We start from the raw sequence: 288,358 nt of genomic DNA on the forward strand, positions 1-288,358 counted from the left end.
GAGGGGAAGGAATCAGCTCCATTTAGGGGGCAGGCTACTGATTGCGAATTTGACTACACTCCAGTGAGTGTAGATAACACAAGCTGGACTATCCACCCCTCTGGCAGGGGGTGAGGAGGTAATAACAAGGGTGAAGGGAGGACAAGAAAGGCTTGGGAAGCGAATGTGATAGGGATATATGATGTAAAATCCCCAAGGAATCAATAAAAATATTATTAAAAAAATAATAAGGCCTATGCCCAGAGCTGATACTGGGATACAGCTCTCCATACTCAGATCCCATGGGTAGAGAGCTGGATTCTCACAAATGCGGACAATCCTGAGATCACATTCCTGGTCTAAGAACCTAACTGGAGCCCTCTGGACATAAGAACTGAGGAGCAGTCTGGGAAAGGATCCTTCCAGTTTCCACCTGCACCTGGAGCTGACCCTAAGACACAACTCTCTGTACCCAGATCCTGCAGGGAGAAAGCCTGTCTCCTGGAGTTCTGACATACAGACTTACTAGAGGGTCAAGCCACTTTCAGAGACATTAGGACCACCTACCACCAGAGATAAGCAGATGGCGACAGGCAAGGGCAAGAACCTAAGCCACAGAAACCAAGGCCACCTGGCATCATCAGAACCCAGTTCCCCCACCACAAAAAGTCCTGGAAACCCCAACACGCCAGAAAAGCAAGATTTTGATTAAAAATCACATCTCAGGATGGTGTCAGAGGACTTCAAGAAGGACATAAATAACTCTCTTAAGGAAATACAGAACAACACAGGTAAACAGGCAGAAGCCCTAAAAGAGGAAACACAAAAATCCCTTAAAGAAGTACAGGAAAACACACCATCCAGGATCTAAAAATGGAAAAAGAAACAATAAAGAAATCACATAGGGAAACAACCGTGGAGATAGAAAACCTAAGAAAGAGATCATAAACGCAAGCATCACCAACAGAACACAAGAGAAAGAAAAGAGAATCTCAGTGGCAGAAGATACCATAGAAAACACTGACACAATCATCAAAGAAAATGCAAACGCGGGGTTGGGGATTTAGCTCAGGGGTAGAGGGCTTGCCAAGCGAGCGCAAGGCCCTGGGTTCGGTCCCCAGCTCCGAAAAAAAAAAAAAAAAAAAAGAAAAAAAAAAAAAAGAAAGAAGAAAAAAAAAAAAAAAACCAGAAAATAAAAAACCAGAAAATGCAAAACACAAAAAGCTCCTAGAGCAAAACACCGGGGAAATCCAGGACACAATGAGAAGATCGAACCTAAGGATAGGTGTAGAAGAGAGTGAAGACTCCTAAATTAAAGGGCCAGAAAATATCTTCAACAAAAATGATAAAAGAAAACTTCCCTAGCTTAAAGAAAGAAATGCCCATAAACATACAAGAAGCCTACAGAACCCCCAAAAAATTGGATCAGAAAAGAAATTCCTCCCATCATTTAACAGTCAAAAACCAACTGCACAAAACAAAGAAAGAATATTAAAAGCAGTAAGAGAAAAAGGTCGAGTAACACATAAAGGCAGACCTACCAGAATTATACCAGACTTCTCAACAGAGACTATGAAAGCCAGAAGATACTGGGAAGATATCATACAGACCCTAAGAGAACACAAATGCCAGCCCAGGCTACTGTTCTCAGCAAACTCTCAATTAGCATAGATGGAAAAACTTTCCTGACAAACAAAATTTACACAATATCTTTCCATAAATCCAGCTCTACAAAGGATAACAGATGTAAAACTCCAACACAAGGAGGGAAATTACACCCCAGAAAAAGCAAGAAAGTAATCTAATTTCAACAAACCCAAAAGAAGAGAAACATAATTCCACCTCTAACAACAAAAATAATAGGAAGCAACAATCACTATTCCTTAATATCTCTTAACATCAGTGGACTCAATTTCCCAATAAAAAGACATAGACTAACAGACTGCATACAAAAGAGGACCCAGCATTTTGCTGTATATAGGAAACACACCTCAGTGACAAGGCAGACTCTACCTCAAAGGCTGGAAAACAATTTTCCAAGCAAAGATCCCAAGAAATAAGAGGGAGTAGGCATTCAAATAAAATATCAAATAAAATCGACTTTGAACCAAAAGTTATCAAAAAAGATAAGGAAGGATACTTCATATTCATCAAAGGAAAAACCCACCAAGATGAACTCTCAATCCTGAATATCCTTGTTCCTACATTCATAAAAGAAACCTTACTAAAGCTTAAAGCACACATTGCACCTCACACAATAATAGTGGGAGACTTCAACACCCCATTCTCATCAATGGACAGATCATGGAAACAAACTAAACAGAGACACAGAGAAACTAACAGAAGTTAGGAACCAAATGGACTTAACAGATATTCACAGGACATTTCATTCTAAAACAAAAGAATATACATACTCCTCAGCACCTCATGGTACCTTCTCAAAAATTGACCATATAATTGGTCACAAAACAGGCCTTAATAGATAAAAGAAGACTGAAAGAAGACTAACAGATTACATGCATCCTATCATATCACCACGGACTAAGGCTGGTCTTCAATAACAACAAAACAGAAGCTGAATAACGCTCTACTCAATGACAACTTGGTCAAGGAAGAAAAAAGAAATTAAAGACTTTTTAGAATGTAATGAAAATGAAGGCACAGCGTATCCAAACTTATGGGACACAATGAAAGCAGTGCTAAGAGGAAAACTCATAGCTCTGAGTGCCTCCAAAAAGAAACTGGAGAGAGCATACACTAGCAGCTTGACAGCACACCTAAAAGCACTAGAACAAAAAGAAGCAAATACACCTAGAGAAGCACATAGGAGGGGGGGGAAAATCAAACTTAGAGTGAAATCAATCAAGTAGAAACAAAAAGAACTATACAAAGAATCAGCAAAAGTTAGAGCTGTTTTATCAACAAGATAGATAAACCCTTAGGCAGACTAACCAGAGGTCACAGGTAGTGTATCCAAATTAACAAAATCAGAAATGAAAAGGGAGACATAACAACAGAAACTGAGATTTTTTTTTTTTTAATTTACTTATGTTTTCTCTCTCTCTGTTTGTTTATGTGTGTATGTACTGATGCTCACAGGGGTCAGGAGTCAAATTGCCTGGAGCTGGAATTACAAATATTTTTGAATCAAGGTGCTTGCAGTCTTCTGCAAGAGCAATAGCACTTTAAAGCATTGAGTAATTTCTCTTAGGCCCCAAATTACAATGTTTAAAGGAGGTAATTCCCAACTGGTTTCATACATCAAGCAAAGTTTTAAAATTAAGCTGTTTCAATATGCTTTATGTCTTCGAAGTCTTGTCAGCTGTGCTAAAACTTTCAGTTAGTTAGAAATGTGAACATGATCTTGGCTAAGGGATGTCTTTCCTTTCTAACTTATCTCAACTTATGAATTATTCACAGGATCCCAGAGGCAGCCAAAGTTCTACTTGTATTATTTTAACTATAACCAGTTTCTATTTTACTTCAAGTAAGCATCCATGGCAAGGTTTGAAAATGACAATCTTAGTTGGCTTACTGACATTTCCCAATTGGGACAGAAAATTTTGAGTCCTGGTATTTAGGGGTACAGGAAATTTGATGAGAAACTAAATATTTTCATGGTTTAAGTATATCTTTTCCCAAAATACTTAGCTATAATAGAAATATAATTCACAATGCAGAACTTTACCCAAAGGAGTCAACAGAGAAAAGAAACTTTGGAATTTAGTAAATCTTAAGACACAAGTTATGAACTGTTTAAGAAATGCAATGTCAGGTGTGCTGATTATCTGTAATTCCAGCACCTAAGACTATTTATATATCCACAGCTATATATTTCTTTACGTTCAATTACAAAATCTAGAAACATATTGCTAGTATAAAAGGTTTAATATTTATTGAGTACATAAGCCTATTGTGTCAGTGTGGGTATACACTATTACTATGGTTTTTAGATTTATTTAATGTATATGAATACACTGTAGCTATATTCAGACACACCAGAAGAGGGCATCAGATCCCATTACAGATGGTTGTGAGCCACCATGTGGTTGGTGGGAATTGAACTCAGGACCTCTGGAAGAGCAGTCAGTGCTATTAACCACTGAGCCATGTCTCTAGCCCCCATTACTTGATTTTAAATATTAATATGTTCTCAATCTTCTAGCCATCATTGTAGGCTGAAAATTCAATTTGGGGAAAAACTGGTCTATTTCATACATCAACTCTACAATTCTATTGTCTGAAAATCTATACTTGAACTTCATGAACACTTTATAGCTATCTAGCGGTAGCAGTAGCAATTCTTAAAATAAAGAGTTTTAATTATGTATGTGTGAGCAGTTAGTTGCCTATGGAGGCCAGAAGAGGGCACCTAATTCCCTAGAGCTGGAGTTACAGCCACTGGACTTGGTTCTAGGAACCAATCCAGATCTGCAGAGCAGTAAATGTTCTTCACCACTAAGTCATCTTCCATTTTTAAGAAATGTCAAGAACTACATCATACATAGTGGTCTTAGAACCTGTTATCCTGTTACCTTCAGGTGCCTGTGCCTGTGAAAGTCTAGGTAGTTTGATTAAGAATGTCATATATTTAAATGCTTAGTGATCAAGAAGTAGAATGATATGGAAAGGATTAAGGGTCCTTGTTGGAACTGGCCACTGGGATCATGGGCTTTGAGGTTTCAAAGGTCCATGCTAGGCTGTGTATCTCTGTCTGTGGATCACGGTGTAGCTCCAAACTACTTCTCCAGCCAGAATGTCTGTCTGCTGCCATGATAATGGACTAAACTGAAACGGTAAGCAAGTCCTGAATTATATACTTTCTTTTATAAGAGTTGCTTTGGTCTTGGTGTCTCTTCACAGCTATAGAACAGTGACACATCTGAAACATTTTAAGTCTAAAAAGCCTATGGTTATTAAGTCAATACTCCCAACTTCTCTGTCCATTTAGAAAGTATGTGTCATATGACATAGTAAGCCTTTTCTGCAAGAATCTGGAAGCAAGGAGTAGAATGTCCAAAAGAACTGGGTCAAGATAAAACTTGAGTGAGACATGTCTAGATAAGATTTGGTTCTAGCCAGAACATAAAGTTATGGATTCTATCTCTTGTTTTGGAATTCAGCTAAATCACGAGGCTTCATGTGCCCTCATCTGTTAAAGATCTACAAACACCGTGTCTGTAAGGATGACACATGAAGTCATCTACACAGGAACTCATACACCAATTCACAAGAGTGAAGCAACCAGATTAGGTAAATGGCCATGGCCTTTGGTGATGTCCCAACTCAACCAATCCTTCCTCTGAAATACATCATTTCCATACCAACATCTGAGTGCTATATAAACACTCATTTTTAGACCTATAAATACAACCTATGAGAATTCCAAGTCTACTTCTTATAATTCAAATGGTTTAGAGATTTATTGTGGTAATATTTACATGAAAGATTTAATGCTACAATGGCTTTGAAACTAATGATCTAAGGACCTAAAAAAATTAATGAAAATCATACCTTGACTTTTTTATAACCTATAAAGCACTATTATGATTTCAAGAATATAGTATTTAACAAAGTTCTTTTCTCGATGAGAAATAATGTTAAACTAAGTATTACTTTTCTATCATTTATTTAGGAAAATGTTTTACATATTAGGAAAAAACAGAAGGCAACTTGACCTAATAAATTTTCAAGCATACTTTTGTTCTAATAATAGGGGGAAAAATCTCTATAAAGAAAGTTAAGTCCAGGTGCTATAAAAATCCTTAGCCCTTCACATCACAATAAAGGATGTATCTCGGCCAATTTGTTACCTCCACGCACATAATTAGACATACAGCATGCGTGGTACTCTTAGCTCTATCCCCAGCCCTGCAGCACAACAAAGGTAAAGCCCCCAGATTAAAAAACAACAACAACAACAACAACAACAACAAAACCCTCCAAAACTGGGCTTAGGCTCTCTGCATTTAAACAGGTGAGAAGCAAGCTGCTTAAAAATTATGGCATATTGAAAATATAACCTCTCCTGTATATGCTGATATAATTTAAAATTTAAAGGTGAAAACATACATTTACTAATGAAACACATCCCTATAGAAAATGTTTATATAGTGGAATACTGCCTTTCAGACTCCATTTGCATCAGTAACAAGAGTGACTGACTCTAGTCCAAGGACCATGCAGCTCAGAGTAGGCGGACAGTCTTCCCAGTCACTGTTAGGAAATCATCATCAGCCAAAGCACGCAGGGCCTCTTCAAACATGTCCTTGGTAATTGCCTAAGAAATAAAAATGTCATAGATTGAGTCCTTACTGTTAGACACACACACTTTAATGTTAAGCTACCACTTAGAGTCTTTGTCTTTTTGGTAGCTGTAGACAATTTTGCTTAATTACATCATATGTGTGTGTATGTATGTATATCATATGATATATATATATATATATCATATGATTATATAATTTATTTTGTGTGCCTATGGAAATCAAAGGACAGTGTTCCAAAGTCAGTTATCCTCTTCCACCACACAGGTCCCAGAGATGGAGCTCAGCTCATCCAGTTTAGTGCTAGGTATCTTCTTTACCCACTGAGCCATCTTACCAATCCTGCTAGAAAGCATTTCTTATTCTATAAATTAGGATGGCAAACTGGCAAATATTTCTTTAAAGGACTAGGTGTCTGCTGTCCTTGCTAAGCTCTGCCTTAAGTAAAAAAGTGTTGCAAAAGGTCATGCAAATATTTTATTCCTAAAACGAATCTAAACTCCAAACAGGTATACTAACATTTTAATTATGTATTTCTTGATGATGTGTTTATGGAAGAGGCAATCTTGCTTACATTTATTACTTATACAATATATATAATACACATATAAATGCTTACTGTGTCAGATTGTCCCCGAATATCCTCAAATAGCTGTTGGTACTTTAAGGCTGGTGTTTTACCCTTAGATAAAATAAGTTTTCTCAATGCTTCAGCTAATTCTTCTTTCCGTTTACGAGAAGTGGCACTCATTCCTATTTCAAAAAGAAATCAACAAAAATGTTTCTGCCATGAGAAAGTGAAAAGTTAGATTTCCATAAATATTCCTTTAGTAGTATTGTCAAGAAAGGTAGAACAGCCAAATGCCAGAGCATATTCAATAATCTATCATTAGCTACTTGCCACTGAAAGCCTATATAAGCTGTTTAGCAAGTATAATCATACTTATTAGGAGATCAAATTTTTTGAGTTAGGGCCTTACTATGTTGTCTCAGCTTGCCTAGAATACCTTGCCCCAAATGACCTTCCTGCTTATCTACTGAAATGGATTTTAATAGATGCAAAATACCAGAGGAGACAGAATCTCTTAATCTTAAGTTTTTTGGTTTAAAGCAAGTAACAGACCTGTAGTAAGAATAGATATATCCACAATGCCAGTACGAGGGTCAGTGGCAGTGACAAACCTGTAGTAAGAATAGATATGTCCACAATGCCAGTGCGAGGGTCAGTGGCAGACTGCTTCAGAGCCTCCCGGTGAAGGCGTTTTGCCTCTTCCACATCGATTGCTTCAACTTTGTCTGAAAATCTTACTTTAGCATGGGCTTCTGCTAAGCGAATTAATGACTCTAGCTGTCGAGGGTAAGCAGAAACCATCCCCCGGCTACTCCCGATCTTTCTCATGTTTACATAAGCCTATTGAAGGTAGGAAAAAAAAAACCAAAAAAAACAAGTAAAACCATTAGCAACAAGAATCTCAAGCTTCAGAGAGGACATTGAACAGTTAGGGTTCTGTTAAGTAATTGAAAGCCCGTCTGCCTGCAGTGGAGGGTTACTGTAGGTAATTAAAATTGGATCTAGGCCTTGGACTTGGAACTCACCCATGCTGAAAAACAGAGGATTGTTACATCGACACATGGTGATATGAATGAAATGTCTGACAGATATCTTGTGAATACAAATAGGTATCAGAAGGTTGGCAACGTAACTCAGAAGAATGCACGTCTGGTCTCCATGAGAATAATCTGAAGTACCAAACACATAAATACATACATACATGACACACACCACCGCCGCCAACGCCAGCAGCAGCAGCAGCAAACACAAGCAAAGGAAACAGTGGCAGAGGAAAGGAATGCTTCAGAGGGCCTATAGGAAAAGGCCTGGTAAATGATAGCCAAAAGATCCACCCTGCAAGACTTGTAAGGTAACTGGATAATGTTTCAAAGAGCATTAAATCATTTTATATGTAGTTTCATCTATTTAATGATATGAATGGAAATTCACTACCATGTGTAACATTCACCTAGCCTATATATAGGATATAAGCCCATCAAGGCGCATGCCATAACATAATACTCAGCCCAAACAAGCCCTAGCCCATTCCTGCCCAGCTTACATTATAATACATGGGACTCTAAACATCTTTTTTTTTTTTCTTTTTCTTTTTTCGGAGCTGGGGACTGAACCCAGGGCCTTGCGCTTGCTAGGCAAGCGCTCTACCACTGAGCTAAATCCCCAACCCCGACTCTAAACATCTTAATGTTGAGGTCTGGTCTGTTGCTATTTAATTGTAATTTATAATTAAATATAATGTATATTATTGTAATGCTAAGTGTCAGCCCCCAAGACCTGGTTGCCCCAGAGAATCAGCAGGATAGCGTCTGCACTTAGACCCAAGTGGCACTGTGACCCTGTCCTCAAGTTATTTCTGACTGGTAAATAAAGATGTCAACAGCCATCTGATCAATAGCTGAGCAGAAGAGACAGAGGTGGGGTTTAGGGTTCTGGGCTTCCGATGTGGGGAGAACTACAATGAGGAGAGAAAGGTGAAGAGAGGAAGAAGCTGCCATGGGCTAAGCGAGTCATAAAATAATGGTCACATGGGTTGGCTAATTGGAGTTAAGAGCGGCCCAGAGGAAACACGGCAAATTATAATAGTGGGATTATTGGCTGAGAGATAGAATAGAATAGAGGATAGGGATAAGCCCAGCTCTTGTGCTGTTTAAGGCTTATTGTAAATATAAAAGTTGTGTGTCTTTTATCCAGGAATAGAAACCCTGGATAAGGATTAAAAATTTCTACAACTTCTTACTCGTTAAAACCAAGCAAAGTGAGGTTAAGAGAAACAGATAACTCATCCACAGTTACAAGCTTCTGTTTCCTAAGCCTAGTTACCTCAATGAGAGCCTGGCTGGCCTCCTCACTCAGCCGGGGCATGATGGTACTATGTGCATAGGCAATGTAGTCTTTCAGCACTGCCATGTCCAGGAACTCCTGCTCCACCTGCTCCTCACTTTGGTAGTACAACGAAACCAGGTGGTGGGCTAGGCGTCGGTCATACGCCTCATCTTGAGGGTCTAGCATGAGGAAAATGAGATCAAACCTGACAAGACAAGAGAAAAATACTGTCTTCCTAGTTGAGACACCAACATACCTACATATAGGACATAAGCTACCCCATCTCCAGCCGACCAATCCGTAGTTCTGCCTAGATAAGAGCAGAATAAAAAGTTCAAACTCTCCTCTAAGAAATGCTACTGTAATCCAGGACCAATTGGATATTGCATTTGGATAAAAACACCTTCAACTGTTTTGAGGACATAAGGAGGGTACTTCAGTAATAGAGCATTTGCTCGATCTCTAGCACCACAAGAAACAAAGCAAATTTAGTCAAATAATTAAGATACATAAACCCTGCCAAAAGGCCCAACCAACCAAACCCGAGCGTTTAACGTCAGTGAAGAGACTGTTAGCGTTACCTACTGCTTTCAACCTCCAGCTGTCAGTTCTAGGAATAAGCAAACAGAAGCATTTGTCATACAGAAATGTTTGGTACCTTGACAACAGTGTGTGTGGTAGTTGGATATTTTCAATGGTCGTTTTTTTAGGGTTCCACTGGGACTCAATAGGGTTTGCTGCTGCCAGGACAGAGGTTCGTGCATTGAGCTGACAGATGATCCCAGCCTATCAGAGGAAGGAGTGCAGTTAGGAGCTTTTTCCTGACTCCCCTAAGGAGGAAAACCACCTTCATCTGATCTCTGGCTAACCATTTGCTCTGCCGGCTCTCCAAGAGTCTCACTGACTTTAGTGGACAAAGATGGTGCCCTGCACTCAGACTCATGTCTAGGACTGAACTTAGACATATTCACTCTGCAGTCACATTTTTAGTTAAAATTACATTTTATGTGCTGGGTGTTTTGCCTGAATGCAAGTTTGTGCATTACATGTGTGCTTAGTAATCCTGGAGTTCAGAAGAGGACACTGGATCCTTTGGAACTGCAGTTACAAAAGACAGATGGTGGTGAGCCGCATGTGGGTGGGTGCTAGGAATCAGTATCAGGTTTTCTGGCCAAGCAGATACTGCTCTCAAACATTGGGCCATCCCTCCGGCTACATTTTTCAAATCAAAAAACAAACTGGTAGTAACTTTAACACAAACTCAAGTTTGTTAAGTACTACATATTAGTGAGTAAAAGCAACTAATGTAAGAAGTTTTAATATAGAGCTTTAACTGCAAACTATTGTGAGCTTGCAGTCATAGTGGACATCAGCACTCACCTTTGCAATGGACAGAGTCTGCTGTTCCATGACCTCATGCAGCACGGACCTTGTGCTTTCATTCATTTTGTCAAACTCATCGATGCAACATATGCCATTGTCACTCAGTACAAGGGCACCTGTCTGGAGGACAAGCTGCCTGGTCTCAGGGTCTTTCATCACATAGGCTGTGAGGCCAACTGCACTGGAGCCTTTTCCAGACGTGTACTGGCCTCTGGGAACCAGGTTGTAAACATACTGTAGCAGCTGGGACTTGCTGGTGCCAGGGTCACCACACAGAAGGATGTTAATCTCAGCACGGAATTTACCCCTTCCAGTGTGACTGAAATCCTTCCTTGTTCCACCAAAGAGTTGAAGTAGGATTCCCTAAAAAAACAAATACATCTAAACATTCATTTGTTGTACAGTGTATGCTTAGCATACGTTTTAGAGGTTCTTTTCTATTTTATAAGTTCACAGTATTACCAAATCATCTAAGAGTACTCAGGCCATTCTAAGTATTCCTAACCTAAGTAGACATTATCCTAAAACTTGACCAGCATGAATCCCTGATCCCACATAACCTAGGTTTAGGAACATGAATGTGCACAGCAGAGATGGGTCTATAAACAACAAAATAGTAACACTCAAAACATGAATATGCACAGCACGAATAAGTGTGTACACCCCTCCTCCCCCCAAAATTAACACTCAACTATCCACAAGGCAGGAGTCAGTGCCTTGCTATGTTACAGAGCAAACAGTTCCAACCTCTGGAAGACAATAACAGAGGCAAACGGACCTTTAGTTACGTAATTCTAAATAACTGTGAATCTCAATACCAAGCTAAAACATTGTTACCTTTTTTATATCTTCATGTTCATAAATGCTGGGAGCCAAGGCTGAAGCAAGCCGCTCATAAATATCTGGCTTCCTGGAAAGTTCCTTAAGCAATTTCACACGTTTCTCTGAAAAAAGTTTCTGTTCTGCTTCTTCATCAAGGCCATGCAGACGTTTTGCATCCGTTTTCCGATAATGGATGACATCAATGTGGGTTTTATAGACAGACTTCACGTTGCTCACTCTTGGATTAACTCGAATAGGTACTGCTCGATATATGCCTAAGAACATAGAGAGGAGACACAACTACCTTTCCACTTCTCCTCTGTAAGCTCAGTGGTCAGCAGAGGCAATGTGCAGTACCTAGGGGCTCCATCTCACTTGAGCACCCACTACCTTAGTCTTCCAGGCTAAGGCTTCCATTCAGAAGTCAGACACGCAAGAAATGGCCAAGGTGGGGAAGAAACAGGTTTTTAAGAACAGATCCAAAATCATATTTGTAATCACCTGTGTTATATGAGCTTAGGGAATTATCTGCATAACTATTCAGTACACAATTGTAGGTGCAAAATGAATAACAAAAAGGCTGTGTCATGACAGTATTTAATATAGTAATGTCATTTCCTTAAGCTAAAAGTAAAAAGAATTTACTTAGTAGTTGGCTGAACAAAATGCTAAAGCCCATACCAAAAACTTGGAAGCAAAAACCCTAAAAACCCAAATCTTTAGTGTAGGGAGCGGCTAAAGATGGCGCCGACATCTGGTGGTCGTTTGTGGTAAACACCTACAGCGCATGTGTTGGCATACCCCCAGCACCTACAAGGCCAGGGTGATATTCATGCTAAATAGGTTATTTCATACTCCACCAATCCCCAGTGGACAAATTTACAGCCACAGTCTGTTTTGTATATAAGGCAAGTGCCTTTGTTCCTCGGGGTCCCTGTATCATCAATAAGGTGTTCCTGCAATAAAGGCTGATTAAGAAGGATCCAACGGTGTTGCGTCTTCCTTGCCGGTCGAGGTGGGCGCGACACTTTAGAAAGCAATTTTACGAATAGCAAGACAGACTACTTAAAGGTGAAGGGAAAATGACAATTTAGGACTAATACTAGAGAAAGGATATTTTCTGCATATCTTCTCATGAACCTAATTAAGGGTTGGAGATATAGTTCACAGCAGAACATTTGCTTAATATATGCAAAGCCTTGGGCTTGACCCCTGGCACTGCATGCCACCATCACCCCAAAGAAGGTAATTCAGAGAAATTAAGTGGTAAATAATACTTTAACCACTCTAAATGTATACAATCTCTAAGGAAGGTTTTATTAAACTGGTATATCTGATGCTCTTCTTTGGGTTTCAAACTAGCTTTGAACTTCACAATAATTTTATTTCCTGTTTCTTAAAAAAATAAAATCTTTAATTTATTATTAGTGTATAAGACGCTTGTGTGTTTGCACACATGTGCCAGGGTGTGGTGTGTGGAGGTGAGTGGATACCTTTTGGGAACTGGTTCTCTCCTTCCATCATGTAGGACTAAGGGAAGGAACTCAGGTCATCAGAATTGCATGGCATGTACCTTGATCCCCTGGACCATTTCTCTACCTTTTGAGGACTAAGCCTGATCACCTCATCCTTATAGCACAGATCATGATCCTTTAACAAAACAATGCAATTCTCATTAAAAATAGATGCTTCAGCAGGTAAAGCCTGAATCAATTGCCACCAAGCCTGAATCAATCCTCAGGTCCCAATGTGGAAGAACAAGAAGACTTCTATAAGTTAATTCCCTGTTTTTTCACCCCAATATACAAAATTTCAAAAAAAAAACAACCCAGCACTTATGTAACAATTACACTTTACTCACGGAGGAATGTGAACTAGATTATTAATGACATTTTGAACACTCTGGTTTGTTCCTGTAGGTGATAAGAGCACTGGAGGGAAAAAAAAGGGCAAGGGGTGAGGGTAAAATTGGATTGTAGGGCTCTCTTATGTTGGGGAAGAAATCCCGACTCACTGGGTAGTTGGGTCAGTGAGCCCCAGACTCAGAAGTCAGGGATCCTTGGATTCAAATCCCCATGAAGAACAATGTTGTCACTCAACCCATCACCCTTGATCGAGTACCCACAACATTCCTCCAAAATGTAGAAAGTCTGCCACATGCAAATAGCATTGAAGACAGGACACTTTTTGCATGAAGAGACAGCATTTAGAATCTAGAAACACAAATTATGCAGCAATGAATTGCAAGTCAAAAAGTCAGCAATAGCTTTGTTATATGTAAAGTGTTCTGTCCTACTCTACTCTATAAGTAATGTTAACCCTTACCTGTACACGTAGGAAATAGTAGAAAAGCATGCATTTATGAACCCCAGTTGGCTTTCTGTCCTTGAGTTACTAAATAAATGCTCCCTAAAGCTGCTCCTGTGACATCAACATTACCAATCTGAGACATATGCAAAGTTCTGAGAGATAGATCTACATGGCAAGGACCCACCAGGACCCTGATTTTAAAACCTGCATCTGAGAACTTAAAGGGTTAAACAGTAGTAAACCACAGCATAACTTTTGCCTTTTTGTTACAAATCTACATTCTTACCTGTGACATTCACTCTGTCCCCTGGCTGAACCTTGTCTACAAGATCGTTGTGGGCAAAAAGGACAACAGTGTGAGGTGTCTGCCCAGCAGGCATATCTTCAGGAGACTCTTGAAGCTTGATCTGAAGAAGAGTAAAGAGAAAAATTCGAGAAACAAACAAAAAACCATGGAAAATAATTACAGGTCTTTGTACAGTGCTTATACGATGTTTGAGACATAGTATAGCAATACTAAAGCCTCAGTGTTCTCTAAATTCAAGTCATTAATAAAACCAACAAAAATGGAAAGAGCAGAGTTCTACCAAGGAAGGTTGAGGGTGAACCGACAAACTAAATTTGGCTGAGGATTTAGAGAGAGGCAGGACACAGGTAGCAGTGTGTGTTGGAGAACCTCATCGTGGGTGCAGAGGGGCCACGTACCATCTGCTTGTCAGAGAACAGTGAACGGTTGTGGATCAGTGCCATACTGTGGGTAGTGTGGCAGTGCACGCAAGTGCAGGGCTCAGCAATTCGGCCTCGGTCCATCTCTACCCGGGTGGTATGGGCACAGACTTGGCACTGGAAAAAGGCCTCCTGCATCTCGGGAATCAGCTGTGACGTTCTGATGACCATGCCACTGATGGTGATGAGCTGATCAATGTCTGTAAAAAAAGTTGGCTTGTCCACCAGCCGCTTCCCTCAGCCCACCCAGGCCTGGGTCTGCCACTAAAGCAGAATCTCAACTCAAGTAGAAGTATAGATGACCAGAGATCCAGCATGCACCATCAGCAGAATCAGCTGGTTAGTATCCTCAGAACTAGCCTAGGATGCTCTGCCTATGTCCAGCCTGCTTTCCTCTCAGCACCAGTATACTTCTGAACTTTTTATTTTATTCTCTTTCTCTTTCTGCTCCCCTTCCCTCTCTCAGTATATGAGCACATGCATGCCACAGTGCAAGTGTGGAGATCAGAAGACAATTTATGGAAGTCAGCTCTCTTGTACTATGTGAGTGCTAGGAATCTAACTCATGTGGTCAGTTTCAGCATCTTTACCCATTAAGCCATCTTGTTGGCTAACTGCTGGCCCCCGTCTGGCCCTTTGTTCCTTAGGTGTACTGCTTAGAAGACATCAACAGGTGAGAAGTTTGATGTGTAGGTATATTGTCTCCCAGCCTTTCATCTCATCCACAAAACCACCTGGAAGACCTGAAATCTCAGGTAAAAATCTTGGGCTGAAAATGCTTGTGGTATGGAGAGGGTCTGCTTATAATTTCAACAGCAGAATTTTTAGGGCTTGCTGGGCAGCCAGACAGTCTAGTCTAGTTGCTGAGTGAAAAACCCTGTCATTAACAATCAAAAAAGCTGGATAGCAATTGAGAAATGATACCCTACATTTCCTCTGTCTTGCACAGCATGTCCTAGTACACAAGAACAGTCTGGACAACATGGACAAAGCATTCATGACCCTGAGGATACTCTGAGCCTCCTTTTCTGTCACCTACCAAATGAAGCAAGGACATAGCTGAGGACATCATAAATAGACACATCTATTTTTATAGTTAGTGCCTACGAGAAAAAAAGCACTTTGCCTCTCAGTAACACTATCTATAAAACAAGCTTCTTTTATGCTCTTGCTTTCCATTTCTACTCTTGCTTTTATGCCTCTCCTCTAGTTACTCCTTCCTTAACACCTCTGCTGGACTCAAAGGCCCTCCTGTCCCACCAGTACACAGTGCTCCTCACAGGCCTTTAAATACATTTCATCCATTTTCTTGTTTGCCACTCTCGGCTAATCCTCCCCTCCTTCCCTTAAAATTTATATGCAATTTGCCAACTTCTGAAATTAGCTGATCATCCAGCCTTTCTTCTTTCCAAAAGTAAGATTTTTTAAAATAAAAGTATGATTTTACCTAGTAGCTATCTCCCTTACTATCTTTTTTTAAGGTACACACATGGATGAGTGATCTACACTAATTTACACTACGAACTTCACACATGGAAACACATAATTCTGACCTGTCCATGTTAAGATGCTAATGTCTCATAATTGAGCCACCATCAGAATCTAAATGAATTTATATGTCATGTGCTTCACTGAATTACACGAGTGGAAAATCTTCCTCTTCTAAAATTTCCCTACTTACTTTGAAATAAAACTTAAATTCTTTGTTGGGATTCTAAGCTTTCTAGAGCTAGCTTTTTGGGTCCCAAACCCTGTCTCACAAATCCTTGCCTCAGCCAGCCACAGATGCAAACAGCATTTTCTATTTTATCCTTGCTTTCTGTTATCTAAAAGAAATTCTATCACATCCACTTTTCAAACTCTATTATCTTTCACAACCAACTTTTCCTTTATAGGTTCAGGACTTTGTCTATTCCCTAAGGCATAAACAGACACTTATCTTCTGCTCCTGCTTTCTTTACCCCCCAAGCTAGAATTCTTTCTTAAGTTTAAGGAGAGCTCAGATCATCAGGTTTGCTCAGCAACTGCTTTTCTAGCTGAGCTGCCTTGCTGGCTTTTAGTATTTTTCTTCAGTGACTAAAAAAGTGCACCTACGAGCTAGGGATTTATTGTATTTGGATAAATTAATTTTACAGTTAATGAATTGTTAAGTCATTTCTATCAGGTATTCCAGTTAAGTTAAAAAAATGCATACTAAGTTGATAAAAGTATACAGAAGAAATCTTTTCAACTTCTAATCTAATGCTATCGTTACCCACTACACAATCCTCGAGATCTCTTTCTACATAAGGCATTTCTCTAAATATATTACCTTCTGGATTCAAGTTTCTCATACTCTTTGTCTTTAATGCATTAAAAGGTCTGACTTGAATCTGATGTTCTAAGATGGAGTCAGGGTAACGGTCAAAGAAGATCTCATTGACAGCCATGTCAAAGGTTGGTATAACCTCCTGTAAAAACAAACAGCAAGAGGTAGGGGACGAAGAGATGACTCAGAGTTGAGAGCATTTGTTGCTCTGCTAGGCAACAGGATTCAGGTCTCAGCACTTTGATCAGGTGGCTCGTAAGCACCTTTAACTCCAACTCCTCTTTTGAGCTCCACAGAATCAGGAGTTCAAGGTTCTCTTCAACTACAAAACTACTTCTGAACATTCCCCTGCCTCACAGGCTTCCAATTAACACCCCCTCCCATAAAACCCAAGAAACCACTAGTAAGGTTCATTTTTTTTTTCTCTTTTTTTTCCGGAGCTGGGGACCGAACCCAGGGCCTTGCGCTCTAGCAAGTGCTCTACCATTGAGCTAAATCCCCAACCTGAGGTTCATTATTTTTAAGAAGCATTACCAGTTAGTAAATATAAAAAAAGTACTCCTCATATTAATTGTAGAAAAACAGTCTGCTTTAAGAAATAGTCAACCTTTGCAAGTATCCTTTTTACCAAAATATAATTCTGCTTGCTAGGAACATTCTTGGTAAACATTTACGTTAATCAGGAAGCTCAAAGTCAAATTCTTACCTGTGGGTAGGAGATGAGCTGTCTATACAAGTTTTTGCCAAATGATTTTATGTGTTCACAGTTCACATTTAAAAATGGCTCTCCTGTAATATTAATCTGTAAGATACACGTACAAGTCATATTTTACTAACCATATTATCTCAAAATATAAAACTTTCACTTGTAAATCGTATTTGATTACCTCTCCAAGTCGTTGCATGTACAAAGGTTGTGTAATATCTATGCCAACATTTTCTTCTTCTTTGGCCAGAGGATCAGTAAAACATTGAAGGAATCTCTTGATGTAGAGAAACAATATTACGTTTTAATGAGTGTAAGAATATGTAGCTATTATAAGAGAGAGAGAGAAAGAGAGAGAGAGAGAGAAACCAGCAAAAGGGTACGTAACTAAGGATACCACCTCAGTTTGATCTCCAGAACCCACATGGTGGAAAGAACCAGCCTCTACAAACAGGCCTGAAACCTCACATAAAAGCTGTTCATGGCATGCTTCCCCCACCCCAGCAATAAATACATGAAAAAAATTGAGTATATAGCTATCTGTAAAAAAAAAAAAATAATAATAATAATAATTTCTCCTTTTTGGGTTTGAGACAGGGATCTCACTAAAAAGCCCAAGCTGGCCTTGAACTTTCAGTAATCCTCTGCCTGAGTGCTCAAGAGATTAAGAGTTTACTACCTAGCTGATCATGGTGGCATGCACCTTTAAGAAGGCACAGGCATGAGCGAATTTCAGGCTAGCCTGGTTACAGATGCAGCTCCAGAACAGCCAGGGATAGGTACATAGAGAAACCATCTTGAAATACCAAGAACTAAGAAGAAAACAAAGTATATCAGCACGTTGTGCATGGCATAGACTCCTTTTGAGGAGTAAATTCTAACCCACTGACAACCTGCTGTGACACGTTATGGCTGTTTACACATAAGTTATACCTTCTCCCAAAGTCTGCACTGAGTTTTAGTGCACATAAGAGTACCTGAAAACTTTCTTTGCATGTCGCCACATTCACGTCTGTTCCCCAAATCACAAGCTTTTGGCCTAGAGACTGTTCACTCGCTACTGTGTCTTCTGCTGCTGCCTATAGAGAAAGATAGGATAGAACCATGTTAATAGAATGACGTACTTTACACTCCCAAGATAAGGTCACCAGATATCTGCTTTTGTACTCACTCCATCAGACTGCAGATCCACCTGCAAACCCTTTCGTGCTGAGCCCAGGTCTGGCCTCTGCCTCATGGGTGTGCCTCTCACCCCACTTCTTGGGGTTCCTTCCACTCGAGAGCTGGGAGTGCCATATGTCAATGGCGAACTAACATCAAATTCCAAAGGAATAGCTATAAAAACAACATATTACCATGAAATCCCCATAGCACATCAAATCCCAATTTCAGAATGCTGTTTGCCAATTTAGACAGAATACTTATTGAAAACTTTCATAGCCAAAATGTAGTTCTACTATAAAATATGCTTTCTTTGCTCACTAGGTCCTAACTAGGTCCAACTCTGCTTCCTTCCCAGGTGCTTCAGTGTACTCTATCAGCGTACACGAGAATGCTTAGGTATTATAGCAACTGTTAAAACAGCAAAACCGACAGCCAACCCACCTGAAGAATGCATCTGAGGAGGGCTGGAAAACAAGGCATTCTGTGCAGCTGGGCTCTGCAGGTCTGCTCCTGGTGAGGTGGGCATTGGCAGCAACTCTCCGGTGGAAGAATCTTCGCCCCTACGTCTCCGACTGGGAGATGATCGGCTTTCCTCACTTCGAACTTCCGTCGTACAAAACAAAACAGACTCTCAACGCTAATGCTCAGTCTCCCAGGAAGCGCCTCCGAGAGTAGTCTTATTACTTAAAAAACAATACCGCCCCCCAACACACCAATCCCAAAACACCCGAACTGGAACAGAGGGAAAAGGCATTTTTAACCAAGTGAACCGACCACACCAGACAGCCTGGAGATGAGCGCCCAGAATCATTTATATCTGGGTGGACGGAGGTTACTATATGCCCAAGGCCTGTCACCCACAGGATCAGGCTCGAAGGATTCAGAACATTCCACAGTGCTGCGGGAAGAGACAGGAGGCGGAAAGGGTGACAGATGGAAGGGGGGATGGGGACTCACGCGACTGGGTTGGGGTGACTCGTCCGCGTCGGCTGCTGCGGCGACTAGGGGTGGATGCCGGGGACGACATGGTGCTGTGGTAGCTGCGCGACTAGAGAAATCTGGCTCTCAGTTGTCCCGTTACGGGACCTCTCGTACTTCGGATCCGGGTTAGCTGCAAACACGCACACGAGGGTGATTCAGAGCTCCGCGCCCACCCAGGAGTGCGTTCCTGGCTCGCAGGTTGAAGCGATTCCCGCCAGCCGCTCTGTCGTCACAGCGCCCAGCAACTCCTGGCCAATCAGAGAGGCAAGGGCGCGTAGTTCCGCCTCCGGAAAGCGGCATTGCGCGCCCTGACGCCCTGTAGGTGTGCCCTGCGAGGAGGCTTCCAGCCAATCACAGAGGCAAAGGCGTGCAGCTCCGGCTGCGGAAGGCACCACTGCGAGCCGGCGGGGGAGTTCTTAATGGCTACGTAGGTGTAACAACCCCGATTCACTTTGCACTCCCCTCGCCTCGGGTGGGTCAGCCTGCCACGGGATTGCGCTTTGGCGGGAAACCCGCGGCGGGCCCAACCCCTTTTTCTGTGCGGCGTGTTTACATCTGAGCTGTCCCGAGTACAAGCACCAATCTGTGGTATCAGGCTTGGTCAGACTTGTTCTGTTCTTTTGTGATCCTATGTGCACAAGTTAAGCGCTACAGACCTGTAGGCTGGTGCACGCTTTCACCCCCTCCCGCGAGAGTTTAAGTGAGCGGTTCCCGCTGGGCCTTCAGGGGAGGCTTGGGAAGGGGACTGTGGTGCGCATGCGCTAAGCGGTTCCGGCGCTATGGCGGACCCGGGGGCCGGCTTGCGGTGCTGGCTACTACAGCTGCAGGAGTTCGTGTCCGCAGCAGACCGCTACAATGCTGCCGGGGCCAGTTACCAGCTGATCCGTGGCCTGGGGCAAGAGTGCGTGCTGAGCACTTGCTCTGCAGTGCAGGGTAAGGTCCCTCAGCGCTCGGCGTTTCCGTGCGTGTAGTCAACATCCCGTTGAAGTCTACGGAATCGGCTCTCTTCCTAGCATCTGAGGAAGATGTTTGAAAACAGGTGTTGGAAAATGACCCCCAAATTTGGTAGTCATTTTTATCCAAAGTTGGATGACAGTACAAGAGGAAAGTATTTTCTTTCATCGTAAACTCGGTTGAACTCAATAGGACCTTTACAAAATCATTTATTCGTTGCACCACGTTTTTCAGAATAATTGCAAAAGTTAATGAAAGTTATGCAGGTTTTTTGACTTTTATTTTTTGAGTTAGGTATTTCCTATATAGCCCAGCCTAGTCTGGAATTTACTGTAGAATGAGCTTTCAAATGCCGGGGTAATAGATGTGAGGTACCACACGTGCCTTGTTTTTTTTTTTTTAACCATTTAGTAATGCCGGCATGGTAACATGATTTTCTTGTGGGAAATGTCTCATTTCAGCCTTAAAAAATATTTTCTTTTGAACTAGCCTAGACTGTTCTCCAACTTCTGATCTTCCCACCTTTTGAACTCTTCTTAACCCCCAAAGGGATATATATATATATATATATATATATATATATATATATTAATTCTCTCTCTCTCCCTCCCCTTCCCTCATCCCCCTCTTTCTTTCTGTCTCTCTTTCTTTGCCCCTCTTTCTGCCTCTTTGTCTCTGTCTCTGTCTACCTTTGTCTCTCTCTGTCTGGGTGTGAGTGGGTATGTGCAAGACAAGGTAGAGCTGGAGTTACAGACATCTGATGTATGTGCTGGGAACTGAACTCCTGTTCTCTGGAAGAGTAGAATTTGGTTTTAACCACTGGTCCAAGATAATGTTTTTAAGTTTACACGTGAGGGCTAGTGGTAGAGTATTTTCTGGTAAGCATATGGCATGGGTTCAATCAACCCCAGTACTACCACGGAAAATGAAAATAATCATCTGATCATTTTGTGGGTAAAAATGATTCCTTTCTTAAACACATATGCAGACTTTTTTTTTTTTTTTTTAAATCTCAATGTATATCAATGTAAACTAGTTGGATATTGTATTGCAGGCCTTTAGTCCTAGGCAGAGGCAGGCAGATCTCTGAGTTCCAGGTTAGTATAGCTTTATAGTGAGACCTTGGGTTTTGTTTGTTTGTTGTTTTTTTAAAGTAAACAAAAGTTTGAACAAGCTGCTATATAATAATTATACATTCTCATGGACCTAGTAATGATGGACAAAACACAACATAAAACACTTTTGTTACTTTATTCACATTTCAAATGTTATCTCCTTTCCCAGTTTTCCCTCTGCAAAACTCCTGTCCCATTCCCCCTCCTCCTGCAACTATGAGGGTGCTCCCCCTTAGCCCCCAACTCTTGCCTCACCACCCTAGCATTCCCCTACATTGGGACATGAAGCTTTCAAAGGACCGAGGGCCTCCCCTCCCATTGATGCCGGATAAGACCATCCTCTGCTATATTTGTAGCTGGAGCCATGGATCCCTCCATGTGTACTCTTTAGTCCCTGTGAGCTCTGGGGGTAGGCTAATTGGTTGATATTGCAGATTGCAAACCCCTTCAGCTCCTTCAGTCCTTCTAAGTCCTCCATTGGGGTCCCCATGCTCAGTCTGATGGTTGGCGGTGAGCATCAATATCTGTATTGGTCAGACTCTGGCAGAGTCTCTCAGGAGACAGCTATATCAGGCACCTGTCAGCAAGCACTTCTTGGCATCAGCAATAATGTCTGGGTTTGGTGGCTGCATATGGGATGGATCCCTTGCTTTAGTCTCCACTCTTTGTCCCTATATTTCCTTTAGACAGGAGCAATTCTGGGTTAAAATTTTGAAGATGGATGGGTGTCTCCATCCCTCAACCGGGGGCTGTGCCTAACCTCTGGATATGGTCTCTACAGGTTCTCCCTCCCCTTAGTTGGGTATTTCAGCTAATGTCATCCCTGCTATGTCATGGGAGCCTCTTGCTTTCCTGGCTTCTAGGACTTTCTGGTGGCTACCCCAGTTCTCCATCCCCATTGCTGTACACCTCTGTTCAATTTACTGACCCTCTGTTCATCTCCCTTGTCTCCTCCTATACCTGATCCTGCTCTCCTTCTCCTATTCGCCTCCTTTCTTCTTCCCAAGTACCTCTTACCCTCTACCTCCCATGATTATTTTGTCCCCCCTTCTAAGTAGGACTGAAGCATCCACACTTTGGTCTTCCTTCTTCTGTGAATTGTATCTTGGGTATTCCAAGCTTTTGGGCTAAAATCTGCTTATCAGTGAATGCATACCATGTGTGTTCTTTTGTGACTGGGTTACCTCAATAAGGGTGATATTTTCTAGTTCCATCCATTTGCCTAAGAATTTCACGAAGCCATTGTTTTTAATAGCTGAGTAGTACTCCATTGTGTAAGTGTACCACATTTTCTGTATCCATTCCTTTGTTGAAGGACATCTGGATTTTTTCCAGCTTCTGGCTATAGTAAATAAGGCTGCTATGAACATAGTAGAGCATGTTTCCTTGTTATGTGTTGGGCCATCATTTGGGTATATGACCAGGAAGTATAGCTGGGTTAATTACTATGTTCAATTTTTTGAGGAACCACCAGACTGATTTCCAGAGTGTTTGTACCAGCTTGCAATTCCACCAGCAATAGAGGATTGTTCCTCTTTCTCCACATTGTCGCCAGCATCTGCTGTCACCTGAGTTTTTATTATTATTATTATTATTATTATTATTAACTTGAGTATTTCTTATTTACATTTCGAGTGTTATTTTCTTTCCCAGTTTCCGGGCAAACATCCCCCTAATCCCTCCCCCTCCCCTTCTTTATGGGTGTTCCCCCCCGTCCCCCGTCACCTGAGTTTTTGATCCAAGCCATTCTGACTGTCATAAGGTGGAATCTCAGAGTTGTTTTGATTTGCATTTCCCTGATGACTAAGATGTTGAACATTTCTTTAGGTGCTTCTTGGCCAGTTGAGGTTCCTCAGTTGAGAATTTAGGGTTGTTTGCTTCTCTGGAGTCTAATTTCTTGAGTTCTTTGTAAATATTGGATATTAGCCCTCTATCAGATATAGAATTTGTAAAGATTTTTTCCTAATCTGTGGGTTGCCATTTTGTCCTATTGACATTGTCCTTTTCCTTATAGAAGCTTTGCAATTTTATCAGGTACCATTTGTCGATTCTTGATCTTAGAGCATAAGCCATTGGTGTTCTGTTCAGGAAAATGTCCCCATGCCCATGTGTTCGAGGCTCTTCTCCACTTTCTCTCTTATTAGATTCAGTATATCTGGTTTTATGTGGAGGTCCTTGATCCACTTGGATTTGAGCTTTGTACCAGGAGATAAGAACAGATCAATTTGCATTCTTCTACATGCAGACCGCCAGTTCAACCAGCACCATTTGTTGAAAATGTTGTCTTTTTTTCACTGGATAGTTTTGGCTTCTTTCTCAAAGATCAAGTGACCATAGGTGTGTGGGTTCATTTCTGGGTCTTCAGTTCTATTCCATTGATCTGCCTGCCTGTCTCTGTACCAACACCATACAGTTTTTAATCACTGTTGCTCTGTAATACACCTTAAGGTCAGGGATGGTGATTCTCCCAGAATCTCTTTTATTGTTGAGAATAGTTTTTGCTATCCTGGGTTTTTGGTTATTCCAAATCAATTTGCAAATTGCTCTTTCTAACTCTGTGAAGAATTGAGTTGGAATTTTGATAGGGATTGCATCAAATCTGTAAATTGGACTTAACTATACTATTCTATCATCTGCAAATAGTGGTATTTTGACTTTTTCCTTTTCAGTTTGTATCCCTTTGACCTCCTTTTGTTGTCTAATTGCTCTGGCTAGGACTTCAAGTACTATATTGAATAAGTAGGGAGAGAGTGGTCAGCCCTGTCTAGTCCCTGATTTTTGTGGGATTGCTTCAAGTTTCTCTCCATTTAGTTTGATGTTAACTACTGGTTTGCTATATATTGCTTTTACTATGTTTAAGAATGGGCCTTGAATTCCTAATATTTCCAAGACTTTTAACATGAAGAGGCATTGAATTTTGTCAAATGCTTTTTCGGCATCCAATGAGATGATCATGTGGATTTTTTTCTTTGAGTTTGTTTATATAGTGGATTACGTTGATGGATTTCTGTATATTGACCTATCCCAGCATTCCTGGGATAAAGCCTACTTGATTGTGGTGAATGATTGTTTTGATAAACACTAACATTTAATTGCTTTTTATTTTCAGTGTTACAAAGTTAGAATTCATTTTTGTGTAGCGATCTATTTGTTCTTAAGGAATTTCCAACTTAACTGTTTGTATACACTTTTTGTTGTTGTTGTTTTGTTTTTTTGAGACAGTGTCTACCTAAACAGCCCAGGCTGTAACTCTACCTATCCTGTATTAGCATCTCAAGCTCTGGCATTACAAGGCTCAGGCTACCGTGCTCAGATACTTACCGATTTAAATTCCAGAACTCACCTTAAAATACTTTGATCAGAAGCTGGACATAGGTTACACCAAGTTAGAACCAAGGTATTCGGGTAGATTTCCTTTCTGAATGGTCTAGGAATCAACCCATTTATTTATTCATTTATTTAGATTGTAGGAGTAAATAAATGTTTCTATGCTGGTGATTCTTGAGAATGTGTTGAGAGTGTGTCTTCAACACAAGCAGCATGCTAGGCCCATCTCATGAGGTGCCTAAACCTCTCCTGTACTTTCTCCTCCCCCTCCCTTTTTGTTTTTGTGTAGATAGGGACCAATTTCTCCCTTGTAAGCCCTCGTATGATTATATTGGGTTCAGCTGAAAGAGTATTATATCACCATCTTAAGGTCACTAATTAGCAACCTCATTCATTCATTAGCAGCCTTTATTACCTTGTAAAGTTGATAGTTGATATCTAGAAGTTAGACCTCATGGAGAAGAGTGTTGTGGGAGGGCAGAAAGTCTTATTGCTGTTTACGGCAGCTGTATGGAACAATACGCCGAACTTTCTGTTTTCCTTGTTCTAAAGTAATAAATAGCCTCAAGTTAGTTTTACTACTTGTAAGACTATCTTGAAAACCAGGCCACACTTTTACAGGTCTGTCATGAAATGTTTCTTGGCACTTCTGATTTTTTTTTTCTCCTCCCCCACTCCAGCATTGCAGATCTCCTTAGTTTTTTCCAAAGAGTTTGGTTTGCTTGTATTCATCCGGAAGTCACTTAGCATTGATGAAGTAAGTGCAATGCTTTGATTTTTGTCTCTTCTATCTTCCTCTTTGTTGGAGTGGCTTATTCTTACCCATATTTCCTGTTTATTTCTTATAGTTTCGTGATTGTAGAGAAGAAGCCCTAAAATTTTTATGTGTTTTCTTAGAGAAAATTGACCAGAAGGTTCTGCATTACTCTTTTGATATTAAGGTAAGGAGGAGGAAAAGTCAAATCTCACTTATTACCAACTTTAATCTTAAGTTTGTGGTTTACAGAACTCAGACTCTTGTTTCTTTAAACTTTTTTTTATTGGAGCTTACTCATTTTGGCTTGATTGTGTTAGGAATAAGGGTGTCATTCAGCATTCATTTTGGTTTTGATAAGACCTTATTGGAAGAACTTGCTTTGGTAATGTTAACACCGTCATATATGAAATTAAATAATGCCTTTCATAATAATAAATTAGGTGTTTTAAATCATAAATTAGTAGTTAATATTTATAAATATGTCATAATTTGTAACATTCTCTGATACATAGCTTGTTTTATTTACTTTTACCATAATTCTGTGGAGTGTCCTCTACCCCAACACACTCCAGTTTGGTACCAAGGACAGAGCCACCATCTCTCCAGCCCCCTTTTAACATGTCTGTTGCTTTCTTGTTTCTCACTTGCTTTCTTCGCTATCAGTGTGTTGTCTGAGCTACTCACATTTTCCTGTGCCACCTTAGCCGTAAGTAGCTGGGCCTATAGCTTGTTTGTTGATGTATAACAACAAGTATGAAATGTATGTAGAAAGAAATGATGCACGTTCTATTTTTTTCATTTTTTTCAAGTTCTTGCTAAGGCATCATCTACTTGTGTAGTTACCATTACAGCCGTAGCATATTGAGTTGGAGTTTTCAGTAAGATTGATTGATTGATTGATTGATTTTTCAAGAAAGGATTTCTCTGTGTAACCCTGGCTGTCCTGGAGCTCATTATGTAGACCAGGCCGGTCCGGAAGCTGAAGATCTGCCTGACTGTGTCTCCCAAGTTGAGATTAAAGTCATGTTCCACCAGTGCCTGGCCAAAGTTCTCAGTAACTTTTAATCTGTACATTTATATATTCTATTATGTTTTAAATGGCTAATTAATAAATTTTATTATGTTACACATTGGTATTACCTCCTCAGATACAGTTTTGTTAAGTTAACTTTGTTAAATATTGTTAAGTCTTAGTTCTTAAATCATACTGGTTATTTTTATCTCCTTTTGAATGAGATGTTTCTTTTTGAATCCTAGAATACTTGTACCAGTGTTTATACAAAAGATAGAACTGCTAAATGTAAAATTCCAGCCTTAGATCTTCTGATTAAGGTAATTTTATATTTCTTAGTCGTGTGTTTTTATGTTAAGTGTGTAATATGAGACTGGGAATCTGTGCTTTATTTAGGTGGGAGTTTCGGAGAGGTTAGAGTTGTGATTATGTAAAGGACATGTAGATTTTGTAACCACCACCTGGCAAGACCTGGAGTTTTGTTCTCCTAATTTTCTGAGAAAAATGTGAAGTTGTAAGAGACATAAAGAAGAGAATTAGCTGAGAATTTAGTGCTTTTCCATTCGTCACTTTTACTGTCTTTGGTCAAATCTGATGCTGTTAGGTATCCTTGTATATCCTTTGACTTTTTCTCGAAACCTTAGTAGTGAGGATGGATTGATGTTTTCTGTACCCTCTGGGGTTCACATTCACTTGTCGTCCGAGTCCTTTTGCATTTCTGGTTTAGAGTTACATTGGACTTAGTTGATGTGTGATCTTGAGTGCCTGTGAAGAAAAGTTCTAGTTATGTTGCTGGTCTCTGGGGAAGTGACAGTTACATTTAGCTTGCCTTTCCCCTGTGATCTGCTGATCACTCACACTAGACTTCCCCATAATCCCAAGTGTGTGTCACTCCCAAGAGTGTAGCTGCTGGAGGTCAGGACTTACTGAAGGGGAACATGTTTTTCTATATTTCCTCTTTAGAAAATTGTAATCTGTTTCTTTAGTTACTTAAGATACTAAGAAGTTCCAGAGTCATGGATGAATTTAAGATCGGAGAATTATTTAACAAATTCTATGGAGAACTTGTATCAAAATCAAAACTACCTGATACAGGTGAGATGCTATTTTCAAATATTTTAACAAATTAACTTTAACAATTTCCTCAAAGAAGGTCTTTTGCTGAAAAAAAGAAATGCAGTGGAAACAAAAGGACTCCTTAAGTAGAAACAAATCAAGTACACCTTGGCTTATAGATATAGATTCCTTAAGGAAAAGCACATCAAGTACAGCTTAGCTTATACAGGTAGATTTAAATAAAACTTGGGGAAGAATTTCATGAAAACTTGGGTACTTTGTGTTTTATTATAAAATTACTTAAAACATTGTTTAAACCTGCTTGTGTATGTGCAGGTGCATGTGTGTAAACATGCTTGTGTGTGTGCAGGTGCATGTGTGAAGTCAGAGGACAGTTGGGGTTCTACCATGTAGGTTTAGGGACTCCAACTCGGGTTAGGCTTAGCAGCAAGTGCCCGTAGAGTGCCTGCCTCCCTGTGCTGTCTGGCTGGCCCTAAAACCATGTTGAACTGAATGCCCTCTTAGTTCTCATTTCTACGTTTTTGTTATTTTACTTATTTAATGTAGTTTGCTTTCATTTATTGGCACTTCTTTTTCAGTTTTAGAAAAAGTCTATGAGCTCCTGGGAGTGTTAGGTGAGGTTCATCCTAGTGAAATGGTAAATCATTCAGAAAACCTGTTCCGGGCATTTCTAGGAGAGCTTAAGACCCAGGTATGGTACTCCCTGTGACTACATTTACATGGTCTCGTTTTCCTGTTTGTTGTTGTTGTTGTTTCCTTTTGTAATCTCTTCCTAAAAACTCCCTTTTAGATGACATCTACAGTCAGAGAACCTAAATTTCCTGTCCTAGCTGGCTGTCTAAAGGGACTGTCCTCACTTCTGTGCAACTTCACCAAGTCCATGGAAGAAGGTATTACCAGGCTTTGCTTGATTTTCTGTCCCAAATCAAAAATCAAACTGCATAAAGCTCCACTTAAATGAATTACATAAGTAGGAAATTGTAGAGACAGACCGTGGAATACAAGTTTCTAGGAGCTGGGGCAGGGGTGGTTTCAGAGGGTATAGCCTTTCTGTTCTATGTAATGAAAAGTTTTAGGCATTTAAAGTTGCTAAACTATTTCTTTATACACTTTTAAAATGATGAATATTATGCAGATTTTACCGCATTAAAAATAGATGTGAGGATGTTTGTATAGGAGACGGTGCACTTACCCCACTGTGCACCCTCATTCCCACTATTCCAATTACTTTTACTTAAATGTTCTTTAACTTAAATAATAACCTCTTGCAATCTCAGTCCAGACGCTATTATATTAGTAATGCCTTTCTGAAAGTATAGTCAAACTAAATTGGTTTTTTAATCCCAAAGTTGACTTTTTAAAAATCTTTTTTATGCTAGAAAAATATGCTATTTTTATCACTATAAGGCCTCTCTGATGTCATTCTTCCTCAGGTGCCTATCATGTCTGTCTTCTAATACAGAAATCTTCTATCAGAGCAGATGGTTTTCTGCTGTATATAAGTCACTGCTAGAAGGACAAAGAAACCAGTTAGGAATAAGCCTTGTCTTCTGTATAGCTGCAATTAATAATGTGATTGGAGACAGTTAAATAGGTTGTTTTGGTGTCAGCTTGCCTGGAAGATCCATACATTATAGGTATATACATCTTCTGCATTCTTCTTTAGGATATAAAATTATGAAGGTCCATAGTAATACTTTATTCACATTTGTAGTTTCGATCATTTACCAGGTGTCTTAGGTAGTGTTCCATTTCTGTGAGGAGACCCAGGTAGCTCTTATAGAAGAAAACATTTAATTGGGGGCTTGCTTACAATTTTAGAGGATCAGTCTATGATTATAATGGCAGGAAGGAGCAGTAGCTGCGGGCTTCACATCCTGATCTTCAGGCAGTAAGCGGAGAAAGAGACAGAGATAGAGACAGACTGAGAGAGACACAGAGAGACAGACAGACTGACTGGACCTGGCATGGGCTTTTGAAATGTCAAAGCCCATCCCCAGTGACACACCTATTCTAACAAGACCACACTCATTAATTCTTCCCAAACAGTCCCACTAACTGAGGACTAAACATTGAAATATACGAGGATTCTCATTCAAACCACCAAAGCAGGCATTGTATGTGGAGTAAATGCCTGAGAGCACTGGGGGAAAAGGAAGTATGTTTGGACTTGAGTGAGTCACACCTTTTAACCTCTATTAACCTTCCAGTCTTCATAGAAAATATAAGTTGTCTCTTTTGTAGATGAAAAAAGCTGAAGCCCTGAGAGACCTGACCTCACACAGTAGTTATTTCAGATTTTCTTTCCGCTGTCCCCAGAAGCTGTAACTTGGAGCTCTAGCTCAGTCAAATGATGTTGAGAAGTTTACTCTGGAATCATAGATCTGTGCAGCTACTGCACATATCAGTCTGTCTTAAGAAAAGCTGTCACTTGCAAGTATCTGATAAAAAAATATAAACAGCTTTACAATTTTTAACAGCCTTCTTCTGTTGTTGTTATATCCTCAGATCCCCAGACTTCAAAGGAAATTTTTGGTTTTACATTAAAAGCAATTCGTCCTCAGGTAGTATTAATATTACTTTAAGTCTTTTACAGTTGTACTTGTGATTTTCCACCTATGATGATTTCTTTTTTTCTGCAATAGATTGAGATGAAGCGATACGCTGTGCCCTTGGGTAAGATTCGGTTTTTAATACGGTAACAGTTTACATTACTTAGGTTATCATTGTGGGTAAGGTTTTGTTTAAGTAAGAATGAAAGCAAATACAAAAGCACCTGTGATGTTTCACATGTAATTATTTATAATGGTGCTTTAAGGTTTTATTAATTGAAGCACATAAACTCTAACTGGGATGATGGTACTCATGTTACTTGATCTATATATATATCAAATATATATCATAAATATATACTTACTTGGGACTGCTCAGATGGCTCAGTGAGTAGAGGAACTTGATCTCAAGAGTTATGATCTGAGGTCCATCCCCAGGACCCATGTAGTGACAGAAGAGCATTGACTCCTACAAATTGTCCTTTGGCTTTCATATTTGTGTGGCTCACACAGGTAATAAGAAAATTTTAAAAAGGTACACTTTTAATGTTAGTGCAATTAGACTCAATGGCCAAAAATGTTTTAAGTCTATACAGAAAAGAATTTAAGATATATGTGTATATGTGTGTTATGTATGTGTGTGTGTGTATGTGTATGTATAATACATATATATATATAACATATACACACATTTATATGTATATATGCACATATATGTAAACAGAAATAGATACATATATAAACATTTTTGTATATACATCTGTACTCATGTACATATACATATACATGTATATATTAGAATATCATTCAGGAGATTCAAGCTACTTGTTTAGTTTGCTGTTGTTGAGACATGGCTCCATGTTCCCAAGGTAGGCTTTCACTTCACTATATAGATGAGGACATCCATTTCCCTAATGCTTCGATTTCAGGCATATGTACATACATTCAGACATGTGCCATACGTTGATAGCTACCATACCCAGGGCCTTGTGCAGCTAAGCAAACACTCTGTGAACTAAGCTGTATTCTCAGCCCTTAGGGTCTTTGATTCTGCTTTGAGTCAATAAATCCAGATCCAATTTCAGGGCATAGGCCTAAGTCAGTGTGGAGACTGAGAATGTTACAGGTATTACAGGGCACTTTGAGATCACCAGATTATTATAGGATAGTATACTGAATCTTTGTGTGTGTGTGTGTGTGTGTGTGTGTGTGTGTGTTGAGACAGAGTCACTCTATATAGGCCTGACGGTCCTAGAACTTACTCTGTAAACTAGGCTGGCCTCACACTCACATCCTGCCTTTGCCTGCTGAGTGCTTACAGGTGCGTACGGTCACGCCTCTCTGTACTAAATTTTCTTGAGTGTGGTTTGAACTTTAACATTCTGACTTATGTTGACCTATTTTAAATGGAATGGATTTTGTATTTGCAGCTGGCCTACGATTACTTACCCTACATGCATCTCAATTTACTACCTGCCTTCTGGACAACTATATTACTTTATTTGAAGTGCTGTCAAAGTGGTGTAACCATACAAATGTGGAATTAAAAAAAGCTGCACATTCAGCCCTGGAGTCCTTCCTGAAACAGGTACTTCAGATTCAACTTTCACTAAAAACTTCCACAAAAGAACTAAATTCCAATCTTGTACCTGCATGTTTGAAAAAGAATTACAAGTTGATCCATTAGTTCTTGTAGCACTTACAGTAGAAAGCTTTGCTATTGCTCTGCCATGGGTGTTAGCTAGATTGGATGATCTCAGATTTAATCAATACTTGAACCAAGATCAAGGCATATTTAATGGAGGAAAGAAAAGATGTGGCATTGAGAAGGAGGAAAAGGAAGGCAGTGGCTAGAGTGAGACGGTAGAGACCGGAAGCCTGTCTTGGAAAGTGAGGGTTAACTGTAGTTACGCTATCATTGCCAGAGTGGGGGGACGCTCTCCCCTTGGCTCTGTCTGTTGTAGAATGAAGCTATAGAACTGAGCCTGTAGTTTTTGAAGCCCATCCTTTTTAGCTAAGGACAGTGTGCTATGATTGAGGGACTGCTTTTAAGGATGAATGAGTATTCAGAAGTTTATGTAGGAACTCTCAGCTTGGTGCTGAGGGAAGCGTGCACATACATTGGCAGTGATGGGAAATGCTAGAGAGGTATAACAAAAGTTTTGTTTGGAGCACTACTAAAAATGGATAAGTAGAGCTGGGTATGGTGGCACCAGTTCCAGGGAATCCAGTACATTATTCTGACTTGAGTGGGACAACAGGCTTACATGTAGCACATGCATATACATGCTGGCAAAACAATCAGACACATAAACAGGACAAGGTGTGGTGGTGCACGCCTTTTATCCCAGCATTCAGGAGGCAGAGGCAGGTGATTCTCTTGTGAGTTTGAAGCCAGTCTGGTTTGTAGACCAAATTCCAGTACAGCCATAACCATGTAGAGAGACCAAAAAAAAAAAAAGGATAAAGTAGTTAGTTAACTTCACAGGCTTGTTCTTTAAAACCTATATGAAATTATGAAATGTGCAGTGTTGCCTTGAGACTCAAACTTTTATGGGAGGGAAGGAAAGAGAAAGCAGTTTTGTCCTTAGATGTTGCTAATTTCAGGAAATTAAAAAGATACACTGGCTTTCTGTCCCCTTAAATTCCAGTCTGTCTCTCCCAGCTTTTGGTTCTTCCTCTTTCTCCTCTTTAAGATTTACTTAATCTACTTTATTTATTTATTTGGTATTTTGAGGCAGGGTCTGTCTATGTAGTCTTGGCTGTCCTAGAACTTGCTATATAGAAGAGACTGGTCCCAAACTCACAGAGATCCACTTTTTCTGCTGTAGCTATGAATTGTTAATTTGCTCTGAGCTCTAGACACTTCTTGTCACCCACCAGAGTTCTCTGATTCGAGAATGAAAAAACAGACAGACAGACAGACAGACAGACACACAGACAGACACACACACACACACACACACACACACACACAAAACCTTTGTATTTCGATATGCCTTGATTAGTTCAGCGACTGGGCACTTTCAAACCTCCCAGCAGCTAGCACACTCACTCCCCTCTGGTATTCCTGAGTTAACACTTTCTAAATCTATATATTATCTTTGCTGCCTTGTTTCCTTCTGGGTAGCCCTCCCATAGGGCTGCTTTTCCTTTGCACCTACATTGGTGGATGATTTCTCCCCTGCAGCTTTTAAATCTGATCTCTCAGTTTCCGAGTCATGGCAGTTCTCTTCTTTCTTTCCTCTGTGTTTCTTGCCTGGGAATCCTAAAAGTCCAGCCTCTTTTACCCTGCCCAGTCATTGGCTGTTGGCTCTTTATTGATTAATCAAAAACCAATTGGGGACAAGGACCCTCAGTATCTGGGCATGCAGATTCCTGTGTGATTTTTGGGAGCTGCATTAAGACAAAACATTAGAATTAATCCCCAACACTCTACCTCCCCAGTGCTAGAATTAAAGGCCTGCACCACCATGCCTTAGCCTTACCCTGTTATGTCTTCTGCCAGTGTGTGTGTGTGTGTGTGTGTGTGTGTGTGTGTGTGTGTGTGTGTGTGTGTGTGTGTATGCCACCCATGTGCCTTGTGCCCCACTGAGGTTAGAGTAATGTATTGGATTCCTTGGAACTGGTGTTACAGATGATTGTGAATTACCACTGTGAGCTGCTGTGTGGGTGCTGGGAATCAAACCCAGCTCCTCTTCAAGAGCAACATATATTCTTAATGACTTAATCTCTCTAGCACCTTCTTTCTTCCTTTTAAAAAGATTTAATTTCTTGAGCGTTTCAGATATGAGTACTGTATTTACATCATTTCTAGTTCTCTCTCTTCCTCTTCGGGTTCCTCCAACATGCCTTTCTCCTCTCCCTCTCAAGGAATGTTCTTTAGTTATGATTGTTACCTGTATATACATGTGTGTATTTGATGCCTATTCCGTGTTGTGTGCATGTGTTCAGGAGTGACCATTTGGAATTGGACAACCTAGCAGAAGTCATTAAAACCTTTTGAGAGGTTCCCCTGTCCATTTTAGCATATCAGCTGGTGTTGTCATTCTTCAGATCTTATTTAGGTAACTATATTGTCACAGTGCCATGTGTACAGCTTCACTGTCTCCCAGCAGACACTCTGGGAGTGTCCACTCTGGTCCTCTGCCTCTTACAGTCTTTATTCCTTGTTTCTCATGACGTTCCCTGAGCCTTAGATGAAGGGGCTGTGTTGTAGATATACAGGAAGAGAGAGACTGAGCTCTCCATGGGCAGTTGTCCTCTGCATGTTGATCAGTTGTAGCATCTGTGATGGTTTCATCTGCTCTAGAAAGAAACTGCATGGATATTGTGTGGAGAGACCTACATTTACCTGTGGATGAAAGATAAATACTTCGACTGCAGCTGGATATTACACTGGTTAACAAAAGACAGTGGTTAGCCATTCTTAAACCTTGTTTTACCAAGTATATTTTTCTCGTTTTTTCCACATTAAAATTCTGTTTGTCTTTTTTTTGTTGTTGTTGTTTATTAGACTTTGTTGTTTGTTTTGTGTTGAGACAGGTATGTAGACTTATGTATCTCTAGCTGGATTAAACACACTGTGTAGATAGACTGTATTGGGTTCAAAGGTTCAGATAAATGTGTATGCGATCAGACCTTGTTTATGAGTGTTAAGAGTTTTCTGCATATTCTGGATTAAAACCCTATTCTGAAAGCGTTAGGAATAATTTTTCCTCTGTTGCCTGCTTTTTTTAATTCTTTCTTTTAATGGCATCTCTCAAAGTAGAAGTTTTAAATTTTGAAGATGGATGTCTGATTTAACAACTTTAAACTGGCTTTTCTTTCTTGTTTTTTTTTTGTTTTTTTTTGTTTGTTTTTTGTTTGATTTGTTTTTTGTTTTGTTTTGTTTTTGGGAGAAAAATTAATTAAAATAAGTTCAGACATTGACACTTAAGGCTTAATTAGAATAATTTTTGTTCAAGTTAAATATGTACCAAGGACAAAACAGAAGAGGATTAGAATTAATTCCCAACACTCTACCTCCCCAGTGCTAGGATTAAAGGCCTGCACCACCATGCCTTATCCTGTTATGTCTTCTGCCATTGTGTTTGTGTGTGTGTGTGTGTGTGTGTGTGTGTGTGTGTGTGTGTGTGTGTGTGTGTGTGTGTGTTCAAGTTAAATATGTACCAAGGACAAAACAGAAGACTGTTGTATATATATAATATACAGCCTTCACTCAAAATAGTAGTTCGGTTATAAGAGCTCTCAAAAGCAAAAGTCCAATTACTGAAGTAATTCAAAAATTTTCTACATGAGTGAAAATAACTGTCTTGAGAAGTCAAGAATATATGTAATCACATCACATATAAACACTGGTATTAAGTCACTTTCTTACTAAATTTCAGAGCATAAGGATGAATCTTTCTATCAACCACTGACCTGGTTACTTAGAGTACCTTTGAAATGTTATCCCTAATTTAACAGACTCTGATAGTCTATGTTTGTGTGTATGGACTATCTAGTTACTACTACCTCAGAAAACTGAACTTCCCCATCCCCCCCTTTTTTTTTTTTTCTTTCTTTCTTTCTTTCTTTCTTTCTTTCTTTCTTTCTTTCTGTCTGTCTGTCTGTCTGTCTGTCTGTCTGTTTGCCTGCCTGCCTGTCTGTCTGTCTGCCTGCCCTCCTGCCTGCCTGCCTGCCTTCCTTCCTTCCTTCCTTCCTTCCTTCCTTCCTTCCTTCCTTTCTTTCTTATTCTGTGGTATGTCTGATACAGAAGGTGAATATAATTAAATGACGAAACTAACCTAATAGAAAACATGGACTTATTATAATGAACTGGATAGATAAGGCTGGCCTTGAAATCAAAGATCCTCCTGTCTCTGCCTCTGCCTCTGCCTCTGCCTCCCAAGTGCCGGGATTGAAGGTGTGTGCCTCCATGCCTGACTCCAACTTCTCCTTTTTATGCTCTAAGATTTTCTTTCTTTTTTTTTTCTGTAGGAGGTTTATACTTGTTACATTTATATTTAGGTCTGTAATACATGTTGAATCATTTTGGTATGGGATAAAGTAGGATTTTAATTCACTCTCATTTCTTGGTTCTAGCAATACTTATTGAAAACATGCTTTTTTTGTTTTGTTTTGTTTGGTTTTTGTCCTTTTAACCTTTGTCAAAAATTACCTGACATATATTACTTTCTTTCTGGATGGTTAATTTGCTCCATGAGTCTTTCTTTTCTTTCATTTCTTTTTTTTTTAATTACTTTTTTTATTAACTTAAGTATTTCTTATTTACATTTCGAGTGTTATTCCCTTTCCCGGTTTCCAGGCAAACATCCCCCTAACCCCTCCCCCTCCGCTTCTTTATGGGTGTTCCCCTCCCCATCCTCCCCCCATTGCCACCCTCCCCCCAACAATCAGTTCATTGGGGGTTCAGTCTTAGCAGGACCCAGGGCTTCCCCTTCCACTGGTGCTCTTACTAGGATATTCAATGCTACCTATGAGGTTGGAGCCCAGGGTCAGTCCATGTATAGTCTTTAGGTAGTGGCTTAGTCCCTGGAAGCTCTGGTTGTTGTTCATTGTTGTTCTCCTTCAAGCTCTTCCAGTTCTTTCTCTGATTCCTTCTACGGGGGTCCTATTCTCAGTTCAGTGGTTTGCTGCTGGCATTCGCCTCTGTATTTGCTGTATTCTGGCTGTGTCTCTCTTTTCTTTCATTTCTTGAAGCTAGGTAGTAGATGTCTGCCAACTTTTCTTTTTCCATAATTAATTAGCGATGGAATGTACAATTTTGAATTTAAGAATTATTCTATGGGATAAAACATTTTCCAAAAACTCAGTTTTATATAACGTTCCTGTGGAAAAACATTGCAGGTTTGTTACATATAATTTAAGTATGAGTACAAATTTAAATGCATGCCCATGTATAAAGAAGGCTAGGTGCTGTAGTTCTTGCTTATCATTCCAGCCCAGGAAAGAGGATTGTTGCAGACCAGTCAGCCTGTTGCTACTCAAAACAAAACCAGACATAGCCAGACAGTGGTGACACAGGCCTTTAATCCCAGCTCTTGAGAGGCAGAGGCAGGTGAATCTCTGAGTTTGAGTCTAGCCTGGTCTACAGAGTGAGTTCTTGGGTAGCCAGAGCTGCACAGAGAAACCACCACCACCACACACATGCAAAAAGCAAAAAAAAAAAAAAAAAAAAAAAAAACAAAAAACAATAAATAAAAAGAAACCAACCAACAGAAAAGACTGTTCAAATCTGATATCCTACAACCAAGAAAATGATTGTTTTCCATTTTGGTGACTATTTTCTTTTCTCTCCCCCCTGAAATTTTTACATAAAGAAGTATTATTTGTAACTTTTGTAGCTTCAAGATTTTCCACAGCATTGAAATTTCCCTAATAAGATGTTGGGATTTACTTGATTAATTTTTAACAGTAGCATAATGTGTCATTATGAACTATGATGCTATAAATTGTCCTTCACTTGTGAACTAATTATTTTTACCTTTTGCTATTATAAGAAGATAATTGGATACAAGTGCACATAAAGGACAGGACCCAATGCCACATTAGATCTCATCTAAGTGATTAAATAGTTTACAGTAAAATGAAAATATTTTCAGTAACTAAGTAGATATCTAAATTATTTTTGGTTGTTTTGTTTTTGAAATAAGATCTTATTCCCTTAGCGATTTGAGATTGTGTAATCCAGGCCTTGAACTCTCAGCAGTCCTACTAGATCAGACTCCCTGTAGAGTGAACCACTTTGGCTGGCTTAATTATTTACTCTTTGGGAAATATGTTCATGACATGCTTTGTGAAAGAAAAGTTTTTAAAGCACTATGTATGATAATTCCATATTTTCAAAATTAATGGGAGTAGGGCTAGAGAGATGGCTCAGCAATTAAGAGCACTGGCTGCTCTTCCAGAGGTCCTGAGTTCAATTCCCAGCAACCACATGGTGGCTCACAGCCATCTGTAATAGGGTCTGATGCCCTCTTCTGGTGTGTCTGAGGACAGCTACAGTGTACACATATACATAAAATAAAGTAAAATCTTAAAAAAAAATTAATGGGAGTAAAGAGCCAAGAAGGACATGTTCAGATATAATGCTTTGGGAATAATTAGGAAATATATTGATAAATTAGCAGTGGAAGTAGTTGATTTTTCCACTCTGCCTTTGATAGTTACCTAGATTTTTTTCTACACTTGAGTAGATTTTGTGCTAAAATTAAGAATGCTGTTTGAAACTCTCATGTTCTTCAACATGTTGTTTGCTGTTTGTGTGGTAGATAGTTATGCTGGCTAGTTTTTATGTTAACGACACAAGCTAGGCTAATCTGGGAAGAAGGAATTGTAATTGAGAAGATGCCTCCATACGATTGCTCTGTTAGGCAAGTCTGTTCAGCATTTTTGTGATTGATAATTGATGTAGGAAACCCCAGCCCATTGTGGGCAGAGCCACCCTTGGCTGGTGATCCTGGCGTGCATAAGAGATGGAGCAAGCCAGACCAAGGAAGCACTGAGCGGCACTCTTCATGGCTTCTGCTTTGCTTCCTGCCTCCAGGCTGCTGTTCTGTTTGAGTTCTTGCCCGTCCCTCAGTGATGGATTGTGACGTGCAAGTGTTAGCTTAAACAAACTCCTCCCTAAAGTGTTTTTGGTCCTGATGTTTATCACAGGAGTAGAAATCCTGATTAAGGCAACAGTGATCTCAAGTGTCATTTTTTCTCTTCCTGCACGTAGTTTTAATTATATCTCTTGTAGCTGGATCTCAAAAATAACTACAGTTGGGCTGATGGCTTAATGCGTAAAGATTTGCCACTAAGCCTGATGACTGAGTTCAATATTTTGAACCCACATGGTGGGGCTTTCATAGTTTGTCTCCCTGCCCACACACACACACACACACACACACCACCCGACACTGTCCTCTTGCCTACCCCCACACACACACACACACACACCCTGACACTGTCCTCGGGCCTACACACACCCACACACACACACACACACACACACACACACACACACACACACAGACCGATAAACAACAAATGTAGCTAAGAAAAATTTAAATGTGAAGTTCCCTTTTCTGATCATCTCAGTTTTCCTGACCTGTCTCTCTTTGTCTCTGTCTCTCTCTGTCTCTATGTCTGTCTCTCTTCCTTCCCTTCTTTTCTCCCCCTCCTCTCTCTCTTTTAAGGAAAAATACATCACATAACAGTATATCCTTAGTTAGACTGTCTTTTCTGTACTTCTGTTAACTAAGCATATTGAAGCAGAGAGTTCTGAGTAAAAGAAATCAAACTATGTTAATAGTCATATTTGTTTAAGTCTTTTATTTTGCTATTAAATGTTTCTGAGGCGTAAATGTCATGCAATTGCAGATTTCATTTACTGTGGCAGAAGATGCAGAGTTGCATAAGAGTAAGCTGAAGTACTTCATGGAACAGTTCTATGGAATCATCAGAAATGCAGATTCAAACAACAAGGACTTAGCCATTGCTATTCGTGGATATGGACTATTTGCGGGAGTATGATTCATTCGTTTACTGTATTTTATGGTTTTGGTTTTATTTAGCTATTTATAGGAATCTATTATTGTTTTTTTTTTTATTAACAGTTCAATTTTCAGTGTTTACTATATACTGGCATACATGCATTATCTTAGATTCCCCATAGTACACTTATAAGTTGAGTTATTATTCTGTTATTATTATTGTACACGAAAAAAAGACCAAGATAAGTTAGCTAATATCTCAAAAACTACCCTGAAGTGATTGTAAAAAGATATAGCTCTTACCTGAGACATGTCTGTAATTCCAGTGCAGGAAACAGAGGCAGGAGAATTAAGAGTTTGTGGCCAACCTGGGCTACATGGCTCTCTAGGTCCAGGTTAAGCCATCTAAACACACCTACAACATAGTTAACCAAGAAATACAAACACGTCCAAGAAAACAAACACATATAAATTTAATTCTGAAGGTTAGAAGCATCCCTTTTCCTATAAAAACTATAAAACTGTATATATAGATAGATAGTTATAACTAAGTTATGACTAGCTATGAAACTATAGTTGTATTCACTTAAAGTTTTAGACAGAATCTCTTAGGACAGGAAGGCAACATATTTAAGAAGACTAGCTATATTCCTACCTATTGTCCAAGCTTCAGGAAGCTAAATTGCTATAAGTTGAGGACAGGCTGGGTTACATACTGCATTCAAAGTTAGCCTAGGCCTTATCCACCCCACTTCACCCCCATCTCCATTTGTTTCTGTTTGAAGCTCTAACTAATCCAGGGACAAAATAAGTAGTATGTGAGAAGTCTCTTAGCCTTATATGGCCAGTGCATAGTGAAAACTGTCCTTTAAACAGCCTAGAATATAATTAACAATGCATATAAGTAACTATTTAAGATGTGAATATATCCATAATTATGAAAATTATAAGATATAATAAGATAAACAAGTAAACAGTTTACACTAATAACATTGAGCAGTTTATAACCACGTTTTAATATGACATATTGAATACCTTCGTTGTGATGCTGGTAAAGATTCCAATTTCTGTTTTGCCTTTCCAAAAGCCTTGCAAGGTTATAAATGCAAAAGATGTTGACTTCATGTATGTGGAGCTCATTCAGCGCTGTAAGCAGATGTTCCTCACCCAGACAGATGCTACTGAGGATCATGTTTACCAGATGCCAAGTTTCCTTCAGTCTATTGCAAGTGTGTTGCTTTACCTTGACACAGTAAGTGAAATGGTTACACTGAACATGCTTGTAAGTACTTAATCTCATTTCCACAATTAATCTTTGTTAATTAATAAATTATTATATATATATAAATATATATAAATAATTTTAGTTAATAAAAAACACAGAATTTCTTGGTTAAATTATGAATTGTGGAGCACCCTAATAACAATAAAAAATGGATAATTCACCAGAAACTTGCTTGTCGATACTAATTTAATTTTTTGAAACAGCAAAGTTTAGCAACAAGTGTCTCACAAGCACCATTATAACTGTACGCTCTTGAAATCAGCAGCATGGCTCATCATCTGTGCGAATCTCACTAATACTTCTTTTGACAATAGGTAGTAAAATTTCAAAGGACAGGTGCTAGTGAAAGTTGTGTTTGCCAGTCCAACAGTCTGCTAGACCTATAAAGGTTTCTCTCAACTTCTGGTCCCATGTGAGCTCAGAGACTGAAAAAGAACACAAAAGCTTTCAGATGAGACAATAGAGGCCCCTCAGGGACTGTAACTGATCCTGCAGTCCTGGGTAGGATCAGGAACTAGGGAGGGGCTTCTTGGCTTTCAGTTTACCAGGTTTGGCATGTCTGAGCCTGAGACGTCCCCACTGCCTTGTGCAAAGTAAACTAAGCAGGAGCTGGACAGTGGGTGGGGAAGGTAAGGAGGTTTTGACAGACACTTGAAACCCTCCCCTGTTCTGGGCCTTCTCTTCTGTGGAGGGACAGAACCCTTCACAAGGAATTTTGAATGATATGGAGTACGTCCAGTGTAGGTACCCCTGTGTATTTATGTCATTGGTTTTGTTGATGTTATTAAAAGCAGGGTTACTAAAACTGTTTCTACTCCTGATTTTTTTTAAACCAGGGAAGTTTTGATAACAGTCCTGGGTATATAAATACATTAAATAGTTGTACAAATCAAATATTTTCTGACAGTAAAGAATAACTAAATTTATTTTAAAACAATTCTTTGGTTTTTTTTTTATAATTTTATCATTTATTAAAGATTAAAGGAAGTTTAAATGAGATGGATCACTTGTTTACTTTTACATAAAGATTTAAATCCTGGTTTCTGTTTGCTGCTACAGGATGTACAGTATCAGAATTGATGAATGATTTTACAACCACCAAAGCGGAGAGTGCTTCTTGGCATAAAAGTATAGCCCAGATTGGCAAAAGTATGTTTAGGGCCACTTCAGAACTGGAAATATTGTCCTAATTCAATCCATTATTCATTTAATGATTTTTTTTTGAAATGGAACTTAAGTCAGAAAAGGCAGTTTTGTTATTTTTCTTTTTAAACACATTCTACTTATTTTCATTTCTTAGGCATACAAGTGTTTCGCCTGCACATATGAATATGTACCTTGTGTGTATCTGATGTCCAGGGAGGCCCCTAGAACTAGAGTGAGAGCTACCATGTGGGCTCTGGGAAGCAAATCCTCTCTGAAAGGGCAGTAGGTGCTTCCAGCTGCCTGCAGCCTGGACAGTAGCTTTGAAATTCAACCATTCTAATACAATATAATTCAAAGATACAGTAACTTAATACTTATATGCTGAGGAATGATAGAAAAATACCAATCTTTTTGTTATTAGTCATTGTTTTTCTATAAGAGAAAAAAACAAAAAGACTAATTCATAATGTAATGCAGTTTTGGATTAGAATTGAAGTGTTTCAGGCAATATATATTGGCACTACATGACATGATGTGTGTGTTCAGAAGCTAGGGTGTGGTCAGGTCATGCAACACAACAGGCAAACACTTGTAGAAATCGCTCGGATTCTTCATTTCTTATTTGTTAATTATTTTGTGTATGGGTGTTTTGCCTGAATGGGTGTCTGAACACCACATGCATGCCTGGCCTTTGAAAGGCCAGAAGAAGATACTATATCACTTGGACCTGGAGTTACAAAGAGTTGTGGGCTGCCATTTGGGTGCTAGGAATGGATCTTACCCTTTAGAGAGCTCCTAAACTCTCCAGCCCCATATCTCATGTTCTTTACATGTTTGATTTTTTAAATTAATTTGTCAACTGGGTATTTGGAAATGTTTTACTATTCTGATATATCTTATGAGCCCCATAATTGATTGAATGATCCTGTTTAGATCACAACACACAATTTAAGAGTCTGGAGCATAAAAAATGGGTGTTACCTTTTACATCTTTCTGAAAGATTCAGATAACCACTTAGAAATATGCCGTAAATACCAGCACTTAGTTTTATCCTGGCAGCTACAGTAGTTAGGTTAACACGTCAGAATTTATATTTACTTGTGACTACTTCAATTATAATAAATTAGATTATATACATACATGTCCTATTTCTTGTATTTATATTTATATATTAAAATATTTTCATATTTTTATAATATATTATATATTATAACATTATAATAAAATAATTAAAATATTATATCTATTCCCAGTTCTAATTTTGACTTTTTCTCCATTTCTGGTAGGTTCCAGAGGTATATACTCCAGTACTGGAACATCTCATGGTGGTACAGATAGACAGCTTCCCTCAGTATAGTCCCAAAATGCAGTTGGTGTGTTGTAAAGCACTAGTAAAAGTTTTCCTATCCTTAACAGAGAAGGGACCAGTTCACTGGAATTGCATTAGTGCTGTGGGTAAGCTTACCCTTTATTTTGATTCTTTTGTGGTAAATGCTAAACATTTAATATGCTATTTGATATATTTAAAGAAAATCTGGTTCCCTGATTCTTTGTGCATATACTACTTTTTAGAGAACTTTTCATTTTGATGAAACAAAATTTTTTTTTTTTTTTTTGAAATTAGACTTTGGGGTCAATTGTACCTATTACTTCTTTACATAGAATCTTTCTTTTATTTTCTTTTTGACAATTTCAACATATCTGTTTTAAATGTACCCATGTCTTCATTACTGTTCTGTAGGTATACAGAGAAATATGACCAAGGCTATTATAAAAGAAAGCCTAAAAAATTAACTGGGACTTAGAGTTACAGGGAACTTACGTGGTCATCATGACAGGGAGCATGGCAGCAGGTAGGCAGGCCACGGTGCTGCAGCCATAGCTGAGAACTTACGTCTGATTCACAAGTTTAGAGAGAGAGACAAGAGGCAAGCGTTTTTGAAATCTCCAAGTTCATTCCCTGTGACACTCGCTCTTCCACAAAGCCACACCTCCTAATCCTTCCCAAACAGTTTCATGAACCCAGGGACCAAGCATTCAAACATATAAATGAGCCTGAGGGTGTCATTCTCATTCAAAGTACTAAAATCCCCAACTCCTTCCTCCCATCCTTGTATGAACCCTCAATTTCTTCCTCCCACCAACCCCTCCATGTTCTCTTTTGTTGTTAATAACCCACTGAGTCCTATCTCTGCTGCCTGTTCACTTAATTTTGTGCAGATAAGCTACAGTGTGTTTGTAGATATAGTGTCCGTGTCATGTCTAGAAGACAGCATTTCATAGCATTCTTCCTCATCCGCTGGCCCTTAACATTCACCTCACCCTTCTTCCAAGATAGTCCATGAGTCTTGGGGTGTTGGTGGGGATATAGGTATCCCATTTAAGGCTGATTAATGATAATTAATAATCTATAATTATCAGCATCCTGACTGGTTATGAGTATCTGCATTACCTGGTGCCCACTGCAGAGAGAGACTTCTAAGCTTAAAAATTTAGAAAAATGGGAGTACATTCAGAGTGCTATGGCCCTAGACAAGCATAAATAGTTAGAAGGCAGTTTTATGACGTCTTTAGCAAAGTAACTATACTAGATCCTTCCACAGGAGATTAGGACCCCTGAGCTATGGACTTTTTTTTTTTTAACCAGAAAGGCTTTTTGGCTTCTGAATCTATTTTATTTTATTTTGGACAGGGTCTCACTATGTAGCCTAGGTTGACTTTGAGCGCCACAGTTGTCCAGAATCTACTTTCCAAATGCTGAGATTATAGATGTGTGTCACCACACCAGCTTTAGTTTCTGACTCTCAATAGTTTAAAATTTAAAACTTAATTTCACGTAGAAATTAAGAGGCAAAATAATGATTGATTTTATTGAGTGATTGTGCTTCTTAATGATTCCTTTATAATCATTTGCTTTCTTCATTTTTAGTGCATCAAGGTTTAATTCGAATATGTTCTAAACCAGTGGTTCTTCAAAAGGTAAATTCTGATTCTAAAGTTTCAAACACTGCTCTTATCACTGGATGTTAGAAACAGTGTTTCAGCAGTAAATGTATAAAAAAAGCCTTTTTTAGTTTTAGCCACCAACACCCATTTTCTTGAGACAAGTTCTTATACATTGCATGCTAGCTTTGAACTTGATATAGCCAAAGGTCACTTGGAACTTCAGTATTGCTGCCTGTACTTTATAAATGCTAGAATTACGGGTGTATATCAGTGTGCCACGTTTATGTAGTACTGGGGACTGAACCAGGCCTTTATGCATACCAGCCAAGCAATCGGCCAGCCAAGTCCAGCTCACCCATGCCTTACATTTTGAAGTTTCATATATAAGTACCAGCTTCTGTTAGATAAATATACTTCTAAGGAATAAAATGATGTTACATATACTTTAAGTGTTTATTTGTGTGTGTATATGTGTGTGTTTGTGTGTGCACATGCTATGGTGAGCTTGTGGCAGTTGGAAGGCAATGTTTAAGATTTAGTTCTCTTCTTCCACCATGTGGGTTCTAGGAATCGAACTCAAGGCATCAGGCTTGGTAGCAAGTGCCTTACCTGCTGAGGCGTCTTGCTGTCCCTGATACCGACATCTTTACAAAGACCCTTTACAATTTAGGAGAAGATATAAATGTCTATACATTTAGTTAGAGGGACTCCCAGTCCATGAGTGGAATGAGAGTTTGGGTCACATGAGAAGAGGGATGATTTGTAGTGGGTTTCGTAGATAGATGTGCTAAAAATTCTCATTGGCTACAGTCACTGTCTTACCTTCCCAGTTTTCTTTTATTATGTTGTCTTACTTTCTTTAGTTTATTGCAGAATCTCTATTAGTTGCTATTTTAGTATAGAAAATTCTATAGGCCATTATGTTCTGATATCAGCCGTCCCATGTGCCTACCAATCAATAATGGGATGTTGTCTTCTCTAGGATGTTGAGTCAAGGTCTGAAAACCGTTGGGCCTCGGAGGAAGTCAGAATGGGCAGGTGGAAAGTACCCACATACAAAGACTACGTGGATCTTTTTCAGAATCTTTTAGGCTGTGACCAGATGGCGGTAAAGTTTTAAATACATATATTTTTATTACCCTTTCACATTTGGGGCGCTTACCACACATTCATGAGGCAGTCAGAGGACAACTTCCAATAACCAGTTCTGTCCTTTCACCAAGTGGCTCCCAGAGGTTAATCTCAACTTTTAAGGCATGAGAACAAATGCCTTTATTTACTTAGCCATCCTCTGACCTCTTTGTTTTTTTATTTTTTTGAAACAGGGTCTCATGTAGCTCAAGATAGCCTGGAAGTTATGTATGTAACTAAGAATCAACTTGAACTCCTGATACTCTTGTTTCCAACTCCAATCAAATTCTATAATTTGAAAGCTATAAAAGTACTCCGCTTCTCATCTTTATTAAGATGCTCTATCAGCTAAACAAATACAAACTAAAAACCAAGCAGACAAGACACCGTGTCGCAGAAAAACTAAGCAGAACACTTCCATAGTATAGATGTCTTAGTCAGGGTACCTGTTTCCATGATAAAACACCATGATAAAAACAACTTGGGGAGAAAAGCATTTGTTTTGTTCTGTGTTTCCATAGCATAGTCCATCCTTGATGAAGTCAGGACATGGACCTGGATACAGAAAATGAGGCAGAGACCATTAAGGCTGCTTACTCCTTGTGGCTTGCTTTTTTTTTTTCATCCAGGACCACTTGCCCAAGTGTGGTATTGACTACAGTTATCTGGGCCCTCTCACTGTATCAATTATCAATCAAGAAATATCCCAAAGACTTGGCTACAGGCCAATCCTCTGAAAGCATCTTCTCACTTAAGCTTCCTACTTCTAGCTTATGTCAGGTTGAATTAAAAACTAGTAAGAACAGGTATAAGATTTTAGAATTTTGTTGTACTTTTAATCTTTTTTTTCTTTCTCAAGACTTTAAATTTTGTGAAGCCTTGGCTGTCCTGGAACTTGTTCTGTAGAACATACGTAGAGCTCACAGAGATCTGCTTGCCTCTGCCTGCGCCAAGTACTGGGATTAAAGGCATGTGCCACCACTGCCTCGGCTAAAAGTTCTTTTTTTTTTTTTTTTTTTTTTTTTTTTATTAACTTGAGTATTTCTTATATACATTTAGAAAGTGTTATTCCCTTTCCGGTTTTCGGGCAAACATCCCCTCCCCTCCCCTCCCCACCCTCCCCCCATTGCCGCCTCCCCCGACAGTCTAGTTCACTGGGGTTCAGTCTTAGCAGGACCAGGGCTTCCCCTTCCACTGGTGCTCTTACTAGGATATTCATTGCTACCTATGAGGTCAGAGTCCAGGGTCAGTCCATGTATAGTCTTTAGGTAGTGGCTTAGTCCCTGGAAGCTCTGGTTGCTTGGCATTGTTGTACATATGGGGTCTCAAGCCCCTAAAAGTTCTTTCTTAAAGCATATTTAAAATAGTGTAAGTCAAAGCAGTTAAAAATAAAAGCGTAATAAGTAAAATGAGGGCTAAGGATGTCATTCAGTGGTAGTGCATCTGGGTAACATGCAAGCAGAATCCTGGGTGTGTGTTGCATAAATAAGTTCACTTTTAATACTCCTCCTCCACAAAGTGAAGGTCCTTCTCTCTATCTCCTCACTTAGTCTGTCCTTCCTTCACTTTGCCTATTTCTCTCTCAGACTATCTCCTCTTCTCTGTGCTCCCCTACCTACTATCTCCTGCTTGACTTTGCTAAATACATTCTTTCACTATGCTACATCCACATCTGTCTATTTGCTGGGTAGATTAATCTAGTTTGTTTAATAATTCTGAGGGGTCAACATGTATTTATTAATTATATCACTTGTATTAAAATAATACCCCTTGCCTAATAGGTTTATTTTAATATATATCTCAACAAAACAATAAACTAGGATAAGAAAATTTTTACAATAGGTGATTTCTGTCCCATCAAAAATCATATATTGTTATGCTTTTGGTGCTTTGGTCTTTTTGTTTGCTTCCTTGTTCTGGTTGGCTTTAAATAGTATATCAAGTGGATGGGTGTACTAGTGACAACGACTTGAATGGTTGCTGGTGTCTCCAAGGGGGAAGCTAACCTGGGCTATATGAGATCCTGCCAGAAGAAGACTGTATCAGGGTTTAGTCCTCAGTAACTGAAATGTAGGAAGGAAGGAGAGCTAGAGAGGAAACAAACTAAGTATGCTAATGTGTGTTTATACATAGATACGTAAACTAATTGACCTAAATGCTTTGACAAAGTTGACCTGTATCCTCTCATTCACATCCATGTATACAGTATTAAATCATACTATGTGATTAAAATGTCACAATAATTTGAAAAGATGTGTTAAGTTTTGAAGCTTTAAACCTTCAGGCAAATTAGTCATAGTATGTATATATTATTTCCATCCATCCTCAGTAAACATGTACCTGTGAAAGTATACATTATAATGCTTATAAAATTTTTAGTCTAAGATTTTTGAATTCTTTACATTTTTCTTTATTTACAGGATTTTATCTTAGGAGATGAAACATTTCTTTTTGTAAATTCCTCCCTTAAAAGTCTGAATCATTTACTCTATGATGAATTTATAAGATCAGTTTTGAAGATTGTGGAAAAGTTGGATCTTACACTGGAAAAACAGACTACTGGAGAGCAGGAGGTTAGCGAAACCTAACTTTGCATCATTGTAATACCAACTCTTAGCCCGCTCTGGGAAGAAAGGGAAATAGGTTGTTTGTGATGATTATGTGCCTTGGGTGCTTTTTTGTTGAATGTAATCCAATATATAGAATGTTATCAAAAGAGTATTCAAAAAGTGATTTTATATGGTTAGTGTGTTAAAATAATGCTTTTTAGTCAGGTGTAGTGCTATTTGTGATACCAACTTTGTAAAGCTGAGGGAGGAAGATGAAGAGTCCAAGGCGAGCCTGCTTTATAAAATAAAACCGTGCCCCAGCAAACCTGTATATGGATAGCATCCATGTTAGGTAGCTCACAACCACCTGTAACTCCACCTCCAGGGGACCCAGTTTGGCCTCTACAGGCACACATGGGCCTGCTGAGGCATCCCCTGTCCCCAGAGCCCCATAGAACTTACCCCCCGCCCCCCATCTTTTATAAATACAACAAAGACCATTTACCTGAGGTGGACTGGACATGTGGCCTTACATGTATTCTGGCACTGTAGAGATTGGGTTTGGAGGATTGCTATGAATACAAACCCATCCTAAGCTACATAGTGATTTCTATATCAGTATGTGCCTGCTTCAAAGCATACATAAATATATGTATGCAAACACAAACCTTCCCTAAAGATGCTTTCTGGAACCATATTATCAGCAAGCCCACCTACAATTTAGAACATGTCTAGCATTTTTAGTTTTAGTCACTTCTCTTTCTCTGATGTTGTCACCTGCCACCTCGGTGACAGCTGCTCTCTCAGACCTTTGCCAGTTCTCACTCTGTGATTTTTGTTTTGTTTGAAATACAGTCCACTATATAGCCTAGGGTGAGCATTTAACTCACAATCCTGCATTGGACTCTAAAGTGCCAGGATTGTACGATGCACTACCACACTATGTTTCTACATTTCCTTGTTTAACTTTAGAATTTGAGTACAAAAAGTATATCTGATAACAGATTTGAGAATACAACCTTAAAAATATGGTTTTTTATATGAGCTGGGCCTGGTCTTATATGTCTATAATTCTAGATCTTAAAGATACAGAGTTCAAGGCCAGCCTGGACTACATAGCAAATTTGAGGCTCATATGGCTACAGAGTCAGACCTTGTCTCAAAAAATACATAAATAAATAGAATAAAATCATGTATTTTCCAAAAATAAGTATCTTTCATTTGTGTTATTATTTTGAATTATTTTTCTATGTAGCAATTAGAAACTGATGCGTCATTATTGATGGTTTCTTCTTTTTGAAGTGTGTCTCTGTCCAGTTGTCATTATTTTAAAAAATACAGCACTTCCTTATATTGGCTATATGTTGGCTTCCGACACTTGGGAGGCAGAAGCAGAACGATTGCCATGAGTTCAGCGTGTAGCCTACTCTACAGAGGATAACCTTGTCTCAAGAGCATTTTTTTTTTTTTTTTTTTTTTTCCAGAGCTGAGGACCAAACCCAGGGCCTTGTGCTTGCTAGGCAAGCGCTCTACCACTGAGCTAAATCCCCAACCCCCTCAAGAGCATTTCAAAATGAAAAGATAATGCCCTCCCCACCTTACCCTTTGTATTTGTCCCATTTTTTTTATAAGTCCTTTGGCTTTCTGCTTCTATTCCCATTATTCTTAAAATTCTTAAGAACTTCATTACGTCTTTGTGTTATTTCCTCATAAAGCACTTCTTTATGCCCGTTTCATTGGACAGTTTTTTGTTGAATAAATGCTGTAGTAAATGGAACAGATCTTGATCTCGGACAATTTTCAGGACGGACGCACTGCTGATGTCTGGGTGATCCCAACTTCAGATCCAGCCGCTAACTTGCACCCTGTAAAACCAAATGATTTTTCAGCATTCATTAACCTGGTGGAGTTTTGCAGGTATTTTGTAGAGTTTTATTTATTAAAGAGTGAAAATCTGTTTAATAACTCTAATAGAGGAGATCCCTTGTATAAATGTAAGAGTTAAAATAGTAAATGACTTATAATCTAAAATTGCTTCTATAGGCTTTTAAAATATTCCTACCAGTTTAGACTTAGCTTTTGGGTTTGTTTGTTTGTTTGTTTGTTTGTTTGTTTGTTTTTTTGGTTTGTTTTTTCTGGTTAGAAGATCTCAGGCAGGAAAAAAGAAGCATAAATATCCTTAAAGGTGTGGGAAAGTCTAAAAATATCTTAATGTCACTTTTAATGTCTCATAGTTTTACAGCTTAGTAAGAATTAATAGAATAAAAATTTCTTCCTTAAATATTTTGTCTTTATAGGGAGATTCTTTCTAAGAAACAAGTAAGCTTTTTTGAGCCATGGGTGTACTCATTTGCATATGAGTTAATTTTACAGTCTACACGCTTACCACTCATCAGTGGTTTCTACAAATTGCTTTCTATTGCAGTGAAAAATGCCAGGAAAATAAAATATTTTGAGGTAAGTGTTTCTTAGGAACTAGAACAATTCTTGTGTTTCTTTTATAGCTCTTATGTTTATAGAGTACTTATGGCATATGTAGTTTTAAATCTAATTTTGATAATTAAAAAGAAAACTGGTATGTGGATGCCAATTAGAAGACACTTAAAAAGTAAGTAGCATTTTCTACTCTGACTTTTAAGTATCTGGATAATTATATAAGATTACCAACTCTTCAAATTACTCTAGAAATCCCAGATTTTCTTAAGACTTGCTAGTCAGAGACACTTCTGGGAGTCTACAAGAAATCTATGTTATAAATACTTCAAATGTCCTGGTGCCATGAAATTTGGGAATGACTTTAGTTGTACAGCTGAGGCTCCTATTGGTCACACAGAAGCATTGGATGTAGCCAATGTATTTTTTACTGGAAGATGAGGAAGAGATGGAGTTGGCCATTGCCTATGGCTTTGCACAGTTCCTAATTTTCCCCCTGTTCTCTTTCTACGTGGTGTCTGTTGGAGTTTACCCTTGGAACTGAGTCTCCCTTCTCCTCCAAATTAAACTATGGCAACATGAAAGGGATTGGTCCTCTGGAGAAAGATTGAGAACTGGAAGATGAGGGTGTGGAAGTTCTTGGTTCTTGCTTGACATACTAATTTGCTGCTTTGTTTGACAGGGAGTTAGCCCAAAGTGTCTGAAACATTCTCCTGAAAATACAGAAAAGCATTCTTGCTTTGCTTTATTTGCAAAATTTGGCAAAGAGGTAATATTTAAGTAATTTGTCTTAATGTATTATAGGATCTTTTAAAATGGTTGTTTAGTTTAAAAAATTCTAATTGTCAGTAACATATATATATATATATATATATATATATATATATATATATAGTATATAGTATTTTGTATTTGTCCATTTGTTTGAGGCAGGCTCTCATTATGCAGCCTTAACTGGTTTGGAACTCATTATGTAGACCAGGTTATCCACAAACTCATAGAGATCTGCCTGCCTGGGTCTCCTGAGTGCTAGGATCAAAGGTGTATGTCATCAGGCCAGCTTTTTTTTTCCTTCAGTTGTTGAAATAATAAATCTCTTTATGTGTTTATGGGTGCTTGTGTATGTATCATGGTGCACATATACATGTTAGAAGATAAATTACAGGAGTTGGTTCTCTTATGTCAGTATGGGTGTTACAAACTCTGGTCAACAGTCTTGGTGGCAAGCTCCATAACCTACTTACTGCCTGACTCACTGAGCCCTCTCTCTAGCCTGGGAAATTGGTTTCTTAAAGACAGATTGGGAGTGAGGTTTTGTTTATATGCTTGATTGCTGGGTTGCACCCTGCTAAACCAAATGCTTTTTCAGCTTTCACTAACCTGGTGGAGTTTTGCAGGTACTTTGTAGAATTTTAATTTTTTAAATTTAATTAAATTTATTGATGGTGGGTTTTTTTTTATATATATATATAAATTTACTTATTGTCTATGCATTTGACACATGTGGAGGTCAGAGAACAACCTGCAAAGCCAATTATCTTCCACACTGTGTCACCTGGGCCAAGCTCAGTTTGTCAGACTTGATGGCAAGTGCCTTTACTAACTGAAGTATCTTTGTGGCTACTTTATGTGACAGGGTCTTAAAGTGTAACCCAGGCTGTCCTTGAGCTTCTGTTCCTCTCCCCTCAGGGAGGCAAATGTTTGTCTTGATAGTAAGGTCTTTTAAAAGCTTAACATAGTAAATCACTGTTTCAAAAATTGCTTAAATTCCCAGGAAAATAATTTGATTGAATGATGACAACTCAAATATTATAACAATATATTGACCTGTATTAATAAATAATTATTCATAATAATGGGTTTCATTGTGACAATTTTGTATCTACCTATAATATACATTGATCATATCTCACCCCTTAGCTTTATAAAAGGGGGAAGTCTTATATAAAAAGCTTTATATAGAGGGGAATAAGTACTTAAACAAATTAACTTTTTCTGGGAATTAGCATTTAGCTTTTAAGCAAATATAGATATGACAAATAAAGGCTGCGTGCTTGTTCTTCACATTTAAGGACAGGGTGCATATTTTTAATTTTTAATTTGTGTGCTCTTTTTTTGTTAAGGTGTCAGTTAAAATGAAGCAGTACAAGGATGAACTTTTGGCTTCTTGTTTAACATTTGTTCTGTCCTTGCCACCTGACATCATTGAACTTGATGTTCGAGCCTATGTTCCTGCATTGCAGGTAGGTGTGTTTTAACTCTGATCACCATGTTGTTTCCTGGGGACTTGGAAATGCCAAGTTAAAGCAGGTGTTTACCCAGCAGTGAGCTTGAATACTTCCTTGCTAGTAGGTTTTTAATAACAGAGATTGCTCTGCTCTTCCCCTACAAATTGACCTGAGAATTAGGTCTTGCATGTGTTGAAAGCCTGCAGTAAATCCTCACCCATGGACTGCTGCTGTTTGTTTTCCTCTGCTGTTTTGAGCTATGTCCACTAACTTGTAGCAGTTTCTCAGGTTTAACAATAGAAAACATATCAATTAGAAACAGTAAAAATAACTGACGTGGGTTTTCCTTTTTTTTTTTAAAGATTTATTTTATTTATTATATATAAGTACACCGTAGCTGTCTGCGGACACCCCAGGGGAAACCATCAGATCTCATTACAGATGGCTGTGAGCCACCATGTGGTTGCAGGGATTTGAACTCAGGACCTCTGGAAGAGCAGTCAGTGCTCTTAACCACTGAGCCATCTCTCTAGCCCGGGTTTTCCTTTTTAAGTCTTAATTTTCTATTTCAATTTTTCCCTGTTTGTATTGACATATAGATGGCTTTCAAGCTGGGCCTGAGCCATCTGCCATTGGCAGAAATAGGTCTGCATGCCCTTAAAGAATGGTCAGTTCACATTGACAAGTCTATAATGCAGCCTTACTACAAAGACATCGTCCCCTGCCTTGATGGATACCTGAATACGTCAACCTTATCAGGTAAGTCTTACAGAAATTTGGAGGAGTACCATAAATAAAATTGGAATATGCTAATAAAGTTGATCTAGTATTTTTTGAGCTTGTAAAGTTCCATCACAGAATAATCAAAGTGTATTTGGTTGGTTTTTCTTTTAATTTGTTATTTCTTGGATGATTTGTAATATTTTATAGACTGGAAGGAAACAAGCTTTTTTTGAGAATATAATTACAAGATTGCTTCCTTTCTTTCCTCTCCCCACTCTCCTTCAGATACATAGCGTGTTTGTTCACTAACTGTTAGTACATGCATATTTTCATACGTTCCTAAATGTTACCTGTCGAGTTCCTATAGTGTTCCTTACTCGTGTCATCATGGCTGTGCTTTTCCTTGGGAAGACCACTTCTCCTACTCCCAGCTGTCCTCAGTTGCTGGTAGTTTTTTCTGTAGGGCTGAGGTCATGCAGGCTTTTCATTGTCCCGTTTGTCATGCTCATTGGTGTCATCCTTGTTTAGCTAATGTTAGGACAATTAAGTTGGTAAAGTCTTTGTGGTTATAGCTTCTGATACTGCTGCAAGACATGATATCATTTCAAACGCCCCGAAGCTCTGGTTATTACAGTCTTTTTGCTGTCTCTTTTGCAGTATTCCTGAGCCTTAGGTATCGTAGTACTCTATACATGTCTTTCACAGGGCCCAAAAATGTTGCATTGTGATTGGTTGTGGTTTTCTGCAGTCGTTTCTGTGTAGTGCTGAGAGAGGTTTCCTTGATGAGGGTTGAAGACTACACTTACTTGAGGGTATAAGGACACGTTTATACATTGTTGTTAGGGATTATCCTGGTTTAATAAATCAGTGATAGGTTCTCCTATAACATCTCCAGTGACATTGACTTCACTGGTACTGATTAGTTAGCTAGGTTTCCTATTGTTGAGTATTGAAGGTTTTTTTTTTCCCCCTTGGTTTTTGAGGTCCTAAGTTCAATTATAGAGCTGTTGGTAACACCAAGGTATGTAGGTTTGTAGTACTGGGCATGGTTTCCCATTGTTGAGTGGGTCTTAAGTCCAGTTATAGAGTTATTGGTAACATCAGTGTTTCCATATCATTACTTACTCTTAGGGTTATCATACCATGCTTATTATTGATGTGGTTCATAAGCATCACAGCAGGGGAAGAGTGTTCATTGCCTTCTTCCTTTGATAACCTGAATGGTACCTTTTGGTACCATGAAAGCCAGTCCTCAGAGAGGACACTGAGGTCAGCTCCTGTTCAGGAGTCTCTGGACCCTGTTTCTGAAGTGCATGATTTGCTTGGCAGAGGGACTTACCTTCTCCCCCTGTTCAAGGAGAACAATAGGCTCTTCTGGCTATCAAAGTTCCTATTGAGAAATCAGCTATTATTTCTGATTTCTGATATGTGACTTGTTTTTGTTTTTTGTTTTTTGTTTTTTTTTCCTCTTCCTGACTTCAACACACTTTCTTTTTCTGGTATGCTTAGTGATATGATATGCCATTAGGATTTTATTTTCTGGTCTTGTCTATATGATATTCTTTGTATAGATGTATCTTTTCTTAGATTGGGGAAAGTTTTTTTATGATCTTGTTGAAAATCTGACCTATGGCATTGACTTGGGATTCTCCTCCCTCATCTATACCTATAATTTAAAGATTTCATTTTTTTCACAGTGTCCCACATTTTCTGTGTCTTCCTTTCCTATGTTTAAGAATTTTTTCATGCTTCCCATTCATTAATTTTTTTAGAATTGTCTTTGAGCTATTCTGTCTTCTGCTTGATCCATTCTGCTTGTTTGGTCTTCTGAAGTGACAATTTTGGAATTTTGGTTTCTTTTAAAAACATAGAAATATTATAAGAATATCTTTTCATTTTAACCCCAGGTGTGAGATATGGGGCTACTTCATATTGTCCACAGAAGCTACCATGATGTGCCTCATGCTCTGGCAGGGGTGTGACTTTTGACAACTGCGATAGTTTCTGCGATTGTGTGATGTTTGGAATTTTGGGGACCTTTTGGATGGTCTATAAAATGCTAGGGCCCCAAGAGTGCTGTGGGTTGTTGGTCGTTGTTGGTCTTGGTTTAAGTAGTGATGTGCAAAGAAGAAACAAGAGGAAGAAATTAGATACTCTGATGGTGAAGATTGAGCTTGCTCCAAGGAACTTAACATGTCTAATCAGCAGAAAGTAGTCTAACAATAATGTCACCACCCCCTTTCTGACCTGTGACTTTATTCAGGGATCTCTTTCCTTTCCTCTCTATCCTTTTTTCTCTCTTTCTTGTGTTATGAGGTTGAAGGGGTTGAGAAGGGTAGAGGAATGAAGAATCCACACTGTTATCAAAGATGAGCTACTGCTTTCCTTTGGGTTTCTTGCTTGGGCTGTGTATTTTTGAATTCCATGTTCATTTCAGTTTGAGTCTTCAATGTTTCTGTTTCTTGATTGAATTCTATTTTAAGTCTTGGGTTATTTTTGTCATTTCTATCAGGTTTACGTTTGTATTTTCTTGGGTATTCACTCAGGGCATTTACTTAAGCTTATTCTTCATGATTTCACTGAGCTGTCTCTTTGTGTCTTCTTTAAAGGCATTGGATTCCTTGATGAAGTTTAAGAATTTTCTTTTATATTCTGTGTCTTGGAGTTCATCTAGGTAATTTTCATTGGCAAGCATTTCTATAAGACTGGTAGGTTTGAGAGAGAAGACATGGGCTTATTGCTGGTGTTCTTGAGATAAAAGCTGGGCATGTGGACTTCCTTTGCTTTGCATTATAGACAGAGCAGGTTGGGGCAGAAGAGAAAATGTGGAGCATGTTGGTTCTAGAGGTTAGAAATGGCTTTTGTGGATTGAAGTGAGGTGGACAGATAGGATGTGCTTCATGATCAAAGCCTGGTATTGGCAGAAGATAGGAGTGAGTAGAAAGGTTGGCTATGATAATGGGTTGGCCCTATGGTTTGGGGATTGGTAGGATTAATCCAGGCCCAAACTTAAAGCTCTTTTGCATTGAAGGCTCTGAAGAACAGAGTAGGCTGTTGCATCGGTTGCAAGACCCATACTATATATTTGAAAGTCAGGGGCACTCAACAGACTACATCCTAGAGGAGAATATGGGAAGTCTGGGTATGACGTGGGGTGGTAGAGGTTACACAGAGTTATTTATAAATGGGTACAGGTAGGTCAGGTCCTTAATCAGGACAGAAGTCGAGGCTGTGGGACATAGGCTAGATCTGGCTGGTTCCTGAAAAATGATTAGAGGGCAATAGGGAATATTCACAAAGCTGGACCCTGAAGGAGGACATGGGAAATCTGGGTATGGAGTATGGTGGAGGTGGCATAAAGGAACCTCTGTGTGAGTAGATGCAGGTTAGGTGGGTCCTGGTGCAAATCTAGAGATTGGTTGAGGTGAAGAAGCAGGTAATGGGACAAGTCTATGACATGGGCTATAGGACTCTGTGGAACCTTAGAAGTCCTCATTTGGTGCTACTGTTTTGGGAATTTAGGAGATGCACTCTTGATTGAGGTAAGTTCTTCCCTGGGGGTGGCCTCTGAAAGTTTTATAGCTTAGGCCTACTTCCAGTTTACTATCTTTCCTTTATGTTTGAGGTTGAGATGTTATTTCTGAACTTCCTGCTTCTGCTATGCTGCTATGTTTTCTTGCCTTGACATAGTCTTATTACTTTAAAACCATAGCTCAAATAAATCCTTTTATAAGTTGCCTGGTAGTGGTGTTTATCACAGTAACAGGAAATTAACTTAGATAGTCCCTAACTGGTCAGCAGCCCTAAATTCAAACACATTGTATCTACCCATTGTTGGGGTCTAGGAGTCACCTCATAAACCACATGAACAACTGATCTCAGCGGATAGTTTATATACCTTAGGATTGATCAAGGGTTAAAAATCTAGACTGGGGAGCTGGTTGTAATTTTGAGTTAAGATCCTACAAGGTTTTTAAGTCTAAAATCTACAAACATCAGTGCCAAGTTATTCCACCAATCAGGATTTAGGGATAGAAACATGTCTTTGTTGTACACTTATCTCCCATTGGTTGGGGCATTCAACTGTGGCAGGGGACTTGGCCTTGTCTAACATTCATGTCTTAATTTGCCAACCAAGATGTCAGTCACCCACATACATGTCTCTTTCTGTCAAGTAGGATGCCAGTTCCCAGGAAGGTCATGGGAACTTAAGCTTTACTCAACCCTTACTCAAAATGAATAGATACAGGTATCTCTCTTATATTGGGATCCATCCTAGGGACAGCGTATAAAAGCTTATAAAGGTTGACTCAGGTCTAAGCTTATTGTGGGTAACTGTACAAAGCAATTCCACTGACTTTTATTGTAATTATTTTCCAAGGGCATAGAACATAACTTACACATGAGAAAGTTCCCTAGTAAAAGCAGAAACAACGTTAGAAAATTTCCTTTTAATTTTATTAACAGCACAAAATGGCAGGTAACAGTTATCTAGGTCTTAACACCATAAAGACCAGCTTCCAGCACATAAGAAAAATCAAGGTTAAAAAAAAGAAGAAATCAAGTTAAGAACTAGAAGAACTGAGGTAGTGGCAATCAGGATTTTTGAGATCCAAAGATTTGGTGAACTAAGCCATACCCACCATGCAACTCATAGCTACTGATAATAACTCCATGGCTGTGGAATAGTCATCAGGCAATGGAAAATGAACATAGGTCAAAGATTTTATTTAACTCAGCAGTTAATAAGAGAAAGAAATAGATGTTACAACTGCTTCCCACAACCTGAATCTTTAAAAAAATTTTTTTAACTTTAAATTCCTTTGTGAGCCAGATGATGATGGCTTGAACACCATTAATCCCAGAATTCAGGAGGCAGAGACCAACAGATCTCTGAGTTTGAGGATAGCCTTGTCTGCAGTGAGTTCCAGGACAGCTAAGGGGCACACAGAGAAACCCTGTCTTGAAAAACAGCAACAACCACAAGACAAAACAAAACAAAACTGTATTTGTGTCAAGGTTTCACGAAGAGCAATAATATTACTTTTTTTAAACAAAATATTTTTTATTTGGTGATGGGAGGGTATGAATGAACTACTTTTTTTTTTTTTGGTTCTTTTTTTCGGACCTGGGGACCGAACCCAGGGCCTTGCGCTTCCTAGGCAAGCGCTCTACCACTGAGCTAAATCCCCAACCCCTGAACTACTTTTCCTCATGTAAGGGTCAGAGGAAAACTTATAGGAGTGATTCTTTCTTTCTACCATGTGGTTTCAAAGGATTAAATTCAGGTCATCAGTCTTGGCAGTAAGATACCCACAAGGTATCTCAGCTGTCCATACTTAAAGTCTTAGAACATCTTCCCTTAAAGTACTATTGTAAAGCAGTAATAAATAAAACGTATAAATGGAAAACTTTCCTGTATAACTAAGACCTAAGCTGCCAACCTGTTGTCCCACCATCCTTCAATGTACATTTTCTACCTCAAAGTTGTGGCTGTACTTAACCCTGCAAAAAAAAAGTTCAAATCAGGACATTGGCACATATGTGACTGACATTCACTCCTTAGATCCTTTAGGAACTTGTAGTTTATAAACATTTTTGTATACTAGTTCCTTTAAGCATCATGTGTCTGTTTGGGTTTTTCTAATGTTTTCTCATGATTAGACTTGTTGGCATTCAGGAATTGCTACACCAACCATATGAACACTCATCTCAGTTAAGTGAGACTAGTTTATTGAATAAACACCACAAGACTGAACATTCAGGACCATAAAAAGGACTCAGAAGCCTATTCTCAGGGAAGGCTTATTAAGGAAAAAAAAACCAAAGCGAGTTCATATACAGGTGCAGGAAGTGTTGCCCGATGATCAGCTCTGACTCTAGTCATTTTAGACATAACAGCCCATATTGGCCTTTAACTTGATGGGTCTTACGTAAAGCTTTGTGGAATTTCTTAAGATTAACAAACCTCATACAGAGTTTACAGGACCTAACAGGATACGTGATCAGTTGACAGTGTTCTGAGTCAGATTATTTTTCTGTGTCAATGACTGGCAGGCATATTACAGCAACAATATGAAATAGCTGGCAGGCATGGAACAAAATGGCTACAGCTATGCTGGGGGAGGGGGCAGGGATCAAACTATAAAAAAATTCAGTTTAATGAGGTAGTGTTCCTCCCTTGAAATCTGACCCACTATTAAGAGAGGTTTTTGTTTGTTTTATTTTTGTCTTTTGGGTTTTTTTGGTTGTTTGTTCTTTACTTTTCCTTAATGAATCTATATTTGTTCTACTCAGATAAAAATGTTAAAAAAAGAGGGTGATGGTGTTTGAGATAGTTCAGTAGGCAGTAACTCCCAGCCTTCATGACCTGAATCTAATACTCTGGGACCCAAGTGATGGAAGGAGAGAACCAAACAAGTTGTTCTCTGACCACCATATACATGCTGTGGCATATGTGTATCCTGTGATTAAAAAGCACAACTCTCATCTTTTATTGTGCTGTTTGTTTGTTTGTTTGTTCGTGTCTTTCCTGGTTTTGGTTGTTTTGTTTTGTTTTGTTTTGTTTTGTTTTGAGACAGCGTTTCTCTGTGTAGCCCTGTCTGTCCTGGAACTCCCTGTGGAGACCAAGCTAGCCTCAAAGTCAGAGGTCCGATTGATTGCCTCTGCCTCTTGAACACTAGGATTAAAGATGTGTGCCACCATTGCCTGGCCACAGATCTCATCTTAAAGGGAAATAAGAGATTGTTTATTTTGGAACTGTTTTGAGTGACTGTACCCTGGGAACACAGCTTTAAGTTACCCTCAAATTCGATGTTCCAATGTGGAAGCAGTTTCACACAGTTTTTGTAGTTTTGTGGAACTGAGAAAGTCCTAAATCAAGGCAAGTTTAAAATACATTGATGGGTACACCAGAGAGACAGGCACAAAGAGGTGGGAGAAGCTTCCTTCTAGGCTTAAGATGGCATTCTTAGCTTTTGGATTGGTAGAAACTAGTTGCAAATGTTCTAAGAGGTTTTTGTCTATTGTCACAAGATAGTACTTCTGAGGTGGACAAAGAATAACAGCTCTAGAGGGCCAGAACTAATCAGTCTCTAGACATGCAGCATTCCAACGTCTCCACAGGACTGAGATTCTGATCTCAGTCAGACTCTGTGGACAGTGTCCATTCACAGTCTCTACCCCCAAGTAAAATAAACTTTAGGGTAAACACTGTAAATACTTCATGAAAACTTCCCTCATAGTAGCTCTAGTGTCTATTCATTCACAGTTCTTCCTGCGTTGTTTATTGCTGTGATATTACAGAATGATAGTTTTTGCCTCCATTGCTTCTTTCTCTCGATTTTGCATTCTTTTAACGAAATAACTTTCCTTTTCCGTCCCAGTAGGAACTTAAGAAATCTCATGTTTTCAAGGATTTGATTATGAGGCTTGACTTGTCACAGGTTTGGCATGTGTCTTAAGGTGGAAGGACTAGCTCTTACCACCACAAAATGGTCAGCCTCTTTTAAGCGCACCTTACCCAAGCCCAGAGGGGCTTCTTTTGACAGACAGTGATATTGAAAAGACAGCAGATCTATTTGTGTTCCGTAATTTTATCTTTTGAAATCATATTTTAAGTAACAAAGACTTTAATGTTCCTGTTTGATAATGTGTAAATGTTGCTTAAAATGTTTTTCCTGTTTACTGCCCACAGATGAAACCAAGAACCACTGGGAAGTGTCAGCACTTTCTCGGGCTGCTCGGAAGGGATTTAATAGAGATGTAGTGAAGCTTCTGAAAAGGACAAGAAATGTTTCATCTGTAAGAAATCCTTTTCTTTTCTTTACCTTAAGTAATTCAGAGATTAACCTAGGGAAATTTTAAAAATCTTCATTTAAATGTTAGTTCTTTTGCATACAAATTTAGAGAATGACCTAGGAATAATTTTGGTATCTTTTCAGCAGGGAAAACAGCCAACATTAACTATTTAGCTTCCCGTCTTGATTGTGCTTTCTTTGCTGTTCCCTACTTTGCACAGTGAAGGGTGTTGTGGTTCATATTCACAGGGGAGTGAGGACTGATGCGTCCTTACTGCACGTAAGACTGATGATCCTTACTGCACGTAAGACTGATGATCCTTACTGATGCCTGCATTGGGTTGAACTCACTCCCGTCTTTCTCTACGATGATTTGCTTCCTTGCTCGCTTTGCTTTGTGCTTTTGGTGATAGTATCTTGGCAAGGTGTTTGTTTTTTGTTTTTGTTTTCTTCTTAATTTATTATAGGGTAGGATCAGAAAAATAGAAAGAGATTTAGTTTGGAAAAAGTATTCATTGCTTGAAGTCATAGTAAAAATTGAGAAGTTCAATGTTGAAAACTAACTAAAAACTCTTGGATATGTATATTCAGTTTTCGAAGCTTTTGATTGAAAGACTAGATAAAACTATAAATATTTTTTAAATTTTTGAATAATTTTATCATTTAAACAGTGGAATAAAATTACTTGAACAGAACTTAGGATTTGTAAACAAAGTTTCTTCATGATACACAATGCCAATTTCCTAAGATCACGGAAGCAAGCCCTAAACCTTGCTGTGAAGAGACACTATGACCAAGGCAACTCTTGTGAGAGAAAGGGTCTAACTGAGGGCTTGCTACAGTTTCAAAGCTTTAAGTCTATATCACTGTGGCAGGGAACATGGTGGCATGGAGGTAGACATGATACTTTTTCTTTAAATTTTTGTTTTGTTTTGTTTTTCAAGACAGGGTTTCTCTGTGTAGCCCTGGCTGTCCTGGAACTCTCTCTGTAGACCAGGCTGGCCTTGAATTAGAGATCTGTCTGCCTCTGCTTCCCAAGTGCTGAGACTAAAAAAGTGGGCATCACCACTGCCCAGCTCTTTAAACCTTTACCTTTGTGAGTACCAGACTTAGTTCTGTTAAACTCTCTGATGCCCTCAAACTGTACATTTTTATTTTCTTTGGTTCAGCTTGTTCCTTTTCATTATAGATCTGCGTAAGAGTGACCACTAATATTCACATGCCACAATCAATACTAGGCTATCTTTTGAAGTGTCCTCGGCTAGTACCATTAGTCCAAAACTTAATTTACCCTCAGACAGATTTTTTTTTTGAACAGTGGCAGAAAACACTTTCATTCTTCACCAAAATAGCACAAGAATGGCCTCTATGACACTTACTAAAATCCTTCTCCTCTGAATCCTCATGGGTTGGGTGACCAAAATCTATATTGCTCTCAATACCACTGTCTTCCATGATACTACTAGGATGGCCTATTAAGCCTTGCTTAAAGTGATCAACTACTTTCCTAATCCAGAGTCCTAAAGTATATGTTCTGTCAACAAGCAACATGGTCAGGCCTGTCACTACAATAAATACCTCAGTCCCTGGTCCAACTTCTGTGCTAATCATTGTTCTGTTGGCTGTGAAGAGACTATGACCATGATAACCCTTATAAAAGAAGCATTTAAATGGGAATTGCATAAAATTTCAGAGTGAGACTTCATCATGGCAGAGAGCATGGCAGCACAGAGGCAGACATGGTGTTGAAGAAATAGCTGAGACTTCTACATCTGGATCTTCACGCTGCAGGAAGACAGTAATGCTGGTTCTGGCCTGGAACTTTGAAACCTCAAGGCCCATCCCTAGTGACATATTCCAAGGCCATGTTTCCTAATCCTTCGCAAATAATGCCAGTCCCTGATGATTAAGCATCCAAATGTATGAGTCCTTGGAAGCTCTTTTTTTAAAAAAACAAATTTTTATTTATTCACTTTACATCCCAGTATCAGCTTCTTCTATCCTCCCAATACCCCTTCATATAGAACTCTCCCTATTTTTCCTTCCCCTCTCCTTTGCGAAGGGGGATCCCTTGGAGGCTCTTCTTATTCAAATCACCCCCTTTTTTATGTCTTTGTTCTTCGTATAGTGGTGGTTAACACAGATTTTTGTTTTGCTGTTTTGGGTATATGTTAGCACTTTATTTAGAATTCTTTGTGATGAGACAGGATGCATACTTATACAGGCCTGCACTCCCAAAGAGGCTGCCTGGCAGAATACTCCTAGGTGATACTTTGAATTGTACGTAGAAATCCCCAGTTTTTTCATGGTCACTGTGTCCTCGGTTGCCTTCTGTTGATGTGATAAAATGCAGACCAAACCAACTTGGGCTGTTATAGAAATCAGGCTCTTGAGAAACCAAGCAGCACTCAGAGAGTTGGAAAGCTCACTGTATTCCCATCTCTGTTGTGGGCCTGAAACACAGATAGTGCTTTGTAAGGTCTGTCCCTACCTGCAGTTTTTTTATTTGTCTATGGTTTGAATATTAACAGTGCTGAAATCTCTGTCTCCACACTGCCTGAGGGTGGTCTCAGGACCTCTGAAGGACGTTTACCTTCATGTTTAACTATGTTTACAGAAGCAAATAGTGTGGGTACTGATCAGGACGTTCTTTCTTTAGCAAACAAGGTCAGTTTCTATGTTAACCATTTCTTAGCATTATTTGCACTTGCTTTTTCAACATAGAGGAAGGGGATTCAGCTCAAACAAGCAGGAGTACAACAAGCTGAGCCCAGTAAAGTTTCTAAAAAAGAAAAAAAAGTTTTACAGCACTCAGGCAGCGGATTGTAGAGGAAAGCACTATATTATGTTAGGTGCGTATTAAAATAATTGCTTACTGTATAATTTTCTTTCTTCAGTGGGAAGAAAGGTTTTAGACTCACAGTTTTAAGTTCATCATCAGTGGAAGATAGTACCTCCCAGAGGCATGAACTGAAGCAGAAAACCTGCTTATGACTTACTCTCCATACCTTTCTGAGTTTGCTTTCTCATATATCCCAAGACCATCTACCCAAGGGTAGCACCACCCACTTTAAACATTTAGTCAAGAAAATGCCCCACAGACATGCCCACAGGCCAGCACTATAGAGCCCACTCCCCAGTTGAGGGGTCCTCTCCCAGGTTATTCAGATTTATGTCTGAATTTGACCAACATTTTCCCTCAGTGAATGAAGAAAGCCTTCCTCTTCAAGGGAAATACCTATCAACACACAAATATTACAGTGAGTTTGCTAGCTGATCCTTACATATCTCTCTCATGAGATTGGTGATGATAACAAATGTAACTTTAGGCATCTGCAGTGAAACGTGTCAACATTTAGAAAATCTGCTTGCTCTACTGAACCAGTTTTTTCAGATGAGCAATGCATGATTGTAAAAAAAAAAAAAAAAACAAAAAAAACCCAAAATTCATTCAAAGTGCAAGATAAATGAATTTAGCATATTAGAGTCTATGTAAAAGCTCATTGATAAAGCTTCACATTCTATCTTATATACTATGAAGGATAATTAGTGAACAACGATGACTACAAAGTTCTACTTTCTCTTCTCCCTGTGTATGAGCTCTGACTCCTTCGAAGTTCTTTGTCCTTGTGACTCCTAAAGCCTTTGCATTAATATGAAGCAGATCCACTTTTCCGGGGTTTTTGTTTTGAAAATAATTTTCATAAAAATATGTTGTTTTAAACATAGCATTGACTTAGCATTATTTAAATGATATCTTTTAAAAGTTTGAATTACTAATATGATATTTAGGAGTGTGTCCCGTATAAACAAAAGTGCCTTGGGAGTCCTTGGTACTTCTTTACAGTATAAAGGATCTTCCCAGAACTTGGGAGCTGCTGGCCTGGTGCTGGACATCAATCTGTAAAATTGGAAGAGTTATATCTTGTATGGATTCTCAGTAGCATTGATAATACTACTGAATAAAATTTACATAACTATTCAGAGATATTAACAATGTAATCTTTCCTTTTCACTTTAATTGTAAATTCATTTATCACATTTATACAACTGAATACATTTTCAGGACGAAGCAGTGTCCTTAGAAGAAATAAGAATTAGAGTAGTACAAATACTTGGATCTCTGGGAGGACAAATAAACAAAAATCTTGTAACAGGTAAGCTTCTTCCTAAGGTAACCCTGTAGATATGTTTGCTCTTGGAGTTGACTATGTGTCTGTTTACTTTTCATCAGCTCTTCTGCAGGCATCTGATGACGTCAGGGTCACCTGGGCAGTAATAGCTTGTGCTCATACATGCTGTGTCCAGTTCTATATTATTGCCACTATTGTTCTGGGCTACTAGTTTGGGCTACTAGAGCATAGTATTCTATTTCAAATTTCTTCAAAACTGGTCAGTTTCCCTTTGCCCTATCTAGTCACATTCAGAATTTGAAATCATTCTTTTTACTTTTCAAAACTTGTTGGATCCTCGAGTTGATCAGCTCAAAAGACTTTATGTCTGCTTCTCTTTCTCTTCTCTGACAAGAATGAATTATGAAGCCCGGACTGAATGGCCTAGAACATGCTAAACAAACTAGCTAGGCTTTACACTTAGAAAGATCTACCGTTTCTACCTCCTGAGTGTTTGCATTAGAGGGTATGCAATCATGCAGGCTATCAAAGACTTTTTAGTCTTTGCAGGTAGCATCTTCCGACCTTAGGTGTGGGACAGACCCCACCAGGACTAGTCATGTGGGAGAACGCTAACCTTATGTTTTTTTCTTTACTTTTTAAAGATTTATTAATTTTACATGTTTGCCTGAATGTATATATGTGCACATCATTACTGCCTGGTGTCATGGAGGTCAGAAGAGGGCATCTGATCCCCTGGAACTGGAGTTACAGATGGTTGTGAACCATAGCGCAAGTGCTGGGAACCAAATAAAGGTCTTCTGCAAGACCAACAAGTGCTTTGAACCACTGAGCCCGCTTTGCAGCACCTAAACTTAATATTTTAATATGTGGATATTTTAAGTGTTTTTATATTAGAAAATCTCAGCTGTCTTTACTTTTGGACTTTGGTATTAACTGGAGAGTTTTAGCTATTTAAGAAATTAGAACCTATACTTGGGAAAATTTGGTGGTCTTTGCTTCTGTGTGTGCATGTGCAGGTGCATGTGCATATGGGAGCCTGAGGCTGATGTCAGGACTCTTCCTTGACTACTCTCCACCTGACTCTTAGAGGCAAGATCTCTCACTTGAACTAAAGGGCCTGCCTGTACATCTAGGCTGCCATGTTCACCCAGGATTTACTTGTTGACTTGCAATCTGAGCTCTGGTTCTAATGCTTATATGAAAATACTTATCAACTGAGCCACCTCTTTAGTCCCTTTAAAAGACGAGATTTGGTTCTGTTTTTGTGGAGAAAAGGTCATCAGTAATCTTGGCTGGCCTGGAACTTATACAAGGATGTTCCTGCTTCTGCCTCCCAAGTGCTAGAATTAAAGGCATGTGTCACCACAGCTGGCAAAAAGGAGATATTTTTCAAATATACTGATTATTTTGTATCCTGTTTAAAGTAGCTGTCACTGAATTTGCATATTCCTATTGAATAATGGTTTTAGTTAAGTTAAATTTAGAAATAAGACCTTCAATGGTTTTCATATTCTTTCATAACTAAAGCAGAAAAAAGGAAAGACAAAATGTTTTAAAAGTACCCTAATTTAGCTAATGAGCTGTAAGAGTAAAGATCTTGAATTAAAAGCACTCTTCTAACACTTTTTTATCAGCTACATCAGGAGAAAGGATGAAGAAGTATGTGGCGTGGGACAGGGAGAAAAGACTCAGCTTTGCAGTGCCCTTCAGAGAGATGAAGCCCGTCATCTATCTGGATGTCTTTCTGCCTCGGGTCACTGAATTGGCTCTTTCTGCTAGTGATCGACAAACTAAAGTATTTTCTATTTCATTTTATTCATTGTTTATAGTGCATTGCTTTAAAAAATCTCTTCTAATATTACTTTTAAATGTTTTCAGATGTAGGTGTCATTGATAAATGAAAATTAAGTATAAATCCTCATAATAAATAATAACCTGTAATAGAAAATTTAATGCAAAGTGTGTTTGAAAGTAGTACTTGGCAAGAGTTTGATTATTTATCTTAACTTTAGAGATTGGAAACAGATAATCTCAGATGTTACCACTGATTTGTACATTTTTTTAAATTTTTTTTATTTTTTTTTGATTTGTACATTTTTAATGTGCTTACACAATGTACTTATTAAAGTAATATTTACTAATGAAGCCAGGATGTGTAGTTTTGTTTTGTTTTGTTTTTCCTTTTCTTTTCTTTTTTTTGGAGCTGGGGACCGAACCCAGGGCCTTGTGCTCGCTAGGCAAGCGCTCTACCGCTAAGCTAAATCCCCAACCCCAGGATGTGTAGTTCCAAGGTGTGTGAAATATAATTCATATGAATGTATTACCTTCAGAGTCTGAAGTTTTTAAATTTCAATTCTTAATTCTTGGATAAAGATTAAAGTGAACACAAGTATTAATTATATTAAAAACTACTATCTTCTGTTTATTTTTTTTGTTTTGTTTTTTGTTTTTTGTTTTTTTAGTACACAGTAGTTACCATAATACTTTTTTTTCTTAAATGGCTAATTAAAGAAAAAATTTAAAAGTATTCTTTTGTAAATATGGTAACCAAAGCTTTGTTGAACTTGGTCCCTCTAGGTAGCAGCTTGTGAACTGTTACACAGCATGGTTATGTTCATGTTGGGAAGAGCCACTCAGATGCCTGAGGGTCAGGGGTTGCCGCCCATGTACCAGCTCTATAAGCACACGTTTCCTGTGCTGCTTAAACTAGCATGTGATGTGGATCAAGTAAGTACATGATTATGATCTAAACAGTTGTAAAAACTCCAAAAACATAAGATCTCAAACTGGGCATGGTAGAGCACTCCTGTAATCCCAGCACTTGGCAGAGACAGGAGGGTTGAAGAAAGTGTGGGCCAGTACCAAAAGAAAAAGAAGTAGCTTCATCAGAAGCCGCTGCTGCCTTCCTGCTGCCCTGTTCAGTCTAAGGTACTTGGTCCAGTGACCTGGAGATTGGAACATTTTTTTAAATTACATTTTACTATTTTGGTGAGGGGTGGGTTTTGAGACAGGATTTCTCTGTGAAGCCATGGCTGTCCTGGACCTCACTTGTAGACAGGCTCACCTTAAACTCAGAGATCGCTCTGCCTCTGCCTCTGCCTCCCAAGATTAAAGTCATGCTGGAACTAAAGGCGTGAGTGACTATGACCTGCTACACTTTAAAGTTTCTTTCTTTATTTTTTTTTTAAATTTTATTTATTTATTATATGTATGTATATGAGTACACTGTCACTGTCTTCAGACACATCAGAAGAGGGCATCAGATCCCATTACAGATGGTTGTGAGCCACCATGTGGTTGCTGAGAATTGAACCTAGGACCTCTGGAAGAGCAGTCAGTGCTCTTAACCGCTGAGCCATCTCTCCAGCCCAAAATTTCTTTATTTTAATTTACTTTGTTATTTTTATTGAAAATAGATTTTTCAAACAATATACTCTAATTATAGTTTCTTCTCTCCCAGTTCCTTCCAGACCCTCCCCATCCGCCCAAGTCCACACTCTTCCTATCTCATTAGAAAGCGGGCATCTTTAAAAAAAGTATTAGTACTAGCTACTATAGTACTTTTCCTGTACCACTGAGTTCAAGACTATTCCTCACTTTCTCTTCTGTCAGAGTCAGTGTATCTGGTCTTATGTTGAGGTCTTGATCCATTTGTAATTGAGTTTTGTGCGGGGTGAAAAGAATGGGTCTATTTGCATTCTTCTACATGAAGTTACCTAGTGTGAATAGCCCCATCTGTTAAGGATGGTGTCTTTATTCCAATGTGTATTTCTGTATTCCTTATTTAAAAAAATCTGGTGTCCATATCAGGGTCTTTAGATCAATTCTATTGATCAGCATGTCTTTTTTATACCAATACCATCCTGTTTGTATTACTATAGCTCTGTGGTACAGTTTGGAATTGGGGTTGGTGATACCTCTAGCTATCCTGGATTTTTTTGTGTTTCCATATGAAACTGAGAATTATCCTTTAAATTTCTGTCAAGAATTGTGTTATAACTTTGATGGAGGTTGCATTGAATCTGCAGATTGCTTTTCTAGAGAATAGCTATTAAATTAATTCTACCAATCCATAAAAATAGACCTGTCTATCCTCTTGTCTGTTCTTAAATTTCTTTCTTCAATGTCTTTATACTTTTATTTTACTCATCTTTCACTTACTTGGATAGAGTTACCCCCAAGATATTTTATATTTTTTGATACTGGTATGAAAGGTATTATTTCCCTGACTCCTTTCAGTTTGTCATTTGTATATAGGAAGGAATGCTAATGATTTTTGTATCCTGAGACTTAGCTAAAACTGTTTATCATCTATAGAAGTTTCCTGGTGTAGTTTTTAGTGTTTTTTGTTGTTTGCTTGTTTACTTGTTTTGTTATTAATGTATCATCTTCAAATAAGGATACTTTGATTTCTTTTCCAATTTCAATGCCCTAATTGCTCTGGCTAAAATTTCAGATACTATATGAATAGATATATAGAGAACGTACAACTTTGTCTTGCTCTTGATTTAGTGGAAATGCTGTGAGTTTCACTCTGATTAGGTTGATGTTGGCTGTGGGCTAGTTGTAAATTGCCTTTATTATTTTGAATTATATCCCCGTACCCCTAGTCTTTCAGTGCTTTTATCATGAGGGGATATGGGATCTTGTCAAAGGGTTTTTTTTGTATCCAATGAGATAATCATGTAGTTTTTGTCTTTCAGCCCCTTTTATTCACTTACATTTATTCACTTACATATGTTGAACCACCTTTGTATCTCTAGGGTAAAGCCTTCTTGGTTAGGGTTGATGATCTTTTTGATGTGATCTTGGATTTGTTTTGCTAGTGTTTTATTGAGAATATTTGCGTCTGTCTAAGGGAAACTGGTCTGTAATTTTGTTTCTTTGTTGGGCCTTTATTTGGTTATCAGGTAACTGTAGCCTCTTAAAATGAACTGGGCAGTGTCCCTTCTGTTTCTATTTTATGGGATGAGTATTGGCATTAACTTTTCTTTGAAAGTCTGGTAAAGTCCTGTACTAAAACCATTTGGCCTGGAGCTTTTTTTGGGGATGGGGGGTGGGAGACTTAATTACTGCTTCTATTTCACTAAAGATAATAGTTTAAATTGCTTATCTGATGTTGTTTTAATTTTGCTAAGTGGTATGTATTGAAAAATTTTTTATTTATTTTACTTTTTCCACTTAGTTGGAGTACAGCTTTTTTTTAAATTTTATTTTTCTTAGATATTTTATGTATTTACATTTCAAATGTTATCCCCTTTCCCTCCTCTCTCATACTTTCTCTCTCCTGCCTCCTGCTTCTATGAGGATGACCCCACTCCCACCCATCCTCTCCAACCTCAACACCCTGGCATTACCCTACATTGGGGAAATGAGTCATCAAAGAGTGGTGCAGGTATTGAAGAAAGGGCTTTTCCTCCTATTGATGCTGGACAATGCCATCCTCTGCTGCATATGTGGCTGTAGTCATGGGTCCCACCATGTGTACTCATTGGTGGGTGCTATAGTCCTTGGGAGCTCTAATGGAGTCTGGTTGCTTGATACTGTTGTTTTTCCTATGGGTTTGTAAACCCCTTCAGCTCCTTCAGTCTTTCCTCTAACTCCTCCATTGGAGTCCCCTTGTTTAGTCCAATGGTTAGATGCAAGCATGCTCATCTGTATCAGTAGGGTTCTGGCAGAGCCTCTCAAGAGACACCCATATCTGGCTCCTGTCAGCAAGCACATTTTGGCATCAGCAATAATGCTTGGGTTTGGTGTCTGCATATGGGATGGATTCCTAGGTGGGGCAGTCTCTGGATGACCTTTCTTCAGTACCTGTACCACTCTTTGTTCCTGTATTTCCTCCCATGAGTATTTTGTTCTCCCTTCTATGAAAGACTGAAACATGTACATTTTGGTCTTCCTTCTTAAGCTTCATATGGTCTGTGAATTGTTTCTTGGGTATTCCCAGCTTTTGGGCTAATATCCAGTTATCACTGAGTGCATACCATGTGTGTTCTTTTGTGACTGGGTTGTCTCATTCAGGATGGTATTTTCTAGTTCCATCCATTTGCCTAAGAATTTCATGTAGTCATTATTTTTAATAGCGGAGTAGTATTCCATTGTGTAGATGTACCACATTTTCTGTATCCATTCCTCTGTTGAAGGGCATCTGGGTTCTTTCCAGCTTCTGGCTATTATAAATAAGGCTGCGATGAACATAGTGGAGCACGTGTCTTTGTTATATGTTGGGGCATCTTTTGGGTATATGCCCAAGAGATATTCTTTCTATTTTGACTATCAGATTTGGAGTGGTTTTATTCATTTCCTTCCATTATCTTTTTTTTTCATAGATTTTTAAAAAGGGGTTTATTTACTGTTTAAAGAGTAAGTATATTCATAAAGGCTGTTTGCTTCTTTTTTCATAAATGTCATTTTCTTGTTCTTTCGCTATGTTCAATGCCCAGGGCCTGCTGAAATAGGTTTGCTGGGCTCAAGTGGAGACATGATGTCCTGACTGCTATTCATTGTGTTTTATGCTGGCATCTAGGCATCTGGGATTGGGAAGATTATAATTCTGTATGATGAAATCTTTTCTTATCTTTGTTGGGTGGGTGTTTTGTTTTTGGTTTCTGTTGCTGTCTCTCTCGGGGTCTTAGTGGCTGTGTCTTACCTGGGACACATTCTTCTATGCTGTTAGTAGGTGTGGCTTCTAGAGATTGGGAGCTGATACTTAGGAGTGGAGATGCGGGGAGGACTGAGGGGCCCACAGGAGGAAAGAAGACAGACTGTTCTGCCATGATCTGTTTATTCCCTTGGGAATGGGAACAGAGAGCGAGGGTAGGGGAAGAAGGCTGCAGTAAAGATTCTGCTGCAGAGTTGGGGATTAGATCAGGGACTGCATCTTGAGGAGCAGAGGGAAAGGTGAACACCTGCTTCCCTGGTAAGAGTGTGGATTGTTTTTCGTGATCCATTTTGTCTGTGCCTTTTGATTGGAGAATTGAGGACATTGATATTTAAAGTTATTATTGAAAGGTGTGTATGGATTGCAGTCACTGTTGTATTTCTGTTGTTGAAGATTATGCTCTTGGTGTTCATGTTTAGTCATTACAGGCTTGTTTCTTTCCTTTCTACAAGCTCTGAACTGTTCTTATTCCTCTGTTCAGTATTGCTTCCTCTATTTTTGTTTTGCCCTAGTCTCCTAGATATTAAATTTTAAAGACTGTGTCATAAAACTATCTTTTTTCTTTCCCTTCAGGATATATTAGTGTAGGTTGGTAGTCATGGTCATTGAGAACTTGGAGTGACTTTCTTCAGGCTCTTCTGACTTTCAGTCTTCTCATTAAGAAATCAGTTGTTCTGATAATTTTTTTCCCTCTTGCAGATTTCAATATTTTCTTTGTTCTGAAAACTTAATGTTTTAACTATTATATACCATGAGGAGTTTCTTCTATGGTCTTGTCTATTTGGTATTTTTTTGTGCTTGTGTCTTTATGGGTGTGTCATTCTTTACTTTGGGGAAGTTTTCTTCTGTTATCTTGTTGACGATCTGGTTTGTACTGTTGACTAGGATTCTTCATCATCTATGCCTATAATTCAAAGATTTGGTCTCTTCATGGTGTTTCTCATTTCATGTGTCTGTCTTTTTCTCTTCTTTTTCTTTTTTTATAGTTTTTATTTATTATTTTATGGTTGCTTGTTAAGGTCTAGTTTCTCTACTTTCTCTTAGAGATCTGATATTCTATCTTCTGGTTGATTCATTCTACTTATAAGGCTTTTTCTTGGGTTTTCATTTCAGCTTGAGTTCTTCAGTGTTCCTTTCTCCTGGTTGAATTTAGCTATCAAACTTTGGATTATTTCTTTGTCTTCAATCAGCCTTAATGTTTGTGATGGGTTTGGTTTTTTGTTTTGTTTTGGTTTGGTTTGGTTTGGTTTGATTTGTTTTTTTTTTGTTTTCAGGTTTTGGTTGTTTTTGTTCTTGTTGTTTTGATTTTTTTTTTTTGTTTTGTTTTTTGGGGTTTTTGTTTTGTTTTGCTTTTTGAGCTCTTTGTTTTGAGTTTAAGCTCCTTGATTCCTTTTTTTGACATTTATAATTGTTCTTTTAAATTTATGTCCTGGAGTTTGTATAGGCAATTATTATTGGAGATCATTTCTATAGGACTGGTGGATTTGGGGGTCAGTGTGGGGGAACTATGTAAGTAGCCTTTTAATTATAGGTGACTCAAGCAGTGTTATCCAGGCTCAACTAGAGATACTAAATGTGTGTAGTGTCTAGACCTGTGGTGCTGTCGAGGGAGTGTAAAGGGAGGACCAGGAAGACTCAATGGCTAAGATTTTAGCATCTGGCTAGTATGAGAGGTTGGATGTGATTTATTTGGTAGGCAGCATAGGAAGGAACCTGGGGATTGTGGGTAGGGCAAGTAGGACTATCCAAACTAGGCCTGGCACCAGGAATAGATCTGGGAGATGAAGAAGGTGTGTAGAAAGGTCCAAGAGGTGCAGGACCTGGCTGGGCAGAGAGACTGGATATGGTGTGTGAAGAGTTTGTAGGTTAGAAATAGCACAGTCCAAGCTGTTTGGTCTTAGTTAGGGGACTGGTTGTGGTCCTAAGCTAGATTTTGGGCTTTAAAGAGTGTATAGATGGGATCATATAGACTTTCCCAGGTAGGCCCTGGCACAAATTATACTAACAGTATCTTAAATTGCTTTCATAATTTGATCATAGTTAGTGTGCATATATTCCTTCCCTGGACTCTTAAGGCTGTGTTCATCATGGAACTGAACTAGAAAATGAAACTAATGATAATAGTAGCTTTGTTGAAAGACCCGTCTAAATGTTTAATTTCCAGTTGTACATTTCCTTTCATATGAAGGCTGTAAACTGCATTAGACATTGTCTCTTCAGGTGACAAGGCAACTCTATGAACCACTTGTGATGCAGCTCATCCACTGGTTTACTAACAATAAGAAATTCGAAAGTCAAGATACTGTCGCCTTATTAGAAGCCATACTGGTAAGTAGTATTTGGAATTCTGTACTTTCATTCTAATTGACTACAGAAATTTAGTATATATTTTGATTTCTAGGAAAAGTTCCTTGTTAACATACCAAAATACAGCCTTTTGCTGTAAAGACTGTTCATTTTGGTTTTGGACACAGTACTATATTTATTTTGATAAGTGAGGTTCTGATGGCGCCCGTGCCACATCAGTACGGAGAACCAGGTGTAGGCCTGTGAGGTTTAAGAAAAAACACATACTGGTGTCATTCATGTTACAAGAATGCCAAAGCTTTACTGAGGTTCACAGAATATAAAGCTCAAGTCCACCGAGTGGAAAATTCCAGGAAGCACAGTGGAAAAAACAGGTTTATGCTCTCAAGATAAAAACAGGAATTGATTCAACGGTGTCTCTGCCTAGGTGTAATCACCCAGGGCAAACAGAAAGGTCAGGATGGTCCTTTGTTAGGAACAAAAGGCTTCCTTGTGCATCAGCAAGGAGGCAACCACTGACGGGGCCTAGGAGGGTAACTTCATATTTATAAGTTTTAGTCAACATGTATTTTTAGTCTACTTTTTAACTGGTTTAAGTTAAAAAAATTATATGCATGCATGCTGGGTAGTGCTTGAATCCTAGCACTTAGGAGGCAGAGGCAAACAGATCTCCATTAGTTCAAGGCCACCCTGGTCAACAGAGAGTGAGTTCCAGAACTGCTATGGCTATACAGAGAAACAGAGTCTTGAAACCCCCCACCACACACACACACACACACACACACACACACACACACACACACACACACACAATCTATCTATACATATACATATATGGCATAAGAGAGAAAGAATTTGTTTTGTATAAGAAGTATAAATATTCTTTATCAATAACAGAAATCTTTTAAGTCTATGATACAGTAAAGAGTATCTTTATCTAACTTTTTATTGCATTCAGATTCATCAATAAAGGGTTATGGAGTCACAGTTTACCTTTTATATCGAATTTTTCCTGAGGTAATAGAGGTAGTAATTAGCATCTGTTCATTGGGTGAGTGAGCTAAGGCTATAGTGGCCTTTTATTTTAATTTTGAGCTTGTAGGAATAACTTTGATTCCTTAAAATATTATTTTATGTGGTTTTTACAGTTCTTTCATCCATTTTCGGAGAGATGGACTTACATGTTCACATTAGGATAACTTTGCACTCGTCTGTAATTGTAACACTTAAAAGGCAGAGACAGGATTTGAGTTTAATACCACTCATTGACATAGTAATTCTATACAAGCCTAGGCTATACAAGATCCTGCTTTCAGGAAACTGAAGTAAAATAATAAGTAAGTAAACAAAATGATAAATAAATAAATAAATAAATAAATAAATAAATAAATAAAGCCTAGTTTCCAGTGAAATGTCTAATGAACTTGTCTAAACATCCCTTAATTCTTTGTTCTTACAAACTGATCCCATTATGCATCTGTGTGACATTGTCTGTTAAATTGGAACCAGCAAAAACATGGAAAGTAACATGGGCATTAAGGAAAAGGAAATGTGGTATACTTATAAGGACGCTGTTCGACCATTTTATTGTGTAAAACACATTGCACTCTCACACAGCCCTGTTTGTTCAGTGCACTCAGGCACTCACCCAGATTATAGATCTTGTTATGGGAAGTGAAAAGTGACTAGGTAATTTTTTTTAAGATTTATATATTCTATGTATATGAGTACACTGTAGCAGTCTTCAGACACACAAGAAGATCCCATTTCAGATAGTCGTGAGCCACTATATGGTTGCTGGGAATTGAACTCAGGACCTCTGGGAGAGCAGTCACTGCTCTTCACCACTGAGCCATCTCTCCAGTCCAGTGGTTTTTTTCTTTTAGGTTTATAGTTTAGGCTGTAGCCCATGCGAGGCTGGAACTTAACTGTGTATCCCAGGTTAACCTCAAACTCACAGTGTTCTTCCCTTATCCTCCTGAACCATTAATCACACAAAACCATTAATCATTCTATGGGTATAACAGTAACCACAATGAAGCTGTTCTTGTCTTGATTAAGGATGGCATTGTGGACCCTGTTGACAGTACTTTAAGAGATTTTTGTGGACAGTGTGTTCAAGAATTCCTCAAATGGTCCATTAAGCAAACAACACCTCAGCAGCAAGAGAAGAGCCCAGTAAACAGCAAGTCACTTTTCAAGCGGCTCTACAGCCTTGCACTGCATCCTAGTGCGTTCAAGAGGCTAGGCGCAGCACTTGCTTTTAATCACATCTACAAGGAATTCAGGTACGCAAGCTTTGTGTGTCACGGAAAGATGTGTCTGACAGCTCTTGAAAACTTTAATATTGAAAAGTATCCTGATGTTTAAGTCCATAAATTTTATGTCAAGCATTTATTATGTTATATGTTAATTTATTATGTTAATATGTTATAGATGATGTGCATTTAAGAATTTTAGAAACTGGAGAAATACTTGCAAATGTGTTCTAAGAATACAACCAAAGATACGTGTGCAAGATATTTTGAAGCATAGAGAATGTGTATAGTAAGTTAGTGAGCACTTCTCAGAGATGTACTACAAAGATGAATGAGAATCAGCTAAATTCTTTGGGATCATAAGGTGGAGGTAGAATAGCAAGAACCTCTTCCTCTTCACAACCTGGCCATGTGAGGTGAAGAACTTTGGTGCTTTTAGACTGTGTTCAGGGTAATGGGGAGGTGAGCCAGGTGTGCTATGGTAGAAGAATGGAGAGTACCTCTAATGACATGGAGTTTCTGGAATTACACGAGAGCAAAGTGAAGTCAAATCTGGCTATTCCAAAAGACCAAGAAAGACATTGAATGCAGAAAGACTAATGGTACGCACATATTCATTAGTTCATTCCGTCATTCAGCATCACTTATTAATGTGTGAGACTTGAAGGGATGACTCACTATTAGGAGCACAGATGCCTCTTGTCAGAAGAAGGAATATTATATGCCAGGCACTGTGCCAAATACTGCAGATATAAGATCGTTCTTCAGAAGGGCTACAATTGAGAGAGATACTAGAAGAGACAAATGTAAAGCTTTATGCCTCTAACTAGTCCTCTTAGATAGTGATTGCTAAGAATAGATTATGTACTCATCTTCCAGTGACATTGGTCAGAAAAGCTCTTTCTAGAAAATGGCAGCAGGCAAACAGAGGAGATCAATAGAAGGAAGATGGAGGAATAGATGGGAATCAACATGTATATTTATATGAAAATTAACTAAAGGATGAAACTATATCTTATTTATGTAGCTTTTTAAATGAGGAGACCTATATATACAGAAGAAGTACCCACTCTCCAAGTTGAGAAACAGGTTGTTCAGTCCAGAGCAGAAAAGCTGACCCTTTGAGTTTCTGAGGAGAGGAACAAAGGCTATGTGGGCAGAGATTCACATGCTCTCTGGATTCCTTTCATGGAGAAAAGAAAGCAACTTTATCCTACAGCCTCTTCAATTTAAAGGCAAAGCAGGGAGTGTCAGCCTTATAGGTGTCATACTTCTCCTACCTAAAATGCACCTAAAGTCATTTTCCTTCTGGCTATCAAATTGCCCTGCAGTTTTCCACAAAGACATGTAGACACCAAGGGGAGGATTAACTGAATCTCAGGTTGCCTTTGAGTTTAGATCTGTCCTTGATGAAAGCCGTACAGACTATGTGTGTAGCAACATTGTAGTATAGAAAGTTGCCCTACAGAATGGTTCTCTTCCTCAAATTTTATATTACTTTTTTCTTCTTTTCCTCATAGTTTTATTTAGATATATAAACCTAAACTGCATAGTCTTGGCATTTTGGAGAGTGACAAGTGAAAGCAGCTGTCTGCCAGCTCTTGGTGCTTAGAACCCCTCATAAGGCATAACCCCTCATAACCCTTCACGGACAAATATGATGGAATATTCTGAGAAAGGTGTCCTTAGGCATTTTTGTCATTATGTGATCTAAACGGCATACTTGTCCAAATTTGATGACTGTAACTACCAGATATTATCTTATGAGATTATTCTTATAAATAAATTCTATTATTGACAAAAATGTTATTACACATTTATAGTTATATTAATTGCTATAGTCATCAATAGAGTTATTTGTGTTCATTATTATGACTAACCTAGTGCAAAATTAATTGTAATTTGGAACTGGAATTTGCTCTGTAGATCAGGCTACTACCGTCTCCCCAGTGCTGAAATTAAAGGCATGTGCTACCACGCCCTGCTTTAGTTTTTTGTTTTTTTTTTTTTTTAGTTTTCTTCGTGTGTGTGTGTGTGTGTGTGTGTGTGTGTGTGTGTGTGTGTGTGTGTGCATTTGCATTTAGTTCACAGCACACGTGTGGAAGTCAGATGACAATCTGAGAGACTGATTCTTCCTTCCACTGGATGAGTTCCTGAGCTTAGATTTAAATCATTAGGCTTGGCAGCCAGCACCTTCTCTTGCTGAGCGAGTGCCTCTCTGCCCTTTAGTTTACCTTATTGTAACATGCATTGCTCACCTCCTTATTTGGCTAATGACTTGTTCTTATTTTATACTAGAAATGATATTGCACCAAAAGCAAATGCAAGCAATTCTTATTTGAGGTAAAAGTGGGTTGTAAAGCAGAACAGACAACTTGTGACACACACAGCACATTTGACTCAGGACCTGGTAATGGATGTGCAATGCAATGGTGGTTCAAATGTTTTCCAAATGGACAGCCTCAAAGAGAAGTAGGATACTGACCTGCCTGGCCTTAGGAAGTTTACAGTCACCAAATATGAACAGTGACTGAAGCTGAACCTCTTACATCTCAGTGCAGGAGAAGCTCCCAAAGAACTCACCATGGGCTGTTCAGTAGCCATTTGGCATTGAAGCAGTTTGGTAAAGACTCTTAAACTGACTGGAATTAAAAAGAAAAGAAAATGTTATCCACTCTTGCTCTATACAACAATGAACTTGGACTGTGACATACAGAAAAAGAGAATTATGTACATCCAAAGATGATCACCTCAATTTGACACGGATCCAAATTGTTCCTAATGCCAAATTACCATCTACATAGGCTATGGTCATTGTTGGGTAGTTTGGTGCCAGCTTGATTTTCTACAGCAGTGGTTCTCAGCCTTCCTAATGCTGTGACTCTTCAGTACAGTTACTCATGTTTAATACAATTGCCCAACTATAAAATCATTTCATTACTATTTCATAACTGTAACCTTGCTACTGTTATGAATCATGATATAAATATCTGATGTGCAGGATATCTGATATTTGATCCCCAAAAGGTTGCAACTCAGAGGCTGTGAACAGCTGCACTATATCTTTCTGAGTCCTAACAAAATTATTTTATCTCATAAGTGTATTTAGTAAATGGATAAGGTGCACTGAAAAACTGCAAGACCCACTGTTTGCACTAATCAGCGTAAAGAGCCCAGTTCTTCTCCACAGCATCCTGTCGCACAGCATATGGCCATGATTTCTAACGTTGTGCAATTCAGCTACAGCATTCTGCCTTATCCAGTACATTTACTGCAGCGTCGAACCAACGATGAGCACTTCAAGGATCTTGACAACTTTTGCAAAGAAAATGCTTCCACAATCAGTATATGTAAAATATTTTCAAGAGTTTATTGACTCCTGAACTATGCATTTTTGTGATTATAGGAATAAGCTATATGCTATTTATAGTGGTTTACATTTTGATTAATTAAGGTATATTTGATACTATATATAGTAATTTAAAATTCATGATCTAATACTGTAGTTTGCTTATTCAGATCTTGATTTTTGTTTCTTTCATAAAAAAACAGGCTAAACTGTTATCCTTTATATTGAGAGTTTACTGTGAACAAAAATATTTACAATATTTAAAATATTTAATCATATCTTATATTACTTTATATTTCCTTATATTTGATGTTATTTTTTTTAAGATTTATTTATTTATTTATTTATTTATTTATTTACCTATTTATTTACTTTATATATGTGAGTGCACTGCAGCTGTCTTCAGACACACTAGAAGAGGGCATCGGATTCTATTACAGATGGTTGTGAGCTACCATGTGGTTGCTGGAATTTGAACTCAGGACCTTTGTAAGAGCAGTCAGTGCTCTTAACCACTAAGCCAGCTCTCCCGCCCTGATTTGTTAGTCTTAATTTCCAAGAAAATGAATTTTTCCAATGGGTGGACGCCTCTTTCTTTACTTAACAGCTGTGAATGTAGGTATTGAGTTACAGCTCAGCCTGGATTATTGAGTGAGACTCTGGCTCCAAAAAAGCCCATTATGTGCATTTCTTATTATTGTTCTTTGCCTTTTCCTATGTATTGTTTTCTTAGCTGAGTCCTTCTTATGTTGCAGGGAAGAAGGATCCCTGGTAGAACAGTTTGTGTTTGAAGCCTTAGTGACATATATGGAAAGTCTGGCCTTGGCACATGCAGATGAGAAATCCTTAGGTAGGTGGCGTTCTAGTGTTCTGTCTACACACTGAAACTGTTGGCCTTGCAGTCTTTCCACTCAGCATCCAAGGATCACATGATCCTTTCATGAGGTGTATTTTCCCTATTTCATATTCCCTTAGCAGACCTGATAAGCAGGAAGGGACAATACATTGTTTTCTCACGCACAAGTCTCCAATCCAGTTTGTAAAAAGTTTTCTCCGTCCAAGAATCTGCCTGTGTACTCAGTAGCCATGAAGCTGGAGTCTACCTTTTCTTTAGTGGCTATATACTAAACTATAATACAACTTCTCCTACAAGGGAAAGAGACAAGCCAAGGAATTTACAACCTATAAGGAATGGCTTTGAGTTGATGTACACTAGTTCTGCCCTGAATTGGGTTATGCCATGCTGGAGTTTCTTCCCACCTAGTCTGTCATGCGAGGCTGTTGGTCATGTAGTTCTATTTGGATATGATACTCCTTTGGGGGTTTATGTATATAATGTACATGTGTTGCAGTATGCAATTAACTCAACTTGCCCTGGTGCAGCAGTGAGAATTCCTCGCTACCTGCCTCAATCTTCTGCATTCCTGAATGAAAGACAGACAGATACACACACACACACACACACACACACACACACACACACACACACACACACACACACACCACACACCCCTCTGTATTTAATACACCTTCATCAGCTCAATTGCTGGACTACTCCCAAACTTTCACATGGCTAATACCTCCCCTTTGATTCTCCTGAGTTATTACTTACTAAAATCTGTATTCCATCTTTGTAGCCCTAGACCCAATGGGGCCAGAGGTGGGGGCCCTGGAGCCCCTCTTCTCCTGCTCATGATTGGTGTGCTCTATCGCACCTGCACCTCTCAGGTCTGGACCTTACTGCTTTTCCAGCATGGTGGTTCTAAATCATGCTTCCTCTTGTGGTCCCCTTGCCAGCGTATCTTAAATCCCACCTCTTTCATAAGGATCTCGAGCAATTTTGGGAACCCAATTAACATAAGCATTAGACCAGATTCACAACATACATGCATGTTGTTATGCCTTCTTTCAGTCATGAGTTTGGGTTTAATTTTAGGATTTGAAATGTAAGTCATTTATTTTAATTTCATATTCTGAGATGACGAAATACTAAATCTACAGTAAAATAACTTTGGTAATCACAAAATTAGGTCAACAGATTTATAATATTAGTGTATTAATGATAATTTGACCAAGCAGCTCATTGAGTCAGCAGGGTCTCAAGGGAGGGAGTGAGGATTGAAAAGAACAATTAGACAAAATTATAACATCACTGTAGCCCATACTAAGGCTGAAGCAGCTTTATTTTTCTCCAGCCTGCTCTTATACCATTCTAGGAACATTAAAAAACATGTTCAGTTCTTAGATCAAAGATGGAAGTAATTAATCAAAGTAGTAAACAAGAAGATCACATAAGATAGTAATTAAGTAAAGTAGTAAGCAGAGAGGTCACATAAGGCAGTAACTTCAGAAAGCAGCATACAAAGCCCCATGGTTCTGACCTCCTGCTCTGAGCCGACTCCCTTGTTCCAGCCCAGTGACGAATGCCAGATTCCTAGAAGCAGCACCAAATGCTCTCAACAATGATCTGATACGTGTTTTCTGTGGTATATTTTGTACTTGGATACAAATACAGGTACAATTCAGCAGTGCTGTGATGCCATTGATCACCTAAGACGCATCATTGAAAAGAAGTACATTTCTTTAAACAAAGCAAAAAAGCGGCGTTTGCCACGGTAGGTGATATGTTTCTATTCCTTTCTTTAACCCAACACAAAGCTAATTTCCATCTGATGAAGGTTAAAGATGAATAGGTAAACTCTGAAGAATTCTCTTTGTAAAGAAATGTGTAGAAGTGTGGTATGAACAGTCAGTTTTCTAACAGAATTTAAAAGTTTAAAAGTACATGGTTTCAGGATGATGATATTTGATTAGGATTTGGATAGGTGTCCATATTGACAGTAAGTTTTGGACATTATATTGTTTTTACAAGTTGGTGTGTAATTATTTAACTAGATATTTATGAACTGTGACACAAATTTTGAAGTATAAGAACTGAGTGTTGCATTCAATCAAGGATTGTAAAACATGGTGCAGTATTTGTGCAAAGCTATCTAGTGAGGAGTTCAACTTAACAGATCCTGCTTAAGCTAGAGATCTATTTAGTTACTATTTAAACAGCCTGACCATTGGAACCTTGTTATCAGCATTTCCAGAAAGTCTTTAGGGAATGTCATATTCAGTAAGATATAGTCACCTGAAGGATAAATTTAAGATGATTTAAGATGTACTTTAAGATTGAGCACATTGTTCAAGCTCATGCAAGTATCTAAGGGAAATGTAGAGGTGAATTAGGTCTGACGTCAAAGTACGTTCTCTTCACCATGACTGGGTGTCCTAGAATTTCTCAAACTTAGAAAGATCCACCTTCCGCTGCCTCCTGAGTGCTAGAATTAAAGGCATGTGTCACCATTGCCTGCTTTTGCCTATAAACTCAGCCCTTGGGAGTTAGAGTTAAGAGGATCAAGAGTTTATGCCCAGCCTCAGTTAAATGAGACTGTCAAGAAAGAACAAAAGCGGGGCTGGAGAGATGGTTCAGAGGTTAAGAGCACTGTCTGGTCATCCAGAGGTCATGAGTTCAATTCCCAGCAACCACATGGTGCATCAAGACCATCTATATAATTAAGTCTGGTGCCCTCTTCTGGCCTACACGTGTACATGCAGGTGCAATGCTGTATACATAATAAATAAATCTTTAGAAAAAAAAAAAGAACAAAAGCAAATTAATACAATTGAATCTAATTTCTAACATTCCTTTACAAAGTTGGTTCTTGATAACTAGCATTTATTAAAATTGGAAGTCTTGTTAAAATATCAGTTGTTGTACAGACTTTATCTATAAGATATCTGAGTCTGGGCTTAGATTTACATCTCACAAAGTTGAGCTTTTAAGGAAAACTGCTTTATATACTATAACTGCTGGTTTTGCCTTGTTGTTCAAAGGGTACATTGGAATGGAAACATGGAAATACATAATTCTGTTAAGCATATTTATATTTTTTCCCCACATTAAAAGGAAATAGGGCCTCTGGGGTCACAAGAACAAGAAAGCCAGTGCTGCTTATCTGCTATATAGTGGCAAGTACAAGGGAGACGCCCTTCTCTCTTCTGCATTATCTGTGGCAGACGAGAGAGCTGGTCCAGGGATATCAGAATGGCAGGATTTGCCACGTTGCTCACTTGCTGCAGTACTCTGGGGCAAGGGCCCTGTACCTTGGGAAACAGGGTCTTCTAGGCCCTGGTTGTGGTTGTTCCTGGTGAGCCCCCAGGGCATGAGAGCAGGAGAACCAGCAGGTTGACCAACTTAAATATCTTTCAGGCACAGTACTTTGACTTGGCCCTCCCCAACACCTACCCCATTAGTGAACTGCTGGAGTGCATGGAGGGGCCAGTATTACAGGTCCAAAACTACAACATCTCCATGACACAGGGCAACTACAGGACATCTGAGAGGAGTCCCAATATTGATAGAGTAACAGAAGCCAAAGGCTTCATGTCAAACCAATAAGTCGTGGCAATGAACACTTGCAAGCAAAGAAGTGGAAAGAAAAAGCTAGACTGTGGGAGGCACTACAGCTTCCACAACAAGATTTAAAAAGAAAAAACAAAATCTCTCTTCAGTACAGGTAGAGGGAGATGAGTGGGGTTGGGGTGCATGATATGAAATTCACAGAGAGCTAATAAAAGTTTGAAAGAAAGAAAGAAAGAAGGAAGGAAAAAAAGAAGGAAAAAAAGGAAGGAGGAAAGAGCAAGTGAACCAACCAAAGAGAATAGGGCCTAAGCATTTGTCTAGCAGTATAAGGTCCTGAGATCTTTTCCCAGGAGTGCATGCATATATGTGTGTGTGTGTGTGTGTGCGTGTGCGTTTGTGTATGTGTGTGTATATGTGTATATGTATATATGTATGTGTATATGTATGTATATATACACATGCATACACACACACACACACACACACACACACACACATATGTTTAATGTTAGAACTATGTTAGAGCTGGGCATGGTGGCAAACACCTATAATTCCAGCACCAGAGAAGCAAAGGCACACAGATCTCTATGAATTAACCTGTGATACCTTAATTACATCCAAATACTAACACATTAAACTTACATATGTCAGTTTAGTAGAATTGAGTTTCAGGTTTAAATTCTTGGCTACGTTGGCATTGAATGTTGGATAGTAAGTTGATGACAACATGCTCTCTTATGTAGGGGATTTCCACCTTTGACATCATTATGTTTATTGGATCTGGTCAAGTGGCTTTTCGCTCACTGTGGAAGACCCCAGACTGAATGTCGACATAAGTCCATAGAACTCTTTTATAAATTTGTTCCTTTATTACCAGGTATGTCCTCTCTTTCTTTTTTAATTAAAAATGTATTAAAGTGGGGAAGGGATTGGCACCTTTATGGCAGTGGATGTATGGAATCAAAGAACAACCTTGAAGCCATTCATCTTTGGATGAATTTCACAGATCAAGTTCAGACTGGCAGGCTTGTGTAGCATGTACCTACCCTAACCTACTAGATTGTCTTGTTTGCCCAGTATCTTGATTCTTAACATTCTACCAGCATTAATTGGCTTCGTCTTTGCCAGTCTGGGGATGGAGACAATTAAGAACATTACGATTCTGTATAAATGAATATTACAAACATTTCCTTCCTTCTTCTTCTCTTCCCCTTCTTCCTCCTCCTCGCCTCCTTTCCTTTATCCTCCCTCTCTCATTTGCTTTATAACTCAGATTCCCCCTGCTTTGTACTCACAATCCTGCCTCATCATTCAGAGTGCTGGTATGAATCGTATGCACCGCACTGGTATATATAAAGACATTTTCTCAATTGATATACCTGCCTTTAGATAACTAGCTTGTGACAAGTTGATATACAAGTATACGACACAGAACCTGATAAGGTTCCCATATCTTACTCTGTCAGTAGATCTGCCTTTCCTTCTGATAATTGCTTTTCTCTCTTTCTTGACACTTGCTGTAGAGTTTAATACCATATTGTTTTTCTTCTGATGATTACAATTTTCTTTAATAGTGGAAATAATGGATTATCCCTCCTTTTTTATTAAAAAACATCCTCTTAATAGATCAGGCACACATTCTCTTTTGGTTTATTATCTAAAATAATCAGTGACAGATAATTTAACCCTTTCTGATTTCATAAAATGCAAAATGAAATTTTACCCTTTCCTTTTTGGGTTGGAAAAATACAATATCAAAAGAAAACGAAATTTAAAGCAAAACTTTTGACTTACTTAATAAATAATACTTAACATGCAGCCTGGAAGGCTGAGATAGAGAGATCACTTGTACCCACGAGTTCAAGGCTAGCTTGAGTACCTTCAAACGTTAAGTGCTGTAATCTTCATAACAACCTAGGAGATAGGTGTGTGATTGTTCTTGTGATGTGTTTTGAGAAAAGGAGACTGAGATGTAGAGAGGCCAGGTCCTCAGAGATGTGAACAACATAACCAACATAAAAGCCACAAAATCACAATGCTGTTTTGTAACTTGAAAAGAAAATTGCAGGGGCCAGAGTATTAGTTTGTTGCTATTTCAGATGGTGTTTTTGTAATGTTTAGGAACTGAAAAGTGTAACCTTAGTGGAAATAACTTCTTAAAAGTAAAAACAGTTAAAAAGGATGAGGAATAGTAAAAAGATCATCCTGTATCATTTTCAATTTTAACTAGGTTCAGAGGTTGAAGAGATTTAATTTTTGGATGTTTACATATTATATATACACTAATGTATATGTTTTTAATTTTGTCTCTTAGGCAACAAATCCCCTTCTTTATGGTTGAGAGATCTTATAAAAGCGGAAGGTATTTCTTTTCTCATAAACACATTTGAAGGAGGGGCAAGCAGCAGTGGTCAGCCATCGGGCATTCTTGCTCAGCCAACCCTCCTCCACTTGCAAGGGCCAATCAGCCTTCGAGGAATACTCCAGTGGCTGGACCACCTCCTTGCAGCACTGGAGTGCTACAACACATTTATCGAGGAGAAGACTGTACAAGTGCAAGAGGTCCTGGGTAGGTAAAATTAACTCTAAGATAGCATCGTCTGATTCTGCTCAGTTTATTCCATGTAGACTACACACTGAGTGTCATAATAATAAGCACTTGGAGACAGAGGCTATGAGGTCTACAAAGAGTGTACCAGGATAGCCATTGCTACATGGTAAGACTTAGGTAGAAAATAAATTAAAATAAAAATAATACTAACAAATTGATAGCAGATACACTAGGACTTAGTGCTGTGTAAAAGAACTTCTTCTGGATTTTCTACCATTGGAATACATCTCAGGCTCTTTTATTTATGTTCTCTTTTGTGTTTTATCAGTTTTCCACAATTGTGACAAAAATGATGATGTAGGTAGCTTAGAATATTAAGGTTGATTTGGCTCATGGACTTGGAGGATTCAGCCCATGGTTGGCTTTGTTGGTTTTGGCTTGTGGTTTAGCTGTAATAGAGAAAGCTGTTAACCTCATGATAGCCAGACAGCAAAGTGAGTAAGACATGATCTCACTATCCCCTAAATTATACACCGTGAATAACTTGTTTCTTCCAACACTTTTTCTAACCTTTTCCCTACCTCCCAGTAACACTCCATGTTACCTTCAGGTGGTTAGTTTCATGAAACCACTTTCCTATATTTTGTTTTTGAGTAAAATGTCATCTGATGTATTACTCTACTAAGAAATATTTGTTTGAATAAGTAGTTCCATAACTGATTAATTTAATATATAGCCTCCCACACCCAATAAATTTTTAGTGATGAAATAGGGCAGTGACTTGTATTGAAGGCTGTTAAAACATTTAAGAATGTAATCGTTGATTCTCTCCAGACTTCCTCTTAGTCCTGTGGTCCTATCTGTAGCAGCTCCTTCTCTCTCCCCTTATTTCTGTTCCCTGGGGAATCTACCTCTATTTTCAGACCCAATGTCACCTTGGTACTTTCGCACTGCCCCTTGCAGTATTTCTTCCTAGCCTTTCTCTAATATTTTGTGTCACGCACTAGCCCACAGAAACAATATACCAGGGCTGAGGATTCAGAGTAGGCAACCTAGGAACAGAGCACTTACCCAACAAAGAGAAAATAAGATCTTTACAGTAAGAAACACCTCAAACATCATACTTCTAGATGCTTGTATCCTAGTGTAAAAATATAGACATAAACAGCCAAGAATAAGCCCTGAAAAATCCAATTTAGCTGAAGCACAGGACAAGGACTTCAAAATAGCAATTGTAAATTACATTTAAAAACTTTACAGAGGCCTTTCTGTCCACCATTGCAAATTCCCTGCTCTGATGCCCAGCCCTGCAGGTGCCTCCTTTCAACCTCTATCTACCTCCATTCCTTGTGGATTCCAAAGATCCTCTCTGCAGACCCAGTCTCTCTCCTTCACTCTACCCTCAACAACAGCATCAGTACTCAGAGGCGCTCTCTACCAGTGAGCTCATACTGCCCTGGAAATGAGGTGGGCCGTCTTCACTCTCCTTCCTATCCTGCATTTCAGATTCCTCAGTCTCACCCACAGCCCTGCAGCAGACCCCTTGCAAAGGTCTGTCTTAGGATTTTATTGCTGTGAAGAGACACCATGAGCATGGCAACTCTTATAAAGGAGAGCATTTAATTGGGGCTGGATTACAGTTTCATAGATTTAGTCCATTACCATCATGGCAGGAAGCATGCAATCTGCAGGCAGACCTGGTATTAGAAAAGGAGCCTTGAGTTTTATGAGCTGTGAGTTTTATATCTCGATCAGCAGTCAGCAAGAAGAAGACTGAGTTGAGCTTCTGAGAATTCAAAGCCTGTCCCCACAGTGACACACTTCCTCTAGTAAGGCCACACCTACTCTAATGAGAACACACTTCCAAATAGTGCCACTCTGTATGGGGCAAGCATTCACACACATGAGTTTATGGAGGACATTGCTTTTCAAACCACCATGCCTCCCTCTCTGACTCACTCCTCACTCACTGGAGACAGTTGATCCTCCTTCCTGTAGCCCCTTTCAGCACTCCCCCTCCTACCACAGAGCTAATCCTTTGTATAAGTTCCCGATATCTATAAACATGATCTACATGGTATCGCTAGTGTCCACACCAGGAAAAGACTCTAGAACACTCCTTACCTGACAGCCCATAGGCACTACACATGTCTAAGATCCAGAGAAGACAAACCAAGGAACTAGAAACCCACCCAACAAAGACAGCCCTAGATTATCACCACCATATCAACAGTCATCCCGAACCCAGAAGCTTAGACACCATTGCAAAAGCACAGTAATTAACACCCAAGATAATATGACTCCACTAGAACCCAATAACCCTATATATAGCAGGCCTTGAGAGATGTACTATACTGAAGCAGAAGTCTAGGTTTTTCAAAATAGCTATTGTGAATATGTTCAAGGACCTCAAACAGGATACTAATAAATCTATTAATGAAGTCTGAAAACATAATGAGTGGATTGAAATGAGGAAAGTAGATGTCTTAGTTAGGCTTCCCATTGCCATAAAGACAGTGAGAAGATAGTTTTATCAAGGACAGTTAATTGGCGCTGACTTACTGGTTCTGAGGTTCAGTCCATTACCATCATGATGGAAGCATGGCAGTGTCTAGGCAGGCGTGGCCTGAAGGAGCTGAGAGAGCTATATCTTGTTTCAAAGGCAAATAAGAGAAGACTGACATCCTCAGGCAGCTAGGAAGAGGGTATCAAGACCTATCCCCACAGTGACACACTTCTTCTAACAAGACGAGACCTACTCCAACAAGGTCTCACCCATTAATAGTAATAACAAGGCCACTCACTGCCTGAGCTAAACATTTTCAAACCACCACAGTGGCTGTGAAACTAGAAGGAGACTCTCACACAGAAAACCAAACTGAGCTAAATCTGGAAATAAAAAATTTAGGAAGTCAAAACCAAAAACAAAACAAAACAAAAAACTGTAGAGATAAGCCTCACTGACATAACAGGGGAGATGAAAGAGAGAATCTCAAGCATTGAATATGAGATAGAAGAAATGGATACCTCAGTCAAAGAAAACAATAAATCTGAAAAAACAAACACAAAACATCCAGGACACTATGAAAGATTAAATCTACATATAGCAGGAAAGGAGGAAGAAAAAACTCAAATCAAAGAACATAATTTCAACAAAATCATAAAGGAAAATTTCCCCAACTTAAAGAAGGTACCTATCAAGGTATAAAAAATGTACAGAGCACCAAATAGACTGGACCAGAAAAGAAATTCCCCAAGGCACATAACAATCAAAATAGAACAAAAAAGAATCTTAAAAGCTGTAAGGGAAAAAGACCAAATAACAGGAAGGCAGACCTATTAGAATAACATCTGGTGGACTGGAGAGATGGCTCAGTGGTTAAGAGCACTGACTGCTCTTCATAGCACTCCTGGGTTCAAATCCCAGCAACCACATGGTGGCTCACAACCATCTGTGATGGGATCTGATGCTCTCTTCTGGTGGGTCTGAAGACAGCTACAATGTTCTTAAATAATTTCTTTTTTTTTTTTTAAAAGAGAGTAACACCTCTAATAGAAAATGCCAAATATGTGTGCTTAAAGACAGCCACGGTCATTTGTTTTTGTATTGCTTATTGGAGGAGTCTGACAATTTCTTCATATTATAAACAGTGTCAGATGTGGTGGTATATACCGATATTTCACTTCTTCAGTTGAGGGAAGGGCAGGAGGATTAGAAGTTTCAATCCAGTTTGGTTTATATAAGCATGACCCTATCCAAAGATCAGAAATTGGTGAAATCTAAATTTTTTTACTATACTACATTATTTTGACACACTATTGTGTTAAAGATTAGAATTTCAGCATTAAATCAAACCACAGAGTTTTAAATCATTTGTTAGAGATTAACATACATATTTATTATTTTGGCTCATTGTTTGTCTCCTTCCATCAAAGCCTGGCTCTGTGTAAGTCACGGTGACAGGAAGATGTGGCAGATCTCTTCACCTCGTGATTGACTAAAAGTGGGAGAGTCTCAGAACACAAAAACACTGTACAAAGAGACCACCAGGGACCTGTGTCTTCTCACTACTCTCATCTTTTTCAAAGCTGCACAACTCCCAGAATAGTTAGAGCAGCCGGAAGCACATGTTCAAACCATAGCAAGAAGACTGGGGCCATCGCCCAGGCGGGGTCCCTTCCTAGAATGCAGGAGGCTCTCTGTTCAGTCCTGTAACAATAAATAAATACATAAGTAAATGCCCTGGCCTCTTGTCGACGTTTTTACTATATCTGAAGTTGAATTCTATTTGGATTATAATTTAGTTCAAAATTTGAACAAAGAACCTAAGAAGAAGTGGCTGCTGTTTTGTTCATCTTTTCTTGAACTTCTTTGAAATATTGCTTAGTTTGTTGTTGAGTGTATATTATCACTTGTCTTTCAAAAGGGCTCCGCACATCAATGTTAGCAGAGTTAGAAAGGGCACACTAATATTTTACTGCTCTCATTTCTAGGTACTGAAGAACAGTCTTCACTTTTGAAGTCTGTGGCCTTCTTTTTAGAAAGCATAGCAACATGTGATGCTAGAACAGTAGAACAACGCTTTGGCACTGGGCTGACCGGCTCTCCCAGTGTCCAAGAGGAAGAAAAATACAATTACAGCAAATGCACAGTCTTGGTCCGGATTATGGAATTTACCACAACCCTGCTTGTCACCTTTCCAGAAGATTGCAAGGTAAGGTCTCATTTCCTGCTCTGTTAATTGAAGACTAGGACTTTGTAATGTCAAATGTTTTAAGTTTCCCTAAGATCAAAGGTTCTTCTCCTGTAATGTTTACATTATGATTCAAAATTACAGTTATCAAGTAGCAATCAAAAGAACTTTATGGTTGGGGGTTGCCATAACATAAGGAACTATATTAAAGGTTGAGAACCAGTGCCTTAGATCATTAGTCAAAAGGGAGAAATTTCATCAAAATTACATTGAGATCTAATCTTTGCCCAGTTCAAATATTAATAATCAAGAAATAAAATAGAGACAAGTGCTGGTGATGACTGAGAAGCAAAGCAAGTCAAGTGCTGCTTTGGAGAGTTAGGCCTGGATATGTAGGTCAGTGGGAAAGTGCTTGCTTGCCATGTGTATGCTGTGGATTCCATGCCTAATACTGTAATTTCACTAAAAATTAGGATCAAAAAGTAGCCCAGCCGCTGTGGAAATCAATATTCTTCAAAACTAGAAGTGGAATCACTGTATATGACCCGGCACACTATCCTGGTCACATACCAAGGGAGTCGGCCAAAGCGTAGCGATTTCTGCATGTTTACTTTCATTTGCTTGCTTGCTTGTTTTGAAGATAAGTGGAAATTTTAAGCATGGCTGGCTGAATCTTACTATGTAAACCAGGATGGTCTGGAAATCACAGATTCACCTGCCTCTGCCTCCAAAGTGCTGTGATTAAAGGTTTGTTCCTGGCTATATCCATGTTTATCACAGCACTACTCATGACCGCAAGTTAGAGAGTCAACCGAAGTGCCCTTAATGGGTGGATGAATAATGAATGTGTGTGTTTATATGCATAATGGTGTACTATTCTTCAGCTATAATGAATAATGAAACATAATTTACTGGAGAATAAATGAAAGTAGAGATCATATTAACTGATCAGCCAAACCCGTTCAAGTATCACACATTTCCTGTCATGTGTGAACTGGAGAGGACATGAATATAAAGGGGTGAGGCACTTTCAAAGAGGAACAAGTGATGAGAGAAGGGGACATGATAGAGTAATGGGGAGTTCAGCACACATCCTTAAAGTGGGTGATCGCATGAACGATATAATTACTCTGTATAATTGATATTTGCTAACAGATTTTGAAAGTGGCTTTGGATCCTCTGAGACTTTTCTTTCTCTTTTTAATATTTCTTTTTTAATATTTTTTATTAGATATATTTCCTTACTTACATTTCAAATGTTATTCCCCTTCCCGGTTTCCTGTCCAGAAGGCCCATCTCCTCCCTTCCCCCTCCCCCCATATGGGTATTTCCCCCCATCCATCCCCCTTACTGCCCCCCCATATTCCCCTGCACTGGGAATCAAACCCTGGCAGGACCTAGGGCTTCCCCTTCCACTGGTGCCCCAACAAGGCTATTCTCTGCTACATATGCAGTTGGAGCCCTAGGTCAGTCCATGTATAGTCTTTAGATAGTGGTTTAGTCCTGGAAACTCTGGTTGGTTGGCATTGTTGTTTTTATGGGGTTGCAAGCTCCTTCAACTCTTTCAATCCTTCCTCTAATTCCCGCCTCCCCAAGGGGGTCCTGTTCTCAGTTCACTGGTTTGCTGCTAGCACTGACCTCTGTATTGGACATGCTCTGGATGTGTCTCTCAGGAGAGATCTATATCCGGTCCCTTTCAGCATGCATTTTTTTTACCTTCATCTATCTTATCTAGTTTTGGTGGCTGTATATATATTGGCTACATGTGGGGCAGGCTCTGAATGGTCATTCCTTGAGTCCCTGCTCTAAACTTTGCTTCCATATTCCCTCCTATGGGTATTTTTTCCCCTTTTAAGAAGGAGTGGGAGCATCCCCATTTTGGTCATCCTTGAGCTTCCTTTGGTTTGTGAATTACATCTTGGGTAATTCGAGGTTTTTGGCTAATATCCACTTATAAATGAGTGCATACCAAGTGTGTTTTTCTGCGATTCAGTTAACTCACTCAGGATGATATTTTCAAGTTCATTCCATTTGCCTATGAATTTCATGAAGTCATTGTTTTTGATAGCTGAGTAGTACTCCATTGCGTAGATGTACCACATTTTTTTAATCCATTCCTCTGTTGAAGGGCATCTAGGTTCTTTCCAACTTCTGTCTATTATAAATAAGGCTGCTATGAGCATAGTGGAGCCTGTGTCTTTGTTGTATGTTGGAGCATCTTTTGGGTAAATGCCCAGGAGAGGTATAGGTGGGTCCTCAGGTAGTGCAATGTCCAATTTTCTGAGTAACCTCCAGACTGATTTCCAGAGTGGTTGTACCAGTGTGCAGTGCCACCAACAATGGAGGAGTGTTCCTCTTTCTCCACATCCTCACCAGCATCTGCTGTCACCTGAGTTTTTTATCTTAGCCATTCTGACTGGTGTGAGGTGAAATCTCAGGGTTGTTTTGATTTGCATTTCCCTGATGACTAAGGATGTTGAACATTTCTTTAGGTGCTTTTTGACCATTTGATAATTCTCTGCTGAGAATGTTTTCTTTAGCTCTGTACCTCATTTTTAATAGGGTTATTTGGCTCTCTGGAGTCTAACTTCTTCAGTTCTTTGAATATTTTAGATATTAGGCCTCTATCAGGTGTAGGTAATTGACAAAGATACTTTTCCAATCTGTTGGTTGCTATTTTGTCCTAATGACAGTGTCTTTTGCCTTACAGAAGCTTTGCAGTTTTATGAGATCCCATTTGTCTATTCTTGAATTTAGAGAATAAGCAATTGGTGTTTTGTTCAGGAAATTTTCCCCAGTGCCCATGTGTTCTAGACTCTTCCCCACTTTTTCTTCTATCAGTTTGAGTGTATCTGGTTTTATGTGGAGGTCCTTGATCCACCTGGACTTAAGCTTTGTGATAAGAATGGATCGATTTGCATTCTTCTACATGCTGACCTCCAGTTGAACCAGCACCATTTGGTGAAAATGCTATCTTTCTTCCATTGGATGGTTTTAGCTCCTTTGTCAAAGATCAAGTGACCATAGGTGTGTGGGTTCATTTCTGGGTCTTCAATTCTGTTCCACTGATCTATCTGCCTATCTCTGTACCAATACCATACAGTTTTTATGACTATTGCTCTGTAATACTGCTTGAGGTCAGGGATGGTGAGTCCCCCAGAAGTTCTTTTATTGTTGAGTATAGTTTTTGCTATCCTGGGTTTTGCTCTTTCTATCTCTATAAAGAATTGAGTAGGAATTTTGATGGTGATTACATTGAATCTGTAGATTGCTCTTGGCAAAATGGCCATCTTTTCTATATTAATCCTGCCAATCCATGAGCATGGAAGATCTTTCCATCTTCTGAGATCTTCCTCAGTTTCTTTCTTCAAATACTTGAAGTTCTTGTCATTTCTGTTTCAATGATCTGTCAATTGATGAAAGTGGGGTGTTGAAATCTCCTACTATTATCATGTGAGGATTTCTTTTATGAATCTAGGTGCCCTTGAATTTGAAGCATAGATATTTAGGATTGAGAGTTCATCTTGGTGGTTTTTCCTCTGATGAATATAAAGTGTCCTTCCTTATCTTTTTTAATGACTTTTGGTTGAAAGTCAATTTTCTTTGATATTAGAATTGCAACTCCAGCCTGTTTCTTTTGGCCGATTGCTTGGAAAATTGTTTTCCAGCCATTTACTCTGAGGTAGTGTCTATCTTTGTCTCTGAGGTCTGTTTCCTGTGTGCAGCAAAATTCCGTGTCCACTTTGTGTATAGTCTGTTAGTCTATGTCTTTTTATTGGGGAATTGAGTCCATTGATATTGAGAGAATAGTGATTAAGGAATAGTGATTGTCGCTTCCTGTTATTTTCGTTGTTAGAGGTAGAATTTTGTTTGTCTCTCTCTTGGTTTCATTGCAAGGAAATTATATTCTTGTTTTCTGTATGGTATAGTTTCTCTCCTTGTGTTGGAGTTTTCCATCTATTATCCCTTGTAGGGCTAGATTTGTAGAAAGATATTGTGTTAATTTAGTTTTGTCATGGAATTATCTTGGTTTCTACATCTATGTTAATTGCGAGTTTTGCTGGATACAGTAACTTGGGCTGGCATTTGTGTTCTCTTAGGGTCCGTATGACATCTGTCCAGGATCTTCTGGCTTTCATAGTCTCTGGTGAGAAGTCTGGTGTCATTCTTATAGGTCTGCATTTATATGTCTTTTGACCTTTTTCTCTTTCTGCTTTTAATATTCTTTCTTTGTTTCGTGCATTTGGTGTTTTAATTATTATGTGACGGGAAGAATTTCTCTTCTGGTCCAATCTATTTAGAGTTCTGTATGCTTCTTGTATGTTTATGGGCATCTCTTTCTTTAGGTTAGGGAAGTTTTTTTCTATAATTTTGTTGAATATTTTTACTGGCCCCTTAAGTTGGGAGTCTTCTGTACCTATTATCCTTAGGTTTGATCTTCTCATTGTGTCCTGGATTTCCTGGATGATTTGGGCTAGGAGCTTTTTGCATTTTACATTATCTTTGATAGTTTTGTCGATGTTTTCTATGGTATCTTCTGCCCCTGAGATTCTCTCTTCTATCTCTTGTATTCTATTGGTAATGCTTGTATCTATGGCTCCTTGTCTTTTCCTTAGGTTTTCTATATACAGGGTTGTCTCTCTTTGTGCTTTCTTTATTGCTTCTATTTCCATTTTCAATTAGTTCATCTGTTTGATTGTGTTTTCCTCTAATTCTTTCAGGGATTTTTGTGTTTCCTCTCTAAGGCTTCTACTTGTTTACTTGTGTTTTCCTGCCTTTCTTTAAGGGAGTTCTTTATGTCTTTCTGAAATTCTTCCATCATTATCGAAAAATGTGATTTTAAGTTTAAATCTTGCTTTTCCAGTGTGTTTGGATATCCAGTATTTTCTTTGGTGGGAGAACTGGGCTCTGATGATGCCAAGTAGTCTTGGTTTCTGTTGCTTAAGTTCCTGCATTTGCCTCTAGCCATTAGGTTGTCTCTGGTGTTTGGCTTGTTTTGCTGTTTGTGAGAGTGACTTGACCCTGCTGTAGGCCTCTGTGTCAGCACTCCTGTAGAACTATTTTCCTGTGTTCTTTCAGCCTTTCCTGTGAACAGGTGTTCTGATTTCTGGTGTGTCAGCATTCCTGGAGACTGTTTTCCAGCTCTAGTCATGGGCAGGAATAAAAGCATCCTGCCCCTGATTGCTCGTAGGTCCTTGCACCCAGTGGGCACAGTTGGCACCATGCGATTATTTCTTGGGTCTTGACTTTGAGCAGAGGGTAGTCTCCTCTGCCTTCTCAGAAGTATCCACACCTTTGAGGGTTCAGCTCTCTCCCCCATGGGATTTGCGTGCAGTGAGCTGTTTGGCCATTTCAGTTCGGTCCTGGGCGCAGAACAGTACCATGAGTTCTGGCGGCTGTCCGTTCCTGTATCCCTGTGTCCAGAGGCACTGTGCAGTTTCCCCTTGGACCGGGGATGTGGGCAGAGGTTTGCAGAGGGGGCAGTCTGTCCTGCAGTCTCAGGATGTCTGCCCTCCTGGGTGGTCAGCTCTCCTCCCCGGAGACTTTTCATTACAGGAGATTATTCTTATTTACTTCATTTGATAGGTAAATGTCCTGTGTATTTATAATGTACACCATGATATTTTTACCCATGTATATATGTGGTTAATTCAAACCAATTAACATCTCTATTCTCTCGTGTGTGTGTGTGTGTGTGTGTGTGTGTGTGTGTGTGTGTGTGAGAGAGAGAGAGAGAGAGAGAGAGAGAGAGAGAGAAGCTTTAAGTGTAGTCTTGGCCATTTTTAAGTATGTATTGTTGTTAACTATAGTTACCAACATGTATAATCTGTTTTTGAAATAAATGTTTAAAATCCCTAATCTAAAAGTCAAAACTCTGAAATATTTGTATATCAAAATGTTTTGTTTTGATATCAGAGTAGTGATACTTATGTAATAGAGTCTATCTAGATCTTCTAAAAAGAAATTGAAATCTGAATCCTTTTGGTTTCAAGCATTTTTATACTCTTCAACCCTTTTGAGAAAGTTTGCCAGACTTTCTTAGTATTGTGAATATTCCCAGCCTTGTGGTCCCTGTTCACCGTGTGAAAAGAGAGCTACTGTTGATGAAATACTTTCATTTAGGGCATCTTTTCTATTTTTCTAGCTCCTGGAGAAGGACTTGTGTAACACAAAGCTTATGAAGGTCTTAGTGAAAATGCTCTGTGAGCCCCTGAGCATAGGTTTCAATATTGGCGACGTCCAGGTTATGAACCATCTTCCCAGCATTTGTGTGAACCTGCTGAAAGCATTGAGGAAGTCCCCATACAGAGACAAGCTGGAGACTCACCTGAAGGAGAAAGTGACAGCACAGAGGTGGGCACGTGGGCCATACTCCCCTTTTCTGTGATTTAAGGTTCTCACACATCCAGTATTTCTGGCATCCATGTATACAGCAGGTCCTCAAGAATGTGTGTGTGTGTGTGTGTGTGTGTGCACGTGTGCATGCTCTCACCCTCTCATGCACACAAATGATCTGAAATGTATTTTGGAAGTCATGAGCTTCATTAATTCCTTCCCTGTATATAAGAGAACAGTATATGTGCTTAGCACTATACTTGCTTTCCATGGCTGGTTTGTCCTGTGAACCTTTTTCTGGTGTTACCTTTGTGTCTTCTAGTGCTGTAAAATGAGTTTGAGTGACAGGTGATTATTGAATTTAAAACAGTGCAAACAGTTCTTTAGGGTATTCTTACATGGTTTTGTTTTTTTTTATGGCCAGTGTTGAAGAGCTCTGTGCTATTAACTTGTGTAGCTCTGCGGCTTGCCAAGAAAGGACCAAGTTGCTGTCTCTCTTATCAGCTTGTAAGCAGCTTCACAAAGCTGGTTTCTCTCATATTATATCTGCATCTCAGGTAACCATGATCATTTCGTTTTTACATATCTTTTAGCTTTATTATGGTAATTTAGTTATGATAGTCCATGATTTTTTTTTATATTATTTGTTTAAAGTACTTCATGTACAGAATGTACTGAAGTAGAAATTACAGAACATTAACATTTTGAAGTTGTCTCGAATGTGAGCATCACAGTAAAGGTAGAGTGAGAGAGAAGTAAAGGGCAGTTTAGTAACCTATAGGCACCAATGGCTATAGTGTCTGTATCTCAGAAAGACATACATAGAAATCTGTAGCTTAAGAAAACAAAGATGGGTTAGAGTGTCCTAAGCATTGGAAAATACTCATCAGTGTTAGCTAATACAGATGTTTTAACTAAAGGAGAAATGTGGTTTGTGTTAAACACCTCTTGCCAGGCACTTCATTCAGTTTTTCCTTTAGTCTACAGCATTAAACCATTCCATTGGCATGAGACTGCTGTCCTTGGTTTATAAAGGCATTGCACCTGCACAGGAAAAGCAGTACCTGCAGTCTTTGGATCCCAGCTGTAAGAGCCTGGCCAGTGGACTCCTGGAATTAGCCTTTGCTTTTGGAGGACTGGTAGGGAAAATAGCTGCATCCTTACTTCCTACTTGTGCATCTCTAAAAAGTGTGAATTTAGTGTTATATATGTATTATAATTGACTTGCTGACTTTCTCTCTGAGTTTAAAGTAAAAAGCATAAAATTCTGAAGTCAAAGTTTCTGTCCAGCTTTGTTTAGGCTAAAAACATTTAACTTAACCTGTGTTGACATGCTTCTTCCCTATTCTTGTTGGTCCTTAGAATAGAGGGTTAGAGGAACCATGGATGGCAATCAGGAAGTACCCAAAGCACCACTCCAACCAAAGTCCTCATAGCTCTTTTGAGCAGAGCTGGCATCAGATAATCCATTGTAACTGAGATCTGCAACCATTCCTGTGTGTTTATTCCTATCCTCCCTTATTAATTCTTCCCTTGCAGGACCTCTTCTTTGTCTCATTAAAGATCTCAATATGGCTCAGTTGTCCCAAACAACTTGTTCATACTAGACTATTCTCTGAATACAACAATGTTGTTCTAGAAAATTGGAAGCAATATCAATTTAGGAAATTTCTTTTACAATGTGAAACCTAGAAAATAGAAGTTAAATTAAATATATGTAATTTAAACTTGAGTCCTGACATAACATATCAGATTCCCATTAGATGGATCTTTGTAGTGTTAACTGTGAACCTATAACCTCAGGGTCTTTCTGGGGATAGGTTCTCTGCTAAGGTCTTCTCTCTTCCTTAGTGTGAGCATCTTGTGAGTTTGCTCCTGAATTCATCAATGTTGTCTACACAATATCTGGGCAGTTCACAGAGAAACATTAGCTTCTCCCATGGGGAGTATTTCTACAGTTTGTTTCCAGAAGTAATCAACACTGAACTGTTGAAAAATCTTGATGTTACTGTATCAAGGCTTCTGGAGTCATCTTCAGATAATCCCAAAATGGTAAGGAACATTCTCTTTACATATTTCCTTGTCTAATGCTCACAAAGGATTTTTGTGTTTCTGATGGTTTTTTCTTAAAACCTATTTCTGTCTGGAAGGTTGGAACCTTTTGCTAATGTATAAAAATAAAATCCAGGGCTGGAGAGATGGCTCAGTGGTTAAGAGCACTGACTGCTCTTCCAGAGGTCCTGAGTTCAATTCCCAACAACCACATGGGGGCTCACAACCATCTGTAATGGGATCTAATGCCCTCTTCTGGTGTGTCTGAAGACAGTGATGGTGTACTCATCCTATAAATAAAATAAATTGAAAAGAAAATCCATAGAAACAAAAAATAGTCTTTAAAGCTAGTAGATGTTGATAGATAATAAGATACTGGTTATTTTTCCTATTCCCTCATGCCCCTTAAACCTCTAAACCTAACACTATAGGATAGTCTTGTAGGATACTTACTTTCGCCTGAATGTCATATTAGAGCTTCCACACCTGTATTTATTTCCTGCCTGGCAGTATTTGTTTCAACATCATCTTTAGGCTGGCCCTCCACGCAGCACTCACAGCTTTAGTGTTGTGCTTTGTCTTCCTGCATGTTCTTGCCACAGCCCTCTTTGCCTCATCATGGTAACTCTTTAGATTGTGATATTTAATATATTTGGTTTTTGTTTGCTTAACTTAGGGGATTTTGAAGGTTTTGTTTTTGTTTATTTGTTTTTCATTTTTATTTTATTTTAATTTTATATATTACTATGTAGCCCTAGCTGCCCTGGATCTCACATTATAGACCAAGTTGCTTCAAACTTAACAGAGGTCCTCCTGCCTTTTTCTTTGCCTTTGGCTTCTAAGTGCTGGAAATATGTTGCCTAACCTGGCCTGACTTACAGGACTTTTGAATACTACCTGCAAGTAACATTTTAAATGTCTGTAGGAAGTCGAACACTGAGCTGCTAGTGACTTAGGAGTTATAATTTTCTAGTAAGCTGACCTTTTATACATACTCTTCTTATCCATTGTCAAGAAGTATTCCATGCTATATGATACTAGGGATCTGTGAGAAATAAACTTGTAGAGACATAAAAGCTAACATTTTAAGATAAGTCTTTAAACTTTTGGTGAAAATTTTACACACACACATACACACATACACACATGCACACACAACTTGAATTATGTCTGTTTCTTTTCTGAAACTCTCTGAAATGACAAATGAGATTAAGAAAGAAAAAACCAAATCAGTCTTAATGGGTGCAGAGAAAAGACAACCAGAATGACAAAAAAACAAAATGCAATCAGTACCTGTATGCCAGTTCAAACCCTTAGCCTGTCCAAAACAGAAGAAGGTAGCAAGGCTATCAAAGAGGTTGAGGAAGGAGACAGAGAGTGAGAGAAGAAGGAGAGACAGAGAATGGATGATGAAATTAGAATTGCTGCTGAACAAGAAGATGGGAGAATGTGAAAGATTACTTTGGAATTAAGCATAGTTATCTGAAATTAAAAATACAGAACCATGTAGAAGAGGGGATGGAAGATTGTAGGAGCCACAGGAGTTGAGAACATCAGAACATGGAATCTCTTAAGCAGAATCACTTAAGCAGGGCTTAGCAGGGGCTCACAGAGACTCAGGCAACAGTCAGGGGTCCTGTGTGGGTCTGAGCTAGGTCTTCTGCATATATGTTATGGTTGAGCAGCTTGGTGTTCTTGTGGGGCTCCTAACAAGGGGAGTGGGGGTGCCTCTGACGCTTTTGCCTGCTTTTGGAACCCCTTTCCTCCTACAGGGTTGCCTCATCCAGCCTTCATAGGGGGGTATGTGCCTAATTTTATTATAACTTGTTATGCCTTGTTTGCTTGATATCCCTGGGAGGTCTACTCTTTTCAGAAGGAACACTGAGGAGAAATAGATAAGAGGAAAGTACAAGAAGGAACCTGGAAGGATTGGAGGGAGGAAACTAGAGTATTGTGTGTGAGAAGAATTAAAAAAAAAAATGGAATAGATGGAGAAAATGAGGAACTCAGAGAGAGTAGGATGAAAATACAAAACAAAAGCAAAATTAAAGTGGTACGTGCAATAATACACACTGTTAATCCTAGCCCTCTGGCAACAATGGCAGGCATATATATATATATATATGTATACAGCAAGTTCCAGGACAGCCAGGGCTACATAGAGAAACCCTGTCTGAAAAAAGAAAAGGAAAGAGAAAAATGATGAAGGACTCTGGAACTGCGTGAATAGTAGGAAAGTGGCCTTTGGTGGCAAGGTTCCAGAACTGTGGCAGTGTGGCATTCTCAGTGTAAGAGGACTGTGCAGTGGCTTGCACTGGGTTTCGGGATAATTCCACATAGATAATATTTTCCAAAGTTTCACATTCTCAGGTCTGAAAAGGTCTGAACATTCTCAATGACATAAGCTAGTTATGTGTAGCAGGATCAAGAGTTGAATGACATTTGTTTTCTCCATGGAATTGTGGCTACTCAATTTTGTGTGTCAGTAGAGTACACTTGTCTAGAACAGTCAAATCCTAAAAGGATGTGTTTCCCTCTTCACCTACTTGCTGAAAACTGCTGGGTAGACATTAAAAAGGCAGAAAGCTGAGAGACAGGAAGTGGGTATATTCTGTGTGCAGAGAAGAGGGTGGAATGTCTAGCATTGGCCCTGGCATAGCACAGCAAGATCTGTGTCTCTTGAATCAGGTAATTATTCACCAGCAAAATTGAACAACATAATTTATTTTATCTGGGAGAGTTTGTTAACAAATGAAGAATAGGCCCATTGAAAAAAGCAAAGAAGTCTGCCAAGCTTAGCTGTAGAGAGAATAAAATGTTAAGAAGGGAAAAGTGTGGATGAGTTTACTACATGGAGTATCTGAAAATGCTTGTGTTGTCAGAAAAGTGGGAATATTGTGTGATAATCTAACCAAACTAATTATGTTATTCTGTTGTAAAGGTGGTGGTAGAATGAGCAGAAATACATGCAGGGGTAGTTGTGTCCATACAAGAGCAGTTTCCTCCTCTCCCAAGTAGAAGCACATGGAGAATGGTCCCCGTCCCCGCCCTCATTGCACAATGGGCACAAGGGTATTAGCAGGGTCACACTCCGCTTTCTGTGGGAATATTCATGTTCAGATGCACTTGGGTAAACACCTGTTACAGAACTATCATGTTCATTTTACTAGAATAACTTGTGACATGAAAGTGTATCTTTTTTATTCTTATCAATATTAATAATTTTTCTTCAATCTACTAAACCTTTTCAGGTGAGTACTATTTTAAATGGTATGTTAGATATGAGCTTCAGGGATCGAGCTGTTCAGAAACACCAAGGACTGAAGCTTGCAACTGCAATTCTGCAAAACTGGAGGAAGTGTGATTCATGGTGGGCCCCAGATTCTGCTCCAGAGAGCAAAACGACTGTGCTGTCCTTACTGGCAAAAATGTTGCAGGTATTTTGAAATTAATTTAAAACACATTCCTATTAAGTTGTTGGGTTTTGTTTGTTTGTTTCTTGTTCTTTTTGATACAAAGTCTCACCTGTGCAGTCCTAAGGAGCCTTGCATCTTTACATGACCTCCTGAGTACTGAGATTACAAATGTTTACCACCACAGATGGTATGTTCATTATTCTGAAGTCTAGCTTACATTTAAACACTATGGTGAAAGTACATTCAAAATTAATTTGTTTGATAAAGTAAATATGTTCTGGTGAGATACCTGTCACTTACTTTTTACTTTTTCTTTTGCTTTATACCACTGTTTATTATGCTTACCATTTAAAAATTTTTCTTATTATTGTTTCTTTCTTTACAAGCTTTGTCTTAGCAGAAAATAATAGTGTTTCTAAAGCAAAATTGTTGAAATATATTTTGAGGTTCAAGAACAAATAATATGAGTTCTGAAACTTAAATATTTAAAAATATGTTAAAAACTTTGAGGCATAATACAGAAATTTGTCACATTTTTATTTCCCTTTAGATTGATTCAACTTTATCTTTTGATACAAATCACAGCTCATTTTCTGAAATCTTCACAACGTATGCTAATCTACTTGCAGATACAAAGTTGGGTCTACACTTAAAGGTAGATGAATTTAACACATTTGTCTTTTTTTCACATCTTTATATTTTTGTTCATTTGTCATGTTAGACTTTTTGCAGGGAGACATGTAGAAAACGTGAAACTTGTAATAGTAAAGGGATTAGCATTAAAATCCCCCATATTCTGACTGATCAGATCTGTTTAAACATGGAAGGTTCTTCCTCATGAGACTTGGGCTTTGGTCTACCTGATCTACAAGTACTTGAGTATGTCTTCTCAAAAGATGTGCATGCTTGTGTGTGAGAGGGCAGGTGAGCATATGTATATATATAAAACACATGCTGTTATAGATCTTCAAATTCTGTCAAGGCCTAGTATTTACCTCCTACATGTACCAAACAGCAGGCCCATGATTTTCCAGGGGTTTTTCCATTCTCTACCACCTGTCTCACTACTGTAGGAGTAGGGATTACAGCTGTGCACTGCTGTGCCTGCATTGCCTGAGTTTTGGGGCTCAGACCTTAGGCCCTCACACATTTGTAGCAAGCACATTTCTCAATGAACTATTTCCCTAGCCCAAAAAACATTTCTTTAAGTGTAACCATATGATCTTTAACTTTTGTGTTTATAAATATCAGATTTAAATTGGTATTTTGGAATTACTGTAGTAATTTCAAACTATTTTTTAGTCTTTTTTCCTATTGAAATCTTTTAGTAATGGGGGTACAAGAAAATAATTTTATTGTTACGAAGTTTAAGGTCCTGTAATGTAGTCTTAATGAAAGAATGCTTTTATTATTATTATTATTATTATTATTATTATTATTATTGGATAATTCTTCAGTATGTTCTGCATGACTCATGTAGTTTTTCTCCTTCAAATGTGAAAGTTTTGGACTTTGCCTGTTATTCAAAGGAGATAGGAATTAATACCTAGTTCCTCTTCAGCTCAATATGAAGTTATGTGGGGATTTGGCAAACAAATATTTATAAACTCTCCGTAGAAGCCATTTTTTGTATATAGAATTTAAATGTAATCTCCATTTGTAAAACTGGTTTTTACAGTGTAGTCTTTAAACTGTTGTCCATTTATACAGTGTATTTTGATCATATCCACACATCGCTGCCTCCTTGCAACTCTCCTTAGTGCAGGCGCTCCTCTCCCAGCTCCGTGTCCTCCACGTCAGCCTGCTGGCTCCAGAATTGAAGCTTACATACATGGCTGCATTTTAGTGGGCTTTGGTATCACCCAGAAGTCATTTGTTGATTCTTTGCAGTGCATTCTTACAGGCTTTAGAGAGTAATGGTTTTATTTATCCTACAGGATTCGTAAGCCACAATTAGTGTGATTGACATTTACTGCGCTGCTTCACAGGGCCAAGCCATCATCCTTCTTCCATTCTTCACCAGAGTGACAGAAGACAGGCTAGGAGACCTAAAGCACATTCTGGAAAAGTTCATTGTTCTTAATTTCCCCATGAAGTCTGACGAATTTCCTCCTGATTCCCTGAAGTACAATAATTATGTGGACTGCATGAAAAAGGTTAGTTTTGGTGTCATCAGTACAACTTTGATTTTTTTTTTTCATTTCTTTCCACTATATTTGGAGGGGGTAAGTTTTTATTAACTGGTACACATACAAAAAAATTAAACATATAATGGAATACCATGTAATGTTTAAATACAGATGTATACTATGCAATGTTTAAGCCAAGCTAAACATACCTACCTCTTCAAACACTTATCATTTTGTTATAATGAAAAGTTTCAAGACTCTCCTTTTTCTTTTTAAACGTATACTATATATCACTGTTATCTATGGTCAGGTTACTGTGCAGTGGTACCTCAGAACTTCTTATATCTGTGTAAAGATTTAGTGCCCACTAACGCATTTCCCCATACTTTGCTCTCCTCACAGTCCCTTCACTGTCTCCAGCCTCTGGTGATTGACCTCTACTGTGTGTTGGTGTGAGTTCGGGTCTTTAGATTCCATGTGTATGTGAATCAACTACATTCCCATGCTTGGAATATTTTATTTACCATGGTCTTCAATTTTATCTGTTCCGGTAGAGATGATAAGATTTCAGCCCCTTTCAGGCTTGATGGCCTTCTATTGTATGTATGTATGTGTGGGTACACACGCACACACACACGCACACATATGCATGTATGTGTATACACACTCACATTTTCTTATTCTTTCATTAGCTGATGGACACTTGGGTTGTTTCCATTTTTTTTCTATTGTGCCACCGTAATATAGGAATTCACATGCCTATACAAATTTTATTTCCTTTGGGTATACAGTCTAGTACTGAGATTGCTGGGTTATATGGTTGTTCTCCTGTCTTTTCTGTTTCTGTGATAAATGAAATACTAACCAAAATAACTACGTCCAGGTCATAGTCCACTATTGAGGGAATTCAGGGCAAGTATTCCAGGAACCTTGAAGCAAGAACCATGGAGAGCACTGCTTGCTGCTCACTCTCTGCCTTCGATGTTCATGCTCAGATACTTCTTATACAGCCCAGGTCCACCTGCATAGGGATAGGGCACCAGTGGGGTGGGCTGTCCTATGTCAAGTACCAGTCTCGACAGTTCTCCACAGACATAGCCAGTCTGACTGGGGCATTTCTGTCAGATGTCTCCAGGCAGTTCTGCTTTTAAAATTGTGACTATGCTAATTTACGTTCCCAGCTACAGTGTGCAAGTGTTCCCTTTCCTCTAGAGCCTCACCCTCTCTTGTTACAGCCCTGGGACGTGGTTATGTCATTTTTGGGGTTTTAGTTTGTGTTGTCTCTGGCGATTGTTGGTATTATAAACTTTTTCATATACTTATTCATTTTTATGTCTTCTCTTGGGAAATGTGTTTATCTGTTGGCAATTTTTAAATAGTATTTTCTTTTTTCTTGTTTTGCTGTTGAGCTAATGAAGTTTCAGATGTATGTTAGGTGTGTTGGTCATTTCCTTTACTGTATAGAACCTTTATAGTTTGATAAAGTCTTGTCTGTTTTCACTTTTGTCTCCTGTGGTTTCATGGTATTTTATAAAACAATAACAAAAAGTTACCAAATTGCATGTTCAGACACATTTTTGCTTGTAGTTTTGTTGTAGTTTTAGGTCTTATATTTTTGACTCTGATACATATTTTAGTTCACATTTGACTGGTAAGAGGTAGAAATCTGGTTTCATTATTAAATATATAACTAGTCATGTCTCCAGCACTATTAAATATGTAACTATCCACCTGTCTAGCACCACTTACTGAACAACATTTTTCTACGGTGTGCATTTTTAGCACTGTTGTTGAAAATCTGTTGGCTGTAAATTGGGAGCTTGCTCCTGGAATGTATTTTCTGTGCCACATATTCTGTTTTGTACCGGTACCATTTTGTCTTAGTTACTATAGCTTTGTAGTATTTTTTTTTTTTTTTGGAATCAGGTGATATAATACCATCTGCCTTGATTTTGTTCAAAATGGCTTTGGCTATTCAGAGTTTCTTGTTATCCTATAAGATTTCAAATTTATTTTTCAAGTTTCTTGTTTGTTTTTCAAGACAGGACTTCATGTAGCTTCTGCTGAGTTTTCCTGTATATCCAAGGATAACCATCATTTCCTGATCCTTTTGTTATTTCTTCCTGAGTACTGAGATCATAGGAGTGTACCACCATGGCTGTCTCATGCAGTGCTGCAGATGCATTCTGTCACTGAACTGCATCTCCCACCCCAATACCTTTTTAGTCCTGTGAAGAACATCATTGGCATTTTACTAGAGATTGCATTGAATTTTAGATCATTTTGGATTTTATAGACCATTTAACAATATTAGTTTCTTTTAATATGTAAGCATGTATAGACTTTTCCTTTTTGTGTCTTTTACAATTTTTTCATCAAGATTTTATAATTTTCATTGGTTAAATTTATCCCTAGGCTGGTGTGGTAGCGCACACCTGTAGTCCCAGCATTTGGTAGGCAGAGGCAGGTGGATCTCTTTGAGTTCAAGGTAAGCTTGATCTGCACAGTGATGAGTTCCAGGCCAGCCAGAGCTACATAGTGAAACCTTGTCTCAAAACAGAAAACAAATACATCTATCTCTATTTTATTTTATTCTTTGTAGCTATAATAAGGGGGGATTTCTTCACTTATGCTTCAGATAATTCACATTGGCTTATAGTGGTGCTGCAGATTTTTGTAGATTTTGTGTCCTGTTACCTTGACCACAAGACCAGGAGCAAGGGAAAGATACTCAGCCCCTTACCTGACTCCAAGCCCAAGATCAGGTCACAGAATTCTACCAGTCCCTGAGTTTTGCCCTAGAGTGTGACCACAGAGTCCCACCAACCCCCCTAAGCTTGCTGCAAGAGATACTACCAGTAATAGGTCACCCTGCAAAGCTCCACACACACACACACACACACACACACACACACACACACACACACCACACTCTACCACACCCAACACACATACACACACACACCACACGCACCGGCTTCTGCTCAGTTCCATGTTACTTCTCACCTGAACAGAGGCAACCATTCTCTTGGGTTTTTCCTTTCCTAGTAAATCTCTTGTGTGAGATTTGATGTGTGATGTGGTTTTGTGATATTCCTTTGGTCCAGATGCTAGGATACTGTTCCCATCAGAGCTGTAACACTTCCTCAGAGAAATCTTCATTTACAGAAGCAAAGCTATGACACTTGCATTTGGGAAACCTTTCTAGTCCGAGTAGGGCTGTAACATTTCTGTTGGGGAAGCCTTTCCCTTCAGAGCTGTAGCAGAGATTTGTTGAGAAGAGACACAGAATGGTGGCTGCCTCTGATCAGGAACAGAGACAGCAGAGTGCTGGGGGGGTGGGAGTGCGGGGGCTTTAATGGGGTTTTGGAGCATGCTCAGTGAGCTGGTGGAAAAGCATAGCATGGCGATAAGTATTGAGTGGTTGCCAACTTTGAAACGTTGCTTGGCTATTAATGCTGAGTCAAGGATGCAGGGATTTCCAAGTCCCAGACCTCCAAGGCAGGGAGATTTTTCCACTGAATTCAGGTCCTAGGAATTTAAGGCAAGCAGCAGAACAGAAAATGATCCACCTTAGAAACCAGACAGCTACTAGGATGCATTAGCTTAACATATGCCTCACTTGGGCAAAGTCCTGAGCACTATAACCAGGGCTCCTACTGTCCCTCCTTCAGAGGTGCAAACCACCAACAGGAAAAAAAGACAAAAAAAAGGAACTCAAAAAGAACAGAGTCACTAAGGACATGACTAGTGACAAAGAAACTAAAAATTAGTTTTGGAGGTAAAGAAATGTTGTATCTATGGAATAGGACTAGTAAGAGGTTGGAAATTACATGTGTAAAGGAAAATTTTAAGTTAGAACTTGTCTGTTTCTGAAGATAATATTGAAGATATCTCTTAGACTCTAGATGTAGAACATACAGACATTGCAATAAAGAGTGGGAGAGTGACCAAAATATAAACATTTGAAAGTTTATGTGAAATTATTGTATTTTTCCAATGAAAACTTTTTATATATATTTATTTGTATCTCCACGTGTGTGTGTGTGTGTATGTGTGTATGTGTGCATATATGTGTTTGTAAGTGTGTATGTATGTGAGTGTTTGTAAGTGTGTATGTACGTGTATAAGTTCATGCCATTTCAAACATGAAAACTCAGAGGACTACTTTCCAGAGGTAGTTCTCTCTTTTCCAGCATGGGGGTCTTAGAGATTGAACGAAGAGTGACAGCAAGCACCTTTACCTGCTGAACCATCCTGTACCCCCTTTCTCTATTTCAAAATTCAAGTTAGTAGACTGCACCTGTGGGACGTGCCTGCCATTCTAGAGCTTGAGAGGTAATCAAGAGCTCAACAACCAGTCTCAGCTGCATCGTTAAGCTGGAGGCCAGCTGGCTCTATTAGACTTTGTCACAAAATTTCAAAAAGTAAAATAAAATAAAAGACTAGAAAGATGGTTTTGCAGTTAAGAACACTTGTTGCTCCTGGAGAGGGCCTGAATTCAGTCCCCAGCACACACAGTTGTCCATCCCTCCAGTTCCAAGCGATCCAGTTCCCTCTTCTGACCTTGGACACCAGGCGAGTTGCATCCATGCACGTGCACCCATGGTGTGCAGCTTTCCTAAGTCAGAGCTGCATGCACTTTCACGACACTGATAATGGACTTCTTTTGTCCTTCTGTTCTGTTTTTAGTTCCTAGATGCTTTGGAATTATCTCAGAGTCCTATGTTGCTTCAGTTGATGACAGACATTCTTTGTAGGGAACAGCAACATATTATGGAAGAATTGTTCCAAACCACCTTCAAAAGGATCGCTAGGCGGTGAGTTACTTTAATCTAGGATTCCCTGGAGTCATAAGCGTGCTGTTTCTTGAGTTGGCATATTATCTTCTTGTTTTTAAAACAAACAAAAAAATATAGGAGGAATAGTAGTTCTCATAATTCACTGCTACATTTTAAATTTCTTTCTCCGTAACACACTTTTCTTGTGGAAAAAATTCTAATCTATTTAATAATTAAGAGAATTAGGCTCCGGGGAGAAGAAACATCCTTTTCTCAGTTTTCTTCCCCACAGTGTCTTTTTTCTCATTACTGTTACAGGGTTACTTTTGAAAAGTTAATGTACATTTGTACCCATGTACTTAGGGAGCTAACATAAGAGCTCAACCAGTTCTTCTGTCCCATGGGCCCTGGGGAGCAAACTCATGCTTTTTAAGCCATCTATTCAGATTTATTCTGCTTTATTTATTTGTGAGTATGGGGCCATCCACTGAACTGTGGAGTGGCTGAACCATAAATGTGGCCCTTTTACATCAACTAGCAAACAAGACAATTCCCCACAGCAACAACCACAGATTGATCAAGGCAGTATCTCAATGAAGGCTTTCCTCTTAGTTGACTCCAGATTGTGCAAGTTGACAATTCTAACTAGGACACCAATGTTACATCTGAATGAAATTAAAAATTTGATTTTAGTCATAAGTCACTTACGAGTATATCCTCTGAGAAGATATAGCCAATTGTCTTTCCCCAATTATTTAGTAATTATTATATGTGTGGTATTATCAATTAGGTATCTTTCTTTTATTTTAAAACTTTAGAATTTGATTTTTTTTTTTATACCCAGTTTTCTTTTTTTCAATGTGGGCATGGTATACTTGTGTCACAGTACATGTGTGGAGGTGAAGAGACAATTTTTTGAGTCTGTTAACGTCCTTCCTCCATGGATTATAGGAGTTCTTTGTTACTTTGTAATTAATAATCACTGAAGCATACAAAATATGTGTTCAAAGCATGTTACTTTATCTGTCTTCTTAGGAGTCCATGTGTCACACAATTAAATCTTTTGGAAAGTGTATACACAATGTTCCGGAAGGGTGGCCTCCTTTCAGATGTCACTCAGGCATTCGTGGATCGCTCTCTCCTCACCTTGTTGTGGCACTGTGAGTTGGACACACTGAAAGAGTTCTTTAGCAGAATTGTGGTGGAGGCCATTGATGTGTTGAAGTCCAGATTTACAAAGGTACGTCATACACAATAGTAAAGAGATTGGGGGGCACCGTATGCTCAGTCCAATGGGAACTTGTTCAAGGAACACTCCTGCATCCAGTAGCAGTCTGTGGCCGCTTGGAGCCTCTCTACTTTCTTTTTTTTTTGGAGCTGGGGACCAAACCCAGGGCCTTGCGCTTGCTAGGCAAGTGCTCTACCACTGAGCTAAATCCCCAACCCCTGCCACACTACTTTCTTAAAGCAACTGACTGGCAACGTGATGGCTTAGAATAGCAGAGGTGTACTCTGTCTGCATGCAGAGAGCTGTGTTTAGTTACACCAGGCCTAAGTCATGTTTGCTGGACATACTTTGCTTGTGGCTTTCACAGAAAAGGCTTTCCTTGACTTTCATGCCTCCCATGTTTGTGACATCCCTGGGTCTGTGCTGATATTGTTTCTATTTTTGCGTCCCTGGTCATGTTACCTCTTCTTGACTCTCACTCTCATATGAGTCAATTTAGGGCCCACCTAGTAAATCCAGTCTAGCCACCCCATCAATATATTCAACTTAATAATTACTGTAGAGACCCCTTTGGTTATAGGCAAAGTTAGTTTCCAGGAATTGGCCATCGTCCTGACAGTTTTAATACAGTAATAGTGGAATACCATTCAGCCCTCTGAAAATAAGCAACTGACTCATTATAAATAAAAACAGCAAAGTAGGTGAAATTTTTTAGCTTGTGTTTTGTGATTTTACCTGTGTTTTTACCTATACCTTCAATAAGACTAGACAAACCCTTGTATTCTGGGCTTACTGTGTGGCCCTTTTGTGTTACTTCTGTGTTTTACCCAGTATGACATATCGATGCTGTTTCCACACTGGACAACCTGGACAAAACCAGGAAGTGATTTGCCTCTTTGTTAACATTATTTTCTATCTCAATAGCATTAAGAATTAAAGTTGATGTTGTGAAGATGATTTTTTATGTTTGTTGAGTCCAAAGATGTTGCATCTTTTCAGCTAAATGACACTTTTGACACTCAAATCACCAAGAAGATGTGCTATTACAAGATGCTAGCTGTGATGTATTCTCGTCTTTTAAAAGATGATGTTCACTCTAAAGAATCTAAAATTAATCAAGCTTTCCAAGGCTCCTGTGTTGCAGAAGGAAATGAACTTACAAAGACACTTCTTAAGTAAGAGCTTACTTCGTTTGTGGTTATGTTTGATTTGTTAATATTTGGCGTAATTACACAGTTTTTAGATTTTTGGATTTCCTTATTTTTCATACATACATACATACATACATACATACATGCATACATACATAGGCAAATGTTTTGCCTATGTATGATATGTGTACCACATGTATGCCTGATAACTGGAGGTCAAGAGAAGGTATCAGATTCCTTAGAAGTGTAGTTATAGATGGTTGCAAGCCGCCAACACATAATGGGTTAACGGGAACTGAACTTCTAACCTCTGCAATTGCAATGTGTTAACTGCTGAGACTTCTCTCCATTCCTTGGGGTACATATATTTTTAAATGCATCTATATAATGCAAAGTAAATTTCTTAGATAAATAAAGTATTTTTATTTCTTTATATACAGAGTATTTATATGGCCTTTATTGTGTTGTTGGGCAACAAGTGATTATCTTTCATTAAATGTGTATGTGTGTCTGACACTGTATGCCACATGTGTGTGGGCACCATCAGAGGACAGAAGGTGTTATATTCCTTAGAAGTGAGCTTCCTGATGTATACTGGGAGCTGAGCTTACGAAATCTGTAAGTGTTCTCCTCAGTCACATACTTATGTTTTAGTGATAGCAGTTGCCTCATAAGGACAAGGGCTCAAATTTAGACTCCTGTATATCTTTCACATTCTTCTTAACACTTGCACTCTGAATGGATTTGTATATTAATATATTTAATAGTATGAATTGCAGGAAGAAATGTTTTTTTTTATCATTTGTAATTGAAAGGTTCTGTATAAAGCATAGACTAATGAGATATACTCTCTCTAAAAGTAAGTTCTACTGAAATCCTTCCAGACTGGACAGACTACCTCATCTCATTTGCATCTCCAGACTTGCATTCTTCCTTCTTACTCTAGTCCAAGCTTACCTTCTCAGAGGATGATGTCACCATCTATCTATTTGTATTAGCACGAGACCTAGGAGTCACATTCATTTCTCCATTTGATGGTCCCTCACCTCCATTAATACTCTAGTTGGTAACCACATCTAGTCAGTTTGACCCTATTAGTTTTCCTTACAATATGTTTCCTGTCTTGTATGATCTTGTTCTAACATCTGGACTGCTTTTAAAGCTATAGCGGTGATCTCATTCTGAATTATTTCTGTGCTAGGCTTGTCTTCCTTTGCTTTCCTGACCCCTACTACAGACTCATAATCAACTAGAATGCTAGCCTAATCTGTTACCTTTAGCGGCAGGGCTGGCCCAGAGTATACATATTGCTGAGTCTGTGGCAGGTCTCATACCATACTGGGAACAAGCCATAAATTATGCCTACAGACATGTGCACGGTTGTTTCAAGAAAGCCTTTGAAAAGCAGTGGCTACCTGTGTGGTTTATTGAACCTGTCCTGAAGAACAAAATATGTATCTTAGTATGTTAGGCAAATTCTGAGGCAAATGCCATCTTTCCTTTACTTTATGGATGTTTATTGCATTTATACCCTCCTGATACAATGCACAGTGTTTTAAGTGCCACCTCTCTCTGCTCATAATGTCTGCATATATTTTTCCTTCAGCTAACATTTCAGTGTTCATCTTAAGTCATGCATCTGAGGTCCCAGACAAAGAAACCTTAGCTCAGGCTTTTCTTTTCCCCTCTTAAATCTTTTGTTAGCCCCTTAGGATGGCTGTTTGTCCATATCCTAGCTTTCCTATCTTGAGTGTGCTTGCTGTTGCACTTAACACTCTTACCAGGAATGTGCTAGGAGGTGTGAATGTGCTTGTTTGTGTGTTCCTAATGCCTAGTACTGTGCTGGTAGAAACATGACACTTGAGATCATCTGATCTGGTTATCTAACAACTATTGATTCAAGCCTCAGTGTCCACATTAAGTAAGTTGAAGTACAGCCTGAATCTCTCTTGCAGGTTGTGCCACGATGCATTTACAGAGAACATGGCAGGGGAAAGCCAGTTGCTGGAAAAGAGAAGACTTTATCATTGTGCTGCATACAACTGTGCCATTTCTCTGATAAGCCGAGTCTTCAATGAGTTGAAATTTTACCAAGGGTTTTTATTTAGTGAAAAACCAGAAAAGGTGAGTGTTCTCAATAACTTTCCCCATGGCTGACTGACATTGTAGGATTTCAACAGTTCAAAACTTACCAATTACATTTATACCATATTTCCCACCTTCCTATAATGTTAAATATAGGGGTATGGGCTCTAAAGTGCTTCTCTTTGATTTGGGGGTAGAAATGAGCATGTTTGAGGCAGATTCTCATATATCCCAGACTTGCCTCAAATTCACTATGCAGCTTTCTGATCCTTCTGACTCTACCTCCCAAGAGATTACAGGTGTCTATCACTATGCCCTCTTAATGTGATGCTGAGGATAGAGCCTGGAGTCTTGAAAATGCTAGGCAGATGCTATCAGTTGATTCAACCCCAGTTTTCTATGATTTATCAAGTAGAATTATTCTTCAGTAGTTAGTTATGAAGTCAGATATTTTCATGTAGGTTTTTCTTTTTTATAGAATTTGTTTATTTTTGAAAATTTGATAGACCTGAAACGTTGCTATACATTTCCTATAGAAGTTGAGGTAAGTAAAATTTTCAATTTTGTTTCTAAGTTAAAAATATTAGCAAATGTTTGTAGAGAAAAGCAGGTATTATTTTGAACATGGTTAAGTCTTCATTTGCTCTCAACTCCACAAACAGGGAGTGTTACGTTAAACCTGGCAATTGGAAGTTTGAAATGTCCCCTCACATGGCTGTAACAGCATTTGCTTATTCCTTCTCTTGATTGTGAAAGACAGTGCCAGCTGAAGAAACTTGATTTCTGAGTGACATTCTCCAATCACAAAATTAAGATTTATACTCATGGATCTGGCCATGGTTGGGTAACCTGGGCAATAGGAATCAGGAATAGCTTGAAGATTTGCTGCAGCAGGGGGTACATTTGGTCTTATCATGGCTGTGCTTGCAGCCACAGCCATAGGTGAGACAATAGCTGCTGTTTTCACATCCCATGCCACTGGAAATAGGAAGGTGGGTGAAACCTAAGCCTTCATCCCATTGCTGTCCCGTCCCCAAGGTTGTCAACCTGACCACGTGCCAGTGTCTCACCCATGCCCTGTACTCTTTTGCAATGAGAATAGGACTTTTTTTCCTGAGCATATGTTGAGAAAATGAAAACAAAAATGACAGCTCTCCTAATCTCTGCATGGACACTCGCCATGCTACCTAGCAGAGCACTGTAAGGTGCTGTAGTGCATCCTAGCTGTATAGTGTGTCTGTACATAGCTGGACAGTTGAGAAACAACCTCAAAGGTCAAGTGAAAGGTCAGTCATATAGGCCTGTGAAAGCAGAGAATGATTCTCGAGCTAAGTGTTTTGGTTAGCTTTGAGGAAATCTTTGGGAAAGGCTGTACCTGCAAATATATACACATTCCTTTTTAAGGATGGTTTTGAATACTTTTAAATTCACAAAAATGTCTTTTTTAGTTTGTAATGGGGGAGGGGAATCCAGATTATTACTAAAACAAAAGCAATGTGACCGTGACTCTAAAACATTGTAAATGATAAGTTTTTTTTTCCTAATAGGTTCCTATGGAAAGAAAGAAAAAGTACGTTGAAATTAGGAAAGAGGCCAGGGATGCAGCAAATGGGGCTTCAGGTAGGACACTTTCAGAATGACTTAGAATACTTCTAGTAGTTGATACTTGTTTATGAAAAAGAAAGAATAGTGCCCAGCAAGATGGGCTCAGTAGATAAAAAGTTCTTGCTTCATAAACCTCATGACTTGAGTTTAAACCCTGGAACCTATGTAAAAAAACAGGGTGCAGTCGTGCACGTCTGCAGTCTCAGTACTCGTACAGCCAGATGACATAATCACGTAGGCCAGTGAGCGTGCAGTATGCAGTGCAGCAGCAGAAACAAGAGAGAACCTTCTCCTTAAAAGATCTCTGACCTCACTCACACACCCGCACACATGTGCCCTCCTCCCCATAAACACCTCATGAAAACACAGAATAATAATGATGATTAGATTTAGTGGGGTTTTTTTGTTTTTGTTTTTGTTTTTTGTTTTTTTTTTGTTTGTTTGTTTTTGGAGACATAATCTCAGTACATAGTTCAGGTTGTAGGTTGCCCTTTAATTCATTGTGTAGACCAGACTGTAGACTCACATATCCACCCACATCTGCCTCCATAGTGCTGTGATTAAAGGTGTATACCACCATGTCCAGCAATAATTTTTTTTAATAAAAAATATTTTAGTCAGATGGTGGTGGCTCATACCTTTAATCCCTGCACTCAGGAGACAGAGGCAGGTAGATATCTATGAGTTTGAGGCCAGCCTGGTCTACAGCCAGGGCTACATAGAGAGACCAAATAAATAATTAAATATTCTAAAACACTGAAATGTAGTTTGGTTATCTCCCCCCCCCCCACCGTAGCAGCTGATGTATTTCTTTGTTTGAACATGTTTTTTTCTTTTAATTTTATTTTTTTACTTATTAACTTTATATCCCCCTCACTGCCCACCTCCAGATCACCCTCACACCCAATCCTTCCCCCTCCCCCCGCCCCCTTCCCTTTTCCTCTGAGTGGGTGAGGTCGTCCCCCCCCCACCCCCAGAATTCCCAACCCTGGCACTTCAAGTCTTTCAGAGGCTAGGTGCTTTCTCTCCCACTCGAGGCCAGACAAGGCAACCCAGCTAGTAGATCATATCACACATACAAGAAACAACTTTTGAAATAGCCCCTGCTCCAGTTGTTTGGGACCCTCATGAAAGCCAAGTTACACATCTGCTACATATGAGCAGGGAGGCCTAGGCCCAGGCCATGTATGTTCTTTGGTCAGACTCTTCGAGCACCAATGGTCCAGGTTAGCTGACTCTATTGGTCTTCCTATGGAGTTCCTATCCCCTTTGGGGCCCAGCATTCATTCACATACACACACACACACACACACACACACACACACACACACACACACACACACACACATATACATATATATTCATTCAGAGGTCTGTGTTAAAATGTAAGCCCTGGGCTGGGCATGGTAGCATATGCTTTTAATCTTAGCACTTGGGATGAAAAGACAGATGGATCTCTGAGTTTGAGGTCAGCCTGGTCTACAAATTGAGTTTCAGGACAGCCAGGGCTACACAGAGAAACCTTGTCTCAAAAGCAAAACAAACAAACAAACAAACAAAAACTGTTGCCTTGTCCTTTTTCATTCTCTTTTAAACTTCCCAGCATCTTGCACCTCCCTCAGAACAACCATGCCCAAGGCCTCTGACCTGCTGCCTGCGATACCTGTTACTCTGTCTGCTCCCCTTTCCACTCTAGTACCACAGCAGTCCTATCTGTCCTTGTGGGTCTCACACTTGCTTTGTCCCTCTAATAAGCTCAGCTGTGGGTAATCACATGCCTCAGGCATTTTATTTGATGTCCACTTCCCAAAGAGGCTATGCCTGGCCTCCCTGATTAAACTTGACAGGCTCTTTTCTATGATGTATATTCGTATGCTGATTTATTTTATAACTTTTATTATTTTTAATTTGAAGATACAATTTGGACCTCTTTTCTAAGTCCTTGACATAATTTGAATTAGCTATTTTTAGGAGTATTTCTTCCTATATCTGTGCTATATTTGATGAGCAAAATGTATAACGTGAAAATTATTAAAAATCACATCCAGTTTAACTAGATTTTTTTTTGGTGCATGTGACAATAGAGAGTAACTATTCAATAGTGGCAAAAGCAAAGGAAATTCTTTTCTTTGTTCCTTTCGCTAATCTGTACAATAGACTGAAAGTTACAGGATTGGTGAAAACTTTGGCAGAAATATCCTTTAATTTTGATATTACTTGAGGTCTGAAAAACATATTTCTTATTGGCTATATTTGAATACAAATATATTTGCTTCTGCTTATTTTTCAGGCAATCCTCATTATATGTCTTCATTGTCATATTTAACAGAGAGTAGCCTAAGTGAAGAAATGAGTCAATTTGATTTCTCAACTGGAGTTCAGAGCTATTCATACAGTTCTCAAGATCGTAAACCTACGACGGGCCATTTTCAGAGAAGGGTGATAACATTTCACATATTAAGAGTGTCGTTAACATTTATAAAGAAAGTTACTGTTGTATCTTGTAATTACTAGTTGTTTGTCAGTTTCAGTAGCCCTGTAATAGTAAACTTGATTTGGAGACTTTCCAAGATCTAAGCAGGTCTCTCACTGTTAAGTCAGCAATAAGATTTTATCAGTTAGAGGTCAAGATCTCACCAGAATCACCATACAGACAGCAGAGGTAAGATAGCAGACGTGGCCAATCTGAGGCATGTCCTCAGGGAAGGGCCTTGACAGATGGTTTTATTGCTGAAAAGAGACATTGTGCAGACAAACACGTAATTGGGGCTGGCTTGCAGATTAAGAAGTTTAGTCTGTTATCATCTATCATCACGGCAGGAAGCATGGCAGCGCTCAGGTAGGCATGCTACTAGAGAAGGAGCTGAGAGTTCTACATCTTGATCTGCATGTAGCAGAAGAACACTGTCATATTTCCTCCAACAAGGCCACACTTCCTAATAGTGCTACTAACTATGCCCCTATGGGGACCATTTTCTTTCAAACCACCACAGGATCTAGGGGTATATGTGCTTAGAATGTAAGGAAAAATAGAAGCTCTGTTTACTTTTTTAGTTCTATATTAAAACATATCAAGTATATTTTAATGTTACCAAATCATTATTTTCAGTTAAATTGTGTTATTTTATGCTATTGCCCTTAAATAAGCTTCTTAAATCTACTGACATTTAACAGAGGCATTGCTTGGATTCTTCTTCATAGGAGCATCAAGATTCCATGGCTCAGGATGACATCATAGAGTTAGAGATGGATGAGCTCAATCAACACGAATGTATGGCGCCCATGACATCCCTGATTAAACACATGCAGAGAAATGTGATTGCACCTAAGGGAGAAGAGGTATTTTCTCCAATCATATGTTTTCTTGAAGTATCATCACTGATGTCACTGTAGGATTAACTTCATACTGGTTAAACATATTGCACATTAAAGAGCTGGATTCTTCCTTCTTCACATCTTCTTCATTTTCTTATAATAGCAAAATCTGACATTCTTTACTCCTTTTCAGAATAAGTTTGTGTTTTATTTCAGGGTTCAATATCAAAAGATCTTCCACCTTGGATGAAATTTCTCCATGACAAACTAGAAAATGCATCAGTATCTTTAAATATCCGTCTCTTCTTAGCCAAGCTTGTTATTAATACAGAAGAGGTATATAATTTTTTTTTTAATTTCTTAACTGATCTCTGCAGTTCTGACCATCTACATTGAAACACCAAAGCGAATGAAGCTTTAAAAAAAAATAGAACGTAGAGTTACTGTTCTTGCAATACATCAGATAACCACATTTAGACACTTCTTCCAAATCCTTTTGTCAAACATTTTATTTTCCGGCATTAGGAGAGAGCTTTCTGTACAGTGCCTTTCCTAAGGCTGTGAGCCTTGTTTATGTAACAGATTAATGAGTAAAACTATTCCTGTTAACTATATGGAAAATGGCTATCTTTATCTATTCAGTAGGTAAATGTATTAGTTTTTCTTCATATAACCTATGCCAGAAATGTGTACTCCCTACCAGTAGTGCTACCGTCCCAAGATCATAATGGCTCTGCAGACAGACGTCGAAGACCCTCATGTTCTCAGGACTGGCTCCTGTGACCCACTTACTTTTCTCAGGTGTTCTCTAGGTGGAATTAGTGTTCTTACATTCACACCCCCCGCCCCCTTGGTGTTTCTGTCTCCAAATTTCCTTTTTCTAAGAACTCGGTGTGTGGGATTCCAGACTACCTTAATGCCTAACTTTGGTACTAACCTGGTCATGTTCTGAAAGTTTCAGGAGTGGCAGGGTTGGGGGGCATGCAGTTCAGCTATGGTATTTGGACCACATTCTTCCAAGTGCTGATTTATTAGCTACTACATTGGCCACTATTGGATGATTTCTTGGAGCTGGCAAGAAACAGACCCCTTTATTCTGCTACACTGCATTTACCAGAGTAGAAGTGAGGGCCTGAGGGGTTTCTTGGACAAGCCCCAGGAGCCTGGCATGCATCTTTCTGTAGACCGGATTGCTTGGGTACTCGTGCATCTGATTGTCATGACCTTATTTCTCATGGTTTTATGCATGTGCATAAAATAATTTTCTATAGCTACTATTACTCAGGACAGAGTCATTGAGTTTTAGTAATGGGAGCCATTATAACTCTATTTCCATTGAGTTACTTAGGAGTCCTTGAGATAATCCAGTGTAAACTGGATCTTACTAGGTTTGGTAAGTGGAAGTTACAACTGTTTGAGCTTTTTGTCAAGTCATAAAGTATGATGGAGAGTACAGTTTTGTATTAATACTTTAGTCTTCAACCGTTATCTATACAATCTATACATGGCACTTCAACTTTCTCTGCAGGTCTTCCGCCCTTACGCAAAGCACTGGCTGGGCCCCCTGCTACAGCTAGCTGTTTGTGAGAACAATGGAGAAGGAATTCACTACATGATAGTAGAAATAGTAGCTACCATTCTCTCTTGGACAGGCTTGGCTACACCTACAGTAAGGAACACATTTCTTATGGAGTAATATATCATTCCTTTTCTGGTGCCCTACAGTGGGGATGTCAGATGAGTTAATGTCCTCTTGACATGATGTTGCTGTTTTAGCTATAGTTGTACTATAATGCACTAATACTCTACTGTATCACTGCTGGCTTTTACCTTCTTTAATCTACCTTGGTAATCCCACTGGCCTTGCCTTTTTTACTAAGCTGGGGGTGTTATGTGTATTGTTTTTACTCGCTAAGAGGCTGGAAGGTAGGTAATAGTTAAGTCTCTATAACTGAGAATGTCTTCTGTGCATTTGGGGGCAGTTGTATATGATAGTTCATTCACTGTCATAATGTTAACTGTTACCTGTGAAATTGTTAAGAATGACTGGCAAGTAACTGCCATTGCACAACACTAGTGAGTGCGTACTAGGTGGTGCGTAGTGAGTGCATAGTGAGTTGGTTTGATGGAGTTTTGCTTATTGATTTGAAAACATGAACTTGGATAGTGTACAATGATTTTCACATAAATTTATCAAATGCACCATCCTTAATATACACTTGTATAGTGTTTTCATGTATTTGTGTCTGGATGTTCTTGTTTTGTTTATTTCACAATAAATCAAATCTAGATTTCTTGGTATTGATGTGATAAAGTAGATAATAGCCCAATGAATAACATGAAAGAATTTAACTTAAGAGCCATCTAAAAGGCCATCAGGAGGAGCTCAGCTGCACTTGAAAGTGGAATTGCCAGTCTCTGGCATTGTAACAATGGGTGAAAGGGTGAAGTACTGGTGCTGCCTCAGTAACTCCTTGTGGTGAAGTGAGTAGAAGTACTGAAATGGGGGACAAGGAAGGTATCAGGTGGCACAGTGGTGAGGGACCCTGAAGAGAGGGCTCTTTCAGCTTCACTGACTCAAAGATAGAGAGAGGGAGGTATAAGAAAGGCTAAGAGCCGAAGTATAATAGGTCCTGGTGAAAACAAATCTTACAGATTCCCTTCCCACCTTCTATTGGGTCTTAAGAGAGGGTCCTAGACAAGACCTTTGTCAGGGTTCTCAGACAGAGACCGGAAGTAGATCTTTGAATGGATAATACAAAGAGGACAGCCAACCAGGGCCTGAGCCCCAATCTTAGCTCCGTCTGAGGACACAGTACAGTAACTGTGCCCACATCTGAGCAGCCACAGTTTCACCCACCACCTGCTAAGGAATGATACTATCTGTAGTCAGCATAGAAAAGCAATATATGGTTTAACTAGAAACTAGATTCCTCAGTAAAATGCCAGGCTTCTTTTAGAGTTGGGTGTTTGGATTACTTCCAAGGCCTGGTGTGATGGTGGATGCTTATAGTTCCACTGGTTTATACTGGTAGGGGGTTCTGTAGTTCAAGAGCAACCTCAGCTATATATTAAATTTGAGCTAGCCTGTGCTACATGGAAATCTGTTTCAAAACAGCAGCAACTACAAAATGGGGTAGGATGAGATGTTCTTCCAGAATGGAATGTTATGTCTTACAGAATTTTAATGTATTTTCAGGGAGTCCCTAAATATGAAGTCTTAGCAAATCGATTGCTTTATTTTCTAATGAAATATGTCTTCCATCCCAAAAGAGCTGTGTTTAGACACAACCTTGAAATCATTAAAACCCTTGTTGAATGCTGGAAGGAGTGTCTGTCCATCCCTTACAGGTATGTAGTTGCTAGTGTTTACAGAATTGCTTAGGAAAAGGTCAAAGAGCACCAAGTTTTAAATGCTAACTTTAAGGAAGTATAATTATATGAATTATCAGGAATATAATTTTTAAAAAATTGCCAACCCAAAGAATGATTATAGTAATAATTTGAAACTGACTCTATTTATAAGGTAAACTTTGCTACTGATAAAGCCACCACTTCAGAGTTTGACAGCAGAAGCATTTCTGGGTGCCTAGCGCCTCCAGTGTTCCCCACCCTCCTCCCTTCTCTTTGATGTGACACTGGGCACCTGGAGTATAGGGCCCTGCAGTACCCGAGCCCAGTGTCCCCCAAAGACTTAGTGTGATGATTTCACCTGGCCTGGAGCAAGCTGAGACTTTCAAAGAAGTTACTATTAATTGACTGGGTTTGGACATAATTAGAATAGTTAAGAACTAACAAATGGGTAGCTGAGGAGGAGGGTGACCCTGTAGGAGGATCAGCAGTCTCAATTAATCTGGACCCCTGAGATCTCTCAGACGCTGGACCACCAACCAGGCAGCATATGTAACACCAGCTGATATGAGGCCTCCAACACATAGACAGCAGAGGACTGCTGCGTTTGGGTTCAGTCAGAGAAGATGCACCTAACCCTCAAGAAACTGGAGGCCCCGGGGAGTTTAGCGGTCTTGTGGGTTCGGTGAAGCGAGGACATCCTCGTGGAGACGGGTGGTGGGGAGAAGGAATGGGATGTAGAACAGTTGGAGAGTGGACCGGGAGGAGAATTAAAAAAAACAAAAACAAAAAGAAAAATAAGAAGAAAAATACAATCAGGGTCTTGGAAGTAGGAAAAGGCTGTGTTCCTTGTAGTGTGTAACTGAAAATTTGCCTTAGAAAATAATTCATTTTCATATTTCTCTTTCATTGTGTAACTTTTTGTTTTCTCCCTTGTGCTGTGTTACAGGTTAATATTTGAAAAATTTTCCAATAAGGACCCCAATTCTAAAGACAATTCTGTAGGGATTCAATTATTGGGCATTGTAGTAGCTAATAACTTGCCTCCCTATGACCTGAAGGGTGACGTCACGAGTGCCATGTAAGTACTATACTTTTGGCTTGGTTCTTTCATAATCTTTCTGGATTTGATTTTCAGATGTAGTATTGATATATCTAGGGACCAGACCAATGTTAAAAATACTTGTACCCAAAATTATAAGGCTGGATTTATAGTCCGTTTGGAAGGGGAAATGTATCTGGAGTAAAGAAGGAAATTAAGTTTAAGGCTGAGACTAACAAGATGACTCAAGGGTAAAAGTGCTTGCAGCCAAGCCTGAAGAATTGAGTTCAGTCCCTGGAACCCACATGGTGGAAGGAGAGAACCAGCTCTCCCAAGTTTTTCCCAGACCTCCACATATCATGCTGTGGCCTAAATACTCTAAATAAATAAGTGTAATTGTTCTGTATATATCTATAAACAGAAGTTGTTAGGTTTTTTCTTTTTAATTTCTATATGGGGGCGGGTGGGAAGAGAAAGAGGGGAGGAGAGAGAAGGAGAGAGCGAGAGCACACGGCTTCCCATGAGTACACACGGAGAGGCCAGAGGAAAGCATCATTTAACTTTCTTTATTAATTTTCTGCCTTATTTCCTTCAGCCTGGGTCTCTCCCTGACCTGGAGCTTGCCATTTCATCTGCGTGGACGGCCAGGCCAGCTCCTGGGATATGCTTATCTTTGCCCTCAATACTAAGGTTACAGGCTTAGTGGTCATGCCAGCTTTTGAGGGTACTCAAGTCCTTGTGTTTTTACAGCAAATTCTTCTACACACTCTTCTATCTCACTTGCCCCTCCTCTTATGTTTGAACTGGCATTTTAAACATTAACACTTAACAATACCGTAGACTCTATGAAAATATCTGAACTATGAAGGGGATTCCCCTATATTGGCAGCTCTCTTCCTGGGCTCCAGCCTCACTTTATTCTGTCTTGAATGATGGCGGTCACATATTCAGGATGGGGTAGGTATGATATGTCGAAGAAAGAGGCTATAGTAAAATAGTTCAGAACATGACAAAAAGGTACTGGTCTTGACTCCTCCTCCTCCTCCTCCTCCTCCTCCTCCTCCTCCTCCTCCTCCTCCTCCTCCTCCTCCCCCCCTCTTTTCTTCTTGTCAGCATCTCACCAAGTAGCTCTGGGTATCACAGAACTTGATTTGTAGATTAGACTGACCTGAACCTCACAAAGCTCCTTCTGCCTCTCCTCCCAAGTGCTGAGATTAAAGGCCTGTGCCACCATGCCTGGCTTTCCCTGCTCGTTAGGATTTTTTATATGTGGTTGATGTCCATATAATGTTCTGTAGGTTTAGCCTTGTACTCCTGGATCCCTCATCAGTGGGTTGAGGTGACGGGGAGGCAATTTCAATTCTGATTTGCATATTAGCCTTTGGACCAGTTGCCCCTATTGCTGTTGCTTTAGATAGTATGGGTTCAGAGGTGAGGCAGCCAGTAGCTCAGTGTACACTTGAAAACATCACCAGGAGGTCATGCAGGCTTTAAAAACAAAGAGTTAATGTGCGACTTTGCACAGCGTATCACCCTTCTCTTTCTCAGCATTTTGCTTCTTGTAGATGGCTTGTAGCAGGGAATCCTAGTCTTAGATACTCCCTCTTTTTTTTTTTTAAAGATTTATTTATTTTATATATGAGTATACTTTCACTGTCTTCAGACACACTAGAAGAGGCCATCAGATCCCATTATGATAGATGGTTGTGAACCACCATGTGGTTACTGGGAATAGAACTCAGGACCTCTGGAAGAGGCAGTGCTCTTAATCGTTGAGCCATCTCTCCAGCCCCCCCTCTTTGTTTGAGTGGGATATACTTTTACTGCAGTGTTGAACTGGGATTGGACAGTAGATTTTCATAGTTATAAATCTATATGCATGCATAAATCTATATGCATGCAGATTTAAATCTATATGTAATTTGTGTTACATTTTATATATGTTCTCGATTTGCCTATTAATGTGACATGAGGAGGAGAATTATTAGATTTTTTGTGCCAAATATCAGAATGGGCTGTTTTATGCTTGTTTTCTCTGTTTATTTTAGGTATTTTGAAGCTTTAGTCAATAACATGTCCTTTGTGAAGTATAAAGAAGTATATGCAGCTGCAGCAGAAGTTCTAGGACTCATTCTTCAACATGTTACTGAGAGAAAACACGTGAGTGCTGCATGGTGCACTTGTGATTGTGATTGCCCAGTATCCTCCTTGATCCTCCTGGGCTCAGCAGGGCATCTTTTCCTGTTAACACAGCACTGCTTGTGATGGGATGGGATGGGATATAGGGACTGAGGTATGGTGAGGGAAAGAGCATTTGTCTAGCATCCATAAAGCTCTGACTACCCCAACAGGACAAAAACATGCAAATGTATGTGACTACTTGCTGCTGTATTCAGGGCAGAATGGCTTGCCAAGCATTGCTTCCAGGTTACCCTGTTGGCTCACTTCTCACCATGTGACTGGTGACTTTTCATTATACCCCTGAACATTTTCTTTATCCATCCCTAATTGGATCTCATGCCCATTCCTCTTCTAAAGGGAAAGACAGGGTGGAGTCTTGGGTGCTCCAGGATGGGTGAGGACAGACTTCGTGCTGTTAACAACTTGGAGTGCATAGGAAGGGACCAAGACTGCAAATTGGATCCTTGCCATTTCCCTACCTGTAAATATGTAACTCAGGAAAGCAAACCCTTAGGAAATGGAGCTTCATTTTTGTTTTGGCACTGTAGCCTCCCACCCTTTCTACTTTTTATTTATAAGCTTATTTTTAATTTTTATTTCTTTTTAAAAACAACAATTTCACAGGTGTGTACCTTGTATACTTACTACTCTTATTACCTTGCTATGACCTTGGTCTCCCTTCCACCCTTGCTACAACTCACATTTCCCTCTCCCTCTCCCTCTCCTTCTCCCTTCTCCCTCTTTCCCTCTCGCCCTCTCCCTCTCCCTCTCCCTTTCTTCCTCTCCCTCTTTCCTTCTCCCTCTCCCTCTTTCCCTCTCTCCCTCTCTCCTCTCCCTTCCTCTCTTTCTTCCTCTCTCTTCTTCTCTCTCCCTCCTTCCCCACTTCTTTTCTTCCCCCCACCTTGTGTATTCATTTTGTTTTGTGACTTACCAAGTCAAAAACATTTGTGTGGCAAATGTTACATGTAGATTTTTTGCTACCTTGACCAAGCTCCAGGAAGGGGACGCACTACCAGTGCCCTCCCAGCTTCCCTTGAATCCATGGATAAAAGACACACACACACACACACACACACACATACTCGTCCTTTTTCAACTTGCCTTCTTGACACAATTGCTGTGCACTACTATCTCCCACCTTGAAAACGTTCCCTTATCATTACTCTTAGAGTCACTTCTCCTACCTGCCCTAACGTTAGTTTGTCAGTTGACTCTAGTCCCTGCTTAACATCTCTGAACACTCACCTATAGGAGTGGCCACAGCCCAACACTCATCCAGAGACCTCACATGGTTGCCTGGTTCTCCTCTTTCCCTTTTCCTCCAGGGACCTGAAAACCCTCTGTACCTTGTGCCCAGCAATTGGACCATGGCTCTCTACTGACAAATCAAATACCAATTGGGGAACAGGACCGCCCCTACAACTCACATTTTCTTTCCAATAAAATATAAAAATTTCTTCTCCCACACATAAATTGAACAAAACTATAACAATCATGTAATTACACAGTATGATATAAAAATGATACCCAGTCCATCATATTTGTCAATTAGATAAAGTACTCTACCATCATTCCTAACTTAAAGAATTATAGAACTATCCCTAGATTGTTTATATTTTAGCCTATAACACCATGTGTAAACCATGTCTTCCACTCTATAACCTCTCTCTCAATGTTAAACAACTTGAGTTTGTTTATGAGACAATAACTAGTCTTCAACCCTGTCAGAAATCTGAAAGCAACTTAATCATTACCTGGGGATACAGGAAGCACTTAACACAGCTTTTCAAACTTAAATAATTGTGGCTCTCCAGCTGACTACCTGGAGAGTCACCTAATTCCTCAAAATGTTGGAGCATCTGTCTACAGCCTTCTGGCCCAGGGTCATCTGACAGACTTTTACAGAATAGAATTATTAAGGACTGTTTACCCTGTCTTGGCAGAGCCAACAGTTGACTATTCTGCATAATGTGTCCTTTTCCTGGAAAGTATTTTGTCTGCAGATGAAATAGGCAATTTCTGCTCAGTGGCTATCTTGCCAAGATAAGCAACCTTGCCTGGAGGTCAAGATGCTCAGTACCTTCTTTGAACCAGGAAGGGTGTGCTGTCAGGAGCAGATATGTCTCAATGGCAAATGATTAAATAGCATTAAATGTCACATTCTGTGGATTTCTGGTGCTTTTTAAGGCTGTCTATCTATAAGGTAATCTGAATTGTTAAACCTTGACTACACTTAGCTATTTCTAATTGAAATATATCAAAAACACCCTTTAATTAAATCAGAATCTAACATAACCATGAGTTTGCTATCTGGCCCTAAACTCATATTACTTAATCATCTAAAAACAGTTTGTAGCAGCTATTAGAAAGACTGGAACTAAGCTTTGTCTTCTTAAATGAGTTGTATAGGCACAATGTCTAAGAGAAACAATATTAATTTCAAATTTTATATCAGTATAAGAAATTCATACCAATGAAAACCTTAAATCTGTATCAAAATAAATTCTGTACCAATGTAAGAAATCATAACTTCAACTTTGAATCATTTATAAAGATTTCTACCAATTAAGATTATGGCTACACAATTCCACCTATTCCCTCCCTGTTCAAAATTATGACCATTCCCAAATTATCCCTTAAAATGAACATTTTTCTATAATCTGTAAAATAACCATTACCAGACTCCCAAAATCAGGGAATTGGGCTGACAACTCTCCCGGCTGAATAGGGTCAATGAAACATTCTTTAAAGGGGTGGGGAGGTGTAGAAAAATTAGAAAATTTGGTTAGGCCCTAAGAAAGCCAACCCCAGCAACTGTTATCCAGTCTCAGTCTCCTTAGAAGGCTCAGGGCATGACTGAAATTCTGACTAGATCCATCTGAAATGATGAATGAGGCAAGAAGACCTGGAATCCTTGAGAATCAGGTCCAAGCAAGTTAGTTCACCATCTCTGAGGATGAATATTGCCAATGTATACAGTTTTCTAGTTAAGGATAAAATTCCACTTGTTTGAGCATGTGAAAAACAGCTGTCCTTTTTATGAATTAATTTTAAAATTTTCTAGTTTTTTAGGGGGGCTCCCCATATCATATCTGATCCTTATTACTCTGGAAGGAGTCTAGAGCCTTGACTCCTAGAGCCTAGGAAATTGAATGGAGGTGTGTAGCAGTAGGGGATGGGGAACTGGGGCTAACCACTTAGAAAATCAATCTACCTTCTCTTCCAAAAAACAACTCAAATCTCATTTTTCTCTATCCTTTGTCCTTTTTGGAGACCAGCACCCTCGCTGTCTGCCCCTCCTCCTTTCTCTCCTTCTTCCTCCCCCTGTCCTCCTTCCCTCCCTCCCACCTAAGTCCACTGCCCCCCATCTCTCTTCCCCTCTCTCCGCCTTCCTCCAAACAGCTTGTCTGTACAGCAGGGGCTCCCAGAACCTGTGAGCTGAGCCTCTGCTCCTTTGTTTAAGTATCCAGCATGCTGGTGCCACATGTGACTTACTCAGCTTCACTGAGAAACCAGTTTTCCCTGTTCTTAAACTTATATCACTGTGCATATGTAATCAATCCGAGAATTCCTAAGTTAGTAGTGGACTCTCACCTTCCATGTTGCGTGCCATCTCATCTGTTATGTATAGCTTTTTGCTATCCTGCTGAGGGTGCTGTTTGTTTTGGAACTATCTGTTAGGGCCTGGTGGGCTCAGAATCCATCTCCCGAAGTCTCCCAAAGCCAGTGAGTAGTTCAGAGGTAAAGGGAGCCCTGTGACATTCCTTGACTGATAGCTAATAGGACTAGTTTTATGTAGATAGCCCAGTGCAGATAACTGAATCTGAGTTAAGGATGACAGTAGTTGTAATGATCTAGGGAATGGCATTTCCTAGCCCTTCACTCTATCTTCCAGCTCTTAGGTATGTCCTCTCATCATGTTCCTGGAGCCCTAGAAGGCAGTGGCCCAAGTGACTCCTTTAGGACTGGTCCTACATTCATTGCTTATTTCCTGCATATTGGGAAGCTGTGTCTTCATATTCACTGTTCACTGTAAAATTTAAGAAATTTGCCTCAGAATAACCTTGCTAGGACATGATTGTGATGGTGTTAGGTTTAAATGTGCTATTTTCTATCTTTACCACATGTTAGGAAGTCACAGTGGAGTTCTAGCTTTATTTTCTCATTACTCAGATTTCTGATTGATACATACTTAGTCTTGCATTATTATCTGAATTAAATTTAGTATAGATTTAGTGTAGGAATCTGAAAAATAAAAAGAAACCTAAGCAGAGTGGTTTCTCTCCAAGCCACTCTCAGCTTCTCCATGATACCTCTTCTTAGGAGTGAGTGTGTCTGCCCTTTTTACTTGCTAAACTGACAATTTCAACCAAATACCGGATTAAATAATTTTAATGAAAAGATACATCTTAGGCTTGTCAGCACTCCATGCTGATCATGTTTCAGCCCTAACAGATACACTATATGTATTAGCAGTGAAATAATTAAAATACTATACATGAGCTTTAAAATTATTGAAAGTTCTGGTTAAGTTCTGAGCATAATTTTTAAATAGTCTCAAGCAGGAGCAAATTTGTCTTCAAAAACTATCCATTTACCCTTCATGCTTTTAAACAATTTTAATGATCTTCCATATTTGTGAGTAAGCAAAACTGAAATGAATATTTTCATAACTTCCAACCAGTCTGTCTTGAATACATTGTCCACACTGAGTACTTGTTTTTGAAATCTTACATGTCCCAGACCATAGAGACACAGCAGGAAACACATAGGACCCACCTCTGCTCTAGAGAGCTTTCACTTCAGGTCAGGAACTGACAGTATACTAATGAATATTTAACAGTTAGTGCTAAAGGATGCAGAGACTGATCCATGCTGAAAGACCATAATTGGGTCTGTTGGACTAGAGTTCAGTGTGAGTACTTGATAAAGGCACCTAACCTAAAATGTATCTTGAACTGTATTTGATAAATGTTAAACTAAAAATAGGACTTAATTGCAGTATTTCTGTGTTAGAAGGAAACACAGGGCATCGCACAGTGCCCAAGGTATGGCCTTGCTCACTCACTGTGGCAGTCGAGGCCTGGGAGCCTTATGACTGTCTGGTGGCTACTACAAACTGGTGGCCATTCCTAGCACTCAGTCTCATCACTTGAGTGAAAACCTCAGTGAAGGGCATAACATTGGACATGCTCTTTAACTTGAATAATTAAAATAGATTTTGGTCTCAGCACTTTACACAGTGTTCTACTTTTATGTGTTTGAAAGGAAACTCAATTTTTCAGGTGATAGCAGAGTCGGTATGTGAACTGGTTGTAAAACAACTAAAGCAACATCAAAATACTATGGAAGACAAATTTATCGTATGCTTAAACAAAATAGTGAAGGGCTTCCCTCCTCTTGCTGACAGGTAAGGGACAATGGCAGGAGGCATGGGACTTGGGTGGCAGGTGAGGGAGTGTGTCAGCGGCCATCTTCTCATGAACCTCTCTCTACCTACCAAGGTTCTTGAATGCTTTGTTCTTTCTGCTGCCAAAATTTCATGGAGTAATGAAGACGCTTTGTCTGGAAGTGGTACTTTGTCGAGCAGAGGAGATCACAGGCCTATACTTACAGTTAAAGAGTAAGGACTTTCTTCAAGTCATGAGACATAGGTAAGTATTAGGCTTCACTGACTAGAATACAGCAAAGTCACAAATATTCTCTCGCCCCTGTACCTCCTTTCACTACGAGCCACTTTAGGTGTTCAAGAGAAACATTTGAAATTTCAATCCAAGAGGTAAAGTGGTAAGAGGGTAGGAGGGAAATGAGATCCCATCCCAGCCCCTCTGTTTCTGGAGCCTCAGGTAGCGAGCGGCATGTAGTCCCATTTCTCATACAAATGAAGAGCACTGCTGTAATGCAGTACTTCAGGCTGTCTTTAGATTTGTGCATGGGTTTCTTTCTGTTCTGTACCTGTTTTGATAGGCAGGAACCTTCTCAGGTTAAAATTGTTCACTTTTCAAAGTTTCAGTCAAGTAGAAAGTAATTTTAAAATAAAGCAGTCATCCCTTATTTCTCTGTCTTCTTACATTTGTGACCACTGTGTATATTACACGTTCACAGTGGTTAAATACTGGTAAGTATGTAATATACTGATGACAAAGACTAAATGACATTGTGTTCTGCTCTCTCTCAGTACTTGCTGAAAGCTGACTGCTTTCAGGAACAGGAGACCCTCAGATATTTAGGACTCTGAGCACACTTAGATCACTATCTGACGGACTAGGTAGCACCTGAAAGTGGTCTCACCTCAGTCCTTCATAATTTTAGCTGATTTTGTCTGTCACCATCAGTTTCTTTAAATGAACTTTATTTTGAAATAATCTTATAGTTATGAAAGTTTAAAAGATTTTATACAAAATTCCCATATATCCTTCACCTGTTCTCCTTTTACATGATCATAGTAATCACAGTCATGATTATTACAACTGAGAGATTAATATGACTATGAATAAACTAGTCTGCCTTTCTCTTTTCAGCTCTTTAAACATTTAGTATGTTTTAGCCATGATACTGTGTAACTCTCGGTTTTTTGGGGGTGATGTCTTGAAAGATTGTTTAAGCTTCCCATTGATTATTAATATTACTTCATATTTTTGTATTTTTACATTTTAGTCTTCCTTGGTTGCATGTGCCAGTTTCTTCCTGGTTAACTCTTTTTAGTAGGAGGGGTGTTCAGTTGTACATGGTAATCATTTTATGATTCCTTTTTTAAAAATAGTTTTTAGGTATTCTTTCATGTTTTTGTACATTCATCTGAATGTAATGTCTTTTTATAAGAATCACCCAAGTTCTCTGTTGTCCGTCCCTGCCATTCCACTGCCATTCCTACTCAACTCTCTCTCTCTCTCTCCTCTCTCTCTCTCTCTCTCTCTCTCTCTCTCCTGTTTTTAATTGTCCATTGAGTTTTAATTTGTATGTACATGGATATGGAGTTATTCACTGGATTATGGGTATGTTAAAAAGGTGGCTGTACCAGTGAAGAAAAAAGATTTACCTCCCCCAGCAACTGCTAACTACTGATAGCTTTGCAGTAGTGTGGAGTGTCGTGAGCTCCCATCAAAAGCCAGTGATAGAGCGTTAATAGGTTCAGTCCTGTTCAGTCGGCCATTTGTGAGTGCATCTCCTGTCTCAGAAACAGCATTCACGGCATTCTTCCCTGCCCTTTGGGTCTTAACTTCTTTCTACTCTTGATCAGTGATGCTTCCTGATACTTGGGGGGACTGGGTAAGTCATCTGGCTGTCCTGTTTAGGACTGAATAATTAATAGTCACTTCTCAGAACTCTGAAAAGTTGTTAGTCTATATTAACCATCATCCACTTACAAAAGGAAACTTTTTTCTGGTCAGGGTTGAAAGTATCATTAATCTGTGGGTATGAACATAAATATTTAGAAGTGTCTATTATTTAGCAAAACAACAATAGTAAATTTTCTCCTTAGGGGCATATGACCTCCCTAGCCATGAGCTTTTGACAAGGTCTATACAGCAGGCCTCAGACTAATCAGAAAGCAGTTGGTTACTACCATAGCATTCATATCACTATCAGACCAGTGGGTACATCTTTTTTTAATTATTGGTTATTTTATCTATTTTATTTATTTACATTTCAGTGTTATTCCCCTCCTCAGTTTCCCCTCCATAAACCCCCTGTCCCATCCTCCCTCCGCCTGCTTCTATGAGGATGCTCCCCCACCCACCAACCCACTCCTGCCTCACTGCTCTAGTATCCTGGGTCATTGATCCTCCACAGAACCAAGGGCCTCCCCTCCCATTTATGCCAGATAAGATCATCCTCTGCTACATGTGCAGCTGGAGCCATGAATCCCCCATGTATACTCTTTGGTGGTTTAGTTCCTGAGAGGTCAGGAGAGGAGGGGGAGTCTGGTTGGTTGATTGTTGTTCTTCCTATGGGATTACAATCCCCTTCAGCTCCTTCAGTCCTTCCCCTACCTCTTTCATTGGAGTCCCCGTGCTCAGTCTGAAGGTTGGCTATGAGCATCCTCATCTGTATTTGTCAGACTGTGGCGGACCCTCTCAGGAGACAGGTATATCAGGCACCTGTCAGCAAGTGCTTCTCGGCATCAGCAGTAGTATCTGGGTTTGGTGTCTGCAAATGGAATGGATCCCCAGGTGGGGCAGTCTCTAGATGGACTTTTCTTAAGTATCTACTCCCCTCTTTTTCCCTGCATTTTCTTTAGACAGGAACAATTCTGGGTTAAAATTTTTGAGATGGATAGGTGACCCCATCCCTCAACTGCGGGGCATGCCTAACCTCTGGATATGGTCTCTGCTGGTTCTGTCTCCCCGTTGTTGGGTATGTTGGCTAATGACATCCCTGGGAACCTCTTGCTTCCCTGGCATCTGGGACTTTCTAGTGGCTTCCCCAGATTCCTCATCCCCCAATCTATACACCTCCATTCAAATTCCTGACCATCTGTACTTCTCTCCTCCTACTCCTTCTACACCTGATCCTGCCCCCCCCACCTTCCCTTTCCGTTCTCTCTCCCTCCCAGTTCCCTCCCTCTCTCTACCTCCCATGATTATTTTGTTCCCATTGGGCATATCTTGCCTTACATGTGAGGTCTACTACTAGGTAGAACCAATGGTGAGTTTTCCTCAGTGGTCTGGATTACACAGCTCTTATAGAACTGTCAAAGCTAGCCAGGGAAGATGTTCGCAAGTCAGGTCTAATTTAATTTCTCTATAATTAGAGTATATGATGTTTCAGCAGCAGAGTCTTACCATTTAGTTCTAGTAAGCAACTAAGAATAATAGCAACAACCTGTATTATGCTGAGGTTCTCTGGAACTTCCCTGACCATCAGTGAAGAGGGAGGTAGCTTTATTCACTGGCTGCTTGGACTTTCACTTAGTAACCCACGGTTATTGTCCACCCGTGCAGTGTGTCCACCCGTGCAGTGTGCCTTTGTTCACACTCTTAAAAGTCTACTTTTGGGGTGGTGGTAGGTACCCTTTAATCCCAGCACTCAGGACTCAGGTGGATCTCTGTGAGCTCAAGGCTAGCCTGGTCTACAGAAAGAATTCTAGAATAACTGAGCCCACACACAGAGAAAACTCTGTCTTGAAAAACCAAAAGGAAAAAAAGCAAATAAACAAAACCTACTTTTAAATTAACTTGGAAAGTAATGACTTTCTATAAGGCTCTGTCGCTCATTTGTTTTGGTTAATCACCCCCAAACCTGTCTTGTGCCCCATCCTTTTATCCTAATCTCTACTCATACCTTTCCCTACTCTTATTCTCAGCCCATGCTCTGTCTACTTTTCATATCTCAGGTATTTTTCTATCCACTTTGCACTTAAGGCATCTTCCCCTCTCATGTCTATTGGGCCCTTTCTATATAGATACTACAAATTAAACATACAAATCTGCAATTTCGGATCTAGGATCCACTTACTAGAGTTGTCTCTCTGGGTTACTTTAGTATATTTCCCATCCTTTTCCTGGTTTCATTTTTCTTTATAACCGAATAAAACTCTATTGTGTATGTGTCTACATGTGCCACATTTTCATTACTCTTTTACTAGTAGACTTAAAATGTACTTTTATAAATTATAATAACCTTTGAAACTTTAGAACAAGATGAAAATGTTTCTTTTCATACTTTGTAAGTATGATAATAATCATTGTTAAACTTATGTGTTATGAAAAATCTTTATTATAGAGATGATGAAAGACAAAAGGTGTGTTTGGATATAGTTTATAAGATGGTGGCAAAATTAAAACCAACGGAACTCCGAGAACTTCTGAATCCTGTTGTGGAATTTGTTTCCCATCCTTCTCCAACATGTAGAGAACAAATGTATAATATTCTCATGTGGATTCATGACAATTACAGGTTAGCCATTCATTGCATTTTATATCATTCTTTTAAAAAGGTTTGTGTGTGTGTGTGTGTGTATGTTTGTTTGTGCGATCACAGGCATCTGTCTGATCACACAGAGATCAGAAAACCATCTCAGATTTTGGTCCTCCCCATGTACTTGTTTCTGATGTAGTATCACACACACACACACACACACACACACACAAAATCTTTTTTTTAAGCATATGAGTGCCTTTTTTAATCTTCATGGTATAATTTTAAGAGATCATCTCCCAGGCAGTATCATCCCTCAGGTGCCTGTAGAGGTGACAGGACTCAGGGCACAGAAGGAAGGTCTATCCTGATCTCACACCAAACTGCCTTGGCCATCGGTCGCATGCAAAAACCACCTTTACTTCAATACAGACTCTGTTATTAGAATAAAGCAGAATACTAATATTTTGTTATTTTCTCAAACAGAGATCCAGAGAGTCAAATGGATGAAGACTCCCAGGAAATATTTAAACTCGCAAAAGATGTGCTGATTCAAGGACTGATTGATGAGAACCTTGGACTCCAGTGTGTACTTCTTCTAGAATAACTTAGATCAGGATTAGGTTATTGCTTTTTAGACTAGGTTAAAGTGCTTACTGTGATATCATTTTCTCTGCTTCCTACAGAGAAAAGTACTTCCTACTTTCTAATCCTTAGTGAAATGTGTTTTAAATCACTGTATGAGGAATAAGATTTTGTAATCCTGACAGGTTATTTCAAAATAAAACTCATTGGAAGGTGGTTACAACAAAGTGCTTATGCTGTGAGTTAAAGATTTTCAAGTGGAAGCAACTGTTCTGTTTCCCATTTAACACAAATAGTTAAGATCATATTATACATATCAAGTTTACATGAAGAGTTGGACACTTTAGCATTAGGAAGAAAGCATAGTGTTTATGCGATGGGGAGATGTGATCTATGATAATTCTTCTCTAAAGTATTTTAACTCAGTTATATTAACATCTTACATGCCAACTGCATTACAGAGGACAAAGTTTTAAATATGACTTGACATAATACTTACTTGCCTCTGTTTCAATTTTAAATTAATTGAACTTTTAATAGTTTACATTTAAATTTTTTAAGTACTTGTTTGTTGAAAAGTCCACCTTGTTTTGTTTTGTTTTTCTTTTTGGACAGTACTGAAGATTGAACCAAGAGCCTCAGATTTATCTGACTAGCAATGTAATAACTGACCCATATTCTCAGTCTTAACTTAATTCTAAATTATGTTTTCAATACATTATAACAGTCATTTTATGGTGAACTTTTTTAGCAAAGGAGTGAAGGACTTTATGAAATTTGCTTTTGATTGTAGGCATCTAAACCAGAGATCATACTAGGCACGTGCTCTTCTATTGAGTGGACTACAACTATTAATATTTGTAAAACAATTTTGATTTTTAGAATTGTTAGTACTATATACTAAACTCTCCAGGGGATAGACAGTCATCCAGTTTAACATATATGCTATAGTTTGGGGATATTTGTCCTTCAAAACATCTGGTTTTTCTTACTCATGTTTTGATATGGTTTCCCGTTGACCAAGATTTCTGTGGATGAAAATCTATGAAGTCCCCACATGTTACTATGGGCAGTATTTCCTTTCATCTGCTGGTATTTACCCATATTTTTCTCTTCACTTTTCAGACTAATTATTCGGAATTTCTGGAGCCATGAAACCAGATTGCCATCCAATACATTGGACCGATTGTTGGCATTAAATTCTTTATATTCTCCCAAGATAGAAGTCCACTTTTTAAGTTTAGCAACAAATTTTCTGCTTGAAATGACCAGGATGAGCCCAGATTATCTAAACCCCATTTTTGAGCATCCTCTTTCAGAATGTGAATTTCAGGTAAAGTGCTGTTTTCCTTCTAATTCTGGTGACTATTATATGTTTCCCTTGTTGTTGATGAATGTCTTCTAATATTATTAAACTACCTTTCTTAATTTTCTTGGAAGATGCACCTACTCCTTTTTTATGATATGAACATGTGCCTTCTTGCCCCATGGTGTCTCACACTCTTAATGTTCTCAGACTCCACTTGAACCACTCACTTTCCTGTGTGTGTGTGTGTGTGTGTGTGTGTGTGTGTGTGTGTCTGTGTGTGTGTGTGTCTGTGTGTCTGTGTGTGTGTGTGTGTCTGTGTGTGTGTGTGTATAACACACGGATTTTCCACCTATGCCCCAGTTCCCAAAATAATGACTCTGAGAGATAATTACTTATTCACAGATGCCCAGGCCATAAGCTTGGCTTGTTCTCTGACTGGCTCATAACTCAATTAACCTATTCATTCTATTCTAGGAGTGTCAGATGGCTATACTTCTTCTCAATTTCTTGAGTCTGCCTCCTCAGGATTTGGGGCAAATCTCCTACCAGAATCCCACCTCCTATTTCCTGCCTCGGCTTTTACTGACTTGTGATACTTTCTTAAAGTTGATCTCCTGGTCTTCTGGTTCTTAACAGTCTTTCTGGCCCTTCTTCCATATTTCCTAAGCCCTAGGTATAGGGGTTGCCTTACAGATGTATCAGTTCGAATTGGATATCACATAATCGGATATCTATATTTTTTAACCATTTGTGGATTTCTGTGACAGTCTTTTAATGCTGAAAAACAGAAACTCCTAAAAAGAAAACAAAGGTTATTTGATGACGAATCATAATGAGATACCTTAAGAAGGGAATACAGGCATGAATAAAATAAGTTTATTTATATCTCTTTTTTAATTGGACGTTTTCTTTACATTCCAAATGTTATCTTCTTTCCCTGTTTCCTGTCCATAAATCCCCTATCCAATCTCCCCTCCCCCTTCTTGTATAAGAGTGTTCCCCCTCAATAACCACCCACCTCTTCCCGCCTCTCTGCCCTGACATTCCCCTACACTGGGGGGTCCATCCTTGGCAGGATCAACGGCTTCTCCCATTGGTGCCCAACAAGGCCATCCTCTGCTACATATGCAGCTGGAACCATGGGTCTGTCCCTGGGAAGGTGGTTTAGTCCCTGGGACCTCTGGTTGGTTGGCATTGTTGTTCATATGGGGTCTCAAGCCCCTTCAAGCTCTTTCAGTCCTTTCTCTTATTCCTTCAATGGGGTTCCCATTCTCAGTTCAGTGGTTTGCTGCTGGCATTCGCCTATGTATTTGCCATATTTCTGGCTGTGTCTCTCAGGAAAGACCTACATCTGGTTCCTGTCAGCCTGCACTTCTTTGCTTCATCCATCTTATCTAGTTTGGTGGCTGTATATGTATGGGCCACATGTGGGACAGGCTCTGAATGGGCGTTCCTTCAGCCTCTGTTTTAAACTTTGCCTCCCTATCCCCTCCTAAGGGTATTCTTATTCCTCTTTTAAATCTTTTTTTTTTTTTTTTTTTTTTTTTTTTTTTTTCTGGAGCTGGGGACCTAACCAGGGCCTTGCACTTGCTAGGCAAGCCTACCACTGAGCTAAATCCCCAACCCCTTATTCCCCTTTTAAAGAAGGAATGAAGCATCCACATTTTGTTCATCCTTCTTGAGTTTCTTGTGCTCTGTGCATCTAGGGTAATTCGAGCATTTGAGCTAATATCCACTTATCAATGAGTGCATACCACGTGTGTTTTTCTGTGATTGGGTTACCTCACTGAGGATGATATTTTCTAGTTCTATCCATTTGCCTATGAATTTCATAAAGTCATTGTTTTTGATAGCTGAGTAGTATTCCATTGTGTAGATGTACCGCATTTTCTGTATCCATTCCTCTGTTGAAGGACTTCTGGGTTCTTTCCAGCTTCTTGCTATTATAAATAAGACTGCACATGTCTTTGTTAAATCTTGTAGCATCTTTTGTCACCTGAGTTTTTGATCTTGGCCATTCTGACTGGGGTGAGGTTGAATCTCAGGGTTGTTTTGATTTGCATCTCCCTGATAACTAAGGATGTTGAACATTTCTTTAGGTGCTTCCCAGCCATTTGATATTCCTCAATTGAGAATTCTTGTTTTAGCTCTGTACCCCACTTTTTAATAGGGTTATTTGATTCTCTGGAGTCTAACTTATTGAGTTCTTTGTATGTATTGGATATTAACCCTCTATCAAATGTAGGGTTACGGTTAGGGTAAAGATCATCTCATAATCTGTTGGTGGCCATTTTGTCCTAATGACAATATCCTTTGCCTTACAGAAGCTTTACAATTTTATGAGGTCCTATTTGTCTATTTTTGAGTTTACAATATGAGCCATTGGTGTTCTGTTTAGGAAATTTTCCGCTGTGCCTATGTGTTCGAGGCTCTTCCCCACTTTTTCTTCTATTAGTTTCAGTTCTGGTTTTATGTGGAGTTCCTTCATCCACTTGGACTTGAGCTTTGTACAGGGTGATAAGAATGGATCAATTTGTATTCTTCCACCTGCTGACCTCCAGTTGAACCAGCACCATTTCTTGAAAATGGTCTCTTTTTTCCACTGGATGGATTTAGCTCCTTTGTCAAAGATCAAATGACCATTGGTGTGTGGGCCCATTTCTGGGTCTTCAATCCTATTCCATTATCTACCTGCCTATCTCTGTACCAACACCATACAGTTTTTTATCACTGTTGCTCTGTAATACAGTTCTTTTATTGTTGAGGATAGTTTTCACTATCCTGGGTTTTTTGTTATTCCAAATGAATTTGCAAATTGATCTTTGTAACTCTAAAGATTTGAGTTTCAATTTTGATAGGGATTGCATTGAATCTGTACATTGTTTTTGTCAAGATGGCCACTTTTACAATATTAACCCTGTCAATACATGAGCATAGGAGGTCTTTTCATATTCTGAGATCTTCTTTAATTTCTCTGTTCTGAAACTTTAAGTTCTTGTCATACAGATCTTTTATTTCTCTTGGTTAGAGAAGGAACATCATATTCTTTGTAACTTTTCTTTCTATAGGAATATACTATAGATCCTGACTGGCGTTTTCGTAGTACTGTTCTTACCCCGATGTTTATTGAGACCCAGGCCTTTCCAAGTACTCTCCATACCCAAACCCAAGAAGGGTCCCCCTCAGACCGAAGGCAGAAGCCTGGACAAGTGCGGGCCACCCAACAGCAGTATGATTTCACTCCAACACAAACTTCAGGTAACACCTGGCCAGGCCTTTGACATCAATTTCTGTTGCAAGGACATAGATTTTTTTTTTTTGTAAGAGAAAGTGATAACATAAGTCACAAAGGCTATAAGGAAGAAGTGTCATTTAAGAAGAAAAACAATGGAGGTCTTCAGAGTAGCCTGATCCTTTGAGAAAGTGTCAGTGTTCAGGGTTTGTGTGGAGGTGATGGGGTTAGAGGTAAATAGTTGCAGAGCCTCACTTGTGTAAGAGGAAAGTGTTCTGCATAGGTCGATGGAACGGACTTAATGCTTTTGAATCATGCATTTAAAAATGGTTGAAGTGATAAGTGTTACTTTTTGGTTTTCCATATTGTTTAAGAGGGAGAAAAAGATTATTTTAAAAAAAAATCTGGGGGTTGGGGATTTAGCTCAGTGGTAGAGCGCTTGCCTAGCAAGCGCAAGCCCTGGGTTCGGTCCCCAGCTCCGAAAAAAAGAAAAGAAAAAAAAAAATCTGATTGTGGCTTGCTGGGTTTGGTTTGATTTTACATAAAATTATTTAAGGTGTCACGTTTAAAGTATCTTAACTCAAGAGCAAAATAGCATTAACCATTTTTATTTTATATGTTTGAGTATTTTACCTACATGTATACATGTATATGCCTGGTGCCAGCAGAGGCTAGAGGAGGGCTCAGACTCCTGAAATTGGAAATTGGAGTTACAAATGTTTTGTAAACTAATGCGGCTGCTGAGAACCATAGCCAGGTCCTCTACAGGGTCAGCAAGTTTCTTATTAAACAGTGAGTCACCTTTCTAGTCCACTTAGTTGTTTGGTATAAACACTTAAGCAGTTTCCTTTATATAATTAGTTTCCCATTCAGTTGTTTATGAAAGGGAAACTAATTTGAATAATCACACTGGAACTCTAAATATAGTGACACTCACACTAAATATAGTGAGTCCTGAGGCCCAGGTGCCTGGTCTGCTTTGGATCTTATACCAAGTACCTTGGCCTCAGCCCAGTGTCACAGGTAATTGCAGAGGCCTAGTACCTGTCTGCCAGCAGATTTTGCTACCCTGTGCTATGCTTCATGCTGTGTTGCATGGTGGCAGCATCCTCAGTGCTCTCTTCCTTGTGTTGTAGTTGAAAGGAGCTCATTTGATTGGCTAACTGGAAGTAGCATTGACCTAGTGGCAGATCACACAGTCTTCGCTTCAGAGTCCTTGTCTTCTTCCTTGCTGTTTTCCCACAAGAAGAGTGAAAAGTCACAAAGAGTATCCTGGAAGTCAGTAGGACCTGACTTCGGGACAAAAAAGCTGGGCCTGCCTGGTGACGAGGTGGATAACCAAGTAAAAAGTGGTAAGTTAACAGCTGGAACAGCTGCAAGTGCATTGCCTCCTTATGCAGACGCTTAAGTGGGGAGAGCTTATTTCTGACTGTCTACATTTCCTTGAAAACTAAAGAAATCATCAAAATTCAATTAGGAAATTGTTGTCTGGACACCTACTATGTTGAAAACATTATTTTTCAGTGTCCTTTGAGAACTTTTAAGTGTGTGATAAGCACTTATTTCTTGAATTTTGGGGAACATTTGGAGTAGGTAAAGCAGTGAATGGGATAGAATTTGTAAGCCAGCGTCAGGGTTGAAATTTTAAATCCAGACAGAGTGTGGAGCAAGCATTTGGAAAGACTAGATAGAGGAAGGATGTTTTAGAAGATCCTGGAAGCCTAGGAAGCAGGAAGAGAACTGAGAAAAAGGATGAAGATAGGAAGAAAGTGATATTTATTGAGTGGAAGGAACACAAAATTAGTTGAAGCAAAGTTTGTGTAGGGCAGAATTCATGCTGATAATTCTGTATATTCCAGCTGGATTGATGTCCTGGGAAACATGGACCTTTTGGGCCTTAGCAGCTTGATAATAAGTAGGTAGGAATAACCTCATTTCAGAGCCAATGTGATACCTAAATGGCAGAAAGCCTGGTAGGGCTCCAGACTCAGCACTGAAAGGGCCGGGGAAAAGATAGCTCTTTACAGAACTCAGAAGTGGGTGCTGTATCTTGGAGCTAGAGTTACAGGTGTGGGAAGTTGAGCAATGGCCCTCTGACTGGGCAGCAAGCACTGCTAAGCTGACTGCAGCCTCAAGCCATGGTTTTTACTGCTGCTTTTCTCTACATCATTATTTACTATCTTCTGGCTTCACGTGACTGACATTTGTGGTTTGTCTGTTGTCCTCGCCCTCTGTGACACATTTTATACCTACCTGGTCATGGCCTAAGGTCACATCCTCTGTCTAATTATGTCTTGGAATCTGTCCTCAGTGCTCTTTGACAAAATCATTCTTGTGATTGGGTCCCTTTGTATACGATCTTTTTTTTTTTTTTTTTCCTTTTATTTTTTTGATAATCATTTTGGCTTTCATGCTTAGATCTTCACGTTTATCCAAATTTCCCTGAATTATACATTGGTATTTTCCCAACATTTTTTGTCTTCTTTAAAAAAATGCTTATTAATTTTGTGCATATGGGGTGTGTGTGGGTGTGTGGGCGGAGGGGAGGGTATGAGAGAGACAGAGACAGAGACAGACAGACGGAGGGAGGACACCTACCCAAAATGCTATGGTCAAAGGACAACTTCAGAAATCCTCTCTCTTATGTGGTTCTTGGGGCATCAAATTCAAGTCATTAGGGGTGACAACAAGCCCTTTATCATTCAGTCATCTTACCAGCCAATATTTTGTCTTAAGTTTCTTACAGACCTTCCCTTTCCAGCTTCCTTCCTGCCCATGGTATGGAGACCCTCTGCTCACTCAGCAGACCTTTCATGGACCTAATATGCTACCTGATCTACTCTTTAGATCCACTGGAGAAAGGCAGCTGCAGGATTCCTAGCCCTCTTGGCACTATTTGCTGGACTGGCCTTTCCACCTCACACTTCCTGCAGATCTGCTGCCATGTCCTTGCTTTCTCCCCCATGGGGCTGGTCACTGCAGACCATGCACATTCGGCTGTAACCGCACTGGGTCCATGCTTTGTCCACCACTTAATTGCAGCTTCCTGAGACAGTTATAACTCTCGTGCTCTTTAGAGTTCAGACTTGCTCCACTGCCCTTCCTGCTATTCCTTATTGTTTTGTGTCCTTAAAAGTCACTAAATGACTACTTAAAAGTAGAGATTAGCCCACACTTTCACTTTTGGGAGCCTGGGAAAGAATGGAAGTCAACTGTACATGTTGTTTAATTGACCATGAATTGGCAAACCTGCCTTATATTCTTCAGGCACTCACAGCCAGGCAGAAATTCTGAGATTACGCAGACGATTTTTAAAGGACCAAGAAAAACTGAGTTTGCTGTATGCCAAAAGGGGTCTCATGGAGCAAAAACTAGAAAAGGTTTGTATCTTCTTCAAGAATTCAATACTTATATTGCCTCACAGACGGTATACTTAGGAAATAAGTTCTGTCCAATATTGGTCTACAAAATTGCAGTAACAGCGTGGCACAGGTATCTTCTGACATCACTGTGCATAAAGGATGTTCATGGTATCTGGTTTTAAAAGAAAAGAGCCAGCATGGCAGGTTTACAGGTCCTGTCTATAAACAAACAAGAAATTCAGGTATGGCAGGATATTGAAACATAGATCAATCTCCTGTCTGTACATGAAATCTCAATTTTCATTCTTTGCTTCTGGTGATTATAGGATATCAAGAGTGAGTTAAAAATGAAGCAGGATGCCCAGGTTGTTCTTTACAGAAGTTACCGTCGTGGCGACCTTCCTGACATCCAGATCCAGCACAGCAGTCTGATCACCCCCTTGCAGGCTGTGGCCCAGGTCTGTCCAGATACCATGTTTTATGTTCACATTAGAAACTCTGTGTGTACTTTAGGGATCTACTATGTCTAGGGGGAAAAAAAATAGTCTTACAGAAGTGGCAGTTTCCCTTAAATGGTACACTTAAGGACTGCCCTAATTCACATTTCCTACTTGTGTGATTTCTTGTCTTATGAGGAGACCCTAACACAGTTACTGAGAGTGTGCACTAACACTAAGTGCCTTCGTCAGGCAAGTGTGCTCTCAGCCACAAGGAGATCTTTACAATCAGATCGACATTTATATTTCTTACTCAATGTCAAAATGAAATAATGGGCGAAAAATACCAACATAAAGTTTGAAGAGCTTAAAAAGTCATTTAGATCACTGTCTTGTATACTTTTTTATTTGATCTAAATAATTCTGAATTGAAAATAGTTTTTTAACTGTATTAGACAAGTACCCTTGCCAGCTTCCTCCAGTGGAGACAGTTTATATTACTATAGTAAAATATTGAGACCTTTACGTAGATGCATCAAGAAATTAGAGACCTCATTCATTGTCCTTATTTCCCATATGTTCACATATAGAACTTTGTCCATGCATAATCATGTAACTTTTCACAGGTTTTTTTGTTACCATGAAGTACCTTCATATTCTTATACCATATTCTCCAAATAGTCTTATGCCATTGAGATTATGATTAGATAAAGACTGGAGGTTACCAGTGCTTGGATATGTGGCCAAAGCTATAGGTATCTCTAAGTATCAGGCAAGAAAGAGGCACCTGTCTTCCTGTGCTCTTCATTTCTAAGTTGTTTAGTGCACTGTTTATTGCCTGTTATGCAGAGTGGATATCTGCTCTTCATTGAGTCCTCTTTAGACCAGAGCAAACCACCATGTATAATATTGTTGGCAGTTACAGGCTTAAGATTGTGTCAGAACTCATACCTTTTTTGTTTAGAAAACAAAAGTGGTTCATATTGCTTTAAAGAGGCAAGACTGCATTTTTTTCTTCTGTTCTTTGAGGAGAGGTATTCTAGCACTTTAATTATCCACTTCTAGTTCTAGTACTTTATTTAAGAAATGTTTGTTGGGCTGGAGAGATGGCTCAGCGGTTAAGAGCACTGACTCCTCTTCCAGAGGACCTGAGTTAAAATCCCAGCAACCACATGGTGGCTCACAACCATCTGGAATGGAATCTGATGCCCTCTTCTGGTGTATATGAAGACAGCTACAGTGTACTCATAGATAATAAATAAATAAATAAATCTTTAAAAAAAAAAAAAAAAAAAAGAAATGATTGTTTATGGAGTACATGTTGTATATGCTGCTAGGGTGAGCCAGAAGAAGCTAAGCTGATCTATCCCCTCCCCCACCCCCTACCCCGATTGGCACCCATGCCTGTAAGAAGCAGCAAAGGGGAGCATCTATCACAGGCCCAGCAGGCAGCACTATCTGATGCTGAGGGATTTTTTGTTTTGTTTTGTTTTGTTTTTAATTGGATTGATTAAAGTTAATTTATTTCATACAATTTTTTGGAGGCATAGTCTCTCTTCACAATCCTGGAACTCACTATGTAAACCAGACTAGCCTCAAATTCACAGATCTGTCTACCTCTGCCTGCTGTGAGCTAGGATTAAAGGTGTGCACCACCACATCCAGATTAGGACATTTTTACTTCAGTCACTACTATAGTTGGTCTCTCAGACATGAGTACTTACAATTCTCCGACAAGAGAAGGGATTCCTACATAGGTCTCAGGAATAAGTAGTCAGCTAAGAAACCTGTTAATAGCATGTTGAATGAAAGTAGCAGGTTACAAAACAGTAGATAGGAAGTGGATGGTAGTATTTTTCCACACAGGCTGGAAAAATAACAAGTTTTTTTAATAATTTTCTAAAATTTTGTATAATAATATTATGTGTGTTTAAAGATGTTTTACCTAAAGACAAATCATGGTTCTTTGATTTTGATGTTGCTTTTATAAAATAGAGTACTTTTTCACTTTTATTCTTTTTTAACTTATTTTTTTATTAATCCTTCTATTCATTTACATCTCAAATGATATTCTACTTTCTGGTTACCCCCTCTGCCAGTCCCCCACCCCACATTTGCCCTCCCCTTTGCCTATATGAGAGTACTCTCCCACCCCACCGCCAGCGTCCCCCTACTCTGGGGGATGAAGCCTCTCCGGAACCAAGGACCTCCCCCTCCCATTTCTGTCAGGCAAGGCCAACCCCTGCTACATATATATCTGGAGCCATTGGTTGGTGGTCTGGACTCAGAGAATTGGGTATTCAGGCCAGTCTATGCTGTTCTTCCCATGGGGTTGCAAGTCCCCCTCTGCTCCTCCAGTACTTCTGCCAGCTCCACACCAGGTTCCCTGTGCTCTATCTGATGGTTGGTTCCAATCATCCACATCTTATCTTCATTGGTCAGTTGCTAGCTGGACTTCCTCAGGAACCACCACACTAGGTTCCTGTCAGCAAGTACCACTTCACCACAGCAACAGTGTTGGGTTTGGTGTCTGCAGACATGATAGAGTCTCAAGTGACACAGTGACTTTTTGGCCCTTCCTTCAGTCTCTGTTCTATTATTTGTCTCTGTTCTTCCTTTGTACAGGAATATTAATGGGTTAAAAATTTTGAGATAGGTGGGTGTTCCCATCCCTCGACCAGGGGCCATGCCTATCTGCTATAGGAGATCTCTACAGGATCTGTCTCCCCTTCTCTGCACATTTTTGCTGAAGTCATTCCCATTGTGTCCTGGGAGCTTCATGTTTCCCTGGTGTCTGGGACCTTCCTATGGCTATCCCCATTCCCGCATTCCCCCGCTACATATTTTTGTTCGATTTCCTGACCCTCTGTACCTCTTTCACATTTCCTCCAGTTCCTGATGCTGCCACCCTATTTCCTCTCCCTCCTTTCTCCCTCTTCTGTTCCCCTTTCCCTCCACCTCCCCTAATCGTCCAGTTTTCCCTCAATGCAGAACTGAAGCATACACACCTTGGTCTTCCTTCTACACTCCATATGTCCTGTGGATTGTATTATGGGCATTGTAGGCTTTGGGACTAATATCCAATTATTAGTGAGTACATAACATGTATGTTCTATTGTGTCTGGCTTACCTCACTCAGGATATTTTCTAGTTACATCTATTTGCCTATGAATTTCATGAAGTCATTGTTTTTGATAACTGAGTAGTACTCCATTGTGTAGATGTACCACATTTTCTGTATCCATTCCTCTGTTGAAGGACATCTGGGTTCTTTCCAGCTTCTGGCTATTATAAATGAGGTTGCTATGGTGGAACATGTGTCCTTGTTACATGTTGGAGCATCTTTTGGGTATATGCCTAGGAGTGCAATAGCTGGGTCCTCGGGTAGAACTATTTCCTATTTTCTGAGGAACCTCCATACTGATTTCCAGAATGGTTGTACCAGCTTACAGTCCCACCAGCAATGGAGGAGTGTTCCTCTTTCTCCACATCCTCACCAGCATCTGCTGTTGCCGGAGTTTTTGACCTTAGCCATTCTGACTGGTGTGAGGTGGAATCTCAGGGTTGTTTAGATTTGTATTTCCTTGATGACTAAGAATGTTGAACATTTAAGTAGATCTCAGCCATTCAAGATTCCTGAGTTGAGAATCCTCTATTTAGCTTGGTATTCCACTTTTTAATATGGTTATTTGGTTCTCTGGAGTCTACCTTCTTGAGCTCTTTGTGTATTTTGGATATTAGCCCTCTATTGGATATACAACTGGTAAATATCTTTTCCCAATCTATGGGGGGCTGTTTTTTCCTATTGACAGTGTCCTTTGCCTTACAGAAACTTTTCAATTTATGAGGTCCCATTTGTTGCTCTTAAGGAATAAGCCATTGGTGTTCTATTCAGGAAGTTTTTCCCTGTGGCCAAGTATTCTAGGCCCTTTCCCACTTTGTCTTCTATTAGATTCAGTGTGTCTGGTTTTATGTGAAGGTCCTTGATCCATTTGGACTTGAGCTTTGTATAAGGAGATAGGGATGGATCAATTTGCATTCTTCTACAAGTAGACCACTACTTGAACCAGTACCATTTATTGAAAATGCTGTCTTGTTTCCCACTGGGTGACTTTAGCTTCTTTGTCAAGGATCAAGTAACCATAGGTGCATGTGTTCATTTCTGTGTCTTCAATTTTATTCTCTTGATCTACTTGCTGTCTTTTTATCACTAGTTAGGAATGGTGATTTCCCCAGAAGCTCTTTTATTGTTGAAAATAGTTTTCCCTATCCTAGGTTTTTTGATATTCCAAATGAAGTTGACAATTGCTCCTCTTAACTGTGTAAAAAAATTGAGTTGGAATTTTGATGGGGATTGCATTGAATCTATAGAATGCTTTTTGGTAAGATGGCCAGTTTTACTATATTAACCCTGCCAATCCATGAGCATGGGAGATCTTTCCATCATCTGAGGTTTTCGTTTAATTTTTTTCAGGGATTTAATGTTCTTGTCATACAGATCTTTCACTTGCTTGGTTAGAGTCATGCCAAGATATTTTATATTATTTTTTACTATTGTGAAGGGTATCATTTCCTTAATTTCTTTTTCTGCCTGTTTATCCTTGAGTAGAAGAAGGCTACTCTAGTGATTTGTTTGAGTTAATTTTCTTTCCAGCCACTGTGATGAAATTGTTCATCAGGCTTAATAGTTCTGTGGTGGAACTTTTGGCCTCACTTAAGTATACTAACATATCATCTGCAAATAATGATATCTTGACTTCCTCTCTCCCAGTTTGTATCCCTTTGTTCTCTTTTTGTTGTCTAATTGCTCTGGCTAGGACTTATAGTACTATATTGAATAGTTAGGTAGAGAGTGGGCAGGCTTGTCTTGTTCCTGATTTTAATGGGATTGCTTTAAGTTTTTCCATTTAGTTTGATGTTAACTACTGGTTTGCTGTATATTGCTCTTACTATGTTTAGGTATGGGCCTTGAATTCCTGATCTTTCCAAGACCTTTATCATGAAGGGGGGTTAAATTTTGTCAAATGTATTTGTATTTTCCTCGACTATTGTGTCAATGTTTTCTATGGTATCTTCTGCCACTGAGATTCTCTCTTCTATCTCTGGTATTCTGTTGGTGACACTTGCATCTATGACTCCTGATCTCTTTCTTAGGTTTTCCTTCTCCATGAATGTCTACCTTTGAGTTTTCTTTATTGATTCTATTTCCATTTTTAGATCCTGGATGGTTTTGTTCATTTCCTTCACCTGTTTTATTGTGTTCTCCTGTATTTCCTTAAGGGAGTTATTTATGTCCTTCTTAAAGTCCTCTGTCATCTTCATGAAAAGAGAATTTAGATCTGAATTTTCCTTTATACGTATGTTAGGGTATCCAGGACTTTCTCTGGTGGGAGAAATGGATTCTGATGTCACCAAGTCAAATCTGTTTCTGATGCTTATATTCTTGCACTTGCTTCTCACTGTCTGGTTATCTCTGGTGTTATCTGGCCTCCCTGTCTCTGTCTGGAGCCTGTCCTTCCTATGAGCCTGTGATGCTGTGATGCTGTGATCCTGGATGCGTCAGAATACCTGGGCAGTTGAGCTGCAACTGGATTGTGGGTTGTATCTTATCGGATCCAGCGCCAGGTCTCTGGTCCCTGGCACATGTGGGAACCGGAAGCTCATTTTTATTCTTGTATGTGGTTCTTCACCACACAAGAATACATAGCTAGGAAATGTTCATGAAATCTTTACTGTGCATACATGCATGTTACATACATGCATCAAGGATAGTGCTCCTGTGGCCATGGAACTCTATTTAAGTCATTGTTCAAAGGTCTTCGTAAGCACAGCACCAAACACATGGCAACTTCCTTGCTTAGACTGTTCAAAACATGAAACACTGGAATCCTAGCTTCAACTTAGAAGGTGAGTTGTATGATTGTGTTCTCACCATCATCTATATCAAGCCAGGTGCTCCTCCCCTGTGTAATAGGCTGTTAAAACTCTGTAAACTGAATTTAGACGTATAATGGATGTGTTTTTAATGGTTTGTATTATAAGCAAAGCTCTAAAATAGTGCTGGTGAATTATAGCACCTTTACATCAGGTGTGATTTATGTGTATTTTTTATTCTTAACAGAAAGACCCAATAATTGCAAAACAACTCTTCAGCAGCTTGTTTTCTGGGATTTTGAAAGAAATGCATAAATTTAGGACAACATCTGAAAAGAACATCATCATCCAAAATTTGCTTCAAGATTTCAACCGCTTCCTCAATACAACTTTCTTGTTCTTTCCACCCTTTGTCTCTTGCATCCAGGTAAAGGCCTGCACACATTTCTTATTGGTCACTGCTGCTCTGCTCTGACACCACATGCCTAATGCCATCACTTTGTTTCCCAAATTGATATTTGAGAAAACAAACGTGTTTAACATTAAATGTATTTTTTCAGTTATCTCTTCTAAGTGGGCACATGTAATTTTTTTGTTGTTTTTTGTTAGTTTTACTCCCTAAACATACCCTTGTATATGACAATAATTTGACATCAAATTTGCATATTGTAATTAACCACTCTCTTTAGAGTTTTGATTAAACTGTATGCGTATGTGTATATATAAATGAATGAATGAATGTTTGCCTGCATGTTTGCCTGTTCCAAATGTGTGCCTTACTATGTTTCTTCCTGAACCTGGGGCTCACTGACATAGCAAGGTTGGTTGTCAAGCTCCCTGATCCTTTCTGCCTCCCAGTGCTAGAATTCTAGGTGTAAACTCAGCAGTTTACACAGTTCCTTGTCATCTGAACTCAAGTCTTCCTGTTTGCATGACTCAGAATTTAACAACTGATCCATTTCCTGCAGCCTCAACCCTCTGTTTCCTTTAGTTGTTTTTCCTTCTGTAGTATTTTATCAAGCTCTTTCCTTCCTTGAGGTGGTGATTGAGAATATGCCTAGCTTTGTTCTAAGTGGCCACAGCTATAAAGAGACAAAATCCATGCCACCCCCTAAATGTTCATTCTTCACAAGTGTCACTGACAAACACAAAACAAAGAATAAATTGGCATCATGCTGTAGTTCTTGAATGATTTGGAATTATTAGAATTATATAGGGCAGGTTATGTAAGTGGTCCCTTGATTGATTTGGGATTATTAGAATTATATAGGGCAGGTTATGTAAGTGGTCCCTTGATTGATTTGGGATTATTAGAATTATATAGGGCAGGTTATGTAAGTGGTCCCTTGATTGATTTGGTATTATTAGAATTATATAGGGCAGGTTATGTAAGTGGTCTCTTGAATGATTTGGAGTTATTAGAATTATGTAGGACAGGTTATGTAAGTGGTCTCTTGATTGGGTCAGGTGTAGTTGTCAGTACAGGAACTTAGTCATGGGTTAACGAAGTTTTCTCTAAAGAGACTGGGCTTCAACAGAGAACTCGGCATAAAAATACTTTCAGTTATTGCTTAACTACACCTGATAGATTTTTTTTTAAAGATTTATTTATTTATTATATATAAGTACACTATAACTGTCTTTGGACACACCAGAAGAGGGCATCAGATCTCATTACAGATGGTTGTGAGCCACCATGTGGTTGCTGGGAATTGAACTCAAGACCTCTGGAAGAGCAGTCAGTGCTCTTACCACTGAGCCATCTCTCCAGCCCAGATAACCGTATTTTAATGAATACAGTGTCTGAATAATGTTTCTGAGCTCACATGAAAGCTCAACAAGTAAAGGCTCTTACCTCCAATCCTGATCTTCTGAGTTTGATCCCCAGGAACCACATGATGGAAGGGAGAATTGACTCCCACAAGTTGCCCTCTAATCTCTACATGAACTTGCATGATACACGTTTGCCCCTTTATATATACACATACATACACAAGAAATATAAATAAAATAATTTTTAAATCTTTAAAGTGATTTTAGGAGATAGACAGCTGGTTAAGTAGTTAATATTGCTTCTTGCTCTTCCAGAGGACCTGAGTTCAGAACACAGCATCTAGGTTAGGTGGTTCACAACTGCCTGTAACCATAACTCTAGGAGATGGGACTTACACAGTAAAATAAGAATAAATCCTATTTCCTCCTTCCCTTTTTGCCCTACAGCCTGTCCTATACCCCCCAGATCCAATTGGGAAGTAAAAGCCTCTTTTTCTTTGATTATTATTGCCAAATTACTTAAATAGTTTATATATTTGTATGTATAAATGTATCAGTCCAATCTGCTTAGTCTTTTTTATTGTTTGTGTGTATTTGTCTTCAGAGCTGACCACGTTGTGTCGGATAACCAGTAAAGGAGATCATCTTTGGGAGAGGCTAACTCCCCTAGCCTTTCCCTCTCCTGGCTGTAATTAATTTGTAATTAATTACCTAGAGTTCTTTGACTAGCGGTGGGAGCTCATGAACTTTTCTTTTTTTTTTTTTTTTTTTTTTCCCCGGAGCTGGGGCCTGAACCCAGGGCCTTCCCCTTGCTAGCCAAACCCCCTACCACTGGGCTAAATCCCCAACCCCAGGAGCTCATGAACTTTAAACCCCTTTCACATTAGTGTGTGTGTTGATATTGCCATCCGGTCTCTTATGCAGTGGTTTCTGGAAGAGACTATTTCACAGCACACTTCCTGGTATTCTGGCTGTATAATCTTAATGTCCCTTCTTCAGGAATGTTCCTGACCCATGTAGGATTTGTGATATATATGTATCAATTGGTACTGGGTTTCCCTACCATCCATTGACCTCTAAATTGTGTCAAGTTGTGGTTTTCTGTGAGGGTCTCCATTTTCTGTAGAGAAGCTTCTTTCATGGGGGTAGTACCTATACTTATGTGGATATAAGGATGAGATTTAGAATGTAGTAAGGAATTGTGCTTGACTAGCCAAGTGGCAGTAGCAGATCTTTGTTTTTCTAATAGCTGTGACCTCACTAGCATGGAAAACTTCCAAAGCCAGGCATGATTTTCCTTCTGCCGAGTGAGCCCTAAATTCTATTAAATAACTGTTGGTTATCACCAACATATGAATATATCCTTTGCTTGGAGCTTAGAAATTTATTGACTGAGCTATAATTTTATTTGAGTTTTCTTTTTTGTACTAAAAGCCCTTTCTAAGGATGACAAACATTTTTATTTAATTGCTTTGGAGAATTTATAGCCTTCAGTCTCAGCAGCCACATGGACAGTGTCTGGTACATGTGTTAACAACATCAAGGGAAGCCTGAGACCAAGTTCTTAGGGCACCACATAAGTCCAGATTCAGAGATGCACACTTGAACACCAATCTGTTTGAAATACTGTCAGTGTGAACATTGTCCTGGATAATGAGCTGAGGTTATTTTTTATTATTTTGATGTTTATTGGTCATTGTGATAACTCATGAAATCATCCTTTCAAGTATCATTAAGTCAGTCAGTCTCTTGAAAGGAAAGGTTTTGACTGACTTACAGGCAAGTCACTATACTTACGTTTTTGGTAAATAAATATAAAATCTGTTCTTCAGCTGCTTTTCTTAACAACTAAAGTTAACGCATAAATATTCCTTTAAATTGCTTACAAGTATGAAGGAGGGTCTATATGGTTGAAAACTCTGCATCCTTTTTTTTTTTTTTTTAATTTTTTTTTTCCGGGGCTGGGGACCGAACCCAGGACCTTGCGCTTCCTAGGTAAGCGCTCTACCACTGAGCCAAATCCCCAACCCCGAAAACTCTGCATCCTTAATTTTAACATTTTGTCAGTGTTTTTCTTGATGTAAATTAATGTTTGGATTGGAAATATAACAGTAAAGGGTTATTTTTCCCTCTGCAGAAATTCAATGTTGCTAAGAATTTTGCTAATAGAATTGCACAGACCTGTGATACCACTGCCTACTACTACTACTACTACTACTACAAGTCAAAGTTGTTTTTCTTATGTTTAATAAAATGAAATAATCATTTGTGATGATGTTATTCAAATCCTATATGCTACACAGCTATATGTGGTTTTATAGGAAATAAGCTGCCAACACGTAGACTTGCTGACACTTGACCCAGCCGCAGTTCGAGTGGGATGCCTGGCCAGTCTGCAACAGCCTGGAGGTATTCGTCTTCTGGAAGAGGCCCTACTCCACCTGCTGCCCAAGGAACCACCCACCAAACAAATCCGGGGCAAGACTTGCTTGCCTCCCGATGTTCTCCGGTGGATGGAACTTGCTAAGTAAGTTGGGGGTGTACCATTCTCAGATGAACAATAACTCAAAGTAGCACAGTAAAACTTTGCCTTTATTTTATGAAAAAGAAATGAGCTGGTAAGGAGGCTGGAGCGATGGCTCCGTGGTTAGAAGAACTTGCTTTCAGATAGGTTTCAAGTTTGGGTGCCCAGTACCCATGTTGATCAGATCACAGCCATCCATACCTCCAGCTCCAGGGTATCTAGTACTCTTCAGATGGACAGACACACAGGCACACACACACATAATAAAATTTTTAATAAGCTAATAACATTTCAGGCTGAGATTTTTAAGTCCATGTGTCAAGAATGGCCATGAAAAGGAATATTTTTCTTAAAGAAGAAACATTGAGTAACATTGTGATACTTAGTTTCTAATGGCTCCTGGTATTTGTCTAGAAATACAAATTATGCTTTGTAGTATACTGTTGTATATGTCTGATTCTTTCATTTCCTTTGTTTTAGCATCTGAAAGCCCAGCCTAATCCTAAGAAGGATGTTAAGTCAGAATTCAGAGGGCCTTTAAAATGTCTCAGAGCGCACCAGTGGAAGGGGAAGCCCTGGGTCCTGCTAAGACTGAACCCCCAGTGAACTAGACAGTTGGGGGGAGGGCGGCAATAGGGGAGGGTGGGGAGGGAACACCCATAAGGAAGGGGAGGGGAGGGGATGTTTGCCCGAAACCGGAAAGGAATAACACTAAATGTATATAAGAAATATTCAAGTTAATAAAAAAAAATCATAAAAAAAAAAAAATGTCTCAGAGCGTAAAGGCACTTGATTCACAAACCTGATGACTGTAATTCAATCCCCAGACCCCACCGATGACAGAGAGAGCAAACTCCTGAGAGTTGTCCTGTGACCTCCACATGCTTACCACCCCCATACACACACACACACACACACACACACACACACACACACACACGCACACACAAATATACACACATACACACATAAAATAAATAAAATAAAAAACTTAAAACAGTTGGTCAGCTTTTAGGTCTTTAGGCTCTAAGTGAAAAGCTTAGCTTCCTTACCTTTCACCATTATTATCAGTCAGTGTTTTATTGTGCATGGTGACTTTGTAAAGCACTATGCCAGGTATAGAAGAAGTGAAACAGATTAGACATTATTCACAGACTAAAATCTAAGGGTCTCAGTGTTGTAGCTTCGTTGGCATGTGTGAGTCTGTAGGTTCTGTAAGGGTCCGAAATCACTGAATGAAGACCCTAGACTCAGATAGAATGCAAAGCTAAAGAGCATTTATTCTGCACAAACATCTAGAATTGGGGGATCAACCATTCTTCAAAATGGCAACCCCAGATAAAGTTTCACAGACCTTGTAGGGAACCGGGAAACTCTCTAGAAGGACTAGTTAGTCTAAAATTTCATTGGTGGAGTACTAGGGGTCTGTGGTCTGTGGTCTGCATTCCTATGGCATTTACGCTCAACCATGTGATGAAATTGGGCTGCCCAGCACAGATGCCACCATTTGGAGATAAGATATTTCCCTATTTTTGTGATTATCTCCAGGCAGTTCTTTGGGAGAAGGTTTTATGATCTTGTTCTGGATTTTTTGGTCTGTCCCTGGAACTGGTGCCCTACAGCCTTTTCTTGAAATCAGGCCTCATCCTTACATTGAGACACATGGGGATTATGTTGTCCTTTTGGTTCAATCCCTGATACTGCAAGAAATGAGTCCTATAGAAAATGTATATACTTAAAACGTAATTAACCAGAACAGAGATGGGAATGGCCAGGATAAGCCAGAGGAGCCTCTTTATGCCTCCCACAGCTTCAGATGTTTGATTGACACCTTGTGTCATACAAACACACATACAGAAATGGCAATTATGAGGCACACGTGTAAGCCTGGCATGTAGGAGGTTGAGGCAGGATGATCTCAGTTCAAGGCTAGTTGAAACTATACTCTGCTTTGGAGTATGAGTCACAAGGCAGAGGAAGGACTAGATAAGGATTTATCTCCATTGCAGAACCTGGCATGCTTGAGTTGCTGGCTTCCACTTCCATCCCCAATAACAGGTAGGCAGGCAGGGGTAAGGAGAGGGAGGAAATGATAGGTAGGTAGATAGATTGATGATTGCTATAGAATATATAACTTTACAAGCTTAAAGTTAGCACGTTTGTTTCTAACTTTATTAAATAATTTAGTCTTGTATTATGGTCATCATTTTGATCAAGTTATGTATGGGGATTTCTTTCTATGCTTGTACATAGTATCTCTTTCTGATTTCAACTTCTGACTATGAACTGCTGCCGTTCAACACCCACATACCCACCCCTGCCTCTGACCTTTGACTTCTAGAATCTAGGCTGTAACAGAACCATGTTTATTCAATTTTACCTAGTTTAGTTTTATTAAGTTCATGATTCATACAGGTTCTGTACAACTTGCTATTCATAGACCTTTCTCCCTTCCCTTGGTACTTGGTAAAAAGCCCAAGACCTTGTAAAGAAGCTAGGCAAACACTTTTCCACTAAATTAAAGCCTGAGCAATTCCACCTCTTTTCTCCACAACTATTCCCACCCCTATGGAGACAAGGTCTTGATCAGACTGACATTGAGCTCGCTCTATAACCCTCAGCCAGCCTTGGACTTGCAACCCTCCTGCCTCAACCCCCTGAGAATTGAGATTACAAGCATTTACCAACTTTCCCAAGCAAAGCTTGTTTGACTAATAAAACAGATTCAGTATCAGAAAGTAAACCAGAAAGCGGGAGAAGGACGAAGGAAGAAGTTCTTGGGTGTCTGGTCTGGTAACTATAGTCAGGAAAAGGTGGCATATAGGTTTGGATTTGAAAAGAAACTTGCAAGAACTTGAAAAAAGAAGGAAACAAACTTTAAAAACATGAACTTGAGAATTTTATAGTGATAGAATTTTTTTGTAAGTTTGCTATGTAGCCCAGGTTTACGTAGAACTCATTATCCAGGCCTCACCTTTCTGATGTTGATTATAGGCATGCATCACTATGCTGGGCAAGCTAGATTTTTATTGAGATGAAAAGATGAGTAAGGGCTCTAAGAGTATTAAGGCTATAGGGGAATTTTCTGTGTCTAAATGTAGCCCCTAGAATTAAGGCTATGGGGGAATTTTTGGTGTCTAAGTGTAGCCCCTAGAATATAGACTAAAACATCAACGGGATGAGAGGTAATCTTGCTTCTGACTTTACCTTGGGGCTCGACAGAAGCTCCAAACAGACCACCTGCAGAAGCCTTATACATGATGAGCTTTTTATACTTATAGGTTTAGTTTTTAAACAGGGTGCCATAGTGTAGTGTAGACTGGTCTTAAATTAGGACAAGCCGCTTTCTAAATTTTGTTTTCAAATGTACATTAAAACAACTTGTTCTTCGTGGTTAGTTAAAGAAGTAAAACTTAAAAGAAATTTCAGAACCATTCAATTTTCTATTTCCAACAAAATACTACTTGTTTGTCATCTGTGTGACATCTTCATTCAACATTAATGAAAATTGTGTAAATAATTTTATTTGGTGATCTGACCTTTTCTTTCAGACTCTATCGATCAATTGGGGAATACGATGTCCTCCACGGCATTTTTAGCAGTGAGTTAGGAACAAAGCAGGACACTCAGAACGCACTGTTAGCAGAAGCCAGAAGTGATTATTTTCAAGCTGCTAAGTTGTATAAGGAGGTAAAGTCAATCTCTGGCAAATATATCAGTTGCCAAACCACCTTGGCTCTGTACATGTGAAAAAGAACTGTTAGCTTTACTGTTAAATGTATTTTTATAATAACCACTTGTGACATAATTTTTATTGTATCTTGGTCTTTTTAAGACAACATTGAAAGAAGACAAAGCATTTTATAAGTTCCAAATATTTCTATGATTGCTGCTATTTTTATAATTTCTGTTTTAGTTTGTTTTCTTTCTTTTAGAAAAAGTATGATAAAGTAAAATAAACTTTGATTGTTTAAGTTTAAGTTGGTTTTGTATGTTTTATTTCACTGCAAGTTGACAAAGATAATAGGTGTCAAACTTTAGAATATGTAGTCTATAAGACTATTGAGTCTATAAGACTAAGTGAATGATCTCAACTTTGAATAGATCTACAATAGTCTATAGATCTCCTTAGCTTTACTTTTCCAATGAATTTGTATAAGAATAAAAAATGCATAGTCATAAAGCAAATTTTGCATCATTTGATTGGCTTTCCTGGTAAGTTTCTCAGTGAGATGACTTTCTTCTCATTGGGGTCTTTTTTTGTTTGGCTTGGTTTGGTTTTTTACTAACTACAAAGGTCTAGCTTTGTTGTCCTGGCTGTCCTAGAGCTCACAGAGATCTGCTTGCCTCTGCCTCCTGAGTTCTAGGATTAAAGGTGCTTGCCACTATGCCCAGCCTCATTTTTTACTTTAAGGGTCCTTTTGGTTTTGTATTGTTCTATAGAATTATTTATTTCATTTATATGAGTTCACCATCGCTGTCTTCAGACACAACAGAAAAGGGCATCAGGTCGCATTACAGATGGTTGTGAGCTACCATGTGGTTGCTGGGAATTGAACTCAGGACCTCTGGAAGCGTTGTCAGTGCTCTTAACCACTAAGCCATCTCTCCAGCCCCCTTGTTTTGTTTGTTGGTTTTTTTCTTCCATTCACTGTTATTTTGAATATTAATCCTATTTCTCTCGTTTTACCGTAACTCTGAAATGATTGTCTTTAGTATGTATGCTATAGTACCTCCTTTAAAAACATGTATTTGCATCTATGTTATTTCAACCCATAAAATAAGCTAGTTTTTTTGTGGTTTTTTTTTTTTTTCCTGTAGGCTTTAAATAAATTGGAGTGGTTAGATGGTGAACCCACAGAAGCTGAGAAGGAGTTCTGGGAGCTGGCATCCCTTGACTGTTACAACAACCTCTCTCAATGGAAAGAACTTGAGTACAGTTCTACAGTCAATATAGGCAGTGAGAACTCTCTTGATCTAAGTAAAATGTGGAGCAAACCATTTTACCAGGTGGGTAGAATTATTTTTCAGTAACTAAAATAAATGTTTTAAATGGTTATATGTTCCCCAGTTAATAAAACTTAAATTTCGCAAGATTGAGATAGTAGTTTGAAGCATGTCCATATTAAAACTCTGTGGTGTAAGTTTCACATCACTGTTTAGCCATCTCAAAATAAGTGGGATGTATTTTACATTAGGTATTTACCTCATGTTGTGACCACATAGAACATTTCCTATTGTTTCTTGTGCTACTAAGACGGTGCATTGTGGCCACCAAAGGAAACTATCACAGCTCCTTCTGCACCCATGCTGCATCATGTGCTGTAATCCTCAATTTGTGTGCAGTATCCACAGTGTCTTTCAACTTCAAGAAGATCTCATTCTTCTATAGAACAACCTATGTATTTTGTAATTAGAAAATAATCCACATTTGCCAGGAGCCATCTAGGAGAAGCTAAAAAATCCCAGCAGGTGATCTTCCCGAGATGGTTTTACCATTAAGGCATAATAGATATGCTGTTCTTTGGCAAGGCCAAAGGGATTACATTTGCAGAAGGATTCCTGCTATTAATATGCTTTTCCTGTTACTATTAAATATATATAACAATCACTAGGTATTAGCCTACCGTTTTGAGCAGATTTCTGCAGAACAATGAAGGTGTTCTGTCCTGTATTGATATTGTATAGACAAAAAGATAATTCCTTAATTCTTAATGATGATTATATAGGAATTCCTAAAACTATACTAGTAATTATTAAGCCCATTTTAATAGGACTGTTATCAAGTCTTCTCTGATAATAATGCTGCAATGAGAACTCTGCAATTCTTCAAGTGTCATCAGTTAATTGCTTCTGAGATAGAAAGCAGGCATTTACAACTTAGAACACATTACAAGAGATTGTAAAACAATCGGGTTGGGGATTTAGCTCAGTGGTAGAGCGCTTGCCTAGCAAGCACAAAGCCCTGGGTTCAGTCCCCAGCTCCGAAAAAAAGAAAAGAAAAAAAAAAGATTTATTTAAAAAAAAAAAAAACAATCAAAGGTCATAAAAGGGAAACTAATAATTTATTGTAGGTGCAAAGACAGAAAATAAAAAAATGACTAGGTTTATCTATACAAAACTTCAATGAAAACTTAGTCACAAAGATTATGGTTTTAAACTTTCCGTGAACCTGTAGAGCTAGTGACAGATAATGAATGTATTATGGATAGCATGTATGCGTGTGGATGCATATATAAACTTCTCTGTTGTAAACTTTTTAATTCAATTTATGATTTGAATTTATGTTTGAACTTTTAGTGAACTTTTCTTTTTAAAAGAAGTTGCTTGTGATCTATTCCCCTAGAAAATGTACAAAGAAACTAAGAAAGAATACATTACAGAGGATTATCATATCAGAGCAGGAGAGAGCAAGATTAGAAGGAGGACAACAGAGTAGCCTAACTTAGAAATTGTCTTAGTTAGGGCCTTATTGCTGTGAACAGAGATCATGTCCAATGTAAGTTTTATAAAGGACAACATTTAATTGGGGCTCGCTTACAGGTTCAGTGGTGCAGTCCATTATCATCAAGGCAGGAGCATGGCAGTATCCAGGCAGGCATGGTGCAGGAGGGACTGAGTTCTGCATCTTCACCCAAAGGAAGCCAGGAACAGAATGAACATCCCTAGGCAGCTAGGAGGAGGGTCTCCAAGCCCACCCCACAGTGACACACTTCCTCCAACAAGGCCACACCTTCTAGTAGTGCCATCCCTGAGCCAAGCATGTGCAAACCATCACAGAAATTAAAAGGGAACTTAGAAAATAAGAGAGCAATATGCAGAATGCAGAGAGAAAAGGAGACAGAGAAGAAACTGCAGAGAGAGAGAAAGAACAGGTAGGCTTCCCCTTACCATGGGATGGAACAGGTCTTTTAACAGCAAGGCAGGCTTAGTCTTAAAAGAGGATAAAGCTTTCTTCTTACAGACTTGAGTCTAATTCATTTAGCAATAAAAGGGTAGGAGCTTTTTCTTTCTTATTGCTATAAAGATTAGAGCTCATTTTTCATCCAGAATGAGTCCTTTCTTCACTGACACTTGTTCTTTTACTTCAAACAAATATAAGTATGGATGTGTGTGTGTGTGTGTGTGTAAGTATGTAATTATGAGATAAGTATGTAGCTGGGCCCAACTGATTTGCATGGAGGTATATGAATATGTATGTGTGTTTTTATATGTGAATTTATGCATATTTGCTTATATGAAAATTTTTCCTTCTGCATGACTCTCTGATCCTGGTTCAATAAAAGTTTATTGCACCAAACCTCCCTCTAGCCTGACAAAATATATGAGCTATAACATTATTCCAAAGAATATTCAGATAGAAAATAATTGCATTCACCTTGATTGACTTTCTAAGTCAAGAGTTGACTGTTGCTGTTCTGCAGGAGACGTATCTTCCTTATGTGATCCGCAGCAAACTGAAGCTCTTGCTTCAAGGAGAAGACAACCAGTCTCTGCTAACATTTGTGGATGAAGCCATGCACAAAGAGCTGCAGCAGATGGTCCTAGAACTTCAGTATAGTCAAGAGCTGAGTCTTCTTTACATCTTACAGGATGATATTGACAGAGCCACATACTACATTAAAAATGCCATTCAGATTTTCATGCAAGTAAGGCAGATAGATCTATATGATATATACTGTCTTTATAATAATTTTAAGTATCTTTATATTACACTAATCTTACTGATATAGTTAGACCAAAATGTAAATTGAAATCCTAGATTTTAAGTTTTAATTCATTTAATAATTGTTTCCAAGGCATAATTGTTAAGTACTCTGAAATACACTGAATGATTCTTACATTTATAGGATAGTTGCTATATCATGCTTTTTAAAACTGTATTCAAAGTTTTAATTTGCAAATTCGATTTATAACAAGCCTGACTTCCTTTTTCTAGAATTATTCTAGTATTGATGTCCTCTTGTATAGAAGTAGACTCGCCAAATTACAGTCTGTACAGACTTTAGCAGAAATTGAGGAATTCCTCAATTTTATACGTAAACATGGTAAGTCTTTAACTTATTTTTTTTTCCTTTCTAATTGTAGAGGGACTTTTTAGCACCTGAATTTTTGCTTAGTGAAACCAAACTTAGTGTGTAGAAAACTGCTTTGGATGTGTTCTTAAAGTGCACTGTTTGACATCACTAGGTTAAGTGTTTAAGACAGTCTAGCAGCACTGTTCTGGGTACTGCAAATAAGCCAAACAAAATTTTGACAGCTTGAAATGCTCAGAGAGTGACTCCAGGAATGGGCCTGTAGGCTCCTAAGGAGGAGCCCAAGTGTACTGTGTAGGAGAAGGACCTGTAGAGTCCTCCCCAGAAGATTACTACCACAATAGAGGCCTTACTGTCAATGGGATGGAGTGGTGAATCTGAAGGGATAGTTTGGAGTAGCTGGAAAGATTAGACATTAGTAGATCATGTAGGTTTTTTTCCTTTGAATAACCATCCAATAATCTAAGAGAGAACATTTTTCTAAAAGTGAAATGTCTTCATTCTAAATCTATTTCAAATTTCTTTTAAATAATTAAAAATTATTTATCAAATGTTTTTCATGGCTTGGTCATTGTTTCCTTTTTAAATTTAGAGAAGTATTTTTCAGCTATTTCTACAACTAGCAAGTTGTTTGTCTTTTCTTTTTTTATAATATCTTTTTTTTAAATTTTCATACAAAATTTACTGATCACAGTTTCCACTCCAGCTCCCCCCAGATTCTTCCCCCTCCCCACCCTTTCTTCCCCCACAGTACACCCTTTCTTTTTCTCTGTTTATTAAAGAAGTAAGCAACAACAAAAAATAAAACAATTTTAAAAGAAAAAAATTACACACCCAGTAAAAATACATAGAAACCATAAGACATAAAATACCCAAACAAAGCAGTATGAGACAAAAGCCTACAAAAATAGCATCCAGTTAATTCTGTTTTGGCCTTCTACTGGTGGACGTGATACTTACCCTGTAGTGTGGTTGTTTGACACACACACACACACACACACACACACACACACACACCCCTTGTGAGATTCCATTGGCAATAACTAATTTTTCCTTTGCAGGCAGTTGTCAGTTACATATAGCTTATGTCTGGATGTTAGCTGTTAAGTCTTTGATAAGCAGGCTATAATTGTATAATCACAAAGGAGGGATTGCCCTAGGTAGGGGAAATTGAATATATAGTTATGGGTAGTATGGGAAGTCAGTCAGGGAGGGGAAGGTCAGAGGGGAGTAAGAAACTAAGTGCTAATTGAGGGGTTATATGGAAACCTAATATGTAAAAGGCTCTTAAAACTATATGGAAGAAATCTAAATGGAGTTATCACATAATAAGGGAGACAGTGCCCCAACTATACATCTTTTGGCACCAAGGGAAACCTCCAGTGCTAGGAATGGGTTACATCCAATTGAGTCATTGACCAAAGGGGCCCCGTGGAAATCCCCAAACATCTCAGGTTATTGCCAAGGCCATTGGTTGCTTTCTATAAACTGATGAAGACAGAACTTACATCGCTCATTAAATGGGGGATGTCAAGCTGGTACCTAGAGCTTTCCTTCATCCCTACTACTAGTGTTCACAGTATTGGAAAATACTCTGCAGAAAAGAAAGGTAACTACAAACCTAGAACAGTGACCTATCTATGAGAGAAAATGGTTCAATGGTGGCACAAACATCATGGGAGTAACCAGCTCACTTGATGAGATGGAAGCCATGTCTGACATTGCTTGATGTTCATGTACTGAGTTTAGGCCATTGGCCTAGGGAAGAACCAAATATTACAGTTCTGATAAAAGAACACAACAATAAAATGACTCCTAATGAAATTAAGTAGAGTCTTTTGGGAATATGTCCAAGAGTGGTATAGCTGAATCTTGGGGTAGATCTATTCCCAGCTTCCTGATGAACTGTCACTCATTTCCATAATAAGTACAATTTTCCATTCCCACCATCAATGGATTAGTGTGTCTCTTACTCCGAATCCTAACCAGCATGAACTGTCATTGTCTTATTGATCTCGGCCATTCCAACAGGAGTAAGACGAAATCTTAAAGTAGTTTTAATTTGCAGTTCTCTGATGAGTAAGGATGTTGAACATTTCTTTGTTTCTCAGCCTTTTGTGTCTCATCTTAAGAACTCTTTGCTTAGTTTTGTAACCTGTTTTAAAATGGTGTAACAACTTTATGAGATGCAGAGTTTTTCTTCAAATTTGCAGTGCCCTAGAGGTTAATGACCTAAGTTGTATAAGGTGGTGCAAGTTTAATTAAAGATTCAGACCCAACACCATCAGAGCTGAGCCGAGTTGGTATTCCAGACTACTACTTCCTAGCCATAGAGAGAGATAGCCAAGAACGTTAGCAGTGTGAGATTTCAGAATCATGAGGATTATTCTTTGTTTATATACTAGAAATGTGCCCTGCATAATCCAAGGGCTGATAGGAAAATTAGATACAGTGTTGAATGCCCAGTGTAAGTTGTCAGTATCCACACTGATAATAAAGGTTGAGTCACCTGTTTCAGTTCAGATCACATTTAGCCCTCAAGAAAATGCATCATAACTCTGTGAAAGCATTTAGTTTTCAGTGCTTTTTAAGGTTTTAAGTTGCAGATGAAAGACTGAGACTGTGGACCTATGGTGAATGTAAAAAGATTTGTTATATTTATTTTCCTATCTCTTTTTTATATATCTTGAAGTGATGGTGTTTATATTATATTTTGTATACTGACATGTATTCCTTTTGTGAATGAAAGACAAAAGATATCTGGGGTTTTTGTTTTGTTTGTTGTTTGATTTTAATTTACTAGGTTTTTTTTTTACTTGTTTAATTTTTATTTCTTAAAAAATTAGAAATTTGAGTTAGGATTCTACTTATTAATGCTGGCTCTATTCTGTAAGTTCTTGTCATTCAGCCATAGATATGATCAGTCTCTAATATTATTTTTAGGTGATTTATCATCTCTGGGTCCTCTAAGGAGGCTTCTGAAAACCTGGACCAGCAGATACCCAGATACTGTGACAGACCCAATGCACATCTGGGATGACATCATCACAAATCGGTAGTATCTGGTCTTATTGAGCCAAACAAGGATTCTTTTCCAGAACTGCCAGCATGGAGATTCTTCAAGACCAAGGCTTATGAAAATATGCCCAGCCTACCTCTCTTATACTGATCACCTATACCTGTTCTAACAAATCCTCATGGCTGCATTCCTTCCTTCAGTCCCATATTCCTTCTAAGGGGTCTTTTCTGTCCAGTAGCTGTGGTTGTAAGCACTTGCTGTGATGGGGACAGCCCTGAATCTCCTCTTTTACAGTAGATAAGAAGGAAGACTGCTGTGTAGTGATTCTTTATTGTTCTGTTTTTAAAACCTATGTTTTTAACAGTTGGCCTTTGCTTTCTAGTTCCCAAATATAGTTGTGTTTAGTTCCCGGTTCTACATTCATGTTCCTTTTTTTCTTTTATTTATTTGTTCACTTTATCCTGATTGCACCCCCCCTTTCCTCCCAGTATCCCCTCACATAGCCCCTCTCCATCTCCTCTGATGAGGGGAAGGCCCTGTCCAGACTTCATCCTGTTTTGTCTAGAGGGTGATAATCATCCTATACTCAGGAGAAGGGCCATGGAATTAGAAGTTGTCAATTATTTGTGAACTATCCATAGCAAGCAGTACTCAAGGACTCCAACCCCAGTATCATGTTCTATTTTTATCAATTACCAATTTTTTCTTTTTTTTTTTCTTTTGGAAAATGTCCTTATTTGTGGGGAAAATGCAAGAAATGTAGTAGAACTCTCGTGTGTACCTTTTTACCAGGTTCCCCCATTTTGTTTGAATATTTTTGACATTTTATTACATACGCACATAAACCTTATTCTTTCTCTTTCTCCCGTGCATATACTTCCTGAATGATCTCCACAGGAGTGGCATGGCTCGTGCTCTTATTTTTCATACATCTTTTCCTTTCTTTTACACAAACACATTGAAAAAATTTTCCTGTTCTTGTCATCAACCTGCTCTCCAGTTGCAGTTTTCAGCTGTCCCATCAGTGTCCTTTGAAGCACTGTAGTGCTTCCTGCTGTAGATCTTTCTATAGGATCAGATCTAGTTCCGAATTATGGGCTACATTTGGTTTAGTCTTCTTAATTCTGCAGCAGTCCTATGCCCTATTGTATATCATATGATACTGGCAGTGTGAATTGTTCCTCCATTTAGGGTTGTCTTGTGTCCTCATGGTGAGACTTGAATATGAAAGTCCTCAGGCTCTTGTGCTACTTCCACCTTTTTTCTTCCGTGAAACCAGTAAGAAACTATCATAGGAGACAGTCTGAGGTGTGCACATGCCCTGCATCCTGCACCACTTACCTCTCTCACGGTCTTGTCTGCTCAACTCATCTGGGCAGTTGGAAAATGATTTCTTGTTTTGACCCTTGTTCCATGGTTATCAATTTAAATCTTATGGTGAGGTACAGACAACCCCTCTCTACTTTTTTTATATCCTTTATATTTTTTAGTATACTTTGGAAATATGCATAGAATGTCTGCTGCTATTTACTTGCAACTTCAAACTTTTGTAGGCCAGTTGCTGAAGGCTCAGGCATTCTGAAAGTGAAAATAGAAAATAGAATACCTCGAGTTCAGGGCGGCGACAAATGCCACATTTTTATTCAGTCTTCTAGCAAGACATTGCTTTGACTTGATCCTCATCTCTTGCTTTCTTTCATAGTATCAAGCTATCATAGATAACTCATTACTTTTTGTCTCACTCCTTCAGCTGCTGAAGTAGGGATTGTCAGACTCTTTTGATTGTGGAATTGTCTATTTTTCTCTTTGGCTTTAAATTTTCCTGTTACTATTATGAAATAACCTGATAAAATAATTTAAGGAGAACGAGTTTATTTCTCTTCACAGTTCAAGGATATAGTCCACATTTGTGTGGAAGTCATGGCAATGAGAACTTAAAGCACTGGTTATTACTTTATTCATAGGAGAAGGTAGAGAATGATGAATGCTGATGATAAACTGGTTTTTCTTTTTATTTAGGACCCCAGTCCAAGGAAATCTAGATACTTCCTCATAGGCATGCCCAAGGGGTAACCTAATCTAGATAATCCTTCACAGGCATTCCCAGGGGGTAACCTAGTCTAAGTAATCCCTCACAGGCATGTCTAGAGGGTAATCTAGTCTAGATAATCTCTTGCAGGCCTGCCCAAAGCTTGTTTCCTATGCAATTCTAGATCCTGTCAAATAGATATTAGCCATCACATTGATAGGTGTTCTTACTTCCTGATGAAATGCTTCTTTTATTAATGAAAGTAACTGCAGACCCTCTGAGGCCCTGTCTCCAGAAAAGTGGGGAGTTAAAGGTGTGTGCTACTATGCATAACTTACTTTTTTTCCTTTTCATTTGTGTGTGTCTGTGTGTCTGTGTGTGTAAATGTGAGAGTGGAGACCTGCAGATTCCAAAGACCTCAGATTCTAAGGCAGTTGTAAGCTGTTTGACCTGGATGCAGACAACTGAGCTAAGTTTCCATGGAAAGCAGTGTGTGCTCTCAACTACAGAGTTTCCTCTCCAGCCCAATTATGTGTGTTTTCTTGATGTCTTGGATCATGTTTGACATGATTATTCTGACTCGTGTCTGTTGATTCTGTTCCACTGACAATCCTTTTACTTTCCTCATTCTTTTTGTTGGTTGGTTGGTTGGTTGGTTGGTTGGTTGGTTGGTTGGTTGGTTTTATCAATTTTGGGTTGTATCTTGGATTTCTGAATAGTCTCTTGTGTACACTGTGGCCTTTGTATGATTGATTGGCACTGGGATTAGAGACCAAGGAGGCTCTGCCTTGTTCATGATCCAGCCTTCCATACATGGTTCTGATTCCACCATTTACCTGTATGCTTGTGTTTGCAGTTCTGTGCACAGCTCTTAAAGATCCTTCTGTGGCCACACCCCATAAAAAGCGCTTTCAATTCTCATGTGCCTGAGTCCCTTTCTGGGGTCCTCTAGACAACATCACAGGCCTAGGATCCCCACATTGCCCCATGGCATCCCAAAGTCAAAACTGTTACTGGGAAAGGCAGTTCTCTTTCAAGCCCTGTGCTCCCCAGGATAGTAAAACTCCTACATGTCTGTCCCCTCTAATATGAGAAATTGGACTAATTTCTTCTCCATCTCATGTGAGCCCACTCCTCCCTATCTGATCTGTGATCAAGTGCCAATTTTGTAATTTGTTGTTTATAATTGTTTTAAATGTGATTTAAAGCAGTGAAAGATTAAAAATAGTAATAGCTTTTGGGGATGAGGGGCAGGATGAAGTGGTTTGGGGCCAGGAGTGCTGAGCAGGAGTGCTGAGTAGTGTGACAAGAATAGAATCAGATCCATGGTGGGAAACACTGATGTCTTAGTTTCCAGAAAAGAAAGGAAAAGGCAAGCAGGTAAGAGGCACACTAGTTTATCTGACTAAAATATCTCTAAGAACTTAGAGAAAGCTGTTGTCCTGGCACATACATGTACTTGTAGTTATTTAAGCAGCTGAAATGCAAGATTACTTGAGTCTAAAACTTTGAGACCAGTTTGAATAATATAACAAGACCCCCAGCTCCCTCAAAAGTGACAGGAAGAAGGAGAAGAACGAAGAAAAAAGTTAGAACCTAGATGAACACTGGAGATTATTTAATTGTTGATTAGGGAAAAACTTTGTATGTTATACCTCTTTGCTACTACTACTGTTAGTGATGTAAAATATGTCACTTAAAAAATCATAGATGTAAATATAACTATAATGTATATATGTAAACTTATATATAATCTTAGATTTATATGTATTTGTATAAAATTGTATATAAATTAAAATTTATTTACACAGTAGCTCATACCTACAATCCCAACATTCAGGAGGTAGAAGGAATAAGAACTTTGTAAATTTGGTTCCAATCAAATAGTCTACATATCAAGTTCAAGACCAACCAAGACTATATATTGAAAAATAATTATTTTGAGTATCTAAAAAAATCCCCAAGGATGGAGAATAATTAAAAAAATGTAAGCTGCATGTGCAGGAAAATCTAACTTGAGGCATACCTATTTGCAGAATCTCACTGTGTGACACAGTGACTGAGGACTCACTGTGCATACCAGCTCTCCTCAGACTTGAGCTGATTCTCCTGCCTACCTCTCCTCATTTGAGATTACATATATGTACTACCATGTCCAGACTCATCAGTGATTGTTTATAACCTCTTCGTTACTTTACATTTTTATCTCTTGAAATAGGACCTTAGATTGGCGATGCAGTTTCATAAATGGCTTTTTAACTCAGACAACGTGTACTACCCATTTAGAGAGAAACAATAAAATTTAAATGCTTTATTTTAGGGAACTGGACACACTGATTAAAATCTAGAAAAGTCTGTTAAACTATACTAGTAATCTTTCAAGAGTGTATTTATTAGATGGGGAGAAATCTAATCCCTTCTGTGTATATTTATACTGTAAGACAAGTGAAACTTCAATACCTGTCCAGTTCCATGGTGTGTTGCTGCAGTCTCTTCTTGGACATCAGGTAGCTTCCATGACTCTGACATTGCAGTTTATTTCTTCTTGTTTTGTGTAGCTGCTTTTTTCTCAGTAAGATAGAGGAGAGACTGACTGTTTCTCCAGGAGATCACAGTATGAGTGTGGATGAGGATGAAGATTCCTTTGCCAGGGAAGGGTCCGAGCCAAAGGAAGACGCTCATCACATCCTTCAGAGCTGCAGATTCACCATGAAGATGAAGATGATAGAAAGCTCCTGGAAGCAGGTATACCCCCTTCTGTGCTCTTCTGTGGCTCCTCGGAGCGCCCTGAACTACCTCTTCTCTAAACTTTTCTCTAAAACATGAGCTTTAAAATAACTGATTGATCGTATTCTCTTTATAGGGAAGTAATTTTGTAAGCTAGGATGTAGCTCAGTGGTAGAACTACCTACCACGGCCCTGCGTACCATATATCACAGTTGGAAACTAAATAAGTATGAAGAAAGCTATAAATTACCCACAAAGCCTCAAAATAAGTTTATTAGAAACCTATTTATCATTTAAAAAGTTTATTTTCTTTTATTTAAAAGCAAATAAATGTGATGCCAGATTTATATCATTTAGAAAAATGAATCCCTGACAGTTACAGATTTTGTAGGGTTTTGTAGATGGCATTTGATAATAAGATATTGTGCTTATGTTGCTTGAAAATTATATATCTATTAAAATATTAACTACATTTTAATATATTCAGCTTGTTATTTTAATACCGTTTGTTAACTACTATCATAAACCTTCTTTGTAACCCTCAGTCTACTAAAAATAGTTAACCATTCTATTTTATCAGTTTAAATGTTCATTTATATATTCTTTTCTTTGTGATATGTTAAGAGCAGCTTCAAGAAGAAAATAAACTTATGAGTCGCACTATTTACGAAGCCATCTGAAAGACTGGCATTAGGCATATCTCAGTTACTTTCTTCCTCAGTGGGCTCCCTCAGCTCTCCGCCCTGCATTGCTTTTTATGCTACTTGACACATAGTAGTCCTGGCAATGGCAGGCTAACCCTGAGAGTTGGAAATGGCTACTAATATGTCACCATACTCCTTCACAACAGCTCTTCCTTGATTAAAAGCAGTTTCCCTTTGACACCTTCAGGGGAAAGAAAGCCAACACCTTCCTTACAGAAGCCTTCATTGTTGTCTTCCAGGGCCTAGCTTGGCTCTGACTACAGAAAGAGAAGTATATCCAAACCTCTAAATAGCCAAAGGCCAGAGTCCCAGTCCTCAGGGATGGGCAATAAAGTCCTCCAGGGATGGGCAATAAAGGCTTCCTACTGCTGCCCAGCTGGAGAGGCTGGGGTAGAGTTCAACAAGACAAGAAGGAGGAGGAAATAGAATGAGTACACGATCTTGTAAGGAACACTAAGATAACTGGAATCCTCTGTGTGATACTTGCTTTTCGTTAGCATTTTTAGACAGTATTTTTGCAGGGAAATGCATGACTAGCAATACCAATAACATTAGGGATACAGAGAAAAATAATAATGCAAGCCTAAGGGTCCCAGGAAACCTTCATTACCTTATTTATAGAAGCAATGAATGCACAATTTGGGTTTTGATTCTTTTTATTGCCAAGCCCTTCACTATATACCAGAAGGTGCTTTGTGGAGCCACAGATGAACGGTTCTGACTTGGTGATAAGAACTGAAGAATAAGAACTGCTGGTAAGGGGGTTGGGGATTTGGCTCAGCGGTAGAGCGCTTGCCTATCGAGCGCAAGGCCCTGGGTTCGGTCCCCAGCTCCGGGAAAAAAAAAAAAAAAAAAAAAAAAAAAAACAAAAGAAGAACTGCTGGTAAGGCATTTTATTCTTGGGAACAGAGAAAATCTTTTGGAAATTATGTCTAATTGGAAACGAAAGGCAAGCGGTCACAACAGGATTTACTTGAGTTTAAGAATTTAGTATAGTGTAGGGGTGGTGAACTGGGGTAAAGGGGAGTTCCTGTGCCTCACTAATAAGGAAAAAGATGGTCTCTGTCCTATGAGGAGTACTAGGAAATAGGACAGAAGGAATAACATGTGAAACCTAGGAATAAGCTTGAACCCTCGGTCTCCAGGTTAGGGTTTTGGTTCTTCCAAGCTGTGAGAGCCCTGTAAGAAGCCCCAGGACCAGGTAGTTGGATATCAGCTTCACAACACCATGTCATTGTAATGAGAAACTTTGGAGAAGGACAGAAAGTTAGCAGGTGCTGTGCTGTACTGACTGGGATGCTGGTAACTTAGAGAGCAGGGTGGAGAGAAGACAGAGTCCATGAAAAATCAGTCCTTCTGCAGGAAACTGTTGCCTGCTGTCTTAATTAGGATTTCATTGCTATGAACAGACAACATGACCAAGGCAAGTCTTATGAAGGACAGCATTTAATTGGGGCTGGCTTACAGATTCAGAAGTTCAGTCCATTATCACCAAGGAGGGAAAATGACAGCTTCCAGGCAGACATGGTGCAGCCTCCTGAGAGTTCTTCATCTTATTCCAAAGGCAAACAGGAGAAGACTGTCTTGCAAGCATCTAGAAGGAGGGTCTCAAAGCCCACCCCGACAGTGACACACTTCCTCCAACAGGGCCACACTTTCCAACATTACCATTCCCTATGGGCCAAGCGTATTCAAACCACCACACCTGTGTATCACTGAAGGAATCTCTGGGCAGGTAGATGAGAAGCAGAAAAAGACGTTTGTGAGGAACAAGGTCTAAAGAAAAAGAGCATCTTAGAGGCACGTAATGAGGCGTAGGGGAAATGATGGGTTGAAAACAGGAAGAGGGATTGCTGAAGTGAGGTACCTTATAGAGTTCACAGTGCAGCCTCAGCATGGATGCATTTGCTTTACTAAACTGTAGAGGAAGAATGAGCATCTGCTAAGAGTGAACAGGGATACTCGAGAAGGAGCTAATCAAAGCCAGGAGGCTATGAGAACAACTGTGGAGGATACTGGAAAGGACTTAGAATCATGGTGGAGACCATTGTCCACACAACCTACTGAGCTATCTTCAAACAATGTAATGTAATGGCACTGAACCCTAGTGCAGGAGAAGAGCAAGTAAGCACATGAGTTAGACAGAGCCTGGTTTCCCAGCCAATGGAACATACAGAAATGCTGACAAGCTGAGTGTGTTAGGAGAATGTGAAATGCTGATTTATTATCTAGACATGGACAGAAACAATAACAAGCAGAAATGTAGTATGGGGGAAGCAGATGGTTAGAACAGGATGGCTTGAATTTAAGAATTTGGTGAGGGCCTGCTGAATAAGCTGAGGATAACTGTCTCTCAAATTATCAGGGAAAAGACAGCACTGTCCTCCTAGCTCCATTCTAAACAAGGCAGGCAGATGAAGAGTGACATCCCAGTACTGAGACAGGGATATTTACAGAAGGGGCATTTGAATTGCAGAACTTGCTCTGAATTGAGAGGCTAGAGCCTCTTGAGGACAGGTTTAGGGTAAAGCATGTCCCACACAGGTGTACATGAAGACTGGAGATTGCACTGAGGGGTTTGGATATCATGCATGCTGATTACATTGGAAATGTGTAACAATGAAAGGGAAGGAAAAGAAACTTCCAGCTAAATAAACATAAATAAAATACATGCTTTATGAGAATGGAAAAATAATACATGTAATTTGACAGGATGGTTTCAGATTGTATATCTCATAAGGTACACTATTCTCCGTATATGTAGAATGTTTCATAGACGGGTATTGTAGCTCACAACTGTAATTCCAGTAATGGGGCCCTAGGCAAGAGGATCCTGAGTCCAAGACCAGCCTGGTCAATACAGAAGGATCTTTGCCTCAAAACAAACTGAGGATGTAGTTCTAATACTGTACTTGCCTATCATGCATGAAGCCAGCCCCAGAATTCCATGAAATTTAGCATGGTGCAATCCCAACACTTTGATGGAGGCAGAACCAGAAGTTCAGTGTTAGCCTCAACTATCCAGTGACTTCCAAGCCAGTAAGGATTTCATAAGACCCTGTCTGAATGAGAGAGGTACAATGCTTTATAACTGAACAGGGTTTTAAAAACAAATTTTTTAAAAAATATATATTTATAAATAAAGTACAAACATATTTTCCTCTTCCCTTTTCTCACTCCAGCCCCTCCCAGATTCTCTTCTCCCAAAACATTAGTTACCTTTAGTTCTTTGTCTAGGGGTGGTGGGCTTCATGCAGTTACCCCCCTTTCACATTAATACGTCGATTCACATTGTTGTCATTCCAGTCATGTTTATGCAGTCATTTTTTAAAAGTGACTGTTTCACGACAGACTCTGTGACAGTCTAGCTCTATTCTGAACTATGTAGGATTTATGATATTTATGTATCCATGGGCTCAGGGCTTTCCGCGTTCATTTGACATGTGAATTGAATCTAATTGTGATTTTCTTTGATGGTCTGTCTCCATTTCTATAAAGAGAAACTTCTTCAATGAGGCTTAGATATACATATTTGTGGGTGTAAAGGTAAGATATAAAGGTGGTAAGGACTTAAAATGGTCTAGAAAAGTGACAATAGATCCAAGATCCAAGACCTCATTAGCCATGGGAAGTTATCAAGGTTTCCAATACCAGGCATGGTTTCCCTCCTGTTGAGTGTGCCTTAAGTCCAGTTAAACAGTTACTGGTTACCACCAACATGCGAATCTCACTTACTGCACTCTAAAGACGCCTTCCATGCTGATCATTGTGGCTCATGGGTGTAGGAGCTGGATAAGACTATTGTTTCCCTCCCATGCAGTCTGCATAGTACTTTAAGCTACCATGTGAAAGCTAGACTACGGGAAGAAGACGTTTAGGTCAGATCAGCACAAGTTTTCTAATGTCCTAAATGTTCAGGGTCTTCAAAAGTAGAGGTTTACCTTCGACCTCTTAGAGGCATCCATCAGGAGTCGGTATTGTGGTGGCCCTTACTCGGACAACCCTGATCAACCATATGGAAGGGGATTTAGCTTCTGACGCTGGCTATAGCTTCTGAGGTTCCTAAGCGATATGATCTTACAGCAAGCTCTGTTTCTCTGACTCTTACATTCTTTCTGCCCCTTCTTCCACAACAGTTTCCTGAACCTTAAGTGCAAGACTTTTGTTATATATGTACCCAATGGATTTGGCTTCATAACTGTGAATTTTGATTGGTTATAGTTTTCTGTAATGGTCTCCCCAAATTTTAAAATGGGCAAAAAAAATTGGTAGACATTTCTCCAAACCAGGCAGGCTAGCATATGCAATCTCAGCACTGGTTAGATGAGCGGGGGTTGGGGGGTAGGGGGTTCTGGTTGGTTAATGTTGTTGTTCTTCCTATGGAGTTGCAAACCCCTTCAGCTCCTACAGTCCTTCCCCTAGCACCTCTATTGGGGTCCCTGTGGTCAGTCCCATGGTTGGCTGCAAGCATCAGCATCTGTCAGGCTGTGGCAGAGCATCTCAGGAGACAGCTGTATCAGGCTCCTCTCAGCAAGCACTTCTTGTCTGTAGATGGGATGGGAAAGGATTCCTTTCCTTCTGTCTCTGCTCTACTCTTTGTCCCTGTATTTCCTTTAGACAGGAGTTATTCTGGGTTAAAATTTTGGAGATGGCTGGGTGGCCCCATCCCTCAACCGGGGTCTGTGTGTAACTTCTCAGTATGGTCTCTACAGGTTCTCTCCCTATCGTTGGCTATTTCAGCTAGTGTCATCCCCGGAAACTTCTTGCTTTCCTGGCCTCTGGGATTTTCTGGTGACTACCCCACTTTGTTACCCACCTCTGTTCAGTTTCCTGATCCTCTGTACTTCTCTGCACCCCACCCCTGTCTCTTCCCATACGTGATCCTGCGCCTTCTCTTCCCCTCCCTGTCCTGTCTTCCTCCCAACTTCCTCCTACCCTCTACTCTACCTCCCATGTTTATTTTGTTCCCCTTTCTAAGTAGGACTGAAGCATCCATATTTTGGTCTTCCTTCTTCTTGACCCTCATATACTCTGTGAACTAAATTGTGGGTATTCCAAGCTTTTTGCCTAATATAACTTATCAGTGACGCATACCATACTTTGTGTGTGTGTGTGTGTGTGAGAGAGAGAGAGAGAGAGAGAGAGAGAGAGAGAGAGAGAGAGAGAGAGAGAGAGAGAGATTGGGTTACCTACTCAGGATGATATTTTCTAGTTCCATCCATATGCCTAGGAATTTCATGAAGTCGTTGTTTTTAATAGCTGAGTAGTACTCCATTGTGTAGATGTACCACATTTTCTGTATCCATCAATCTATTGAAGGACATCTGGATTCTGTCCAGCTTCTGTTTATTATAAATAAGGCTGCTATGAACATAGTGGAGCATGTGTCCTTGTTATATGTTGGAGCATCTTTTGGGTATATGCCCAGCAGTGGTATAGCTGGGAGCTCAGATAGTGCTATAACAGTTTTGTGAGGAACTGCTAGACTGATTTCCAGATTAGTTGTATCAGTTTGCAATCCCACCAACACTGAAGAAGTGTTCCTCCTTCCCCACATCTTCACCAGCATCTGCTGTCACCTGAGTTTTTGATCTTAGACATTCTGACTGGTGTGAGGTAGAATCTCAGGTTTATTTTGATTTGCATTTCCCTGATGAATGAGGATATTGAACATTTCTTTAGGTGTTTCTCAACCATTCAAGATTCCTCAGTTGAGAATTCTTTGTTTAGCACTGCACCCCATTTTTATATAGGGTTATTTGGTTTTCTGCAGTCTAACTTGAGTTCTTTGTACATGTTGGATATTTTCCATCTATAGTCTGTTAGTCTATGCCTTTTCATTGGGGAATGGAGTCCATTGATGGTAAAAGGTATCAAGGACTAGTGATTGTTGCTTCCAGTTATTTTTGTTGTTGGAGGTGGAATTATGTTCGTGTGGATACCTTCTTTTGGGTTTGTTGAAAGAAGATTACTTTCTTGCTTTTTTGGGGGTGTAGTTTCCCTCCTTGTGTTGGAGTTTTCCATCTATTATCCTTTGTAGGGCTGGATTTGTGGAAAGACATTGTTTAAATTTGGTTTTTACCATGGATATCTTTGTTTCTCTGTCTATGGTAATTTAGACTTTCGATGGGTATAGTAGCCTGGGCTGGCATTTGTGTTCTCTTAGGGTCTGTATGATATCTGCCCAGGATCATCTATCTGGCTTTCATAGTCTCTGGTGGAAGTCTGGTGTAATTCTGATAGGTCTGCCTTTATATATGCTACATGACCTTTTTCCCTTACTGCTTTTAATATTCTTTCTTGTTTTGTGCATTTGGTATTTTGGCTATTATGTTATGGAAGGAATTTCTTTTCTGGTCCAATCTGTTTGGAGTTCTGTAATCTTCTTGTATGTTCATGGGCATCTCTTTCTTTAGGTTAGGGAAATTTCCTTCTATAATTTTGTTGACGATATTTACTGGCCCTTTGAGTTGGGAATCTTCGTTCTCTTCTATACCTGTTATCCTTAGGTTTGATCTTCTCATCGTGTCCTGGATTTCCTGTATGTTTTGGGTTAGGAGCTTTTTGCGTTTTACATTATCTTTGACAGTTTTGTCAATGTTTTCTATGGTATCTTCTGTCCCTGAGATTCTCTCTTTTATCTCTTGTATTATGTTGGTGATGCTTACATCTATGACTCTTGATCTCTTTCCTAGGCTTTCTATCTCTAGGATTGTCTCCCTTTGTGATTTCTTTATTGTTTTATTTCCATTTTTAGATCCTAGATGGTTGTGTTCAATTCCTTAACCTGTTTAGTTCTCTTTTCCTATAACTCTTTAAGGAATTTATGTGTTTCCTCTTTAAGGGCAAAAGGGAGTTATTTATGTCCTTCTTAACATCCTCTATCATCATCATGAGATGTGATTTTAAATCCAAATCTTGCTTTTTCTGCTGTATTGGGGTGTTCAGGGCTTGCTGTGGTGCGGGAACTGGATTCTGATGATGCCAAGTAGTCTTGGTTTCTGTTGCTTAGGTTCTTGCACTTGCCTCTTGCCATTTGGTTGTTTCTAGTGTTAGCTGGTCTTGTTGTTTCTGACTGTAGCTTGTCCCTCCTGTGTGCCTGTGATCTTAGGTGTGTTAGCACTTCTGGGAGAGCAGCTCTCTTGGGTCAGGATTGGGTTGTAGGGAGCTGTGGCACAGGGTTCACTCCACAGTGCAGACAGAAACCAGAAGGATCCTGTCCCAGGCTATTCCACAGTTCCTGTGTGTTCCTGCCATGTCCCACTTGGGCCAGGTATTGGAGCAGTAGTGATGGTCTCACCTGTATCTTAGGTGTGTGTCAGCACTCCTGGGCGACCAGTTCTCTCCTGGTGGGATTGTTTTGTGGAGAGCTGTGGCACAGGGTTAGCTCTGGGATACAAATGGAAACCAGAAGGACTTCATTATTTTCTAATATCATTGTTTTGAAATAACCAGGCTAGGACTTAGACAGAAAATGCCCCTCCCTGTGGAGACTAAGTAACGACTACTGAGAAGCAAAGAGTTTCTCTTTGGGCTGGCACAAATGCTTTGAATTTAAATGTTTGGTGTCAGTACTCTAAACACTTAGATATCCTCATAAGAAATGGTAAAACATTCTTTAAATGTATAATGTACACAGTTCATAAAGCACTTGCTCTAATATACATAGGTTTAATTTCCTAGAAATTAAATTTCCATGCAAAGTGATGGGTTCTAAATCCCAGTTCTGAGGCATTAGAAACAAGCATATCTCTCAGGCTCACTTGCCAGCTAGCTAGCCTAGCCTCCTCTGGAAAGTCCAGATCTGTAAGAGACCTTGTATCATAAGAGACAGTGAACAGCATCTAAAAAATGACACCTGAGGCTGACCTGAAACCTTTCAACCCATGTATACTCACTTACATGTAGGATAGATTTTTTAAAAATGTACAGCTAAGGAAGTGAATTGACTATTCAAGGGCATGTTGTACCATGTAACAAGGAAAACAGCCAAAAACTTTTAAAAAGTAATTTTCTATAGTGGTCAGATGTGGGTGGTATTTTACCTTCCACACCTGATACACACATCCCATGCCTTAAAGGAAGGAGATGCAATGAATTTTAAATGACTAATTTTCTTAAACCTAGGTTGTGTCTGTAATGGTGTCTTCACAGGAGCTACCAGAAGCACAAGAAGCCCCTCTGGCTACATAACAAGATGTCTCAGAACCTTTTCTTTCTTATTCTTCTGTTTATGTAGAATAATTTCTCACTTTCCATGAAACTCCTGAAAGAAATGCATAAAGAATCAAAAATAAGAGAGTCTTGGCGAGTGCAGTGGATGCACAGCTTCTGCCAGCTGAACCACTGCCGGAGCCACACTCAGAGCCCTCAGGAACAAGTCCTCACCATGCTCAAGACCATCACGCTGTTGGGTAATTAGGATGCTATTTCTGCATCAGTTTGAGAATGCTATTTTATATTATCTTAAAAGCTATTTTTGTGCTACTTCCTCTGAGAGTGAAATCTGCCCCAGGTATGTTATAGATAGCAGTAAAGCATTCCACAGAGCGACTGCGTGTCTTAGGTGGAGAGCAGATCGTGCAGATCAAGGGGGTTCATATAGAGCACAGCATTTAGAGTTATGTTCACCTTTAAAATAAAGTGGAAATTAAACCTTTTCTCTTTGATACTTAACTTGGCCTTTAGCCTCTAAGCATAAGAGAAGAAAAGTTTCCTTAGGCCTGTGTTGGATCTGAGGTTCTTACCATACTGCCAGTCACCTCAGGTACGTAGTGGGCCTGCTGCAGAGAGAACACTGCCTTAGGCCCTGTAGGCGTACACCACAGGACTACTTTCTCCACATTACTCTAGGAACAGAAAACCTCCATGTACATACCTATAATTCCAGCACTGAGGAGCCAACTCAGGCTAATTGCCACAATTTCAAGACCTGCCAGTGCTATATTGGGAGAATGTCTCACAAAACAAACAAACAAAAGAACCCAAAGCAGGGAGAAATGGGAAAGGTAAGAAATGGTCCTAGGGTTTCTTGAATCATTATACTGATATTAAGACTGTGAGTACAATTGCCTGGCATGTCTGAGGCTCTGGGTTTGCTCCTCAGTAAATAGTAATAATATTGAGTACCCACAACAATAGCAGTCCTAGAGTTGGAGCACAGACATAGAGTTGTGTAAGCTGAGCAGCCTGGTGCAGTGGTCCTGACTGGGCCTGGCTGCTGCGCTTTCTAGTGGACACACTACTGGGTGGTGCAGCTCTGAGCTCCCTGCCCAGCACCATGTCGCCAGAAGCAGAACTACAGTCCTTGTTTAATAACAGCCATTTTCTGTTCTTTGCAACAGACAAAACTAAGAATTTGATAAAATGTGATGGATGATTCTAGAATAATAAGTTTATTCCTGCTTTTAAACTTTAACACAGTGGGCATCAGGGTTTATTTTTAGCTGTGGGATCCAGGAGCCACCTCACAAACCACATGAACAGCACTCTCAGTCAGACAGGAATAGTTTATTGAGCATTAACTCTGACACTGATCAATCAATCAGAGCTGCAGACCAGACTCTGAGCCGTCTTCGACCCCAAGCCAGAATCCTACAGAGCTTTTAAGCCTGAAATCCTCAAACATCTGTGCCAAGTCATTCCACCAGTCAGGATTTAGGGATAGGCACTTCCTTAGGCACATGACTTTGTGTTACACTTACCCTTTTCCTAATGGTTGGGGACAAATAAAGCTTCTTATATTGGTTCAGGTGTCTCTTATGTTGTGGTCCATCCCAGAGGCAGCGTGTAAAAGCAAAAGCAATGAAAGGTCACAGATAGGTACAGGAAGTACTGCTGGGCACTTGGTTCTGGTCCAAGCTTATTGGGGTTAACGATACAAAGCAGTTCTAGGGGACCTCTATTGTGATTGGTTTCCAAGAGCATCAGAGCACATAATGTGACAAAATCTGCAGTCAACCCAGACATGAGAAAGTTTCCTAGTGACAATATTAACAGCATATGAGAAAGTTTTGTTGTAATATTAATAACAGCATAAAATGGCTGGCTAGTCAGGCAGCAGTTGCCCAGGCCTTAACATTAACAAAGTACATTTTCTATTAATCAGGGAGTTTAAGGTAATCTTTCATCAGAAAGTGAAGCCAGGTTCTTGTACTTCTAAGATTTATGTCAGTTAATGTCTTAATAGAAAAGAAGTTACTGACTATGAATTTCTCATTTTTTTTTAAATCTTCTTTTTAATGCAACAGATGAAAGTGATATTTCAAACTACTTAAATAAAAACATTCAGGCCTCTTGTGACCAGAACATCCTCTTGGGCACAAGTTGCAGGATCATGGCTGATGCTCTCAGCAGGGAGCCAGCCTGCCTGTCTGGCCTTGAACAAAGTAAGACGGAATCCATCTTTGCACTTTCCGGATCTAATACAGAGAACACAGAGAGGGTAAGTTCTTGTCTTGTGTATCTTTTATTGGTGCCCCGAGCACAAAGTAAAGCCTCAGTGAGAGAGTATTCTTCTGTCAGTTTAAACTATGCTTAAAGGCAGGTATAATGGCTCACAGTTGTAAACCTAGTGTTTGGGAGTGAGAATTGGTCTCAAAAACACAATTAAAATGAAACCGTGAAATAAAATGAAATAATCGACAAGTATGATTTCAAGTTTCTTATACGGAAAATTGAATAATCTAGGTATTTCCGATTATTTGTTATTTGAATTAAACCTTTTTTTTTTTTTTTTTTTGGTTTGTTTTGGTTAGGGTTTGTTTTTTATTTGAGCCAGTGTCTTCTGTATTCCAAGCATGTCTTAAATTTGCTTTCTAACCAAAGATGGATTTGAACTGTCTATACCTCCCATGTGCTGGATTATGCGTGTGTGCCACCACAGCCAGTTTATATGGTACTGTGTCTGAAGTCATGAGTTCATGTAAACTAAGCAATCACTCTACTAACTGAGCACCTTCCTGAATGCCACCTTCCTGAATAATATAGGGATTTTGTTATGTTGTTGTTTGTTTGGTTTTTTTCCCCTGCTAAGTAGCTCTGGATGTCCTGGAACAAATTGCATAGACCAGGTCCACTTGAGCCTTAGAACAAACCTTCTACTTCTGCATTACATACAGATTCTACTTCTGGGATTACATACCCAACTTGGTAACACAAATCTGTAAAACAAGCTTTTATATATGAAGTTTTATCACTAATTTCCATTGATATAGTTTCTCCACTAGCTTGTGGGATAAACAACAAACTTTTCCCCCTTTTGTAGTTAGCCTCTTCACCTTCTGTCCTGCCTCGGAGCTGTCACGGGGTCCCGTCTTTCTCCTTGTCGGTGTCACTGACATCTTTGCAGGATATGAGCATATAGCACCAGCTTTTGTCATTTTTGTGAATCCCGTGGAGTTCACAGTGCCTTAGCCTGGTCCAGCTCTTATTTATGGCTCACTGATTGACTAGCATGTTCTCTTTAGTTTGTCTGGTTGTAGTTATATTCCGGATTTTACTGGGGTTACTTACTGCCTTGCACACACAGTCTCAGTCTCAGTCTCTCTCTCTCTCTCTCTCTCTCTCTCTCTCTCTCTCTCTCTCTCTCTCTCTCTCACACACACACACACACACACACACACACACACACACACACAGACAGACACTCACACACACCACAACATAGCTTCCAGTGTTTATTTTATTTAAGAAGGGGTCTCAATTGATTAGTATAGCATCAAATTTATAGTCCCAAAGAATCCTCTTGCTTCAGTTGAGACTGTACACACTATACTTAACTTCTCAGTGTTATTTCAAAGTTATTGATCTAGTCCTGCATATTCTCAATTCCAGGTAATCTCAGGTCTGTACCAGAGAGCATTCCATCACCTCTCCATGGCTGTGCAGTCAGCTGAAGAGGAGACCCAACTTCCCTGCTGGGGCCATGAGGCTGCAGCTGAGAGGGCCCATGCTTATATGACACTGGTAGGTTTCTGTGACCAACAACTCCGAAAGGTAGAAGAGAGTGCATCCACTGCCTCACAGAAGAGAAGTACAGGTTAGTGTTCTGTATGTATGGTAGAATCTCCAGGCCTGTATTTAAATAAAATCTGCTGTATTTATCAGCAATTCTGGGATTTTAACTAACCTTGATAATGTTAGGCAAGAACTCCACCGGTGAGCTAAGCCACCATCTGGTAACTTTTAGAGAAGTGTATGTAGAAACTATGTATTTTATCCCTTAACTTCTACAGACTATGTAACACAGGCTGGCATTGAACTTTTCATTTTGTTCTACCTCCCAGGTGCTAGCATGGCAAGGGTCCTCATTTGTAACTTGCAGGCTCCTGTGGTCTACCTCTTGCTCTAGGAATAAAATCAGGACCATCATCCACTGTGTCCTGTCAGTACAGGATAAAAACTGCTTCCTGAAAGATTAAACAAACATGTGTATGACATTTCTTGACTGGAAGAAAGCATTGGAGAGGGAACAGTGACAGACTAAATAAAGAAGCCAAAAAAGGGAAGAAAATCATTTGTCACATTTATGCTTTTTGTGCTATTAACCATTGCTTCCTTCTTTGCTATCTTTGATTCTGTAGAACTGGAAGGATATCCAGCACTTGTGGTGGAGAAAATGTTGAGAGCGTTAAAGTTGAACTCTTCTGAAGCCAGGCTGAAATTTCCTAGATTACTTCAGATTATAGAACAATATCCAGAAGAGACCTTAAACATAATAATAAAAGAGGTTGGTATCCTTGAGAGTGGAAGAGAACTTTTCAGGACTTAAAGACACATTTTTACTTATATATAGACTCAGCGTGTGATGTACGTTATGGCCTTTTTCCCTACCTTTGTGTTTTTGCACATGCTGCATCATGCATGCAGAGTCTCACCTTCTGCCCTGTTTCCATCTGAGGACTATAGATGTGTGATGCCACTTTTACCTATTTTCCTTTGTGGGTATAGTAGGAACACTATATCTGAAAAAGAACCAAATCAATGAAGGAAGAATATTTCTGGAACCAAGATAGGGACTTTATATGGAATTTTACCCTCCACACTGCTGAAGCTGCAATCTATAACATCTCTTGGTATCTTCTGCTTAGTTTTTATTTAGCCTAGGGTAAGGGCTAAGTGGGAATCTAGAGGTTTATGTATGCACATACAACACCCTGCAGCTTGTTCCATGGAACACTTGGGTATACATGTGCTGGCTGTGCCCCTATCCTCTGGGACCTACCTATTTAGGGAAGGCCCCATCTATAAAAGAACAGGTCCATCTCAAAAGTTCCTTCTTGCTTTTACAGATTCATAACTAAAACATAGATCCAAGCTTTGTCTTGAAAATAAGAGTTCAGAAAGGACTAACTGCTAGTTTGCTGCTTTATGTATCAAGATCTTTGTTGTCATTGTATTTGTGTGGGTGCATGAGTGCCCAGGCTAAAGGTCAGTCAGTGCCCTGTATCTTCCTCACTTGCTCTCCACATTGTCTTTTGAGACAGATTCTCTCCCTGCACCTGGAACTTGCCAACTCAGCTAGACTGACTAGCCAGCAAGTCCCTCTGCCCTATTTCCTCCTGTCTCTGCCTCCCCAGCTCCCTGGGGATTACAGGTTCATACTACTGAACCTCATTTTTCCGTAGGAATTGGGAACAGAACTCAGAGCCATCTCCCAGCTCTATATAGCAAAATCTTAAAACAGTCTTCCTCTTTGAGCCCTGAGGGTCCTCCATGCTATCAGGCCTCTTTTTTTTCTGCAGATAATTACTAAAATAAACTTTATTTGTGTGTGTGCACATGCGCACCTCCCATGGTGTGCATGCGAACATTAGAAGAAAACTTGTAGCATCTGTTCTCTTTAACCCGTGGGTTCTCAGAACCAAACTTCGGCAGTCATGCTTGGCTGCAAGCCACCTCGTGCTGAGCCATCTCACCAGCCCACACAGAAATGACTATTTCCACAGTCAGTGAGTAGGACATGAGGCGTCACACGTATTTCAGTGAGGGCTGACAGGCACTGCAGTCATTTCTTCATCGTGTCACTTGCTGGTTCCAGTTTCCCATCTGTTCTGTCTCCAGTTTCCCCTGTTCTAATTCTCCTAAACCCCTTTCTATATTTAAAATATTTTTCTGTTTGCACTTCTTAGGAACTGCATCAGTAGCACAAAGTTTCCTCATTTTGATGTTTGGCAATTTCTTTAATCAAAATCCCATTCCCGGAAAGTCTGCAGAGTATTAGTCTAAAATGTCTGGGATCAAAGCCATAGCCTTCCTAGTGCTGCTGCTCCCGCTCCATAGTCTGCTTGATGACAGCCTCCTGGCAGTGGTGCCGCGTCCCCTGCCTGTCCTTGATGCTGTTGTGTAACTCAGTCTGCTCCAGGTCACTGCTGAACCAATCCGAATACCTCTCAAGTAATGCCCAGGCATCCTTCTTTGAATATCTCAGGGGGGTTTTGTATCCAGATGACTGTGAAACCACTGAAGCTTGTTATCCATAAGTTTTTGAGATGCGAGGCCCTCTCTGACTTCAGTCTTCCCTTCTTGTCTTGTTTGTGAGACACACTTGTAACACAGCTGCTTTTCTACTCTACAGATGGATGACTTTTTTTTTCCTGTCCTACTATTTTTTCTGTCAGTCCTTTAGGCATGGCGATGTCCTGGCCACCTAGGCACTGAGATGTTCAGATGTGACAATTTCACAGAGGGTAGGACAGCCGCTCCCAAGTTCACTTTGCTCCAAACGCACGTGGGTCCTACGCTGTCAGACCCCCCCGCCCTTTCTCTTCAAATTTATTTCTTCCAAAATGGACTTTTTTTTTTATTTTATTTTTCTTGGGTATTTTATATATTTACATTTCAAATGTTCCCCCTTCCTCCATCTCACATATCCCCTCTCCTGTCCCCCTGCTTATATGAGGATGCTCCCACTCCCATCCACCCACTCCAACCTCAACATCATGGCATTAACCTACATTGAGGAAATGAGCCTTCACAGGACCAAGGGCTTTTCCTCCTACTGATGTAGGACAATGCCATCATCTGCTACATATGCGGCTGGAGCCATGGGTCCCTCCATATGTACTCATTGGTTGGCAGTTTAGTCCCTGGGAACTCTGGTGGGGTCTGGTTAGTTGATACTGTTATTATTCCTCTGGTGTTGCGGACCCCTTCAGGTCCTTTAATCTTTTCTCTAACATCTCCATTGGGGTCCCCTTGTTCAGTCCAATTACTAGCTACAACCATCCTCATCTACATCAGTAGGGCTCTGGCAGAGCCTCTCAGGAGACACTGGAATATGGCTCCCATCAGCAAGCACTTCTTGGCATCAACAATAGCGACCGGGGTTTGGTGGCTGCGTCTGGGTTGGATCCCCAGGTGGGACAGCCTCTAGATGACCTTTTCTTCAGTCCCTGCTCCACTCTTTGTCCCTGAATTTCCTGCCGTGGGTATATTGTTCTCCCTTAAAGAGGGAACAAAGCATCCACATTTTGGTCTTTCTCCTTCTTGAGCTTCAGGTGATCTGTGAATTTTTTCTTAGGTATTCCAATCTTTTGAGCTAATATCCGCTTATCAGTGAATGCATACCATGTGTGTTCTTTTGTGACTGGGTTATCTCACTCAGAATGATATTTTCTAGTTCTGTCCATTTGCCTAAGAATTTCATGTAGTCATTGTTTTTGATAGCTGAATAATATTCCATTGTGTAGATGTACCATATTTTCTGTATCCATTCCTCTGTTGAAGGGCATCTGGGTTCTTTCCAGCTTCTGGCTATTATAAATAAGGCTGCTATGAACATAAAGGAGCATGTGTCCTTATTATATATTGGAGGATCTTTTGGGTATATACCCAGGAGAGGTATAGCTGGGTCTTTAGGTAGTGCAATGTCCAATTTTCTGAGGAAGCGCCAGGCTGATTTCCAGAGTGGTTGTACCAGCTTGCAAACCCACCAACAATGGAGGAGTGTTCCTATTTCTCCACATCCCCTCCAGCATCTACTGTCACCTGAGTTTTTTATGGGACTGTTTAGATGGTTTATCTGATCCTGATTTAAGTTTGGTACCTGGTATATGTCTAGAAAACCATTCATTTCCTCCAGACTTTCCAGATTTGTTGAGTACAGGCTTTTTTTTAGTTATCCGATTATTTTTTTAATTTCCTTAGATTCTGTTTTGATGTTTCCCCTTTCATTTTTGACTTTCTTAAGTCTCTCTGCCCCCTGGTTAGTCTGGCTAAGGGTTTATCTATCTTATTGATTTTTCTCAAAGAACCACCTCCTGGTTTTGTTGATCCTTTGTATAGTCCTTTTTGTTTCTACTTGATTGATTTCAGCTCTTAAGTTTGAGTATTTCCTGCTTTGTACTCCTCTTGGGTGTATTTGCTTCTTTTTGTTCTAGAGCTTTCAGATGTTATGTCAAGATATTAGTGTATGCTCTCTCCAATTTCTTTTTGGAGTCACTCAGAGCTATGAGTATTCGTCTTTGTACTGCTTTCATTGTGTCCCATAAGTTTGGGTATGCTGTGCCTTTTTTTTTTTTTTTTTTTTCATTAAATTCTAAGAAGTCTTTAATTTCTTTATTATTTCTTCATTGACTAAGTTGTCGTTGAATAGAACATTGTTTAGCTTCCATGTGTTTGTGGACTTTCTGTTGTTTTTGTTGTTACTGAATGTTAGTCCATGGTGATCTGACAGGATGCATGGGATTATTTCAATCTCTTTGTATCTTTTGAGGCCTGTTTTGTGACCAATTACATGGTCAATTTTTGAGAAGGTTCCATGAGGTGCTGAGAAGAAGGTATATTCTTCTGTTTTAGGATGAAATGTTCTATAAATATCTATTAAATCTATTTGCTTTATAACTTCTGTTAGTTTCTCTGTGTCTCTGTTTAGTTTATGTTTCCATGATCTGTCCATTGATCAGAGTGGTGTTGAAATCTCTACTATTACTGTGTGTGGTGCAGTGTATGCTTTGAGCTTTAGCAAAGTTTCTTTTATGAAGGTGGGTACCCTTGCATTTGGAGCATAGATGTTCAGAATTGAGAGTTCATCTTGGTAGATTTTTCCTTTGAGTATAAAGTGCCCTTATCTTTTTTAATAACTTTTGGTTGAAAGTCGATTTTATTTGATATTAGCATGGCTCCCCCACCTTGTTTCTTGGTATCATTTGCTGGGAAAAAATTTTCCCAGCCCTTGACTCTTAGGGAGTGTCTATCTTTGTCACTGCGATGCGTTTCCTGTATGCAGCAAAATGCTGGGGGTCCTGTTTATGTATCCAGTCTGTTAATATATGTCTTTTTATTGAGGAATTGAGTCCATTGATGTTACCAGATATTAAGGAATAATGATTGTTGTTTCCTGTTATTTTTGTTGTTAGAGGTGAAATTATGTTTGTGTGGCTATCTTCTTTTGGGTTTATTGAAAGAAGATTACTTTCTTGCTTTTTCTTGGGTGTAGTTTTCCTCCTTGTGTTGGAGTTTTCCATCTATTATTCTTTGGGGGGCTGGATTCGTGGAAGATACTGTTTAAATTTGAGTTTGTCATGGAATATCTTGGTTTCTCCATCTATGGAGTTTTGCTGGATGTAGTAGCATGGGTTGGCATTTGTGTTCTCTTAGGGTCTGTATGACATCTGCCCAGGATCTTCTAGCTTCATACATAGTCTCTGTTGAGAAGTCTGGTGTAATTCTGATGGGTCTGCCTTTATATGTTACTTGACCTTTTTCCCTTAGTGCTTTTAATATTCTTTCTTTGTTTTGTGCATTTGGTGTTTTGACTATTATGTGACGGGAGGAGTTTCTTTTCTGGTCCAATTTATTTGGAGTTCTGTAGACTTCTTGTATGCTTATGGGCATCTCTTTCTTTAGGTTAGGGAAATTTGCTTTTATAATTTTGTTGAAGATATTTACTGGTTCTTTTTTTTTTTTTTTTTTTTTTTTTTTTTTTTTTGGTTTTTTTTTTTTGGAGCTGGGGACCGAACCCCGGGCCTTGCACTTCCTAGGTAAGCGCTCTACCGCTGAGCTAAATTCCCAGCCCGTTACTGGTTCTTTAAGTTGGGAATCTTCTTTCTCTTCTATACCTGTTATCCTTAGGTTTGTTCTTCTCATTGAGTCCTGGATTTCCTGCATGCTTTGGGTTAGGCACTTTTTTGCTTTTTGCATTTTCTTTGACTATTTTGTCAATTTTTTCTATGGTATCTTCTGCCACTGAGATTCTCTCTCCAATCTGTTTTATTCTGTTGGTGATGCTTGTGTCTATGACTCCTGATCTCTTTCCTAGGTTTTCTATCTCCAGGGTTGTCTCCCTTTGTGATTTCTTTATTGTTTCTATTTCCATTTTTAGTTCCTGGGTGGTTTTATTCAATTCCTTCACCTATTTGTTTGTTTTCCCTTAATTCTATAAGGGATTTTTCTGTTTCCTCTTTATGACCTTCTACTTGTTTAGCTGTGTTCTCCTGTATTTCTTTAAGGGAGTTATTTATATCCTTTTTGAAGTTCCTTATCATCATGAGATGTAATTTTAAATCCAAATCTTGTTTTTCCCGTGTGTTGGGAAATCCAGTATTTGCTGAGGTAGGAGAACTGGGTTCTGATGATGCCAAGTAGTCTCGTTTTCTGTTCCTTAGGTTCTTGCACTTGCCTTGCTATCTGGTTTTCTCTTTTGTTAGTTGGTCTTGCTGTCTCTGACTGGAGCTTGTCCTTTCTGTGGGCCTCTGAGCTTGTGATTTTTGGAGTGAGCAAGCAGAAGGGGAGCAGAAGGATCCTGTCCTAGGCTGCCCTGTGGCTCATGATCCCTGCCCAGTCCCAGCGGGTCTCTCTTTGTAAAGTCAAAGGGGAGAAAGTGGGGTCCCACCTGTGGGCTGTTGGCTTAGGAGGGAGAGTGCTTCTGGTAGACCAACTCTCTGCAGTCAGGTTTTGTGTCTGAGCACAGCTCTGGGCGCAGATCGATACTGGAAGGTGCTATCGGGCTTCTTAACTGTGCCTTTGTAGTCTGTGGATTCTGAGTAGAGTAGTGCCCCCCACCCCCCCTTTTTTTTTCTTTTCAGTGTATAAAGCAGAAGCAAGCGTTAGTAAGAATTGCAGAGAGGTGAAAATTTGAAGCTGCGTAAGAAATTAAGAAAATTAAAAAGATAAAATACTTCTAAGAATGGGAGGCATTTCCAAGCATAAAAGAAGCCCTTCAATTTTTTTTAACTACACTTCTTTGGATATTTTGAATATGCACACACTTGTACCACAGTGTACATGTGAAGGTCAGGAGACAGCTTTCAGAGGTTTGCCCTGTTCACACACCATGTGAGTGCTGGGGGTTGAATCCAGTTATGAGACATGGCAGTTAAGTGCCTTAACTGAGCCATCTCACTAGCCCATATTATATAGCTTTTAATTCTAGATTGAAAATAACTTCAGAAAGTTTATTATGGCTGGTTGTGATGGCACACATTAAATGCATTAAACCCCAGCATTCAGGAAGCAGAATTTGAGAAGAGCCTGGTCTGCTTTGCAGTTTCTAGGCTTGCCAGGGATATGTATTGAGATCCTTTTGTTAAAAATCAAATTAAATTAAAAACTTTATCCAATGTTTATAAAGAATGTATAATGTAGTCAAACAGGTTTATAAATGGAAATCTGAAAAATCTTTTTAGACTTTCTAAATATATATAATTTATATATGTATATATTATAGTTATTGTTCAAACTGTAATTGTATTTCTGGAAACTTATTCTACATGTGTATGGCATAACTACAGAGGTATATTTATAAGAATCTCTATTTTAGGGGTTGGGGATTTAGCTCAGTGGTAGAGCGCTTGCCTAGGAAGCGCAAGGCCCTGGGTTCGGTCCCCAGCTCCAAAAAAAAAAAAAGAATTTAAAAAAAAAATCTCTATTTTAAGCATTTTTTAAAATAAAATATATGTAAACATCCTAAGTTCATGATAATGCACTAAGTGAATACTATGAAGTATAGCTGTTACGAGAATGTTGTAAGTTTGTCCAGTGTCTTTATTACTTGTACATTCCTGTGGTAAGACATCATGTACAAGGCAACTTATAATAGACAGTGTTTGGGGATAGTTTCCAGTGTTAGGATTGGAACCCACGAGCATTACAGTGGGGAGCACAACTGCAAGCAGGCAGGCATGGCATGACGTGGGAGCAGTAGCCGAGAGCTCCATCCTAGAGCATAGGCATGATGTAGGCAGGGGCACGCTGTGAATAGTGGAAGTCTTCTGAAATCTCAAAGACCATTCCAACATACCTCCTCCATCGAGGTCACACTTCCTAATCCTTCACCTACAGTTCCCCTAACTGGGGATCAGCATTCAAATGAATGAGCGTATGGGGGTCATTCTCATTCAAACCACCACAGCAAGTCTGATCCACTCTTTGATCAAAAGATACTTGTGTACATGAACAGGAGATGTTGGGTTGAATCCAGTAGTCCCGTAGCAAAAAAGAGGTAAGAGAGAGTAGACTTATATTTGTCTTTTCATATGGAACATATTTTTACCTTAATGCAAATATTATTAAATTTCTGTTCATTTTCAAACTAAACTTTTCTGAATTTTAGATTTCATCCATTCCTTGCTGGCAGTTCATTGGCTGGATCGGCCACATGGTGGCCTTACTGGACAAAGAGGAAGCTATTGCAGTGCAGCATACCGTGGAAGAAATTGCTGATAACTACCCACAGGCCATTATCTACCCTTTTATAATAAGCAGTGAAAGCTACTCCTTTCAAAATACTTCTTCTGGCCATAATAATAAAGCATTTGTTGAGAGGTAATGTTTTGGTATTGGGCTCATCAGATAGAATTGGGTATAAAAATGTGGGGTGATCAAAAGGAAAAACATGTACCTATATTTGAGTTGTTCATGAAGCATAGGAATTCTTCAACATCTATTGAGGCTAGTTTTTCTCTGAATGATACTTGTTACTGAATTTCTCTCCTTTTGAAAATACTGTTTGTCTTAAGTGCTTGCCTTCATGCCCATAGCTAATATCTTTTAATAATAATCTTTTGAATAGTACAGACAGCATGAGATACTTTTGCAATCAGTTCTCGTCCTGGTTGGTTCGTTTTTGTAAATTTGGTACAAGCTATGGTCACCTGAGAAGAGAGGTCATCAGTTGAGAAAATACTTCCCCCTAATTGGCCTGTGGAGCATTTTCCTGATTAATGGCTGATAAAGGCAGGCTCAGCTCACTGAGGATAGTGTCATCCCTAAGCAGTTGATCCTGGTTTGTATAAGAAAACAGGATGAGCAAACAAACCTTAAGGAGCTACCCAGTAAGTAGTAATTTCTCCATAGCCCCTGCTTCAGTTCCTGACTCCAGGTCCTCGACGTCTAATCCTGGCTTTCCCAGTGATGGACTGTGACCTGACAGCTGTAAGCTAAGCTAAGCTTGGATCCCCAAGTCGCTTCTGGTCTTGGTGTTCATCACAGCAGCAGAAACGCCAACTAAGTCTATTTAGGAACTACCCTTTAACATATGTTGAAAGGTTGGCATGGTGATGTATGTTTAGAGTCACAAATACTCTGGAAGCTGTGACAAGATAAACCTGAAGTTTGAGGGCAGCCGTAGCTATATATAAACAACATAAATAAATCACAAATAAATAGATAAAAATATATGTAATGTGAATCCAGAGAAACTGGAGAGATGGCTTAGAGCTCGTATTTGCAATTGTGAGAACTGAGTTCAAATCCCCAGGACCCATGGCTTATATGTACCTGTAGCCTCATCATTGGGGGACGGAGACAGGCAGATCCTGAGAATTTGCTGACCAGGCAGCTTAGGTAAAACAGCAAGCCTCAGATGTATTGAGAGAGTTTGTCTCAAGGAAATAAGGCTGAAAGTGAGACATCAGTATCCTCCTTTGACCTCTATCTGTGCAAACATAAGTACCCCCCACTCAGATACTCACATATATATCACATGGTATGTTTGTTTACATATATACAAACAAAGAGAGGTCCCCTTCTGAATTAGGGCCCAAAAGATGACCTGAAGTGTCATCATTTTCACTTTAGGTATTTGTAAGTTCATACCAATGACATACTGACTTTGTAAATATATTGCTTCCTGGGCACAGCCTCCATCAAGATGTGTTTTATTCATCAAGCATCAGTAAGACCAATTCCAAACAGCAAATACTACTGGATATCAAAGGCATTCATTGACCTCAAAGATAATAGTGATTTTAATACATGCTATCCAAGCATCATACCTATGTTAGGTGTCAAACATAGTATCTAATATCCAACCCCCCCCCAAGAAATACAGAAACATCAGCATTAAATAAAGTAAATGAACAGAATATTCTACTCAGTAACTTTAGAATACACGCTCTTCTCAACAACCTATAAGACTTTTTCCAGAAGAGACCATATTTTGGTACAGTAAGTCTTAATAAATATTGAAAATTAAAATAATTTATCTGGTGACAATAGAATTAAACTATAAATCAATGAGAAACTAGTTTTTAGTTTAGTAGTTTTTAGTTGTAGACAATATACAAACTCATGGAGACTAGTGAGTGATGAGTAGGTTATTGAAGAAATCAGGAGAAAAGGTTTTATATTCCTGGAATTAAATAAAGTACAAACACACCAGAACCTGTGAGAAGCAAAAAGATTCTTAGAAGGATCTATAAGTCTCTACTTTATGAAATTATAGAGATTTCACATTCCTTAATGATGTCCCTTAAGATCTTAGAAAAATAAAAATAAGCCAAACCCCCAAATCAGTAGATATTAGTAAATAATAAGTCAAAGCATAAATTAATAAAATAGAAACAAAAAGATACAAAAAAATCAATGAAACAAGATTAATATCTGAAATACTCTACTCAAAACAATAAATACCAAAAAAACCCACACAACCAGCCAATAACTGGGCTCATGGATGGGCCGTTGCTTACAATGCAGGTCTGTTTAAGATGTGGACTCGGGAGTTCTTTTGAGTATATTCACAGGTGCAGTACATTTGGGTCATATGGAAGTTCAATTTCTTTCTGTTGTCCTGTCACCTATGTAGCCTACACACTCTATTTTTTATTCTCCTGGTGCATGTTTTTGACACCTTGTCAAAAGATTTGGTCACTACATGTAACCAAGTAGATTTGTATATGAGTCTTCTGTTCCATTCCATTATTCTACCTGTTTGTTTTTGTGTATCTTGTCGTTTTTGTTGCTATGGCTTGGTAGTAATACCTCCAGCATTGTTTTATTTTGCCAGGGCTACATAATGAAACCCTATCTCCAGACTGTAACAACAAAACAAAAACACAGACCTACTACAGGATCCAGCCATACTGATCCTGTGAGTATACTGTTTAAGAAGCCACATGACAGCAAAGACCTGCATGTCCTTATGTACTGTGGCACTGTGACAACAGTTACTTGATGGAATCAGCCCTTCAACCATCATGAATGAATAAAGAATATGTGATATGTATGCTTTATAGGGTTTTATTCAACCATAAAGAAAATCCGATTGTTTGTATGGAAATGGATAAAATGAGGCATCATCATATATTAAGCCAATATGCCAGGTTCAAACTAATAACCTCTTCTGTCATGTATATTCTGTAAGACACAAAAGTAGAAGCAAAATTATCTTGGAAAAGGAAGGATACTCGTGGGAGGGAGAGGAAATGGAGGGTATAGGAAGCAAAGACATTCAAAGTCCATGGTATACTTAAGTAAAATGTCTTTACAGAGTCCAAAACTCTTATGAATATGGTCAGCAAAGTAATTAAAAATCATTATATCACACAGCTGTTTTGCCATGAGTGGAGTTGCCTCCTTGCCAGGGAAGATAAAAGGCAGATCATCTGTCACAATTCATCCACATACCTCTTGCACCACCTTGCCCTACCAGCTACACCATCTCTGACCAGAGTCTAACACCATAAGACTGTTTTTAAAAGTGAACACATAAAAAGTATTTGTAATTAAATATCAAGAAAGTGGCCTGCCATACTTGAAGATGTTCAAAGCAAAAGTAAATTATATTCATCAGTGTCCATATCTACTACCGATCTACTTTGACTTTGCCTAAGACCTTTACCTCTTTAAAGCAGTGGTTCTCAATCTTCTTAATGCTGCAACCCTTTGATATAGTTCCTCATACTGTAGTGACCCCAACCATAAAATTATTTTTATTGCTACTTCATAAATATAATTTGACAACTGTTATGAGTCATAATGTAAATATCTGATATACAGCATATATGATATGTGGCCCCTGTGAAAGGGTTATGTGACCCCTCAAAGGGTTGCAACCCACAGGTTAAGACCTTCTACTTTAAAGTCCAGATGCTAATCTAATGTTGGATATAATTCTCAAGTCACTACTTCCCTGGACTGATAGCTTCTGTGTGTGTGTGTCTGTGGCTGTGTGTGTCTTCGTCTGTGTGTTTGGTGAGTGTGAGTGTGTGTGTGTGTGTGTGTGTGTGTGTGTGTGTGTGTGTGTGTGTGTGTAATTATATGTAAACATATACAGAAAGTAGTACATGTTGTAAGTCTATATTTTAAATATATAAAAATATGCCCAGGTCACTAGAAAATGTTAAGGTTCCTGAACCTGATGTTGGTAGTGGTAGTGGTGGTGTTTGAGTCAGGGTCTCTGTAAGTATCTCTGACTGTCCTGGAATTCACTGTTTAGACTAGAATAGCTTTGAATTCACAAAGACCCACCTGCTTCTGTCTCTGAGCACTGGGATTAAAGATGTGTGTCACCATTCCTGGCCTAAATCTGGTACATTTTTTTATAGGATAAAAAGTAAACTTGATCAAGGAGGAGTAATTCAAGGTTTTATTAATGCCTTAGACCAGCTCTCCAATCCTGATATGCTCTTTAAGGTAAGAAAACAATAAAAATGAGTATGAATAGTATTCGTGTATACTCTAGCTTCTTTCTTGATTTTTTTTCTCTTTTGGCACAGGACTGGGTTAATGATACAAAAGATGAACTAGGAAAGAATCCTGTGAATAAGAAAAATATTGAGAAATTGTATGAAAGGATGTATGCTGCCTTGGGTGACCTTCGGGCTCCAGGCCTGGGGCCCTTTCGGAGGAAGTTCATACAGGTATGGATAGATTCAGCTTCTTGATTAATCATAGTAATAATTTGATAGCTACAGCAGCAGTGTTTACATTTTAATTACTTCCTGCTTGTTGTCTGTTGCTGATGAGCTTGATTTAGATCTGATGCTTTCTGTAAGATAACAGTAATCAAATGTTTCCATTCAATGCTGGTGTCTTCATTTGGGTTTTACAGCTATGAACAGACACCATGACCAAGGCAACTCTTATAAAAGACAACATGTAATTGGGGCTGGCTTACAGGTTCAGAGGTTCAGTCCATTATCATCAAGACTGGAGCATGGCAGCATCCAGGCAGTTCTGCATCTTTATCCAAAGGCAGACAGGAGAAGACTGGCTTCCAGGCAGCTAGGAAGAGGGTCTTAAAGCCCATCCCACAGTGACGCGCTTCCTCCGACAAGGTTACACCTACTCCGAGAATGCCACATTTCCAAATAGTGCCTCTTCCTGGGCCAAGCATATTCAAACCACCACATTCTATTCCCTGGCCTCCATAGGCCTGTTCAAACATATGAGTCTATGGGGGCCATACCTAGCCATAGCATAATGTAAACTTCATTTATTTAGTACAACTTCAAAATTTCCCATAGTCCATAGCAGTCTCAACAATGTTAAAAGTCCAAAGTTAACAGTCTCTTTTGAGATTCATCCAATCATTTAACCGTAATCCCCAAAGCAAGATGGGAAAACAGCCGGGCAAACTCTGCAAACTTTGCATCTCCATGTCTGATGTCAAAGCCAACTGCTTTCTCATATTTGTTGACTGCAATAAACTTCTTCCTCCTGGGCTGGCTCCACTCCCCATTAGCAGCTTTCCTCAGCAGAGAGCCCACAGCTCTGACATCTCTAACATCTTGGAGTCTCCAAGGCAACTTCAGCTTCACAGCTTCTTGTTCCAATGTCTGGGATCCACACATGATCTGGGCTCCTCAAAGGGGTTTGGGTCACATTTCCAGCTCTGCCCTCTGTAGTACTCCAGGGTCTGGTGGATCCACTCCACTGCTGCTGCCGTTCTTGGTTGTCATCCCTGGTATTGGCATATCCAGTACACTGAGGTCTTCTGCTGCAACTAGGCTTTACCAATAGCCTTTCATAGGCTCTCTTCGTGGTGCTAAGCTTCATCTCCTTTGCATGACCCCTTCAGTCCTGAGCTGTTAACTCCAGCTGAAGCTGCACCTTCACCAGTGACCTTCCCTGGCCTCTCACAGTGCCGTGCCTCAGCTGCTCTTCATGACCCCTTCATGCCTTCAAAACCAGTACCACCTGGGTGACTCTTACACATCACCAACCTTGGCTATCTCTGGAGCACAGCTTCTTTGTGCTCTCAGAAGACACTTCCTAGATTTCACCTCAGCCATGCTGGTTTCTTCTCAATCACTGCTAATTCCTTAGCTCCAACTAATCAGCATCAGTTGTCCCAGTAACCATTTTTATTCTTGGCTCTAAAGACAGAGCCACTTTGCTAAAGCTGCCGGTTCTGCTGCTTGCTGGGGCTGGAACATGGCCTCCCTCATTTTATCACCAGATTTCTGTTTTCCAACTCCTTCACTGCCTAAACTTGGCTGTCCTGGAACTTTGGTGTATAGATTGACCATGAACTCAAGAGATCTGTATGGTTCTGTCTCCTGAATGCTAGAATTAAAGGCGTGTACCACAACGCCTGGACTTAAGCTTTTCTTTTCCTGGAACTTGCTCTGTCCCAAGTTAGCCTTGAACTCAGATATCTGCTTGCCTCTATCTCTTGGGATCAAAGGCTTATACTACTATGCCTGGACCTAAATTTAGTTGGGTGGGATCTTGCCCCAAAGTCACTACTCCCTTAACCTGTTATCTCCTAGAGCACAGGGTGCAGCTCCGTTTTACTTCCTGGTGCCCCTTTAATACCTTAATTTTTTTTTAAACTTGCTGTGCTTCATCAACACACACTTCATGAGACTGAGCCACAGCACGAAGTCTAAACTGAGTTGTTTTGAGACCTCCTTTGTCAATGCAATTAATTTGATTCTTCACCTTAGCCTCAGGCAGATTCTTTGGGTAAGGGCAAAAAGCAGCCACATTCATCACCAGAATATCACAGTAACAGTCAAAACATATGAGTCTATGGGGGCCATACCTAGCCATAGCATAATGTAAACTTCATTTATTTAGTACAACTTCAAAATTTCCCATAGTCCATAGCAGTCTCAACAATGTTAAAAGTCCAAAGTTAACAGTCTCTTTTGAGATTCATCCAATCATTTAACCGTAATCCCCAAAGCAAGATGGGAAAACAGCCGGGCAAACTCTGCAAACTTTGCATCTCCATGTCTGATGTCAAAGCCAACTGCTTTCTCATATTTGTTGACTGCAATAAACTTCTTCCTCCTGGGCTGGCTCCACTCCCCATTAGCAGCTTTCCTCAGCAGAGAGCCCACAGCTCTGACATCTCTAACATCTTGGAGTCTCCAAGGCAACTTCAGCTTCACAGCTTCTTGTTCCAATGTCTGGGATCCACACATGAAATTTTCTCCACTAAAACCGCTTGGGCCAGGTCTACATAGTTCAAATCACTCTCAGCAACAGTCTCCCATACTCTTTACTAGGACAGCACATTAAGTCCCACATAAAGCATTCCACTGCTTCTAAAGTGCCAAAATCCGCATTTCTCCTAACAAAAGCATGGTCAAGCCTGTCACAGTCGGTCCCTTGTACCAACTTCTGTCTTAGGGTTTTACTGCTGTGAAGAGACACCATGACCAAGGCAACTCGTATGAAGGACAGTGTTTAATTGGGCTTACAGGTTCAGAGATTCAGTCCATTATCATCAAGGCAGGAGCATGGCGGCATTCAGGCAGATGCGGGCCTGGAAGAGCTGAGAATTCTACATCTCCATCTAAAGGCAGACAGGAGAAGACTGGCTTCCAGGCAGCTAGGAAAGGGGTCTTGAAGCCCATTCCCACAGTAATGCACTTCCTCTAACAAGGCCACAGCTATTCCAACAAGCTATTCCACACCTCCAAATAGTGCCACTTCTTAGGCTAAGCATATTCAGTCCACCACAACTAGCAAGTGGGTCAGTCGGCCAAGAGTTCTGCTATGTTCCCATGCTCAGATTCTGATACCTGAAGATTGTGTTTAATTCAGTATTTTTAATTCTCAGGATCACTTAGATATTGGATCAAGAAAATATTTCTGTCTTGTATAACGTGATAAGTATTCTGAAACATTGGTTTAGGGCACCAATTTGCATGCTTAGAAACAGTACAAACCCAGATCAGCGGGATTACATGGCTAACACTGCTTATAAAAGGCTGTATTTCAGACAAGCGTGGCAAAGGGAAATATTTTTTAGTCATCCTAGTGTTGGAAAGAGTCATGAAGTAAGGAGCATATTTAAAAACTTTTTTAATTATAAAAAATTGAAATACACTGTATTTTGTTCTTATTTTCCCCTCCCTCAATTCCTAAGAGGTCCTCAGCTCCCTACATACTGAACTGTATGTTCTTTTTCTCTCTTACAAGAACAAAACAAAATATTTGTGTTGACCATACACTTCTGGGCAAGGGGCCTACCCAAAGTGTATACCCAGTCAGACTCTATTGGAGAAAACGGATTTTCTTTGTTTGCAAACAGGTGTCAGTTGCAAATAGCTTCTTGTCTAGGAGATGGGACCCTATGTTCACTTCCCCTTCTCAGTGCTGAAACCCTGTCTAGCTTGAACCTGTGTATGTCCTGTGCATGGTACTATACAGTCTCTGTGAGTTCATTCATACATCAGTCCTGTTGTATCTGGAAGGCACTGTTTCCTCAGAGTCATCCATCACCTCTAGTTCTTAAAATCTTTTCATTTCCTCTTCTATCATGAGCCTTGCAGAAAGAGATTTGTTTAAGACATTTGGAACTGAGTACTCCAAGCTTTTTTCTTCTACATTGTCTAGCTGAAGGTCACTGTGTTCCCATCTACTGCGAAAAGGAGCTTCTCTGATGTGGGTCAAGTGAGGCACTAATATTTATGTATTAGTATTTTGTTGCTATGGTTCTTTAACAGAATAATAGTGGGTGTTCCCCTAGCCTATGAACTATCTAGTCTCAAATTCTTGGCCATTTTAGTACTGTCATGTATAGGTCATGGATTAGTCCTTAAATACAATCAAAAAGTGGTTAGTTACTCCCATAACATTCATATGACTATTGCACAGTTTACCTTGCAGGCAGGTCACTGTTGTGGGTCACAGGGTTTATAACTGGGTGATATTAATGATTACTTCTCTCCTGTGGTAGTGCAAAGTACCTTCCAGTACCATAAACACTAATCAGCAGGATAAAGCTTCTAGTTAGACACCAGCTTGATTTCTCCACGTTTGATGACGTAAGTGTCATCTTCATCAATAGAGCTTCACCATCAGTTTATGGGGAGTAAAAGCTGTTTTCTCTGATGATTAGGGGTTTCCATGGGGATTAGGAGTTGTGGCATTGGAGGTTGTTTTTAGTGCCAGGAGCTATTAGTTGGCATTGTCTCTCCTTTATTTGGTGACTCCATTTAGTTTTCTTTCACATCATCATATATTTGGGGGATGCTTCTACAATAGTAAAAACCTATGTTTTTCAAATGGCCTTTGGTATTAGCTGGCTCTTCCCATGTTCTCTCCTTTTCCCTTCTATTCTCCTCTCTTTTTAAGCCCCCCATTCCTGTTCCCCTTCTGTCCCTCCAAACAATATATTCTATTTTCCCTTCCTCATGATGTCAAACCTACTCTTAAGTTCTTACTAAGTAGGTGCCTAACTTCTGTGGATGTATAGATTATAGCAAGCCTACCAAAGGCTTAAAAGCTAACATCTACATGGAAGAGAAAACATAAAATATTTGTCTTTTGGGTTTTGGATTACCTCATTCATGATGATTTTTTTTCTAGTCCCATCTATTTAACTGTAAATCTTATAATTTTATACTTCTTAACAACTAAATATTTTATTGTGTATAAATGCACCACATTTTTATTATCTATTTGTGAGTCGGTAGCCATCTCGACTCTTTCCAGTTTCTGGGTATTATGAATAGAGCATCAGTGAACATGGATGAGCAGATGTATACATACATCTGTAGTATGATGTAGAGTCCTTTGGGTGTAGGTGCAGGAGTGTTATAGCTGGATCTTGAGGTAGATCTATTCCAAGCTTCCTCCTCCACTAGCAATAAAGAATTGTTCCCTTTTCACTGCCTCTTCATAAAATGAAATAACAAAGTAGCTTTAATTTCTGTTATAGCTGAAGATGATGAACATTCCTTTAAGTATTTCTCAGCCATATATGTTTAATCTTTTGAGAACTCTGCTTAGTTTCTCTACCCCATTTTTAAAAGTAGCTATTCCTCTATTAGATGTATATAATTCATAAAGATCTTTTCTATTGTATAGATGCTGCTTTGCTCTAGTGATAGTGTCCTTTCCTATACAGAAGATTTTAAGCTTCATGGGGTCCCATTTATTAATTGCTGGTCTTAGTGCCTGTACATTCATATCTTGTTCAGAAGCCTTCCTGTGTCCCTGAGTTCAACCCTAGTCCCTGCTTTCACTTCTATCAGATTCAGGGTATCTGGTCTTATGTTGAGGTCATTAATCCACTTGGAGTTGAGTTTTTTGTAGGGTGATAGACACAGATCTGTGCTCATGCTTTTACATATAGCCATCTAGTTTGACCAGCACCTTTTGTGAAAGATGCTGCCTTTTCTCCAGTGTGTCCTTTGGCTACTTTGTCAAAAATCAGATGTCCATTTGTATATGGACTTATACCTGGGTCTTGAGTTTGGTTCCATGGATCAATATGACTGTTTTGATGTGTCACTAATACAGCTGGGATGAGGAGACTCCAGCAGGTCTTTAACTATCCTGGGAATTCTGTGTTTCCATGAGAAGTTCAAGATTGTATATTTTTTCAATTTATGTGAAGAATTATTGTGTTGGAATTTTGTTGGGATTGGTTGAATCTATAGATTGCTCTTGGTTGCATGGCTACTTTCATTATATTATTCCTACTGATCCATGAGAACTGGAGATCTTACCATCTTCTAATATCATCTTCAATTTTTTTCTCAATGTATTAAAGTTTTTATTATACAAGTCTTAAAGTTTTATTATACATCTTGCTTGGTTGAACTTATTCCTTTCTCACCAAAGTAATAATAATAATTTGAGTCTATTGTGAAAGGTACTGTTTCCTGATTTCTTTCTTAGTCCATTTGTATATAGAAAAGCTACTGGTCTTTTATGTGTTAATTCTTTAATCATGATACTTTGCAAAAAAATGTTTATCAACTGTGTAAGTTTTCTGATGGAGTTTTTATCATCTTTTCTGTGTAAAACCATGTCATCTACAAATAGAAATATCTTTACTTCTTAATTTTTTAAAAAGATTTATTTATTTATTATATGTAAGTACACTGTTGCTGTCTTAAGACACACCAGAAGAGGGCATCGGATCCCATTATAGATGGTTGTGAGCCACCAAGTGGTTGCTAGGATTTGAATTCTTAACCACTGAGCCATCTCTCCAGCCCACTTCTTAACTATTTTATTTGTATCCCTTCTCCTTCACTTATGTTATTGTTCCTCTTTGTGGGTTGAATAACCTCACAAGAGTCATCCAAGACCATCAGAAAGCACAAATATTTATATTATGATTCACTAACAATAGCCAAACTGTGATTATACAAAAATAATTTTATGATGAGGGTCGCTACAACATGAGGAACTGTATTAAAGGGTTGCAGCATTAAGAATGTTGAAAATGGATGAGCCAAGACTTCAGGTACTGTATTAAATAGGTATAGAGAAACAGGTACTGTATTAAATAGGTATAGAGAAAGTGGGCAACTTTCTTTTGTTCCTGAGCTTAGTGGAAACTTTTTGAGTTTCTCTCCTTTTAGGTTAATGTTGGCTATGAGCTTCTTATAAATCGCCTTTATTATGCTTAGATATGTTCCTGTATCCCTGATCTCTCCAAGACTTCTATCATGATGGGGTGTTGAATTTGATCAAAGGGTTTTTCAGCATCTAATTAGATAACCATGTGTGGGGGTTTTTTTATCTTTCAGTTTGTTTAGATGATATATTACCTTTATCATATTGAAGTAGGTCCCTTGTATTCCCAGTCTCTCCGGAATTTTTTAATCTAGAGTGTTAGATTTTGTCAAAGGCCATTTCCACATCCAAGGGAATAATCATGTGTTTGTTGTTGGTTTTGTTTTTGGGGGTTTTTTTGTTTGTTTTTTGGGGAGTTGGTGGGGTATTTTTTTTTTTTGTCTCTTAACCTTTATGTGGTAGATGAAGTTGATTGATTTTCATATGTTGAACCCCATCCCTGCATCTCTGAGGATGATACCAATTTGATCATGGTGAATAATCTTTTTGATGTTCTGAATGTGGTTTGCAAATATTTTATTGGGAATTTTGCAACTATGTTCCTAAGGGACATTGGTATGTAATTTTCTTTTCTGTTGGGTCTTTATGTAGTTTTGTATCATAGTAATAGTGGCTTCATTAAAGGAATTAAGAAATGTCCTCTCAGTTTTATTTTGCGGCATAATTTGAGGAGTATTGGTGTTATCTCTTTTAAGTTCTACTAGAATTCTACACTTAATATATCTGACCCTGGGCTTTCTTTGGTTAGGAGAGTTTTACTTACTGCTTCTATTTTACCTGGGAGTGTGAGTCTGTTTAAATTGCTTATCTGATCTTATTTTAACTTTGGTAGGTGATATATATTTAGAATTTCCATTTCTTTTGGATTTTACAGTGTGATGGAATACAAAGTTTTAAAGTATATTCTTATGATTCTCTGGATTTCCTCAGAATCTGTTGTGAGTTCTCAATTTTTATCTCTTATTTTATTAGTTTGGATCTTCTCTGTCCATTTTTTATTAATTTGGTTAAGGGTTTGTCAATTGTGTTGATTTCCTCAAAAAGCCAAGTCTTCCTTCCATTGGTTCTATTATTGTTTTTTGTTTTATTGCTTTGTTTTGTTTGTATTTACTTTTGATTTCAGCAGTGGGTTTTATTATTTCTTCCTCTCTACTCTTAGGGCATTATTTCTTCTTGTTCTAGAGTTTGCAGGTATGTCACTAATGTAGTAATATGGTATCTCTAATTTTTTTTGATGTAGGTAGGCACTTAGTGCTACAAACTTGCCTCTTACAACTGCCTTTATTGTACCTGATAGGGTTGGATTTGTTATGTTTTCATTTTCATTCAGTTCTTAAAAAAAAAATTTAACTTGACCAATTTTTACCCAGTTGTAAATTGTTCAGTCTCCATGAGTTTTTATGCTGTTTGTTGTGTGATAGAATGTAGGGTATTATTTCAATTTTCTTATATCTATGTTTTCTTATATCTAGGTCTTATGACCTAATATATGGTCAATTTTGGAGAAAGTTCCATGAGCTGCTGAGAAGAAAGTATAATCTTTTGTTTTGGGGTGAAATATTCTGTAGTTATCTGCTAAGTCCATTTGCTTTATGAAGTTAACTCCAGCATTCCTCTTTTTAGTTTTTGTCTTGATGACCTGTTTTTTGTGAAGGTGGAGGAGTAAAGTGGGAACTGTCAGTGTGAGAGAGTCAATTTGTGATTTAAGCGTAGTAGTGTTTCTTTTAAAAACATGGATACCCTTGTATACTGGCTGGGTTTGAGTATCAACTTGACACAAGCTAGAGTCATCTGACAAGAAGGAGCTTCAGTTGGGTGAATGCCTCCATGAGATCAAGTTGTAAGGCATTTTCTCAATTACTATTCAATGGGGAGGGCCCAGCCCATAGTAGGTAGTAACATCCCTGGACTGGTAGTTCTGGGTCTATAAAAAAGGGTGCTGAGCAAGCCATGTGAAGTGAGCCAGTAAGTGGCACTCCACTATGGCCTCTGCATCAGCTCCTGCCTCCAGGTTCCAGCCCTGCTTGAATCTCTGTTCAGACTCCCTCCAATGATAGAAGTGTAACCCAACTAAACCCATCGATCCCCAACTTGCTTTTTCTTCATGGTGTTTCACTGCAGCAATAGAAACCCTAAGGCACCATGTGTTTGGTGCATAGATGTTTAGAAATGCAATATCCTTTTGGTGGATTTTTCCTTCAGTTATATAGTGTCTTTCCCTATCCTAGTTAGTTTTGGTTTGAAGTCTGTTTTGTCAGATATTATAATGGCTACCGACACCTGCTTGCTTCTTGTAGGGTCCATTTGTTTGGAATATCTTTTTCTAGCCTTTTACTATGAGGTGATGATGAGATATTTTTTGGATGCAGCAGAAAGATAGATCTTGTTTTCTAATCCAGGCTTTTGTCTCTTTATTAGAGAGTTAAGACTATTAATATTGAGTGTGATTAATAAGCAATATTTATTGATGTGGAGCTGTCACAAAAAAATGGACATGACCTAGAAGGGAAGGCTGAGAAGTTGATGGGAAAGGCATAAGGTAGATTCCCACCAAGAGTACATAAAGATGCCTTTAATAAACCCCTTTGTCATCTTTTCTTTCTGATGTAGACACTCACCCTCAGCATCTTTTTCCTTGGCCCTTCACCTCTTACTGGTCTACCACCCAGGATGTTCTTTATCCCTCATGTATGCCTTTCCTTTATAGCCTTATTCCTTCCTATCTCTGTTCTGCCAAACTAACTTCATCTATTAACCCTCAAGACACTCATGAAGAAGAATTCTGTTGGTAGTTCCCCAGCCCACTGTCTACATTGCAGTTATGTTAGGATATAAATTACATGTTCATTCACCTAATATATACAATGCAGTAGCTTTTAGTATAGTTATAGAAGTTTGAAGTCATTACCACATAACTATTAGAACATTTTATTCACCATAGAAAGAAACCAACCCTGTACCCAATTGCAGTTACTCTTCATTTCCTGCTCCTGCCAGCCCCTAGTAACCTGGTAAAGCTCCTTCTAGACCTTTTACTTAGCATGTTTTCACATTCATTCTTTATTACTGCATTTCTTACCACTGTGATCTACCTTTCTGTTCCACCCTATATCCTGTTATTTCCTTGTTGATCTTTCATCAGATAGTAAGCATTCCTCTGTCTTGTGAATAGTGCTGTTCTGCACATCTATCAGTTTTTGTGGGGAGGTGTTTTTCAATTCTTTTAGGACATCCTCAGAAATAAAGAACAACTTTACTCTTCATGTCGTCCTTTCCTTTTATCTTCTGATTGGTTTGCAGAGACTTTTTTTTTTTTTTTTTGTCTCTTCTTCCATCTAAACCCCCAGGTGTGGAACGGTCACCCTAAATTAGGTGATTAGGATGACTTCAGTTAAGTAGTGGTTGCTTTTCTGGGTTATACCTAGTATACTTTAGATTAAAGGTAGGAGCACACAAGTCTTCCTGTAGCTTAAACATGGGTAGAATCCCTAAAACCACCACGAATGTCTATATTTTGCTTTTAATACACATTGAGGTCAGTATCCTGTTTAGTATGTGGTATTGATTCTTGAATATTCAAGCGACTCTAAACAGAATCATCATATAATTAAGTAATAAATTATACTTGGGTTAGTTTAATAAAATTATGCAGTTATAGAATATTAGATATGAAAAGATGTATTTGGTTTGTTTTCCCATAACAGTAGCCCACACATTTCACAAGCACAAATTTGCAGCTGCCTAGGCCTTACAAGTCTATTGTCAGAGCCTGCATCGGTCATTATCATATAGAAGCGCTGGACAGTGTCTGGAAGAACTCTGTTTATGAACAAAAGCTGTGAACTGGATGTTGTTTGTGTGCTGGGCTGTGCTTTACTGAAAGGAGCATGAGAGCAACTGAATCTAGATCAGGATCCCTGACCTACAGGCTGAGGGCATCTCTGTGAAACAGCTTCATTTCAATGGTTCTGTGCTACAGCCCTTCCTACTCTATCATGTATCCTGTCTTTTCAACTGAATGAGAATGACCTCACTTGGAAAACTGCCATGTTCCCTTTGTAAAGCCTAAGCTACTTTAGATTTAAATTCTTTCCCTGTATACTGGGTCCAGTAAGCCTACCCTAAGAGTGTATTGGCACACATCATTATCCCTCCTGCTGTTGCCAAGCACAGCCACACTCAGCCTTTTACTAAACTGCAAACTTCTTTGTGTGTACATGTGTGGTGCAGAGGACTAAATCTAGCACTCTAGACATGCTGGATAGTACTATGCCACAGTACTATCCCCAGTTTTTTATTTCTATATTTTTAATCCATTTCTGAATTGGAGAAATAGCTTTATGTGTCAATCTTCTTACTAGAAACTATCAAATTAATGGCAGTTTGAACCAAAAAAAGTAATCAGGTATGTTGCACTTGGGAGGTGAGGAAGGGAGAAGCAGAAATTCATGAACTGCATGAGACTCTGTCTCAAAGACAAAAAGATGATCTGCTAAATCTTGACAGTCCTCAGTTTTGCTTTATTTTTTATTTGATATCAAGCTTTTTATTCAAGTAAATAGTTTTTAAAAGAACTAATACATTCCAAGATACAGTACTTCTGATAATTGCTTCTGGAATTATTGATCTTAGGATATTTGTACTGGTTTATGATCTAGAGCAGTGTCTCAGTAGACCCTGACTGAGACCAGTATTACTCTTTCTCTCTTCTCTTTAGCTCCTACGAAGAATTATAAGCTATTTGTTCTTAACTGCTCCTCTGATTTTGCTTTTATCTTTGTTCCTAATTATTCACATCATTCTTTGTACATCAGACGAAGTAGGACTAGAACTGGACAGAGCACAGAGGTAGTTGTTCTGTTTTTCTGTTTTTGTTTTGTTTGGAGACAGTGACTCACTATGTAGACAAAGCTATCCTTGAACTCACAGAGATTGACCTCCCTCTGTCTTCAGACAGTGCTGAGAATAGAGGCCTGTGCCTTTGCTGTATTTTTGAAGCAAACTAGAATTTGTAACTAGGAGCCGTTCTAATAATGACCTGTCTAAAGGAGGATCAGACACAGACAAAACAGACTTTCAAGATATTTTAGAATATTGAAATATTTATAAGCTTGGAGCTTTTTCAAATGTACAAAAGAAACAACGATCTTTACAGTAAATTTTTAATTTCCAGACCTTTGGGAAAGAATTTGTCAAAAGCTTTGGGAATGGTGGTTCTAAGCTGCTTACAATGAAGCTCGATGAGTTTCGCAATATCACTGACTCACTATTTGTAAGGATGAGAAAAGACTCAAAGCTACCTGGGAACCTGAAAGAGTATTCCCCCTGGATGAGTGAGTTCAAAGTGAGGAATGAACTGGAGATTCCTGGTGAGTTAACATCCAATAGTGAGAAGAACACTTCTTAAGCAAGAACTTGTGTCTTCTATGTAATGACATTGAGATCTTAACAGGGGTGTGTGTGTGTGTGTGTGTGTGTGTGTGTGTGTGTGTGTGTGTACAGGGTTGCATGTATTATGTAAAATATGCATATGGAAGTCAGAGAACAACCCTAGGTATTCATCTTTCCTTTCCACCTTGCTTGAGAGACTAGACCTTGTTTTGCTGTTTCATACACCAAACTGGCTAACCTGTGTGCTCCTGTGCATCTCTGGGATTGCAGGCTCTGGGAGCAGCTAGGACCACAGATAACTCAAGTGGTCATATCTGGCTTTTGCATGAGTTCTGGCAATTTAAACTTGTGCTGTACTGGAAGCAGTTTTACCCACTGGGTTATCTCACCAGCCCATCTGTTTTTGTTTTGTTTTGCTTTTAAGATTTATTAATTTTTGGTTATGTGTCCGTAGGGGTAGGTGCATGAGTGCAAATGCCCACAGACCAGGAAAGGCTGTCATAGCCCCTGGAGCTGGAGTTATTAGTGGTTGTGAGCCTCCTGACATGGGTGCTGAGAACCAAACTCAGGTTCTCTGGATCAGCAAATGCTCCTAACTGCTGAGGCATCTCCCCAGCGTCCCACCTGGATAATGAGCTATGTTCATTATTAGGAAAACCTGTAGTTACTATGAATTAGTACCATTACTATATTTTGTATTATGGCAGTTGTTCAGATTTCCATTTTGTACTTATGGAACCCCCAAATCATTGACTTTGCTTCTGAGTAACTTGGCTTCAGAAACAAATAACAGTGTAGAGAGGTCACCTCCTAGGCACCAGCTGGTCCCATTCAAAGAGAGCAGCAACAGGAAAGCAGACTGTCACACTGAGGTGGACAAATGCAGCCAACTGTCAGAAGACATTTCTTTCCTATTCCATGATCTCCAACCTAGAATTTTCCCAATAAAGTAATGTTTTGATCTGGTGACTGATTTTCCCCTCTCAGCAAATAGAAGAGATTGCTGTATAGAGATGCATTATCCTTATTTTTGTTTACAACTCTGCAGTTACTTTCATCAGGAAAATAAAGCTGCTTCCTTTTTCTTGTTTTTCTTTTTTAAACGGGGGTCTCACTATGTAGATCAGGCTGGCCTGGAACTCACAAAGACTCACCTGCCTCTGCCTCCTGGGTGCTGGGATTAAAGCTGAAGCCACACCTGGCGATGGCTAATTTCTATGAATGAAAACTTTGAATTAAAAAAATATGTTACATAAGCATTTTTTATTAGATCAACACATGTTTTAAAACATGTGGGTTTTATAACACACAGTTTATAAACAAGGCTCTGTTGCTTTAGGACAGTATGATGGGAAGAGCAAACCATTGCCTGAGTATCATGTGCGGATCTCTGGATTTGACGAGCGGGTAGGTTGTGTTTGTCATCATCGTCTCTGCATATTGGTCAGCTTTCCAGTAGCATGTCGTTCCCAAATTATAATATTGACCAAATTCCTTCCTAAAGAGAGTATCTCCAATGTTTCAGTCATCAGTTGTATTCAAGAATGTTGTAAGTTAATACCATATGGTCAGCCCTGAAGCAGTCACATTATATGTCCATTGTAGATTATGTGTAGAATTAATCATGTATAAAGACCTTTATGTTGAACATCACACACTGAGAAGGATATCCACCGTTATAGGCAGTATCTGTAAACAGGAATTGAGTGTGCACAGGTATAGTACTCAAGCATGACAGATGGCCCCAAAGCCTACATCCCAGATTCTGCTTTTGTTTACCACCTGACTCTGTCTTCAAAGAGAGGTCTGTCTCTGAGGAATGCGTCCACCCTGACCATGGTGAAGTGAGCTACTCTGCAACTGCCCTTTAAGTACTTTCTGCTGTAGTAGTGCACACTGTAGCCCCAGCTCCTCAGGAGATAGAAGGACCACGTGAGCCCAGACATTAAAGATCACGCTGGATAGCATAGCAAGACTATTTTTTAAAACAGCAATAACTGTAGCAGTTCCCTATTAACTACTTGAATTGATCATGGCGGTGGAGGCCTGTTCTTCATTGACTACCTGCCCCAATTTTCTAGGTTCCCAAATGAAACACATTTACACAGCCTTTATATTTTGATATTCCTTAAACAGCTCAATGGCTGGCCACTTCTTACCTCCTCATGGCTAATCCAACTCCCTCCAATATTCCCAAGTCATTACTTACTAAATCCTATACTCCATCTTTGCTGCTCCCGGTCAGGCAGCCCTCTGAAGGCCACTCTCCCCAGCTCCTACATGGCCGCTATGCTCTCTGTCCCGTACCTTCTCAGGTGTCGTGTCTCCTCCTCTCCACCTTCCCCCAACTCCGAGGAACTCCTTCTTCCTCCACTTTCTCCCTGTCCCTTGCCTGGGAATCCTAAAAGTCCTGCCTTTGTCTGCCCTGCCCAGCCACTGGCCGCTGGCAACATTGTTTACCAATCAAAACCAACTAGGGACAGGGTTCCCCAATGTCTTACATAAGGATTTGAGGATTCTTGTGCAATTTTGGGGACTCAAATTAACATAATACAGGCAGCATTAGACCAAACCCACTATAATAACAAATCTTTTAATGTTTAAAGGTAAAAGTAATGGTCTCCTTGAGGAAACCAAAGCGCATTGTTATTCGAGGCCATGATGAAAAGGAATACCCATTCCTGGTAAAAGGTGGTGAGGACCTCCGACAAGACCAGCGCATTGAGCAGCTCTTTGAGGTCATGAATGCCATCCTCTCTCAGGATGCTGCCTGCAGTCAGAGAAACATGCAGTTAAGGACTTACCGTGTTGTGCCCATGACCTCTAGGTATGGCCTGAGTGAACCTATTTATTTTGGGGAGAGAGTTTATCTCCCATCATGACTGAGTTCTAAAGTGGGTCTATGGGTTCTTAAAACCTCCAAGGGTCAGAGTTACATCGGAAAGTCGGTGAGGAAGTATAGATTGGATGGGAAGAAATCTGTTTCGCTTTGATTCTTCAGAACACTTTTTCTGATGATGAAAGAGCAATCGTGGGGTTGGGGATTTAGCTCAGTGGTAGAGCACTTGCCTAGGAAGTGCAAGGCCCTGGGTTCGGTCCCCAGCTCCGAAAAAAAGAACCAAAAAAAAAAAAGAGCAATCGTACTTATTTGTAAACATTGTGTGTTTTTTTTTCAGATTAGGATTAATTGAATGGATTGAAAATACTATGACCTTGAAGGACCTTCTTTTGAGTAATATGTCACAAGAGGAGAAAGTGGCTTATGACAGGTAAAACCACCTGTGTCATCTTTCTTAACCTGAAAATGCATAGAGATACTCCTGCAATGGGACTAAGGGCACACACTAGCTTTTGCCCACCTCCCACCCTCCTGTTTTTGAGGATGGGTTTCACTGTATAGTCAAGGTTGGCATTGGACCCATGATCATGGTGCCTACTACCAACCTGCCCTTCAACTCGTAATTATTTGTTTTTATTTCTGAAAGCTCATTAGAAAGACATTCAGCACAAACTAAAAAGTGGCCAAATGTATCCACCTGCACACCTGCTGAGTCTTGTGTGAAATGTTACTTTTCAAATTCAGGATGAGATTGCCGACCTTAAGAAAAAACTTCATCTTACCTAAAATGGGTTTTGTATATGTATCTATAGTCAGAAAATAATAAATACCTAGAACCAAGTCTAAAAATAAGGAAAAACGTATTTGTGAATGACTTGTAAAAGATTAACTTACTGTAAAAGAGGCCTATCAGCAATGATCTCATGATTGTCAGGCTGCCTTTCAGGGCGGCATGCCTAGGTCAGAGCTCTTTGTGTTTACTTTAACATCTTGTTTGTCTCTGTATAAAGGAGAGGTATTTTACACCTGACGACATTGTGCCTGAGTTTGTATGGGGCAGCTGCTTGAGTTTGTCTTGGAGTCATGAAGAGTGACTGTGACGTATTGAAAGTCATGTTTGTCCTTCACTGTTTTCAATACATTTTTAGTGTTCTTTGCCATGCAAATACCTCCTAAATTCTAGTTCCCTTTTTCCTAGTGATTCCGAAGCACCAATTTATGACTACAGAGACTGGCTGATAAAAGTGTCAGGGAAAAGTGATGTTAAAGGCTACACACTAATGTACAGGTAAGTTTTTGACCTGTAGGTATTGGAGCCTATGTGCTAATGTACAAGTAAGTTGGACTTTCATTCTTCTAAAAAGTGCATACTTTTGATTTTTACTTTTGATTCTTGAAAATTTGGCATCAGATTGTCTAAGGATGTGTTTAGAGCCCTGACTTAGCTTATGTGAGGCCCTGGCATCTGCATTCAACACAGGGGAGGGAAGAAAGCAAAGAACACGTTTACTGCAGAAATCATTAAAATGGAGATATCTGACATTAAGAATACTTTGTTCTTTTGGGTCAGGATTTGGTTTTTTTGAGACAAGGTCTCACTGTGTATCTCTAACTGTACTAGAACTCAGAAATCCACTCGTCTCTTCTCCCAAGTGCCACCATGCCCAGCTAATACAATATTTCAGTATAAATAATTTTAAATGTTAAAGTTACCAGAAAGTTGTTCTAATAAAATGTTTTTTTTAAAATCACAGCAGAGCTAACCGTACAGAAACAGTTATGGCTTTTAGAAGAAGGGAAAATAAAGTGCCTGCTGATCTCTTAAAGTAAGTATGCTTGTGACTTCACAAACCTAGTGGTGAGGCAGAGATGATATGTGGCTTCTCTCTCCTAGGCGGGCCTTTGTGAAGATGAGCACCAGCCCTGAGGCCTTCCTGGCACTGCGTTCCCACTTTGCCAGTTCTCACGCACTGCTGTGCATCAGCCACTGGCTGCTTGGTATTGGAGACAGACACCTGAACAATTTCATGGTGGCCATGGAAACAGGCAGTGTGATTGGAATTGACTTTGGACATGCTTTTGGATCAGCTACTCAGGTGTGTTGTGCCTAACTCTCCTGATTTAGAATTGGAATGTGCATTAGCCAGGATTCTCTAAAGAAGCAGGACTGACAGAATGAATATATACATGAGATTTATTAGCGTGGCTTTAGACCATGGTTCAGTTAGTCTAACAATGGCTGTCTTCTGATAGAAAGGGCAAGAATACTGTAGTTGTTCTATCCAGGAGACTAGACGTCCTCAGCAATCCCAGTCAGGTTCTGGAGTCCTGGAAGGTTCCTAGAGAGCTGCTAGTCTTCAGTCTGTGTTGGAATCCCAAAGAAGTAGATTATAATACCAGCAGAGGAATGCCTCGCCAACAGGATAGATGAACTTGCTAGTGAAACCTAGGGTAAATGGACAAAAAGTAAAAGTTTTCTTCTAGCATGTCCTTTATGTAGGCTGCCACCAGGTGTGGCCCAGATGTAATATGAGAGTCTTCCCACCTCACATGATCCAATCAAGGAAATCCCTCACAGAAGCTTGCACCCAGAAGCTTGGGTTCTAGTTGATTCCAGAGGAAGTCAAGTTGACAACCAAGTGGCATTATAGCACCTCCAGAAATTAATTAAAGGAGATTAAGTTGACTTTGGCATTGTTCTGAAACCTGACACTTTTTGAAGAAACAAATAATCTCGCCCACATTTTAGGCTGGTACATGACCTGTAAGTCATAGGAAACATAATAATATATAATCAGAGACAAGAAGAAAAAGGTATTACGGGGTTGGGGATTTAGCTCTGTGGTAGAGCGCTTGACTAGCAAGCGCAAGGCCCTGGGTTCGGTCCCCAGCTCCAAAAAAAAAGAAAAGAAAGAAAAAGGTATTACATTGTTAGAAAAACATATAACTAGAGCGTTTTATACAAAATGTAATTTAAATTGTTTCTGTTGTGCTTTTGAGTCTCCTAGGTTCTGGGTTACTCCATAGAAGTTTATGCCTTGAGGGAATAATGCAATCTGAATTGATTGTTCTTGGATATAGAAATTACCTAGCTGATTTTAAGAAATGTGTAGTTTCCTGAGCATGGATTTTGCCTATAACCTCAGCACAAGGGAGGCTAGAGAAGGAAAATGATTGCAAATTCAAGGCAAGCATGGCCCTTAGAATAAGACCCTAGCATAAAAAAACAGGACCAATGAGATGGCTCAGTGGGTAAATGTGCATGCCAGCAAACCTGATGACCTGAGCTCAGTGCACAGAACCCACACCATGGTAGAAGGAGAGAACCAGCCCTTGTTGGGACAGAATAAACATTAAAAAGAAAGAAATCAGAAACAATAAGATACAGTTTATAGCCTCACTAAAAGGAAATAATACCCTTAAGGAGGTGCTTTATTTGCATTTTGACTATTTGAGAATTTTAGTTCTTATATGTCATAGTTCGCATCACTATTGCTATGATAAAACTCCATAAAGGGAGGAAAGGGTTTATTTGGCTTGCACTTCTACATCATAGCCCATCACTAAAGGAAGTCAGGACAGTATCTCAAACAGGGGAAGAACCTGGAGGCAGGAGCTGATGCAGAGGCTTTGGAGGGGTGCTACGTACTAGCTTGTTTCTCATGGCTTGCTCAGCCTGATTTCTTATAGAATCCAGAACCAATAACCTAGGGATGGCACCACCCATAATGGGCTGGGTCCTCCCCCATCAATCACTAGCTTAAGAAAATATTCTATAGGCTTGCCCCATCTTATAGAGGTATTTTCTCAATTAAGATTTTCTCTTTTCAGATGACCTTTGCTTATGTCAAATTAACATGAAACTATTCAGCACAATGTTTTTTCTCTTATTTAGTTTCTTCCAATCCCTGAGTTGATGCCTTTTCGTCTAACCCGCCAATTTATCAGTCTCATGTTGCCAATGAAAGAAACGGGTCTTGTGTGCACGGTCATGGTGCATGCACTGAGGGCTTTCCGCTCGTGTGCAGGTCTGCTCACTGATACCATGGAAGTTTTTGTGAAGGAACCCTCCTTTGATTGGAAGGTATATTTTTGTTTTGGATAGACACACTCTTGTCTCCTTTGTATTGTGAAAATACATCATTGTATTTACTGAAATGTTTATATTGTGCTATGTCTCAAAACTAACCTAAAAAAAATCAGATAAAAAGCAAAACACTTATTTGGAAGAAACATACTTCTATGTTTAGCTTGAGCCTAACTGGAGGTGACAGAATGGACCCATTGGTAACATTAAATATAAGTTCTGTTTTCATACACAATTTATTGTTGTTGTAATTATAAATACGGTCTTATTCTAGCCTGGGCTAGCCTAGAATTCACCACATAGACAAGGCTGTCCTAGAACTCAAGGGAATCTTGCCTCAATCTCTTGATTTCTGGAATTATAATAATCCTTCTCCAAACCTATAACTTTTTACAAAAATGTTTAGTTTTTAATGAGTGTTTTGCCTGCAGGAATGTAAGTGCACCATAAGCATGCAGTACGCACAAAGGCCAGAAGAAGGAGTGCCTGTATTAGAATTGCAGAAGGTTGAAAACAACCATGTGGTTTCTGGGACCTGAACCCTGGTCCTCTGTAAGAACTTCAAATGCTCTTAATCCTTGAACTATCTCTACAGCTAACAAAAACCTTTGATTGAGAAACCATTCATGGGAATTCTTCCTTAATCCTAAGAACAGATAGTGCTGTTGAATCAATTATCCAGAATAGCCCCCGAAGCATTAAGCCTAGTGGAGTTTGTCCTTTTATATGGACGTCTTCTCTCCTCTCTGCAGCACATGATCATGGTAATATGTGCCACGTCAGTATCTGACTACAAAGCTGGAGAGCTGTTCCAATTGTAGATCTTTGTTTTAGGATCATAACTTGGTTTAATGTTTTTTTTTTTTAATGTAATGTGTATATTCTATTAAATGTGTTCTTTCCCTTTAGGGTTTTGAGCAGACGATGCTAAGAAAAGGAGGATCATGGATTCAAGAAATAAATGTAACTGAAAAGAATTGGTATCCACAACACAAAATACGCTATGCTAAGAGAAAGTTAGCAGGGGCCAACCCAGCAGTTATAACTTGGTAAGAGTTGATTGTGAATCAAGAATCAGTGTGTGTTCAGAAGCGCTTTGTACTCAGACCCTTGCAAGCAGTATGACATTCGTCACTGTGGCGATGGGGAAGGGGCTTAGGGAGGCTTTACCACTCCAACCCTTGTGAGCAATATGACACTCGTCACTGTGGCGATGGGGAAGGGGCTTAGGGAGGCTTTACCACTCCAAACCCAGGCCTGCAAGGCCCGTGGCTCACACCTGTGTCCGCTTGTGCTTCTGTACAGCCAGTACCAATAGGAAACCCAAGGTCAGGCCATAATATTGTTACGTATATGAGGAGGCTTGGAATTCATATTTGCCGTTGTACTTTTGGGGGCATTTGACCCATTTGATCCAGATGAACACTAGTATCTTGTAGTAAAGAACACAGTGTGGGCTTCTCAGATAGTAACCTGACCTGCATTGACCTTTAGGTTTGTTTGAAGTTTTTTAAATGGAAATCTAAAGCAGATAGAAATTTGTAGGTATTATTCCTAGGAAGTAAAAAACTTAGACTTCAGTTCTGAGCAGTAGTAATATGTACTCTGTAATTGACTTGATTTTCACAATAGCGTCAGATCTATACAGTGATTGGTGTTAGCAAGAGAGTGAGCTGCAGAAATCAATTCCAAGACCGTCAGACTTAAATGTAAAACATTTAAGCTGATCTTCATGACTGCACTTGACTGTGACAGAACATGGTGTGACCCCAGAAGTGTGAGGAAGACCAAGACATACAAGTTGACCTTGAGAATTCCCTGCTGCGCTTTACAGGGTGCAGTCAGGAACAGTAGAGGGATGGGAAAGTAACTGAGGGTTCCTGAGCTAAAAGCACAAGGCCTGGCTTCTATTCCCAGAGCTAGATTTTGTTTTAAAATGTTTTCTAGAGCACACATGTGTGTGGACAAGCAAATAATTTTTTTAAAAATTTAAGGAATGGGGCTAGAGAGATGGCTTGGCATTCAATAGCATTGTTGGTCTTTGAAAGAACCTGGGTTTGGTTCATCTGTGCCTCCAGGTCCAGGGAATCTGAAGCCCCTTCTGTCCTTCTCAGACATAAGGCATCATGTAGTGCACATAATGTGCAGGTAAAACATCCATGCACATACAATTAATAAAAAAAGTCGTCTCTTTAAAGAAAAAAGGACAGTTCACATGTTAACAAAATTCTTCAAGTCATAGTATCTGAGAAAAGATGCGTGCCTGAAATAAGTTTAAGAGCACAGTGTGGGGCCAAGGAATGATAGACAGTTCAGTGGTTAAGAGCACTTGCTCTTCCAGAGGGCTAGAGCTTCAGTTCCCCTTTTACACAGCGTATAACCACTTGTAATTCCAACTCCAGAGGATCTGACGTCCTCTTCTGGCTCCTGGAGGAACCCACAAGCACAGACACGAATCCCTAAAATAATTTTTCTTAAAGCCCAGTGTGGTGATACAAACCTATCATCTCAGCAGACGGGAGGTAGAAGTCATCCTTGACTACATACTAGGTTTGTGACAAGTGGCCTCTTCTCAAAAACAAATTCCTTATAATTCAACAGTACAAAGACAACCCAATTTTTAAAACAAGGTCAAAGTAATCAAACATTTTTATAAGAAAAATGTACAGATGGTACAAGTAGCCACTGACGAGTGGAGACGTACTCGGCATAAGTGGTAGTTTAGGGGTTGGGGATTTGGCTCAGTGGTAGAGCGCTTGCCTAGGAAGCGCAAGGCCCTGGGTTCAGTCCCCAGCTCCGAAAAAAAAAAAAAAATAAGTGGTAGTTTAGCTGATGTAGTGACAGTCTGCGTCCTGTGTTTTATGATGGCTTTCAGATGGGATAAGAAGTGTGAGCAGGGCGTGGAGAGCTGCACAGATGGTGGGCGTGGAAATTTAAATAGTTACCACTGTAGCCAGCATGTCCACTCCTGAGTGGCTACCCTAAAAAGATGAAAACTTATGTTTGAACAAAAATTTCCAAGCAAATGTTAACAATTGTATTATTCATGCTTTATTTTTCTACCAACCCAAACTTTGAGTTCACAGTTATAAGTGACTTGAGGGGGAAAAAAATGTATAAATGATAATAGAATAATTATAAAGGATAGCTAGAAATACAGGTCAAAAGGGGAAAGTTATTTGTATCTGTGTTTTCATATTCATTCAATACTTTTTTTCCAGTGATGAACTACGTCTAGGCCATGAAGCTTCACCAGCCTTCAGGAGTTATATAGCTGTAGCTCGAGGCAACAAAGACTACAACATTCGTGCACAAGAGCCAGAGAGTACACTTTCAGAAGAGACTCAAGTGAAGTGCTTGGTGGACCAGGCGACCGACCCCAACATCCTTGGCAGGACTTGGGAAGGCTGGGAGCCTTGGATGTAAAGCCTATGGGTGTCACCAACCATAAAGCATTCTGTCTCCCAGAGTCTCCGAGACCTTCACCGATGGCAGGACATTACTGACAGACTGAGTCAGTCTACTTTATAGTGCTGGTGAGATGGCTCAGGGATAAAGGCACTCATTACCAACCCTAATGTCCTAACTAACTTCAATCCCTGAGACCCATAATGGAGGCAATGAACCAACTCTTGGAAGTTGTCCTTTGACCTCCACACATGTGCCATGTCTTACATTCACCCACACATACATACACATGCATACATGTAAATATAAAAAATATGACAAAATTAAATATTTCTTTCTTGTTTCAAAGAACCAACTCTTCATTTCACTGATTTCTTTGCTTTTTTAATTTCTGCTCCAATCTTGATCCTTTCTCCATGTTCTGTTGTTAGGTGTGGTGGGTCTTTGTGCACCATGGTGCATGTGTGGAAGTATGTAGATCCCATGGATCAAATTCAGATCATCAGGCTTGGCAGAAGCATCCTACCCTGCTGGCCAGCCCATCTCAGATGTGTGGGTGGGTGTGTATGTGTGTGGGTGGGTGGGTATGGGTGTGGATGTGTGTTTGGTCTGTTATTCGGTCTCCATAGCTGTATTGTTTTGTCATTTTTATTGCTGTTTGGACAACCTGTTCCTTGGTATAAGTGTGGTATTTGAGTCACCTATTTCTGTGTGAGGGTTAATCTGGCTGTATGTCTAAAATAGTATTTGTTTTACGACATTGAGTACACCTAAATTTTGTGCACATATGTTCTTGATTCAGTATGAAATGACCTTTATCTCTGATAAGTTATGCTTTAAGTCTATTTGGCTTCAAATCCTCGTTTTCTGGTTTCATTAGCCTGGAATTCCTTTGCTCTTCCATTCACCCTAAGATAGTGTCTGTCTTTGATGGAAGCAGGAAATGACAAACTCTGTTTTCTGTTTAGACACGGTCTCTCTACATATCCCTGGTTGTCCTTTAGACCAACCCATCCTGGAGCTCCCAGAGATCTCCCTACTTCTGCCTCCCAAGTGCTGGAATTAAAAGTGTTGACCACTATTCCCAGCTGAATTGTCTTTTCTAATCCAATGTGCTAGGCTGTCTCTTTTGAACAAGAAGTTGGGACCATTTGTCTTAGTTAGGGTTTCCATTGCTGTGCAGAGACACCATGGCCAAGACAACTCCTATAAAGAACAACATTTAATTAGGGCTAGCTTTCAGGTTCAGAGGTTTGGTCCATTATCAAGGCAGGAAGCATGGCAGTGTGCAGGCAGACATGGTGCTGGAGAAGGAGCTGAGGACTCTGCATCTTGATCCGACTGCAGCCAGGAAAGAACTGTCTCCCAGGCAGCTAGGAAGAGTGTCTCAAAGCTCACCTCCACAGTGACACACTTCCTACAACAAGACCATACCTACTCCAACGGGGTGTGCCACTTCCTGTGCCAAGCATATTCAAACACCACATTCCATCCCCCTGACACCCATAGGCTTGTTCAAACACATGAGTCTGTAGAGGCCATACCTAAACATAGCATAATGCAAAATACATTCAGTCCAACTTCAAAAGTCCCCACAGTCTCAAAAATGTTTATAAGTCTCACCTGAGATTCATCCAATCGCTTAACTGTAATCCCCTGTAAAAATCAAAATTAAGAAGCAGATAACCTACCCTGCTGGGTTTATGGATGTCATCAGCATTGACAAGAGTGGAGAGAACTTCTGTCTGATCTGTGACACCAAGGGTCTCTTTGCTGTTCATTACGACAGAGGAGGCCACATACAAGTTGTGCAAAGTGAGAAAGCTCTTGGTGGGCACAAAAGGAATCCCACACCTGGTGACGCATGATGCTCATACTATTCGCTACCCTGATCCCCTCATCAGTGTGAATGACACCATTCAGATTGATTTGGAGACAGGCAAAGTAACTGACTTTCTCAAGTTTGGCACTGGGAATGTGTATGATGACTGGAGGTGCTAACTTGGGGAGAATTGGTATAATCACCAATAGGGAGAGACATCCCGGCTCTTTTGATGTGGTTCATGTGAAAGACGCCAATGGCAGCAGCTTTACCACTCAGCTTCCCAACATCTTTGTTCTTGGCAAGGACAACAAACCATGGATCTCTTCCCCAAGGAAAAGGAATCCGCCTCACCATTGCTGCAGAGAGAGACAGAGGCTAGCAGACAAACAGCAGTGGGTGAAATGGTCTCTTGGAGACATGCTGGAAAAGTATTTGTACTCTCACTAATACAAACCTTTTCTAAGCTAAATGCTAGACTAAACAGCATGATGAAACAAAAAAAAAAAAAAGCAAATCACATACCTCCAATATCACAGGTTACACGTTACCGTTCCAAAAGAACATAGGAAATACCAGACAAGACAAAGAGACAGCTCTGCAAACTCCAAATTCTGCTTCTCCATATCTGTGTTCTTCAGCTCTCCAAGTTCTTTCAGCTTCGTTAACTGCAACCAACTTCTTTTGGGCTGATTCCACTCCCTGTTAGTAGCTTTGCTCAGCAGGTATCGCACAGCTCTGACATCTCTAACATCTTGGGATCTCCAAGGCAACGTCAACTTCACAGCTTTTTTTTTTTATTGTATTTTTTATTAATTATTTTATTTACACTGTTGTTCCCTTTCCCATGCCCACTCCACAAGACACCCACACAATCCCTACCCCCCTTTGCCTCTAAGAAAGTGCTCCCCCTACCCACCCATTCCCACCTTACCCCTCTAGCATCCTCCTTTTCTGGGGCATCAAGCCTCTACAGGATCAAGAGCAGCCCTTCCCACTGAGGCCAAACAAGGCAGTTCTCTGCTACATATGTAGCAGGGGCCACTTAAATCTTATTTTTAATGATGGTTCTTAAACTTTAACCTCCCTTGTAGCCCACCACTCACCAGCGGTGGTGGAAAAGAAAGGATATGGGGGAAGTGGACTTGTTTAGAAAGGTTCTTTGGAGTAATTCCCTGTCTTTGTTGTCTAGAAATTGACAATTCAGTTCACAGGTTAGCAGCAGTAATTTGGTCACTCCCAAACACTCTACAGATACACCAGCAGTCCATATCAATAGGGTCAGGATAACAAACACAGATCAGCAGTGCTGGCACAACCTAGCAGAGACAGCCAGGCTTCAGCCTTGGCAGGAGTCAGCAGGAAAAGATGGGAGACCCACAAGCATTGCACAGTTAGCTCCATAAGCAAGCCTAGCTCACTGTCCATTGTGTCCTATTGATACCCTTCAAACATCACGTGTGCTCCTGCTGTCTTGCCTCAGCTGACATCACTTTACCAGTCAGCCCTCGTCTGAGGAAACAGCAAGAAACTGCAGCAATCATCAGAAGTTTTTGGCGTGTTTCTCTCTATTAAAGTCCTAACTAGTGCAGATCAACTACAAATGTAAGTCTGACCAATACATTCGAGTCCTTAGCAAAGAATCCATTCAAAGGTCCATTCATGTGTCTGCTCTAGCAGAATTATCCTTTCCCTTGTGTCTGCTTCACCTAAATGTTCCTTCAAGAATCTGCCTTAGCCTTTCACCTATGTCCATTTAAACTAAATGTTCCGTCATGTGTTTGCGCCAGCAAAACACCATCCAACTTTGCAAAAAACCCTTAAACTGCCACTTCATCTGTGAGTGCTGGGGAATCATGCTCCTGCTGAGCCATCTCTCCAGTCACGCATGGTGTATTTTTAAACAGCTGAGTAGTACTACATTGTGTAAATGTACCACATTATCTTTATTCATTTTTTATTGGATACTTTTTATTTACATTTCAAATGTTATTCCCTTTCCTGATTTCCCATCCATCAGCCCCCTGTACCATCCCCCTGCAACCTTCTTAAACAACACTCCCTTCCCAGCTCCCCACCCTGACATTCCCCTACACTGGGGGGTCCAGCCTTGGCAGGACAAGGGCTTCTCGCATTGGTGCCCAACAGGCTATTCACTGCTACATATGCAGCTGAAGCCATGGTCTGTGCATGTGTACTCTTTGGGTAGTGGTTTAGTCCCTGGGAGCTCTGGTTGGTTGGTATTGTTGTTCTTATGGGGTTATAAGCTCCTTTAGCTCCTTCAATCCTTTCCCTAACTCCTCCAACAGAAACCCCTTTCTTAGTTCAATGGTTTGTTGCTAGCATTCACCTCTGTATTTGTCAAGCTCTGGCTGAGCCCCAGAGGAGAAAACTATATCAAGTTCCTGTCAGCATGTACCATTGGACATCACCATTAGCAATATTGTGTAGGTTTGGTGGCTGTATATATATGGGCTGGATCCCCAAGTGGGTTAGGCACTGAATGGCCATTCCTTCAGTCACTGCTCCAGATTTTGTCTCCATATCTCCTAAGAATATTTTTGTTCCCCCTTTTAAGAAGCATCCACACGTTGGTCATCCGTCTTTTTGAGCTTCGTATTGTCTATGGATTGTATCTTGGGAAATTCAAGTTTTGAGCTAATATCTACTTATCAGTAAGTGCATGCCATGTGTGGGTTTTTTGTTTGTTTGTTTTTGTTTTTGTGATTGGGTTACCTCACTCAGGGTAATATTTTCTAGTTCCATCCATTTGCCTATGAATTTTATGAAATCATTGTTTTTGATAGCTGAGTAGCGCTCCATTGTGTAGATGTACCACATTTTCTGTATCCATTCCACCGTTGAAGGACATCTGGGTTCTTTCCAGATTCTGGCTATTATAAATAAGGCTGCTATGAACATAGTGGAGCATGTGTCTTTGTTATATGTTGGGCATCTTTTGGGTATATGCGCAGGAGTGGTGTAGCTGGGTACTCAGGTAGTAGTACAATGTCCAGTTTTCTGAGGAACATCCAGACTGATTTCCAGAATGGTTGTACCAGTCTGCAATCCCACCAACAATGGAGGAGTGTTCCTCTTTCTCCACATCCTCGCCAGCATCTGTTGTCACCTGAGATTTTTTATCTTAGCCATTCTGTCTGGTATGAGGTGGAATCTCAGGGTGGTTTTGATTTCCATTTCCCTGATGACTAAGGATGTTGAACATTTCTTTAGGTGCTTCTCAACTATTCGCTATTCCTCAGCTAAGAATTCTTTGTTTAGCTCTATAGCCTATTTTTAATAGGATTATTTGGCTCTCTGGAGTCTAACTTCTTGAGTTCTTTCTATATATTAGATATAAACCCTCTATCAGATGTAGGATTGGTAAAGATTTTTTTTCCTAATCTGTTGATTGCAGTTTTGTCCTAACAACAGTGTCCTTTGCCTTACAGAAACTTGGCAGTTTTATGAGGTCCCATTTGTTGATTCTTGATCTTAGAGCATAAGCCATTGGTGTTTTCTTCAGGAAAATTTCCCCAGTGCCCGTGTGTTAGAGGCTCTTCCCCACTTTTTCTTCTATTAGTGTATCTGGTTTTATGTGGAAGTATTTAATCCACTTGGATTTAAGCTTTGTACAGGGCAATAAGAATGGGTTGATTTGGATTCTTCTACATGCTGACCTCCAGTTGAACCAGCACCATTGAAAATGCTATCTTTTTTTTTCCTCTGGATGGTTTTAGCTCCTTTGTCAAAGATCAAGTGACCATAGGTGTGTGGGTTCATTTCTGGGTCTTCAGTTCTATTCCATTGATTTACTCACTTGTCTCTATACCAATACCATTACAATTTTTATCACTATTGCTCTGTAATACTGCTTGAGGTCAGGGATAGTGATTCCCCCAGAAATTCTTTTACTGTTGAGAATAGTTTTCCATATCCTGAGTCTTTTGCTTTGCCAAATGAATTTGAAAATCACTCTTTCTAACTCTATAAGAATTGAGTTGGAATTTTGATGGAGATTGCATTGAATCTGTAGATAGCTTTTGGCAAAATGGCCATTTTTACTATGTTAATCCTGCCAGTCCATGAGCATGGGAGATCTTTTTTTCCTTAAGTTTGTTTACATAGTGGATTATGTTGATGGATTTCCTAATATTGAACCATCCCTGCATGAAGCCTACTTGATCATGATGGATGATCATTTTGATGTGTTCTTGGATTTGGTTTGTGAGAATTTTATTGGGTATTTTTGTGTCAATATTCATAAGGGAAATAGGTCTGAATTCTCTTTCTTTGTTGGGCGTTAGTATGGTTTGGGTATAAGCATAATTGTAGCTTGATAGAAGGAAATTGGTAGTGTTCCTTTTGTTTCTGTTTTGTGGAATAGTTTGGACAGTGTTGGTATTAGGTCTTCTATGAAGGTCTGATAGAATTCTGCAGTGAACCCATCTAGTCCTGTGGTTTTTTTGGTTGGGAGACGTTTCTATTTCTTTAGGAGTTATGGGACTGTTTAGACGGTTTATCTGATCCTGATTTAACTTTGGTACCTGGAATCTGTCTAGAGAGTTGTGCATTTCATCCACATTTTGCAGTTTTGTTGAATATCGGTTTTGTAGTAGGACCTGATGATTTTTTTTTTTTAATTTCCTCATGTTCTGTTGTTACATGTCTCCCTTTTCGTTTCTGATTTTATTAATTTGGATACTGTGTCTGTGCCCTCTGGTTGGTCTGGCTAAGGGCTTATGTATCTTCTTGACTTTCTCAAAGATCCAGCTCCGGGTTTTGCTGATTTGTTGTATAGTTCTTTTTTTCTACTAGGTTGATTTCAGCCCTCAGTTTGATGATTTCCTGCCTTCTACTCCTCTTGGGTATATTTACTTTTCTTCTAGAGCCTTTAGGTGTGCTGTCAAGCTGCTAATGTTTGCTCTCTCCTGTTTCTTTTTAGACGCACTCAGCGCTAGAGTTTTCTTCTTAGCACTGCTTTCATTGTGTCCCATAAGTTTGGGTATGCTGTGCCTTCATTTTTATTAAATTCTAAAAAGTCTTTAATTTCTTTCTATATTTTTTCCTTGACCAAGTTACCATTGAGTAGAGCATTGTTCAGCGTTCATGTGTATGTTGGCTTTCTGTTGTTATTGAAGACTAGCTGTAGTCTGTGGTGATCTGATATTATAAATGGGATTATTTCAATCTTCTTGTATCTGTTCAGGTCTGTTTTGTGACCAATTATAAGGTCAATTTTGTAGAAAGTTCATGAGGTACTGAGAGAAGGTATATTTTTTTTCTTTTAGAATGAAATGTTCTATAAATATATGTTAAATCCATTTGTTTTATAACTTCTGTTAGTTTCTCTGTGTCTCTGTTTAGTTTCTGTTTCCATAATCTGTCCATTGATGATAGTGGGTTGTTGACATCTCCCATTGTGTGAGGTGCAATGTGTCCTTTGAGCTTTAGTAAGGTTTCTTTTATGAATGTAGGTGCCCTTGCATTTGGAGCATAGATATTCAGAATTCAGAGTTCATCTTGGTAGATTACTCCTTTGATTAATATGAAGAATCCTTCCATATCTTTTTTGATGACTTTTGCTTGAAAGTTGATTATATTCAATATTAGAATGGCTACTCCAGCTTGTTTCCTGGGACCATTTGCTTGGAAAATTGATTTCCAGCCTTTCACTCTGAGGTAATGTCAATCTTTGTCACTGAGGTGTGTTTTCTGTAGGCAGCAAAATGCTGGGTCCTCTTTACATATCCAGTCTGTTAGTCTATGTCTTTTTATTGGGGAATTGAGTCCATTGATGTTCAGAGTTATTAAGGAATAGTGATTCTTGTTTCCTGTTATTTTTGTTGTTAGAGGTGGAATTACTTTTGTGTGGCTTTCTTCTTTTGGGTTTGTTGCATTGAGATTACTTTCTTGCTTTTTACAGGGTTTAGTTTTCCTCCTTCTGTTGGCAGTTTCCATCTGTTATCCTTTATAGGGCTGGATTTGTGGAAATATATTGTGTAAACTTGATTTTGTCATGGAATATCTTGTTTTCTCCATCTTTGTTAATTGAGAGTTTTGCTGGATATAGCAGCCTGGGCTGGCAGGCTTAGGGTCTGTATGACATCTGCCCAGGATCCTCTGGCTTTCATAGTCTCTGCTGAAAAGTCTGGTGTAATTCTGATAGATCTGCCTTTATCTATTACTTGACCTTTTTCCCTTACTGCTTTTAATATTCTTTCTTTGTTTTGTGCATTTGGTGTATTTTGTTGAAGATATTTACTGGCTCTTTAAGTTGGGAGTCTTCACTCTCTTCTATACCTATTATCCTTAGGTTTGGTCTTCTCATTGTGTCCTGGATTTCCTGGATGTTTTTCATTAGGAGCTTTTTGCGTTTTACATTTTCTTTGACAGTTGTGTCAATGTTTTCTGTGGTATCTTCTGGTCCTGGGATTCTCTATTCTATCTCTTGTATTCTGTTGGTGAGGCTTGCATCTATGACTCCTGATCTCTTTCCTAGGTTTTCTATCTCCAGGTTTGTCTCCCTTTGTGATTTCTTTATTGTTTCTATTCCCATTTTTAAATCCTGGATGGTTTTTTTCAATTCCCTCACCTGTTTGGTCTTGTTTTCCTGTAATTCTTTAAGGGATTTTTGTGTTTCCCTCTTTAAGGGCTTCTACTTGTTTACCTGTGTTCTGTATTTTTTTTTTTTAAGGAAATTATTTATGTCCTTCTTAAAGTCCTCTATCATCATCATGAGATGTGATTTAAAATCCACATCTGGTGTGTTTGAATATCCATTATTTGCTTTGGTGGGAGAACTGGCCTCTGATGATGCTAGGTAGTCTTGGTTTCTGTTGCTTAAGTTCCTACGCTTTCCTCTCACCATCAGGTTGTCTCTGGTGTTAGCTTTGTCTTACTGTCTCTGACTGTGGCTTGACCCTGTTGTAAGTCTGTGTGTCAGCATTCTGTTGACCTATTTTCTTTCAGAGGGATCTGTGAACAGAGAGCTGCTCCTTGGTTTGTGTGTCCTAAAACCTCTAGGCAGGTTGGGTGGAACAGAAGAATTGGTTTTACCTCTGCTCTTAGATGTGTCAGCGCTCCTGGAGACTGACTTTCATCTCTGGGCTCAGGTTGAAACCAGAAGGGTCCTACCCCTGACTGCTCCTTGGTTCCTGCATCCAAAGGCCTCTAGGCAGGTTCCTCTTGGGTCAGGAATGTGAGCAGAAGTGGCTGTCTCCCCTTGGCTCTCAGGATTGTCTGCACTTCTGAGAGTCCAGCTCTCTTCCTTAGTTCAGCTCTGGGTGTAGGCAGAAAGTATCCTGTCCCTGACTGCTCCTGCCTTTATGAACTTCACAGCTTCTTGTTCCATTGTCTGGGATCTGCACGTGATCTGGGCTCGTCAAAAGTGCTTGGGTCACATCTCCAACTCTGCCCTCTGTAGTACTCCAGGCTCTGGTGTATTCCACTCCACTGCTGCTCTGGTTCTTGGTTCTCATCCCAGGTACTGACATCTCCAATATGCCGGGGTCTTCTGCTGTAACTAGGCTTCACCAATAGCCTCTCATAGGCTCCCTTCATGGTGCTAAGCCTCAATTTCTTTGTATAACCCCTTCAGTCCTGGGCTGTCAACACCAACTGAAGCTGCACCTTCACCAACGGCCTTCCCTGACTTCTCATAGTGCCAAGCCTCGGCTGCTCTTTATGACCCTTTCAAAACCAGTACCACCCAGGTGATTCTTATACATCACCAATTCCAGATTCAGCATGAGGTACAATCTTGCCTGTCTCTGGAACACAGCTTCTTTGTGCTCTCAGAAAACACTTCCTAGATTTCACCTCGGTGATGCTGGTTTCTTCTCAATCACTGCTAATTCCTTAGCTCCAACTAACCAGCATCAGTTGTCCCAGTAGCCATTTTTATTCTTGGCTCTAAAGACAGAGCCACATTGCTGAAGCTGCCGGTTCTGCTGCTTGCTGGAGCTGGAACATGGCCTCCCTCATTTTATTACCAGATTTCTGTTTTCCAACTCCTTCATTGCCTAAACTTGGCTGTCCTGGAACTTGGCAGAGATCTACTAGATGCTTGAACTTTCCTTCTGCAAACAGTCTTTGTTGGAATAGTCTAACCAAAGTCTGTTAAGCCACTCTAAGAAAACACAACACACACACACACACACACACACACACACACACACACACACACACACCATGTTTTATTAGAGAACCATGACTAAAAGAGGTAGTGTTTCATGGTGAAATACATTCCTTGAAGGCAACAATTTTTTTAAGGGGAAAAGGGGGAAATCCAATCTACTAGTCTGTGTTGTGATTGGGGTAGCAAGACCATTTATATTCGGATTGAAAGGTGTGTATTGATTCTTGATTTGCTAATTTTTTACCTTTATTTTCCTCTTTTATCTTGCTTAACCATTTCTGTACCAGTTTATTTTTCATGTTATTACACTATACATGACATAATTTAGTCATAGTCACCACACATTGTCTTCTTATGGCCTTCTCCCTCTCCTGTACATCCTCCTCCTCTTTCCGATGAGATCCCCTCCTACTTTCATTCTTTTGTGACCCAGGAAGTGTAAATTGGGTTTACAGGAGTATGCACATCTTACCACAGAGGAACATACCTTCCCTCAACCATAAATAGCTGTCTGCATAGAAATCCTCAGGAGGATTGTCAGCCACTGTGAGTTCACGGCCACTCTTAGCAACCATTCCTGCCTTGATTATAGATAGAGACAGACAGACAGACAGACAGATATGTGTGTTATTTATGTATATGAGTACACTGTCACTCTCTTCAGACACACCAGAAGAGGGCATCAGATCCCATTATAGATGGGTGTGAACCACCATGTGGTTGCTGGGAATTGAACTCAGGACCTCTGCAAGAACAGCCAGTGCTTTTAAGTGCTGAGCCATCTCTCCAGTCCAGTAAATATATTTTAAAATGGGAATTTTAACATATTAATAAGCCATCTTCATCTAGATGTCAGCTCATTCTATAAGTATGTAGATATTTAAATGTCATATACAATATCTGATTCAAAACAAACTAATAAATTTTATTGTGCTTAAAAATTACATTTTTTTGGCACCTTGATCACTCTATACAAAATTAATTCTGATCTAATGCACATTAGAAACTTTGCTGTCACATCTCAGCTTTTTTCAATAGTTGATTACCAAGTCCTGTTGCTTCTTTGTATGTTAGAAGGGTGGGCCCCTGTGCTTTGCTTTTCTTTGCCACCTTTTGTAGTTGAATCCTCGTTTCTGATGATTTCACTGAAATAAGTTCTTGTTTTGAGACAGGGTGTTGGCTCTGTAATACAAGTCACTGCCCCTGTCCTCTCACAGTCCTCTAGCCTCAATTTCCTAAGTCAGTGTTCAGAACCTATGGGTTACGACCCCTTTGAGAGTTGAAAGGCCTTTTGGCAGAGGTCCCATATCATGTATCCTGCATATCATATATCTACATCATGATTCATAACAGTAGCAAAATTATAATTAGGAAGTAACAACATAAACTTTATGACTGGGGGTCACCAAAAGCTGAGGAACTGCACTGAAAGATCACAGCATTAGGATGCCTGAGAACCACTGACCTGAGTGCTGAGACTCGGGCATGATTCTCCATGCCGTCTTCTCACAGTTTAGGTTTTTAGATATTGGATAACGTGTCACAAGCTGGTTGTGAACTCAATATGTAATCAAAGATGACCTTGAACTCCTCCAAATCATTCTGCTTTTGTCTCCTGAGTATTACAGGTGTGTTCCTGTATGCCTGTGCTTGTTATATATTCCTTTGTGTTTGTTTGTTTTAGGACTGGGTCTCACTGTGAATCCCTGGCTTAGAAACTGTGGCTTCCCATTATCTCTGCTTCCCACATGCCAGAATTACAGGTCTATACCCCATGACTGAATGGTTTTGCAATACTTTCTTACCTTATGTCTTAGTTAGGCTTTTACTGCTGTGAACAGATACCATGACCAAGGCAACTCTTATAAGGACAACATTTAATTAGGGCTGGTTTATAGTTTCAGAAGTTCAGTCCATTATCATAAAGGTGGGAATATGGCAGCATCCAGGCAGGCAATTTGCAAGAGAAGCTGCGAGTTCTGTATCTTCATCTGAACGCTGACTTCCAGGCAGCTAGGATAAGGGTGTTAAGTCCATGCCCACAGTGACACACCTACTCCAACATGGCCATACCTACTCCAACAGAGTCACACCCTCTAATAGTGCCACTCTCTAGGGTGAGCATATACAAACCATCACACCTATCATGTTTTCTCTGGGATTATCCTTTTCTGAACGTGAGGGCAGCTGCCTCATTTCACACAGATTTACACAGCTACAACCAATCATGTATAGGTTGTGTGCTTGTCTCTGTAGTGCTCTGGCACAGTTGAGCAGTTGTGGCAAACCAAATCTAAAATGTTTAGCACCTTATCCTTTGAGAATAATTTTATTAATCTATTTGGCCCTATACATTGCTGCTGACACCTCTGAAATCTTGATTCTCAAACTCACAGTATCTGTCTTCAACACAGAGTAGGCCTTCTCCTTGTATCATGATAGCCACAACAGTCACAGGAGGGCTGCCTGCCGGGGTGGTAATGGAAATAATGTTTTCTCCAGAATGTAAGAAGGGAGTCATGGAAGAGTATCTACAATGTGTCTTCCATTAAAGAGAAAGTGGCCACTGTATCTGGACTTGATTCTGTGAGGTAGGAATTGAACCTCTTCTGGGACCTCTTGAATGAGACTAACAGAGGCAGTGATGCAAAAGCAAGGAGTTTATTCATTCTGACGTGTTGGGGCCTTCCCACTTCAAGGGGAGCAGACTCTAACAGGGAGAGTATACCTTGCAAACATTGGGGCAGATTTGCACAGTGGTAACTAGGCAGGGTACTATGCGCATTTGGTGGAGTGAAACAACTTCCAAATCCACCCAATTTACCATTCAGGACTTTTGGTTGGGAGTCACAGGTGATTTTGTTCAACAGTTTGACTTGCAGCTGTTTCAGGAACTAAACTAGATCTACTTCTACTTCTCCTGGAAGGGAGGGGTCTTTTTACTCGGAAGTTTGTGGTGGAATTTTCCCAGTAGCCTCATATTGACCCCAACTCTGGCTCTTTCAATTCAAGCACCATGGGTACTTTCTTCCTTCTCAGTCAGGTGAGCAGTAACTATTAGCCCTTTCCCAAATATGGTCTTGGAGAGACAAGGCCAAGGAGCAGGAGGCTGGCTCAGCAACATCACAATCATGGCAGAGGCTTGGACCCACTTAAAGCATATGCTTGATCATTCCTACACTGAGGAGGCATGCTAACTAAAGTTAAAACAAAAAATAAATAAGTAAATAAATAAATAAATAAATAAAAGAGTCCAGCCTGGCATGGTGAGAGTGGCATGGACATGAACTTCAGTCCCAGAACTAAGGAGGCAGATGACAGGAGATATTGAGGTGCAGGCCAGCATGGGTTATAAAGTAAGCACCTTTATCAATTTAAAAACAAACAAAAAGAGAGAGAGAGACAGAGACAGAGACAGAAAGAGAAAAGAATAGAGAATCTAAAACATATCTGTGTGGGCAATGGCCACAAAATTCCTAATACTGGGCTAATTGTTAATTGTTAAATTCCTAATACTGGGTTTGGCAGGGAGGGGTAAATGCATGTCACTGAAGTCTTCACAACATGTATGATCCAGAGGGTAACAGCCCATCCATACTGGGGTGTGGACTCACCAGGCAACCATACTGGTACCCCTACCTACCAACACTGTGAAAGGTGGGCCTTCTGGGAACTTTTAACATTCTGAAAAGCACATTGTCTTGTTTATAAGAAGACTCATATATATTTTCTTAGACTCCAAATAAGATTCAAAGAGACAAAAATCACTTATGTGTCCAAGTTTGGCTGTAGCAAAACCAGGGCTCCACATAGAATTCACTCTAAATCTAAGTCTTTTAATAGTATCAAAAAAACAGCAGCTACAGATGTTCAGCTTCTCAGAAGGGTTTAAGGAAATGAAGAGATGGACACCATCTGCCTTGAGGAGTGTGTATCAAGTGCAATCTCTGTTCTAGCCTATGGGCTGCTTCGGGAGTTACTTTTTCCAGGTCCTCCCACCTTGGGCAGCCTAGTAGCACTGGGCTGGCGTGGCATCCTCTGGATGGGTCTTTCACGGCTTCCACGTTCTGCCACTATAGTCACATTACCAAGAATGGGGCCACCTCGGTTTCTTCCTGAAAAGATATAGAACCCAATAATGAGGACTGGGGCAGATGTCAGCTGCAGCACACTTACCATTCTGTTTCCCAGGAAATAGGCCCACCTTTCTGCTGTATACAACCCGTTTCAGCTGCAGATACATGATTTGTAATCTTGGTTGTTAACTTGACTTCATCTGGAATCAACTAAAACATAAGATGCTGGCACCCTGGTAAGGGATTAGTTGATGTGGGAGCACCAGCACTAACTCTGTGTCACACCTGTTGGCGGCCCACAAGAGAGGACAGGGAAGAAGGAAGCGTTTGCTTTTTGCCTGTCTGTTCTCATTTTCCCTGGCTCATCTGTCCTGCTGCTGAAGCATTTCTTTGCTGGTGTTAGAATCCCCTTTTTTGGAATTCCAATGTAAACTCAAGACTCTGTAGAAACCCCTGGAGACTCTAACAGCAGGTTAGGAATGCTGACACTGAATCTTGTAAACTGAAAAACTACTTGACTCTTCGACTTCCTGTTGGACTGTATCTCTGACTTCAGCTTGTAAGCCACTCCGATGAATCCCTTTTGAGTATACATATTTATATATGTATGTATGTATAATTTTAATACATGTTTTCATTTTAGCAGTTTAGTTCCTTTAAACAACCCTGACTAATGAAGACTGTCACACCAGGAGTGGCCCTAGAGAAATGGAACTTTAAGGATGAACTTTTTAAGTATCTGGCACAGGTTTTCCTCTTCCTTCATAAAAGGGGGAACAAAAATATTCATAGGAGGCGATATGGAGACAAGTTAGGAGCAGAGACTGAAGGAATGGCCATTCTGAGCCTGCCCCATCTGGGTATACAGCCCATATATATTCAGCCACCAAAACTAGTTAATATTGATGAAGCCAAGAAATGCATGCTGACAGGAGACTGATATAGCTGTCTCCTGAGAGGTTCATCCAGAGCATGTCAAATACAGAGGTGAATGCTAGCAGCAAACCACTGAACTAAGAATGGGATCCCTGTTGGAGGAATTATAGAAAGGATTGAAAGAGCTGGAGGGGCTTGCAACCCCATAAGAACAACAATGCCAACCAACCAGAGCTCCCAGGGACTAAACCACTACCCAAAAAGTACACATGGACAGACCCATGACTTCAGCTGCATATGTAGCAGAGGATGGCCTTGTTGGGCACCAGTGGGAGGAGAAGCCCTTGGTCCTGCCAAGGCTGGACCCCCCCAGTGCAGGGAAATATCAGGGATGTTGGAGGGGAGGCAGTTGGGGAGGGGAAACACCCTTACAGAAGAAGGGGAGGGGGATGGCATAAGGGGCTCATGGCCAGGAAACCAGGAAATGGAATAACATTTGAAATGTAAATAAAAAATAACCAATTCAAAAAAAAAAGAAGAAGATCTGGTCTAACCCTGGTATTCTTAAGTGAGTTGCATAGGCACAATGCCTATCTAAGAGTAACAAAATTAGTTTTAAATTTTGGATCAATATATGAAGATCTATGTTAATGAAAACCTTAAATCTGTATCAATATTTAATTTTGTACCAATGTAAGAAAATAGAACTTCAAAATATGAAGATGTCTGTCAATGTAAAAAAAATCAGAGGGAAGGAAAGAAGGAAGCATGCATGAAAGACACTTTATATGAGGGACTTGAGCATTTGTAGTTTTTGGTGTTTGTAGGGGAGGGGTATTCTTAAAATGAATTCCTACAGCTATCAATGGACAGCTTGATTATTATCTCATTATGTCCATTTATATTCATGAGATGTTGTATTCATTTTCATACTAGTCCTTCAAAATCCAGCCTTGACAACAGCTGCCCCATTATGGCTCATTTACTGAACAGTCCAGCTTATGAAAGATGTCTGGCTTCTACACTCAAAATTTCACCTTGTGCTTTCTGGAGGGAGAGCTTTTCAAATGGTCAAGTTTCCCTAATTCTAAATAGGGAAGCACTGAACTGAACCCATTTTCCTCCGCATGAAAGAAGACCACTGTGGTCAGTGACTGCAGGACTGTTTCCCTTTTCTCTGCTAGACGAGTGATTCACTAAAGGCCACCTGGACAGCCAGGGTCCAGCTGCAGAGAGTCCTGCTGCATCAAGATGTACAGACTCTAGGGGCTGAAGAGAATCTAACTCATGGCCTGGAGCAAAGCCAATCTAGTTCCTCCAGGGAAGCTATGGCAAACACCAATGGTCGCAAACCTGACATTACAGGCCATCACATCCCTCCAACTGGAACACTTTGACCACTCCTGCTACATTCCCCATCTCATATTTGGTCACTGATAGGGTAGTTTAAAGGTATGAGGGTATGGATGCTAAGACACACAGAAGTCAGATATCTCTATGCCTCACCTGGTAACCTATGAGCTAATGAAGGACCCTAGGGGCTTTCACCAGCCTTACACACACATGCCTCAGGTCAAGGCTAGGCCAAGTTTCATTCTCCTCCCACAGGAACATTCTTGAGCAGAAAATTCTCAGAATGTACTGATTGATGCTTGCTAGCCAATAGACTTAAAGGTTAATATGCTTAGCCAATAAGTTTGAACTATAACCTTACTGAGGTAACCTGTGCCCCTAAAAAGTACAAAAACTGCTTGTAGTAGCCATTCTGGGTCGCCTTCTCATCACTCACCTTGAGGGACTGCCTGAGGGTTGACCCTGACACGCTGGGAAATAAACCTCTTGCTTTTGCATCAATCTGCATCTCAGTGTCTGACTCGGGGGTGTCTCGAAGTAAGGACACTGACCAAGAGTCAGGGTCTTACACTCCAGGTTCAGCCCCACCTGTGCTCCACTCTCCTTCACTTCCATAGCAGCCAGTATTCCTAAGCTTCCTAGTTAACAACATCCCTCAGAACTTTCTAGGACTAAACCTTCCAGAGCTAACAACTCTGTAGTTCCTGTCCTCAACAGGTATTTTTTATTTCATTCTGTCGTCCATCCCCAATCCTCCTCAGCCTTCTCAACCTAGAGGAGGCACTTAGGACAGAGGTCAGCAGCATGGGGAGCATATGGAAGAGGAGCAACTAGATAAGCCCTGGGAACTCACGTACCCTAATAACTGGACCCATATCTTACCATATCTGCCAATACATGAATGATATCTCAGGCCACCAATTAGGCAGGAGAGAAAGCACAGGTTACAAGTAGATGTGGGTGACCAGAAAATGTCACTTTTTTTTTTTCTCAGAGCTGAGGACCGAACCCAGGGCCTTGGCGCTTGCTAGGCAAGCGCTCTACCACTGAGCTAAATCCCCAACCCCGAAAATGTCACTCTTAACGGTGTTGTCAAGGAGCCTGGGGGAGGCATCTGTTCCCTATGCTATACTTGCAATCAGCCAAGGGGCAGTGTTGAAGAGGCTGAGGTCACGTTCCCTACGGCATACCATGATACCTCATGTTTGTCCCTGACCTACATCCTCTGCCTGAGTAGGGATTTTTAAATAGTGCAAGTGTGGGGGTGTTGGTCTTATCCTGGAGCACCAGCCCAAGTGCATATTCTAAAAATACTGTGTCTTTGATAGACTGAGCAAGAAAAGGTGTCCTGGTTCTGAGCTGCACGGCTGGTATTGTAGCTCAAAGCTGTCCTGGCCTTGTGGGACAATGGCAGTTTCCAGTGGAAGTGTGCACATCAACACCAAACCTAGAGATCAGACGATCAAATGCCTGTGAAAAGAGAAGACAGGCAGCAAGAGAACCAGAGTGAGCAGTCGGGGGAGGGAGACAGGTGCTTGGGATCAGGGCCATAGAGCAGACCTGGAGAGGCTGCAGGCCTGAGAGAAAAGGTTACTCTTGTGTCTCCTCCTAGCAGAGGAAGGAGACTGTTAGAGGCCAGACAGACACAAATTGATCAGAAAGAGGGTGGGTCAGTGCATATGTGTGGGTCCCCAGGCCTGACAGCTTCCCTTCAGTGGGCCAGGCTGCTCATTTTACCCCACTTGTATTCCTTCTGGGTTGTTCCTGACAGGGAACCACCACTGGATCTCCTTCTACTCGTCTAGGAGTACAAGCTGTATTTCAGAGGGTTCCAACAGCCAAAGAGAACAGATGCAAACAGATAGGATGGGTAGGTTGGAAGATAAGAGATCCCTCTGTTACACACTCTGGTTACCATCATCTACTTACACCTGGTTACAGTCATGACCACAAGAGCAGGGCAACCCTTCACACCTGAGCACTGGGCTAATCTTTCTGTCAGACCCATGTTCTATGGCAGTCAGATGGCTACGGTCCTGTAACCCAAAAACTGGGTTGTGTGCTGGCCTGGCCTGAGATGTGGGAGCTAGACCTGGGCCTGGGAAGGGTAGGTAAGGAGTTGCTTGCTCTGTTCTCTGAGTACTTCCCTGACCCTGTTTGTGATTGTCAGGCAAATGAAGACCAAATCCATGTTATTCCAGTACCTGTAGAATGTGGCATGATAAAAAGGTGGTAAGGAGTCAGACAGATGGACCCTAGCCTGCTTGGACCAGTCTTTGGTCCAACAGTACAATCCCAAACGTGGAGTCAACTAAGGTCCCTGGAAGGTAGATGGGTCTACAGACCCTGGGAGGAGGCCTATAGACAGGCTAAGAAGTTCTAAGACAAGCCATCCTGGAGTTCTCTGCTCCTCCCCCACCCTGGCCACCCTCTTGGCAGAAGTACCCAGCCCACCTCTAACCTCGGGTCTCTGATGTGGACGTGGACAGAGACATGGACACCGAGTCCTGGGGATCGCTTGCCAGCCGCTGTCCAGCACACATGGACTTCAGCATCTGGAAGACGGCGAGGGGAGCCACGTTCAGATTCAGCAAGTCCACTAGAATCCTGGGAAAACAAATGCAGTGCTTAGTGAACATTGCAAGCCACAGGGCAGACATGATCCAAGAGTCGCGCCACCGTCTTGAAACTCCTTATAGAGACCCGGATATTTTGGAGTGGCAGATGCAAATGTAGAGAGTATGAGCTCGAAGTCCCTCGCCTTCTCACTTGAACACATCGGGGTCTATGGCGGCGCCTGCAGCCTGCGATAGCTCATACAGCTCCATCTCCTCGGCCCCCAGCACCTTCTTCCGCCGAAGCGCCAGCTTCTGCAGCGTTGCTGCCTCCAATCCTGTGGAAACCGCGAGTCCAGCACCACCACCACCAGCTGCCGCCGCCATTCGTGTAGCCTGAAAAGGGATCAGTGTTGGGCACAGTCCACCCTGGTGACTCCACAGCACCTGCTACTGGCCACCCGTTTCCTTGCAGGGTCTCTGCAAGCCAACAGCTCCAGCACGGAGGCAAGAGTCCCAAGAGGTCTTTACATAGTCGATTGCTTTCTTGTTCTGAACGTATAATGTACACTGGGCACTGTGTTAGGCATGGAGTGGGGTGATGGAAAGCTGACGGCTGCCTGACCATCAGACTTAGACCTCTGGCTTAGGTAGCAGCCCCTAGAATAATGCCTGGCATGTACTGGGTACTAAATGTCTGCTGCATGACCGGTATTCACGATTGCGTGTTATTACCAGCTTTGTTGACGGTCCCTAGACAGCCTTTACTTTTAGAGCAACACGTACTCCTTCCGGACCCCCACCCCACCTCCACCCTCACCCTCACCCTCACCCTCACCCCGACCCTCACCCCGGAAATACTTACACTAGGAGTAAAGAGCAGCGGACGACGTCTCTGCGCACGCGCCTTTGTGGCCAACTGCTTCTGCCGCAAAACTTGGCTTTTGCTTTTGCAGGCGCCTTTCCCGAGTGGTTGAGCCGCTTTTCCACTGGGCAGGAGGTGTGGCTTGATGACGCGCAGCTCGATGACGCTATTTCCGTGTTCTGAGTCGGGATAGCGGCGTTTATTTCTGAAGATAGGCGGGCATGCGAAACGACGGGAGGTGAATTCAACATGTCAGCTTGGCCGCTGTGTTGAGAACCGCAGATTGGCCGGTCACCATGAATCAAGTGTCACTGCCATCCGGATAGAGTAGACCTAGGGAGCCAGTCCAAAAGTGCACACACAGAGTGAAAGGGGACGAGGAGGGGCATTTAACATTTATGCAGGGGAACTCTTGGAGATATTTTGTCTCCTGATGCTCTGTCCATTTTACTTTACTGGTCTTTTGCGTGTGTGTGTGTGTGTGTGTGTGTGTGTGTGTGTGTCCCTGCTTGTGAATGTTTGTTTTCAGTTTGATTGATTTGTTTTATTCTGGTTTGATTTATTTATTTTTATGTGTCTGTTTGCTAGAGGGAGGGAGGGAGAGAGCGAGAGAGAGAGAGAGAGAGAGAGAGAGAGAGAGAGAGAGAGAGAGAGAGCGAGAGAGCTCGCGCATATAGTTGAGAAGGTGGGGAAGTGGAGAAGTGGGAGGAGATGAGGGAGAGAAACCATGATCAGATTATAGAGTACTTTTAAAATATTTTCAATATAAAAATATATGGGATGATTAGTCTTCATTCTTAAGAGGAAACGTAGCCATTACTGGGAAGGGGAGAATTTACAGCATCTAGTCCTTACTCAGCCTTCCTCCTTTATTTCTTATACTGAACACAGCTTCCCTGGTTCTGCTGGTCTTCATACTTGGACCTTTGGCCAGTCACCAAGGTCCAGACCTCAGAACTAAACACCATTGACACGGCTTTCCGTGTTAAATGGTGCTTCTGTCACAGTGAGGAAGGATCATGATGACAGAAAGCTACTGGTGACTGAAGAGCCAGCGGGCTGTGGGGAATGAGTTTGGCTCCAGGAGCTGACATTGCAGGATGTTTGTGCATCTAGTCTGGCACCTGATTCCCATGGGGGGGACATCCAGGGGCTTGTTTGCAGGATTCCAGAACATTTCCTCAGGTTTTTGCAGAGTTGTGGCCGTGATGTAAATATAGACCCTCCCTGCCTCTTTAGTTTCTCATGGGGTTGGTAGCTCACAAGCAGATGGTTGATGGCTCCAGAATCCAGCTCCTATTGCTCAAAGTGCTCAAGAGTACAAACAGGAGGCAAATCCAAGTGTGGCACAGCATTATCTTCCTACCCAAGCAGCTGTTATCCATGAGATCAGCTGTGCCTGTTTGTAAGTATGTAACACCTCAGGTCCATGGATGGCCAGTATTCATTCACAGAAGGAAGCTCAAGGTAGGGTCATTGGACCCTCGCGTGAGTCACTCCACCATTTGCATACAATTCTGTCCCAATTACACATGGTCTCAACTCTAAGAAAGGCCAGAGGGCTAGACTGCATAGACTTAGAGACCTTAGTTGAGAGCTCTTGTACTAATCACACGTAAAAATTCAAACATTTATGCATACACAAAACATGCTCATATAAAATGCCCCTCCCCCCCCTCTCTCTCTCACACACACACACACACACACACACACACACACACACACACACACACACACACACCTCTATTATACCTCTGAATAAATCCTCAGAGAAACGTGGTCCTACACTTAAAGTCGTGTACCCCATACCATACTCCTATAGAAACACAAACATGATTGCACAAGCACACGTCAAGACATGCAAACATACTATTGCACTCACCCACACTCATGCTCACAGCCTTACACAAGCTCACAGTATCACTTTCTTAAAAGCTTTGGCATGAAAACTATCCCTAATTTTAACCCGAATAATAATCTAAACCATAGCCCTAATACTAACCTAAACCTGAACATTGAACTGAACCTTATCCTTAAACAACCTGGGGCCTGAACACAGCACTAAGCCTAATCCTAACACTAGCCTAGCCCTAATACTGTTCCTAACCCTGACCCAAGCCTTAACCCTAAACCTCATCAATAGAGTCTCCATCTGTCCCATAGAAAGTTCTCTTCATGAGGATAAGGACTACACTTACCTGAGGCTGTAAGAATAACTGTTTAGATGTTGTTGGGGACTATGCTAGGTCAGTTGAATGATGGTTAACATGCATGACCTCACTAGCTCTGGATAGTTGCCTAGGTTTCCAGTACCAGGAATAGATTCCTCTTGTTAAGTAAGTCCAGCTAGAAAGCTGTTGATCCCTGCAAAGGCATGCATGCCGCTACTGCCCTCTTGGGATTGTTGTGCATCTTGGTCGTTGTTGTGGTTTGTAGGCATCATAGCTGGCTACCACTATTGGTTACTTCTCTCCTCAGGAAGCTTGCTTGGTGCTTTCTGGTACCAGGAAACCTAGTCTTCAGGAGAAGAGACATCCAGATCAGTTCCAGCTCAGGGAACTCTGGGCCTTGTGTCTGAAGTGCATGGTGTCTTCAGCAATGGGGAGTTACCTCCTGCTTCTGCAGGGCAACCTAATTCAATCATGAGAGCTTGTAATGTTTTAGGAATTTCTTGGACAGCCCTAACCAATAGCTCAAAAGAAGGTTTTTCATACCTGATTATTGGAAGTTTTTGTTAGGTGGTCTTTGGCTCTTAGAGGGAGCACTGTCAGTCCAGATGGGAAAATTTCATTTAAGTTATATTTGTGTACTTTCATACAGATTATATGTATTTTAGGTTTTTAAAAGATTAATCGATTATAGTATAATTTCTTGTACCTCTCAGGCATACTTATCGTTGTGTTACCCCTACTTCCCTAAAATACCCCCTTTTTTATTTTCCATATCAGATAATGTGTACCCTGCTATTACCCTCTCTGCTTCTCCTTACTCTCCCTATTCTGACAGTGGTCTCTCCCTACTTTCTGCAGTTACTCAAGACTGTTCTCAACATTATCTTCCAAGCTCCTACAGAAGCTCTGACCATCCCAATACTTCTTCTAGCTCAAAGATCCAAAGTCCTTTCACAGTTCTCCCAAAAACATGGTCAAGTTGTCAGAGGAATACCCCATTCCTGGTATCAGTTTGTCTTAGTCAGGGTTTCTATTCCGGCACAAACATCATGACCAAGAGGCAAGTTGGAGAGGAAAGGGTTTATTCAGCTTACACTTCCACGTTGCTGTTCATCACCAAAGGAAGTCAGGACTGGAACTGAAGCAAGTTAGGAAGCAGGAGCTGATGCAGAGGCCATAGAGTGGTGTTGCTTACTGGCTTCCTTCCCCTGGCCTGCTCAGCTTTCTTTCTTATAGAACCCAAGATCACTAGCTCAGGGACAGCACCACCCACAATGGGCTGGGTCCTCCCACCTTGGTCACTAGTTGAAAAAATGCCTTACAGCTGGGTCTCATGAAGGCATTTCCACAACTGAGGCTACTTTTTCTGTGATAACTCCAGCTTGTGTCAAGTAGACACACAAAACTAGCCAGTACACCTATATTCAACAAAACTGGAAAATCTGGAGGAAATGGATAATTTTCTAGACAGATTCCAGGTACCAAAGTTAAATCAGGATCAGATAAACCATCCAAACAGTCCCATAAATCCGAAAGAAATAGAAGCAGTTATTAAAAGTCTCCCAACCGAAAAAAGCACAAGACCAGACTGGTTTAGTGCAGAATTCTGTCATATCTTCATAGAAGACCTCATACAATACTATCCAAAATAATCCACAAAATAGAAACAGAAGAAACACTATCCAATTCCTTCTATGAAGCCACAATTAACGCTTATACCTTAACCAAACAAAGAGAGAGAACTTCAGACCAATTTTCCTTATGAATATTGACACAAAAATATTTGATAAAATTCTCACAAATCAATCCAAAAACACATCAAAACAATCATTATGATCAAGTAGGCTTCATTCCAAGGATGCAGGGATGGTTCAATGTATGGGAATCCATCAATGTAATCCACTATATAAACGAACTCAAAGAAAAAAACCACATGAACATCTCTTTAGATGCTGAGAAAGCATTTGACAAAATCCAACACCTCTTCATGATAAAAGTCTTGTAAAGATCAGGAATTCAAGGCCCATACCTAAGCATAGTAAAAGCAATGTTCAGCAAACCAGTAACCAACATAAAACTAAATGGAGAGAAACTTGAAGCAATCCCACTAAAATCAGGGACTAGAAAAGGCACTCTTTCCCTACTTATTCAATATAGTTCTTGAAGTCCTAGCCAGAGCAATTAGACAACAAAAGGAGTTGAAAAGGATACAAATTGGAAAGGAAGATGTCAAAATATCACTATTTGCAGATGATATGATAGTATACTTAAGTGACCCCGAAAGTTCCACCACAGAATTGCTAAGCCTGATGAACTTCAGGAAAGTGGCTGGATATAAAATTAACTCAAACAAATCAGTAGCCTTCCTCTACACAAATGATAAACAGGCTGAGAAAGAAATTAGATAAATGACACCCTTCACAGTAATCACAAATAATATAAAATACCTTAGTGTGACTCTATCCAAGCAAGTGAAAGATCTGTATGACTAGAACTTCAAGTCTTGAAGAAAGAAATTGAAGATCTCAGAAGATGGAAAGATCTCCCATGCTCATGGATTAGCAGAATTAATATAGTAAAAAGGACCATCTTGCCAAAAACAAACTACAGATTCAATGCAATCCCCTCAAAATTCCAACTCAGTTATTCATGGAGTTGGAAAGAGCAATTTGCAAATTCATTTGGAATAACCAAAAACCCCAGGATAGCAAAAACTATTCTCAACAATAAAAGAACTTCTAGGGGAATCACCATCCCTGACCTCAAGCTGTATTACAGAGCAAAAGTGATAAAAGCTGTATGGTACTGATACAGAGACAGGCAGGCAGATAAATGGAATAGAACTGAAGATCCAGAAATGAACCCTATCGTCACTTTTTCTTTGACAAAGGAACTAAAACCATCTGGTGGAAAACAGATAGCATTTCCAATAAATCATGCTGGTTCAACTGGAGGTCAGCATGTAGAAGAATGCACATCAACCCATTCTTATCACTCTGTACCAACCTAAATTCCAAGTGGATCAAAGACCTCCACATAACACCGCATACACTCAAACTAATAGAAGAAAAAGTGGGGAAGAGACTTGGACCCATGTCCTCTGGGGTAATTTTCTGAACAAAACACCAATGACTTATGCTCTAAGATAAAAATATCAACAAATGGGACCTCATAAAATTGCAAAGCTTCTGTAAGGCAAAGGACACTGTCGTTAGGACAAAATGGAGACCAACAGATTGGGAAAAGGTTTTTACCAATCCTACATCTGATAGAGGGCTAATATCCAATATATACAAAGAACTCAAGACCTTAGACTCCAGAGAATCAAATAACCCTATTAGAAATGGGGTGCAGAGCTAAACAAAGAATTCTCAGCTGAGGAATATTGAATGGTTGAGACTTACATAAAGAAATGTTCAACATCCTTAGTCCTCCGGGAAATGCAAATTAAAACAATCCTGAGATTCCACCTCACACCAGTCAGAATGACTAAGATTAAAAAAACTCAGATGCCAACAGATACTGGCGCAGATGTGGAGAAAAAGGAACACTCCTCCATTGTTTGTGGGACTGCAAGCTGGTACAATCACTCTATAAATCAGTCTGGAGCTTCCTCAGAAAATTGGACATAGTATTACCTAAAGACCCAGCTATACTTCCTGGGCATGTACCCAAATGATGCTCCAAAACATAGCAAGGACACATGCTCCACTATATTCAAACCAGCCTTATTTATAATAGCCAAAAGCTGGAAAGAACCCAGATGCCCTTCAACAGAGGAATGGATACAGAAAATGTGGTACATTTACACAATGGTGTACTACTCAGTTATCAAAAACAATAACTTCATGAATTTCATAGGCAAATGGAACTAGAAAATATCATCCTAAGTGAGGTAACCCACTCACAGAAAAACACACATGGTATGCACTCACTGTTATGTGGATATTAGTCCAAAAGCTCAAATTACCTAAGATACAATCACAGATCACATGAAGCTCAAAAAGAAGGACATCAAAGTGTGGATGCTTCAGTCCTTCTTAAAAAGGGGAACAAAAATATTCATAGGAGGGGATATGGAGACAAAGTTTGGAGCAGAGACTGAAGGAATGACCATTTAGAGCCTGCCCCACCTGGGGATCCAGCCAATATATATATATATATACATGAAACCTAGACAATATTGCTGATGGTGATGCCAAGAAGTGCATACTGACTGGAACCCGCTATAGCTGTCTCCTGAGAGGTTCTGCTAGAGCATGACAAATATAGAGGCAAATGCTTTCAGCTAACCATTGAACTGAGAATGGGGTCCCCATTGGAGGAGTTAGGGAAAGGATTGGAGGAGCTGAAGGGGTTCACAACCCCATAAGAATCTGAATACCAGCCAACCAGAGCTCTCAGTGACTAATCCATTACCCAAAGAGTACACATGGACAGACCCATGACTCCAGCTGCATATGTAGCAGTGGGTGGCTTTGTTGGGCACCAAAGTGGGAAGATTCCCTTGGTCCTGTCATGGCTGGACTCCCCAGTGTAGGGGAATGTCATGGCAGGGAGGAGGGAAGGGGGTGTTGTTGGGAGGGGTAACACCCTTACAGAAGAAGGGGGGAGGGGATTAGATAGGGGGTTTTGTGACAGGAAACTGGGAAAGGGGATAACATTTGAAATGTAAATTTTAAAAAATCCAAACAAAGAAAAGAAAAAAATTTATTCCTGAAGACATTTTGCGATCTCATATACCCGTGTCTTGTTAGTCATCAGAAGCTTCCTCCTGCAGTGAATGGGAACATTAAAGAAACACCCAGCCAAAAGCTGTGCAGAAAATGAGAAACCTTGCACACTCAGGCTAAAATGGGATGTTTCCACCACATGTCTCTCCTCAGCACTTAACTAACTCTGCAGAAGAGGAGGCAGGAAGAATGTAAGAGGACACTGGGAAACAATGTTTTTGTAAACACAGCAGAACGAATGCACATATGAACTTACAGAGACCGTGGTATCATGTAAAAGGCCTGCATGGTTAAAGACAGATGTACTCTTAGGGCTGAGAGGGGAAGAGAACACAATCCCCCCATCCCTGACCAAGAACTTATTTCCACTTGTTAACTGCTCACAAATGATCACAATGTGAAACTCTAAATTGTGGTGTTTACTGGAAAAACCTGTTTCTAGTTGTGGGGTTCAGTGTTAGCACACAGCTTTTAATACCTCTGGATGGAATACAGACATTCCCTTAGTACACACTTTTTTATAAAAGGTTTATTTGTTTATTATATATGAGTACACTGTATCTGTCTCCAGACACACCAGAAGAGGGAATCAGATCTCATTACAGATGGTTGTGAGCCACCATGTGGTTGCTGGGAGTTGAACTCAGGACCTCTGGACGAGCAGTCGGTGCTCTTAACCACTGAGCCATCTCTCCAGCCCCTAGTACACACTTTTAAAGGTAAAGTTAATTGGTAGTAGAAAGCACCCATGTTTGAAAGTAAGATCTAAATTGACTGGCAGAAAAAGTGACAAACCAGAGAAAGATTTGACAGAATGGGATATGTCTAACTCTCATAAGAAGAGAAAAGAGGGGTTGGGGATTTAGCTCAGTGGTAGAGCGCTTGCCTAGGAAGCGCAAGGCCCTGGGTTCGGTCCCCAGCTCCGAAAAAAAGAACCAAAAAAAAAAAAGAAGAAGAGAAAAGAAAGTGAAGCTACTTGATAGGCAGGACAGAAAGGAAGGAAGGAAGGAAGGAAAAAGAGAAAGGAAGAAAGGAAGGAAGGAAGAAAGAAAGGCAGTTTTACTGGCAGAGTTATACAGAGACAGCTGCAGAGAACAAATTAGGCACAAGGTGAAGACAGTGAGACAGAACCAGAAGATTAGAAAATCTTGTCTAAGTTAGTTTGATGCTTAGCAGAGCAATTCAGTCAGAGGCTGAGAGAGAACTCAGGTTGAATCAGTCAGCTTGAAGAGACATTTGAGCCAGAACACCTGAGGTGAACCAGCCAGCTACAGTTCAGAAAGAACAAAAAAGGTGAGCTTGTTCATCAACAAGTCTCAGAGGCTTAAGTCATTCTAGGCCTAGATTAGATTGTAGAGAGTCTAGAAGCTTCCAAGATCCCATGTAGGTTGGCAGACAGAGGCAGGAAGCTTCAGAGACAACAATTATTACGGGAGAATAAGTTACTTTTGAAAAAATGTGTGTGTGTGTGTGCACCTATACCTTTTTCTTCTTTTTCTTTGGCTCTTTTTCTTCTGTCTGTTTTCGTTTGTTTTTATTTTATCTTACTTTAATATTCTTAGATGCCTGTTTGTACTGTAATGGGAGAGAAATAAAGAGTATGGATTTGGGTGGGAGGGAAATGGTGAGGATCTGGAAGGAACTACAGAGAGAAAACAATACTCAGAAAATACTGTGTGAAAAAGATCAATTTTCAGGTAGAAAACAATCACTCTTTCCTTTGAATGTTTTCCCAAGGATCTTAAAGGTTGATTATGGAATTGTTTGCACACTTTCTTGCCATGACACATGAATGACAGCTGCACCTTCTATCTAGAAGTTAGATTTGACTTCTTTTTCATTTATAACCCTTCTTCCTAACCCTAGTTTTGATCCAAAGTTTGCTTAGGGCAGATCAAGCAGGAAGTTTGCCCCAATTCAGGATTCAACTGTGATGTTGTATTTCCTGTGTCCTAACTGGAATGTGTTATATTGTCCAGTTTTTCATTCTTTCAGAAGAGAGGACACCTGAGACTTCTTATTTCATCATGGCTGTAAGGAATAGTACTGTTCCCTCTGGAGTTCTCTGTCATACTGAGTTTTCGCCTCTCATCAGTACTAAAAATTCACAAAATTTCGTCAACATTGTGTTGAGATGTAGTCTCTCACTTGACAGAAACAAAGCAAATCTAACCCAGCGCTTCGTGATGCTTTCTCTGGCTAAATTACTATTAAGCTTTGGTTCTGAGAGAAACAAGCAACAAGAAAAGGACAATGTGAGCCTCAAAATCCGTGTTATAAGAATTCCAATTTAATTCTCATTTTTTCAGAAGTTTATTGACATCATAAAATGTTTAATTAGCTATTGTCCAGAAGTGACTTACACATTTTTATTAGGAGCAAGTCAGTGGTGTAATTTTCCTTATGAAGGCTAATCCAAAATTATTATGAGTAAAAACTATACCTGTCTCATTTTCTAGATTATTCCTACTCTTTGCCTGAGTATCAATATAACCTCCCACCACAATTGCCAGCTAGTAGGAGAACCACAAATCCTCCACCTACCTTTTCCTATATCCTAGAAGGCATAAGGAAACAGAAATGGGTAAGATATATTTACATCTTTTCCAGAACTGAAGAATTAAAAATTCTTGTTTGTTCTAAAAAAACAGCAAATCAATGTGTGTGTGTGTGTGAGTAATTTTAAAGAAAACCTACTTTTAGAAAAGATATAACATGCAGAACTGAGATGTATGGAATGTCACTTTAAGAGTCATTTAAGTACTAGGTGAGCTGCACTTCTGTTCCTTATCTGGACCATAAAAAAATGATAATATCTCAATTTTTTTTTATTTTTTCTCACTAATGTCAGCTAAAGAAACAAAGTCATGGCCTCTTCCTTTAGAAGTCACTTCTGTATCTGCTCCACCTGCATTCATCATTCCAGTGAGGTTAAAAGGTACAAAGAACTCTGCTCCTGATCAGGATACTAACACCTGAGCTCCACACACAAACAACTAATTGGTCACACTTACATGGTGTACAGCCTACATTTAGATCTTGGGCATTTCTTCCTGTTCCCAATGTATCTGTAATGTTCCCCTAAGAAGCCTATGGAATGAATCAGACTTCAAAATGGAGTAGGGAGATCCAGCGGTAGGAATAGTGGACTTCAGGGATTCCACAAAGATACTATGTTTGATTCCTTCACAATGTCATCAGTATAACTAACGGATATATGTGACATTCCAAATGCCTCATGGGCAGGGACCATCTCAACCTGAAGGAGTGTCTACTATCTATCTGTAACTTAGCTGGCCCATGTGCCCAAAATCACATTTGAATGGTAATTATCCTTTATATGCATCATCTGCAAATGCATGGAGGAGGGGGACAAATAAGAGGAAAAGGAAAGGTCAAGCGTTCTGGGGACAGTTTCAAGAATATGCTCAGTGAGCTTCACGGTCTGCTATAATCTTATGAGACCAGTGAGAGGAACATGGCTGGACAAGGGACAGTGGGTAGATTTGGAATCAATGTTCTAGGTTAATGACACCCTGGAGTATTCTATGTTTTATTAAATTGGGTAAAGAATCTGTAAACAGAAGCGATGGAGAGAAATAATGAATCAACAGGACTGGAGGACTAAGACGGGAACCAATGCTCCTTCCTCTAGAGACATTAAGGAAAAGCAAGGTCATCAGAAGCTTTGACTTAAATATCTCTCCTCCAAAACGACTAAACCACAGCTTAGTGGAGACTGTCTGCTAGAGCGAAGTCACTTACTTGGAAAAGTTGCCGACGATAAGTGTACCTACAAAAAAATTGTACATCCTGCTTTGGTTTCATGTGTTAGCAGCGAGAAGGCACCATTGTGAGTCAGTGTGGGCCCTCAACAGATGCCGAATCCTCTGGGATTCTCATTTGTACTTAGCAAGCCCCATCACTATAAAAGAAAATACCTTTTGTTTGTAAGTTAGCATCTTAGGGATTCTGTTTCAGCAGCCTAAATACCGTAGAACTCTGGAGGAAGAAAGGAGGCCAAGTCAAGACAAGGTGAGGTGACATGAAACAGAAACGGGACTTCACACTGACTCTTTTGCTTAGATCTCACTCATGTGTGAAGCCAGTACCAGGGCACTTCTCTTGCTATTTCAAAAAAAATCCTTTAATCTCCTGTGCAGAAACAAATATGAGGAGGGAGCTTGAACAAGTCCAGGATATCCCAAGAGTTGTTTTCCTAACAAGCTGGGCTGTTCTCACTCTGATAAGCCTTCTGTGCTCTTGTGGAAGAGCTTTGTTTGGATATGTTTAATCCTTCGAAAATCTCCAGCCTCTGAGGGAAGCTGCCAATCCCTTTGCAGGAAAGCAGTGGTTGGTGTAGAACCAGAATGGGACCCTAAATTGAGCTGTCCCTGTACTCACTAGGAGGTCACACGATCTCAACACACATGGATGGAGGTTCTTTTCTCCACATTCTTGAGATGGACACAGGTTTGTTAGTGCTGAGCCTCAGGCGGAAAGGGAACGCCTGAGACTAAAAGAGCCGAAAGCTTCGAAATGATGATGGACTTGGGAAATGAACTCAGTAACTGATCAGAAACTGTGTTTCATCGTCATCTATCCTTACTGGGGAAAAGGGGCAACTAGTAACTGTTGGGGCCTATGAGTCACCCCACAAACCACACAAACACCAATCTCAGGCGAGGAAGATTTATTGAACACACACCCTAGCACTGAACGATCAGTCTTTGGAGCTGAGGCTGTGACCCAAAAAAATTTTCGTGGTAGGCTTATAAAAGAAAACACCATAATGAGCTCATGTACGGGTGCAGGATGGTCAGCTATGACTTAATCTATTTTGGCTAGCTAGACAGAACAAGTCTAATTGACCTCTGGCCTCTGTTTTATTGACCTGTAAATATTTTCCTCTGGGCTTAGCAGCAGGATATCCCTTGGGGTCTCCTTTTCATTTGCCACTCCCAGAAAATGTTTGTTTCGTTCCCATCAATCAAAACCCTGTGACCTTGTGACCCTAAGTTATATGGTTTTTCCTTGCCTCCTTCCTACACTACTCATGATAGCACAGTCAAAAAGCCAATCCCAGGATCCAATGTCATATGACACAATGGGTGTCTCTGTATAAAGTCGATTTCAGGAGCAGATGTCTAGTGATTTGCGCATCACAGTCAGGACCGTTGCCTGCTGGTGTAATTCTGCTCCCGTGTCCTCTAGTATCTGGAAATACATGGAGTTGGCCCCAACTCAGAGCTGGCCAGGTCACTGCAGAGAAGCAGCTCTGGGCATCAGCAGTTCGAGTTGCCTCACAGCAGAGAAGGGTAACTCACCTTGGTGACCTGAAGAGGAGACTCCACTCCTGACTGTATGCTTTGCTGGCCAGGCCCACTGTCCTGATATTCACAGTTTGTGCTGCCTGGCTCCTGATAACTGACCAGTTGTCTAGAGAGTTTGGGATGCTCAAAAGAATGTCTGTGCGGGGATAGAGGGCTTAGAAGATGTTTACTGTAGCGTTCCTAGTTTGAATACCATGAACATGAAGCTGAGAGCTTAATTAGCTGGTGTTACTAACACAACCACAGGTGGAAAATAGTATTGCCCAGAATCTTAGAAGCATTCTCAGGCCAGTGGTATGCTTACTTGGTAAATTGTTCAGAAACAAAGTAAACGCTTTTGTGAAGTTACAAAATGAGTGTGTCAGTAGCTAGGGCCCAGTAAGAGGAAGGAAATTGTTAAAATTGACAGCCCTGGGCTGCCAAGGCAGACATTGCTCTAAGCAGTTCTCTGCATTTGCAGCCTTAGACAAAAATTCAACTCTCCTGAGCCCGCCCCCCCCAACCCCTGCCAATACCCCTAACTGTAACAGTGTTGGATGTTGTCTTCTGACACTGTAAGACAGTTGGACACCAACTGTTAAAAATTTGGGAGGCCTGTGTCATGCTCCAGATGTGGCACATCAGGGCTTCAAAAACAGTTAACTATAACACAAAGCTGCCTTGGCAAAAGATCAGCTAGAGATGTCAATACCCAAACTCTGTGCTGAAATAGACATAGAACACGCATTCCTTGGTAAAGAGTACACATGATTAGAAGATTCTGACTGGTAAGTGAATGGCCCAATATTTCTATTCACATGTGCTTGGAAGTTAGAGTCTTTCAAAAAGGTCAGGATAAAAATTCAAGTGAGCATTTTGTAGGGGGAGAAGTTTCCCTAAATGGTTCTTTATTATGTCAATAAAAGAGGCAGAAGCCAATTACTGGGCAAACGGGGAAAGGTGGGACTTCCGGGTCCCAGGAGGAAGAGGAGGAAGACAGGAGAAAGGTTTTGCAGGTGAGGTTTTGGATCAAGGAAGCAGAACCAGACACGTAGATCTTGGGGCCACTAGAGTTTGTAACCTTCACCTCCAGAGGAGGCCAAGGAAGATGGAAGGAGCTAGTTGATAAGATTAGGACAGGAAATTCTTCACCCAGTCATTGAGTTATCTGGCTAGTTTTGAAATAATAAAACTACTAGATTCTTGGATGTTCCATTCACAGCTATTCATTGTTGGATTAGATGGACTGAAGCCTGAAAGTGGTTCTAACAAATCACAGACACAGATACAGACAGAAAAAAATATATTATATATATATATAATATATAGCCTAACCCATAATGGTTTGCCCAAGCAGAGAGAATTTTGTGTTAGCATGAATCATATGGGCATGCAGTGCTAGCTAATCAATCATGGTGTTTCCAAGCATGAAGTGGATAAGAAACCTATTGAATTTTGGTTAGATCTGTATAAGCAAAAAAGTTTTCAAACAAATGAAAGAAAGGCGATACGAAATCATGGCAAAAGGGGTCTTGCTTATGAAACAATTTCTAAACTTGATCCATTTGGCAAACCCAGGACCCCTTGAATAAAGGGGTAGCCAGGTTATCCTAGGAACAACCTTGATAAAATACCTAAAAGTTTTCTGTAAGCTTTTCTCAGGTCATTTTATGAGGATAACTCTACACTGGGGAAAGGAATCAATTATACTTTTCAGGGTTTAAAGACTACTGGTTCTGAGTTGACTGTGATTCTCCATGATCCTAGGAAACTTTGTGACCCTCAAGATAAGGAAAGGTCTTATGGATGTCAGGTGATAAATGGAGTTTTAGCTGAAGCCTGACTCACAGTAGTAGGTTGAGCCAGTCCCTGAACTCATCCTGTGGTTATTTCTCCAGACTCAGAATGTATGTTTGGTGTGATATATATATTTATATATCTCCTTAGAAGTTGGTAGAATTCTCACATTGGTTCCCTGATCTGTGAAGTAAGGGCTATTATGGTTGGAAAGGCCAAGTGAAGACTTTAGAGTTGTCTCTACTCCAGGAAAATACTGAATTAAAAAACAGTATTGCCCCCCTGGAGGAATTTCAGAAAGAACTTGAAAGATGCAAGGGTCATAGTTACCACCACATCTCCCTTTAACACTTCTACCTGGCCCATGCAGGAGACAGATAAATCATGGAGAATGATACTTGGATATTGAAATTTCACTCAGGTAGTGACTCTGATTGTAGCTGCATAGATGATGTGCTGTCTTTACCTTGATCAGATGAGCATCTCTCCTGGTACATGGTATGCAGCTATTGCTCTAGCAAATCCTTTTTTTCCTGGTACCTGATTATAAGGACCACCAGAAGGAACTTGCTTTCAGCTGACAAGGCCAACAGTACAGTCACCATTTTACCTCAAGAATGTATTAACTCTAAAGCTCCCTTTGTTGCAGTAATCTCTCCAACCCGAATCGGCCCGGACAAAGAAAACGCAACTCGATTAATATGAAAATAATCTAGCGTCTAGATTGGGCAGATCCACCCTACACTGTCCTATTCCTCGCTCCCAAATCCCTCATCACTTGCACCTTTTATTTGCCAGGTCTCCAGCTTCTCCTTCTCCCACGACTCCTCTCTCCTCGTTCTTCTCCTTTCTCCTCCCCTCCTCCTTTCTCCTCCCCTCTCGCTCCCGACTCCTCCCTCTGCCCAAATCTGGAGCTCTTGCCTTTATTTTACAAATTCAGTGGGAGCCTCTGATAAGGTCACCTGAGTCCTGAGTACGTGACTAGGCAGCCATCCTTGGGGGAGCAGAATCAGCATCAAAACAGAGAGAACTCCAAGGCAAACCACAACACTTAGAAGGAATCCCAATTGTTTTACACAAAATAACACATTTGGCTCACCATATTGACAACATTATGCTGATTGAACCAGGTGGGCAGGAGGTAGCAGCCACTTTGGATTTGTCCGTTACACTTACGTGCATCATAGGATAGGAAAATAAATCGAACCAAAATTCAAGGTTATTGACTGATATCTTAGTGAAATTCTTAGGAGTTCAACGGAGTAGGGCATGTAGAGATACTACATCTAAGGTGAAGGATAACTTATTACTTGGCCCCTCCCACCACCAGGAAAGAAGCACATACACTGTTTGGTGGGCCCGTTTGGATTCTGGACACAGCACATTCCTCACTTGAGGTTTGATTCCAGCCCATATACAAAGTGACTCAGAAAGCTGCTTTGTGAGTTCAGGCCTTGTGCAGGGCTTGGAACAGAAGGCTTTTCGATGGATACAGGCCACATTGCAGCCTGATCCACAACTGGACCACATGACCCAGCAGAACCAATGGTACTTAAGGTCTCAGTAGCAGATAGGGTTGCTGCCCCATGGGTGAATCACAGGAGAGAGTTTTGAGATTTTGGAGCCAGGCTCTACTGTCATCTGTATGTGACTTGAACTGCCCATCATGTGCTTACTGTTATCTGACCCACCAAGTCTTAAAGTAGAGCATGCACAGCAGCAATCTACAGTCGAATGGAAGTGGTATATATGCGACCAGGACCCGAGCAGGTCTGAAGGCACAAGAGGTTACACAAAGAAGTTGCCCAGCACCTATGGTTTCTACTCATATTACAGTGCCATCTGCTGCCAAGCATACACCTATAGCCTCACGGGTGTGCCCTATGATCAGTCTAGTATGGAGGAGAACATTAGTGCCTGGTTTACTGAAAGCTCTGCATGTTATCTATGCAGACACCACCCAGAAATGGACAGCTGCAGCATTGCAACCCTTTTCTGGGACAACTCTGAAGGACACCAGTGAGGGGAAATCTTCGCAGTGGACAGCAGTGCATATGGTCACAAATTTTGCTTGTAACAGGAAATGGCCAGATGTGACGTTATTCAGTATCTAATATAGGGTTTTGTTTCTTCCATACCCAGAGTTCATGGGTCTGGAAACCAAGGGGTGGAAAAGGGAATAGTTCCATTCACTGTCACCTCTAATCCTCAACTAGGAAAAGTTTGCTTCTTGTTTCCATGACCTTGAATTCTGCTGGCTTAGAATATTTTGTTCCAGAGTGGGGAGTGTTCCTTCTAGGAGCCATAACAAACTTTCCACTGAACTGGAAGCTCAGACATCTCTATGGTCACTTTGGGCTTCTGATGCCTTTAAGCCAATAACAGGGTTAGGAGGGGCGATTGATCCAGATCACCATGGGAGAAGCTGGGTTGTTTCTCCACACTGGTAGAAGAAAGATTCTGTCTGGAGTCCAAGCAATTCTTCAGGGCATCACTTGGTGCTACCATGTCCTGTGATTAATGTCAATGGGAAACTACAATAGCCTAATTCAGGCAGAGTGTCAAAGGGCACAGACCGATCAGGAAGGAAGATATGGGTTCTGGGGAAAAAAAAACCCAAAACACCTGCAAGTTCTTGCCAAGGGTGGAGGAAATGCAGACTGAATAGTAGAGGAAGGTACTTATAAATACCAGCTATATGACCAATTACAGAAATGAGGATTATAGTTGATGAGTATTTCTGTCATATTTTGTTAAGAATTCTTTTGCATAAATATTTGTGTTTTCTTTCCTCAATTTCCTTATCATGTGATATAAAATCAATTAAGATAGTATCAGATTAGCATATTTAAATTTGAGATAACAAAGCAATGTCTCTCAATGAACATTGCCACCTTTTTAAAATTTATAGTGTTTGTGGTTGTATGAGGGATAATTATATCATGTTAGGCATAATTATGTCCTAGTTAATCATCTGTGAGGTGTTTAATTTTTGCTTATTTTGAAGTAGGAAGGTCCATTTCTAAGCCAGATCTCGAGGCATGAAGACTATGCCTTTAATCTGGATCGTGCAGAGGGAAGCCACGTATCTTTAATCTGGGTCACACCTTCTGCTGGAAGCCTACATAAAGACATGGAGAAGGAAGCCTTTTCTCTTTGCCTGACTGCTCTCAGCTTGCTATCAGATCCATTCCTTCACTGGGATTATTCAGCCTAGACATCCATCCCCAAGGACTGAACAACTAACAGATTCTTGGACTTTCTGTTCATAGCTAGCGATTTGTGGATTAGTTGGACCATAGTCTGTAAGTCATTCTTATAAATCTCCTTCAATGTATATTTAGAGAGAGATTCATTCTATAAGTTTTGTTTCTCTAGAGAATCCTGACTAGGGGACATTCCTACTCAAACTACCATAGCAATCTAATAGAAGATCCAGACATATATTCAAATGAATATACAAACCTGATTTTTGACAAAGACATACATTATGTTTATGTGTGTACATGTGTATATTTGTGCTTGTATATGTACATGTGAATGCTTATGTATTTGTGTACAATATATTTATGAGTGCCCATGAATATTTGTTTATATGTATGCATGTATATATGTGTATTCATCTGTATATGGGTTTATATTTAAATTTGTGTGTGTACATCTATATATAATGTATTTGGCAACTTGTGCATGTTTCTGTGAGGGTGTATATGTATATATATTTATCTGTGTGCATGGGTATATGTATATGTTTAGATGTGTATATTTATTTTCATGTACTTGTGCATATTTTTGTGTGTATGCATGTGAATGCTTATGAGTATGTACATGCTGTTTATTTATTTGTGTATATGTGTATATTCATATAAGTGTATATTGATATATGTCTACATGTAGATAATTTTGTTTAAATATGTACCCATGTCACTGTGACCTCCACTGCTAGCAGAGAGATGATCCATGGGAAACAAGAAGGCAGTTCAGCTCAGCACCACTCAGTGAACTGAACTCAGTGTTCGTTCCAACAATTAGAGTCTGACTCCATGTTTATTTTACGCATGTTTAAGTACACCACAACTTAGTGAAAACTTACTCTGGCGGTATTCTGGTTATTGAGTTAATAATTCCATGTGCACAATAAGCATAGATACATAAATCTCCTTGAGGAACAAAGTAAGCTAAATAAACATTGTATATGACTATATTTGTGAAGTACATGTGATGCCCAAGATGGTATCTTAGTTAGGATTTTACTGCTGTGAACAGGTATCATGACTAAGGCAACTCTTATAAGGACAACATTTAAGTGGTGCCCATTTGTCTCAGACCTCCAGATTGAAAAACCTGCAGGCAATGTGATTAGGCTCACATCAGAAACCAAGGTATTCAAGCTCAGGAGTACTCATGAGATCTTGAACTAGGAGTTTGGGAAAGGCATCATGCTAGAAGGATGCAGAAATTATACTTCTCTAAAGTGTGGGCCCATGGGAGAAGAAGGGCAGGACTTAAAAACAAACAAACAAACGAACAACAACAGCAACAACAAATATTGTTTTGTCAGGTGTGGTAGTGCACAGCACTAATCTCAGCACTTAGGAGACAGAGGCAGGAAAATCTCTGAGATCGAGGCCAGCTTGGTCTATACGGTGAGTTCTAGGTTAGTCAGTGCTATGTAGAGAGAGATTCTGTCTCAAAAAAACAAACAAACAAACAAAAAACAAAAAACAAAAAACAAACTAACCTAACCAATGGAACAACAAATGGAAACTCAAAGCAGACAGAAAATCCCACGGTCTTGTGCTAAGTCAGTAAGCTAGTCATTACGTCCTTTCCCCCCTATGCTGGAGTCCCCTTTTGCAGAATGGTATATTAAAAACTGCTTCACTTGCAGTAGTATCTTTAATTCACTAAGGGTCTTGTTTCCCATCTTCCTATCTTTTGGTTAGAGAATGGAGTCACTACCCAGGCTCTAATCTCCTCTTCTGTACATATCTGTGAATATAACTTTGAGAATCCTTTCTGTTGTCCACCCCAATTTTCCAACAATATAAATTATTTAATATTTTTTCAATATATATCTTTACAGAGTGTTCCTCTGTTAACCCAGTTTCTACTCAGGTCCTGTTCTAACACATTCTTAACAAGGAATTATTTAGTATTTTTTCAACACTAGAAATCTTTAGACTGTTCTGTTAATCCAGTTTCCACTCAAATACCAGTTCTCTGTCCTGTTGGTTTGAACACACATAGACAACTATGTTCAAGTGCTTTAAGATATCCAAAGAACGAATTCATCTTCCAAATTAAAGTAATCTCTGAACCAGCATCTAGAAGGTTAAGCATGTAAGCTCTCTGGCTTTTCCTTAGATCTACAGTATGTGAAATCTACTTCATAACAAATCCGCTAAAATCTTTGCTCTTGATATTTGTGAATTTGATATTTAAGAATTCCTCATTAGGTAGGGAAGTACTATTCATTTCCCTGGCTTATGTTTTATTACTAATTAACAATAATTATTGAATTCTAGTTTATTTGGGGGTCTTATTTTACGGCCCAGTGTTGCTGTACAAAACACAATTTGAAATATAACATCTCGATCCTGGTTACTGCTCTAAGGTCTTGCTTAGCTAGGAGAGCGGGTGACCTGTAGATCAAACTTCTAAGCTCCCCAAAGGGAGAGGATGAGCCTAGAACAGCAGATCCTTCCGCTTGAGTCTGTGGAACTCGAGACTGGGCTTTCACAAGGGGCGGGGCGCGGGAAGGGGCGGCTCTGGGGGAGGTGGCTTCGGAGGAAAGGGGGCGGGGCTTCCGGGGGGAGGGAATGGCTTCCGGAAGGGGCTGAGAGTGAGAGGGGCGGACTGTGCTTGTAAAACATGTCTGGAACCCGCCGCCCCGGCGTGTCCAAGGTACGACGTGCTGTTGCTTTGGAAGCAGAGGGCCGGCGCGCAACCTCCGTGGGCTTCTCACCCCTGCCCCTGGTCGCGTGAAGGGAGCTGGTGCGCCCAATCTGATCGGCCCGAGCCCGTTAGTGGCTCGTCGGACTGGGCAGGTTTCTCTGGCTCTGCCCAGGTCTGCGCTGAGTGGTTCTGGAAACCTTCGGAATGAGTGTGTGAGCTGGCGCCTGGCAGTTCACTTGCCTCCGTTTTATTCTGTTGCTCAACACACTAAGAGTGTAGTGGGTATTGGAGAATCTCTTCTGACTCGCTCCAGGCATCCTTCGTTACACTTTGCTTTCCCGCCCAAACTTTCTAAGAGGATGTGTTTCTCCGGTGGCTCCCGCGGTCTCTGTGTACCATAGGCACGGAGTGTAGGAACTGTTGTTACTTGGTGGATACTTGGTGGATTTTCATTTCTCCGTCATTGTGTGCCTCTCGGATATTTGCCTTTTCAAAGATTCTCACTTACAGACGTTTGCTTCGTAATACTTAAAATTTAGAACAGCAAACGGTGCCTCATACCTTGGCTTGCTCTTTATTTCACTAAAAGCTTCAACTCCTTTAGCAGTACCATTCTTACTTATTTCGCAGATAGCCCTGAAAGACCACACTGCGAACTTTGTGGCTGATTTAGGGAGTTAAAGCACGTATAACTTAAAAGACTAATTATTTCAGAAAGACTAAAATGTGAAAAAAAAAACCCAAGGAATTAAAACATTTCTAAATCTAACATAAATTAATTATTGCAGCCCTCGATACCCTTGCCACCAGTATACATTTATTTAAGCGTCCCTAAAGTCCTAATTCACCTTCATAGATGCTTATTTAATTTTCCTTACTGCCCAGCTCCAAATTTTGACTGTGCTTTTTCTCAACTTTAAGAACTTGCCCTGGAGTCTTTTACATTGATTTTAGCTGTCACAACTGTATAAACAATGTATTATGAAATTATTTGTTTAGTTTACCAGGCCCTAACGATTTTTCCTTAGAAATCTGTTGTTTTTGTTATTTCTTTCTGCCCTCTTCATTTTATTATTCAATAGTTTTTCTTTTCAGTAGTTGTGTTTCTTAATTGTTATATAAAGATTGCCTCAAAAGTGAAGCAGCTTTCAACAAGTATGGCTATCAAGATTCTAAGTGTAGCTTAACCTTATGGTTGTACCCCAAGTTTCCCAGAGTCTTCTCCCAAGTTCACTGAGGTGGGGGTTGGTAAGTTTCAGTTTGTTATTTCCGTAGGGTGTCTCACAACTTTGTCAACAGCAAGTGAATCAGGCTCATATAACACAGGCTGGCTCCGAATTCACTGTTTAGTGACCTGGAACTCATCATTCTGGATCTACATTTCAATTACTGGGATTACAAGTAGCATATGCCACCACACCTGGTTTTCATTTAATTAATTAGCTATTATCTAATTAATTATCTAATTAATTTGCTTTTGGTGGAGGGAACAGGGCTTATGGCAGGCTTGGAACTTAGTATGTAGATGAGGCTGGGCTGAGACCTGCAGTGATCATCCTACCTCTACCTTCCCATTGCTGGGAGTCTAAATGCCAGCCACCACATCAAGCTTCGTTTAATCCTTTTCTCAATCCTTTGAACTTCTTCAAAGGATTATTTAATTAATTAAATTAATTAATTAATTAATTAAAGGATATTTTTTGTCTCATTTTTTGGATGATGAAAGTGACTCCTAGCAGGAGGTTAAGTGATTTGCCCAGTATACACAGCAGTCAAGTAAAAAGAAATTAGGATTTTATGCTCAGGTTGTCTCTCAGATCTTGCTTTGTGTTCATGCTATCTTTCACACTTTCCATAATATGTCCAGGTTTAATTCTTAAGTTTAGAGCTCTTGTTATTTATCCTCAGGTAAGTTAGACTTCTTGTTATTGTTCTTTTTGACTTGGTGTTTGCTTATATTCTTGATTTGAAGTAATCCCCCTCCTCCCCCACTTCTGCTTATTACAGGTAGCAAAGCCTGCCTTTTCCCTCTCGTTCTCAGTTAGGCGCTTTCTTTCGTAAACCGACGGAATTTTGTGTGTTTCATTCTTAACAGTTTCATGACTAGATTTGGGATTATTTGTGTCTATGCTTTTGATTCCGTAGAATAAATACAACTAGGAATGATGTCTCCAATGTATGCTGCTTAGAGCAACCGCCATTACCAGCAACTATCTGATGAACTTGCAAGTGTCCTAGTGTGAAGAAACGTGTGGAAATACCCTGATTAGAAATTTTGAATATCAGCTTCAGCTCTTCAACTTCCTGGTCATAGAGGACTTGACAAGATATTATTAATCTAAATATCAGCCAGAGAGATATTTCCAAACTAATGAAACTCTTGTGAGATGTGCATCCTACAGTAAAATGTGAGCACATTTAAAGAGTAAGGATAGACTTTTAAAGATCACATATAAGAGCAATAAGGAAAATGACCTTTTTTTGATGGCACCTTCTGACTTAGGATTACTATTGTTGTGATGAAACACCGTGACCAAAAGCAACTTTGGGAGGAAAGGTTGATACTTCCATATCACAGTGCGTCATCAAAAGAAGTCAGGACGGGAACTTAAGCAGGGCAGGAACTTAGAGGCAGGATCTGACCCAGAGGCCATGGAGGAGTGCTGCTTACTGACTTGCTCCTCACGGCATGCTCAGCCTGCTCTCATAAAAACCAGGACCAACAGCCTAGGAGTCTCACCTTGCACAATTGGCTGGGCCCTCCCCCACTAATCACTAATTAAGAAAATGCCAGACGGGTTTGCCTACAGCCTGATCTTATGTAGGCTTTTTTTCTTAATTGAGGTTCCCTCTTCTCGGATATCCATAGCTTGTATGAAGTTGACATAAAACTGGCCAGGACGTCTCCAACACCACTTCCGGTTCTCATCACCAGATCTTTTTGTTAAGTGCCTCTTGCTCGATGGCTATCACTTGGTAGACATTATTTACACAGTGTGAACTTTCATTTGAACTGAAGTATGGCTTTTGATTTTCAAGAAGGCAGAAGAGAAGGAGCTATCAGAAAGTTAAGAGTCTCTCACTGTTCTAGAAGGATTGAGTTCTATTAGAATAGGGTTAATTTTAGACAATAGGAGCATAGGGAAGAAAGAAAGCTGTTTAGGTAGAAGTTTGGTGGATCTTTATAATGGCTGTGGGATGGCATCTCCACCCCTCTACTTGATGTCCTGTCTTTCTAGTGGAGGTGGACTCTATAAGTTCCCTCTCCCCACTGTTTGGCATTTCATCTAAGGTTCCCTAGCTGAGTCCTGAGTGTCTCTCACCAATCAGGTCTCTGGTACATTCTAGAGGGTCCCACCACCTCCTACCTCCTGAAGTTGCCTGTTTGCATTCAGGGCTTCACTTCTGTTCCCCCACCCCCCAGTACCTGATCATTTTCCCCTTCTCCCCTCCCTGTCCCTTTTCCTCCACAGGTCCTTCCCTCCTCTGCCCCACATGATTGCTTTCTTCTCCCTCCCAAGTGGGATTGACCATCCTCACTTGGGCCCTTTGGCTTGTTAATCTTTAGTTCTGGGGATTGTATCCTGGGTATTCTGTGAGGTTTTGGTTAATATCCACTTATTAGTGAGTACATACCATGGATGTCCTTTTGGGTCTGAGTAATTTCATTCAAGATGATATTTTCTAGTTCCATACATTTGCCTGCAATACTTATGGTGCCCTCATTCTTTTTTTTTTTTTTTAAAGATTTATTTATTCATTTATTATATATAAGTACACTGTAGCTGTCTTCAGATACACCAGAAGAGGGCATCAGATCTCTTTACAGATGGTTGTGAGCCACCATGTGGTTGCTGGGAATTGAACTCAGGACCTCTGGAAGAGCAGTCGGGTGCTCTTAACCACTGAGCCATCTCTCCAGCCCCGGTGCCCTCATTCTTAATAGCTAAATAGTATTCTATTGTGTAAATGAACCACATTTCCTGTATCCATTCTTCAGTTGAGGGACATCTGGGTTGTTTCCAGCTTCTGGCTATCACAAATAAGGCCGATATGAACATAGTGAAACATGTGTCCCTGCGGCATGGTGGGGCATCTTCTAGGTTTATGCGGAAGAGTGGTGTAGCTGAGTCTTCAGGTAGATGTATTTCCAATTTTCTGAGGAACCTCCAGACTGATTTCTAGAGTGGTTATACCAGTTTGCAATCCCACCAGTAATGGAGGAATGTTTCTTTTTCTCTACATCCTTGCCAACATGTGCTGTCACCTGAGTTTTTGATCTTAGCCATCATGATTGGTGTAAGGTAGAATCTCAGGGTCGTTTTAATTTGTATTTTCCTGATCACTAAGGAAGCAAGCACTTTGAGCAAGTGCTTCTCGTCCATTTGAGATCCTTCTGTTGTGAACTCTCTGTTTAGCTCTATAGCCCATTTTCGACTAGGTGTTTTGTTACTTTGGAGGTTAGCATCTTGAGTTCTTTATATATTTTGGATATTAGCCCTCTATCGGATGTGGGGTTAGTGAAGATTTTTTTTCTCAATCTATAGAGGTAGAGTTTCTGATTTGTCCTATTGACTATGTCCTTTGCCTTATAGAAGCTTTTCAGTTTCATGAGGTTCTATTTATCAATTCTTGATATTAGGGCCTAAGCCATTGGAGTTCTATTTAGAACCCCCCGCCCCATGAGTTTGAGGCTCTTTCCCACTTTCTCTTCTATTAGATAGAGTCAATGTATCAGGTTTTATTTGAGGTCCTAGATTCACTTGGACTTGAGCTTTGTGCAAGGTGGCAAATATGGATCTATTTTTATTTTTCTATGTACCAACTGCCAGTTAGACCAGCACCATTTATTGAAGATGCTTTCTTTTTTTTTTATTGTATATTTTTGGCTTCTTTGTCAAAGATCAGGAGTAGTTTTATTTCTGGGTCTTTAGTTCTATTCCATTGGTCGACCTGTCTGGCTCTGTACCAACACCATGCAGTTTTTATCATTATTGCTCTATAGTATAGCTTAGGGTCAGGGATAGTGATTCCCACTGGAAGTTCTTTTATTGTTAAAAATTATTTTTGCTATCCTGTTTTTTTTTTCATATGAAATTGAGAATTGCTCTTTTTATGTCTTTGAAGAATTGTGTTGGAATTTGGATAGGGATTGCATTGAATCTGTAGATTGTTTTTGGTAGGATGGCCATTTTTACTATGTTAATTCTAGCAATCCATGAACATGGGAGATCTCTCCATTTTCTGAGGTCTTCTTCAATTTCTTTTCTTGAGAGACTTGAAGTTCTTGTCATACAAATCTTTCACTTGTTTGGTTAGAGTTACCGCAATATATTTTATATTATTTATGACTATTGTGAAGGGTGTTGTTTCCTTAATGTCTTTCTCAGCCCGCTTATTATTTGTATAAAGGAAGCTACTGATTTGTTTGAGTTATTTTTATATCAAGTCACTTTGCTGGAGTTGTTTGTCAGCTGTAGAGGTTCTCTGGTAGAATTTTTTGGGTTGCTTATGTATACTATCATGTCATCTGCAAATAGTGACCCCTTGACTTCTTTGCCAGTTTGTATCCCTTTGATCTCCTTTTGTTGTCTATTGCTCTGGCTAGAACTTCGAGTATTATATTGAATAGATACAGGGATGGGTAGGGGGGAAGTGGGCATACTTGTCTTATCCCTGGTTTCAGTGGGATTGCTTCAAGTATCTCTCCATTTAATTTGATATTGGCTGTTAGTTTGCTGTATATTGCTTTTATTATGTTTAGGTATGAGCCTTGAATTCTTGATCTCTCCAATACTTTTAACATGAAGGGGTGTTGTATTTTGTCAAATGCTTTTTCGGCATCTAATGAGATGTTGGCTTTACTATCTAGTTGCTATTTATATCCCTGTTAAGGTTCAGAGGCATTTTTTGGGTTCTAAATTGCTAATTGTATTTATTATAACAAAGTTTTTTTTTTCTTTAAAAATCACTTCTGCAGAGGAAAAGGAGTTGGTGTATAGAACACCCATTTTTTCTAGAAGAGAGGTCACAGCAGTTGAGAAGGGCAAATTTCAAGACAGTGGAAGCAGCAGACTCTCTCTCTAAATCATGGCTCAAGTGTGGAGAAGGATTTCAGGACACCTCTGAGACCCTGGTAAGAGAGCTATAAAAATGGCATGAATGCAGAAGGTCCTGAGTATCTAGCCTGTCGTAGCTAGTTTCTTTGGAATTCTCTTATTTTTCAAAGCACTACTTTTCTTTTTCATGCTTTGAATTCCTTTAATAATTTTACCAAGTTAGTGTTTTCTTCCTTAGTCTCTGTAGGATCTTTGCACAGTAAGAATGCTGTCAGGTATGAAATTGTTGAGTACACTTTATAAAGAGTGTACTTATGAAATGTGTGTATGTTCAGAATCTCTTGTCAGTCTAGTTCCAGTCAATTTTTATATATGTTGTGAATTATAAAGGCACACTTTTATAAACTAAGATAGTATGGTTGAAGGTAGTGATAAGTGGTAGTCATTGACATTGACTATTGTGTGAAATGTTTCAACAGTTCAGCTTAGAGTCCTGAAAAATATGAAAACAAATTTGCATGTCTCTAAGGGCTACATGTTTTAGGGATACTCATTTGGTGAATAGTAAAAAAAAAATGCAGAGGGCTGTGTCAAGGAGAGTGTAATTTAATACTGAATATTTTACAAATAGTATTGGTAATGTTTAGCCTTTTCCACATGAATCATGTAAGTTAAATTATTTTTATTATTATTTTGCCTGCAGCCATTAGCAAGCGAAAAGACAGGTATTACTGAAAAGCACCTGGAATTACCTCCAAGACCAAAGACAGGTAAAAATTGTGCTTTTTTTTTTTAACCTCTTAGTTTGGAGACCGAGCTTTGGGGTCTTAGACTTGTATGCAGGCATTCTATCACCTAACTAAATTCCCAAAAACTAACACATTGATTTATTGACAATGAGCCTAGGGCTATTTTTCAGTGATTTTTAAAAAACCTTTTTAAAATGTCAGTTTGGATAGTTTGTATATTCAGGGTTAAAAGCAACGAATATAGAAGATATTTTTGATTCATCTCAATCACGGTCTACTCAAGTCTTCCAGGTCTTGCTGGTGATTACTTACATTTTCGGTACCCTTACTGGGTTTACTCTTTTTTTTTTTTAATAATTTTTAATTTATTCTTTCATATATTATATCCCAACCACAGTTTCCCTTTCTCCTCTCCTTTCTGTCTCTCCTCCCAACCCCCATCCACTCCTCCTTTATTTTCCTTCAGGAAAGGTCAGGCCTCCCAGGGATATCAATCAAACATGGCATGTCAAGCTGCAATAATCCTAGCTGTCTTCCTTCATATTAAGGGTGGGAGAGGCCACTCAGTAGGAAGAAAAGAGTCCAAAAGCAGGCAATGGAGTCAGAGACAGCCGCTGCTTTCTCTGTTAGGAGTCCCACAAGAAGACCAAGCTACACACCATAGCATATACGCAGAGGGACTAGGTCAGACCCGTGCAGGCTCTCTGCATCTGTCCCCATCTATTGCTAGATAGAGCCTCTCTGATGACTGTTATATGACGGTCCTGTCTCTGGGTTATCTGGCCTCTGGTTCCTGGCCCGTGAGGCATGGGTCTCAAGCTGCTTGTTCACTCCAATTTCTGTGCCACCGTTACCACTTACTAGGTTTATTTTAATCATAGAATCTAATCCAGCAGTTCTCAACCTGTAGGACATGACCCTTTCAAGTGAATGACCCCTCCATGGGGTCTCCTAAGACCACTGGAAAAGACAGATATTTACTTTACAACTCATAACTAGCAAAATCACAGTTGTGAAGTAGCAACAAAAATAACTTTATATTTAGGGTCACCACATGAGGCACTGTATTATTATAGGGTCATAGCATTGGGAAGTTTGAGAACTACTGATCTAGTAGGATAGCTCAGGTTTAGAGCATCAGGCAGATAATGAATAAATAAACAAACAAATGCTCTGGTTTGAATTTTAGTACCACAAAACATTTTCATATGGAAAATGAACATGATTTATACTATAGGAACAACTGCTACAAACTGTTTGCTTGGTAAATTAGTTATGGACATTACCTAACTACAAATACAAGGCAACTCCATTCACAAAAATTAGGGATTGATGTTATCTTTGTAACAAGACATCCAAGAATCCAGATATTTTGAGCTCTGTGATATTAATATGGAATTGGTTCTTCTGGGTGAAAGCTTGCAGCTTGGCATTTCAGATTATATTCTTGAGGCTGCTGTTGGTGCTGAGGGTTCTTAGACAATGAAGCTTGACTGTTTTGGGAAGATAGACCTTTTTCAGAACCTTGGCTAGAGATGTGATTTGAAATCAGAATCTTGCTTTTCCAGTATGTTGGGGCATCCTAGACTTTCTGTGGTGGGAGAACTGTGTTCTGAAGATGCCAAGTGGTCTTGGTTTCTGTTACTTATGTTCTTGCACTTGACTCTCCCTGTCTGGTTATCTCTGGTATTAGCTGCTCTTGCTGTCTTTGTCAGTGGATTGAACCTCCTGCATTCTCAGGTGTGCCAGTACTCCTGGGAGACCAGCTCTCTCCCAAGGGTATCTGGGCATAGAGGGTGATGGCTCAGGGTCGGCTCAGCTTGCAGGAGGAAACCGGAAGAATCCTGTCCCCAACTGCTGCTCAGCTCCTGTGGCTGGGGGCTCCAGTAGGGTCCCTTGGAGCAGAAGTGGTGGTTTCATCTGTGCTCCCAGGTGTGTCAGCACTCTTGGGAGACCAGCTCTTTCCCAGCAGGATCTTGGCACAGAGAGCTGTGGTACAGGGTCAGCTATGGGTGCAGACAGAAACCAGAAGGATCCTCTATATTTTTATTAATGCCAATGCTCTTATATTTTTATCAGTTTATATTTAATTCTTAAGATGTATAGAAAAGGGTTGGGGATTTAGCTCAGTGGTAGAGCGCTTGCCTAGGAAGCGTAAGGCCCTGGGTTCGGTCCCCAGCTCGAAAAAAAAAAAGAACCAAAAAAAAAAAAAAAAAAAAGATGTATAGAAAAAAGGCATGCTTTGTTAAATAAATATGGTTTATGTATAATTTTTGTAGTTGTATATTAAGCTTTGGGAGAAAACTAAATATTAAATAAGTTGAAACTTGTATTTAATTACAAAGTGTTCTTTTGAGATAATTTTTTAGGCCAGAATGTACTTGACTCACAATATTGCTTTTTTTATTACATAAATGATATACAATATATGCTGAAAGGCTCAAAGTTTATACCTATGTACTTTATATATAACATGGTGATAGCTAAGCCAAGATAAAGATATGAAAGGCTTATGAATTGAGATCAGTGGGAAAATGTATGTAAAGCCTGTCCTAGAATTGGTAGTTTTTAAAATTAGTTTACAGTAGCCTATTAGTAAGAATTTCAAGATAAAATCTCAAAAAACAGTGACAACATAAATCCTCCAAAATAAAAATCAAGCAAATAAACAAAATAACCTCAACCACATTTATTTAGTAGGTTAAAGAACAAATGTTTTTTGAGAGCTGGGAACATTATTTTGCAAAGAATGTTTAGGGTCTGAGTCTTTGTTCATGGTTGTTTATTTATCTCTTTCTGTTTTCTAGCATATTTAAACTCCAGCTTACCTTAAATTCAGAGAGAATCCTTGTGGACTATTCATGGAACACTGTAGGAAGGTGGAACACCACCTTGTTTTCATTGTCTTTAGTGATTTTGTACTTGTGGCTTTGTCTAAATAATATGCATAAAAGCCAGACCTTTAATCTCAGCCCCGCACCTGAGGCAGAGGCAGGCAGATCTCTGAATTTGAGGACAGCCTCATCTACAGAGTGAGTTCCAGGACAGCCAAAGCTATATAAAGCAAATCCTGTCTCAAAAAAACAACAACCGAAACACAAAACAAAAGGAAAATATGCATAAAATGTCATTTTGATAAGTAACAATTACCAGCTGAACTTGTCTTTTCTTCTTCTGCAACAGAAACTACAAGTAAGAATGCCAGTGAACTTGCTAATATAACATGGAGTTCGAGTGAAAGCGATTTCTCAGATGAAGATAGGACACTCCCTGAATTACAAAGAGATGGTGGGCATGGCCCTAGAGCTGACAGGCTTGGTGACAGGATTGTCTTATGTCCAGAAGACAGTGAAGGTAAATTGCTGGTTTGGTAGGAAGTCTAGCTTCTGTTAAATATTGGGTTCAGTAGTAGTTTTATGTATTTATTATGAATTTATTTAGTTTGAATTATGAGTTCATATATATCTAGCCCTTTAGAAACATTTTCTTGCATAATATTTCTCATGACAACTTTAAGAAATAGATATTACAGTGGCTTCTTATTTTGTTTTTGCTTTTTTAAAAACGTTTTATTGGTTCTTTGGGAATTTCACATCATGACCCCAATTCCACTCATCTCTCTGTCCCCCTTTTGAACTCCCACACCAAACAAAACAAAACAAAAGAAACAAAAGCCAGTCATCTCATTGTGGAAGCTGTCATGTGTCACAGTGTTTCTCAGTATACCCATTTGTCTACAATTCTTTGCTTGCAGTGTTCATTTCAATGACTCATTGGTCTGGTTTGAGGCCTCTGGCTTCTGCTACACTATCTGGAACTTCACTGGGACTCCTCTAGGTTATCTTGTTGTTGTCCTGTGTTGTGGAGTTTTGGATCTGTAGTGCCAACCCCTTCATGCAGTCCAGCAGTTCATTGATGGTGTAGGTGTAAGGGTGGGCCAACTCAAAGCCCTGAATCTGGGCTTGAGGGGTATATGATCTGGCTAGCCCACCAGCTCTCCTGTACCTACACCACTAGGGTGAGCGAGCCCTCTAGTCCTACTCTGGCTGGTTCATCCAATGCCTAACCCAGCAAGGGGCAGGTTTAGCTTTCCTGATACCATGCTTTCATTGGTAGCTCACTCATAACCTCCAAAACTAGGGCCAGCTCTATTTGCTGCCCACATGAGGCATAGGGTCCAGCTCTTCCAGGTGTTGCAGCTGGTGAGGGACAGGGCCAGTTTTCTCGCTCTCATGACCCTGGAGGCAGCTCACCTGCAACTCCACCACCAGGGTCAGCTCTACTGTGCTGCCCAGGTTAGGGGCAGGGGCAGCTTTCTTGCTCTTATGATCCCAGGGCCACAAGTGGTGAGGGGCAAGAGAGCGCTCCCCTACTCCCCTCCCACCCCGCCTCTCTCGTTCATGCCATTGTACTGGAGGTGAGTGGTAGGGCCAGCTGTCCCAGACTCACCCTCTGGACTGGCCTTACTTTCCTGAGTATTGCAGTTGACCAGGGGTGGGTTCAGCTCCCCCACTCTAATGCCTAGAGGGCCAGCTCTCTCAGGGTGCCCAGGCAAGGGATGGGGATAGCTCTGTACAGCCCTCAGACATCAACATGGTCTTAGGCGATAGTACAGACCAGGGATATATGCTTGGCCTTTGGTTGACCTCTGCTGCTACAGGGCCACAGACTCAGACATGGCCCTCGGTGACAGCACAGGCCAAGTCCTCACCGTGGCCTTAGGTGGTCTTACCAGCATTGATGAGAGTGGGATGTTGAAATCTTCTACTATTGTGTGAGGTGCAATGTGTGATTTGAGCTTTAGTAAGGTTTCTTTTATAAATGTCGGTGCCCTTGTATTTGGAGCATAGATATTTAGGATTGAGAGTTCATCTTGGTGGATTTTTTTCTTTGATGAATGTGTAGTGTCCTTTCTTATCTTTTTTGATGAATTTTGGTTGAAAGTCGATTTTATTCAATATTACAATGGCTACTCCAAGCTTTTTAATTTGGACCATTTGCTTGGAAATTTGTTTTCCAGCCTTTTCTTCTGAGGTAGTGTTTGTCTTTTTCTCTGAGGTGTGTTTCCTGCATGCAGCAAAATGCTGGGTCCTCTTTACGTATTCAGTCTGTTAGTCTATGTCTTTTTATTGGGGAATTGAGTCCATTGATGTTAAGAGATATTAAGGAATAGTGGTCGTTGCTTCCTGTTATTTTCATTGTTATAAGTGGAATTATGTTTGTGTGTCCCTCTTCTTTTGGTTTCATCGCAAGGAAATTATTTCTTGCTTTTTCTAGGGTGTAGTTTCCTTCCTTGTGTTGGAATTTTCCATGTATTATCCTTTGTTGGGCTGAATTTGTAGAAAGATATTATGTAAATTTGGTTTTGTCCTGGAATTTCTTGGTTTCTTCATCTATGTTAATTGAGAGTTTTGCTGGATATAGTAGCCTGGTCTGGCATTTGTGTTCTCTTAGGGTCTGTGTGACATCTGTCCAGGATCTTCTGGCTTTCATAGTCTCTGGTGAGAAGTCTGTGTAATTCTGCTTGGTCTGCCTTTACATGTTACTTGACTTTTTCCCTTACTGCTTTTAATCTTCTTTCTTTGTTTTGTGCATTTGGTGTTTTGACCATTATGTGATGGGAGGAATTTCTTTTCTGGTCCAATCTATTTGGAGTTCTGTAGGCTTCTTGTATGTTAATGGGCATCTTTTTCTTTAAGTTAGGGAAGTTTTCTTCTATAACTCATTTGAAGATATTTACTGGCCCTTTTCGTTGGGAGTCTTTACTCTCTTCTATACCTATTTTCCTTAGGTTCGATCTTCTCATTGTGTCCTGGATTTACTGGATGTTTTGGGTTAGGAGCTTTTTGCGATTTACATTATCTTTGATGATTGTGTCAATATTTTTATGGTATCTTTTGCCCCTGAGATTCTCTCTTCTATCTCTTGTATTCTGTTTGTGATGCTTGCATCTATGACTCCTGATCTCTTTTCTAGGTTTCTATCTCCAGGGTTGTCACCCTTTGTGCTTTCATTATTGTTTCTATTTCCATTTTTAAGTCCTGGATGATTTTGTTCAATTCCTTCATTTGTTTGTTTGTGTTTTCCTGTAATTCTTTAAGGAATTTTTGTATTTCCTCTTTAAGGACTTCTATTTGTTTACTTGTGTTGTCCTGTATTTCTTTAAGTGTTTTTTTATGTCCTTCTTAAAGTCCTCTATTATCATCATAAAATGTGATTTTATATCTCTATCTTGCTTGTCCAGTAATTGCTTTAGTGTGAGAGCTGGGCTCTGATGATGCCATGTAGTCTTGGTTTCTGTTATTTAGGTCCCCCGCTTGCCTCTTGCCGTCAGGTTGTCTCTGGTGTTAGCTTGTCTTGCTGTCTCTGACCGTGACTTGACCTTCTTGGAAGCCTGTGTGTCAGCACTCCTGCAGACCTCTTTTCTCGCAGCGGAATCTGGGAACAGAGAGCTTTGCTCTCAGGTGTGTAGGCGCTCCTGTTGCCTGACTTTCAGCGCTCAGCACAGGCAGAAACCTGAATCGTGCCCCCCTGACTGTTTATAGGTCCCTGTGCCCAGGGTACACAGCTGGCACCAGGCGATTTCCTCTTAGGTCGGGAGTGTGTGCAGACAGTAGTCTCCTCTGAGTTTTCAGGAGTTTCACACTTTTGAGGGTCCAGCTCTCTTCCCCGTGGGATTTGGGTACGAGAGCTGTGTGACTGGTTCAGTTCAGTTTGGGGCACAGGACGGACCCAGCAGGAGGCGCTCTTCAACTTACTAAAAGAAGATTGGTGCTGTAGGAGGGCAACAGTTGTTGCTGAGCCCACTCTTCAGCCCCATGCACTATATTTTAAATTTACTATTATTTTTCCTTTAAAACTTTAACCTCCAGTCAGGTACTAAATCTGTCACATTGATAATGAATTATTACTTCCTCTTAGTGGATGGGAATGATGTTCTTTCACTGAGTGAGATTCATTATCTTAGCTCTCTGAGTACACGTAGTTTGAATTGTAGGAAAGATGTGTGTTATGTATCGTACCGTACGGTTTACTTTACCTGGGACAACCGCTTTCAATTATATAGGCTTAGCAGATTAGACTTAGTTATCTGTATATGCATGTGCATAATTCAGCTTTCTGTGTTAAAATTTTCTAAATTTATAATGAGATTATGTTTATGAGGTAAAATGAAACTAAATTAGTTTGCTTCCATATATTGATGAAAGATATTTCTGGAATAAAATTCTTGGGTGAAGTTATTTCTTTTAATTTAAAAAAATAATTTTTTCAGATTTATTTATTTTTATTTTATGTATATGCATGTTTGTTTACACATGCATTCAGTACTTATGGAAGTCAAAAGAGGCCTTGGATCCTTTTGGTGTAGGAATTACAGACATTTATTTTAGAACCATGTGGGTGCCAGGAGTGGAACCTAGGTTTTCTGCAAGAGCAGTCAGTAGTTCTTACTACTGAGCCATCTCTCTAGCCCTAAGTTATCTTTTAACAATGGACTGTATAAATAAACCATGGTTCATTGGTAGCCTAGACTGCTGAATTATGTAGAAGAATAAGGCAGCTTTCTGTGTATTGATAAGGAGTGATTTCTTCATTATCCTAATTTGGAAACCATCAAGACATATAAGATAGGAACAGTGATTTATATCTTATTTTCTTGAGCATGCTGGAGAAACTACAAGGATTCAAAAACAATTGAGTAAAAGCAGTTCACTTATATTTGAGGTTGGGTAAGATTTGGGCGGAACCGTGAACAGAGGGAAGTGAATAGTTTTCACTGTTGGTTTGTGTAAATCATCCTGTGCTGTGGGCACACCAACCACCGAGGATATGTTTGTAAAGTAAATATTAAGGGGATATAAAACTAATAAGAATAAAAATGTATCTTTTAGATGAATTACATGTTATTGACTGGGAGATTAACAGTGACACAGAAGACCCTGGTAGGCCTAGTGAGTGTGAAGAAGATGAGGGAGCCCTGGACATTTCAGACTGTGCTTCTTTTGCAAGTGGCCATTCTCTGACAAGTGATGACAGCCTACCTGAGCCCCCTGAGGTAAGAACAGATTGTTTAAAAATCCGTTATTGTCCTTATAACGTTTGGTAATGGTTACTCCATGTTTTCAAGGACAGTCGCTTGTAACTGTTGCTCGATCATATTATTCCTCCTCTTGTCTCTAAAGTGACAGGCTTCTCTCATATTGAGCTTCTCAATTTCCTGTGCTGTTTCTGTAGTCTCCCAGTACAGATATGTAGTAGTTTGTGACTAGTATTTGAATTTTTAAATGACATTGATGACTAAGGTCACTTCTTTCATAGTTTTTGTTTTCCTTGGATATAGTGATTACTAATTTTTTTTATTTGTCTAATTTAGCACTAGTAATTTGTTCCCTTTGTTTGTTTGTGTTGTTTAAGGTGTTTAGACACAATAGGGATTTTGTCCGTTTGATTTTTCTTAGAGAACTCTAGCTTGCAACTTCCTAGCTACTCAAATTTGAATATTATATCCTCACTAGTTGTGGATGTTGTCATTCTGGTTTCACCCTTCACCATTAGTATTAGTTATTTTTAGTAGCTGTGACCAAAACTCTAAGACAACAACTTAAGGGTGGAAGGATTTATTTTGATTCTCCATCTCAGAGGTTGGGTGGCCTCATGCATTTGAGCAGAACATCATGGTGCTGGAAGTATCTGGCGGATGCCACACAGTAACAGAAAGGGCTTAGCTACTTGCTGTAATCTTAGGAAGCATGGCCTTCGTCATCTGCTTGCTTCAGCTGGGCTTAGCCCAGGTGTTTCAGAATGTTACAGAATAATGTTGGCCCAGGGGACCAGTGTGTGCCGCAAGAGCCTGCAGAGAATTTTCCTACCGGGACAATAGCAACATCATTCCAGGGACTTGTTTATGACTCTCAATCCCTCATGGAGCTCTGTGTTAGCCTGTGCTTAAGGATTTTCCTAGTTTTCACCTTCATTTGGGTTAAACATATTTTTTAGTAGCTTCAGAAAAACAATTCAGAGAGGATAATTGATTGAGATTTGGCATGTCTGAAAATGTTATCAGCAGTGTGATAACTTACATCTGTAATCTCCATGCTGAGGAGGCTGAGGCAGGAGCATTATGAGTTTGAAGCCAGTTTAGGTTGCCTAGTTTGAGAGAGAGAAATGGGGAGAAGAAGGGAGAAGGGAAAGACAGGGAAGGGGTATACTTTTAAAATATATCAATGTGAATGAAAACTTGTATAGACTTTAGGTTGAAATGGTTTTCTTTTAAAGCTTTGAAAGCATGCTTTTATTGTCCTTTATCTTTTATGTCCTATGTGTCAATAAGTCTAAAGTATTCTCATTCTTGATCTTCTAAGATTTCTTTATTGCTGTGTTTAAACAATTTTTTTGTGCTGAGCCTTGGTATTATGCTTTGTTTGATATTTGCCAATATTCTGATGAATGGAATGAACATGTTTTGGGAAGTCCTCAAGACCATTAAGATCAGTATTTGTCATCTTTTGTGTTTTGGTTGTGGGGGCTGTATGTGTGTGTGTGTATATATGCATGCTGGTAGCCTTAATTATATATGCCAGTATAGTAGTATACCACTGAAGTATATGATCCTTAGTATGTTTTTATAACAGTTGTTTTAACAAGTATGAAGTAATATTTCATGGCGTTTTTAAAAAGAGCTATTATTTGTGTGTGTATATATGTGTATGCACATGCACATAGGTGAATATGCTTGTGGGTGCTCAGAGAGATTAGAAGATATCAAGGTTTCCTGGAGTTGGACTTGAAGTAGATAGTGAGCCACTCAATATGGGTGCTAGAAACCAAACTGTGGTCCTCTGGAAGAGCAACAAGCGCTCTTAATCATGGAGCCATTTTGCCAGCTCCTTATTGAGACTTTCATCTGCATTTCTTTGAAGACTACTGAGGATGTGATTTTTTGGTCATTTGTGTGTCTTCATACATTTTTAAATTTTCTCAAAGACAGCGACTGAAACTTCACAAAAAGCTAGAACTACCCCATAAGCTAGAAAACATACGTCTATGCAAAGGAGTTAAATCAGTGTGATGAAGACTTATCTGTATTCCTGTTATTATTGTATGTTTTTCTTTCTGTTGCTGTGACAAAGTGACCAAAACTAACTTGGGAGAGGAACAGGAGTCGAGGCAGGAATTCAAGGAAGGAGCTTGAAGCAAAAACCACTGAGAAATGGTTCCTAATGGGTTGTTCTGCTGGCTTGCTTGGTTACCATCCCAGGCCCACATGCTTAGAAATAGCATCCCCTAGAGTGGGCTGGATCACCTCCAACATCAGTTAGCAACTAAGAGAATGCCCCACAGATAGACATGTCCAGAATAGTCTGATGAGTCCATTTCTTACACTGAGATTCTTAAACACCTTTTCCCAGGTACATGTATCCGTGTGTCAAGTTGACAAAACCTAACTGCCATGTTATTGTAGAATTATTCATCATAGCAAGATGTAGAAGCAGCCCTAGATGTCTAGACATGAATGAATGGGAAGATAAAATGTGTTATAAATATGTAACTAATATTGTCCATCCTTTAAAAAGAAAAGAATTTTGATGTTTGTAGTTACATTGGTGAGCTTATATCTGCTAACTGAAATAAATTAGATATATATGAAGGCAAAATAGCTTTAGTTCCCTTTATCTGAGATTGTTTTAGATAAAATCACTTTAGATTTTAGAGTTTTTGTACAGTTTACATATTGTGGTAGCCTGAATATGCTTGGCCTTGGGAGTGGTACTATTTGGTTGTATGGTTTTGGTGGAGTGGGTGTGGCCTTGTTGGAGGAAGTGTGTCACTGTGGATGTGGGTTTTAAGACCCTTGTCCTAGCTGCCTGGAAGCCAGTCTTCTCCTGTTTGCCTTCGGAACAAGATGTTGAACTCTCAGCTCCTCCTGCACCATGCCTGCCTGGTTGCTGCCATGCTCCCACCTAGATGGTAATGGGCTGAACCTCTGAATTTGTAAGCCAGCCCCAATTAATGTTGTCCTCATAAGAGTTACCTTGGACATAGTGTCTGTTCACAGCAGTAAAACCCTAAGACACATATATAAAGAGTTTTCTTAGATGTGGAAATAAAGTTTAAATATGAGTTCAGTTATATTTGACATATCATAAAGACTGAAGGAAATTTATACAATGCTTAAGGTATGCTTGGCTTTTAACTATAATTCAACACATGAGATCAGGTATGCAGTTTTCTACTTGGGTTGTCCTGTCAGTTACTCCTAACATTTCATTTTTTGGAATTTGTATTTTTCAGTTCAGAATGCTCAGCCTGTTTTACTATGGGATATTTTGGGAAGGATTAATATTAGATTTGTGTCTCTCTCTCTCTCTCTCTCTCTCTCTCTCTCTCTCTCTCTCTCTCCTTTCTTCCTTTCTTTTTCTTTCTTTTTTGAGACAAGGTCTCACTTTGTAGCTCTGATTTGCCTGGAACTTACTGTAAAGACCAGATAGCCTCAGACTCACAGAGATTGCCTTCTATGCTCTGGGATTTAAGGCACCACCAGACCTGGGTTGATGTTTATTCTCAAAATGATTAGTAGAGCTAAGCATGGAAGCTATAAGTCCTGGAAACCGTAACTCTTGGGTTTTTCTTAAATGTGTTTGTTCTAATTGCTGAATCACCCTCCTTTGCTGAATTATATAGACTTTCTATTTTCATGGTTAAGTGTTTGTAGGTTGTCACTGCTTATGAATTTATTCATTTCTTCTGAGTTAATAATGGGCTGTGTACTTCTTCATCCTCTGTTTTGTTTGTTTGTGTGCACTGCCTATTGTAATGTTTCCTCTGTCATCCCTTCCATTAGCATTTCCTGTTCCTTAGTCACCTCCCCTCCTGTGGGGTCAGGGGTGAGGAGGAGCAGTTGCTTGGTTTCCCTGCTCTTTCCTGCTTCCCTAGTCTATTTTATTCAGTTCATCCTAATCTTCATCGTTATTCCCTTCTATCCATTTTGGGCTCAGGTTTTTTTTCCCCCCTCCTTGTTTGGTTCCTTCAGGATGTATGAGGTTGTCTGTCTGAAATCTTCCTATTTTTTTTTTTTCCTCCTTTATTGTACAGCATGAAACCCAGGGATACATATGTGCTCTTCCACTGAGGCTCCCTTCTAGCCTGGCCTTAATTTTGATTTTTCTTTTTCTTTTTAAAGTTTGTTTGTTTTCTTTTTGTTGAGACAGGATCTCAATGCCCTGGGACTTGTCATATAACACAGCCCAGCCCAACCTCACACTTGCATTTTCGTGTGTGCATGCACTATTTTCTAGAATTACAGGAATAGTCCTGACACTTGGCAGGGACTGATCTTCCCTTTTTTTCTCATGCTCTTGTAATTATCTATTTCTTCTTTGGCCTCCTTCCTCATAATCATAGGTTCTCATATCCAGGCTTATCTGTTTAGTGCTGGGATTGTAGCCACAAAACAGCTTGCTGGCCAGCCAGCTTGGCTGCCTCCTCTCTTTTTTTTCCTTCCTTCTTCTGTTTCTGTAGAATTTCCTTTTTATTTAGTGTGGCTGTGTGTCAGGTGGTAAGTGTGTGCATGCTGTGGTGCTTGTCTGGAGGTCAGAGGACAAGCAGTGAGGTCTGTCTGTACTGGTACCACATGGGCCCTGGGGTTGACTTTAGGTGGACAGGTTCGGCAGCAAGCACTTATACTGTGTGAGCATCTCACTGATCTTTTTTATCTCGTTTATCTGTATTTACTGCGGTAAAGTTCCCTATTGGTGGAAGTTAGGTTTGGTCTGTTTGCTTCTACATTTCCTTGATTTTGTTGTTCCCATTTTTGTCCTAAGAGATTTTAGTTCCAGGTTTACTTTGGCCCATTCTGGAGTCTGTTGTTTAATTTTCATATGTTATAGCTTTTCTCTGTTACTTCCTGTTACTGATTTCTCCTTTCATCCCATCATAGTTTAAATATTATTTGTCTTCTTGTCTTCAAGACTTTTTTCCCCTCTAATTATGTACTTGATAGAGTGGATTCTACTCTGTATTGTTTTGTGTCTCCTATTTCCTTAACTGCCTGTAGTTTTTGTTTAGGGTTGAGGCCTCCTGAACTTGTCCCCTTCCACATTAGTGTCATCATTGTTTATTGGTATCATTCTTAGGTCATCTTTAGGCAGCTGTGTTGTGGAGACCTCATGGGTTTAGCTTCTCGTAATCCACAACAAACTCCCTGCTCCTCTGCTCTTATAATCTTTCCATTCCCTTTCTTTTGCAGTGACCTCTGAGCTTTAGGTACAGAAGTTGTATTGAAGAATCAGTTGGGTCTGGGGTTCACAACTACACTTTGATTAGTTGTTTTCGGTAATGGTCTCCATCTTTTGCAAATAGATGAAGAGTGAGAAATACAACTTATCAGTGGATATAAAGATGGATATTTAGAATGTAGTTAGAAATTATTCTGGTTTAGTAAAGTAGCAGTTGTAGATTCTCCTCTACATCATATACATACATATACATACATGCATATATATACATATATCTACACATATATACACACATATTGCTGAAGTGTGCATACGGCCATTGAGTCCTTACAGCTATCATGGCATGCTCGTTGTTACTGTGATTGTTAGGTGCTGTAGGACTTTTGGGTGCTTCCCTCCTTTGGAAGTGTGCAAGGCACCTTCTGTCACTGTGAAAGCTAGTTCTCAAGGAGGAGGAGGCTTTCAAGTGCGAGCCAGCTCGAATCTTCTGCTGAAATCATTGGTGCCCTCACCAATACAGCCCCACTTTTTAACTTCTGGGAGGCAGCCAAGGGCAGTGGCGAAGGCCTCTACTGTTTGGGAGTCTCATGGATAGCCCTGGCCAACAACTCAAGGAGGGCTTCTCATGCTTGGTATTGGGTTTTTTTTTTTTTCTTAGATACTTTATGGCATCTGTGGGAGGCATTATCAGCCAAGATGGGAAATTTTAATTTAAATGATACTTATGTATTATTGCTATTTTTAGGTAGCAAATCATATCTTTATGACCAAGACATCCTTACTGCTGTTAGGCTCATCACTTCTTGGATCCTGATTACATCCCACCATGTGTTTCCCCATTTTTTCCGTGTCCTTCAGATCACCTATGCCCTGCTATTCCGCTCTCTACTGCCCCCTCACACTACTTCCGTAAACACGCAGGGAATTGTCTCACTTTGCTTTCCTGTTATATACTCATGTCCGAAGATTTGGAGCTAGGAACCCCGGATCAGAGAGAAACCGGGATATTTGTCTTTCTGGGTTTGCGTTTCCTCATATGTTATACTTCCATGTGTTCACACTGAAATGCCATAGTTTCACTTTTTTTTTCCCCACATGGAGAGGTTTAATGAGAGAAGAAGAATAGAAGAGGGGAGGAACAAAGGCCAGCCATGAGCACTGGAGGGAAGGGGAGAGGAGAATGGGGAGAGAAGAGACAGAGGGGAAGAGCAGGGAGGAGAAGAGAGCAGAGAGCAAGAGAAGAGTAGAGTAGGAGATCGAGGAGGGGCCAAGCAGCCCATGGCTCACTTCCTAACAGCTGTGCGCTATTCCATAGCGCATCTGTACCACGGTTTCCTTATCGGTTTGCCAGCTGAAGGGCATGGGTGGCTTCCCACTTTCTAGCTATTATAAATACAGTAACATTGACCATGCTGAACATGGGGTTGAAGGCAGTGGGTATATATCTGGATCATACAGTAGAACCTTTTATTTGTTTATTTATTTTTGAAGATTTTATACACTGACTTCCAGGGCAACTAGACAACTTTGTTATCATAGTAACAGTGAATGAAGACTCTCCACATCTCTTCCACCATTGTTTGTCAGTTTGTTGAAACTTCCCATTCTGGATGGGATAAGATGAAATCGCAAAGTTGTTTTGATTTGATTCCTAATTTCTAGGAAATGAACTTTTTTTTTTTTGGAGATAACTTATTGGCTATTTTATTTATTTATTTATTTATTCATTTATTTATTTATTTTGAGAATTCTCTGTTCAGATCCCTAGCACCTCCCCCTTTAATTACTTTTATTTTTTTATAGTCCCCTCCTGGTCTTCCATCTTCATCTCATTCCTTCTCTCCCGGTCTCCAGGAGGATATTTCCCCTACCCCCACCCCACTCCCTGGGCCTCGTCTCTCTAGGATTAGGCTGTCTTCTCTCACTGAGGCCAGACCAGGCAGTCCTCTGCTGTATTTGTGTTGGGGCCTTGGACTAGCTCCTGTGTGCTGATGGTTGGTGGCTCAGTGTCTGAGATCTCAGGGGTCCTGCTTGGTTGGGGCTGCTGGTCCTCATATGGGGCTGCCCTCCTCCTCAGCTTCTTCCAGCCTTTCCCTAATTCAGCCACAGGGGTCCCCGACTTCAGTCCATTGTTTGGGTGTAAATATCTGCATCTGTCTCTGTTAGCTTCTTGTTGGTCCCCTGGGACCTCATAAAACTGAAAAGCTTCTGTAAGTCAAAGCACATAGTTGATAGGACAAATTGGCAACATACAGATTGGGGAAAAAAAAATCTTTACTAACCCCACATCTGATAGAGGGCTAGTATCCAAAATATATACAGAACTCAAGAAGCTAACCACGAAAAAATGAAACAACCCAATCAAAAAATGGGGTATAGATCTAAACCAGAGAATTCATAATAGGAATCTCGAATGAATGAGAAGCATTTAGAGAAATGTTCAAAGTTTAGTTCAGGGAAATGCAAATCAAAACGATCCTGAGATTCCATCTTATACCAGTTAGAATGGCTAAAATCAAAACCTCAGGTGACTACACATGTTAGTGAGGATATCGAGAAAGAGGAACACTCCTCCATTGCTGGTGGGATTGCAAACTGGTACAACCACTCTGGAAATCAATCAGGAAGTTCCTCAGAAAATTGGACATACATCTACCTGAAGACCCAGCTATACCATTCTTGGGCATAAACCCAGAAGATTCCCTACAATACCAGAGGGGCACATGCTCCATTATGTTCATAGAAGCCATATTTGTGATAGCTAGAAGCTGGAAACAACTCAGATGTCCCACAACGGAAAAATGGATACAGAAAATGTGGTTCATTTATACAATGGAATACTATTCAGCTTTTTTTTTTTTTTTTCTTAGCCTTGAACTTTTATTTGGCACATGAAGAATTAAGAAATAGCTAAAATCAAATATCTTTTTTTTTTTTATTAACTTGAATATTTCTTATATACATTTCGAGTGTTATTCCCTTTCCCGGTTTCCGGGCAAACATCCCCCTCCCCCTTCCCCTTCCTTATGGGTGTTCCCCTCCCCACCCTCCCCCCATTGCCGCCCTCCCCCAACAGGCTAGTTCACTGGGGGTTCAGTATTAGCAGGACCCAGGGCTTCCCCTTCCACTGGTGCTCTTACTAGGATATTCATTGCTACCTATGAGGTCAGAGTCCAGGGTCAGTCCATGTATAGTCTTTAGGTAGTGGCTTAGTCCCTGGAAGCTCTGGTGGCTTGGCATTGTTGTACATATAGGGTCTCGAGCCCCTACAAGCTCTTCCAGTTCTTTCTCTGATTCCTTCAACGGGGGTCCTATTCTCAGTTCAGAGGTTTGCTGCTGACATTCGGCCTCTGTATTTGCTGTATTCTGGCTGTGTCTCTCAGGAGCGATCTACACTCTGCACTTCTTTGCTTCATCCATCTTGTCTAATTGGGTGGCTGTATATATATGGGCCACATGTGGGCAGGCTCTGAATGGATGTTCCTTCAGTCTCTGTTTTAATCTTTTGCCTCTCTTCCTGCCAAGGGTATTCTTGTTCCCTTTAAAGAAGGAGTGAAGCATTCACATTTTGATCATCCGTCTTGAGTTTCATTTGTTCTAGGCATCTAGGGTAATTCAGGCATTTGGGCTAATAGCCACTTATCAATGAGTGCATACCATGTATGTCTTTCTGTGATTGTTAGCTACACCAGGATGATATTTTCCAGTTCCAACCATTTGCCTACAAATTTCATAAACTCGTTGTTTTTGATAGCTGAGTAATATTCCATTGTGTAGATATACCACATTTTCTGTATCCATTCCTCTGTTGAAGGGCATCTGGGTTCTTTCCAGCTTCTGGCTATTATAAATAAGGCTGCGATGAACATAGTGGAGCACGTGTCTTTTTTATATGTTGGGGCATCTTTTGGGTATATGCCCAAGAGAGGGATAGCTGGATCCTCAGGCAGTTTAATGTCCAATTTTCTGAGGAACCTCCAGACTGATTTCCAGAATGGTTGTACCAGTCTGCAATCCCACCAACAATGGAGGAGTGTTCCTCTTTCTCCACATCCTCGCCAGCATTTGCTGTCACCTGAGTTTTTGATCTTAGCTATTCTCACTGGTGTGAGGTGAAACTCAGGGTTGTTTTGATTTGCATTTCTGATGACTAAAGATGTTGAACATTTCTTTAGGTGTTTCTCAGCCATTCGCATTCCTCAGCTGTGAATTCTTTGTTTAGCTCTGAACCCCATTTTTAATAGGGTTATTTGTCTCCCATGCGTCTAACTTTTTGAGTTTTTTGTATATTTTGGATATAAGGCCTCTATCTGTTGTAGGATTGGTAAAGATCTTTTCCCAATCTGTTGGTTGCCGTTTTGTCCTAACCACAGTGTCCTTTGCCTTACAGAAGCTTTGCAGTTTTATGAGATCCCATTTGTCGATTCTTGATCTTAGAGCATGTCATTGGTGTTTTGTTCAGGAAATTTTTCCAGTGCCCATGTGTTCCAGATGCTTCCCTAGTTTTTCTTCTATTAGTTTGAGTGTGTCTGGTTTGATGTGGAGGTCCTTGATCCACTTGGACTTCAGCTTTGTACAGGGTGATAAGCATGGATCGATCTGCATTCTTCTACATGTTGACCTCCAGTTGAACCAGCACCATTTGCTGAAAATGCTATCTTTTTTCCATTGGATGGATTTGGCTCCTTTGTCAAAAATCAAGTGACCATAGGTGTGTGGATTCATTTCTGGGTCTTCAATTCTGTTCCATTGGTCTATCTGTCTGTCTCTGTACTAATACCATGCAGTTTTTATCACTATTGCTCTGTAATACTGCTTGAGTTCAGGATAGTGATTCCCCTGAAGTCCTTTTTTATTGTTGAGGATAGTTTTAGCTATCCTGGGTTTTTTGTTATTCCAGATGAATTTGCAAATTGTTCTGTCTAACTCTTTGAAGAATTGGATTGGTATTTTGATGGGGATTGCATTGAATCTGTAGATCGCTTTTGGTAAAATGGCCATTTTTACTATATTAATCCTGCCAATCCATGAGCATGGGAGATCTTTCCACCTTCTGAGGTCTTCTTCAATTTTTTTCTTCAGTGTCTTGAAGTTCTTATTGTACAGATCTTTTACTTGCTTGGTTAAAGTCACACCGAGGTATTTTATATTATTTGGGTCTATTATGAAGGGTGTCGTTTCCCTAATTTCTTTCTCGGCTTGTTTCTCTTTTGTGTAGAGGAAGGCTACTGATTTATTTGAGTTAATTTTATACCCAGCCACTTTGCTGAAGTTGTTTATCAGCTTTAGTAGTTCTCTGGTGGAACTTTTGGGATCACTTAAATATACTATCATATCATCTGCAAATAGTGATATTTTGACTTCTTCTTTTCCGATCTGTATCCCCTTGACCTCCTTTTGTTGTCTGATTGCTCTGGCTAGAACTTCAAGAACTATATTGAATAAGTAGGGAGAGAGTGGGCAGCCTTGTCTAGTCCCTGATTTTAGTGGGATTGCTTCAAGTTTCTCTCCATTTAGTTTAATGTTAGCAACTGGTTTGCTGTATATGGCTTTTACTATGTTTAGGTATGGGCCTTGTATTCCTATTCTTTCCAGGACTTTTTATCATGAAGGGTGTTGAATTTTGTCAAATGCTTTCAGCATCTAATGAAATGATCATGTGGTTTTGTTCTTTCAGTTTGTTTATATAATGGATCACGTTGATGGTTTTCCTCAGATATTAAACCATCCTGCATGCCTGGGATGAAGCCTACTTGATCATGGTGGATGATTGTTTTGATGTGCTCTTGATCGGGTTTGCCAGAATTTTGTTGAGTATTTTTAAGGCCAATGTTCATAAGGGAAATTGGTCTGAAGTTCTCTTTCTTTGTTGGTCTTGTGTGGTTTAGGTATAAGAGTAATTGTGGCTTCAGAGAAGGAATTCGGTAGTGCTCCATCTGTTTCAATTTTGTGGAATAGTTTGGATAATATTGGTATGAGGTCTTCTATGAAGGTCTGATAGAATTCTGCACTAAACCCGCCTGGACCTGGGCTCTTTTTTGGTTGGGGAGACCTTTAATGACTGCTTTATTTCCTTAGGAGTTATGGGGTTGTTTAACTGGTTTATCTGTTCCTGATTTAACTTCGGGTACCTGGTATCTGTCTAGGAAATTGTCCATTTCCTGTAGATTTTCAAGTTTTGTTGAATATAGGCTTTTATAGTAAGATCTGATGATTTTTGAATTTCCTCTGAATCTGTAGTTATGTCTCCCTTTCATTTCTGATTTTGTTAATTTGGACACACTCTCTGTGTCCTCTCGTTAGCCTGGCTAGGGGTTTATCTATCTTGTTGATTTTCTCAAAGAACCAACTTTTGGTTCTGTTGATTCTTTCTATGGTCCTTTTTGTTTCTACTTGGTTGATTTCAGCTCTGAGTTTGATTATTTCCTGCCTTCTACTCCTCCTGGGTGTTTTTGCTTCTTTTTGTTCTAGAGCTTTTAGGTGTGCTGTCAAGCTGCTGACATATGCTCTTTCCTGTTTCTTTCTGCAGGCACTCAGCGCTATGAGTTTTCCTCTTAGCACAGCTTTCATTGTGTCCCATAAGTTTGGGTATGTTGTACCTTCATTTTCATTAATTTCTAAAAAGTTTTTAATTTCTTTCTTTATTTCTTCCTTGACCAGGTTATCATTGAGTAGAGCATTGTTCAGTTTCCACGCATATATGGGCATTCTTCCTTATTGTTATTGAAGACCAGTTTTAGGCGTGGTGGTCCGATATAGCACGCATGGGATTATTTCTATCTTTCTGTACCTGTTGAGGCCCGTTTTTTGACCAATTATATGGTCAATTTTGGAGAAAGTACCATGAGGAGCTGAGAAGAAGGTATATCCTTTTGCTTTAGGGTAGAACGTTCTATAAATATCCGTTAAGTCCATTTGGCTCATGACTTCTCTTAGTCTGTCTACGTCTCTGTTTAATTTCTGTTTCCATGATCTGTCCATTGGTGAGAGTGGGGTGTTGAAATCTCCTACTATTATTGTGTGAGGTGCAATGTGTGTTTTGAGCTTTAGTAAGGTTTCTTTTACGTATGTAGGTGCCCTTGTATTTGGGGCATAGATATTTAGGATTGAGAGTTCATCTTGGTGGATTTTTCCTTTGATGAATATAAAGTGTCCTTCCTTATCTTTTTTGATGACTTTTAGTTGGAAATTGATTTTATTTGATATTAGAATGGCTACTCCAGCTTGCTTCTTCTGACCATTTGCTTGGAAAGTTGCTTCCAGCCTTTCACTCTGAGGTAGTGTCTGTCTTTGTCTCTGAGGTGTGTTTCCTGTAGGCAGCAGAATGCAGGGTCCTCGTTGCGTATCCAGTTTGTTAATCTATGTCTTTTTATTGGGGAGTTGAGGCCATTGATGTTGAGAGATATTAAGGAATAGTGATTATTGCTTCCTGTTATATTCATATTTGGATGTGAGGTTGTGTTTGTGTGCTTTTTCTTCTCTTTGTTTTGTTGCCAAGACGATTAGTTTCTTTGCCCTTCTTGGGTATAGCTTGCCTCCTTATGTTGGGCTTTACCATTTATTATCCTTTGTAGTGCTGGATTTGTAGAAAGATATTGTGTAAATTTGGTTTTGTCATGGAATATCTTGGTTTCTCCATCTATGTTAATTGAGAGTTTTGCAGGATACAGTAGCCTGGGCTGGCATTTGTGTTCTCTTAGGGTCTGTATGACATCAGTCCAGGATCTTCTGGCCTTCATAGTTTCTACAGAAGTCTGGTGTGATTCTGATAGGTCTGCCTTTATATGTTACTTGACCTTTTCCCTTACTGCTTTTTTTTAATATTCTTTCTTTATTTTGTGTTTAGTGTTTTGACTATTATGTGACGGGAGGTGTTTCTTTTCTGGTCCAATCTATTTGGAGTTCTGTAGGCTTCTTGTATGCCTATGGGTATCTCTTTTTTTAGGTTAGGGAAGTTTTCTTCTATGATTTTGTTGAAGATATTTACTGGTCCTTTGAGCTGGGAGTCTTCACTCTCTTCTATACCTATTATCCTTAGGTTTGATCTTCTCATTGAGTCCTGGATTTCCTGTATGTTTTGGACCAGTAGCTTTTTCCGCTTTTTACATTATCTTTGACAGTTGAGTCAATGATTTCTATGGAATCTTCTGCCCTGAGATTCTCTCTTCCATCTCTTGTATTCTGTTGGTGAAGCTTGTATCTACAGCTCCTTGTCTCTCTTCTTTTTTTGGTTTTCTATATCCAGGGTTATTTCCATGTGTTTTTCTTGATTGCTTCTATTTCCATTTTTAATTCCTTCAACTGTTTGATTGTGTTTTCCTGGAATTCTTTCAGGATTTTTATGAATTCCTCTCTGTAGGCTTTTACTTGTTTCTAAGGAGTTCTTCACGCTTTTCTTGAAGTCCTCCAGCATCATGATCAA

At 39.7% G+C, this 288,358-nt stretch overlaps 4 protein-coding genes and 2 pseudogenes across 7 annotated transcripts in view; 3 read left to right on the forward strand and 3 right to left on the reverse strand.

Annotated features, from left to right (window-relative positions):
- Positions 1-5,591: 5,591 nt before the first annotated feature.
- Positions 5,592-19,687, reverse strand: Mcm4 (minichromosome maintenance complex component 4). Its single transcript, XM_032899801.1, has 16 exons — positions 19,518-19,687; positions 19,002-19,163; positions 18,568-18,731; positions 18,374-18,475; positions 17,578-17,673; positions 17,397-17,492; positions 16,694-16,832; positions 14,362-14,582; positions 13,943-14,063; positions 11,362-11,621; positions 10,522-10,887; positions 9,800-9,927; positions 9,139-9,346; positions 7,428-7,656; positions 6,865-6,998; positions 5,592-6,259 (listed from the first exon to the last, which is right to left on the reverse strand). The coding sequence occupies exons 1-16, from the start codon at positions 19,585-19,587 to the stop codon at positions 6,167-6,169; spliced, it is 2,589 nt and encodes an 862-aa protein (XP_032755692.1). The 5' UTR covers positions 19,588-19,687; the 3' UTR covers positions 5,592-6,166.
- Positions 19,688-20,286: 599 nt separating this feature from the next.
- On the forward strand, positions 20,287-220,650 carry Prkdc (protein kinase, DNA-activated, catalytic subunit). Its single transcript, XM_032899802.1, has 86 exons — positions 20,287-20,474; positions 25,618-25,694; positions 25,786-25,878; positions 26,952-27,026; positions 27,693-27,801; positions 28,362-28,474; positions 28,574-28,673; positions 30,292-30,347; positions 30,429-30,459; positions 31,766-31,923; positions 39,708-39,854; positions 40,908-41,072; positions 43,539-43,707; positions 45,182-45,231; positions 46,181-46,306; positions 48,750-48,902; positions 50,683-50,795; positions 51,176-51,335; positions 51,994-52,080; positions 53,435-53,554; positions 54,139-54,298; positions 61,959-62,065; positions 66,128-66,218; positions 67,832-67,992; positions 68,775-68,924; positions 75,082-75,189; positions 77,230-77,456; positions 81,531-81,625; positions 83,291-83,390; positions 85,930-86,063; positions 87,501-87,755; positions 92,232-92,452; positions 98,577-98,785; positions 99,192-99,324; positions 99,748-99,906; positions 100,619-100,819; positions 104,071-104,256; positions 104,786-104,890; positions 106,224-106,391; positions 111,057-111,184; positions 112,181-112,385; positions 113,373-113,548; positions 115,480-115,648; positions 116,088-116,153; positions 117,157-117,229; positions 119,505-119,653; positions 120,416-120,553; positions 120,746-120,865; positions 122,058-122,198; positions 123,729-123,880; positions 124,830-124,961; positions 126,971-127,082; positions 132,389-132,513; positions 132,608-132,757; positions 136,830-137,003; positions 137,451-137,549; positions 138,675-138,882; positions 141,927-142,116; positions 143,227-143,442; positions 145,358-145,470; positions 145,779-145,910; positions 152,011-152,190; positions 155,858-156,063; positions 159,612-159,750; positions 160,882-161,070; positions 163,485-163,709; positions 164,000-164,108; positions 167,040-167,151; positions 171,703-171,889; positions 180,815-180,989; positions 182,826-183,019; positions 184,411-184,615; positions 185,160-185,305; positions 193,130-193,341; positions 197,343-197,430; positions 197,514-197,657; positions 209,744-209,939; positions 211,301-211,368; positions 212,568-212,788; positions 213,138-213,230; positions 213,999-214,088; positions 214,555-214,626; positions 214,695-214,896; positions 216,696-216,884; positions 217,797-217,936; positions 220,109-220,650. Exons 1-86 carry the CDS (start codon positions 20,321-20,323, stop codon positions 220,311-220,313), a joined length of 12,381 nt encoding a protein of 4,126 aa, XP_032755693.1. The 5' UTR covers positions 20,287-20,320; the 3' UTR covers positions 220,314-220,650.
- On the reverse strand, positions 186,477-187,208 carry LOC116898605 (annotated as a pseudogene).
- A 1,297-nt stretch (positions 220,651-221,947) lies between the features above and the next one.
- Positions 221,948-222,499, forward strand: LOC116897747 (annotated as a pseudogene).
- Positions 222,500-232,902: 10,403 nt separating this feature from the next.
- Positions 232,903-240,082, reverse strand: Mzt2b (mitotic spindle organizing protein 2B). 4 transcript variants are annotated; one of them, XM_032899803.1, is made up of 4 exons: positions 239,979-240,082; positions 239,332-239,513; positions 239,024-239,169; positions 232,903-234,372 (listed from the first exon to the last, which is right to left on the reverse strand). In XM_032899803.1, the coding sequence occupies exons 2-4, from the start codon at positions 239,502-239,504 to the stop codon at positions 234,215-234,217; spliced, it is 477 nt and encodes a 158-aa protein (XP_032755694.1). In that variant the 5' UTR covers positions 239,505-239,513; positions 239,979-240,082; the 3' UTR covers positions 232,903-234,214. The 4 variants fall into 4 exon arrangements, with proteins under 4 accessions (XP_032755694.1, XP_032755697.1, XP_032755695.1 ...); XM_032899806.1 differs by having other exon boundaries at positions 239,985-240,078; XM_032899804.1 differs by having other exon boundaries at positions 239,968-240,071.
- A 19,734-nt stretch (positions 240,083-259,816) lies between these two features.
- Spidr (scaffold protein involved in DNA repair) overlaps positions 259,817-288,358 on the forward strand; it is a 221,964-nt gene continuing 193,422 nt past the window's right edge. The window contains exons 1-5 of the mRNA XM_032899807.1: positions 259,817-259,902; positions 265,874-266,029; positions 266,656-266,722; positions 269,885-270,055; positions 274,594-274,757. Coding sequence (XP_032755698.1) covers positions 259,870-259,902; positions 265,874-266,029; positions 266,656-266,722; positions 269,885-270,055; positions 274,594-274,757 — 591 coding nt within the window. The 5' untranslated portion in view covers positions 259,817-259,869. The remainder of the gene's footprint in view (positions 259,903-265,873; positions 266,030-266,655; positions 266,723-269,884; positions 270,056-274,593; positions 274,758-288,358) is intronic.

Source organism: Rattus rattus, chromosome 4 (assembly GCF_011064425.1).
Source record: "Rattus rattus isolate New Zealand chromosome 4, Rrattus_CSIRO_v1, whole genome shotgun sequence".
Classification (NCBI taxonomy): Eukaryota; Metazoa; Chordata; class Mammalia; order Rodentia; family Muridae; genus Rattus; species Rattus rattus.

Coding starts and splice junctions, on each gene's coding strand:
- Mcm4 (XM_032899801.1), bottom strand. CDS start 19,587: ATGTCGTCCCCGGCATCCACCCCTAGTCGCCGCAGCAGCCGACGCGGA. Junction 19,164..19,517: donor AGTCACCCCAACCCAGTCGC/GTGAGTCCCCAT, acceptor GTACGACGGAAG/TTCGAAGTGAGGAAAGCCGA. Junction 7,657..9,138: donor CCAGCCAGGCTCTCATTGAG/GTAACTAGGCTT, acceptor TACCTTCAATAG/GCTTATGTAAACATGAGAAA.
- Prkdc (XM_032899802.1), top strand. CDS start 20,321: ATGGCGGACCCGGGGGCCGGCTTGCGGTGCTGGCTACTACAGCTGCAG. Junction 30,460..31,765: donor GCGATACGCTGTGCCCTTGG/GTAAGATTCGGT, acceptor TTGTATTTGCAG/CTGGCCTACGATTACTTACC. Junction 54,299..61,958: donor GAATACGTCAACCTTATCAG/GTAAGTCTTACA, acceptor TACTGCCCACAG/ATGAAACCAAGAACCACTGG.
- Mzt2b (XM_032899803.1), bottom strand. CDS start 239,504: ATGGCGGCGGCAGCTGGTGGTGGTGGTGCTGGACTCGCGGTTTCCACA. Junction 239,170..239,331: donor ATAGACCCCGATGTGTTCAA/GTGAGAAGGCGA, acceptor TTGTTTTCCCAG/GATTCTAGTGGACTTGCTGA. Junction 234,373..239,023: donor GTCCACATCAGAGACCCGAG/GTTAGAGGTGGG, acceptor ATATCTTTTCAG/GAAGAAACCGAGGTGGCCCC.